At 49.9% G+C, this 280,944-nt stretch overlaps 9 protein-coding genes and 1 non-coding gene across 22 annotated transcripts in view; 4 read left to right on the top strand and 6 right to left on the bottom strand.

The window, feature by feature from the left end:
* Positions 1–13,409, bottom strand: part of ZNF316 (zinc finger protein 316) — a 15,007-nt gene extending 1,598 nt beyond the window's left edge. Inside the window, exons 1-8 of the mRNA XM_021671699.2 lie at positions 13,278–13,409; positions 9,421–9,558; positions 8,753–8,987; positions 8,563–8,716; positions 8,235–8,368; positions 7,342–7,468; positions 6,683–6,796; positions 1–714 (exon numbers count right to left, since the gene is read on the bottom strand). The exon at positions 1–714 is cut by the window's left edge and continues 1,598 nt beyond it. Coding sequence (XP_021527374.1) covers positions 1–714; positions 6,683–6,796; positions 7,342–7,468; positions 8,235–8,368; positions 8,563–8,716; positions 8,753–8,959 — 1,450 coding nt within the window. The 5' untranslated portion in view covers positions 8,960–8,987; positions 9,421–9,558; positions 13,278–13,409. The remainder of the gene's footprint in view (positions 715–6,682; positions 6,797–7,341; positions 7,469–8,234; positions 8,369–8,562; positions 8,717–8,752; positions 8,988–9,420; positions 9,559–13,277) is intronic.
* A 12,379-nt stretch (positions 13,410–25,788) lies between these two features.
* ZNF853 (zinc finger protein 853) lies at positions 25,789–33,713 on the bottom strand. 2 transcript variants are annotated; one of them, XM_064376462.1, is made up of 3 exons: positions 33,525–33,713; positions 32,454–32,576; positions 25,789–27,455 (listed from the first exon to the last, which is right to left on the bottom strand). In XM_064376462.1, the coding sequence occupies exons 2-3, from the start codon at positions 32,536–32,538 to the stop codon at positions 25,789–25,791; spliced, it is 1,752 nt and encodes a 583-aa protein (XP_064232532.1). In that variant the 5' UTR covers positions 32,539–32,576; positions 33,525–33,713. The 2 variants fall into 2 exon arrangements, with proteins under 2 accessions (XP_064232532.1, XP_021527373.2); XM_021671698.2 differs by having other exon boundaries at positions 32,454–32,571.
* Positions 33,714–43,170: 9,457 nt separating this feature from the next.
* Positions 43,171–63,309, bottom strand: INTS15 (integrator complex subunit 15). 2 transcript variants are annotated; one of them, XM_012455467.2, is made up of 6 exons: positions 62,827–63,309; positions 61,345–61,566; positions 58,610–58,775; positions 53,211–53,738; positions 49,960–49,999; positions 43,171–43,958 (listed from the first exon to the last, which is right to left on the bottom strand). In XM_012455467.2, the coding sequence occupies exons 1-6, from the start codon at positions 63,016–63,018 to the stop codon at positions 43,757–43,759; spliced, it is 1,350 nt and encodes a 449-aa protein (XP_012310890.1). In that variant the 5' UTR covers positions 63,019–63,309; the 3' UTR covers positions 43,171–43,756. The 2 variants fall into 2 exon arrangements, with proteins under 2 accessions (XP_012310890.1, XP_012310891.1); XM_012455468.2 differs by lacking the exon at positions 62,827–63,309 and adding an exon at positions 61,802–62,581.
* Positions 63,310–64,803: 1,494 nt separating this feature from the next.
* ZDHHC4 (zinc finger DHHC-type palmitoyltransferase 4) lies at positions 64,804–79,784 on the bottom strand. 5 transcript variants are annotated; one of them, XM_012455470.2, is made up of 8 exons: positions 79,705–79,776; positions 78,470–78,646; positions 76,541–76,664; positions 73,571–73,644; positions 72,699–72,877; positions 71,679–71,804; positions 69,806–70,050; positions 64,804–65,113 (listed from the first exon to the last, which is right to left on the bottom strand). In XM_012455470.2, exons 3-8 carry the CDS (start codon positions 76,655–76,657, stop codon positions 64,820–64,822), a joined length of 1,035 nt encoding a protein of 344 aa, XP_012310893.2. In that variant the 5' UTR covers positions 76,658–76,664; positions 78,470–78,646; positions 79,705–79,776; the 3' UTR covers positions 64,804–64,819. The 5 variants fall into 5 exon arrangements, with proteins under 5 accessions (XP_012310893.2, XP_012310894.2, XP_012310892.2 ...); XM_012455471.2 differs by lacking the exon at positions 78,470–78,646 and having other exon boundaries at positions 79,705–79,784; XM_012455469.2 differs by lacking the exon at positions 79,705–79,776 and having other exon boundaries at positions 78,470–79,442.
* Positions 79,785–107,520: 27,736 nt separating this feature from the next.
* GRID2IP (Grid2 interacting protein) lies at positions 107,521–165,611 on the top strand. Of its 3 annotated transcripts, XM_064376459.1 has the most exons (22): positions 107,521–107,949; positions 120,477–120,631; positions 132,836–133,084; positions 133,296–133,381; positions 137,926–137,995; positions 138,358–138,452; positions 139,567–139,750; positions 144,427–144,581; positions 145,473–145,601; positions 145,805–145,902; positions 146,124–146,241; positions 147,223–147,578; positions 148,440–148,856; positions 151,617–151,704; positions 152,559–152,636; positions 153,749–153,945; positions 154,259–154,414; positions 154,550–154,636; positions 155,599–155,728; positions 155,818–155,936; positions 159,442–159,606; positions 159,850–160,833. In XM_064376459.1, the coding sequence occupies exons 1-22, from the start codon at positions 107,521–107,523 to the stop codon at positions 159,919–159,921; spliced, it is 3,633 nt and encodes a 1,210-aa protein (XP_064232529.1). In that variant the 3' UTR covers positions 159,922–160,833. The 3 variants fall into 3 exon arrangements, with proteins under 3 accessions (XP_064232529.1, XP_064232531.1, XP_064232530.1); XM_064376461.1 differs by lacking the exons at positions 107,521–107,949; positions 120,477–120,631 and adding an exon at positions 123,465–123,517 and having other exon boundaries at positions 159,850–165,611; XM_064376460.1 differs by lacking the exons at positions 107,521–107,949; positions 120,477–120,631 and adding an exon at positions 128,811–128,845.
* A 7,089-nt stretch (positions 165,612–172,700) lies between these two features.
* On the top strand, positions 172,701–195,690 carry KDELR2 (KDEL endoplasmic reticulum protein retention receptor 2). 2 transcript variants are annotated; one of them, XM_021671696.2, is made up of 5 exons: positions 172,701–172,871; positions 182,074–182,174; positions 187,491–187,649; positions 190,749–191,001; positions 193,599–195,690. In XM_021671696.2, the coding sequence occupies exons 1-5, from the start codon at positions 172,781–172,783 to the stop codon at positions 193,631–193,633; spliced, it is 639 nt and encodes a 212-aa protein (XP_021527371.1). In that variant the 5' UTR covers positions 172,701–172,780; the 3' UTR covers positions 193,634–195,690. The 2 variants fall into 2 exon arrangements, with proteins under 2 accessions (XP_021527371.1, XP_021527372.1); XM_021671697.2 differs by lacking the exon at positions 190,749–191,001.
* A 7,938-nt stretch (positions 195,691–203,628) lies between these two features.
* DAGLB (diacylglycerol lipase beta) lies at positions 203,629–243,142 on the top strand. Of its 3 annotated transcripts, XM_064376455.1 has the most exons (15): positions 203,629–203,789; positions 205,822–205,973; positions 217,250–217,421; positions 218,750–219,008; positions 221,135–221,257; positions 222,584–222,711; positions 224,540–224,666; positions 225,971–226,054; positions 229,572–229,649; positions 234,235–234,315; positions 234,398–234,525; positions 239,607–239,675; positions 239,765–239,837; positions 241,931–242,181; positions 242,266–243,142. In XM_064376455.1, exons 1-15 carry the CDS (start codon positions 203,695–203,697, stop codon positions 242,462–242,464), a joined length of 2,019 nt encoding a protein of 672 aa, XP_064232525.1. In that variant the 5' UTR covers positions 203,629–203,694; the 3' UTR covers positions 242,465–243,142. The 3 variants fall into 3 exon arrangements, with proteins under 3 accessions (XP_064232525.1, XP_012310900.2, XP_064232526.1); XM_064376456.1 differs by lacking the exons at positions 203,629–203,789; positions 205,822–205,973 and adding an exon at positions 210,880–211,272; XM_012455477.2 differs by lacking the exons at positions 218,750–219,008; positions 222,584–222,711.
* LOC135275119 (U4 spliceosomal RNA) lies at positions 235,046–235,186 on the top strand. The gene has a single exon (XR_010342836.1). It is a non-coding gene; the product is annotated as a U4 spliceosomal RNA (small nuclear RNA).
* Positions 243,143–248,554: 5,412 nt separating the features above from the next.
* Positions 248,555–277,596, bottom strand: RAC1 (Rac family small GTPase 1). 2 transcript variants are annotated; one of them, XM_064376458.1, is made up of 7 exons: positions 277,511–277,596; positions 264,731–264,802; positions 260,757–260,874; positions 253,829–253,885; positions 251,962–252,024; positions 250,450–250,609; positions 248,555–250,170 (listed from the first exon to the last, which is right to left on the bottom strand). In XM_064376458.1, the coding sequence occupies exons 1-7, from the start codon at positions 277,543–277,545 to the stop codon at positions 250,040–250,042; spliced, it is 636 nt and encodes a 211-aa protein (XP_064232528.1). In that variant the 5' UTR covers positions 277,546–277,596; the 3' UTR covers positions 248,555–250,039. The 2 variants fall into 2 exon arrangements, with proteins under 2 accessions (XP_064232528.1, XP_064232527.1); XM_064376457.1 differs by lacking the exon at positions 253,829–253,885.
* Positions 277,597–279,955: 2,359 nt separating this feature from the next.
* LOC105719391 (large ribosomal subunit protein eL19-like) lies at positions 279,956–280,647 on the bottom strand. The gene has a single exon (XM_064376356.1). The coding sequence runs from the start codon at positions 280,618–280,620 to the stop codon at positions 280,030–280,032; it is 591 nt and encodes a 196-aa protein (XP_064232426.1). The 5' UTR covers positions 280,621–280,647; the 3' UTR covers positions 279,956–280,029.
* Between the last annotated feature and the right edge of the window lie 297 nt (positions 280,648–280,944).

Raw genomic sequence — 280,944 nt, 5'->3', positions numbered from 1 at the left:
GCGCCAGCGCCGAGCTCTGGCTGAAGCTGCGGCCGCAGTGTGGACACGGGTAGGGCCGCTCGCCCGTGTGCGTGCGCTGGTGCGTGACCAGGTAGGAGCGGCGCCCGAAGCCCGCGCCACAGAAGGCGCAGCGGTAGGGCCGCTCACCAGTGTGGATGCGTCGGTGCGTCACCAGGTGCGACTTGTAGACGAAGCGCTTGCCGCAGTCCGGGCACGGGAAGGGCTTCTCGCCAGTGTGCGTGCGCTGGTGGATGGCCAGGTGCGAGCGGTACACGAAGCCCTTGCCGCACTCCTCGCAGCCGAAGGGCTTGACGGCCGCGTGGTAGCGCTGGTGCTTGGCCAGCCGCGAGCGGTGCGGGAAGACCTTGCCACACACGTCGCATGTGGTCTCAGGCCGCCCGGCCGGCGCAGCCACCGTGGCCGGGAACGCCCACGGAGACAGCAGGTTCGCCCCCGGCTCCCGGCCGGGCAGAAAAGGCTTCGCTTCGGAGCTGTCGGCCAGGACTCCGAGGCCACCTGGGTCAGGTCCCCACCCCTCCGGAGTCTGCGCCGAATCCGAGTCGTCTGGGCCCCACGTCCCAGGCACGTCCCCCACGCCGTAGGCAGCTGACCAAAGCCCCGGGGGCTCGTTCTCCTCCTCGGCCACCTCTGCCAGGAAGTCCTCGTCGTCTTCCTCCTCGTGGTCCTCTATGTCATCCGTCCAGAACCAGGCTCCTGAAGGCGACAAAGGAAGGCCAGAAGAGACACAGTGAACTTGACAGGAGCCTCTGGCAGGTTCCTGCCCCAAGAAATCAGGGCTCCTGAGAGGCTTCCGGCAGGACCTCCCTCCAGGTGGACAGGGTACCTCCTTTTACGAAGTGAGCGGTGCCCATGCGCCACTGCCAGCGCTGAACAGCTGCAAAGGCAGGAAGGCCGCCGCCCCCAGCTAGGAGCCTGGGGACAAGCAGCACACGAAGGCCAGGGCTCCCATCCAACGTCTCTTCCAGACCTACAGCTAGCTCCTTCCAGGGTTTGCCACCTGCTGAAGAACGGGGCAAGCTCTAGGAAGGGGTGAGACCCAAGGTTAAACCCACAGTAGGGATCCTGTGCTGAGAAAATGAGGTGGAGACGCTGGGGGTCTTTTCCCCAAAGCTCCTGGAGAGCTCTGTCTCCACGGCCTTTCTGGAAGACAGCACAAAAGGCGGCCCCTCTGCAGAGGACCAGCCTTTTTTTTTTTTTTTTTTTTAATAAAGACAGATTCTTGCTCTGTACAGTCACGATCTCAGCTCACTGCAACCTCTGCCTCCTAGGTTCAAGCAATTCTCCCGCCCCAGCCTCCTGAGTAGCTGGGATTACAGGCTCACACAACAAGCCCGGCTAATTTTTTGTATTTTTAATAGAGATGGGGTTTCGCCATGTTGATCGGGCTGGTCTCAAACGCCTGGCCTCAGGTGATCCGTGGGCCTCAGCCTTCCAAAGTGCTGGGATTACAAACCTGAGCCACCACATCCGGCCTCTCAGCTCTAAGCTTTGTTCAGCATCCCCCATTCTGCCCCTCTCCCGCCAAGCTGTACCCCTGCCCTCTCCCTTCTGCCGTCTCCCTTTGGCCATCCAAGGTGTGTGGAGATGAAGCTGGCTCGGTGGGGCTCCTGTTGATGGCTGATACACCTGAGACTCTGTGAACACCAGGAGGGAACTGTTGTCTCCAGAGCAGGCACTAAGTCACAGGGAACGCTGGGATGATGGCTGGCCTGCAGCCCCAGATGCTCCAAGGCACCTGCGTGGCTGCTCTCTGGGACCCTCCCCAGTGTCCACCTCACAGTCTCAGCATCTGGAAGGTTCCAGCTCCCACAGCTGGTGTGGGAATCTCCTCCTCACCCAACCTGGGTCCCCTGCCAAGGCACTGGCCTATTTCAGCTGTCACCTAGCTAGGTGAGCCTGGACCACTGAGTCCTGCCCTAGGGGGAAAGTCAGAGCCCAGGAGGTCCCGGTGAGCCTGGGCTGGCCCCTCATGTCACACACTGACCCCTGCCAGTCTACATGGCCTTGGCACCACCGCATCCCACATGCATTCCATATGGGAATCTAGAGCTGTGGGAAAACACAGACCCGCACAGGCCTGGCTTCACTGTGCAAAAACACACATCATGGAACAGTAAGAAAATGGGTTACTTCATTTTTCACACTTCATGATACTTTTGCAGTTTACTATTATAGTAAACGTAAGCTTGAAATAAAAGAAAAAGGTTTCTTGTCACTAAGCTGAATCTACCTCAAACTGCCACCCACAGCCACTCTGTGCACAGAGCAGCAAAGAAAAGCCCAGTCCCCCTCACTGGTCGCCCTTCCCCCTTTGGCAGCAATGCTTCCCAGGTCTGGGAAGGCTGCTGCACCCCAGCCCTGTGCCCCAACCCTACAGGTCAGGGAGGCTGGCGGAGGGCCAGGCAGTTGGGGCCAGTGGACAGATGGAAAGGATCTGACCCTCAGGCTCTGATGCGGGTCTTGGGTTTAGAGACCCCGCCAAACGGGGAAACTTCAATCCTAGGAACAACTATGACTTTGTAGCAGGGTGTGTCGGCACCTCAGGAGCCAGCCAAGACTCAGTGAGCATTTGCTGGATAATAGGCCTCAAAGAACTGGACCCCCTAGGTTGAGTGCGGCCTTGCCCGCCACAGTCTCAGCTGTGCGGAGCTGGGAGGCAGGGCCAGGTCCCAATGGCTCCTCCCAACACCTCTCCCTGGATCCTTAGCACTGCAGGGAAGCCTCTCACTTGGGGAGGTAGGCGGGGAACCCCTCTCCCAGTGGACTCTGTAGGGAGGGCACCTCTCACCAGCTCTATAGCTGGCATAGCCACTTGTCCAACAATTGGGACAAGGGTGGGCCACACCCAAGCATACGGCACAATGACAGAGGCCACCACTGACATCAACTCTGGGTGGGGAAGGGCATCCAAGTCCCTGGGAAGTCGGAGCTGGGAAGGGGAGCTCCCAGGAAGGAGCAGGGTCCCTGGGAAGGGCCCCAAAGGGAGACCAGCCTGCCACAGGCCAGGCTCTGTTGAAGTGGATGGGAACAGCCTGAAGTGAAGGTGTCCAGCTAACAGGACTCCAGGGACAAGGGCCTAAGGGTGTTTGCTGGCTCTTAGATCCAAAGCCCTTTTTCAGATCTAAGTGAGGCCTCATCACAGCTCGACTCACCAGACCCAAGCCAGAGCGACCGTTGGCTGACTAGGAGGGGCTGGCACGTGTTTCTCAACAGCTGGACTGCAATGGGCCAGGAACCATGCGCCAGCAGCCCAGGGCGCCCAACATACCTGCTTCCTCCAGAACCCAGGGGACAGCGGAGAAGAGGAGACCCTGGGGCTGGTGGTCTCTCTCCCCTGCGCCTCATATTTAGGCCTAAGGACTCTGACCTTGGGCAACATTTGGCTAGGATTCTGGGAAGTTCCCGAGGGACCACATGGCTCAGGGATAAAAAGCAGAGGCCGATCAGAGGCTCAAAGTCAGCTGTCTGGGGAGGGAGAAGCTTCCAGAGTGTGGCCACGAGGACCTTCACAGCCCGTCCTGAACTGGGAACACTAAAACCCCCCTATGCAGCGGCAGGTGACAGAAGCTGATGGAGGGGGAGACCACCCCAGGAGGCTGGGTACCAAGGGAATGAATTAAAGGCCTTAGGGCTGGGGATGTCACAGGAATGATCTCTTCCCCCTTCCCTCTATAGGCATTGGCACCGGGCACAGCTGCTCCCTAGTTGAGTGGCTTCTTTAGAGGATTCTCCTCTGAATCTTAATGCTGAGATGTTCCTCAAGGGCTCACCACTCCACTGCGCCCACCACAGCAACTCCTACAGCCTGAAGTCCTGCATCTGCTCCGTTCACCAGGACTGCAGGGGCCAGGCCAGGCCCTTAACATCTCTCCCTTGGCTTCACCTCAAGAGGCAGCTAGGGGGCTCGGGCTCTGCCTGGGTGTGAATTCCACTCCTACGACACACTGGCCATGAGACCTTGGGCAAGACATTTAATCTGAGTTTTCCCATCTGTAAAATGGGTTGGTAACAGCACCTGCAATCCGCTTGGTGGGACTGTGGCAAGGTTGACATGCACAGCCGTAAACACCTACAGTGGCACCTCCACTGCTCCCGGGGTCAGGTGGTACTGCTGCCACCATGGGTCCCTGGAGATGCTGAGGCCCCCTGCCATCCATCCCATGCTTTCCATTGGTCATCGCTTCAGTTGTCCCCCAAATGTCAGGCGATGCTCCCCTCCTGCCATCAGGCACTGGTGGTCACAGATCCCCACCAAGGCCTTTCCTTGTGGAGGCTGGGCCACAGTCCCTAACCCTAGAGAGGCCCCCAGCCAGCCCTGTGCCCTGGCAGCAGGCTGCCTCCTGGACTGGACAGGAGGGGCGGGGCACCCTCCAGCCCACACTAGGGCCCTCCTGCTCACCAGTGGCTGGCTCTACACCAAGGCCCTCAGGGAGGCCATGGATGCACAAAGGTCCCTGCACCCAGGAGGGGGTCACCTGCGCCACCAAAGCTGGGCATTACCCAGAATCAGGAGGGGTGTCACCTGCACCACCAAAGCTGTGCATTACCCAGAATCCTACCAACACAACAGCAGGTGCTCCAGCTTCGGTCCCTGGGCCCTAGTTTAACTGTGCAGGAGGCAGCGATAATCCCAGGGGCCAACCAATGTCCCTAGCAGCAGAGCCCCTGGAACACATCTGGTAAGTGCCCTGCCCTGGGCACAGGGAGGGGGTCCTATGTAGGATACTAATCAAAGGGGCTGTGGGGAAGACAGTGGCCTTACACCCACATGCCTGGCCCACGCAGAAGACACGGTCCCAACCTGCCATGGGACCCTACACACATCTAACATCACCCAGGGATGCTGCTCACTGCACCAGGCCGCCACCATCTACAACTTCCACCCCTGGGCAACCTGTACCCATCTGGGAGCCTGGAACCTACCCTCCCGCCCCAACCTGACTTGGGCCCCCACGTCAAGTCCACAAAGTGGGCTGACTGAACAGCGCTGTGTCTCTCCCTCTGACAACCCATGCTGGGGCCCAGCCTGGAGTGCAGGCTGTGGAAGTCGGTTCTGAGTAAAGCCAACACCTGCTCCCTCTCCTCACCCAGTCAGTGTAACCTGCTCCATCCAGACACAAACTCCAGATGGCCTTATGGAGAGACCCTCCCTCATGGGGGACAGCCACAAATGGAGGAGGTGGACAAGGGTGGCATGCCCAAGTCCATAGGCATCAGCAGCCCTCCCTTCTGCAAACTGTCAGGGAGATGAGGATGCCACTGGCCCAACACACCACAGCGTGGGGAAGGCGGGGCTCTCAGGCTCAGCTTCTGCACTGGGATCTGAACCAGCTGCGTGACCCTGGCCAGGCTGCCAGGTCTGTAAAGAGGGGTCCTCCTATGAGGACAGGCACTGGGCCTGCCCCTTACTAGGGCAGGTGACCTCAGAAGAGCCAGTCTGCAGTGGCTGAGGGGGTCCATCTCAGGAAGTGGAAAGGCAGCTCCACAGGGGTACAGGGCTAGCCCACCAGGCCAAGGCCACTGGCAGCCACATAAGGCCTGTTGGCACCCACAGGCACAATTTTCTCCAGCTTGTTCTTGCTCCAGTGCAGACCACAGCCAGTGGAAAATGGGGTTCAACCAGGGTGGGGATCTAAGCCGGGTAAAGAGAAAGGCAGGGTGGGGGAGGGGCAGGAGGGGAGAACCGTGGAGCCACGGCTGAAAGGCAGGCCGAGGCTTCAGCAGCCCTCAAGAGGGGAGTGCCAGAGCCCAGACGTCATGTGTGGCCCAATTCATCAAGAAGCCCAAGAGAGGAACACACTTGGGCCTTGCAGACTCCAGTCTAGAAACAAACTGTCAGCCTGGAGTTGAAGGAGCAAAGCCAGAGCTGGGCCTGAGGCTTCCCAGGAAATCTACCACCCTGAACACCTTCTGCACCCATCACTCCAAAACCTCCTCTCCAGAATGCCCCAAACTGCTCACCCCAGTCAGAGTCCTGCCCGCAGTGCTCTAGGGAGAGCAGGGGAGGCTGAGGGGAGCCTTTTCCCAGACATGGCCAAGTGGGCGGAGAAGCAGGAGGACCGGCTAGCATCAGAAAAGCCTCCACAATGGTGTGCTGGGCTCCCGCTCCTGCCCTGGCTGAGCCAACCACCTGACAGCTGGCCCCTCACATGCAAAGAAATTCACAGGCTCCAACACAGGGCAGGGAATCTTTTTTTTCTTTTGGTTTGTTTTTTTTGTTTGGTTTTGAGACAGAGTTTTGTTCTTGTTGTCCAGGTTGGAGTGCAATGGCGCGATCTCGGCTCACTACAACCTCCACCTCCTGGGTTTAAGCAATTCTCTTGCCTCAGCCTCCCGAGTAGCTGGGACTACAGGCGTGTATCACCATGCCCAGTCAGGGAATCATTTTTAAAGGTTCCTAGGAGGAGCCTCTAGGTTGTCTAAGGACCTTACAGCCCTCAGACCTCTCTGGAACTTGAACCACCAGGAGCCAGGCAGCAAAGGCAGAGGTTGGCACAGGGCAGCCACCCCATGTCCACAGAGCACCCCTCAGCACAGATGGTCAGAGACACAGTCAGAGGCACCAGATACCAGGTCTGCAGAGAGCTCAGTGAAGGCCAAAGTTTGACAACAGCTCTGAGTAGCTGTCGGCACAAACCACAAAATTCCATCACACGCTCACCTGTGTAGACACCGGTGACGATGTCTCCTTCCTCAGGTCGGGGGCTATCTGGGACCCAAGGTTCTTCCCCTTGTTCCAGCCGGAAGATCAAATCAGGCTTGGGGATTGGGTATCCTGCCAGGAGATCAGACGCTGGCTGCAGGTGGCTCCCCGGGCCCTCTGCTGCCCTATGGCCTGGGCTGCGCCACCGCTCGGCGCCCCCCCACCTCCACCTGCCCCGGCACCAGCCCTCCCCACCCTTCCCTGCTCCAGAGGATCCAGGTGGTCCCTTTCCTCTGAACCTTTCCCTGTCCTCCCCTGCTCTCGTTCCACCAAGTCCCCCCAACACGTTCCACTGCAAGATGCCCACACCCCTTCTCCTCCCTCACCCACCTCCTCATCCCGGAGGCTTCAGAGGCCATGCAGCAGAGACCAGAGCCAGACGGCCTCCACAGAGGTGTCACCTGGCTCAGGGCGCTGCCTGGCCAGTGCAGCCCTAGGACATCCCCCACCCCACCCAGAGCCCATGGGGTCCTAGGGCTTCCTTAGGAGGTAGGCTGGCCCCAGCATCCACCTTTGCAAAGACCCTGGGATTTGAAAAGCTCCCCCTGTCAGACAGCTAAGGCCCTGGCAGTCATCATACCAGGCTGCCTCTTCGGGACAAAAGGTCCCATCCTTACCCAAGGACACTAGAATCCCATAGTTCTCCTGCATGACTTCCTGGTAGAGGCCCCGCTGGTCTGCCTCCAGTCTCTCCCACTCTTCCAGGGAGAAGTACACAGCCACATCTTCAAAGGTCACCAGCCCCTGGGAAACAGAACCGCAGGTGAGAGGCTGAGGGAGCCCTTTACAGACAGCCATGGAAGATTCAGGCCACTGAGGACCTCCAGCGTGGGTGTCAGGGGGACACAGATGCCCAGATGGCACTGGGGGTATTCGGGCCTTGCCACAGCCCTGGGAAACAGGAACCTAATCCCAGCCAGAGACTGGGGACTCAAGCTCAAAGAGGGTGAACGACCCAGCTCATAGAGCAGAGCTGTGGCTCACACAGAGGTAAGGAGACAATGAGCCCCACCCCCAGCCCTCTTCTTCACGCAGTCCACCTTGAGTCACTGCAGTGGCCATGTCAGCCATGGAGGGCCCACTCCTAGGTGGACAAGCGACAGCAACTAAACTGGGTGTGGGCACTGGCACCCAACCTGACTGGGCAGCAGGAAACCAGACCCTGGACATGTGACAGGCACTCCAGGTGAGGGAGCGGCCAGCCTTGGGAGAGAGCCAGGCCTCTGAAGTCACTGTGCACAGCGCTGTTGAGTGGGTGGCAGCCAAAGCAATCAGGACAACCCAACAGCTGGGAGGGGCCAGGCTCCACAAGAGCAGGACCACAGCCCCGGGCTTGGGACTGGACACCCAGCCACTTCCTGCAGCCCCCTCCCAGCTCAGGGCCTGGGCCCAGCCTGGGGATTCCAGTGCTGTGGTCTCTGCCAACACAAGTCTCCAGAGAACAGGTGCCAAGGTCCCAGGGGAAACCCTGCCTGGGTTACCCAAGCCCCAAACAGAGAGGGCAGCTCACCTGAGACCCAGCTGTCAGCAAATCATCCTCGTCCTCGTCCTCGTCCTCGTCCTCCTCCTCCTCGTCCTCCTCCTCCTCCTCCTCCTCCAGGTCCTCATCCCTAGGAGTGACTGGAATCCGGGAGGCCTGCAGGCCTATGGGGAGAGATCTCTGAGGACCAGCTGTCCTGAGCCCCCAGCCTGCAGGGCCAGAAGCCCCAACGAAACCCTCATTGCAAAGCCAGGCTCCACCCTGTCGGCCCAAGAGCCCTCCCTGGCTTGACCAGGTCCCTGGCCTGGCCCACCCCAGATCCCTTCACCTTCTCCCTAAGGCTGGCTGCTTTTCTTACCTTTTTCCTGCAGAACTGGGGACTTGGCATCACCACCATGGCTAAGTTGCTCCTGGGTCCCCAACGATGGATGCTGCTCCTCTGTCAGCACCTCCTCCACATCCTCCTCCTCCTCCACGTCCGCCTCCACCTCCACCTCAGCCACCTCCTCCACCTGCGCGTCCTCCTCCACCTTCACGTCCTCCTCCACCTGCACGTCCTCCACCACCTCTGCCACACCCTCCTCCTCCTCTTCCACCACTATCTCCTCCTCCTCCTCCTCTTCTACCTCCTGTGCCTCTTCCCCCTTTTCCTCCTCTTCCTCCTCTTCCTCCTGGTCAAGGTCACACTCTGACCCATCCTCTGCCCGCTCCAGCTGGGCAGCTGGGGAGTCAGGAGTCGTGTGGAGCGCCGCCATCCTCCCTGGGAGCGAGCCTCCGCGCGGCCTGAAACGCAGATAGGCGCCATGATGGGCTGTTCTCAGCATACCATACGAGTCCGCTCACAGGGTCTCCAACAGCCTCGGGGGCACGGGGAGCAGAATTTACTCCTCCCGTTATGTAGTTGAAGGCAACAGAGATGAGGGAGGACCAGGCTTTCCCACAGTCTTACCCTGTACCACCAAGACATTCCGTGCCCAGAAAAGCAGCCCCAAAAGTCCAAAGCCCCTCCGCATGACCCCGGGATGCCAGTCTCAGCTCCTTTTCACAAGAACTGTGTGCCTGGTGTGAACTGCTGCTCTTTCCTTGAGTAAATCAGGCATTTATCCCAGAGTCTTTATCCCCAGGGAAGCATCACACAGCCCAAGGGTGGCCCGTGTTTAGCTGGAGGGGCCAAGCCTAAAAGCCCACCTGATACACAGGACAAAGAGACGCTTACCTCGTCCTCAACGCACATGAACCAGGCCAGCAGGGAACGCAAAGAGCTCTCAGCACAGACAGGCAACTGGCACTTGTAAGGCACGACAGGGCTGGGAGGAGAGACAGGCGCCAGGAAGCCGGCAGGTCAGGCTCCTTCCTACAGGACACGGGAGAGCAGGGGCCATGAGCCAGCATCACCCTGATGTGTCCTCAGCCCTTGCTCTGTGAAAAGCACAGTGCATGGTGGAGGCCCGTCACTGGACCATCAGGAGGACAAGAAATGCCCTGTGACATTTTAAGTTTGGGGATCAGACACGCCTAAGAGCTGAGGTGCCAAAGCCCCAGAGGCTACAGGGTCCTACTCTCCTACTAACATCAGGGGCTCAGGGGAGAGGCAGCCACATTGACACAGGGTCCAGGGCCATGGACACAGCAGATGGGAGCTGCTGGCACTGGGACCTCTCGCCCCTCCCAACTGCATGTCCTTCACCAGCCCCTGTGGGGTCTCAAAGGGCAGGGCAGAGTCACAGCACTGATCAGTCTATTTCTGGGGCTCCTTTCTGGGTATAAACCTGAGACCGGGCCTATCACCAAGGACACACACCATCAGTGTCTCTGGCCTGAACAGGGCCATTTCTAAAGCGAGCCAAGCCCAGAATCCAGGGGGTGAGGGCATGAGCCCCAGAAGTATCCTGGAATGTCAGGCTACTTGGCCACACAGAGCACTGGGCCCAGCCCAGCTCATCCAGCTCTAACAGTGGACAGTGTCTGCCACAGAACTCCTAAAACAAGACCGAGTGCCCTTGACGAGAACAGTCCAGACGACCACACCTGGTGTTCTTATGGACACGGAAAAAAGCTGCTCCGCAATTAACTTTCCCTCCGTACCCATCACTTCTCCACCAATTAGGCAGCTGCATTAGGCCGTTTCCGCCTTGCCATGAAGGAATACCTGAGGCTGGGTAAGTCATAAAGAAAAGAGGTTTAATTCACTTACAGTTCTACAGGCTGCACCAACATGGCGCCGGCACCTGCTTCTGGGGAGGACCTCAGGAAGCTTCCACTCATGGAGGGAGGCAAAGGGGGAGTGAGAGAGAGGGAGGAAGCCCCAGACTCTTTTAAAACAACCAGATCACTCGTGAACTGAGAACTCCCTTGCCACCAAGGGGATGGCACTAAACCATTCATGAAGGATCCGCCCCCATGAGCCAGTCACCTCCCACCAGGCCCACCTCCAACACTGGAAATCACGCTTCAACATGGGATTGGAAGGGGACAGAGAGAGCCTGGATGTTTGCCCCCACCCAAATCTCAGGTTGAACCCTCATCCCCAATGCTGGAAGTGGGGCCTGGTGGGAGGTGACTGGCTCATGGGGGCGGATTCCTCAGGAATGGCTTGGGCCATCCCCTTGGAGACAGTGAGTAACGAGTGAGTGCTCGCTCTGAGTTCACAGGACATCTGGTGTATGGTGCCTCCCCACTCACTCTCTCTTGCTTGTTCCTGTTTTTGGCATGTGACATGCCTACTTCCCGTCACCTTCCACCATGATTAAAGGCTTCCTGAGGCCCCCTAGAAGCCAGGCAGATGCCAGCACCATGCTTCCTGTACAGCCTGCAGAATCATGCGCCAATTTCACCTCTTGTTTACAAAGTACCCAGTCTCAGGTATTTCTTTAAAGCAATGTGAGGACAGCCTAACACACAGACACCCACCCAAACCATATCAGCTGCACATACTCATTTCCTGAACTGCTTTGAGCAGCTGCTTTAAATCCATACTTTAATAGCCAGGAAGCTCTGAGCATTCACACAGGCTCACCCAAGTCAAGGGCTGGGACACACAGCCATCCAGAAACCACCTCTGTCCCAAAAGTCACATGTGACCCCCTCACTGGCTCCAGCACCGTTTCTAGTTTCAGAATCACTGACCCCAAAGACTCGGGTCACAGAACTACGCCTGGGAGCGCCACCCCAACCACCAGCCTCTCCCAGAAGCCGGCCTCCTCAGTGTCCACAGCTCTTTGGTGTGTGAAGATGCCCACAGTGTTGAAATCCATGTGCTATGTGTTATGCTAGCCACCTCCAGGAGGATTCAGCCCTGCCCAGCACTCAGGGCACTGGGAACACTCAGCAATGGTTTCCCAACTGCCACCCACTGGAGGCCCAGAGGAGGGCTTTTCTCATTCAGGCCTCAGGCCGCAGATTCAGCCTGGGCCTAGGTGCCATGCCAAGCCCAGCAGAGCTGTCTCCTGCCTAGCCACCACCTGAAGCAACAACTTTAAACTCCCAGAGTCAGGGCGCCATACATGAGGACACAACAAAAGAAAACTTCACCGCTTTGGAATAAAGTGGCCCCATGTTCATCCCATCTCAGGACCTGTGTGTGTGCTGTTCCCCATCCCCGGAACTTTCTTCCCCTCTTCCTGGGTGATCTTCCAAGGCAGCCCCTTGGGCCCCAGGGGGTGACATGGTTCCCTGTAATTCTTCCCTCGCAGCATGCACCACATTTTAAAAATACACTTATGAGACCGTCTTATGATCTCTCTCCCTGCATATGGTCAACTCCAGGGTGGCAAGAGCTCCCTTTACTCGCGTCTGAAAGAAGCATTCAAATACTTACTGAAAGAATGACTCTAAAGTCAACAGCCAATGTGAGGGACATAGGATTTTTTACACTCAGCATTTTGGCCCCACTGTCCTGTTCCAGAACAGGCTGACCACTGCCGGGGTCAGACAGTTGGGGGGATCCTTCCAATTGGAACTCACCCAGAAACAGTGGAGTCTCTGCCTCCAAAGAGGATACCGAGTTAAGTCCTTTCTCCCAAGAGGTCCACCCACTGATGACCAGAAAAGATGGAGGACCAGCTCCTAAAGAGGTCAGCAGCACAGCCAGACATCACCCCAACCCAAGATTCAGAACAGAATGCTTTGAAAAATGGACCTCAGAGGGCCGGACAGAGTTTAGATTCCAGCAACTCGCCCTGGGTTATCTCTGCCTCCCCCAGGCCCACACTCTTTCCCTCGTCTTGCCAGCCTACCAGCCCACTGTAAACACTGCTCACCTCTCCCTCTGCATCCAACTCTGGGTCAGAGGCCACAGGGGGCCTCATCAACGTCATCTCAAACCTTCATTTCTCAAACTCCCCAACTGAGATGATCCACCCGGCCTCCGCCTCCCAAAGTGCTGGGCTTACAGGTGTGAGCCACTGAGCCGGCCCCAAATCCTCATTTCTACCAGGGCGCTGCACTTTAGGGTATGGTGCTGCAGACAACATTTAGAGTCGAAGGTGACAAGGCACCTTCCAAGAGGAGCAGGGAAGGAGGCAAGGACAGGAAGAAGAGGCAAAGCTTAAAAGTGGATAGAAATTCTCTACAAAAGCCCCAAAGCCAGGGAAACCCAACTCGGAGTGTGGGAGGAGACATGTGGGTACGCTTGTGATTAGTCCCCTTCATTCCCTCTGGGTACCCACCACCTCCACCCGCCACCCGCCCTCCGAGCCCTTCGGGTCTTCATGCCCTCCTGGAGGTCCTCCTTCCCCAACCACAACAGTCCTCACTATCTGTCCTTGGATCCTGCATCACCCTACTCTCCTGGGTTTGCTCCTGGGGCAGGTATTTCCACGGGGGCCATCCCAAGTCCCCCAGGGTAGCTCCTCACCACCCCACTCGGCTCCGGAGATCTGCCCACATTTGTTGAACCAAACCAAGCACCAAGGTCTCCCCACACAAGCAGAGCTGGGGGACTGACCCTCCTGGTACTTGCACTTCCCCTTGCCCATTAGGTCCTCGACCAGACATCAGCCCCTTTCCTACCTCTGCTGCCACGCGGGACAGCCCAGACCCCATCCAATCCCAGGGATGGGTGTCCCTACCCACCTGCCAGCAGCAGAAGACGGCCGAGCAGCCCACAGGGGCTCCTTCTGCAGATGAGGGTAAAGCCCAGACAAGGCCCCCAAGGTCACAAAGCGGGCTCCTGGGGCGAAGGCCGAGCGCCTCCTGCCCCACAGGGGGCGTCCAGAGTCTCCGCCTCCTGCAGAGACCCAGACGGTGACAGCCCCTCCTGGATGGGTGTGTCCTGGGGGCGGCCAGGGCCCAGCCACTGTCGCTGCGGCCGAGAAGGGGTGGGCGGGCACCCCGAGGTGTCGCGCGTGGCCTCCCCGGCCTGCCCCCTCCGCCTCCTGCCTGGACCGGCCCCGGGGGTCGGCGCCCGCCCGCAACGCGCAGGCCCAGGCGGGGGTCCGGGAGGCGGGGGCGCTGCCGCTGAAGGCCTGACCCGCGCTCCGCTCCGGCCCCTCAGGCTCCGGCCCCGCCGCCTCCCCGCGGCCTCCCCGCGCGGGGCGTCGAGGGCCAACCGGGCCCCGCCGCCGCCGCCCCCGAGCGTGAGCCCGGCCCGCCCGCACCTGCCACTCGCGCCGCCGCCCACCGGTCCCACGAGACCCACTCACCGCGCGGGCCAGGCTGGCCAAGCCGCGGGCCGGACACCTGGGCTGGGGCCTGCTGGCCGGCGGCGGGCCCCGCGCTACACAAAGTGACGGCCCGGGAGCTGCGCGGCGGCGGCGCGTGGGCACCGGAAGTGCCGCTGGCCAGCCCCGCCCCGCCCGTGCCCGCGGGGGGAGGAACTTCCGGTCACGCGGGGGCCACGGCGCGGAGCCGGGAAGCGCGGGTTGGAGCGGGCGGCCCAGCTGAGCCTCCGGCCGGGCGAGGACGGGGCGTGTGGGGAGCGGACCGGAGCGCCCTCGACACTCGTGGGGCGCCCACGACCTCGCCCCGCTCCTGAACACCTCGGTGACCTCGAAGTCCCGCCGCGGCAACCATCGCCTTCCCGGAACCCCGGCCCAGCCTCGTTCATCAAGGGGCGCCCGCTGAGGACCCGTTCCCGCTCTGGGGCCGCTCCGAGCGTCCACGGGGCCTGCCCTGGACCCCAGGACGGTGGAGGGAGGCGACGACCCCTGTGGTCGGGAGAGGGTCAGGTGTCCACGCCTCCCCCAGACCCCAGGCCCGAGTGGGGTGAACGTCTTGTGGGTGAGGAGGGCGGAGGGACGGGCAGAGGACTCGCAGGTAGGGTGGGCTGTAGCGGCTGAGTGCAGGAGGGGCCTGGGGTTGTGGAGCCCGCACTTGAGGGGACGTGGAGTCACCGGCAGGGAAGCGATTATCCAGGCAGAGGGAATGGTCAGTGTGGTGGCAGAAATGACAGGCGACCCTAGGAGCCCGGGGAGGAGTCGGTGCGCTCAGCAGCCACCCCCAACCCTGTCTGCATCTACTCCCAAGGGGTGCAGCTGGGGGCTGAGGATGAGCTCTGGCATCAGTGGAGTCCGAGGTCTGTCTTCGGCCTGGAATCGTGTGGCCCAGGCCCCTTCCCCAGCTCCCCGCCCGCCTGCACCATTGTTCTTGGTGCTTTTCTGTGGGGGCCCCAGGCCTGACTGGGCAAGAAATAGAGGAGGACTCTGCCGGGCACAGCGGCTTACGCCTGTAATCCCAGCACTTTGGAAGGCCTTGGTGGGCAGATCACGAGGTCAGGAGTTCAACATGGTGAACCCCCGTCTCTACTAAAAATACAAAAATTAGCTGGTCCTGGTGGCATGCACCTGTAGTCCCAGTTACTCCGGAGGCTGAGGAAGGAGAATCGTTTGAACTCGGGAGGTGGAGGTTGCAGTAAGGTTAGACCGTGCTACTGCACTACAGCCTGGGCAACAGAGTGAAACCCTGTCTCTAATAATGAGTAAAATTTTAAAAATCAGAAGTTCTGGCAACACAAGGCCCCTGGTTTGCAGCACACCAGCCAGTACAGCCTGAGAAGTAACCAGCCTCTGTGGGTGGGACTGGGCGTGGCCATAGCCCTCAGTGCCCACCACGCCCTGTCCCCTTCATCCAGGCCCATGTCTGAATGACACTGCCTGACTGTCCTGTGGGTAAGTTTTTGAACCCTCAATCCCTAGATTAGACCCTTCCTCACCCTACCTGGTCCGTCTGGTTCCGCAGGAAGATGCATTTGCCCCCAGGCGCTTCCCAGGAAAGGCTCTGACTATAGGACAGTTAACCAAAAGCAGTGTCATGGTTTGGCTGTGTCCTTAACCAAATCTCATCTTGGATTTTAGTTCTGATTCTCATGTTTCATGGAAGGGACCTGGTGGGAGGTAATTAAATCATGGGGGCGGTTCCCCTCATGCTGTTCTCATGTTAGTGAGTGAGTTATGATCTGATGGTTTCGTAAGGGGTTTTTCCCCTTTGCTCCACACTTCTCCTTCCTGCTATCATGTAAAGAAGGAAGTGTTTGCTTCCCCTTCTGCCATGATTGTAAGTTTCCTGAGGCCTCCACAGACATGTGGAACTATGTCAGGTTTTTTTTGGCGGGGGGGGGGGTTTGATTTTTTGTTTTTAGACAGCATCTGGCTCTGTCGCCCAGGCTGGAGTGCAGTGGCACCATCTCAGCTCACTGCAACCTCCTCCTCCCAAGTTCAAGCGATTCTCTTGCTTCAGTCTCCCCAGTAGCTGGGATTATAGGTGCCCGCCACCACACCCAGCTAATTTTTGTATTTTTAGTAGAGACAGGGTTTCACCGTGTTGGTCAGGCTAGTCTCGAACTCCTGATCTCATGATCCACCTGCCTTGACCTCCCAAAGTGCTGGGATTAGTCATGAGCCACTGCACCCAGCCCTGTGAGTTAGTTAAACCTCTCCTTTGTAAATTTCGCAGTCTTGGGCAGTTCTTTATATTAGCGTGAAAACGGACTAATACACCAGGTAAAGTGAAGCAGCTGGAATGTGAAGGCACCAGGCCTTTGCCACCCTTAGCCCTGCAGGAACAGGAAAGGGCGGAATGTTGTCAAGCCTGGAGGGAGGTGGAGGTATAAAGAGGGGTTCACCTGGTGGGCACTGTGATTATGGAGGGACAGCGTGGGAGCAAGAGAGTTCCCCAACCCTGCCCTTCTGCACCCTGTCACCTGCCAATGCTGCCCATGGCCCAAATCCACCTATAATGTGGAGGGCAAGGGACCCCAGGGTGTGTAACAGAGAGTCAACAGCTCCATCCCAGCCTTAGAACCCTCCACCCTGTCAGGCAGGGATACCAAATCATCCCAGCATCTCCTTGGATCTCCTCTTATATTGTCCTGACCTAATACTTAATCCAAGACTCAATTTCTTCCTCTACCTCGTCCACAGATAATTTCTTTTCCTTTCTTTTTTCCTTCCTTCCCTCTCTCCCTCCTTCCTCCCTCCTTCCCTGCCTTTCTTCCTTCCTTCCTTTTTCTTCTCCCTCCTTTCCCTTTCCTTTCTTTCCTTCCCTTTCCTTCCCTTTTTCCTTTCCTTTCCTCTCCCCTTCCCTTGCCTCCCCTTCCCTCCCCTTCCCCTCCCTTCCTTTTACCCCCCTTCCTTTCCTGTCCTTTCTCTTCTCTCTATCACCCAGGCTGGAGTGCAGTGGTGTGATCATAGCTCTACTGCAGCCTTGACCTCCTAGGCTCAGGTGATCCTCCTGCCTCAGCCCCCTGAGTAGCTGGGACCACAGGCACGTGCCACCATGCCTGGCTGATTTGTTAATTATTAATATTTGTAGAGATGGTGTGTCCCTATGTTGCCCAGGCTGGTCTCAAATTCTGGGCTCAAGTGATCCTCCCAATGTGCTGGGATTACAGGTACGAGACATCTCACCTGGCCCCACCAGTGATTTTTGCTTCTTGCTCCAACAGCACTGCTGAGGGACTGAGGAGACAGAGGGGAGGAAGGAAGCTGGTGGGGCTTAGGTGTCCTTGGCCTTGGGGAGATGCTGGACCAGTCCTGGGCCACCTGCCTCAGGATGCCTCTGACCTGAGGACAGTTGGTTTTCAAAAACTGTGGTTTAGTTGGACCTTCCTGTCACTCACTACTGAACTCAGTCTTGATAGATTTCCCCAAATTAATTTGAAGAAGGAAGTAATTAAAAAGCAGGCCGGGGTTAGCACATGCCTGTAGTCCCAGCACTTTGGGAGGCTGAGGCAGGAGGATAGCTTAAGGCCAGGAGTTTGAGAGTAGCCTAGCAACATAACAAGACCCTGTTTCTACACAAATTTTTTTAAAATTAGCTAGATGCAGTGGCTCAGGTCTGTAATCCCAGCACTTTGGGAGGCTGAAGAAGGAGGATGGCTTGAGCCTAGGAGTTCAAGACCAGCCTGGGTAATATAGCGAAACCCTGACTCTACTAAAAATTTAAAAATTAGTTGGGTGTGGCAGAGCATGCCTGTAGTCCCAGCTACTTGGGAGGTTGAGAAGGGAGGATTGCTTGAGCCCAAGAGGTTGAGGCTGCAGTGAGCTATGATCGCACCACTCCAGCCTGGGTGACAGAGGAAGATTCTGTCTCCAAAAATAAAATAGCTGGGCACAGTGGCTCACGCCTGTAATCCCAGCACTTTGGGAAGCTGAGGTGGGTGGATCAGCTGACGTCAGGAGTTTGAGACCGGTCTAGTTAACATGGTGAAACCCCATCTTTACTAAAAATACAAAAACTAGCTGGGCATAGTGGCACGGGCCTGTAATCCCAGCTATTCAAGAGGCCGAGGCAGGAGAATTGCTTGAACCCAGGAGGCAGAGGTTGCAGTGAGCCCAGATTGTGCTATTACACTCCAGCCTGGATGACAGAGGGAGACTCCATCGCGAAAATAAATAAGGCCGGGTGTGGTGACTCACGCCTGTAATTCCAGCACTTTGGGAGACTGAGGCAGGCGGATCACCAGAGGTCAGGAATTCGAGACCAGCCTGGCCAACATGGCGAAACCCCATCTCTACTAAAAAAATATCTATATACAAAAGTTAGCCGGGCATGATGGTGGGTACCTGTAATCCCAGCTACTCGGGAGGCTGAGAGGTGGGAGAATCGCTTGAACCCAGGAGGTGGAGGTTGCAATGAGCCGAGAATGCGCCCCTGCACTCCAGTCTAGGCAACAAAGCAAGACTCCATCTCCATAAATAAATCAATAAAATATTTTAACTTAATCACCTCCGTTTAAAACAAAAAAGAAATCTAATGGATTGCAAAAAGTAAACGCTTTTTACACTAATACAATTTCCGTGTCACTCATATATCTATGAGCAGTTGGTGGGGTTGGGGCTGAGGGAATATCCAAGGATACTCATGAAACAGTTCCTGGGGTGTCATCTGCCTGGCTCCTGCCCCATCCTCCATGGTGGATGATGGCAGTCAGGAGGGTGCCCACCCACCCAGTGATTGACGTGAAGCTTGTCTATGCTTCAGCCTTCTTGTGACTCATCAGCAGGGACACAGGGGATGTGGAAAGGTTCCAGGCATCTCGGGTTTTGGAATTCTGTGAGGCCAAGGGCATATCTCTGTTCAAGCACATGGGCTTTGGGCCTGCCCCACATCTGCACAGACTCACCTGCAGGGACTGGAACCTTGGCTCTGCAGAGCTCCCCTTCACTCAGTTCTCAGGACTTGCTCAGCCATCTCTTCCTACAGGAAGCCCTCCTGGGCTCCTCTTGAGCTCTCACATCAGGGGCTGGCAGGGAGCCTGGTGCAGAGGGATGCTGAGGTATGCCCCCACTGAGCCTCCGTGTGCCTGGAGTAGGCTGAAGGCAGTAGTGCTGCTATTAAAACCATACCCCAGGCTGGGCATGGTGGTGCACACCTGTAATCCCAGCTACTGAGGAGGCTGAAGCACGAGAATGGCTTGAACCTGGGCAGTTGCAATAAGCCGAGATTGAGCCACTGCACTCCAGCCTGGTGGCAGAACGAGACTCCTGACAAAAAAAGAAACCATACCCGAGGCTGGGTGGCTCATGCCTTTAGTTAGTCAATTCTCCGATTGCTATCAAAAACAGCCAGAGACTAGGTAATTTACAAAGAAAAGAGGTTTAACTGGCTCCTGTTTCTGCAGGCTGTACAGGGAGCATGGCTGGAGTGCAGTGGCGCGAGGAAACGTATAATCATGGTGGAAGATGAAGGAGGAGCCAGCACTTCACATGGCCGCAGCAGGAGGAATGAGAGAGAGGGGAGGGGTGCCACACACTTGTAAACAACTAGCTCTCACAAGAAATAGCTCTCATGATGACAGCTCCAAAGGGGATGATGTTAAACCATAAGAAATCGCCCCCATGATCCAATCACCTCCCACCAGGCCCCACCTCCAACACTGGGGATTACAATTGACCATGAGAAGTCGGGTGCGGTGGCTCACACCTGTAATCCCGGCACTTTAGGAGGCCGAGGCAGGTGGATCACCTGAGGTCAGGAGTTTGAGTCCAGCCTAGCTAACCTGGTGAAACCCCGTCTCTACCAAAAACACAAAAATTAGCCAGGCACAGTGGCAGGTGCCTGTAATCTCAACTACTTGGGAGGCTGAGGCAGGAGAATCTCTTGAACCCAGGAAGTGGAGGTTGCAGTGAGCTGAGATTGCACCATTGCACTCCAGCCTGGGCGACAGAGTGAGACTCCATCTCAAAAAAAATAAAATAACAATTGAACATGCGATTTGGGTGGGGACACACATCCAAACCATATTATGCCTATACTCCCAGCACTTTCAGAAGCCAAGGTGGGAGCATTGCTTGAGCCCAGGAGTTTGAGAACAGCCTGAGCAACATAGTGAGACCCTGTCTCTACAAAAAGTAGAAAAAATTAGCCAGGTGTGGTGCGTTCCTGTAGTCCCCTACAAAAAAACAAAAACAAAAACAAACAAACAAAAAAAAAACGGGAAAAAAAAAACCAGAAACCAGAGCTGAACAGTAGTTAAAATCGTAAAAACAGATTTTATTCAGGAACTATTGCAATGGGGAAAGAGACCTCAGTATAGAACTGGGCTCAATTCTGAATCCAGCAGGACAAGTGGAGACTTCCAACCCAGGAGCAGGTTGAAGTGGGGTGGGGAAGTGGGTGGCTGGATGGAAAAATACCAAGGGGTGGGGGGTTCTGGTTGAACTGACTGCCAGGATCCTGGCTGAAGGCAGGCGAGAGTGATCAGAGGGCACCTGGCGGGTGGTGGGAGAGAAGGGATTTGATCAGATAGCAAGGGTGGGGATTCTGGCTAAACTGACTTGACAGGATTTTTGCTATAGCTGGGCAATGCAGAGACGGGCACAGATGCTCAAAGGTCAAGGCTGAGTGGAGAAGAGGCTGAAGTCCCAACAAGGAAAGAGAAAGACCGTGTTTCCAGCCCTGCATGCTTCTCCGTCAGCACCTGAGACCCAACTGCCACCTGCTCCTTCCCATTCCATTTCGAAAACATGGACTTGATCTAGCCCTGCCTGGTGGACACATGTTTGTGGGTACCAGGAGGGAGGAATCTGCTCCTCCTGTCTGCCCCGACAGTCCCTAGTGGACAGTCACTCCCAGCAGGCCTTGCAGCTGCCTGGATGGGAGATTGTGGTAGACTCGGAGCTGGGGCAGGGAGGACAGGCTTCTTCTGGAAGGGCAATGGGCAGGTGGTATCCTGGTCTTTCATAGTGGTGTCAAGGACCACAGAACCAGGCCACATTCTCCCCATGCTGATGTTCCCAAAGGAATCAGTTTCCTGCTGAACAGTAATTCCCATTTATAGGGAATTATTGGGCAGTGCCTCATGCCTGTAATCCCAGCACTTTGGTGGGTGGAGTAGGGGTGTGCTGAGGTGGGAGGATTGATTGAGCCCAGGAGTTTGAGACCAGCCTGGGCAACATAGCAAGACCTCACCTCTACAAAAAAAATTAAAAATTAGCTGGGCATGGTGATGTGAGCCTGTAGTCCCAGCTACTCAGGAGGCGGAGACAGGAATGAGCCCAAGTTCAAGGCTGCAGTGGCTATCACTGCACCACTGCATTCCAGCCTGGGCAATGCAGAGCAAGACCCTATCTCACCAAAAAACAACACAATTCCAGTTTCCACAGCTTAACTCTGTCACCTTGAAGTCTTGTCACCTCCCACCTGGTTCCCTTAAACAGACTTTGGATGGCTTCCTGCTGTCCATCGGGACCCCATGCCACACCCCCATCCACCTTGGCAAGTCATGACCTCCCCCCCTGCCTGATGCCTTTCATGGCCACCACGGACCCCCTACAGGAGCAAGAAGTTGCAACCACAGGACCACTGAAGACCCCTGGATTTGCCCCCAGCTTCCACCTCAGGCTCTTGCTCAGGACAGATGCCCCCACGACCACTGCGTCCCCTTCTCTGGCCACCTTTTGCTGAAATACGACCTGTCCCCATGCAAGCCAGGGACCTCCTCGTTCTACCATCCCTCGATTCCTGGCTTGTGACTCTCAGGCTGCACCTCACGGTTGGGACTTGAGGAAGCCTTGCCCTACCCCAGGCCTGATGCCATGAGCTGGAGGCCCTGGCTGCCATGACAGCCAGCAGCCTGGTGCAGGAGCTCAAGCTGAGGCTGGAGTGGGGGGCTGCCTTCCTAGTGCCCCCACCCACCTCTGTCACCCACCCTCCAGTGCCCTCCAGGGGAGAGAAAGCTTCCCGATAACAGGCCAGTTGCTGGCTGGGCCGAGCAGCTACGTCCACGCGGGTATCTGCTTTTCTTGTTCTTGCTGTTTCCTACTCTCTCGGTGCACAAGCCCAGGCAGGCGGTGTCTCTGGGGCAGACTGCCAATCACGGCTCTCCTCCTTCCTCCTGCTCATGTAAGCAGGAGGGTGACGGGTGCTCCAGCCGCAGACATAGGCTGCTGGTCCTCCTCTTTCCCTAAGCCGCCTCCAGTTGGCAGAAGGCCTGGTGACCTACATGTGGGAGATGTGGGGGGGCATACTCTGTTTTCAGGGATTTGTTTGTTTTTGAGATGGAGTCTCGCTCTGTCATGCAGGCTGAAGTGCAGTGGCACTATCTCGCCTCACTGCAACCTCTGCCTGCTGGGTTCAAGAGATTCTCTTGCCTCAGCCTCCCAAGTAGCTGGGACTACAGATGCCTGTCACCACGCCCAGCTAATTTTTATATTTTCAGTAGAGATGGGGTTTCACCACGTTGGCCAGGCTGGTCTCGGACTCCTGACCTCAGGTGATCCTCCCGCTTTGGCCTCCCAAAGTGTTGGGATTTTGAGCCACTGCACCCAGCCTGTTTTCAGTATTTGATGGAATGGGATTGGGTTCCTTTGTCTGATGTTCCTCATGTTTCCAGCCCACCAGGTGCCCTGTGGGGAAGCAGGTAATTGGCAGAACTTCTTGTATCTAAAACTCCACCCACCAAGTCAAAAAGGGGCATCAGGCCAGGGGTGGTGGCTTGCACCTGTAATCCTAGCACTTTAGGAGGCTGAGGCGGGAGAATCACTTGAGCCCAGGAGTTCAAGATCAGCCTGGGCAACAAAAAAAATAATAAAAAATAAGCCAGGTATGGTGGTGTGTGTCTGTAGTCTGAGCCATTCAGGAGGCTGAGGTGGGAGGATCCCTTGAGCCCAAGAGTTGGAGGCTGCAGTGAGCTATGATTGCACCTGCATTCCAGCCTGGGCAACCGAGTGAGACCCGGCCAAAAAAAAAAAAAAAAAAAAAAAGGCAGCCAAAGGTAACCATCACCCACCCCCCACAAACAGGCAGGTCCCTGTTGTTACCTTATGGGGAAGTGTTGCTACCAGACTCCACTTGCCAGAACTACACCATGGTCTCAGGGCAGGCTGCTGAGTGGCAGAACTCGAAACACAGATCGATTAGTGAGTGATGCATTAAGGCCATGCTCCCGGGGGTGCTGGAGTAAGAGAAGTGGGCCAAGGAAGGCGAGGAAGTCAAGTAGAGATGCAGCCCCCAGCAAAATCCTGTAAGGGAGGCTGGGCTTGGTGGTTCACACCTCTAATCCCAGTGCTTTGGGAGGCTGAGGCAGGAGGGCTGCTTGATTCCAGGAGTTCAAGACCAGCCAGGGCAACATGTGAGACCCCCCATCTCTACAAAAAAATTTTTTTGTAATTAGCCAGGTGTGGTCCTGTAGACCCAGCTACTCAGGAGGCTGAGGCAGGAGGATTGCTAGGGCCAAGGAGATCGAGGCTGCAGTGAGCTGAGATCACACCACTGCACTCCAGCCTGGTCAACGCAGAGAGACTAGAGTCTCAAATAAGTAAATAAATAGGGCCAGGTACGGTGGCTCACGCCTGTAATCCCAGCACATTGGGAGGCCGAGTCGGGCAGATCATGAGGTCAGGAGATCGAGACCATCCTGGCCATGATGAAACCTTGTCGCTACTAAAAATACAAAAATTATCCAGGCATTGTGGTGCGCACCTGTAATCCCAGCTACTCCAGAGGCTGAGGCAGAATTGCTTGAACTCGGGTGGCAGAGGCTGCAGTGAGCTGAGATCGTGCCACTGCACTCCAGCCTGGGCAACAGTGTGAGACACTTTCAAATTTTTAAAAAAAGCCAGACATTGTGACATGCACCTGTAGTCCCAGCTACTCAGGAGGCTGAGGCAGGAGGACTGCTTGAGTCCAGGAGTCTGAGGTTGCAGTGGTAGAACCACTGCACTCCAGCCTGGGCAGCAGAGTGAGACCCTCTCTCAAAAAAGAAAGAAAGAAAGCAAACCCCTGACAAGGTACAGTGGCTCACACCTGTACTCCCTGCAGTTTGGGAGGCTGAGGTGAGAGGACTGCTTGAGCCTGGGAGTTTGGGACCAGCCTGGGGAAGACCGAGACCTTGTCTGTATAGGAAAAAAAAAAGAAAAAGAAAAAGAAAAAGAAAAAATTACAGGCATGAGCCAGGTGTGGTGGCTCATGCCTGTAATCCCAGTGCTTTGGGAGGCTGAGTTGGGAGGATCACTTGAGCTCAGGAGTTTGAGACCAGCCTGGGAGAAAGAAAAGAAAAAAGAAAAGAGGGAAAGAGAGGAAAGAGAGGAAGGAAGGGTGGAGGGAGAGAGAGAGGGAGGGAGGGAAAAAAGGAGGGAGGGAGGAAGAGAGAAAATAAAGAAAAGGAAGGGAGGGAGGAAGGGAAAGGAAAAGAAAGGAAAGGAAGAAAGAAAGAGAAAGAGGGAAGGGAAGGAAAGGAAGGGGGAAGGGGAAAGAAAAGGAAAAGGGGTGAAAGGGGAAAGGAAGGGAAGGAAAGGAAGAAAGGAAGGAAAGAAAAAAGAGAAAGAAAAGGAAGCCCCATGGAAGGACACAAAATCCAGAGGTGAAAACACCAAGACAAGGATATTGTATTTCTGTATTTTATTTTGTTTCTGTTTCTCACTTACCAACACATGTGTAAAATGTAGCAGGTGTGTTAGTAAAGGAGAAGCAGCTGGGGAGAGAGGGGCAGGAATTAAGCAGCCACACGTGAAGAGTCAGGTGGGGCAGGAAGTGACTGGGGGCAGAGGCGGCAGGTGGCCTCCTCCCCACCCCACCTTCCCACAAGGCACCAGCAACTGCTGTTGCTCACAGCCCCTGCCCCAGACGATTTGGTAAACGTGATAAAGAGCATTGCTCCCAATCCTTGTCCCATTCTTCCCCCAGCCCCAGCCATGGGGCAGAGTCTGCTCAGGCAGCCCTCCAAACCCCCATAGCCTGACACAGGAGAAATATGCCCCAGTCTCCCCATGCCTGACCCTGGGTGGCATCTGAGAAGCACGAAGCTGATGGAGTCCAGGGGCCATAGTGAGGCTACCCCAGAGCTCCTTCTGGGGGACCCTCCTTCCAGACTTTGGAGAGCTCTCCCAGAACGCCCTCTGCTTCAGCCACAGGCTCTTATTCAAGAGGACATTAATGGGGACTGGGGAGACTGGGGGACATGGCAGCAAAGGCCAAGAACCTGCCTCCAACGCCCGCCAGAGCCCCTGGTTTCCTGGAGGGAAGGTTCCACCTTCCACCCAGAGCAGGACTTCCTGGCTTCGATTTGCACATTGACCCCGTGAACAGTCTGACCCTGTGTTGATGAACACAGGCGTTTTCATCAGAATTATACCCACCCTGACGAATTTTCATCTTAGAAAGTATTTTCAAGGCAAATGCCACTGAGGACGATTCAATGCCTTGATCAGTTTCTACATAGTGCAAACAAGTTTGCTTCCTCCCCGAATATCTCCTTGGGATCATTTTCACCAGGATCGAAGCTTTTCCGTGTATGTTCACCACGTCTTTGATTTCCTGGTAGGTGTCCTGTCCTCGTCCAATGTCATTCACTGTCTCGCCACTGGGAGTTTTTCCTCTTTTGTAGTAAGACCAGTTTTCCCAAGGGGGAAATTTTTGGCAGGCCCCTCTAAGGGCAGAGAAACGCGTCCCGTGTGCTGTTTTAGCCCCAGTCTGCTTCTCTTTTGGCGGATGGTTTTTCGGTTTTTTTGTGTTGTTTTTTTTTCTGGCGGTGAATCTGTGATCCTTGGTATTTCTCAGGGAATCCGGGAATGATGATGAGGATGTAAGCCTTTCACTCCAGGGATATTCCAGGATGCCTCCAGCGCCCACGAACCCGGGTCGAGGAGCTTTTCAGCTGGAGGCGGGTGGGGGATCCCCTCCCGACCAGGCAGCCCTGATCATGGCCTCACAGCGCCTTGTCTGGGGGCGCAGTGGCCGCCGCGGCCTGGTCCACGCGGGCTGGGCCGCCGAGGGCCGCGGGCCGCGAGGTTCGCAGCAGGCCGAGGCCCCGGGAGCGGCCCGCGCCGTGCAGCTGGCGCTCGTGGCGGCGGATCTGCACCTTGTGGCGGAAGCGCTCGCCGCAGTCCTCACACACGTAGGGCCGCTCGCCCGAGTGCGTCCGCCGGTGGCGCAGCAGGTTGGAGGAGACGCTAAAGCGCTTGCCGCAGTCCCCGCAGGCGTAGGGTCGCTCCCCCGTGTGCGTGCGCTGGTGCTGCACGAGCGCTGAACTCTCGCTGAAGCGCTTGGCACAGTAGGAGCAGGCGTAGGGTTTCTCACCGGTGTGGATGCGCTGGTGCGTCACCAAGTTCGAGTGCTGCGAGAAGCCCTTGCCGCACTCACCGCAGCGGTGTGGCCGCTCGCCCGTGTGCGTGGCCTGGTGGCGCACCAGGTCCGTGCTGCGGCTGAAGCCTTTGCCGCACTCCCCGCAGATGGTCGGCCGGTCTCGGGCACGCCGTCGCCGCCGCTGCCGCGCGGGGGTCAGCGCCGCGCTGCCCGCCGGGCCCGGGATGGCCACTACTGCCGGCGCGGCCACGGCGGGCAGCACCATGAGCTCCTGCAGCACCACGTACCCCGGAGGGGCCACCACGACCGCGGCTGGAGCCCCGGGGACCGCCGCTCCGCCGCCTCCTGCAGCTGGCACCAGTTCCAGCTGCAGCTCCGGTTGCACCGGGGTCAGCTCCAGCTGCACCTCTTGCTGCTGGGCGCCCAGCTCCACCGGGGTCAGCTCCAGCTGCACCTCCTGCTGCTCAAGCTGCTGCTGCTGCTCCAGCTGTTGCTCCAGCTGCTGCAGCTGCTCCTGCAGTTTGAGCTGCAGCTGCCGCTGCTCCTGCTGCCGCTCCAGCTCCTGCTGCCGCTCCAGCTCCTGCCGCTGCTGCTCCAGCTCCTGCTCCGACCCCAGGTCCACCGGCATGAGCTCCAGCTCCACCTCTTCCTCCTCCTCGGGCTCCAAGGGAGGAGGCTGCAGCTGTTGCTGCTGTAGCTGTTCCTGCTGCAGCTGTTCCTGCTGCTGTTGCTGCTGCTGCTGTAGCTGTTCCTGCTGCTGTTGGAACTGTTGCTGCCGTAATTGTTCCTGCTGCCGTAGCAGCTGCAGCTGCTGTAACTGTTCCTGCTGTTGCTGCAGCAGCTGTTGCGTTTGCACTTGCTGCCGTAGCTGTTCCTGCTGCTGCAACACCTGTGGCTCTTGTGCTTGCTGCGGCTGCAACTGCTCCTGCTGCTGCTCTTGCACTGGCTGCGGCTGTGGCTGTGGCTGCTGGTACATTAGCTGCAGTTCTGATTTCAGTTCCTGATGGTGCATGGATGGGTGTTTTTCCTGTAGTTGAGACTGCTGCTGGTGCCCGTCTTGCTGCTGCTGCTGCAGTTCTGAGTGTGGCTGTGGCTGTTGAACCTGCTCATGCTGCTGCTGCAGCTCGGCCTGCTGTTCTGACTGGTGCAGTGGCAACTTCCGTTTTCCTGGCCGGGCTTCCTCAGCGATTTCACTGGCCCCCACCAGGGCTGAGACTGCTGGCCACTGTGGACTGCTGCTCCCCTCTTGAGGCTCTTCCTCCTCCTGACTCTCGCTCCCACCACTGCCACCTGTAGAAGAAATGGCAGGAAGCCAGGAAAGATCTACAGGAAGCTCTCTGGTCCAGACCTTAGGGCCTGACCCTTAACCTGCCCTCAAAGACACACTAACACACTCTTAGCTGGAGCCCAAAAGTGCTGGATCAAGTAACAATAGCAGCCCAGAAGAAACTAAAATGCTGCAGGGGAGGAGGGGTGGCTTGGAAATGTGCCCAGGTAGCTGAGTGTGGTGGCTCACACCTGTAATCCCAGCAGTTTGGGAGGCCAAGGTGGGCAGATCATGAGGCCAGGAGATCAAGACCATCCTGGCCAACATGGTAAAACCCTATCTCTACTTAAAAAAAAATACAAAAATTAGCCAGATGTGGCAGTGCACTCCTGAAATCCCAGCTACTTGGAAGGCTGAGACAGGAGAAATGCTTGAACCTGGGAGGCAGAGGTTGCAGTGAGCCGTGAACATGCCACTGCACTCCAGCCTGGGTGATGAGTGAGACTCTACCTCAAAAAAAAAAAAAAAATGTGCCCAGGTAGCCAGGCACAGTGGCTCATGCTTGTAATCCCAGCACTTTGGGAGGCTGAGGCAGGTGGATTGCCTGAGCTCAGGACTAACTTGCTCAGGAGTTTGAAACCAGCCTGGGCAACATGCCAAAACCCCATCTCTACTAAAAGTACAAAAAATTAACCAGGCATGGTGACGGGTGCCTGTAGTCCCAGCTACTCAGGAGGCTGAGGCAGGAGAATCTCTTGAACCCAGGAGGTGGAGGTTGCAGTGAACTGAGACAGCACCACTGCACTCCAGCCTAGGCAAAAAAAGAAGGGGAGGAAGGGGAGGGAGGAAGGAAGGAAGGGGAGGAAGGGGAGGAAGGGGAGGAAGGGGAGGAAGGGGAGGAAGGGGAGGAAGGGAGGAAGGGAGGAAGGAAGGAAGGTGCCTAGGGGACTGCTGGTAATCTCCCTCTGGACCCCAGCTCCCTGATCCCTCCTTGGAGCCTCCCTTTACACAGGCTCCATGCTCTGATCTTGACACTGACACCAGCAGGGGTGCCAGGGGCTCCCAGACCATCCCCTGAGAAGGCTCCTGTGCTTAATCACCCTCCAGTGGAAACCACTGAACCGCCGCTCCAACGGCCAAGCCATCAACCCCGTGCTGAACTCCGACCTCAGTTTACAGCCATACCTTAAACAAATGAAACTCCCCTTCTCTGTAAATAATAAAGAATTTCTATAAAGCTGCCTGAAGTGTTACCACAAGTAGTTTCCCCAAATCACCAAAGTGTCAGAGAGGCCACTAGGTTCCAGGCAGGAAGTCCTCAGTTCAGAACCTGTCTCTACCAGTCGTGAGGTATACAACCTCCTGCAGGCTCACAACCCTGTCTCTAAAATAGCTCAGTGATACCCACACCATCCGCTTGAAGAGTGCCACAGGGAGAGCCCTGGCACAGTCCCTGGATCCTGATAGATGCCTGAAAATTCCCTCTCTCTGCAGGTTAGGACTGGTTTGCAAAGTAATGAAAAATACCAAGGAGACTGGGAGTGTTTTAGATTGTCATTCAGGAATAAAAACGACTAACTCGGCTGGGTGCGGTGGCTCATGCCTAAAATCTCAGCACTTTGGGAGGCCGAGGCAGGTAGATCACCTGAGATCAAGAGTTCGAGATCAGCCTGACCAACATGGCAAAACCCTGTCTCTACTAAAAATACAAAATTAGGCTGGGTGTGGTGGCTCACGCCTGTAATCCCAGCACTTTGGGAGGCTGAGGTGGGCGGATTACCTGAGGTCAAGAGTTAAGACTACTCTGGCCAACCTGATGAAACCCTGTCTCTATTAAAAAATACAAAAAAAAAAAAATTAGCGGGGTGTGGTGGTGGGCACCTATAGTCCCAGCTACTCGGGAGGTTGAGGCGGAGAATTGCTTGAACCCAGGAGGCGGAGGTTGCAGTGAGCCAAGATCATGCCACTGCACTCCAGCCTGGGCAACAGAGCGAGACTCTATCTCAAAATTAAAAAAAAGCACTTCTCACAGACTCATTGACCAATTGGACAACCTCTAAGAACCTCAGCTTCCTCCTCTTTAAAAGGAGCTAAATACTTTCCAGGAACATCGGTGGAATTCGGGTAAATGTAGAGACGCAGCAGTGTGTGGGACACAGAGTGAGTCCCGCATAAACAGCACCACTCCGTTACCACGCTTCTCTTTCTGTACCGTGTCCACCCTGAGTTTCTCGTTTTGAGTGTTACTAGTGGGCTATTGGAAAATCCTAATTCTTCTTTTCAATGTGACCGAAGGAGGGGTTCTCCATTTTCAAATCTGATTTTAACATCTCTTTTCCCTAGAGTGTCATATGTTTTCCATTTTGTAATGGAAGGCAATGGTTTAATTTATAAAAGTTTGTTTTCTGGCCACTTTTCCAGGAATATATTGACTTAATAAAACCAAGGGAAGGCCAGGTGTGGTGGCTCACGCCTATAATCTTTACAGGTGTGAGCACTTTGGGAGGCCGAGGTGAGCGGATCACGAGGTCAGGAGATTGAGATCATCCTGGCCAACATGCTGAAACACCATCTCCACTAAAATACAAAAAATTAGCTGGATGTGGTGGCACATGCCTGTAGTCTCAGCTATTCGGGAGACTGAGGCGAGGGAATTGCTTGAACCCGGGTGGCAGAGGTTGCGGTTAGCCGAGATGGAGCCACTGCACTCCAGCCTGGTGACAGAGCGAGACTCTGTCTCAAAACAAAACAAAACAAAACAAAAAAACCAAGGGATATGGTGAAACCCCATCTCTACTAAAAATACAAAAATTACTGGGTGTGGTGGCATGCACCTGTAGTCCCAGCTACTCAGGATACTGAAACAGGATAATTGCTTGAACCCAGGAGGTGGAGGTTGCAGTGAGCCAAGACTGAGCCACTGCACTCCAGCCTGGGTGACAGAGTAAGACTCCATCTTAAAAAAAAAAAACAAAAACCCCTCAGCAAGGAGATCTGTATGCATATAATTTCCTCTAGTAAAATATTCCTAATAACCTTTGCTTAGGCTAATGGATCCATGAGTGTGTTTTTCATAGACACTCACAGTAGCTGGGGGAAAGCACATGGTAGAAGAAGACAAGGTGAAAACTGTCCCCCCAGCATGTCCAGTGTCGATGGACACTCCCTTCTCCCATCCCTGCTCGGAGCAATGGGGCAGATCATGCCTCGGTGTGAATCTCCTCCTTCCTGGTGCAGTCTTGACCACAAGCCACTCTGACTCCTTGGGGCAGCAATTTCAGTGTTTTTGTTTGTTTGTTTGTTTGTTTTACTGTTGTTTTTGAGACAGGGTCTTGCTCTTGTCACCCAGGCTGGAATGCAGTGGTGTGATCTCAGCTCACTGTAGCCTCAACCTCCCAGGTTGACGCGATCCTCCCATCTCAGCCTCCCAAGTGGCTGGGACTACAGGTACACACCACCATGCCTGGCTAATTTTTTTTTTTTTTTTTTTTTTGAGACGGAGTTTCACTCTTGTTACCCAGGCTGGAGTGCAATGGCGCGATCTTGGCTCACCGCAACCTCCGCCTCCTGGGTTCAGGCAATTCTCCTGCCTCAGCCTCCTGAGTAGCTGGGATTACAGGCATGCGCCACCATGCCCAGCTAATTTTTTTTTGTATTTTTAGTAGAGACGGGGTTTCACCATGTTGACCAGGATGGTCTCGATCTCTTGACCTCGTGATCCACCCGCCTCGGCCTCCCAAAGTGCTGGGATTACATGCGTGAGCCACCGCGCCCCCGGCCCGCCTGGCTAATTTTTTAAAAATTTTTGTAGAGACGGGGTTTAGCCACATTGCACAGGCTGCTCTCAAACTCCTGAGCTTGAGCGATCCACCTGCCTTGGCGTCCCAAAGTGCTCACACCTGTAAAGGTGTGATCCATTGAGCTAGACCCCAGCATTTTCAATGAAGGCATTTTAGTAAACATCTAGTTCAATGTTCATGTGTATACCTTCCCAAGGTTTTGTCAGTTAAATTTCCAAGTCAGCAGGGTCTTACTTTTTTTTTTTTTTGAGACGGACTCTCACTTTGTCACCAAGGCTGGAGTACAGTGGCATGATCCCAGCTCACTGCAACCTCCGCCTCCCAGGTTCAAGTGATTCTTCTGCCTCAGCCTCCCGTGTAGCTGGGATTACAGGTACCCACCACAGCCGGCTAGTTTTTGTATTTTTAGTAGATACGACGTTTCACCATGCTGGCCAGGCTGGTCTTGAACTCCTGGCCTCAAGTGATCTGCCCGCCTCAGCCTCCCAAAGTGCTGGAATTACAGGATAAACCACCATGCCCGGCCAGAAGGATCCTTCTTGACTTCACACGTCCCCATCCCACCCCTCCAATTCCCTTGGTCCTTTTCATGCTCTGTCCTGCCCTTCCCCAGCCCCCCACTCAGCACCCTTAAAGCACAGAATGGAAACTAGCTCTCATGAGTGTGGTCACCAAAGAAGATTTGCCCGGAGTGGGTCCCAGAGGAAGAGACCTTGGGAGGTTCTACAGTACCACATCTGCCCCTGGGCATCGGCTAGAGAAAAACAGATGTGAGCAGAGGTCAAGGGAAAGTGGACAAGCTTAAGAAACCACCAGAGAGAAGAATCCACAGAACCAACATCTGAGGCAGAAGGGACAGGAAGAGAGCCTATCAGTGCCTGAATCCGATCTAGGAAATTGAGTGGAAATTGAGTCAGGAGCTGCGGTGAGGTAGGAGGATGGTGGAGGCTCCCTGGCTGCCAGGGAAACACAGCAATAAGTTCCAGCCAGTATGAGTCCAGTCAGCACACATATGGGGGCCGGGGAGCCCCTCATCAGCCTGGCCTCAGTCTGCCTGATAAAGCCACTTCGGAAAATCGCAAGGCAGAGTTGCTGGTGTTACTTAACACAGCTGAGGTTGGCTGGTGTGAGTCCATGCGGCCTGCCCGCCACCCTTGGGCCTCTTTCTGCCACAGCAGGCAGCCATGGGGCTCTGTCAAGGGATCCCCCCCAGGCCCTCACCTGAGAGGGTGTCAGGCCCTGGGCCCCCATCTTCAAGACATCGAAGTTCCAGCACGAAGGTCTCAGTGGCTGGCCCCACCTCCATCCTGGCGGTCAGACCCAGATTCCCGGGAGTCGGCTGTGCTGAGAGAAAGGAAGGAGGCGGTTCAGATGGGCTGGCGTGCTTGGAGCCCCCGCCAGGTGGCACAGGCCCTTCACCTCTGCCTCTGGCCACCCAGAGCAGTCAGCTCCATCCCTGCTGCAACTACAGGACCATCCAGGCCACAATGAAGATCAGGGAGTCTGGGAGGCCTGGAGGCTCAGGGTCAGGAAGGTGGCAGCTGCACGGGACCCTGTTCCTGCACAGAGGCAGGGCTGCCTCTCCTGACGTTTCACAGGGGGACAAAGAGTAGGGTAGCCCCACTGAGACACAACTGTGGGTATCAGCCCTTCACAAGGGAGGGAAGCTGGAGTCACCAAAAGATATTCAGGGTAGGGGGCTCTGGGGCCAAAGAGAGACTGTCCATCAATAACTTGCCTCCTTCAATTCTTTTTTGACATAGGGTTTTCTCTATCACCCAGGCTGGAGTGCAGTGGTGCGATCTCCGCTCACTGCAACCTCCGCCTCCTGAGTTCAAGTGATTCTCCTGCCTCAGCCTCCTAAGTAGCTGAGGCTACAGGTGCGCGCCATCAAGCCCAGCAAATTGTTATGTTTTTTATAGACGATGTTGCCCAAGGCTGGTCTCGAACTCCTGGCCTCAGGCGATCCTCCTGCCTCGGCCTCCCAAAATGTTGGGACTACAGGAGTGAGTCACCGCTCGCCGGCCCCTTTCAATTCTATTGCCTCCCTGGCCTGCTCTGACAAGGCCACCAGCAGGCCACGTGTATCAGGTGCCACCCCAGCTCCCTAGCAAAGCAGGTGTCCAGAGCACTGTCACCCACGGCCTGGCCCTGTGCCCAGGTGCTCCTGAGAGTCCGCCCTGGCCCGTGCAGAGCTGGCCCCTCTCCCCTAAACAGGCCAACTCCAGACCCCTCTAGCCTCGCGCCATCCAGTCCAAACCCTCTCGAGGGACACGTCCCCGGTGGCCTCACCTGGTGGAGCATTTCCTGCTCCCGGGGCAGCCTCTGCGCTAGGGGAGGTGTGGTCAGCAGAGGCTGCGAGGTGAAGGCCACGGCGTGCAGCCGGCTCCTTCCAGAGGCGCCTCCATCCAGAAAGAGCCGGGAGGCGCCGGGGCACCCCAGGGGCTTTCTGGGCACTCGGGAGGGTCCGTGCCGTCTGGGCTGCCGAGGTCGCCCTGGGCCAAGGGAAGGGGCAGAGAGGAGCGGCCGAGCAGAAGTTGGCGGAGACTCTCGGGTGGAGGCCGGGGCGGGAGGCAGCGCCCCGAATCCAGCGCGGAGCTCAGGCCGGCCCCGAGGGACCGTGGCGGGCAGCCGGGTCCAGGCCGGCGTCCGGGGTCGGCACCGCAGGGTGGCCCCGCCTGGGGTCGGCGGCGGCCAGGCGACGCGGGTCCTCGGGGGCTACAGGTGCCCGGAGCCCGCAGGCGGCCTGGGCCGGGCTGCGCGGGGGCCAGGGCAGGGAGGGGAGGCGGGGGGCGGGCGCAGCGGCCAGGTCCCGCTGGGCTCGCCCGCCCGCCCGGGAGTGCGTCCGTGCGGGCCGCGGGCCGGGCCGGGGGCGGGGGCGCGGGGGCCGGCACAGGAAGTCCCCCCGGCATCCGCATCCTGTCCCCCGCCCCTGCCGCCCGCCGCGCCCCCGCGCCCCCGCGCCCCGGCCCCCGCCGCCGCCGCCGCCGCCGCCGCCGCTCTAGGCAGCCGCAGCTCGGTGAGCTTAACCCTTCCCGGCCCGGCCACTCACCCGGCCCGGGGGACACGATGCGGCGGCCCCTGGGGCGTCCCGGGCCGGCCGGTGCCGAGCGCAGCGTGCGCTGTGCCGCATCCCCGCTGCGCGTGTCCGCGCGCCACGGTTGGCGACTGTCGCTGCCTGGGTGGGGGGTGCCCAGCCGGATTCCTGCAACCCCCTGGAGGACAGGCGTGGCCTCGGGGCTTCCCTGCCGGGGTACAAATTGTGGCTAATTAGCACTCAATTCTTTGGCACTCGGAGAGGGAGGGAGTGGGCGCCATCCGGTCCCGGCCCCAGCAGGCCCTGGAGAGGCCACCCAGGTCCGCACCTTGGAGCCCTCCTCTTGGACCCCTGGACTGGGGAGGGGAGGGCAGGCCAGTAGGGAGTGTGTGCCTCCCTCCCCCTGTTCGGCTACTGTGACCCGCATTGATCAAATGGGGCCACCTTGGAGAACTGGCAGAGCTGGAATCCTCCCTCCCAGCGCCCCTGCTGCCTTCCCCTAGCTACAAGGCTGGTGGTCAGGCCCTCCCACCTCCCCCATCCTCTCCTCTTTCCCGACTTTGCCAGCGGCTTCCTGCCTGGGTCAGGGGTCTTCCCCAAGGAAAGCCTTCCCTAACCCCGTCTTTAAGTTCCACCACCTAACTTTATTGTCCTCAGAGCACAAACGTCTCTAACCTGGAGAATTCAAATTCAAATTAGGATGTTCAAATTCTTTAGAAAAACCCAAAGATCTGAGGTCAGGGCATAGTAGTTCATGCCTGTAAATCCAGCACTTCGGGAGGATCACTTGAGGCTGGTAGTTTGAGACCAGCCTGGTCAACGTAGCAAGACCCCATCTCTACAAAAAATGTTTTAAAATATTAGCTGGGCTACTAAAAAGTAGCCTGTAGTCCCAACTACTTGGGAGGCCAAGGTGGGTGGATCACTTGAGCCCAGGAGGAGGTCAAGGCTTCAGTGAGCTATGATCGCGCCTGGGTAACAAAGCGAAACCCTGTCTCCATCTAAAAACAAGCAAACAGACCGGGCGCAGTGGCTCACACCTATAATCCCAGCACTTTGGGAGGTGGAGTGGGCAGATCACCTGAGGTCAGGAGTTCAAGACCAGCCTGACCAACATGGAGAAACCTCATCTCTACTAAAAATACAAAATTAGCCGGCCGTGGTTGTGGGTGCCTGTAATCCCAGCTACTCGGGAGGCTGAGGCAGAAGAATCGCTTGAACCCAGGAGGCGGAGGTTTTGGTGAGCTGAGATTGCACCATTGCACTCCAGCCTGGGCAACAAGAGCGAAACTCCATCTCAAAAAAAACAAAACAAACAAACAAACAAAAATCCAAAGATCTGGTGATCTGGGGTGCAGTAGGAATGCCCCCCCGACAAGAGCCCTCAGGGTGCACAGTCCCCTCCCTTCATCCTGTCCCTGGGCTCACACTGCTGTGGTACAGGTGGCCACCTTGTCCTATTTTTGGAATCTCTCTGGCCCCCACAGGCACTGGAGTTCAAGGCTTCCCCTCTCTGGTCCTTACCTGAAAAGCCAGCACTCTGGTGGCTTCCACCCCAGGCTAGAACAAATACAGCAAGAACCTGGCTTTGGAGACAGAGTCATCTGCGGTCATGGGACCTTTCTGCAGCCAGGTAACTGCAGGTAAATGACTGCCTTGGATCTGTGAAGTGGAGATGGCAGCCTGCTAGGCAGGATAAGGATGAACAGATAGGGGAGCAGATAAGGAGGATAAGGCCAGGGGTTTAAGATAAGGGCAGGTGTGCACCTGCCTCCTCTTGCCTCCTGCAAGACCTTGTACCTTGAGGTGCCCCTCCCTCTTCAGGTGTTTAGCCTCTCCTTCTGCTGGCTTCTATCTGGCAGCATTTACACATCCTCAGGGCTCTCCCTTCTTAAAAACATGCTACCCTGGCCAGATGCAGTGGTTTATGCCTGTAATCCCAGCACTTTGGGAGGCCAAGGCAGGAGGATCGTGTGAGCTCTGGCTTTGGAGGCTGCGGTGAGCCATGATCATGCCACTGCACTCCAGCCTGGGCAACAGAGCAAGACTGTCCATAAAATAGAAAAGAGCTACCCACGCTGGGCACGGTGGCTCATGCCTATAATCCTAGTACTTTGGGAGGCTGAGGTGGGTGAATTATCTGAGGTCAGGAGTTCAAGACCAGCCTGATCAACATGGCGAAACCCTGTCTCTACTAAAAATACAAAAATTAGCCAGGCATGGTAGCGCATGCCTGTAATCCCAACTACTTGGGAGGCTAATGAAGGAGAATCACTTGAACCCAGGAAATGCAGGTTGCAATGAGCTGAGATCTTGCCACTGCACTCCAGCCTGCATGACGGGAGTGAGATTCCATCTCAAAAAAATAAAATAAAATAAAGAGCCACCCACTTCTCCCTCCTGCCTTTGACAGCCAAACATTTTTTACCGTATTCTCATCTGCCCATCCCTCCTTCTACTCTCTGACCTGGCCTCACCCCAGCCAGGCAACTCCCCCTGATGTCACCTGCAATGTCCATGTCACTAAACCCTCATCACGTTTGGCCTCTGGGCAGTGTGAGACACTTCTGCCATCATGTCCAGGGAGAAACACCTTGGCTCCCCTTCCTCTTGGTCCCTTCTCTGACACCTTGTAGGCTGTGCTTCCCTGCCCCAGGCTCATGCTCACTTCTGCACCAGAGACAAGTCCCACCCAGTCCACACACAGTTCCTCCCACTGAGCTTTTTGTTGTTTTGAGACAGGGTCTCATTCCCATTGCCCAGGTTAGAGTGCAGTGGCACAATCACAGCTCATTGCAGCCTCAACTTCCCAGGCTCAGGTGATCCTCCCACCTCAGCCTCCCAAGTAGCTAGGACTACAGGCATGTACCACCACATCCAGCTAATGTATTTTTTCGTAGAGATGGGGTCTCCCTATGTTGCCCAGCCTAGTCTTGAATTCCTGGCCTCAAGCAATCCTCCCACCTCAGCCTCTCAAAGTGCTGGGATTATAGACGTGAGCCACCACACCTGGCTATAATATTTATTTATTTATTTATTTTATTTATTTTTGAGATGGAGTGTTGCTCTGTCACCCAGGCCAGAATGCAGTGGTGCAGTCTTGGCTCACCGCAACCTCCACCTCCCAGGTTCAAGTGATTCTCCTGTCTCAGCCTTCTGAGTAGCTGGGATTACAGGTGTACACTACCATGCCCGGCTAATTTTTGTATTTTTAGCAGAGAGGGGGTTTCACCATGTTTGCCAGGCTGGTCTCAAACTCCTGACCTCAAGTGATGTACCCGCCTCAGACTCCCAAAGTGCTGGGATTACAGGCGCGAGCCACCATGCCCAGCCCCAGCTAGAATCTTTTCATCTTTTTTTGAGACAGTCTCACTCTGTTGCCCAGGCTGGAGTGCAATGGCGCGATCTCGGCTCACTGCAACCTCTGCCTCTAGGGTTCAAATGATTCTCCTGCCTCAGCCTCCCAAGTATCTGGGATTACAGGCACGTGCCACCACGCCCAGCTAATTTTTTGTATTTTTAGTAGAGACGGGGTTTCACCATGTTGGCCAGGCTGGTCTCGAACTCCTGACCTTGTGATCTGCCTACCTCGGCCTCCCAAAGTGCTGGGATTACAGGCCTGAGCCACCACACCCCACCTAGAGTCTTTTAATAAGCCTTCCCACCTCCTCCTTTGGCTCTATAAATAGCTCCCAACTCAACTTTCCACCTGGTCAATCTGGTCAGAAAGACATTTGCTTCACTGTTTCCTGGGGGCGTCCCTCCAAGGGCTTCCTCCCTGCGGATCCACACTGGGCAGGCTGCTGTTGGGGCTGCTGCCCGCTGTCAACATGGGACCCGCGCCCCCCGCCCCATCGCTATCCTTCTGGGACTTGCCTTTGTTTTCCTTACACTCTCTCATACTAATCCCTGTTTTCTCACACCATGTCTGTCTCTTTCTTATTTTTTTTGAGTCAGGGTCTTGCTCTGTTGCCCAGGCTGGAGTGCAGTGGTGCCATCATGGCTCACTGTAGCCTGGAATTCCTGGGCTCAAGTGATCTTCCTGTCTCAGCTTTCCAACATGCTGGAATTACAGGTGTGAGCCATGGTGCTTGGCCAAAGTCTTCATTCTCACATTAGATTGACTATGGATTATAGATTGGCAATTGTTTCCCCTAGGAATGTTAAAGGCACTTTTGTGTGTGTGTGGTTTTTTGTTTTTTATCTGAGACAGAGTCTCACTCTGTCTTCTAGGCTGGAGTACAGTGGTGCGATTATAGCTCACTGCAGCCTCGACATCCTGGGCTCAAGCAATCCTCCTGCCTCAGCCTCCTGAGTAGCTGGGACTACAGGTGTACACCCATCTTGCCTGGCTGATTTTTTGTATTTTTTATAGAGATGGGATCTCGCTATGTTGCCCAGGCTGAGACCTCAAACTCCTGGCTCAAGCTATCCGCCAACATTGACTCCCAAAGTGCTGGCATTACAGCATGAACCAAGCCATCACGTCCAGCCTAAAACAGTTTCATTGCCTTTTAGCTTCCAGAGTTGCTAATGGAGAACTCCAGTGCCATTTTGATTCTTGATCCTTTGTGCCTAAGAGGAAAAGCTGATGGGCCAGGAGCAGGTGCAGGTGCCTTAAAGGGGAGTGGAAGGAGGCAGACTTAGAGCTATTCCCAGATGGCAGCTGTGGGGCTGCAGGAAGTCTATCTCCTCCTGGAGATGGTGGAAAAGATTTGGATTCTGCTCTGGGGAGGAGTAGCAAGCTAGGGAGAAGCGCTGCAGTGAGCATCGATTACGCTGCCCTTCATTTTGGTGGAGCACATTCTCGAGTGTCCTTCCCTAGAAATGCTTGTATTCTCTGAATAGAACAAAAAGGAAAATAAAAATTATATATATGTATTTTGAGACTGAGTCTTGCTCTGTCGCCCAGACTGGAGTGCAGTGTACAGTGGCGTAATCTCAGCTGACTGCAACCTCCACCTCCCAGGTTCAAGCAATTCTCTGCCTCAGCCTCCGGAGTAGCTGGGATTACAGGTGTGTGCTACCACACCCGGCTAATTTTTTGTATTTTTAGTAGAAGACGGGGTTTCACCATCTTGGCCCCCTTGGAGTTCAAGAACTCATGATCCACCTGCCTCGACCTCGCAAAGTGCTGGGATTACAAGTATGAGCCACTGTGCCCAGCCAAATATTAAAATTTTTAAAAATGGAAAGCATGCTTTGGCGATGGCCTAGTGTGCAAATGTCAGGTGTTACTGTTCAGGTCAAATCCCCAGTAAATGCCATCAAATGTTCCAGGACAGGGAAGTGTGTTCCTAGACATCACGGCTCACACCAGTAATCCCAGCATTTTGGGAGGCCAAGGTGGGTGGATTACTTGAGACCATCCAGGCCAACATGGCGAAACCCATCTCTACTAAAAATACAAAAATTAACCAGGCATGGTGGCAGGCACCTGTAATTCCAGCTTTCAGGAGGGTAAGACAGGAGAATCGCTGGAACCCAGGAGGTGGAGTTTGCGGTGAGCCAAGATCGCACCACTGCACTCCAGCCTGGGTGACAGAGTGAGACTATGTCAAAACAAAAACAACTAATCAAGGTATCCACTGCAGTGACCCAGAACCACATGTCCTCTGATGTTAAAGCTCTGAATGAGGACAAAAAGAATGAGGGTTGCCAGGACCCCAGTGTGGGGCAGTTCCATCTGATGGCATTGGCGTCCTCCAAGCAAAATCTCAGTGTTCATTTGCTGAGGCTTAGATTGAACTGGGGCTTCCTGAGGCTCCTCTGACACCATCTTGAAGTGCTGGTAACCATGCAGGCTGGGACTTTTGACAACCTCAAGTCGGATGCCTTGGCCCATGCCTGTAATCCCAGCCACTTTGGGAGGCTGAGGTGAAAGGATCACTTGAGCCTAGGAGTTTGAGAACTACCCTCGGCAACATGGTGAAATCCCAAAGTGTTGGGATTACAGGTGTGAGGCACCACACCTGGCCAAATTGTACATGTTTTTCTACATGGTTTTCTTTTCCTCTCTTCTCCTTTCCCCCAGCCCCCCGCCATCGTTTCCCAAGCTGGATGGCAGTAGCTTGATCTTGGCTCACTGCAACCTCCACCTCTTGGGTTCAAGCAATTCTCCTGCCTCAGCTTCCTGAGTAGCTGGGGACTACAGGTGCACACCACCATGCCCAGCTAATTTTTGTATTTTAGTAGAGACGGGGTTTCACTATGTTGGCCAGAACGGTCTCGATCTCTTGACCTCATGATCCACCCGCCTCGGCCTCCCAAAGTGCTGGGATTACAGGCGTGAGACACCTCACCCAGCTGCTAATTTTAAATTTTTAATAGAGACAATGTTTCACTATGTTGGCCAGGGTAGTCTCGAACTCCTGACCTCAGGTGATCCGCCTGCCTTGGCCTCCCAAAGTGCTGAGATTACAGGTGTGAGCCACCTCACCCGGCCTGAATTGTACATGTTAAATGGATGAACTGGGTATGTGAACCATATCTTAATAAAACCACGACTTTAAAAACAATAGTGCAGCAAAAATCCTTGATCATCCCTTTTTGTTTCTAGATTTGCTGGGTCACAGGGCCATTCTGCATTTTTTTTTTTTTTTTTTTTTTTATACGGAATTTCGCTCTTGTTGCCCAGGCTGGAGTGCAATGGCACAATCTTGGCTTACCACAACCTCTGCCACCTGGGTTCAAGCTATTCTCCTGCCTCAGCCTCCCAAGTAGCTGGGATTACAGGCATGTGCCACCACACCCGGCTAATTTTGTATTTTTAGTAAAGATGGTGTTTCTCCATGTTGGTCAAGCTGGTCTCAAACTCCTGACCTCAGGTGATCCACCCGCCTCGGTCTCTCAAAGTGCTGGAATTACAGGCGCCCACTACTGCACCTGGCCAATTTTTGTATTTTTAGTAGAGACGGGGCTTCACCAAATTGGCCAGGCTGGTCTTGAACTCCTGACCTTGTGATCCACCCGCCTTGGCCTCCCAAAGTGCTGGGATTACAGGTGTTGAGCCACCACTCCCAGCCTACATTTTTAATAGGTTGTTTTAATTACTCACACACTACTAAACATACCGGCCAGGGGAGTCTGCAGTTGCTTTATTTCCCACATTTTTTTTCTTCGTTTTTTTATTGTGGAAGAACCGTCTTGGGTCTGAGAGGAGCTGAGACATATCTCACCCCTGGAAAGTTTTGGTGCAGGCCACTTTCTGAGATGGAGCTGCAAGGGCCCAACTGGTAAGAGAGTGTCTCGAACATGGAAGCAACATGAGAGGTTCTTTTCAATCCTTTTCTTTTCAAAACAAGGTCTTGCTAGGCTGCGCAGGTTGGAATGCCATGGTGTGCTCACAGCAGCCTCCAAGTCCTGGCTCAAGCGATTCTCCTGCTTCAGCCTCCCGAGTAGCTGGGACTACAAGTGCACATCACCACGCCTGGCTAATTTCTGTATTTTTAGACAAGGTTTCACCATGTTGGCTGGGCTGGTCTTGAACTCTTGAACTCAGGTGATCTGCCTGCCCCGGCCTCCCACAGTGCTGGGTTTATAGGCATGAGCCACCACGGCTGGCCAATTTTTTCTTTTTTTTTTTTTTTGAGACAGAATCTCACTGTCACCCAGGCTGGAGTGCAGTGGCACAATCTCAGTTCACTGCAGCCTCTGCCGTCCGAGATCCAGTGATTCTCCTGCCCCAACCTCCCAAGTAGCAGGAATTTCAGGCGCACACCACCACATCCAGCTAATTTTTTTATTTTTAGTAGTTAGTTTCACCATGTTGCCCAGGCTGGCCTTGAACTCCTGGCCACAAGTGATCTGCCCACCTTGGCCTCCCAAAGTGCTGGGATTACAGGCATGAGCCACTGTGCCTGACCACAGGAGGTTAAATTTCATCCCCAAAAGGTAAGCTCAATCTTTTAATGCTCCTTGTTTGCTGTTTCCATCTCTTCAGGCTGGGAGAGCCACAGTAACATGGTTCCTAATCTTTTCTTCCTCCTGAAGTCAGTTATGAGAGGACTCCAGGCAGACACCTTCCCCTTTGCAGTAGGAAAAAGATCCGAGGGCTGTGTTTTGTACCTGAGGGAAGAAATGCGACACAAAGCAAATAGACCTGAAGCAGGGTGGACATGGTGGCTCATGACTGTAATCCCAGCACTTTGGGAGGCAGACGATGGCAGATCACCTGAGGTCAGGAGTTCAAGACCAGCCTGGCCAACATGGTGAAACCCCGTCTCTACTAAAAGTACAAAAATTAGCCAGGCGTGTGGCGGGCACCTGTAGTCCCAGCTCAGGAGGCTAAGGCAGGAGAATCGCTTGAACCTGGGAGGTGGAGACTGCAGTGAGCTGAGATCACACCACTGCACTCCAGCCTGGGTGACAGACTGAAATCCTGCCTTTAAAAGAAAAAAAAAAAAAGACCTGGAGCGCTGTACGCTCACTGACCTCAGCTGCCTGGCTCAGCTGGGGGCATGGGTGTCCAAGCTGTTTCCATCAAAAGAAATTACTAAAAACTACCACAATCCTGAGATTGGAAAGGCGGCCAGGGCACTGGCAAACGCCTGTAATTTTGACACTTTGGGAGGCCAAGGTGGGCAGATCGGTTGAGTTCAAGTGTTTGAAACCAGCCTAGGCAACCTAGCAAGACCCCATCTCTGTAAAAAATACGAAAAATTAGCCGGGCATTGTGGAGTGCACCTGTAGTCCCAGCTACTAGGGAAGCTGAGGTGCCAGAATCGCTTGAACCCGGGAGGTGGAGGTGGCAGTGGGCCGAGATCACACCACTGTACTCCAGCCTGGGCGATACAGCAAGACTCCATATCAAAAAAAAAAAAAGAGCTTGAGAAGGAAATCCCTACAGCTGGAAGCAACATTTATGAAGCCATTAAAAATATATTCCATAAAGTATATATGACTGTTTAGAAAAAATTTATTTGAACATATGAAAGGAAAATTTAGACACCCCCAACAAAGCAAAGAAATTCCTTTCCGAAGTGAGGGGGATTCCTGACAGCTTCCCTGAGCGGTGCTGCACACAAGCTTGTGGTCACTATAGGCAGCCTGGGCTCAGCTCCCGGGGCTGCAGAAAGAGCCTGCTTTTTCTGGCGGGGGCACATCATCTTCACGAGGAAAGAGGCCAGACACACACGGGCTTGCACCTGCGGCTCCTGCCGTCACACTCCTCGCCACACAGGCTGTGTGTCTGAAATGCGTATAGAACAGAGGCTCCCAGCGTCGGCATGTTTTAAAAATGCCTGCATCAGCCTCTCAGCAGAGGGCTGAACTCTTCCCTTCACCATCCAATCTGGATGTCTAAGAATGCGACCGGGTGGGAAGCACGTGGACTCCGTGACGTCAAAGCTTCCGTACCCAGACGATTCTGCCAGCGGGGAGGGGCTGCCCTGCCGCTTCCCCGAGGTCCTCTTCTGGGGGGCCAACCACCCCTTCGTTCTCAGAAGGCTTCGTCCAGCCAGGGCGCAGAAGGCACGCGCAGGCCAGCCTAGCGGATGGGCCTGAAGGGGAACGTCACGCCCGAGATGAAGGTGTGCCCGGGGTGAGTGGGCAGCGCGGGGTGGGCGGCAGGGTGGGCCGGCACGGCCCCGTAGCCCAGCGGGGGCGTGTGGATGTGGGGGTAGAAGCCCGGGGGGAGCGCGGTGTGAGGCGGCTGCTGCACGGGGCCCGAGATCACCAGCTGGAGGAGGCTGCGAACACAAGGAGAAGCGTCAGCACAGGCTCCGGGACTTTGCAGGTGCACACGGCAGGCGGGCCCCGTCCCCCCGCACCCCGCCCGGGAGAGGCACCGACGCAGGCACGGACCACTAGGGGACGTCCAGGCGGTGGACGCCGAGCAGCCGTGGCAGTGCCGGGACCCTGCAGGCGAGGATGCGCAGGAGCGGGCTCTGCGCGGGGTCCGTGGCCCACGGGAGCTCCCGCTGCGGTCCCCACGGCACCCGCGCCCTCTATGTCCCAGGCACGCAGCCTCCATGTCAGCCTCTGCAGCTCTCTGCTGCGCTGCGACACACAGGACAGCCGGCCACAGTCTCCTCAGAGCCGTGAAGGCCGCGTCCTACCTGAATTCCAAGCAGAAGCCCCAGGAAGCTGGCCTTGCAAACGACCCCGAAATTCAGAGTCCTGAAATTCAGAATGAGTCCGGTGCGGCCCCCTCGGGGACGGCCCAGGCCTGGACCCAGCCCTTATGGACCTCTAGGACCTGCCCACCTCCCACCCAGCCCCGTGCAGCTTCAGCTTCAGACTCCCCTACTCTTGGGCACCCACCCCGCCCAGCACCCAGCACCAGGGCTCTGAGAACAGCTGCGCGCTCTCCCCATCCGCCACCCCCCTCCCACCAAGGCCCCCGGACCCCAGAGGCCTGGACCTCCCCACCTGGTGGTACAGCACACCCATGGCCCCCACTTCCTGGAATCCTCCTCCCTACAAATTCAACATGGCTTTCCCACCACCAGGTCCCTTCCTAGACTTCTGAAAGAATTTCTCATGGCCCTTACCTTCTAACCACACCCTCCCCAGGATGATCCCCCAAACCCCCAGACTCCCTGGCTTGGCTCATCACCCCAGCTCCCCCAGCTGGGGCATCCTGCCCACCCCATGCTATGTCAGCCGGAAGGGACCAAATCCCCATGGGTTCTCCCCAGTCAGAACCCCTCTTGGTGGGGTCTGGTGGCTCAGGCCTGTAATCCCAGTTTTGTTTTGTTTTTTTTTAAGAGACAGGGTTTCACCATATTAGTCAGGCTGATCTCAAACTCCTGACCTCAGGTGATCCACCAGCCAGCCTCCCAAAGTGCTGGGATTACAGGCGTGAGCTACCACACCCAGCCAATCCCAGCACTTTTGGAGGCCGACTGCTTGAGGCCAGGAGTTCAAGACCAGACAGAGCAATACAGTGAGACCCCATCTCTATAGAAAATAAATTAAAAATTAGCTGGGCGTGGTGGCACACACTTTTAATCCCAGCTACTCAGGAGGCTGAGACAGGAGGACAACTTGAGTTCAGGAGTTCAGGGCTGCAGTGAGCCCTGAGCCATGACTGTGCCACTGTACTCCAACCTGGGAGACAGAGTCGGGGAGTGAGAGCCTGTCTCAAAGAAAAAACAAAGGCCCTCTGGGGCCCTCCCGGCTTCAGGTCCCAGGTCTCCTCCCTATCCTGCTTTCCCCTTACTTTCCCCATCGGAAGCTTCTGCTGCAGACAGACAGGCTCTGCTCACCCCTCTCCTGACCTGCCCCAGGATCCCACCCCGGCTGGGTCCTGTGTCGGCAGCCCCTGTGTTGGTCTCTCCCAACACCAAGGTCAGCCTGCCAGGTCCTGCTCACACCGTCACTCGGCCAAGGCTGTCTGTCTCTGCACACTGCCCTAATTGGGCCCCACAACAGCCCGTTTTCCAGGCCACTTCACCCTTCTGTGGGCCCTGCCTGCTCTCTGCTGACTCCCCTTGCTCCATCAAGGGGTTAGTCTGTCACAGACTGAACCTGTAATCCCAGCACTATGGGAGGCTAAGGTGGGCATATCACCTGAGGTCAAGAGTTTGAGACCAGCATGACCAACGTGGCAAAAACCCTTCTCTACTAAAAACACAAAAATTAGCCGGGCGTGGTGGTGGGTGTCTGTAATCCTAGCTACTCAGGAGGCTGAGAGAGGAGAACCACTTCAACCCAGGAGGTGGAGGTTGCAATAAGCCAAGATCACGCCACTGCACTGCAGCCTGGGCAACAGAGTGAGACTCTGTCTAAAACAAAAACAAAACAAAAATCAAAGAGGTATTATTCCAGGTGACCCCGACCTTCCCCCATAGCAGTGCGAGGACTGCCCCTGGGAGGTCAGGGCTCCCCAGATCTGCATCAGGAGAGGTGGCCGCCAGCTTCTTGGAAGGGACAGAGTCAGAGGCTCCAGAGCAGGACCAGCAGGGGACTGGTGAGAAGTTCCGGGGGGCTCCAACGCATACCCCTAGTTATGAGATTCATGATACAAGGATTTGTATCCCACTGTCTTTATAATTCCCCGAAAATACTAAAATGTTAAATAAGTAGTGGGAAAAGGAGGGAACTATCACAAAGGGATTCCTGCGGGAGGGGAAAGGTGCCAGCTGAACAATGTCCTCCAATGCTGTGGAAGCTTCTAGAACCCAGACCAAAAAAAAGGAAAAAGAGGCCAGGCACAGTGGTCATGCCTGTAATCCCAGCACTATTGGTAGGCAGAGGCAGGCGGATCACTTGAGGTCAGGAGTTTGAGACCAGCCTGGCCAACATGGCGAAACCCCATCTCTACTAAAAATACAAAAATTAGCCAGGCGTGGTGTTGCACACCTGTAATCTCAGCTGTTTGGGAAGCTAAGGCAGGAGAATTGTTTGAATCCAGGATGCAGAGGTTGCAGTGAGCTGAGATTATGCCACTGTACTCCAGCCTGGGCAACACAGCAACACTCTGTCTTAAAAAAAAAAAAAAAAAAAGAAAGAAAGAAAAAAAAACAGAGGCTGGACCGAGGGCAGTGGTGTTTACAACTAATTGATCACAACCAGTTGCAGATTTCTTTGTTCCTTCTCCACTCCCACTGCTTCACTTGACTAGCCTAAAATAAATAAATAAATAAATAAATAATAAATTTAAAAATACAATTTAAAAAAAGAAAGAAAGAAAAAAGAAAGGAGGGGAAGAGTGTGGGCCCCTGGGGGAGGTGGTCCTCTGGTCTGCCTGTGCTGCTGTGACACCTCAGGCAGGACAGTCTCATAGCAGAGACTGTTTGTTCCCTTCTGCCCCCTTGGGCTTTGTACCCATTTAGACACCTGCCCCAGCTCCTACCTTGCAGAAACTGGCATAATGAGTGTGGGGCGGATGGGAGTCCCTAACTCCCGAACAAGGACGTGGTTCCTCTGCGGGCTGTGGACAAGCATCCAGCTGAACCCTGGACTGGAGTTATGCACGTTTCTGTCTCAGCCTGCAAGCACTGCCCGATGCTCTGCCACTGGATCTGACAGAGCCAGGGGGCCAGGCCGAGAGGCTGTGTGCACCCCCAGGGCTGCTGAGCCACTCGCTGCCCCTCTGTCCACACTGCCCGCCAACACCTGCCCTGGAAGCCTGCTTCTCCTTGCTAAAACCAGTGTGAGGGCTCTGAAGAAAGAATATTACCAGCCCATTTTGTCATTTCGATAAACCCTGTCCATGTGCACAGGAGTTCTGCTTTCCACTATTCACATTTCCTCGCCAGCAGTAACTATTTTTAGCAGATACCTAATGTTCCATCCTCCTGATGTATCACAACTAATTTTCTAAGTATCACTACGTTGTAGGACAGGTTGTTTCCAGTTCTTTGCTAGCTAGTAACACTGTAATCTGTATGAAACATTTTTTGTGCCTACAAAAATTAGCCTATGGTGGTGCACACCTGTAGTCCTAGCTACTTGGGAAGCTGCGGTGGGAGGATGGCTTAGGCTGGCAGTGAGCCAAGATCCTGCCACTGCACTCCAGCCTCTATAATAAAGTGAGACTCTGCCTCAAAAAGAAAAAAAAGTAGCTGACACTTACCAGATATTCACTATAGGCCAAATACTAGTCTAAGTGCTGAGTTTTTACTTTTTTTAAAAAAAAAAAGAGACAGGGTCTTGCTCTGTTGCCCAAGTAGTACAGTGTTGACCATAGCTCACTGTAGCCTCAAACTTCTGGGCTCAAACAATCCTTGTCTCAGCCTCCCCAATACCTGGGATTACAAGTGCATGCCACCATATTCAGCTGTTTTTTTTTTTGAAGACAGAGTTTTGCTCTTGTTGCCCAGTCTGGAGTGCAATGTCCTGGTCTTGGCTCACTGCAACCTCTGCTCCCAGGACTCAAGCAATTCTCCTGCCTCAGCTTCCCAAGTAGCTGGGATTACAAGGCACCCACCACCACGCCTGGTTTTTGTATTTTGCATAGAGACTGGGTTTCACCATGTTGTCCAGGCTGGTCTCAAACTCCTAACGTCAGGTGATCTGCCCACCTTGGCCTCCCAAAGATCTGGGATTACAGTGGTGAGTCACCGTGCCCAGTCTTTTTTTTTTTTGAGACAGAGTCTGACTCTGTCACCCAGGCTGGAGTGCAGTGGCGCAATCTTGGCTCACTATAAACCTCTGCCACCAGGGTCCAAATGATTCTCCTGCCTCAGCCTCCCAAGTAGCTGGGATTACAGGTGCATGCCACCATGCCCGGCAAATTTTTTATTTTTAGTAGAGATGGGTTTCACCATGTTGGCCAAGCTGGTCTCGATCTCCTGACCTCAAGTGATCCTCTTGCCTCAGTCTCCCAAAGTACTAGAATTACAGGCATGAGCCACATCTTGGCTTTTTTTTTTCCTTTGAGACAGAGTGTCGCTCTGTCACCAGGCTGGAGTGCAGTGTTGCGATCTTAGCTCACTGCAACCTCCGCCTGCTGGGTTCAAGCAATTCTCCTGCCTCAGCCTCCTGAGTAGCTGGGACTATAGGCGCATGCCACCATACCCAGCTAATTTTTGTATGTTAGTAGAGATGGGGTTTCACTATGTTGGCCAGGATGGTCTTGATCTCTTGACCTCGTGATCTGCCCGCCTCGGCCTCCCAAAGTGCTGGGATTACAGGCATGAGCCACCGAGCCCAGCCTTTTTTTTTGAGATGGAGTTTCACTCTTGTTGCCCAGGCTGGAGTGCCATGGCCTAATCTCAGCTCACTGCAGTCTCTGCCTCCCGAGTTCAAGCAATTCTCCTGCCTCAGCCTCCCAAGTAGCTGGGACTACAGGCATGCACCACCACACCCAGCTAATTTTTGTATTTTTAGTAGAAATGGGGTTTCACCATGTTGGCCAGGCTGGTCTTGAACTCTTAACCTCAGGTGATCCACCCATCTTGGCCTCCCAAAGTGCTGGGATTACAGGCGTAGTCACTGTACCCAGCCCTGGCCTGTTTTTACTCATTTAATCCTCACAAAAACCTTACAGTGAGAAGTTAGGGGAAGCAAGAGGGACATTAGGCGGGTCCCATGGTTTTCTGATTTTACAGATGAGGACTTCAGGCAGATGGCTGGGAAGCTGCCCAAGGGCATATGGACTTGTGCAAGTGACAAGGTCAAGATTCTCACCAGAATCTGACCACAGTTCCTACTTTTCACCCAACAACTGCATTTGTGGAGGTCTCCACATGGCAAGGAGTCAGATAAGAAATTCACAAACATCATTGCCTCTTATCCTCAGTACCACCTTGTGAGTCAGGGAACATTTTACAAGGAGGAAGCTGAGGCATGAAGACAGGTCAAGAGACTTCCCAAGCGTCACAGCCAATCCCAGACAGGGCTGCGCTCAGAACCCAGGTCCATGCCACCCAATGGCCAAACGCTGGCAGGCGACCTAAGTACTGTGCTCTAGAGCCATGGCTCTGCTGTATTCCCAAAGGGCTGTGCAGTTCACAATGTCACCGACAGAAGGCCACCTGCACGCTCACTAGGGAGATTTCCATGATGGGGAGCGGGCTCTGGCTTCTTTCACCGACTCCCAGCAAAATGACCGTTTTTCAGGTTTACTTTCTACTTGAGTTCTGTTCACGTTCGTTAACTGGTCGTATCCATGCCCCACTTATCATCAGGATCTTACTGGGCTCTCCCCAAAGAACCCAGGACAAAGGGGTCCGCCCTGCCTCGCCTCCCCCGACCCTGCCCCAGCAAACAGGCCCAGCTAGAAGTCTAGAAGATACTTACTTATTATGGGGCAGCCTGGAGCACAAGGTTCTCAGGTCATCTGCAATTAAGGAGATATAAGATTAACAAACATACTGGAGACAACATGGTGAAATACACACTGATGGTCAAGGATGCCAGCAAGACAGCAAGAGTGCTTCACACTACATTTCCCTAGTGTTTGGAAACTGAGTTCTAGCTGGGCGTGGTGGCTCATGCCTATAATCCCAGTACTTCGGGAGGCTGAGCCGGGTGGATCACCTGAGGTCAGAAGTTTGAGACCAGCCTGTCCAAAATGGCAAAACCCCGTCTATACTAAAAATACAAAAATTAGCTGGGCATGGTGGTGGGTGCCTGTAATCACAGCTACTCGGGAGGCTGAGTCAGGAGAATTGCTTAAACCCGGGAGTGGGAGGTTTCAATGAGCCAAGATAGAGCCACTGCACTCCAGCCTGGGCAACAGAGCAAGACCTAGTCTCAAAAAAAAAAAAAAAGAATCTGAGTTTTCCTTGTCTTCAATTTTTGCTTTAAAAAACCCATCCCCCAAGGCTGGGTGCAGTGGGTCACGCCTATAATCCCAGTACTTTGGGAGGACAAGGCAGGTGGATCATGGTCAGGAGTTTGAGACCAGCCCGACCAACATGGTAAAACCCCATCTCTACTAAAATACAAAAATTAGCCTGTAATCCCAGCTACATAGGAGGCTGAGGCAGGAGAATCATCTGAACCCGGGAGGCAGACATTGGAGTGAGCTGAGATCATGCCATTGCACTCCAGCCTGGGGGACAGAGCAAGACTCTGTCTCAAAAAAGAAAAGAAAACAAAACAAACAAACAAAAAATCCTCAAACAAAAAATGACACTTAGGAAAGGAGGCAGCCCTGCTGGCAGTTTGTCAGACGGCTGGAAAAAGCCGAGGCGGGGCTCTCTCTGGACAATCAGGCACCCAAGGCATTCTAAGAGAAGCAATAACATGAGAAACCCAGGACTATCCCTTGGCACCAGAGGCAACCCTTTTTAGTGAATCAGTTGTTAAAAAGCAAACCCAAGCGCATCATTAGCACCACATCATTCTCCAGGGAGAGTCCAAGCACTGAAATGCAGAATTAAGAAACCCTCAAAACAGGCTGAGGCTTGGTGCAGTGGCTCCTGCCTGTAGTGCCAATACTTTGGGAAGCCAAGGCAGGAGGATTGCTTGAGCCCAGGAGGTTGAGACCAGCCTGAGCAACATAGCGAGACTTCATTTTTACAAAAAATTTAAAAATTAGCAAGGTGTGGCAATACGTGCCTGTAGTCTTAGCTACTCAGGAGGCTGAGGTGAGAGGATGGCTTTAGCCCAGGAGGTCGAGGCTGCAGTGAGCTATGATCGTGCCACTGCCCTCCAGCCTGGGTGACAGAGCAAGATCTTGTCTTTAAAATAAAGACCAAAAAACCTACAGGCAGTGGGAATGTTGTGTGTTATCAACTGGGAAGTGGCTGCATGAGTGTAACCATTAGTCAAAACTCATCAAATCCTGCCCTTAAACCACATTATTTTATTGAGCATAAATTATGCCTTAATTAAAAAAGGACAAGCACAGGTGTGGTGGCTCACGCCTGTAATCCTCACACTTTGGGAGGCTGAGGTGAGAGGATCGCTTGAGCTCAAGAGTTTGAAACCAGCCTGGACAAGATGGTGAGACCCTGACTCTAGAAAATTAAAAAAAAAAAATTAGCTGGAGGCTGGCATGGTAGCTCACTCCTGTAATTCCAGCATTCCGGGAGGCTGAGGCAGGTGGATCACAAGGTCAGGAGTTCAAGACCAGCCTGGCCAAGATGGTGAAAGCTCATGACTATTAAAAATACAAAAATTAGCAGGGTGTGATGGCAGCTGCCTGTAATCTCAGCTACTTGGGAGGTTGAGGCAGAGAACTACTTGAACCTGGGAGGCAGAGGTTGCAGTGAACCGAGACTGTGCCACTGCACTCCAGCCTGGGTGACAGGGCAAGACTGTCAAAAAAAAAAGCTGGGGGCTGGGTGCAGTGGCTCACACCTGTAATCCCAGCCCTTTGGGAGGCTGGGGCAGGCGGATCACGAGGTTAGGAGTTCGAGACCAGCCTAGCCAACATAGTGAACCCCATCTCTATCAAAAATACAAAAACTAGCTGGGTATGATGGTGTGTGCCTGTAATTCTAGCTACTCATGGGAGCTGAGGCAGAAAAATCGCTTGAACCTGGGAGGAAGAGGTCACAGTGAGCTGAGATGGTGTAACTACACTCTAGCCTGTGCAACAAGAGTAAAACTTTGTCTCAAAAGAAAAAAAAAATTAGCTAGGTGTGGTGGCACACACTTGTAGTCCCAGCTACTCTGTGACTGAGGCAGGAGGACTATTTGAGCCCAGGAGTTGGAAGCTATGGTGAGCTACGATCGTGCCACGGCACTCCAGCCTGGGTGACATAGTGAGATACCCTGTCTCATAAAAATAAAGAGAAATGAAAATAAAAAAGGACATAGAAAAAGAAAAACGGGACTCGGCAAGGTGGCTCACACTTGTAATCCCAGCACTTTGGGAGGCCGAGGTGGGTGGATCACGAGGTCAAGAGATCGAGACCATCCCGGTCAACATGGTGAAACCCCGTCTCTACTAAAAATACAAAAAAATAGCTGGGCATGGTGGCGCGTGCCTGTAATCCCAGCTACTCAGGAGGCTGAGGCAGGAGAATTGCCTGAACCCAGGAGGCGGAGGTTGCGGTGAGCCGAGATCGCGCCATTGCACTCCAGCCTGGGTAACAAGAGCGAAACTCCGTCTCAAAACAAACAAACAAACAATCAAACAAACAAAAATTAGCTAGGTATGATGGCGGGCACCTGTAGTCCCAGATACTCAGGAGGCTGACACAGAGCATTGCTTAACCCAGGAGATGGAGGTTGCACTGAGCTGAGATCATGCCACTGCACTCCAGCCTGGATAACAGAGTAAGACTCCATCTCAAAGAATAATAAACAAATAAATAAATAAAAATAAAAAAGAAAAAGGGTTCCCCGGAAGGAAAGCTATCCAGGCTCTTGAGGAGTCCCCAGTCCTGGGCAACGGTGAACCCTCCCATCTGTGGGATACTAGGACCCTGCTGGGGTTAGCAAGGAGAGTGGAGTGCTGGGGGCATGGCTGGGGCCCCTTCCTCCCGTGTTCACTAGGATGAAAAGAAGTCCTAAACGAAGCAAAACAGTGTCTGTCCAGCAGCCCTTCTTTCCTTCTGCAGGGCAGTGGAGGCCTGGGCCAGGGAGGCACCCACCTCTCGTGCACAGCAGAGCTCCTGAGGCCATAGCCACCTGCAGAGCCTGCGCCAGCCGGTCCAGCGAGAGCTCGATCTCCTGGGAGGCGTTAAGGGGGTTCAGTTCATCTGCCAACCTGTTGATCTCCTCGACCAGCGGGACCATGTGGTCGAAGAGGATCAGGCCCAGGCGCCCGTAAAGATTCTTTTCAGTCAGGTGCAGCTGCAGAGTCATGAGGACCTGCAGGACGCTGAGGTGGAGTTTCGAGTACAAGAGGTGGGAGTCTCTGTCCATCCCCACACCCGGGTCCTTTGCGACCTTGTTGCTGACGTGGCCATTGGCTAAAGGGGGCTTCTTTTTCCTTTTATAAGCCAGGGGGGCCTTCACACACCAGCGGATCAATCCAACGAGCGGGGTGAGCTCTAAGAATCCTATTGGCAGATTGGCTGCAATCGGAGTATTTAAAAAGGTGATGAGAATCAACCTTGGGTCCTCAAAAATCCAGTTGACAATCATTTCAAGCAAGTCCATAGGTGGGATGAGGTCATCTGCAAACAAAGACCATTAGGTCAGGAGTGCTCTTGGCCTCGAGGACAGGGGCGGGAAGTGGAGAGAAGGAAGCCGGGCTCCAGGGCTCATGGCACTGCCCGCCTGATGGTCCGATCATGCCTCCTGGCTTAGCTATTTTCTGTCTCCTTTCCTAGAATGTCCACTCCACAGAGACTGGGACTCCCGTCTTAGTGAACGTTATATCCCAGTGCCCAGTACCCTGGGGCAAGGGAGAGCCTCCAGAAATACCTAACTCTCCAATTCCCTGGAACTCCATGCTTTGGAGAAATTTCCTCCTGTATGTTAATTTAAATAAAATTCCACACTTTTTACATCCCACACTGCCACATGTCACCCCTTCCCTCCTGAGTACGTGTTCTCCCTATGCTCAGTGTCTCCTGTATGGGACAGTGACAGCACAGCAATGGTGGCCTTCAGGGAGCAGCTCAGAGTCCTGTCAGTCATCTGTCAGCTGCCAAGGGCTGTCCCAACCCCAAATCTGGAACCCTCATCTAAGCAACCCTCAGAGATGTGATCCCTGAGACCTGGCAGGCTCTGTGGCCACGACAGAGAAGAACAGATGGTGACACTTACTCTGGGCTTCCTATGAGCCCGGCACAGGTCTCAATCCTTAACACAGACAAACTCGTTTAACCCTCCAAACCCCAGCTATTGTCTCATACAAAGGACAAGGAAACTGAGGCACAGTCATGTCAAGTGATTTCCCAGGATTCATCAAAGTATGTAGCCCAGGCTCATACCTATAATCCCAGCACTTTGGGAGGCCAAGGCAGGAGGCTCACTTGAGTTCAGGAGTTCAAAATCAGCCCTGGAAACATAGTGAGACCCAGTATCTACAAAAATTCTTAAAAATCAGCCAGGAGTGGTGGTGCACACCTATATTGCCAGCTATTCAGGAGGCTGAGGTAGGAAGATCACTTGAGCCTGGGAGGTCTAGGTTGCAGTCAGCTATGGATGTCCCACTGTACGACAGCCTGAGCAACAGAGTGAGACCCTGTCTCAGAAAACAAAACAAAACCACAGCATATGGCCCAGATCTGACTTCAGCAGCCTGGCGAGGCTACACTGCAAATCCGGGACTTGGTGTACAACACCCTTAGGCTGGCTGTGTGCACAGGAGTGGGACTTCAGCCTCCTTTCTCTTGAGCCGTGCCCCCCATCTGACATGATTCCTGCCAATGGCTGGAGTATGAACTGCCCCAGCCACCTCTGTGGTGAGACGATGGCTACAGCAGGGAGCAGCTGCTGTCCTGTGTGTGTGGTTTTTTTTTTTTTTTTTGAGACAGAGTCTTGCTCTGTCACCCAGGCTGGAGTGCAGTGGCGTGATCTTGGCTCACTGCAACCTACACCTCCCAGGTTCAAGTGATTCTCCTGCCTCAGCCTCCTGAGTTGGGACTACAGGTGCGCGCCACCACGCCCAGCTAATTTTCATATTTTTAGTAGAGATGGGGTTTTGCCATGTTGACCAGGCTGGTCTTGAACTCCTGACCTCAGGTGACCCACCTGCCTCGGCCTCCCAAGTGCTGGGATTTCAGGCATGAGCAACGGCGCCCGGCCATGTGTGCAGCCTATCGATTCCATGGAGATGTTTCTGTATGGGCAATGACAGGGTCCTACCACCTCTCCAGTGTATCCCTGCCCCACTCAGGTATGAGCTGAGGCATCTCCACCAGCCTATAAGCAGTGTGTATATATGTGTGTGTGTGTGTGCACGTACATGCATGCACCTGTGCAGGCGTGCCCTCAGCACACGTATCAGAATGTGCACTTTGTGAGTCCTCAGTCTCCACCTGCCACTTTAGAGTCCCATATTCTCGGCACCATTCGGGAAAGAGGAGATATTATTATGTGGGTATCTTCCTTTTTGTGGTTTGAAGACACAGGCTCCCCAAGAATGCTCTCCTGTTACCAGAAGTGCCCAAGAGTGGCTTCAATCACCATTCTGATGGCAACTTCCAGGGCCACTGCTGTGTGGCAGTGACTTGAGAAATCACCAACACCTCAACTGTCACACTGGCTTATAAGAAAAACACTGTGTCTCAGATCTTCTCTGGTGTGTCAGTGCTATTCCTGAACATTCTTTCCTGTTCCATATGGTAACTCATCCCTTCCCAATGGTAAGGCCAATTTCTGTGCTCACTGGCCTGGAATAACCAATGACTTAAAAGGTAGGTTTGATTCGGTGGCTCACGCTTATAATCCCAGCACTCTGGGAGGCCGAGGCAGGGAAATCACTTGAGGTCAGGAGTTCGAGACCAGCCTGGCCAACAGGGTGAAACCCCGACTCCACTAAAAATATAAGCATTAGCCAGACGTGGTGGTGCACACCTGTAGCCCCAGCTACTTGGGAGGCTGAGGCAGGAGAACCTCTTGAGCCCGGGAGGCAGAAGCTGCAATGAGCTGAGATCAAACCACTGCACACCAGCCTAGGTGACAGAGTGAGGCTCAGTCTCAAAAAAAAAAAAAAAAAAAAGGAGGAGGCAACTATGATACCATAGCTGGGTTCAGTGAAATCTTTCCTATTGGAAGATGAAAGGCCTGAATGCTGCTCCCAGCTGTTAACAGCTCCTAGGAAGCCTTTGGAGGAGAGAACCAGGGGAATCCCCACTGTGGCAGCGTGGCACTGCTCCGCAAGGCCTGCCTCCCATTCCGTGGGCAAACTGCTATGAAAAGGAGTAGGAAATTAGCATATGAATATGGCACACACTTGCATGTTCACAATATTTCCACACAGTTTCTCAAGAAAGCTAAAACGCCGAACAACAAAAAAGGTGGCCGGGCACAGTGGCTCACACCTGCACTCCCAGCACTTTGGGAGGCCGAGGTGGGTGGATCACCTGAGGTCAGGAGTTCAAGACTAGCCTGGCCAACATGGTGAAACCCCATCACTACTAAAAATACAAAAATTAGCCGGGTGTGGTGGCACACACCTATAATCCCAGCTACTTGGGAGGCTGAGGCAGGAGAATCACTTGAACCCAGGAGGTGGAGGCTGCGGTGAGTCAAGATTGTGCCACTGCATTCCAGCCTGGGCAACCGAGTGAGATTCCTCAAGATAAAAAAAAAAAAAAAAAGGGGTAACAGATAAAAGGCTAAAAAATGATCAGGAGGCTGGCGGGAGACCAACACTGGACTAAATAAAAACAACAGATGCTAAAGGCTTTCAAACTGCTGGTTTGGCTATCAGACCATGAAGAGAAAGAGACTATTTGTCAGCCTGTGAGCAGCAAGAGCCAAGGGCAGAGAAGGAGAAACCTGAAACAGCAGCAGCAAAGCAGGTTTTTGTAGCTGGGCGTGGTGGCGTGTGCCTAGAGTCCCAGCCACCTGGGAGGCTGAGGTGGGAGGATCACTTAAGCCCAAGAGTTTGAGGCTACAGTGAGCTATGACTACACCACCGTATTCCAGCAGCCTGTGCAACAGAGCAAGACTCTGTATCCAAAAAAATAAAAAAATTAAAGAAACTAGGGGAATGATAAAAAAAATCAGTCACATGTCCAGGGAGTGGGTCACACCTCACCAGACACCAGACCCTCGCTTTCTGGGCAGTCTGCCACTTGGACCACTGCACCTGAGGCAAATGGGTATCATTAAGAATAGTTCCCTCTTAGCCAATGCACACGTCCAAGTGGCCCACAACTTTAGCTTTTGGCCTAAATTAAAAACACACATGGCCAGGCATGGTGGCTCACGCCTGTAATTCCACCACTTTGGGAGGCCAAGGCAGGTGGATCATGAGGTCAGGAGATCGAGACCATCCTGGCCAACATGGTGAAACCCTGTCTCTACTAAAAATGCAAAAAAAATTAGCTGGGCGTGGTGGCGCACGCCTGTAGTCCCAGCTACTCAGGAGGCTGAGGCAGGAGAACTGCTTAAACCCAGGAGGCAGAGATTGTAGTGAGCTAAGATTGAGCCACTGCACTACAGTCTGGGCGACAGTGCAAGACTCCATCTCAAAAAAAAACCACACAGACATAAACAAAAACACACATTTCGGGCTGGGTGCAAAGGCTCACACCTGTAATGCCAACACTTTAGGAGGCCAAGGCAGGTGGATTGCTTGAGTCCAGGAGTTCGAAACCACTCTGGACAACATGGTGAAACTGCGTCTCCACAAAAATATAAAAAATTAGCCAGGCATGATGGTGCAAACCTGTGGTCTCAACTACTCAGGAGGCTGAGGGAGAATTGCCTGAGTTCAGGCTTGAAGACCAGCTTGGACAATATGGCAAAACCCCATCTCTACAGAAAATACAAAAATTAGCCAGGTATGGTGGCACGCAACTGTAGTCCCAACTACTTGGGAGCCTGAGGTGGGAGAATCACTTGAGCCTTGCGGGCAGAGATTGCAGTGAGCTGGGATTGCGCCTCTGCACTCCAGCCTAGGTGACAGAGTGAAACCCTGTCTCAAAAAAATAAAAACTTGGCTGGGCATGGTGACTCATGCCTGTAATCCCAGCACTTTGGCAGGCTGAGGTAGGTGGATCACTTGAGGTCAGGGGTTCCAGATCAGCCTGGACAACATAGTGAAACCTTGTCTCTACTAAAAATATTTTTAAAAATTAGCAAGGTGTAGTGCTGCATGTCTGTAGTCCTAGCTACTCAGAGGGTGAGGCAGAAGAACTGCTTGAACCCTGGAGGCAGAGGTTGCAGTGAGCCAAGATTATGCCACTGCACTCCAGCCTGGGAGACAGGCACCATCTCAAAAAATAATAAAAACAAAACTACGCATTTCAGAAACAAAATGGCCAAAGCATTCACTGGATGCGTTACCTGGGTATATTCAGTAGAAAATAAAACTGAGGCCATCGGCTGAAGCTGCTTTCACAGAAATAACCTGTTTAAAGTTTACCTGACGACAGGTCATAGAGTGCGGTAACAGAGGTGATGAACTGGCAGCAGAATCTCGGGCTGGCACTGAATATCTGCTTCAGCGTCTGAATGGATCCGGGCACCAAACAGCAGTAGTCATCCACGAGGGCCTTGGCTAACCTCACACAGTAGAGCACGGGCGTCCGCTGGAAAGAAGCCACAGTTCACATCACTACAGGTGTTGTGAGTAGAGCAGCAACTATGCACATGAGGTGTCCACCACCAGAACTGGCAGAACCACTTCCAAGACGGGAAAAGATGTTAATGTGGCTAGGCACAGTGGTTCACGTCAGTAATCCTAGCCCTTTGAGAAGCCAAGGCGGGAGGATCACCTGAGGTCAGGAGTTCGAGACCCGCCTGGCCAACATGGAGAAACCCTGTCTCTCCTAAAAATGCAAAATTAGCTAGGCATGGTGGTGCATGCCTGTAATCCCAGCTACCTGGGAAGCTGAGGCATGGGAATCGCTTGAAGCCAAGTGGCGAAGGTTGCAGTGAGCCGAGATCACGCCACTGCACTCCAGCCTGGGCAAGAAGAGCAAAACTCCGTATCAAAAAAAAAGGATATTAAAGGCTTACTCTGAAGCAGCAGTAGGCAATCTAAAGCTACTGACCAGGTTGGGTACGATAGTTCATGCCTATCATCCCAACACTTTGGGAGGGCAAGGCAGGAGGATCACTCAAGCCCAGGAGTTCCAGACTAGCCTGAGTAAAATAGCAAAAACCTATCTCTATAACAAATTAAAAATTTAGCCGGGTGTGGTGGCACACACGTGTAGTCCCAGCTACTCAGGAGACTGAGGTAGGAAGATCACTTGAGCCTGGGGAGGGTGAGGTTGCAGCGAGCCCCATGGTCACACCACTGCATTCCAGCATGAGCAACAACAGAGCAAGACCATCTCACACACACACAGAAAGTCCACAGACCAAATCTGTTCCACCTGTTTTTGTAAACAAAATTACACTGAGACATGATCGTGCTTATTCGTTTGCCTACTGCCTAAGCTGTTCTTGTTCTAGAAGGGCAGAGATGAGCAGCTGTGAAAGAGACTACATGACCTGCAAAGCCTAAGATATTTCACTAACTCGCCCTTTAGATAAAATATCTACCAACTTTTTTTTTTTTTGAGATGGCGTTTCGGAGTTTCACTCTTGTTGCCCAAGCTGGAGCACAGTGATGGGATCTCCGCTCACTGCAACCTCTGCTTCCCAGGTTCAAGTGATTCTCCCATCTCAGCCTCCGGAGTAGCTGGGATTACAGGTGCCCACCCCCACCACCACGCCTAGCTAATTTTGTATTTTTAGTAGAGACGGGGATTCTCCACGTTGGTCAGGCTGGTCTTGAACTCCTGATCTCAGATGACTTGCCCACCTTGGCCTCCCAAAGTGCTGGGACTGTAGGCGTGAGCCACAGCACAGAGCCTGTCAACTCTTGCTTTACAGTTTACTTAGGAAACATTATTTCTGCTTTCAGGTGAGGAAACGACAACTTTTGTAACCCTACAGGATGCCAGGTGAAATGCCACAGGTAAAAATTAACAGTTGTTATCACATTGAAGAGATTCAGGAGAGTCTGTGAACTATCAAATGATGAAAATGTTGGTTCACAGCAGTACTCGCTAAATTACTCTTAAAATCCTATTCTTAGGCTGGACATGACGGTTCATGCCTATAATCCCAGCACTCTGGGAGGCTGAGGTGGAGGCAGGAGGATTATTTGACCTCAGGAGTTCATAACCAGTCTGGACAACATGGTGAAACTCTATCTACAAAAAAATACAAAAAATTAGCCAGGCATGGTGGTGTGTGCCTGTGGTCCCGGCTACTCAGGGGGCTGAGGTAGGATGACGGCTTGAGCCCAGGAGGCGGAGGTTGTAGTGAGCTAAGATAGAGCCATTGCACTCTACCCTGGGTGACAGACTGAAACCCTGTTGCCGAAAAAAAAAAAAGGAAAGAAAGAAAGAAACACACTCTCATTTAAAAAAAAAAATTTTTTTTTTTTTGAGACCTAGTCTCATTCTGTCACCCAGGCTGGAGTGCAGTGGTACGATTTTAGCTCATGGCAACCTCCACCTCCCAGGTTTACGCAATTCTCCTGCCTCAACCTCCCATGTGGTTGGGACCACAGGCGCATGCCACCACACACAGCTAATTTCTGTTATTTTTAGTAGAGATGGGGTTTTACCACGTTGGCCAGTCTGGTCTCGAACTCCTGACCTCAAGTGATCTGCCCCCCTAGACCTCCCAAAGTGCTAAGATTACAGGTGTGAACCACCAAGCATGGCCTAAAAAAATGGCAATTAAGAAAAAAGACCACTACAGAAATCCAATTAAGTGAGAATTCAGAACAGCAAACTCCTCTTCAGAGACACAGGGGGAGGCGCGCTCTCTCTCTCTTTTTTTTTTTTTTTTTTTGAGATGGAGTCTTACTTTGTCACCCTGGCTGGAGTGCAATGGCATCATCTCGGCTCACTGCAACCTCTACCTCCCAGGTTCAAGTGATTCTCCTGCCTTAGCCTCCTAAATAGCTGGGATTACAGGCATGCACCACCAAGCTCGGCTAATTTTGTATTTTTAGTAGAGACAGGGTTTCAACGTGTTGGTAAGGCTGGTCTCGAACCCCTGACCGCAAGTGATCCATCTGCCTCAGCCTCCCAAAGTGCTGGGATTACAGGCATGAGCCACCCGGCCAGGCAGAGGCTCTCTCTCGAGCAGTACCTGCAGCCAGGAGGCAGCACACTCCAACACCGGGATTCGACACACAGCCACCGCCATGGAGACCAACTTTCCCAACAAGCTCATCCGGCTGTCATCGGCTTTGTTCCCTTGAGGGCTGAAAAGGGATGAAAAAATAATCTGCCGAACTGAGTCCTTGGTTTGCTCCTGGAAATAATTGCACATGATTTCAAGAAGTTGAAGCTCCTGCAGTGAATTCAGTCTCTGCAAAACAAATCCAGGAAAAACATTAAGAAATGTGGCTGTAACGTACTTATTAACTCATATATTAAGAAAACAGGAAATAGGCCACATGCGGTGGCTCACGCCTGAATACCAGCACTTTGGGAGGCAGAGGTGGGCGAATCATAAGGTCAGGAGTTTGACCAGCATGGCCAACATGGTGAAACTCCATCTCTACTAAAAATACAAAAAGTTAGCTGGGCATAGTGGCAGGCACCTGTAATCCCAGCTACTTGGGAGGCTGAGACAGGAGAATTGCTTGAACCTGACAGAGGTTGCAGTCAGCCGAGATCACACCTGCTGCACTCCCACCCGGTGACAGAGGTTGCAGTCAGCCGAGATCACACCTGCTGCACTCCCACCCGGTGACAGAGGGAGACTCCGTCTCAAAAAAAAAAAAAAAAGAAAACAGGTAATAACAGTATCCCCCCCACCCCGCAGAACTTTTCACCCTTTGTGAAGCTCAGGTCTCAGGGAGTAGATCATTGCTGTTAATCTTAGACAACAGTCATGCAGGCCTGGCGTTGTAGCTCACGCCTGTAATTCCAAATTTAATCCCAGGAGGCCAAATTTAATCCCAGGGTTGAGACCCCAGAGCCTGAGACCCCAGGAGTCTGAGACCAGCCTGGGTAACACAGGGAGGCCCCATCTCTACAAAACATTCAAAAATTAGCTGGGCATGGGGGTGCATGCCTGTAGTCCCAGCTACTCAGGAAGCTAGCTGAGGCGGGAGAATTTCTGGAGCCCAGGAGTTGAAGGTTGTAGTGAGCTGTGATTGCACCACTGCACTCCTGCCCAGGCAACAGAGTGAGACCTTGTCTCAAAAAAACAAAAAACAAAAAACAACAACAACCCAAGAGAGAGAGGGAAAAAAAGAAACGAAAAGATGTAAGGAGAAAGCCATACAGATCATTATCCATCCTCCTGGAGGGCTCAGATGACCCACAATGGCTTGAGCCTCTCAGTAACAGCCCAGCAGACCTCTAGGGAGCGGGCAGTTGCCAGAGTTTGTCCCTTTAACACCGAGACTCGGCTGTCACATGCCCCGCAGAGTGGACAGGCAGCTGAGCCACACTGCAGGACCCGGAGAGGGGTTGGGGGCTGCTGCAGGAGCGAGGCCGAGCGTGAGCGCGGGTCTCCTGGATGCGGGACGCCCAGGGCTTGAGACAGCCCTGGATCGCCAGTGAAAGGGCCCTCCCGTCTGCCTGCGGGGCCCGGGCACCCGACCGTCCCGGGCCGCACCTTAGGCTGCGCGCTGCGCTCCTTGGGCACCTGGAACACGAACTCCTCCAGCAGTTCCACGGGGCCCTTGTCCACGATGGGCAGCGGCGCGCTCTGCAGCTGGCTGCTGAAGTAGATGTCCAGGTGGTACAGCACCTCCTTGGCGGCGCTCAGCGCGTCGCGGCGCAGCAGAGAGTGGCGGATGTCGCTCATGGTGCGGTCGCCACGGCCCCCGCGCCGAGCGCGTCTCACTTCCGCCTGGGGCCCGGGGTTGCGCCGCTGCCCGTGGAGACAAAGAGACGCGACCCAAGCCTCCGCCCCGACCCCGGGCCTGGGCCGCAGCACCCGCCCGGTGGCCCGCCTGCCGCTGCCTGCTCCCCGCTCCCTCCCTGCTCAGGGTGCCATCGTTGCCGCCGCCGCCGCCATCGCCGGCAAGCGGACACCCAAAGGTCCAACTGCGGCGCCGCTGGGAGCCGCCGCCTCGCAGCCGAAAGGTAGCCGAATGCCGGGCGCGTAGACGGCGGCCCGCAGGGGCCAAGCGCAGGCCCTGCCCAGGAGCGCTCTCCGGAGGGCGCCCCCTGGCGGCGCTAGCGATGAGGGGCGCGCCGGCGCCCCGGGTGGACCCCGCCCCCAGGCCCCAAGCCCGCCCTCGCCTTCGGAATCCACCCAACCGCGGAGGCAATCCCGCTCCGTCCTCGCCCAGGCTCCTTCGCGGGCTCTGCGTCGCGTTCGGAGCCGCCGCTGGTTGATTTCACCGTGCTTTCCACCACCAGCAAGGACGCGGGGTGGTGCCCAGCTTTGGCTTAACCCAGCGGACTTAGGTTCCCTGGCCGCCCCTGCTACCGGTCTTCAAGTTTCCATCTGTTCTCAGCTGGAGGAGCTACGGGGGAGGATGCCTGGAAGGCCCCTTGCCCCTGACTCCCACTTCCTGACCTCTCTGGCTGCCGGCTCCTTGGCCTAGCAGGTGCAGAACACCTGCTCCCTGCTCCTCAGAGCCCTCCTGTTGAGGAACATTAAGTTTACCCTGCCCCCATGGTTCCCATGTGTAAGAGACTTTTAGTTTGTAATTAGTGGTAGGCAGATAACAGCTGCCTACTTGGTATATTCTTGAGTTAATGTGTATGTGTAGAACACTTGTGTATTAATGAGAGTCACCTGTCAAAGAGCAAATATGTGGATGAAAATCTGCTGGGAGCCCTCAGTCTGGAGAGCTGTCAGCCCTGTAGGCTCTCAGGCTGTTGGTCCCCAGGACAGATCCACTCTGTAGTGCTATCTGGGTGTCTGCCTCTCAAATACCTTCAGCCCGACTGAATGGGGGTCTTCCGACCAAGCTGGTTCTCAGTACCCTCCCACTGCAAAGACCTTCTACACTAAGACCGCTTTTCTGGCTATTATCTCTCCTCTCTGAACTAGGTGGCAGTTCACTTTCGCAATTTTTAAACTGGGCAAAAAGGACTTGAATATGGCCAGAGGAGGGGAGGCAGGAGGCCACGCATGCAGGAATGTGCCTGGTGTACAAGGCCATACTGGCCGGAAGGCAGGCCTGGGTGAGGACACTCTGTTGTTGAGATGAAAATGCCCTGGGGGAAGAGAGGCGAATAGAGAAGGCATAAAAGAGAGTATAGCTAGGCACGATGTGCAGACACTGAGTCAATGAGACCCTCCTGCACTTCAGAGACAGGTCAGAGACACGGCCACAAGCCCCTCCTGTCCATATGCCCAGAGTTTAGAGACACCAAGGTCTTAGCGTCACCTGGAACCTCTGAGAAGTCATATCTTGATCTCCTTGACACTAAGACTTCAGAGATGCCCAGTTTCAAAAGAAGGTAAGCAAGGGGGATTCCTCCCACCACACTGGCAAAGATGAGGCACTCAATCAACACTCATTTTCCCCTCTCCCTTGCCCACCGAAAGTGACTGGTAAGCACAGCAGAAATCAAAACAAGCCATGTTGGAAAACGAGCAAATCCACATGTGTAAATGGAACTACAGCTCAAAGGCAGTCACACACTTGTCATTCTTGTTTCTTCCTCTCATGATATGGAAAGGCAGGTAGAAAGATCTCTTGAAGGTTGCTCCAAAGCCCATGGGAGTGAATGTTCTGGTGGACCTGGGGTTCTGCTGATGGACACCGGGCCACAAGGGGACAACGCCAGCACCAGGCCCCATCACCTCTGTGCCACTCATTAGTAGTCTGGTTGGTGGCCGCCAGGTACACAGCAAAGCACAGGTAGCCACCCAGGAGGAAGCTCAGGACCACAACAAAGCCCAGCATGAAGACAATCCGTGGAAAGGTCAGGAACAGGTACTAGGGGCAGAGAAACAGCAGTGCTGGACTGTGACATCCGTGAGGGTGAACACCCGCCAACCCTGGTCCTGCCAAGCCACCAGCGCTGCTTCCTCAGCCCACCTACCTGTGTCCAAATGTGACAAACTGAAAATAAACAGCTGACAAGCAGCCCAGGAATAATCCCAGTACATACGAGAGTTTCCTATGGGATGAATGAAGTGGTCACACAGAGGGAGAAGGGAAAGTTTACTCAGGAAATGTGTTATTCCAGTTAGCTAGCTATAAAAGAACGCAGACTTCATTCATCAAAACAAAATCCAGATGGACAAAAGAGATCAATGTCTTAAAATACAACCCCAAAAATAGATGTACAAGGATATTCATTGTATCACTGATTTTATCAGCCCCTCTTCCCAAAAGAAACAAGATTTTTCTTTTTTTTAAATAAATAGAAATGGGGGCCAGGCGGGGTGGCTGACGCCTGTAATCTCAGCATTTGGGGAAGCCAAGGTGAGCAGAACACTTGAGGTCAGAAGTTTGACACCAGCCTGGCCAGCATGGCCTTCTCTACTAAAAATATAAAAATTAGCCAGGGGTGGTGGCACATGCCTGTAATCCCAGTTACTTAGGAGGCTGAGGCAGGAGAGTCGCTTGAACCTGGGCAGTGAAGGTTACAATGAGCCAAGACTGTGCTACTGCACTACAGCCTAGACAATACAGTGAGACCCCATCTCAAAAAATAAAAATAAAAAATAGGCCAGGCATGGTGGCTCACGCCTGTAATCCCAGCACTTTGGGAGGCTGAGGTGGGTGAATCACAAGGTTGGGAGTTCAAGACCAGCCTGGCCAACATGGTGAAACCTCGTCTCTAAAAGTAAAATAAAATAAAATTAAAAATTAAAAAATCAGTAGAAACCGGGTCTTGCAGCCGGGCATGGTAGCTCACGCTTGTAATCCCAACACTTTGGGAGCCCGAGGCAGGCGGATCGCCTGAGGTCAGGAGTTTGACACCAGCCTGACCAACATGGAGAAACCCTGTCTCTACTAAGAATACAAAATTAGCTGGGCGTGGTGGCCTGTAATCCCAACTACTGGGGAGGCTGAGGCAGGAGAATCACTTGAACCCCAGAGGCAGAGGTTTCGGTAAGCTGAGATCACGCCATTGCACTCCAGCCTGGGCAACGAGAGCAAAACTCCATCTTAAAGAAAGAAAGAAAGAAAGAAACAGGGTCTTGCTCTGTTGCCCAGGCTGCTTTCAAACTCCTGGCCTCAAGTGATCTTCCCGCCTTGGCCTCCAAAATTGTGGGATTACAGGTGTAAGCCACCGTACCTGGCGAAGAAACAAGTTAACTGTCCATCCATCAGGAAGGGTAAAACTCTGGGATGGTCACACAATGGGAAAAAAAGGAGTCATTAAAAATGATGTCAATTTCTATGTACTGACTCTGAAAAGATTTAATATATTGACTAATGAGAAAGGTGAGATGCAAGGATTAGACTGTGATCTTGTTTGGGTAAAAACAAAACTGGCTGTGTCAGTGGTGTGTGATGACAGGAACAGGGCCGCTTAAAGTTTTTTGTTATTTTTGCAATAAGCAAAATGAAGAATTTAGAAAGTTTAGTATTTTTGAAAGTGACAAGAAAAGAGAACATTTAACAAAACTCCTGATGGAGGAGACTTTCTAGTTGAAGTTACAAAGAAGAGAGATTTGATGAGAAAGAATGTCTAAACTTTTCTATACCAACAAAAACGCTAAAAACCTAAAACCCCATTCCCAAGATCCAAAAGAACCACAAACAGAAAGCCAATATAACAAAAGACTAACTGTCATTATTATACAAAGACTTAAAATCAAAAGTTATTCCGGGCCAGTCATGCTGGCTCACACCTATAATCCCAGCACTTAGGGAGGCCAAGGTGGGAGCACTTGAGCCCAGGAGTTCCAGGTTATAGTGAGCTGTGATGCTACCACTGCACTCCAGCCTAGGTGACAGAGTGAGACACTGTCTTTTAAAAAAAAAAAAAAAGGGGGCCGGGCACGGTGGCTCACGCCTGTAATCCCAGCACTTTGGGAGGCCGAGGCGAGTGGATCACGAGGTCAAGAGATCAAGACCATCCTGGCCAACATGGTGAAACCCTGTCTCTACTAAAAATACAAAAAAATTAGCTGGGCATGGTGGTGCGTGCCTGTAGTCCCAGCTACTCGGGAGGCTGAGGCAGGAGAATTGCCTGAACCCAGGAGGCGGAGGTTGCGGTGAGCCGAGATCGCGCCATTGCACTCCAGCCTGGGTAACAAGAGCGAAACTCCATCTCAAAAAAAAAAAAAAAAAAAAGTTACCATACGACCCAGCAATTCCACTCCTAGGTGAATTTACCCAAGACACGTAAAAACATATGTCCATACAAAAAACTTATACATGAATGTTCATAGCAGTATTATTCAAAAATAGCCAAAATGTGAAAACACCAAAATATCCATCAACTGATGAACAAATAAATAACATTTGGTCTATCCATACAATGGAACGCTATTCAGTCATAAAAAAAAAAAAGAATGAAGTGAGGCCAGGCACGGTGGTTCACACCTGTAATCCTAGCACTTTGGGAGGCCAAGGTGGGTGGATCACTTGAGGTCAGGAGTTAGAGATCAGCCTGGCCTACATGGTAAAACCCCGTCTCTGCTAAACATACTAAAATTAGCCAGGCATGGTGGCACACGCCTATAATTCCAGCTACTCAGGAGACTGAGGCAGGAGAACCACTTGAACCTGGGAGACAGAGGTTGCGGCGAGCCAAGATCACACCATTGCCCCCTCCAGCCTGGGCAACAAGAGCAAAACTCCATCTGAAAAAAAAAAAAAAAAAAAAAAAAAACGGAGCCGGGCGTGATGGCTCATGCCTGTAATCCCAGCACTTTGGGAGGCAGAGGCGGAGGCGGGTGAATCACAAGGTCAGGAGTTCAAGACCAGCCTGGCCAACACAGTAAAACCCCGTCTCTCCTAAAAGTACAAAAATTAGCTGGGTGTGGTGGTGGGCGCCTGTAGTCCCAGCTATTCGGGAGGCTGAGGCAGGAGAATCGCTTGAACCCGGGAGGCAGAGGGTGCAGTGAGCCGAGATTGTGCCACTGAACTCTAGCCTGGGTGACAGAGGGAGACTCTGTCTCAAAAACAAACAAACAAAAGAATAAAGTAGATTCATGCTACAACATGAGTTAACCCTGAAAACCTTGTGCCACAAGAAAGAACCCAGTGGAAAAGACCATATGTTGCGTGATTCCATTTATACGAAGGGTCCAGAAAACACCAATCCGTAAAGACAGAAAGTAGATTAGTGATTCCCTGGGTCTGGGGGAGGAGGGAATGGGGAATGTCTCCTTTTGGGGATGATGAAATGTTCTGATATTAGATAGGGATAAGGGTTGCATAACTCTGTGAATATACTCATACCACTGAATGGTATACTTTAAAGGGTGAATTTTATGATATGTGAATTTTTTTTTTTTTTGAGACAGAGTTTTGCTCTTGTTGCCCAGGCTGGAGTGCAGTGGCATAAACTTGGCTCACTGCAACCTCTGCCTCCTGGGTTCAAGCAATTCTCCTGCCTCAGCCTCCTGAATATTTAGGTTTACAGGTACCCACCACCATGCCTGGCTAATTTTGTTGTATTTTTAGTAGAGACAGGGTTTCACCATGTTGGCCAGGCTGGTCTCCAACTCCTGACCGCAGGTGATCCAACTGCCTTGGCCTCCCAAAGTGCTGGGATTACAGGCGAGTCACCACACCCGGCCCAATATGTGAATTTTATACCAATTTAGAAAAAGAAAAAACTTAAGGGCCGAGCACAGTGGCTCACACCTGTAATCCCAGCACTTTGGGAGGCCAAGGCGGGCAGATCACGAGGTCAGGAGCTCAAGACCAGCCTGGCCAATATGGTGAAACCCCATCTCTACTAAAAATACAAAAATTAGCTGGGCATAGTGGTGTGCGCCTATAGTCCCAGCTATTCAGGAGGCTGAGGCAGAAGAATCGCTTGAACCCAGGAGGCAGAGGTTGCAGTGAGCCGAGACTGTACCAGTGCACTCCAGCCTGGGTGACAGAGCAAGACTCCATCTCAGAAAAAAAAAAAAGAAAAAGAAAAAGGAAACAACTTCATGTTTGTTAGTTTTTGAGACAGAGTCTTGCTCTGTCACCCAGGCTGCAGTGCAGTGGCGAGATCTCAGCTCACTGCAACCTCTGCCTCCTGGCTTCAAGCGATTCTTGTGCCTTAGCCTCCCGAGTAGCTCGGACTGCAGGCACATGCCACCACACTCGGCTAATCTGTTGTATTTTAGCAGAGACAGGGTTTCACCATGTTGGCCAGGCTGGTCTCAAACTCCTGAGCCCAGGCAATCTGCCTGTCTTGGCCTCTCAAAGTACTAGGATTACAGGCATGAACCACTGTGCCCAACCCCAGCTCATTTTTGTATTTTTTGTAGACACAGGCTCTCTACAAGAGACCAGTTATTCACTCATCAGTTGATGGACATTTGGGTGTTGCCCAAGCTGGTCCTGAACTCCTGGCCTCATGTGATCCTCCCACCTCAGCCTTCAAAAGTGCTGGCATCACAGGCATAAGCCACAGTGCCCCACCTAACTTCATGCTTTTACTGGGAAATAAATGTCCTTTTTGCAATTCTGAAACTTGAAGTCAGAAACCTACAGCATAATTACCTGAATAAGAAAGACCGTGTCCATAATGTGGAGGTGTCCAAAGTCATCAATGTAAGTCTCCTGGTACAGGTTTGACATCACCACCAAGTGGACCAGAAAAGCGGTGCTCACAATGGCGACAGTGGCAGCCGAGGCCGTCAAGGTCAAGAGGTAGATGAGGAAGTACCTGATGTTCCAGGCCCCGATGCAGTTGTTCACCCAAACACAGTGATGGTCAAAACGGTGCACACACCAGTTACACACACCTGCACAGAATTGAGGGGACAAGTGCTGGGATGGTGCCTGATGAGACAAGGAAACCGCACACCCGCTGAGATTTTCACAATCTGACCACTGGATGTATGATCGGGGGAAATGGCAGCTGCTTAGTTCCAAACTAAGCTTTTGGAACTGCAGTGTCCAGTACAAAAGCCACCAGCCAAATGTGGGTATTGAGCACGTGCAAACTGACTACAAGAAACATCTGAGGTAGTGGTGGCACGCACCTGTGGTCTCAGCTATGCAGAGGCTAGGCCAGAGGATCGCTTGGGCACGGGAGGTCAAGGCTGCAGTGAACTATAAATTGCGCCACTGCACTCCAGCCTAGGTAACAGAGTGACACCCTATCTCAAAAAAAAAAAAAAAAAGGAAAGGACATTTTGTCAATGTTGGCAAATTTACAGTTGTTTTTTTACTACAATACTCCTTTGAATTCAGTGTGAATATGGAGGCAACAAAAAAGTTAGTGAATTTACTTCACTTGGACAGACATAATTTTAAAACTGATGTTTCTGCTTTAAAGTCAATTCTTCTGATTAAGATGAGGCATTATGTCAATGTAGACATGGATGGTAAAGGACAATGATTCTTGTGTTACCAAATTCAGATATTGGAAAACTTTTAAGAATTTCTGGATATAGGTTGCATATGTGAGTCTACCTTTTCAACTGTACATTTTATTAAATTTAAATACACATTTTATTAAATCTAAATTCTAAAACGAAAATTTGGTTTCCAAATCAAGATATGCTGTAAATATAAAATACATACCAGATTTTAAAGGCTTAGTATGAAAAGCAGAATATAAACAATCTGATGAAGAATTTTTTACATTGATTACATGTTAAAATGGTATTTTGCATATGTTAGGTTAAATAAAACCCTGATTAAAACTGTCTCCAAGCACAGCTACATTTTGAAAAATACTTTTCTGTTTTTGTGCCCACAGAAAAAAGAAAAATATTTTTAAAAATTGTTTCTTTTCATGGCTTTTTTTTTGAGACAGGGTCTCACTCTGTTGCTGAGGCTGGAGTGCGGCAGTTTAATTATAGTTTACTGCAGCCTCAATCTCCTGGGCTCAAGTGATCCTCCCGCCTCAGCCTCTTAAGTAGCTAGGACTACAGACACATGCCACCATGCCCGCTAACTTTTGTATTTTTTGTAAAGGTGGGGTTTCCCCATGGTGCCAGGCTGGTTTTGAACTCCTAGGCTCAAGAGATCAGCCTGCTTCCCAAAGTACTGGGATTCCAGGCATGAGCTGCTGTGCCCGGTCATATTCTATTTTTGTTAGACAGCACTGGTCTAGAATTTTGGGCCCTCCCAGAAGACTAGGTTTTGCAGGACTGAAATCTGCAAACACAACATCCCACAGAAACATCTTGTCCTGCCCTATGGTAAGGGAACGGCTGTTATGCCCAGGGATGAGAACTGTCTACTACACAAGAACACAAACCCTGACCCTCAGTCATGTGAAAGAAACCATTATCTCAACTCTGTAAGTAGTGGCTACACTATGTCTGGGGGTGAACTATAGATTCAGGAAACATTCCTTCACAGACAAAGCCCACACGTGTGCTGTTGGGGGTGCCACTGGAGCCACGAGAGCCACACTCACTGCAGTGCTTGGATCGAGCTGGTTTCCTTAAATCACAAGTAGAGCACCTCACGTTCTTCGGAAACATCACTTCATCAAATTCATAAACATGAAGAAATAATAGTTCATTTGCTTTTGTTATAATGCCTGGAAAAAGTAAGGACATATGTCAGTTTCGCATAATATGGTGGAGGGGATGGTCACAAAACCCATCCTGATAAAACACAACCGAAATCTTGAATATCTTTTTTTGAGATGGAGTTTCACTCTTGTTGCCCAAACTAGAGTGCAATGGCGCAATCTCAGCTCACTGTAACCTCCGCCTCCTGGGTTCAAGCAATTCTCCTGCCTTAGCCTCCCAAGTAGCTGGGATTACAGGCACGCACCACCATGTTCAGCCCATTTTTTGTATTTTTAGTAGAAACAGGGTTTCACCATGTTGGCCAGGCTGGTCTCAAACTCCTAACCTCAGGTGATCCACCCGCCTCGGCCTCCCAAAGTGCTGGGATTACATGTGTGAGCCACTGTGCCCAGCCGCTATCTTTAATATCTTAAGCAATTACTTATTTTTTGTTTTGGACACAGAGTCTCACTTTGTTGCCCAGGCTGAAGTGCAGTGGAACAATCTCAGCTCACTGCAACCTCCCTCCTGGGTTCAAGCAATTCTCCCAGAGCAGTAGCTAGGATTACCGGTGTGTGTTATCACGCCTGGCTAATTTTTGTATTTTTAATTTTTTTTTTAGTAGAGATGTGGTTTTACCATGTTGGCCTGGCTGGTCTCAAACTCCCAACCTCAGGTGAACCTCCCACCTCAGCCTCCCAAAGTGCTGGGATTACAGGTGTGAGCCACCACGGCCGGCCAAGCAATTCATTTTGAATAATGGCTTTACTGAGACATAACTCATTAACCTAATTCACCCATTTAAAGTGTAGAATTCAGCACAATTGTACACAAAGTGTGCAAGGCCACTCCTTGTTTGCAGCACTATTGGTAAGACAGAGGAGCTGTCCCCATGCTGTATGCTAAGAGCCTCAACTTACCAGGATTGGTTACACAAGTGAGGGTGAACGAAAACAGGTTTACAATTAGCAGCAGATAGGGCAGAAAGAGGTAATACAAGGAGAACTCTAGCTCTTGACAGTGGCCAAATACTTCCCAGGTGTACTCAGTATAAACCATCCCTTGCAGGACCAGGTGCAGGACAATGAAGATGTGGTTTCTGAAAGGAAACAGGCATATGGCTTGTTCATGGGGGCTTCTACTTGAAGAAATCACAAAATACTAAAGAAAGTAACCGAGGGCCAACCACTTCCTTTGGGCTTGAGATAATAGTAAGAACTACACAGAAAACCATGTGAGGCTGGACGCGGTGGCTCACACCTTGGGAGCACTTTGGGAGGCTGAGGCGAGCAGATCACGAGGTCAAGAGATTGAGACCATCTTGGCCAACATGGTGAAACCCCATCTCTACTAAAAATACAAAAATTTAGCTGGGCCTTGTGGCACGCACCTGTAGTCCCAGCTACTCAGGAAGCTGAGGCAGGAGAATCACTTGAACCCAGGAGGCAGAGGTTGCAGTGAGCCGAGATCACACCACTGCATTCCAGCCTGGGCAACAGAGCGAGACTCTGTCTTAAAAAAACCATGTGAAACATTCTGCATGTATTTAACAGAAATACATGTCAGTATTTTCCCAATCTTTAAATATCACTATTTAAAAGCAGACAAGTTAAAACCTCAGTCTCAAAAGGCAGACTGACTATGAGTAGAGGTTCCCAACTTAGGATTCATGATTCTTTCCGGCATTCTTTCCCTCAGCATGCTGGAAACCACAAGGAGCTTCCTGAAGCTAGAGGATCACAACAATTAATAAAGCAGAAAAGAGGATATTTAAACTCTGAAATATAAATACCGTGTATGGAAAAGGTAATGAAGCAATCTGTGCATGGCTCTCTGAAGACATTCTGGAATTATATAGGAAAATATCTGAAAAGCAAAGAGAAAGACTCAATTTCATTTCTCATTTCTTCTCCCAAACGAATCAGACACTCCACATACAGCTGGCAATATGGGTGATGGCAAGTTGTTTCTGTATATGGGTAAAGAAGTGGTTCAGGTGCTCTTTCCCCAGCCTGGGATCAATCCCAGGTTCCAGTGTCCCCACCCAGATCACTGGGCATTATTAGCCCAGGTCCCTCCCAAGTCCACACCTTTCCATGGGTTGCTTGCCCCAGTTTTGCTCACTTTGATCCCTGAAGGAGGGGGCCAGCCGATGCTGAGCCTTCTGCTCATACCTCCCCCAGAGTCACCCATCAAGCCCCCCAGGCATTGCTCACATCCATGCCCAATCACAAGCATTTAATCCAGAGGAAATCAATCCAAGCAACCTCTTCTCTCAAAGCACCACCTCTTCTCTGAGCTAAAAGAACATGTTCTAACCCAATGCAAAGAAACTAAGAACCTTGAAAAAAGGTTTGACGAAATGCTAACGAGAATGGACAATTTAGAGAGGAATATAAGTGAATTAATGGAGCTGAAAAACACAATACGAGAACTTTGCGAAGTATGCACAAGTTTTAACAGTCGAATTGATCAAGCAGAAGAAAGGATATCAGAGGTCGAAGACCAACTCAATGAAATAAAACGAGAAGACAAGACTAGAGAAAAAAGCGTAAAAAGGAATGAGCAAAGTGTCTAAGAAATATGGGACTATGTGAAAAGACCTAATCTACGTTTGATAGGTGTACCTGAATGTGACGAAGAGAATGAATCCAAGCTGGAAAATATTCTTCAGGATATTATCCAGGAAAACTTTCCCAACCTAGCAAGGCAGGACAATACTCAACTCCAGGTAATACAGAGAACACCACAAAGATATTCCTCAAGAAGAGCAACCCCAAGGCACATAATCGTTAGATTCACCAGGGTTGAAATGAAGGAGAAAATACTAAGGGCAGCCAGAGAGAAAGGTCAGGTTACCCACAAAGGGAAGCCTATCAGACTCTCAGCGGATCTCTCAGCAGAAACCCTACAAGTCAGAAGAGAGTGGGGGCCAATATTCAACACCCTTAAAGAAAAGAACTTTCAACCCAGAATTTCATATCCAGCCAAGCTAAGCTTCATAAGTGAAGGAAAAATAAAATTTTTTGTGAACAAGCAAGTACTCAGAGATTTCATCACCACGAGGCCGGCTTTACAGGAGCTTCTGAAAGAAGCACTACACATAGAAAGGAACAACCAGTATCAGCCATTCCAAAAACATACCAAAAGGTAAAGAGCATCACCATAATGAAGAATCTACATCAACTAATGGGCAAAACAGCCAGCTAGCATTAAATGGTAGTATTAAACTCACATATATCAATATTGATCCTAAATTTAAATGGACTAGATGCCCCAATCAAAAGACACGGACAGGCAAATTGGATAAAAAGCCAAAACCCATCGGTGTGCTGCATCCAGACCCATCTCACATGCAAGGATACACAGGGACTCAAAATAAAGGGATGGAGGAAGATTTACCAACCAAATGGAGAGCAAAAAAAAAAATAAAATAAAGCAGGAGTTGCAATTGTCGTCTCTGATAAAATAGACTTTAAAGCAACAAAGACCAAAAGAGACAAAGAAGGACATTACATAATGGTAAAAGGATCAATGCAACAAGAAGAGCTAACGATCCTGAATATATATGCACCCAATACAGGAGCACCCAGATACATAAGGCAAGCTCTTAATGACTTACAAAGAGACTCAGACTCCCACACAATAATAATGGGAGACTTTAACACCACATTGTCAATATTAGACAGATCAACGAGACAGAAAATTAACAAGGATATCCAGAACTTGAACTCAGACCTGGAACAAGTAAACTTAATAAACATTTACAGAACTCTCCACCCCAAATCCACAAAACATACATTCTTCTCAGTATTACATCGCACCTATTCTAAAAGTGACCACATAATTGGAAGTAAATCACTCCTCAGCAATTGCATAGCATTTCACAGGTTTAAATGAAATATTGGTTGGCTGCTTGTTATTTTCCTCCCTTATTCCTTCCTGTTTCCACTGTTAAGCACAATTATTGGCATAAAAGAGGTTTTTAATACCCATTTCTAGACTGCATTCTAGCCTGGGCAATAGAGCAAGATTCCCATTCTCTCTCCCTTTTTCTTCCTCTTTCTTTCTCTCTTTCATTCTTTTTTTCTTTCTTTTTTTCTTTTTCTAAAAAAAAAAGGGGCCGGGCGCGGTGGCTCACCCCTGTAATCCCAGCACTTTGGGAGGCCGAGGCGGGAGATCGAGACCATCCTGGTCAACATGGTGAAACGCTGTCTCTACTAAAAATACAAAAAATTAGCTGGGCACAGTGGCGTGTGCCTGTAATCCCAGCTACTCAGGAGGCTGAGGCAGGAGAATTGCCTGAACCCAGGAGGCAGAGGTTGTGGTGAGCCGAGATCACGCCATTGCACTCCAGCCTGGGTAATAAGAGTGAAACTCCGTCTCAAAAAAAAAAAGGCACCACCACAAGAGGACTTTCAGCAGGAACAAAAAACACACACAGAGGCTGTGGAATGTCCCATAACAACTGCCATCAATGAAATCAATCAATCAATAAACTTAAATGGCATCTTCGTTGTTGTTGAGACAGGGTCTCACTCTATAGTCCAGACTGGAGGGCAGCAGCATGATCATAGTTCACTGCAACTTCAAACTCCTGGCTAAAGGGATCCTCCTGCCTCAGCTTCCTGGGTAGCTGAAATTACAGGTGTGAGTCACTGCACCCAGCCTGGCATCTCTTTTTTGTCCTGTAGTGAACCCGGTGAGTCTCTTAGACTAGCACAGTATTCAAACTCCAATGGTATCCAAGGATCATCCTCACCTGTGCTCCTCCCCTGACCAGGCCTTTCAAGCAGTGGGTTTTCGAGCAGATGCAGATCAGAACCAGACCCATCAGCACCGAAGCTAGGTAGAACAAGAAGAGGACCAGAAAGTCCATCCTGGGGCTACAAAGGAACAGAAAGAGTGTGACTATCTGCTACTGAAAGGTTTCTTCCATGGCACATATTCTCAGACGTCAACTCCCAAAAGGCTACCAAAACAGAATTCATCTAGACTTTAATGACATCTCAAACCAAAAAGCAGAAAAACAAACAGAATTCACCAATCCTTAGGCACACACAACAGAGGCCTGCTGCCTCTCAGTGGGGCCTTCCAAATGATCCTGAGCTCCCTCCATCAAGATAAAATTCTGGGCCAGGTGCAATGGCTCATGCCTGTAATCTCAGCACTTTGGGAGGCCGAGGTGCGCAGATCACTTGAGCTCAGGAGTTCAAGACCACCCTGGGAAACACAGTGAGACTGTCTCGATTAAAAAATATATATATATATATTCATATATATCTTTTTTTAACAGTTTCACTCTTGTTGCCCAGGCTGGAGTGCAGTGGCATGATCTCGGCTCACGGCAACCTCTGCCTCCCAGGTTCAAGCAATTCTCCTGCCTCAGCCTCCCTAAAAGCTGGGATTACAGGTGTACACCCCACACCTGGCTAATTTTTGTATATTTAGTAAAGACGAGGTTTCACCACATTGGCCAGGCTGGTCTCAAACTCCTGACCTCAGGTGATCGGCCTACCTCAGCCTCCCAAAGTGCTGGGATTACAGGCGTGAGCCACCAGCCCCAGCCCAAGATAAAAATATTGAATCTAATTCTGTGGCCTGCCTTTGGGGCATCTCCAACCTGCTAACCCAAAATAAAGTGAGAAAGAAAATGTATCCACCTTCCTTGCCTCCAGACACAAATCATTCTTTTACTTCCTTAAATATTCACAAAGATACAGGAGGTGCTCCAAAGAATCTTCTGACAATGCCTTGAGAACAAGCATCCCCTAGAGGCAGTGAGGAGCCCTGCACCCAGAATCAGGCATCCTGTCCTAAAAAGCATCCCTCCAGGACACTGTCCACAACCATCAGGGATCACCCTCTGGAACCAGAGTCAACACACAGGCCTGTGTTAAGAAATTGGATACTGGATGTTATGTTAAGATATTGGATACCGGGGCTGGGCGCGGTGGCAAGTTGGGAGGCCAAGGTGGGCAGATCACAAGGTCAGGAGTTTGAAACAAGCCTGACCAACATGGTGAAACCCTGTCTCTACTAAAAAATACAAAATTAGCTGGGCGTGGTGGCACGTGCTTGTAATCCCAGCTACTCAGGAGGCTGAGACAGGAGAACTGCTTAAACTCACGAGGCGGAGGTTGCAGTGAGCTGAGATCACACCACCACGTTCCAGCCTATGTGACAGAGCGAGACTTTGTCTCAAAAAAAAAAAAAAAAAAAAACAACTAGATACTGGAATTCTTTTCCATAGTGTAGTGGTTTAAAAAAAAAATAGAAAAGAAAAAAAAGTACTGGAACTTGCTGGCCATAGTGGCTCGTGCGTATAATCCCAGCACTTTGGAAGGCTGAGGTGGGAGGATCACTTGAACCCAGGAGTTCAAGACCGGCCTGGGCAACATAGCGAGACCCCATCTCTACAAAAAAATACAAAAATTAGCCGGATGTGGTTGTGCATGCCTTTGGTCCCCAATACTTAGGAGGCTGAGGTGGGAGGATTACTTGAGCACAGGAATTCAAGCCTGGGCAACAGCGTGAGACCCTGTCTCAAAAACAAACAAAAAAAGATACCAGAACTGGTTACTTTTGACCTTAGCATTTATGATTCCGGGCGTGAAATACAAGTGTGATAACCAAACAAGAAACTACTCATCACATGATAGGGTTAAGAGCAAACAGCAGCAATGCTCACAGCGCGATTCAGGGTGCCCAGCCTACATTTCTCTTGGATAATTTTCAGCCAGCAGCTCTGGCATTCCTCCTCCCCACATTCATAGATAATTCAAACAGCAGCTCCTCTGGGGCAGCACTCTGCACGTGGCACAACCCGTAGCTGCCGGACATGGTTCTTCCAGGAGCTTGGATCTGGCTACAGAGACACATCAATTCAACACCCACATAAGACAAGAGTAGCAGTCAAAGGCAGATACATTGTGGAAAAGAATTTGGAAGTAGGGGATGTTCAGCACCCCCAGCATGAAGGGGTAAGACTTTGGGAGAAATGGCACAGGCTCAGTTGCTCAGGCCTGCTCCCAAATCTTTGGGAGGCCAAGGCAGGAGGATCACTTGAGGCCAAGAGTTCGAGGCTAGCCTAGGCAACATAGTGAGACCACCGTCCCTACATAAAAATTTAAAAACCACCAGGGCGTGGTGGCGCACCTGTGGTCCCAGCTACTTGGGAGGCCGAGGTGAGGATCACTTGAGCCCAGGAGGTCCAGGCTGCAGTGAGCTGTGATCCTGCCACTGCCCTCCAGCCTGGGCCACAGAGCAGCACCCCATAAATAAAAATAATAAAATAGGCCCGGCGTGGTGGCCCACTCCTCTAATCCTAGCACTCTGGGAGGCCCAGGCGGGTGGATTAGCTGAGGTCAGGAGTTCGTGACCAGCCTGACCAATATGGTTAAACCCCATCCCTACTAAATACAAAAAAATTAGTCGGGTGCGATGGCGCATGCCTGTAATCCTAGCTACTCGGGTGGAATCGCTTCAACCCGGAAGGCGGAGGTTGCAGTGAGCCGAGATCACGCCACTGCACTCCAGCCTGGGCAACAAGAGCGAAACTCCGTCTCAAAATAATAATAATAATAATAATAATAATAATAAAGACTTTGACAGAAACAGCTGGTTGGGAAAAAATAAGCCAAGCCTTGGGTCTCTCCTTGCCCCTCCCCAGTAGGGCCTCCCGAAGCTGCCCCCATCAAGGCACCTCCTGGACGGGCCTGGCCAGAGCTTTCCCTGCGTACTAGAGCCTGGTAGAGGAACGCGGAGTGCAGCAGGCTCGGAAGGGACAACAGGCCGCCCGGGACTCGGGGGAGGTGGGGGTGGGACGGCGGCCCCACACATAAGGGGGTAAGGGAGGGTCAGGGGAGGAGACCGACGGTCATGGGACAGCATAAGCTTCAGACAGCTCCGCGAAGGCTGCCTTACCACCAGCCTCTGCCAACCGCCAGGCGCTCGACTCCGGCGCCTCCTGGGCGCGCCACCAGACTTCCTGCGACCTCGTGACGTCAGCGAGGCGCCCCTGCGAGACCGACTTCCGGCGGAAGCGCGCGAGGGCAGACGCGAGTTGCCGGGCTGATCTCGCGGTGACCTCCCCGTTGTCCTCGCAGCCAGCCTGGGGACCTCTGTGGCCAGGTGTAACCGCTGGGAAGTGCGATTTTATTTTATTTATTTTATTACATTTTTTAAGTTTACTTATGTATTCATTCATTCAAAAACAGCGTCGCTCTGTTGCCCAAGCTCGAGTGCAATGGCGCTATCACAGCTCACTGCCTCAGCCTCCCACGTAGCTGGGACCACAGGTACATGCCACCACACCCGTCTAATTTTTATTTTTTGTAGAGACGGGGGTCTCCCTATGTTGCCCAAGCTGATCTCGAAACTCCTGGGCTCAAGCGATCCTCCCACTTCCACCTCCCAAAGTGTTGAGATTACAGGCGTTTGAGTCCCTGAACTGGGCTGTAAGTGGGATTTTAGAGCAGTATTGCCAGGAGACTTACAGGAGGACCGACCTGGGCCTGGTGGGGGAGGCAACGCTGGGGCTGTGACGGACTAAGCTGCCCTGCGGCCTGGGCAGAGCCCAGTCATGTCCCAGCTCAGCCTAACAGGGGGATCCGGGTGGCCCAGGGCAGTCACACTTAGGGGGCCCTGAAACTGTCTGCGTGGTGGACAGAGTTTGCTTCCAGCCACCCACACTGTTGAGACCTAGCTGAACAGTTCCAGCATCTTCCGTTGCAGAAGTGGCAGAAAGCACAATGTGTATCCATCAGTCAGATTCCACTCAACGTGTGTCCTTGCTCCCGATGACAAGGACATCTTGCTCTGCACAGCCCTGAATATCCTCTCCCTGAGGCAGTGAACATGCTTGACCACAAACCTTGAGGATAAAAGGGAAGGCTGTTTGATGCTAGGCAGACTTGGGGTAACAAGAGCTGCTTCCAAACATAGCCCTGAGAAGGCCCCGTGGGGTGTCCTTTGCTCTGACCGTCTCTGAATCAGCTGAAGCCAGGGTCTATTCTTGATGCCTCTGAAGACCTGAGCCAGGCCTGTCCTCCTTTGAGGGGAAGTGTCTGATCTCCAAACACTGGCCTTAAAACTCTTCTCTTTTCCTGTCTTTGCTACCTATGTCAGCTTCTTGATGCCTTTTCTTTTCCTTTTTTAAAAAACTGCTTACCAACAGGAAGCCTTCTCCTATGTACATTGTATCCAAGGTCTTCATACATTTATGGACACAGAATTGAAAAAGCAAGGCTCATGCCTATAATCCCAGCACTTTAGGAGGCCAAGGTGAGAGGATGGCTTGAGCCTAGGAGTTTGAGAACAGCCTGGGCAACATATGGAGACCTTGTGTCTACAAAAAATTTAAAAATTAGCCAGGTGTGGCATGCATATGTGGTTCCAGCTTCTTGGTGGGCTGAGGTGGGAGGATTCTTTGAGCCCAGGGGGTCAAGGCTGCAGTGAGTTAGGATCACACCGCTGCACTCCAGCCTAGGCAACAGAACAAGACCCTGTTTCAAAAAAAGATGAATCTCTTGGCACTTAGTTCCTGAAACCTAGGTATGTTTGATTTTTCGCCTCTTCTTTAAAACCTCCAAGCGCAAACCTTGGTATCTGCATTTTACAAATAGCATAGGAGAAAAGAGTAAGCTTAAAACCAAAAACTTAATTCAGCGTGATCAAAAGGATTGCATTGATTATGACACATGGAGCAAGTAATTCCTCTTTGGAGTGTTGCTAACCCCTCCTGTCAGCTCCTGAAACTGGACCTGCAGTATCAGTTTTTTACCTGCTGCGAGATCAGTTGACAGGATCAACCAGCTTTACGCCACAATCTCTTGTCCCCAAGGGAATGATGGATGTATACTTTGGAAATAGGATACAGGACTTCATAGCTACTCTTGCAAAAGGCACATTACACATGATGCTTGTTTACAATCAGTGATTTATTGGCCATGAGGAATTTTGCCATGGAGAAATTAAGAAGAAAATGAACATAAAAGTATTTCTGAGCTGGGCATGGTGGCTCACAGTTGTTCCCGGGGGGAGTCTCCGTTGAAGCCAGGAGTTTAAGACAAGGCCAAGTAACCTAACGAGACCTCGCTGCTACAAAAATTTTAAAATTAGTTAGGTGTGGTAGTGTACAACTGCATTCTCAGCTACTTGGGGAGGCTGAGGCAGGAGGATTGCTTGAGCCCAGGAATTTGAGGCTTTAGTGAACTGTGACTCTGCCATTGCATTCCAGCCTTGGCAATAGAGCAAGACCCTATCTCAGAAAAAGAAAAAAGGACTGGGTCTGTGTTGGCTTACCATTATATCAGTAGTAACTATTTTAGCACCTAGCTCATAGTAGATGCCCAAAAAAATGTACCAACTGAATGAAAGAAAAGGATAAATTATATCAGAAGGAAATCTACATCCTTGTTATCACCCAAGAAAAATTCCTGTGGCCAGTAGGTGGGGCCACAGTTGTCACTATTAGCTGTCTTGGAGCATAATGTATGGGTGCCCAGTTTACACCCAAATTTCCATTTTGCCTTTGCTACTGTGATTGCTGCTCCCGCCTTTTGAGACACAGTCTTGCTCTCTTACTCAGGCTGGAGTGTAGTGGCGTGATCTCGGGTAACTGCAGCCTCTGCCTCCTGGGTTCAAGTGATCTCCTGCCTCAGCCTCCTGGGTACCTGGGACTGCAGATGTGTGCCACCACACCCAGCTAGTTTTTGTAGTTTTAGTAGAGACAGGGTTTGGCTGTGTTGGCCAGGCTAGTCTTGAACCTCTGACCTCACCTGCCTCGGCCTCCCAAAGTGCAGGGATTACAGGCGTGAGCTACGACACCCAGCCTTCAAACTAGATTAAACAAAAGAGACATCTTGGTCCCTGCCACTGGTATGTCCAGAGATGATGCTGACCCCAGGAATGACTTGAACCAGCAGCTCAATGACATAATCGAGAACCAATGTTCTTTTTGTCCCTCACTCTGTGACTGGAAGATCGGCTTCATCTGAAAACCAGCTTTCCTCCTGATGATGTGATGGCCACCAGGCATAGCTGGGGCTTCATGCTTCCACATACACATCCAATGAAGGGAGAGTAGGGAGGTCTCCCTTGAGATCCAAGTAGGAATACTGACATTCAGTGTGTTGAGCTGGCTTGGGTCATAGACTCAACCCTGAACCATGATGCCACCAGGAAAATGGAATGTTTCCTTTGTCTTGGGTAAAACAAATCCTCCTGCTGAAGCTACAGAGGATCAGTTTTCCCCAAAGCACATGAGTTGCTCAGGAGAGGGGTTGGATTCTGGAAGGGAAGTGTAAGCACTACTGGGAAGGTGCGTGGATGCTGGCCAGGTAGCCAGTCAACCAGTGGGCATCTAATAAGTGATATCTGGAATGATGCAAGGAATATGTCAAAGATGTCTCTTCAAATTAAGATTCAACCCACAGCCGGGTATGGTGGCTCATGCCTGTAATCCCAGCACTTTGGGAGGCCAAGGTGGGTGGATCACCTGAGGTCAGGAGTTTGAGACCAGCCTGGCCAACATGGTGAAACCCCGTATCTACTAAAAATACAAAAAAATAATCGAGCATGTTGGCAGGTGCCTGTAATCCCAGCCACTCGGGAGGCTGAGGCAGAAGAATTGCTTGAACTGGGGAGGAAGAAGTTGCAGTGAGCTGAGATTGCGCCACTGCACTCAAGCCTGAGTGACAGAGCGAGACTCCATCTCAAAAAAATTCAACCCAGGATGAATGAAGGTGGAAGAGTGAGAACATGGGATGCTTGGGGCATGGCAGGAATTTTGGTGGGTGTCCTTCATTTCCCAGACTCAAAGACAAATCTATTAATACAATTCCTTCCTGGCAGCTGTCTCCTGGTGCACATTCAAGGGAATGTGTATGCAAAGGAAGGAGAAGGAAATTTTAGCCACAAAGCAAAGCTGCAGTTACAGTTGTGCAAGGTCACTCAGAACGGATGCAGTTCCTTAGGAAAAGCAAGAGTATATAAGGAGAGAAGAGGCTGAGGCTCTCCAGATTCCGGGACCAGCAGAAGAAGAGGAGCTGGCAAAGAAAGCCAAATGAGGATGTTCATAGGAGTAGGAGGAGGCTGGGCACTGTGCCTCACACCTATAATCCCAGCACTTTCAGAGGCTGAGGCTGGAGGACTGCTTGGGGCCATGAGTTTGAAACCAGCCTGGACAACATAGTGAGACCCCATTTCCACAAAAAAAAATGTAAAAATTAGCTAGGCATGTAGTTCCAGCTACACAGGAAACCAAGGTGGGAGGATCACCGGAGCCCAGGAGGTCAAACCTGCGTTGAGCTATGGTTGCACCACTGCACTATAGCCTGGGCTACAGGACAAGACCTTGCATCTTGGCCAGGTGTGGTGGCTCACGCCTGTAATCCCAGCACTTTGGGAGGCTAAGGTGGGTGGATCATGAGGTCAAGAGATTGAGACCATCCTGACCAACATGGTGAAAACCTGTATTTTTATTTTGTACTTAAAGTACAAAAATAAGCTGGGCGTGATGGCACGCACCTGTAGTCCGAGCTACTTGGGAGGCTGAGGCAGGAGAATCACTTGAACCTGGGACTCAGAGCTTGCAGTGAGCTGAGGTCATGCCACTGCACTTCAACCTGGCAACAGAGTGAGACTCTCAAAAAAAAAAAAAAAAAAACTTACATCTTTAAAAAAATATTTTTTGGCCAGGCACATAGCTCACGCCTGTAATCCTGCACTTTGGGAGGCTGAGGCAAGCGGATTGCCTTAGGTCAGGAGATCAAGATGAACTTGGCCAACATCGTGAAACCCTGTCTCTACTAAAAATACAAAAATTAGCCGGGCATGGTTGTGGGCGCCTGTAATCCCACCTACTCAGGAGGCTGAGGCAGAAGAATCTCTGGAACCCGGGAGGCAGCGGTTCCAGTGAGCTGAGATCGAACCCACTGCACTCCAGCCTGGGTGACAGAATGAGATTCCATCTCAAAAAACAAAAAAATTAAATAAAGCAAAAGAAGTGGGAGGAGAGCCAGGGAAGGGGGACATCATGGAAGTCAAGGAGGGCATGCACTGCCAGCTCCCTAGGGAGGCTCCAATGATGAAGCCAATGGAAGAAACCTGGAATGAGCTTCCCACAGACTCTGTGAAATGTCCCCAGGGAATGGCTCACTGTAGCCCTCCAGGTTCTCATAACTCCTCTGGCCCAACAAACCTCTGCAGAGCTGGCTAGAGATGCTACGTCATTGGCTGGGGGCCTCCAGAATGAAATAGGAAGGCTTTGGAAGCCCGGCTGCCTGGAGGAGAGGGATCCCTCTGAGACTGCGGTGTCAGAAGGAGTTCTGAACACCAGCTGGAAGCAAGAGGACCAGAGGGAGAGCCATCTGGAATACTTAGTGTTGGGTGGTTGTTGCGTACACAGACACAGTGAGCTCGCTCGTTGCAGCAGCTGGCATGCCTTACCCTAACCGTCTCTCTCTGATGATACTCCCAAGAGTTGGGTGGAGACTGAAACTGCCTTTGCAAATATGACAGTGAGAGAAATCTGGCCTAATTGACTCCATCCTACCTCTAACCTCCAAGCTGCCCTTGTTCCTTCCTGGATATTGGCCAAGTTAACTATGGGAGGAATTTCGTTTAACTTTATTTTTAAAAAAAATTTTTTTGAGACTGGGTCTCACTTTGTTACCCACATTGGATTGCAGTGGCCAGATCATGGCTCACTGCAGCCTCCAACTCTTGGCCTCAAGCAGTCCTCTAGCCTCAGCTTCCTAAGTAGCTGGGACTACAGGCAAGTACCGTCATGCATGGTTATTTTTTACTTTTTGTAGAGATGGGTTATCTCTATGTTGCTCAGGCTGGTCTTGAACTCCTGGGATCTAGCGATCCTCCTGCCTCGGCCTCCCAAAGTGCTGGGATTATAGGTGTGAGCCACTGCATCCAGCATTAGTTTAAAATGATGATAAAAGCCCCTTCCCAATAACTAACCCTTCCTTGTTCATGGACTAAACCACCTTTGTAAAACTAATAAACAGCCAAAGATTAGGCTTATGGGAGGAATCCGAACTCCACTAAAATGTAGGCCTACTTAAATGATAACCAGCCATTGTTCCAGAGGTCACAAAATTCATAACCTCCCCAATTGCTCCTATAGATACCATTACTATTGGAAAATCTAAGATTGGTGTTCCAGGTAACTTTCAGATCCTGTATTGTAATGGACCAGCTGGTGCCACTGTGACTGGTAAATGGGCTCGGCTGGTTACATGATCCCACCCAGGGACTGACTCAGCACAAGAAGACAGCTCCAGCCCCCTAGGATTTCATCCCTGTGCAAACAATGAGGATTCCCCATTCCTAGCCCCCTGCTCACCAAATTATCTTTACAAACACTAGTCTCTGAATTTTCAAGGGAGACTGATTTGAGTAATAAATTCCAGTCCTTTCAGGTGGCTAGCCTTGTGTTCATTAAGCTTTCTTTACCATAATACCTTTGTCTCAGTAAATTGGCTCTGTCTCTGTAGCCGAAAGAAGAGCCTATCAGGCGATTACAGCATCAAGGGAGAGCATATACAGCTGACCCCAAAATCATGTTGTCAAATGCAGCCTCCTTTGTGTCTCTGAAACTACCACTGCAAAGTTTTAACGGAGGAAATTATGACAGTGAAAGAAATCAGACCTAACTGACTTTAAGCTGTCCTTATTCATTCCTGGGCATAGGCTGAACTAACTTTGGGAAGGAATTCAGCTCATGGTTTGACTCTGAAACAAAATTGATAACAGCAATTTCCCAAAAAAAAAAAACCCTTCTTTCCTGGGGACCCGTCTGACTAACAAATTAGCTACAAGATTAGAAATTACAGTTTAGTGGTTATGCAGCCTCTGGCTCCAAGAGTCTGAACCTCCCCAGATTGCTTCTGGACATAACATCACTATTATAAAACCTAAGATCAGTGCTTCAGATATTTTGCAGGCCATGCACTGGATGGATCAGCTGACACCATCCAGATGAGTAATCTGGCTCCATCAGTTCTGCCATCCCAGCCAGGAACAGAAGACAGCGAGAAAACCCCACTTCGACCCCCTATGATTCCATCTCCAACCTGACCAATCAGCACTCCCCACTTCCCAGGCCCCTACCCGCCAGATCATCTGTAAAATCTCTGATCCCTGAATCCCCAAATGCTAAGGGAGACTGATTTGAGTAATAGTAAAACTCTGGTCTTCTGCACAGCCGGCTCTGCATGAATTACTCTTTCTCCATTGCAATTCCCCTGTCTTGATAAATTGGCTCTGTCTAGGCAGCAGGCAAGGTGAACCCCTTGGGTGATTACATCTCCATAAATGGACTTAGTATGACTGCTGTGACTCAGGTTCCAATGGGACAGCAAACCTGCCTCTTCTAACCTCCTTTTTCTTTTTTTCTCTTTCTTTCTTTTTCTTTCTTTCTCTCTCTCTTTCTTTCTTTCTCTCTCTCTTTCTTTCTTTTCTTTCTTTCTTTTTTTTTTTGAGACAGTCTCTCTCTGTCGCCCAGGCTGGAGTGCAGTGATGCAATATCAGCTCACTGCAACCTCCGCCTGCTGGGTTCAAGCGATTCTCATACCTCAGCCTCTTGGGATTATAGGTGCACACCACCATGCCTGGCTAATGTTTTTGTTTTTAGTAGAGACAGGGTCTTGCCATGTTGGCCAGGCTGGTCTCAAACTCCTGACATCAGGTGATCCACCTGCCTCGGACTCCCAAAGTGTTGGGATTACAGGTGGGAGCCACTGTGCCTGGCCTACCCTCCTTCTTACCCTCTTTGCCCATGGCTCAGACTTTTACTGCTCTTGGGGATGAAAAAATTAGTTCTGGTGCAAGCACTTACACTCTATGGTATAACACAGAAGCTTTTGAAATATTTTTTTCCCTTCCAAAATCCCCAACTTTGACATTGAAAAAAATTTTTTTTTGAAATGGAGTCTCACTCTGTCACCCAGACTGGAGTACAGTGGTGTGATCACGGCTCACTGCAACTTCCACCTCCCAGGTTCAAGCAATTCTCCTGCTTCAGCCTCCCGAGTAGCTGAGATTACAGGTGCACACCACCACGCCTGGATAATGTTTTGTATTTTTAGTAAAGACGGGGTTTCACTATGTTGGCCAGGCTGGTCTCGAATTCCTGACCTCATGATCTGCCTGCCTTGGCCTCCCAAATGCTGGGATTACAGGCATGAGCCACTGCACCTGCCCAAAGGTAGCTCTTTTTAAGCTAAATCTCCCCCCACCTTACCCCCACACCCTCCAACTCTTGGCCTCAAGCAGTCCTCTAGCCTCAGCTTCCTAAGTAGCTGGGACTACAGGCAAGTACCGTCATGCATGGTTATTTTTTACTTTTTGTAGAGATGGGTTATCTCTATGTTGCTCAGGCTGGTGTTGAACTCCTGGGATACCCAGCTAATGCTAGCATGACTATTGAGGGGAAGAGTAGCAGGTAGAAGGAACAGGAAGGGCAAACGTCAAAGCATAGTCTACTACATTTATTTATTTCTTTATTTAAATTTTATTTATTTATTTATTTATTTATTTATTGAGGCAGGTGGATCACCTGAGGTCAGGAGTTCGAGATCTCAGCTCACTGCAACCTCCATCTCCTGGGTTCAATCGATTCTCCTGCCTCAGCCTCCCAAGTAGCTGGGACTACAGGCTCTCGCCACCACACTGGACTAATTTTTGTATTTTTAGTAGAGACAGGGTTTCACCATGTTCACTGGCTGGTCTTCAATTCCTGACCTCAAGTGATCTGCCCGCCTCAGCCTCCCAAAGTACTAAGATTACAGGTGTGAGCCACCACGCCTGGCCAGTTTATTCATTTAAATTTTAGAGACAGGATCTTGCTATGTTGCCCAGACGGGTCTCCAACTCACTGCCTCAGGCAATCCTCCTGCCTCAGCATCCACAAATGCTGGGATCACAGGGGCCACCATGCCTGGCCCACTACATTGATTTCTATCAACCTGCCTTATTCTAGGCAGGACTGGAGATAGCTTACAGAGGCGCACAGAAACAAGGTAAAATAACTCTAAATAGAGGCTGAGCACAGTGGCCAATGCCTGTAATCTCAGCACTTTGGGAGGGCAAGATGAGAGAATCACTAAAGGCCAGAAGTTCGAGACCAGCCTCAGTAAGAAGAAGATGCAAAAATTAGCTGGCCTTGATGGTGCACTCCTGAGTCCTAGCTACTCGGGAGGCTGAGGTGGGAGGACCACTTAAGCCCAGGAATTTGAGGCTGCAGTGAACCATAATCATGTCACTGCACTCTGTTGCCTGGGCAGCAGAGCAAGACCCTGTCTCAAATACATACATACATATATACATACGTAACTTTAAAGAGATTAGAAGCAGGGCCAGGCGCGGTGGCTCACGCCTGTAATTCCAGCATTTTGGGAGGCCAAGGCGGCCAGATCATTTGAGGTCAGGAGTTCCAGATCAGCCTGACCAACATGGTGAAACCCCATCTCTACTAAAAATACAGAAATTAGCTGGGCATGGTAGCTAATGCCGGTAATGCCAGCTACTTGGGAGGCTGAGGCAGGAGAATTGCTTGAACCTGGGAGGCAGAGGTTGCAGTGAGCCAGGATCACACCACTGCACTCCAGGCTGGGCGACAGAGCAAGACTTCAAAAAAAAAAAAAGATTAGAAGGGGAAACAAGAAGAAGAGAATGTGAACATAAGACAAGCTAAAGGCAGGCATACCCATGGGCTGTTCTTACTTCGAGGTGGAAGTGACAGGGATCAGAGAGGCTCCCACAGACACCAGGGCTCACAGGCCAGCACACTGGACTTTGATGTGGTCATCAATGAAACTTCACTATGTAAAGTCACTGAGATTATAGGTTGGTTGTTACAGTAGCTGGTATTAATGGCGCTAATATGCTACGCTGGTTGTTGGTGAAAGCCATAGCAGAGCCCAGGGCTAACCATCAAGCCTGCCTTCAAAATGCTGTTACATTGGCCAGGCACAGTGACTCATACCTGTAATCCCAGCAAGCTGGGAAGCCGAGGAGGGTGGATCACCTGAGGTCAGGAGTTTGAGACCAGCCTGGCCAATGTGGCAAAACCTCATCTCTACTAAAAATACAAAAATTCGCTGGGCGTGGTGGTACACACCTGTAATCTCAGAACTGTGGGAGGATTACTTGATCCCAGGAGTTTGAGACCAGCCTGAGCAACATAGCAATACCTTTTCTACAAGTAATAAAAAATCAGTCACGGTCGGGTACAGTGGCTCACGTCTGTAATCCCAGCACTTTGGGAGGCTGAGGTGGATGGATCTCCTGAGGTCAGGAATTCAAGATCAGCCTGGTGAACATGGTGAAACCCCATCTCTACTAAAAATAAAAAATTAGCTGGGCATGGTGACAGGCGCCTGTAACCCCAGCTACTCAGGAGGCTGAAGCAGGAGAATCACTTGAACCTGGGAGGCGGAGGTTGCAGTGAGTCAAGACCACACCACTGCACTCCAGCCTGGGTGTCAGAGCAAGACTCCATCTAAAATACAAAATAAAATGCTGTTACATCATTGGTCAACTTCAGCTCTCAGTCACCGTGGTGGACAATCATCTGGACCAACCCCCAACCTTGCAAGCTGTCACTCATCCCTTTTCCTTTGTCATCTGAGGTCTTGAGGACACAGTAACATACACATAGAGGCTTTGGATAGGAGTGTCTGACTGCAAGATACAAATCCCCTGTTTCGGCCGGGTGAGGTGGCTCACTCTTATAATCCCAGCACTTTGGGATGCTGAGGTGGGAGGATTGCTTGAGCCCAGGAATTTGAGCAACATAGCAAGACCCCTTCTCTAGAAGTAATAAAAAATCAGTCAGGCATGGTGGTGCATGCCTATGATCCCAGCTGCTCGGGAGGTTGAGACAGGAGGATGGCTTGAGTCCGCCACTGTTACCAGTCCTTAGGATGACACACCAATTCAGGCTCACTAATTCACTTCCGGCTCACTGATTCATTCCACCATCACTCCACCCCTACCCTATAGATCAAAGTGATTGTAACCAATAGTGTGGATGATCAGAACTCAGGGCCTTCATTGTGTCCTCCAGAGTAGTAAGTGATGGCCCCCTGGTCCCACTGTCTCTCTTAATCTGTCTTTTTCTCATTCCTTTGTTACCACTGAACTCGGGGTACCCTCAGGTGATATAGGGCTGGCTCCCTACATTCTGGTGCCCAACATGGGGCTTATGAATCCCTACATTCTGGTGAGCCACGATCACACCCACTGCACTCCAGCCTGGGTGACAGAGCAAGATTCTTACTCAAAAAAAAAAAAAAAAAAAAAATTCCTCTGTTTGGACCCTGTCTCCTCAGTCCAGGGCTGGATGTGTCAGGGTAGACTTGGCAAGAAGAGAGTGAGATGCCAGCCAATTTCAAACGGATGTCTGGGTTTTACCACTCATTCCCTGTCTGTCCTCCTTTTCTGTCCTTGGCCAAAGCCTACCCAGACTCTCAACACAAACCAGAATGAAGTGCCATTAAGCCATATTCTGATAAAATTTCACTGTGGCCATGCATTCATTTGCTGGGGCTACCTTAACAAAATACTACAGACTGGGTGGCTTAAGCAACAGACATTTATTTTCTCGTAGCTCTGGAGGCTGGAAGTCTGGGATTAAGGTGTTGGCAGGGCGGGTTCCTCCTGAGGCCTCACTCCTTGGCTTGTAGATGGCTGCCTTCTTGCTGTGTCCTCACATGGTCTACCTTCTGTGCCTGTTCGTGTCCAAATTTCCTCTTCTTATTTTTATGTATTTATTTTTTTGGAGACAGAGTCTCTGTCACCCAGGCTGGAGTGCAGTGGCATGATCATGGCTCACTGCAGCCTCCACTTCCTGGGTTCAAGCGATTCTCCCACCTCAGCCTTCTGAGTAGCTGGGACTAAAAGCATGCACCAACATGTCCGGGTTATTTTTAAATTTTTTGTAGAGACGGGGTCTCGCCATGTTGTCCAGGCTGGGCTTAAGCAATCCTCCTGCCTTGACCTCCCAAAACCTTTCCTCTTCTTATGAGGACACCAGTCAGATTGGATTAGGATTCACCCTAATGACCCTATTTTAACTTAATTATCTGTTTAAAAGTCTTATTTCTAGACCAGGTGCATTCCAGCCTGGGCAATAGAGCAAGACTCTGTATCTAAAAACAGACAAACAGAAAAGAATTTGAAATTGTTTTCAAAATACACCACATAGACTCTTAAAACTCAACAATTAAGACAATTAAAAAAAATTTTTTTTCAATAGGGTCTTACTCTGCCACTCAAGCTAGAATATAGTTGCAAGATCATGGCTTACTGAAGCCTCGACCTCCTGTGTTGGGAAAAGCAGCAAAGAAGAAAGGACTTACAGAGTGCCTAAATAAATTGGTTGTGAGTAACATATAAACAAGGAACAACAAACTGCAGAAGGCTTCTGAGGAGGAAGGCCTCTCCATGCCTCATGTTCCGGTGCAGGGTGACCTAGGCTCTGTTACCATATTGTGCTCAAGGACATAAAACCCCTTCGTAGCACTATGATGTAGCCAGACTTGTAGGCTCCTTATAAGGCCTGAGTTCCACCAGCAGCACATGGATAATAAGTTAAAGATAACCATGTGTTCTTGTTTTGTGAAACTCCCAAACCACCACTGTTACCAATCCTTAGGATGACACACCAGTTCCGGCTCACTAATTCACTTCCAGCTCACTGATTCACTCCACCATCACTCACCCCTACCCTATAGATCAAAGCGATTGTAACCAACAGTGTGGATGATCAGAACTCAGGGCCTTCATTGCCTCCTCCGGAGTAATAAGTGATGGCCCCCTGGTCCCACTGTCTCTCTTAATCTGTTTTTTTCCTCATTCCTTTGTCATCACTGAACTTGGGGTACCCATGGGTGATGTAGGGCTGGCTCCCTACATTCTGGTGCCCAACGTGGGGCTTATGAATCCCTACATTCTGGTACCACTGTGTGGGGCTCATGGATTCCCTACACTCCTGGGCTCAAGCGATCCTCCCATCTCAGCCTCCAGAGTAGCAGGAATTACAGGTGTGTACTACCATGCCCAGCTAATTTCCTTCTTTTTTTCATTTTCTTTTTGTTTATTTATCTATTTTTGAGACAGAGTCTTGCTTTGTTGCCCAGGTTGGAGTGGAGTGGCACAATCTCAGCTCACTGCAACCTCTGCCTCCTGGGTTCAAGAGATTTTCTTGCCTTAGCCCTCTGAGTAGCTGGGATTACAGGCATGCACCACCACACCCACCCAATTAAAACATCGGTGAGGCCAGGCACTATGGCACACACTTGTAATCCCAGCACTTTAGTGGGCCAAGGCAGGAGGATTGCTTGAGCTCAGGAGTTCAAAACCAGCCTGGGCAACATAGAGAGACCCTGCCTGTATAAAGAGAAAACAAGGCCAGGCATGGTGGCTTACACCTGTAATCCCAGTGCTTTGGGAGGCTGAGGTGGGTGGATCACTTGAGGTCAGGAGTTTGAGACCAGCCTGGCCAACAGGGCAAAACCTCGTCTCCACTAAAAATATAAATATTAGCCAGGTGTGGTGGCATGCGCCTGTAGTCCCAGCTACTCAAAAGGCTGAGGCAGGAGAATTACTTGAACCCGGAGGCAGAGTTTGCGGATGATCACAAGAAAAATCAGTGATCATCAAGGAGATACCACAACATACTGTAAGGTCTGTTCTCACCGAGGATAAAAGGAAGAAACTGAGGCCAGCACAAGAAGATCTGATGCGAAGGAAGTTATTCAGGCTCCCGGACGAGGTTCTGCAGTCCAACAGGAGGGGCCGGAGAAGTCGCATGGACTCCTCTCAGACAGGGGGAGCTGGATTGGTTGTGGGAGAGCAAGACTGCTATTGGGTAAGTTACAAGCCTTTACCTAGGACTTGGCTTGTTGTTGGTTGGAATTACTCGGCTACTATTGGTTGTTAAGACTCAGCTGCTATTGGTTGTTAAGACTCGGCTGCTATTGGTTGTTTAGACTCAACTGCTATTGGTTGTTAAGACTCAGCTGCTATTGGTTGTTAAGAGGCTAGGGTTGGCCGGGCGCGGTGGCTCAAGCCTGTAATCCCAGCACTTTGGGAGGCCGAGGCGGGTGGATCACGAGGTCAAGAGATCGAGACCATCCTGGTCAACATGGTGAAACCCCGTCTCTACTAACACAAAAAATTAGCTGGGCATGGTGGTGCGTGCCTGTAATCCCAGCTACTCAGGAGGCTGAGGCAGGAGAATTGCCTGAACCCAGGAGGCGGAGGTTGCGGTGAGCCGAGATCGCGCCATTGCACTCCAGCCTGGGTAACAAGAGCGAAACTCCGTCTCAAAAAAAAAAAAAAAAAAAAAAAAAAAAAAAAAAGAGGCTAGGGTTACCACACCTTGTTTGCATACTGGGCTCTTTTAAGGGAAGGTCAGGCTGTGTGAGCATGGGAGAAGGGAAAAAGCCTGAGCATGCCTGAGCTTGCCTGAGCTCATCCGGGCTTGTCCGAGCTTTTGAAAAAGAAGGGGGGTTGTGTGTCCAAGCTCCTGGCGAGGCAACCGGCCTTACATATACCTATTATTAGAAAGGCTAAAATGGGCCAGACACAGTGGCTCATGCCTGTAATCCCAGCACTTTGGGAGGCCAAGGCGGGCAGATCACCTGGGGTCAGGAGTTCCAGACCAGCCTGACCAATATGGTGAAACCCCATCTCTACTAAAAATACAAAAATTAGCTGAGCATGGTGGTGGGCACTTGTAATCCTAGCTACCCAGGAGGCTGAGGCAGGAGAATCGCTTGAACCTAGGAAGTGGTGGTTGCAGTTAGCCAAGATCCTGCCACTGCACTCCAGCCTGGGCAATGGAGCCAGACCCCCATCTCAAAAACAAAAACAAAAAGAATGGCTAAAATCCCTCCCACCCAATGGCGGAAACAATACCCATTGCCTGTAGACATGTGGAGTGGCTTGTTGGAATGTAAAGTGATCCAACCCCTTTGGAGATGGTTTGTTAGTTTCTTATGGAGCTAAACATAGACTTACCATATGATCTGGCAGTCATGATCCTAGGTATTTACCCAACTGATCTGAAAACTTATGTCTAAGAAAAAGTCTTTATGTAAATATTTATAGCAGATTCACTCCTAATTGCTAAAAGCCGGAAGCAACCAAGATGTTCCTCAGTAAGTGAACGTACACCTAAAACAACGATACTCTAACACAAAAAGTTTATTCTGAAAAGCTGCAACATTGGGAAACATAATTGAGTTGTCAGAAGAGCATAATACTAGTGATTATAATAACAATCACAAAATAACGCGCCCCATGCGCCACATGGGGCCTGTCTCAGAGATTTAAAATTCCTGGGTTGGCCGGGCACAGTGGCTCACACCTGTAATCCCAGCACTGTGGGAGGCTGAGGTGGGTGGATCACCTGAGGTCAGGAGTTGAAGACCAGCTTAGCCAACATGGTGAAATGCTGTCTCTACTAAAAATACAAAACTTAGCCAGGTGTGATGGTGTATGCCCTTAAGCATAGCTACTAGGGAGGCTGAGGCAGGAGAATCGCTTGATCCCGGGAGGCGGAAGTTGCAGTGAGCCGAGATAGCACCTTTGCACTTCAGCTTGGATGACAAAGGAGACTTCATCTCAAAAAAAAAAAAGGATTCCTGGGTTGGTTGTAGTGGCTCACACCTGTAATCCCAGCATTTGGGGAGCCTGAGGTGGGAGGATCACTTGAGCCCAGGAGTTCGAGACCAACCTGAGCAACACAGCGATTCCTAATTTCTATAAAAATAATGACAATAATAATAATAATAAATTAAAGATGCTCACCTGTAGTCCTAGCTACTCAGGAGGCTAGGGTAGGAGGATCATTTCAGCCTAGGAGTTGTAGGCTGCAGTGAGCTATGACTATGCCACTGTAACCCCAGGCTGGGAGACACGGCTAGACCCTGTCTCTCTCTGTTTTTTTTTGTTTTTTGTTTTTTGTTTTTTTTTAGTGGAGTCTCACTCTGTCTCCCAGGCTAGAATGCAGTGGTGGGATCTCAGCTCACTGCAACCTCCACCTCCTGGGTTCAAGAGATTCACCTGCCTCAGCCTCCCAAGCAGCTGGAATTACAGGCACTTGCCACCATGCCTAGCTGATTTTTTTGTATTTTTAGTAGAGATGGGGTTTCACCATGTTGGCCAGGCTGGTCTCAAACTCCTGACCTCAGATGATCCACCCACCTTAGCCTCTGAAAGTCCTGAGATCACAGGCATGAGCCACCATGCCCAGCCAGAGACCCTGTCTCTTAAGAAAAAAAAAAAAAATGAGACTTAGGAATTCTCTAATTAAAAAAAAAAAAAAAAAAAAAAAAAAATTGAGCCTTCTGATGGCTAAAAAAAAAAAAAGAGAAATAAAGTCAGGCTTCATGGCTCTCACCTATAATCCCAGCACTTTGGAAGGCTGAGGCAGGTGGATCGCTTGAGCCCAGGAGTTCAAGACCAGCCTAGGCAACATAGGAACACCTAGTCTTTACAAAAGAAAAAAAAAAAAAGATTACTTAGGACAGCCTGGGCAGGGGGATGTACTTCTTCTGTTAGAGAGATGGGGCCACAGTGTAGAGTTTATTAATGTCTCAATTCATTTCACAAATATTTATTAAGCATCTGTGGCTCGACAAACATTATTCTGGGTACCACAGATACAGCAATAAACAAAACAGACAGAAATATCTGCCCTCCTAGAGTTTGCATTCTCATGGTTGGAGAGGACAATAATCAGGATGAATCCATAGGACACCTGGGGGCATGTCAGATGCCTCCTCCACTCCCCTCCGTGAAATTAGGGGAGGGGAGCAGAGGGGGTCTGGGTAGGCTTGTGGAACAGGAGACATCTGCACAGAGACTGGGAGTGGGGAGGTGGAGGCATGCAAACATGTGGGAGGAATGGTCCAGGCAGAGGAAAGAACTCATGCAAAGGTCCTGAGGTGGGAGTTCAATGCTTGGCCTCAGCAAGGAGTGAGCGGGAAAAGGGTCCCGTAGCAGGGGGAAAAGTCCGAGAGGTGCAAAGACCTGATTGGGTGGGGTCCTGCAGGCCGTGTGAGGAGTAAGTGATGGGGAGCAATTTGAGCATATAAACTGGGTGCAGTAGCTCACGTCTGTAATCCCAACACACTTACGGAGGCAGAGGCGGGAGGACCGCTTGAGTCCAGGAGTTCGAAACTAGCCTGGGCAACAGAGCAAGATCTTTTCCTCTAGAAAAACAAGCAAGCAAATAAACAACAAACAAACAAACAAAAACAAGTTTCAGGCTAGGTGCGGTGGCTCAAGCCTGTAATCCCAGCACTTTGGGAGGCCAAAGCAGGCAGATTACTTGAGGTCTGGAGTTCGAGACCAGCCTGGCCAACATGGTGAAACCCCGTCTCTACCAAAAATACAAAAATTAACAGGGCATGGTGACAGGCACCTGTAATCCCAGCTACTCGGGAGGCTGAGGCCAGAGAATTGCTTGAACCCAGGAGGTGGAGGTTGCTGTGAACCAAGACTGCACCCCAGCCTGGGCAACTGCCTCAAAACAAAACAAAACAAAAAAACAAGTTTGAGCACAGGAACTACAGGATCTGACTTTCCTTTTTTTGGTATGGTGGGGAGAGGGGGAGGCAGATATGGAGTTTCCCATCTTGTTCAGGCTGGTCTCAAACCCTGGGTACAAAGGATCCTCCACCTCTGCCTCCCAAAGTGCTGGGAAAACAGGCATGAGCCACCGTGCCCAGCCTGACTTCCCTAACAGCTCCTTCTGGGTGCTATGTTGACAATAGACTGCAGGGGGCAAGGAAAGATCAAGGAGGAAGTGTTGGAACCATTCCAAGAGATGGATGATGGCCGCTTGTACCAGGGTGGTAGTCTGAAAAGTGGAGAGAAGAGGGTGAGTTCTGGTTCTAATTTTATTTTATTTATTTATTTAGAGACACAGTCTTGCTCTCTCGCCAGGTTGGAGTGCAGTGGTGCAATCTCGGCTTACTGCAACCTCTGCCTCCCGGGTTCAAGCAATTCTTCTGTCCTACCTCAGCCTCCCGTGTAGCTGGAACTACAGGAACGCGCCACCACACCAAGCTAATTTTTGTATTTTTAGTAGAGACAGGTTTCACCATGTTGACCAGGATGGTCTTGATCTCTTGACTGCATGATCTGCTTCCCAAAGTGCTGGGATTACAGGTGTGAGCCACTGCACCCAGACTATTTTGTTTTTCTACTTTTTATTTTATTTTAGAGACAAGGCAATGCTCTAGTAGGCCACAAGGAGCTACTCTCTTCTCTCTCTCTCTCTTTTTTTTTTTTTTTTTTGAGTCTTGCTATGTTGCACAGGCTAGAGTGCAGTGGTGTGATCTCAGCTCATTGCAACCTCTGCCTCCTGGGTTCAAGCAATTCTCCTGCCTCAGCCTCCTGAGTAGCTAGGATTACGTGCATGCCACCACACCCAGCTAATTGTTTGTATTTTTAGTAGAGACGGGGTTTCACTGTGTTAGCCAGGATAGTCTCAATCTCCTGACCTCGTGATCCACCCACCTCCGCCTCCCAAAGTGCTGGGATTACAGTCGTGAGCCAATGTGCCTGGCCTTTTTTTTTTTGACACAAAGTCTCACTCCACCACCTAGGCTGGAGTGCAGTGGCATGATCTCAGCTCACTGCAACCTTAATCTCCTGGGCTCAAGTGATCCTCTTGCCTCAACCTCCTTAGTAGCTGAGGCTACAGGCACCACCACACCCAGCTAATTTTTTTTTTTTTTAGTAGAGATGGAGTCTCATAATGTTGTCTAGGTCACCATAATTGAGCTCGAGCTGGGATGTTTTCCAGAAATGCTTTACCCAAAGAGGTTCTCCAGGTTAGTGTGTGTGTGTGTGTGTGTGTAATAGATTTGTCTATATGTGTTTTCATATATCATTTACATTATAAACTGTCTGCTGGTGAGTTCACAGTATATCCTCACTGAAAAAAAAAAAAAGTCTGATGTTGTAATAGAATACATGTGAGATCACAGTTCCACATGCTTAACAGGCTGCTTAATTTGCACTGCATGATAATTGACATAAACAGTGGCGGTCACGTGGGTGACTTGGCATGCTCTTTGTCTTCTTGTATTCACACACTAATGTCTCTCCAAGGCACTAAAAATATGGAGTTACCTGATACTGCTGATGGGAATGTAAGATGGTACAACCATTATGGAAAATGATTTGGCAGCTTCTTCAAGTTAAGTATACAACCCACTTGTCTTAGCCCTTTCGGGCTGCTGTAACAAAAATGCCATAAACTGGGTAATTTATAAATAATCAAAATTTGGCTGGGCACAGTGGCTCATGCCCGTAATCCCAGCACTTTGGGAGGCTGAGGTGGGCGTATCACCTGAGGTCAGGAGTTTGAGACCAGCCTAGCCAATACGGTGAAACCCCATCTCTACTAAAAATAGAAAAATTAGCTGGGCATAGTGGCACATGCCTGTAATCCCAGCTACTCAGGAGGCTGAGGCAGGAGAATTGCTTGAACCCAGGAGGCAGAGGTTGCAGTGAGCCAAGATTGTGCCACTGCACTCCAGTCTGGGTGACAGAGCAAGACTCCATTTCAGAAAAAAATAAAGTAAAATAAAATAAAAAGAATCAAACTTTACGGCTTACAATCCTGGAGGCTGGGAGGCTTAGGATCAAGGTGCAGGTATATTCGGTGTCTGATGAGAACCAGTTCCTCATAGATGGTATCTTTTATGGTGTCCTCACATAGTGAAAGGACAAACAGCCTCCCTGAAGCCTCTTTTATAAGGGCACTAATCCTTCTAATTTATATGTCCCTTGGCTCGGCACCGTGACTCATGCCTATAATCCCAGAACTTTGGGAGGCTGAGTCAGGTGGATCACCTGAGGTCGGGAGTTCGAGACCAGCCTGACCAACATGGAGAAACCTCGTCTCTACTAAAAATACAAAAAATTAGCCAGGTGTGGTGGCACATGCCTGTAATCCCAGCTATTTGGGAGGCTGAGGCAGGAGACCAGCTTTAACCTGGGAGGCAGAGGTTGCGGTGGGCAACAAAAGCGAAACTCAGTCTCAAAAAAAAAAAAAAAAGGTCCTCTTAATGTTATCAGACTGGAAATTAAGTTTCAACCCATGAATTCTGGGGGATGTAAACATTCAGACCATAGCACTACCCATTCCATTTGTTTTAGTTTGGGCTGCCATAACAAAATACCAGAGATCGAGTGGCTTAAACAGCAGAAATTTATTTGCTGACAGTTCTGGAAACAGGAGAGCCATGAGCAAGGTTCTGGCCAATTGCATTCATTCCTGGTGAGGACTCTTTTTCTGGTTTGTAGACTGCCGCCTTCTTACTAGGTCCTCAATGATCTCTTCTTGCCACACCCTAAGAGACAGTAAGTGAGCTCTTTGGTGTCTCTCTTTTTTTTCTTCTTCTTCTTTTTTTAGAGACAAGGTCTGGCTCTGTTGCCCAGGCTGGAGTGCAGTGGCCAATCACAGTTCACTGCAGCCTCAACCTCCTGGGGTCAAGTGATCCTCCCACCTGAGCCTCCCAAGAAGCTGGGACTACAGGCACATGCCACCATGCCCAGCTAATTTTTGTGTTTTCTGTAGAGATGGGGTTTTGCAAGGTTGCCCAGACTGGTCTTAAACTCCTGAGCTCAAGCAATCTTCCCACCCCGACCTCCCAAAGTGCTGGGATTACAGGCATGAGCCACCTAGCCAGGCCTGGTGTCTTTTCTTACAAGGACACTAATTATATCAGATCAGGGTCTCAGCCTTATGACCACAGTTGACCTTAATTAGTTCCTTAGGTCCCATCTCCAAATACAGAATTACAGGACATTCACCTGGTGTCCATTGGAGAATTGCTTGTTGTTTAGGGGAGCCCCCACCTCCCCATCTGGTATCAGGAACGTTTGTGTTGTTGGTCAGGCATGGTGGTTCACACCCGTAATTCCAGCACTTTGGGAGGTTGAGGCAGGTGGATCACTTGAGGCCAGGAGTTCAAGACCAGCCTGGCCAACATGGTGAAACCCCGTCTCTATTAAAAATACAAAAATGAGGCCGGGCATAGTGGCTCACGCCTGTAATCCCAGCACTTTGGGAGGCCAAGGTGGGCGGATCACAAGGTCAGGAGTTCGAGATCATCCTGACAAACATAGTGAAACCCAGTCTCTACTAAAAATACAAAAATTAGCTGGGCTTGGTGGCACACACCTGTAATCCCAGCTACTCAGGAGGCTGAGTCAGGAGAATTGCTTGAACCAGGGAGGTGGAGGTTGCAGTGAGCCGAGATCGCACCACTGCACTCCAGCCTAGATGACAAAGCGACACTCCATCAAAAGAAAAAAAAATCAGCTGGGCCTGCTCCACAATTGCTTGAACTTAGAAGGTGGAAGTTGCAGTGAGCCGAGATGGCGCTACTGCACTCCAGCCTGGGTGACAGAGTGAGACTCTGTCTCAAAAAAAAGAAAAAAGAAAAGAAGAAAAAAAGGTCAGGTGCCATGGCTTATCCTGTAATCCCAGCACTTTGGAAGGCTGAGTCCAGCCCGGCCAAGATGGTGAAATCCCGTCTCTACTAAAAATACAAAAATTAGCTGAGCGCGGTGGTGGGCGCCTGTAATCCCAGCTACTGGGGAGGCTGAGGCAGGAGAATCGCTTGTACTCAGGAAGTGGAGGTTGTAGTGAGCTGAGATCGCGCCATTGCACCAAGTTGGGATCATCAGTATGAACTCAGGTTTAACCAGTGCTCCCAAAGTGCTGGGATTACGGGCATGAGTCACCGCATCAGGCCTGATGCCTCCAACTCTAACCCAGAACCACATGAGTCATTCTAGCTTCCCCTACTTTACTTATCTGTGACCTCTCACTCTAGCAGAAAAAAACCTGGCTCCCACCATCCACTTATTTTATTTTATTTTATTTTTTGAGACAGAGTTTTGCTTTCCTTGCCCAGGCTGGAATGCAGTGGCACAATCTCAGCTCAATGCAACTTCTGTCTCCTGGGTTCAAGTGATTCTCCTGCCTCAGCCTCCTGAGTAGCTGGGATGACAGGTGCATACCACCATGCACAGCTAAATTTTTTTTGTATTTTTAGTAGAGACGGGATTTCATCATGTTGGCCAGTCTGGTCTCGAACTCCTGATCTCAGGTGATCCACCCACCTCAGCCTCCCCAAGTGCTGGTATTACAGGCATAACCCGCCACACCCAGCCAAGTCCCCTTACTTAACTGTTCAATTTCAGCATGCACATATAGTGCAATTTCAGAATTGTTTCCCTGTACCCCGTGGGAAAAAACTTTACTGATCGGAGTACAGTGCTATGTGCAATTCCTTTTGCTTTTACTTGTATAAACTTGATTCATTTCCAAAATTACTTAAGTAATTACCTTTTCCCCCCATTTAGATCATTTATTTTTGTTTGTTTGGTTGGTTTTTTTTGGAGACGGGATCTTGCTTTGGTGCCCAGGCTGGAGTGCAGTGGCCAATGATAGCTCAATGCAGCCTCCAACTCCTGGGCTCAAGTGATCCTCCTGCCTCAGCCTTCTGAGTAGCTGGGATCACAGGCATGCACCATCACACTCAGTTAATTTTTAATTTTTTGGGAGTGGGGGAAAAGAGTCTCACTCTGTCACCCCAGGCTGGAGTACAGTGGCGCCATCTTGGCTCACTGCAACCTCTGCTTCCCGGGCTTAACTGATTCTCGTGCCTCAGCCTCCCAAATAGCTGGGATTACAGGTGTACCCCACTGTACCTGGCTAATTTTTGTATTTTTAGTAGAGATGGGGCTTTACCACCTTGGCCAGGCTGGTCTCAAACTCCTGGCCTCAAGTGATCCACTCACCTCAGCCTCCCAAAGTGTTGGGATTACAGGCGTGAGCCATTGTGCCCGGCTGTAATTTTTTAATTTTCTGTGTAGATATGGGGTCTCCCTACGTTGCCCAGGCTGTTCTCAAACTCCTTGTCTCAAGCCCCACCTGCCTTGGCTTCCCAAAGTGCTGGGACTACAGTGTGCACCACGGTTGGTTAATTTTTCTTTTTCTTTTTTTTTTTTTTCTTTTTTGAGACGGAGTTTCACTCTTGTTACCCAGGCTGGAGTGCAATGGCGCGATCTCGGCTCACCGCAACCTCCGCCTCCTGGGTTCAGGCAATTCTCTTGCCTCAGCCTCCTGAGTAGCTGGGATTACAGGCACGCGCCACCACGCTCAGCTAATTTTTTGTATTTTTAGTAGAGACGGGGTTTCACCATGTTGACCAGGATGGTCTCGATCTCTTGACCTCGTGATCCACCCGCCTCGGCCTCCCAAAGTGCTGGGATTACAGGCATGAGCCACCGCGCCCGGCCCATTTTTATTTTTTTCTAGAGATGAGGCTTGCTATGTTGCCCAGGCTGGTCTTGATCTCCTGGCTTCAAGTGATTCTCCTGCCTCAGCCTCCTAAAGTACTGGGATTATAGGTGTAGGCCACTGCACCTGGCCCCAAGACAATTTTTGCTAGCCTGGGTCTCCCCTTCTCCTGCCAATATTCTCAGCCTGTAGGTCTCCCACTTCAGTGTTCTCTGCGGGAACTGGATTTCCATGCCCTTCTGGGTCTCACAGTCCCCTCCAGCATCACTGTTCCCACTAAACCAAGTGACACACCCACCCCAAAGCAACACCCCTGAATCCTCTTCACCCACCTGCCATGCTCTGGGACCTCGTGGATGGGACGGGCCCCAGCCATGGCTCACCTCTACCAGGAGTAAGCAGCTGGGGCCAGCCTGCCTGGGCCCTGGCCAAGCCCATCCAGCCATCCTGCTGGCCCACCTGGTAACTGGGGCCTTCTCGTGTTACCCAGAGGATCACTTTGCCTTAGAAACTCCAGCTGTCACTGCAGGCGCATCAGTAACAGATGCCAAGGCCCTGGGCAGCAGAGGGCTGGCTGCAAGCGAGTGTCCTTGGGTGTCCCGTGAGCACTGTGCTCTGAACTCCGGGGTCATTGCAGTCATCAGCGAGAAAGGTAAGCGGACCCGGGCTGGGGGCACAGCATCCTCTCATCTGAGATCGGGGACCCAGAGATGCCTCTTTCTCATGATCTGAGCTAGCCCAGTTATTCCCGGTTAAGAACCTGCATTCCTGCTTCCAGGGGAGGTGAAGGAAGAGACAGTGGCACAGACTGGGGGCTCTGATAGACAGAAGAGAGGGCTTGGGTCAGTCTGCAGGGCTGGGGATACACTGGAGGGCTTGCCAGGATTTGGGAGCCCTGGAGGTCAGTACTGTAGGCCGACCAACCAGGTTGGATATGGAGGTGTTAGGAGTTCCCTACTTTGGGCTCTGATAGGTGGCCTTGCCACCTGGCACAGGTGTGGCAGCCAGAATAGATGTGCATGGGGATGCGGGGATTGTGCTTCAGCCCCCAATTCGGTTTCCAGTCAGCCCTTCCTTTTTTAAATTTTTTTTGAGGCAGAGTCTCACTCTGCTACCCAGGCTGGAGTGCAGTGTCACAATCTCTGCTCACCGCAACCTCTGCCTTCCAGGTTCAAGCGATTCTCCCACCTCAGCCTCCCAGGTAGCTAGGATTACAGGCATGTGCCACCAGGTCCAGCTAATTTTTATATTTTTAGTAGGGACGGGGTTTCACCATGTTGGCTAGGCTGGTCTCAAATGCCTGACCTCAAGTGATCCACCCACGTTGGCCTCCAAAAGTGCTGGGATTACAGGCATGAGCTACCATGCCCGGCCAGCTTTTCCTTGATGATGGGGAGCTGAGTCTTCTCTTATGGTTAACTTCAGTTCCCTCCAGGATGGGGTGATGGCCAAACCCCAGCTGGGCACAGGGGACCACAGGAGCCCGGTGCTTTGCCACCAAGCTACAGAGGCAGTGTCCCTGAGGCTCCATGCCTGGGGGCTGGCATCACAGCTTGGTAGCTGAGGATGAGGACTCCTGGGATGTGTTTGGGTCTGATCCCGCCAGCCTCAGGGTGTGACAGCCTCTGTCCCACCCAGTGGAAGGAGTTCTCTCACTGGGCCCTCTGGTGGCCAGGTGACATCAATTCTCACTGGGTGTCACTCAAGGACAGTTCCTTCTAAACATCATGGATCTCTTCCCTGTCTCCAGTCCCCCACTCTGCACCTTCCTGGAAAAATTCCCCAGGCCTTCTGGGAGAGGCTGGTTCCAGGAAGAGGACTGCCATGGGCAGGTGACACATCTGCAGGGGGCTGAGCGGCACCCAAGCCCAGTGCCTTGCAAAACCAGCCCTTGGAGTTTCTTCCAAGCCAGCTCAGGAAGCCTTTACACACTGACCAGAATGATACTGACAACACCACATACTGCCTATGGTTTCAGAGGCCACCATGGGCTCCTGCAAGAAGCCCCTGCTATAAATAGACAGAAATACACACACCAGCCTCCCAAAGTGCTGGGATTACAGGTGTGAGCCACCACGCTCAGCCAATAGCCATGATTTTTAAAGAAAATATTTTTTTCCTCATCTCACCAGGCACAGTGGCTTACACCTGTAATGCTTGGTAATACACCTGTAATATAGCATGCTCAGCTAATTTTTTTTTTTTTTAAAGACAGGGTCTGGCTTACACCTGTAATCCTAGCACTTTGGGAGGCTGAGGCAGGTGGATCACCTGAGGCCAGGAGTTCAAGACCAGCCTGGCCAACATGGTGAAACCCTGTCTCTACAAAAAAAAAAAAAAAAAATTAGCCATGTGTGGTGGTGCATACCTTCAGTCCCAGCTAGTCGGGAGGCTGAGGCAGGAGAATCGCTTGAACCCTGGGAAGTGGAGGTTGCAGTGAGCTGAGATCAAGCTACTGCACTCCAGCTTGGGCAACACAGTGAGACTCTGTCTCAAAAAAAAAAAAAAGACAGGGTCTTGCTCTGTTGCCCAGGCTGGTCTTGAACTCCTGGGCTCAAGTGATCCTCCAATCTCTGTCTCCCAAAGCACTGAGATTACAGGCATGAGCCACCTCATCCAGCCAAACAGCCTTTAAAAAACAACAAGAAAGAGGAATTCATGAGCCTGTGTTACTGAGAAGCCCTTTTGTCAAATGTAAGTTGGGTGCATTTCAGGCATAGTTGGATCCCGGAGTTCTGATGATGTCATAAGAACTGATCCTCCACATGGTGGCAACAGGGCTGCCAGCAGCTGCAAACCTGCAATGTCCATACAGCTAACAGACCCACGGAAAGACCTCTCTCTCAGGACCGACATATCAACTCTGCAGGGGCTCCGAAGAGCCCTCCATGGGACACACAGGTTGAGATACAGTGATGGGCCAGCCTGGTCAATGCCCACCCCTGCCACCAGGGCCAGTACATAAATATTTGTTCCCCAAATCCCAGGGCATGGGAGAGAGGACGTCAACGCACTCCACCTCCTACAACACAAGTGAGGGGAAGCCTGTGAGGGCATTCTCAAGCCAGGCAGGAGACGTCTGGACAGAGGTTCGAGGCTTTGCCTGAGGGGTGTGGGGAGGCTCTGTGGAGAGAGGCTTGGATAGGGGCCTGAGGGTGACCTGGCTCTGCCATTCCCTGGCTGGGTGACCTCCTGTCTCAAGGTGCACACACTCCACGTGCTGGGTCTGGGGAGGTTTCTAAAGTCTCTCCCAGGCTGGGAACAGTGGCTCACACCTGTAATCCCAGCACTTTGGGAGGCTGAGGAAGGAGGATGACTTGAGCCCAGAATTTGAGGCCAGTCTGGGCAACATATCGAGACCCCATTTTTTTTTTCTTTTTTCTTTGATATGGAGTCTTGCTCTAGCCCTCAGGCTGGAGTGCAGTTGCACCATCTTGGCTCACTGCAACCTCTGCCTCCCGGGTTCAAGTGATTCTCCTGCCTCAGCCTCTTGAGTAGCTGGGATTACAGGCGCTGACCACCACACCCAGCTAATTTTTGTATTTTCAGTAGAGATGGGGTTTTACCATGTTGGTCAGGCTGCTCTCAAACTCCTGATCTCGTGATCCACCTGCCTTGGCCTCCCAAAGTGCAGGGATTGCAGGCATGAGCCACCGTGCCCAGTCTCGGGTCTCCATTTCTATAAGCCCCATTGATATGAATGGTCTCTGGGAGACCATCCTGCTCCACTGAGCTTCAGAAAGTTTGTGATTCATGCCAGATCCTGAAAGGAGATTTTGGTAGATGGAGAAGGGGTAAGAAGAGGGATTAAGGTGGAGGGAGTGAGGAGGTCCCATGGAAAACAAGTGAACCATGTAAGACAATAAAACAGAATGGTGGAAGCAGCAGGGGCCCCTGGAAAAGTATGTGGCCGCATTAGTTAAAAATTCAAAAGGCACTTAAAAGGGCGGGCATGGTGGCTCACACCTGTAATCCCCGCACTTTGGGAGGCTGAGGTAGGCGGATCACTCGAGGTCAAGACTAGCCTGGCCAATATGGTGAAACCCCATCTCTACTAAAAATACAAAAATTAGCTGGGCATGGTAGTGTGAATGTAATCCCAGCTACTTCAAAGCTGAGGCAGGAGAATCACTTGAACCAGGGAGGCAGCAGTTGCAGTGAGCCAACATTGCGCCACTGAGCTCTAGCCTGGGCAATGGGACCCTGTCTGAAAAAAAAAAAAAAAGACAGATGGAAGGGAATTGAGACAAAGGCAGTCAGAGAGAGGAGGCAGAGATAAATAGAGGCCTTAAGTGGCACATGCCCTGGGCCTTTGAGTGGCTTTGGAGCCACGGACAGAGCCGCAAGGAAATCCCTGTTCTGTCTTCAGTTCCAGGTGCATGACCACCACAGCCATGCCGGCCACCAACCAGGGCTGGCCCGAGGACTTTGGCTTCCGGCTAGGTGGCTCCAGCCCCTGCTTCGTCCTGGAGGTGGCCGAGGGGAGCAGCGCGCATGCCGGGGGACTGCAGCCAGGGGACCAGATCCTGGAGGTGGAGGGACTGGCGGTGGGCGGCCTGAGCCGCGAGCGCCTCGTGCGCCTGGCACGGCGCTGCCCACGTGTGCCGCCCAGCCTGGGCGTGCTGCCGGGACCCGACGGTGGCTCGGGTCCGGGATCCAGCCCCGTAGCCCCGACCACAGCCTTCCGGGCCCCGAGCTCCGGCCGCGGCCTACCTCTGGGCCGCGAGTTGCTGCGCCTGGCCGGCCGCAAGCGCCCCAACGCGGTGCACCGAGAGCGCAGGCGCAAGGCCCAAGAGTTCAGCCGCAAGGTAGGCCGCAAGGTAGGGCGCAGGGCGGGGCGGGGCGGGGCGAGGCTCATAATGTGAGCAGGGGGAGTGAGCAGGGGGAGTGAGCAGGGGGAGTGAGCAGGGGGAGTGGGCGGGGCGCCGCTATACCAGGGCCAGAGGTAAGAAAACTTCTGGGGTCAGACTTAACAGAAATATGAGAATGCTCAACCTCAAAACCTTGCATCTAATTTTGCAATTTTTTTTGAGACAGAGTGTCACTCTGTTGTCCAGGTTAGAGTGCAGTGGCGAGGTCTCGGATCACTACAACCTCCGCCTCCCGAGTTCCAAGTGATTCTCCTACCTCAGCCTCCAAGTAGCTGAGATTACAGGCATGCACCACCACACTCAGCTAATTTTTTTTTTTTTTTTTTTTTTAGTAGAGACGGAGTTTCACCATGTTGGTCAGCTAGTCTCAAACTCCTGACCTCAAGTGATCTGCCTTCCTTGGCCTCCCAAAGTGCTGGGATTACAGGCATGAGCCACTGCGCCCGGCCTAATTTTGCAATTTTTATTCACTTGTTTTTCTTTTTTATTAAGGTACTATAGGTGTAAAATGTGTTAAGTGTACAGCTTAATAAATTTTCCATATGCATATGCCCTTGAATAACCACCCCCGATCAATATATAAAATAATAGGATATAGATAATAATAATACAATATAGAGTAATTGACACCAGAAGGTTCCCATGTGCCCCTTTCCCTGTATTTTCCCCATTAAAACTTAACTACAGGCCAGGTGCTAGGTGTAATCCTAACATTTTAGGAGGTCAAAGCAGGAGAATCACTTGAGCCCCTGAGTTCAGGCCAGCCTGGGCAACATAATGAGACCCCATCTCTACAAAAAAAATCAAAAACTAGTTGGGCATGGTGGTGCATGCTTTATAGCCCCAGCTACTCAGGAAGTAGAGGTGGGAAGATTGCTTGAGCCTGGGCATTCGAGGCTGTAGGGAGCTGTGATTGCACCACCGCATTCCAGCCAGGGTGATCGAGTGAGACCCCATCTCTAAAATAAAAAGAGCCACACATAGCACTTCTTGGCCCCTCATCCAAGATCAAATGTAAAAGAGCCATTGGGGTGAGGTGACTCACGCCTGTAATCCCAGCACTTTGGGAGGCCAAGACCAGCCTAGGCAATGTGGTGAAACCCTGTCTCTACCAAAAATACAAAAACAACAACAACAAAAAGTGCACCTGTGGTCCCAGCTACTCAAGGTGGCTGAGGTGGGAGGATTACTTGAGCTTGGAGGGTGGAGGTTGCAGTGAGCTGAGATCACACTACTGCACTGCAGCCTGGGTGACAGAATGAGACTCCATTTCTCCCGCCAAAAAACGTGTAAAACAGTGACACCTGTTCTAAGCCCCCACAAAGCCAGGATTAGGCCTGCCCTTGCACAGGAGTCTGGCTGGCTTGTTGGCTGCAGGGGGCCCTAGTTTGGGTTCTGCAACCTTTGAAAGGCATTTCCTCTTGGACTTTGGCACAAACCAGGCTGTGATAGGTTGCGGGTGGAATATTAGGGTGGCCCTGAACATTAAGAATCAGGAGCCTGGAATGGGTCAGACCTCCAGCCACAGGGAGAGCCCAAGGCCTGAGTCACCTTCAGGAAGCGCGAAGAGGCCACAAGGGGAGACAGAGGCACCATTCAGAGATCCAGGTCTGGGATGGAAAGAGGGAGGATGGAGTCGGTCTCAGGCCTGAATCCCAAGCAACCCCTGATTTGCAGGAACATGCCATTTACTGGATAGATACAGGCAATCCCAAGAAACCTAGGATGTGACACAGTTATAGAAGAGGTTGCCTAGTATGGTCACATCTACCCCAGGCCACCGACAAGGTCTCAGTACAGCAACCTCCTTACACCACTCACCTTCACTTTTGTCCTCCAAGGCTTTCAGATGTGGTCCCAAGGCCTTTATTTCACTAATACTTGAGTGGAACAAAAAGTGAGCCTGTGGGGCCGGGCGTGGCTCACGCCTGTAATCCAAGCACTTTGGAGGCCAAGTCGGGTGGATCACCTGAGGTTGGGAGTTCAAGACCAGCCTGACCAACAAAGTGAAACCCCGTCTTTAAAAAAAAAAAAAAGAAAACAATTGTCAAAATGGCAAATTTTATGTTGTATCTATTTTACAATAAAAAGTCTAAAAGAGAAACTTAAGATACTTAGGTGACTTACAGCAACCAATTGCAACAAAATAAGATGTTAAGAAATTACCGTTTTATTAGACTATTGGAAATCTGAACACTATAGGATGATTGGAATTATTAATTTTGTAAAGGTGTGATAAGACATTGTACTTGGCTGGGCACGGTGGAACATGCCTATAATCCCAGCTACTTGGGAGGCTTAGGTGGGAGAATCACTTGAGCTGAGGAGTTCGAGACCAGCCTGGGCAACGTAGTGAAACCCCCGTCTCTACAAAAAATACCAAAAAAAAAAGATATTTCGGTTGTGTTGTAAGAGTCCTTGCCGGGCATGGTCGCTCACGCCTGTGTTCCCAGCACTTTGTGGGCTGAAGCGGGTGGATCGCCTGAGCTTGGCAGCTCGGGACCAGCCTGGCCAGCGTGTTGAAGCCCCATCTCTGCTGAAGGTGCAGGGGTTGGCTGGGTGTGGTGGTGGGAGCCTGTGGTCCCAGCAGCTCTGGAGGCTGGGGTGGGAGGGTTGCTTGAGCCCAGGAGGTGGAGGTTGTGGTGAGTGGAGATCGCACCATTGCATTCCAGCCTGGCCGACGAGCCACATTACGTCTCGAAAAAAAGTCCTTATCCTTCAGAGCTACATATTTATGGAATATTTAGGATAAATGATATGGACATTTGAGATTTGTTGCAAAATAACCCAGAGGTAGAGGTCAGGAGTGGAGGTAGCGATGAGACGAGACTAGCCACGAGCCGATCATTACGGAAGAGATATTCGGAGTATGTGAGGGCTCCTTATCCTGCATAGTCTGTCTAGCTTTGTGTATCTTTGAACTTTTCAAGAATAAAAAAGCTTAAAAAGTTAAAAAAAAAAAAAAAAAGTGAGCCTGTGTGACTAGGAAATAGTCTGGAGCCATGACACTCCATCCCTACCCCTGCCTGGGCCTCAGGTCCCCTGTGGATGTGGGAAACTCAGTATCTGCTTGGTGTCTGGGACACTTGAGCTCATAGACTTTTTTTACATTATTTTCATTTGTAATTTTTGTGGGTACCTAGTAGGTGTACACATGGGGTTTCTGAGATGTTTTGACACAGGCATGCAATGTGAAATAAGCACATCATGGAGAATGGGGTACACATCCCCTCAAGCATGTATCCTTTGAGTTACAAACAATCCATCTACACTCTTTAAGTTTGTATTTATTTTTTTTTGGAGACGGAGTCTCTATCTGTTGCCCAGGCTGGAGTGAAGTGGAGCGATCTCAGCTCACTGCAACCTTTGCCTCCCAAATTCAAGCAATCTCCTGCCTCAGCCTCCCAAGTTGCTGGGATTACAGGCATGCACCACCATGCCAGGCTAATTTTTGTATTTTTAGTAGAGATGGGGTTTCACCATGTTAGCCAGGCTGGTCTCGACCTCCTGACCTCAGTGATCTTCTTTCCTCGGCCTCCCAAAGTGCTGGGATTGCAGGTGTGAGCCACCCAGACTTTTTTTTGAGACAGAGTCTGGCTTTGTCACCCAGGCTGGAGTGCAGTAGAATGATCTTGGCTCACTGCAACCTCTGTCTCCCAGGTTCAAGTGATTTTTCTGCCTCAGCCTCCTGAGTGGCTGGGATTACAGGTGCCTGCCACCATGCCTGGCTAATTTTTGTATTTGTAGTAGAGACGAGATTTCACTATGTTAGCCAGGCTGGTCTCAAACTCCTGACCTCAGGAGATCCACCCGCCTCGGCCTCCCAAAAGTGCTGGAATTACAGGTGTGAGCTACCGCACCTGGCTTAAATTATTTTAAAATGTACAATTAAGGCCAGGCGCGGTAGCTCACGCCCTGTAATCCCAGCAATTTGGGAGGTGGGCGGATCACAAAATTGAGACCATCTGGCTAACATGATGAAACCCGGTCTCTACTAAAAATACAAAAAATTAGCTGGGCGTGGTGGCGCATGCCTGTAGTCCCAGCTACTCCAGGAGGCTGAGGCAGGAGAATCGCTTGAACCCGGAAGGCGGAGGTTGCAGTGAGCCAAGATCGCACCACTGCGCTGTAGCCTGGGGAATACAGCGAGACTCCATCTCAAAAAAAAAAAAATGTACAATTAAGTTATTATTGACCATAGTCACCCTGTTGTGTTATCACGCTCACAGACTTTTCCTCCATGGAAGGGAATCTACTCAGTCCTGCCCCTGCAGCATTTGACCACGGGGTTTGGGAGGTCAGGGAGCCTGGAAACTCTGTCGGAGTTAGACTATTGCAGAAATGCCTTCCAGCCCACTGCCAAGGTGTCAGGTCCCCACCCACTCTGGCCTCCTCCAGTGCCCAATCTTGTTCTAGTCCTAAACTCTTTCAAATTAACCCCCTCAGGAGTGTCTCCTCCATCATGTACCCTAGCTTGATCCCCCAAATGGGCTTTTCTGATCCTGAGCAGACCAGCCTCTGTGGCCAGGTACACACTCACATACACACAGGACTCAACTCCAGCTTCCCTCCATCACCAGTGTCCAGATATTTCAAAGCCGTGACTTTCTTCCTGTACCCACAATAGGCTCTGCTGCTATAACGAACAAAGCCAACATTTTTGTTGTTGTTGTTGTTGTTGTTGTTTTTGAGACAGGGTCTAGCACTGCCACCGAGGTTGAAGTGCAGTGGTACAATCATAGCTCACTACAGCCTCCAACTCCTGGGCTCAAGTGATCCTCTTGCCTCAGCCTCTCTTGTAGCTGGGACCACAGGTGTGCTCCACCACACCTGGCTGATTAAAAAGAAAAAAAAAAATTGGAGAGATGGGGTCTTGCTATGTTGCCCAGGCTAGTCTCAAACTCCCGGCCTCAAGTGATTCTCCTGCCTCAGGCTTCCAAAGTGCTGCGATTACAAGTGTGGGCCATTGTACCCGACCCAAAATCAACATCTTAGTGCCTTTGCGCTACAGAAGTTTACTTTTCACCCAGAGAGGCCTTTAGGGGATCAGGCGACTTTCTAGGGTGGCTTGATGTCCACATGAGGTCTCAGCATTTCAGACTCCTCCATCTAAATGTGAAGCTTCAGGGTTCTCTACGGAACAGGAGGAGAGCATGGAAAATTGTGCATCTGCTCTTAGGACAGCACCTCAATGCTCATTGGCCAGAACTGGTCACACTGCTGCTCCCTAAGGATGCTGGGAAATGTAGTCTTCTGTGTGTCCGGGAAAGAGAAGAACTAGAAATATTGGTGAGTGCAAGTAATGCCTTCTACAATCCCCGATCACCTGCCATGGAACCAAAGGTCTATCCCAGACTCCATCTAATCCCTGCAGAGTTGGAAGCCCCAAACAGGGCAGGATGCAAAAGAAGAACTGCCCAAGAGCAGGGCTGGGCAGCAACCCGCTGAGGGAAGACTCCAACAGGCTTCCCAGGCCAGCTGCAGGGCGTTTTCTGGCAAGAAGGAACGAGGGAGCGGAGGATTTTGGTTAGGGCTCGTCGAGCACCCCCAAAAGCTGAGAGTGAATCTCCAAAAATGACTGCCTTGGGAAGATGAAGGGCCTCTGTGGAGCCCAGTTAGTTTTCTTTTCTTTTCTTTTCTTCTTTTTTTTTTTTTTTAAGATGGAGTTTTGCTCTTGTTGCCCAGGCTGAAGTGCAATGGCATGATCTTGGCTCACTGCAACCTCTGCCTCCTGGGTTCAAGCAATTCTCCTGCCTCAGCCTCCCAAGTAGCTGTGATTACAGGCATGTGCCACTATGCCTGGCTAATTTTGCATTTTTTAGTAAAGACTGGCCGGGCGCGGTGGCTTGTCCGGGTGCGGTGGCTCATGCCTATAATCCCAGCACTTTAGGAGGCCAAGGCAGGTGGATCACCTGAGGTCAGGAGTTCAAGTAGAGACACGGTTTTACCACATTGGTCAGGCTGGTTTCGAACTCCTGACCTCAGGTGATCCACCCCGTCAGCCTCCCAAAGTGCTGGTATTATAGGCGTGAGCCACCACACCCGGCCTGGTTGGTTTTCAATCACCAGCCCTCCAATTCTCGCCCACACTGTCTGCCTGCCCCAGTTTTTCCTCCTTGAAGTGGCTGATATTTAATAGAAAATCCATTAGTGTCCCGTGATGATGCCTCATGCTTAGATGTAGGCTGAGAACATCTGGGTAATAACTGACACCGAAACCGCACTGTGGCACGGGCCCCAGGAGGGAGGAACTATTTTTTCCTCTTTCTTACATAAAACATCTCTGCAGCCAGCCATGTTCTCCTTTGAATCGAGGTTGCTGCTGACTTTGATTTCCAAACCGGCAACCTTCCTCAGAACGGCGCAGGCATGGGGAGAGGGTAGCTGGTGCTGCCAGTCTGGCCTGCTCACAGGGAGGGAAACAGAGGTGAGCTCGGGGCCTGCAGGAAGGAAGTACAATGCAAGGCTGCTTTTTGGTTCAGTCCCATCCACATTCACTGAGTGCCTAATATGTCCCAGGCACTGTGCTTGAGGCTGGACATGCACGAGACCTCGGGTCATCACGTCTGGTGGGGGAGACAGACAGTTATACAGACTCATGGTATGTCTGTGCTCAGATTCAGATGTGCACAGAATGTGACCTCTGACTGGAAGCCTCCCGCTCCTTCTCCTCCCCTTGTGGAATCATCTAGAAAGCAGGTGGATATAAGTTCTGGAGCTCAAGAGCGAGCTCTGGGCCGAAGAACGAGGTCTTTGAGTCACCGTCTGGGGTTCTTGGCCGGAGCAGGCGGTGGCAAAGAGCAGTGGTACAGAAACAGCACATGTAGACAGCTCTGGACAAGAAAAAGGAGAAGGAGCAGCTTTCAGGATCAAAGGAGGACTGTCCTTTATTTTTATGGAGACAGGGCCTCACTCTGTTGCCCAGGCTGGAGTGCAGTGGTGTAATCACAGCTCGCTGCAGCCTTGATTTCCTGGGCACAAGAGATCTTCCTGCCTCAGCCTCCCAAGTAGCTGGGACTACAGATGTGCACCACCATATCTAGCTAGCTTTTTCTTTTTTTTTCTTCCCCCCCACCTCCCAAGATGAAGTCTCACTCTATCGCCAGGCTGGAGTGCAGTGGCATGATCTCTGCTCACTTCAACCTCCACCTCCCGGGTTCGAGCAATTCTTCTGCCTCAGCATCCTGAGTAGCTGGGACTACAAGCACGTGCCACCATGCCTGGCTAGTTTTTTTGTATCTTTTAATAGAGATGGGGTTTCACTATGTTGGCCAGGTTGGTCTTGAACTCCTGACCTTGTGATCTGCCCACCTCGGCCTCCCAAAATGCTGGAGTTACAGGTGTGAGCCATTGCACCCAGCCTATTTATTTATTTATGGAGATAGAGTCTCGCTCTGTCGCCCAAGCTGGAGTGCAGTGATGTGATCACATCTCATTACAGCCTTGATTTCCCAGTCACAAGAGATCCTCCAACCTCAGCCTCCTGAGTAGCTGGAGCTACAGGCATGCGCCACCACATCTGGTTGATTTTTTCATTTTTTAGAGACAGGGTCTGTTTGTGTTGCTCAGACTGGTCTCTAACTCCTGGCCTCAAGCAATCCTCCCACCTTGTCCTCCAAAGCTCTGGGATTATAGGCGTGAGCCACCATGCCCAGCTTGTTATTTATTTATTTATAGCTTGAGAGAGACTTGAATATGTATATAAGCTACAGGGAATGGAGAAGTAGAGATACTGAAAACCATGCAGGCTGGGCATAGTGACTCACGTCTGTAAACTCAGCACGTTGGGAGGCCAAGGTGGGTGAATCGCCTGAGGTCAGGAGTTCAAGACCACCCTGGCCAACATAGAGAAGCCTCGTTTCTATAAAAAATACAAAAATTAGCCAGGCATGCTAGCCTTTGCCTCTAATCTCAGCTACTTGGGAGGATGAGGTAGGAGAATCACTGGAACTCAGGAGGAGGAGGTTGCAGCAGGCCGAGATCTCTGTCTCAAAAAAAAAAAGAAAGAAAATCATGCATTTATCAGTCATTGATCATGAGCCTGTGATATGCAGGACAGGGGAAACAGCCATGAGCAACACAGACAAGGAGTCTGACTTCATACACCTAACATTGCTGCAGGGAAAAAGACATTAAGCAAGTGAATTAATCAATACACAAACTATTAAAGATCATGATAGGCGGACGTGATAGCTCATACTTGTAATCACAGAACTTTGGGAAGCCGAGGTGGGAGGATCACCTGAGGTCAGGAGTTCGAGACCAGACTGGCCAACATGGTTAAACTGTCTCTACTAAAAATACAAAAATCAGCTGGGCATGGTGGCCCTTGCCTGTAATCTCAGCTACGTGGGAGGCGGAGGCAGGAGAATCACTTGAACTCAGCAGTGAGCCGAGATTTCAACACTGCACTCCAGCCTGGGTAACAGAGCAAGACCCTGCCTCGAAAATATTGTATTTATTTTTTGTCCCAAAAAATAAATAAAATAAACCGAGCACGGTGGCTCATGCCTGTAATCCCAGCACTTTGGGAGGCTGAGGCGGGCTGATCACCTGAGGTCAGGAGTTCGAGACCAGCCTGACCAACATGGAGAAACCCCATCTTAAAAAATAAATAAATAAATAAAATAAATTTTAAAATAAAATTAGCCAAGCACAGTGGCATGCACGTGTGATCCTGCCTACTTGAGAGGCGAAGGTGGGAGGATCACTTGAACACAGGAGTTCAAGGCCACAGGGAGCTATGATTGTACCACTGCACTCCAGCCTGGGCAACAGAGCAAGACCCTGCCTCAAAAAAAAAAAAAAATTATGATGAATAAAGTGGAGATATAAACAGAGTGAGGTGAGAGTGACAGGACCCACTTTGACAGGGTGGCCAGAAAAGGCTGCCTGATGAGGTAGTCTTTGAGCTGAGAGCTGAATGACAAGTAGGTGGCGGGAAGAGAGGGTGCCATGAGGTGTCTGTGGCCTCATGGCTTGGCCTTGACCAGGAAGGAGCTCTCTCCTTCCTTCCTTCCTTCCTTCCTTCCTTCCTTTCTTTTTTTGAGACAAAGTCTTGCTCTGTCACTCAGGCTGGAGTGCAGTGGCACAATCTTGTCTCACTGTGACCTCTGCCTCCCGGGCCCAAGCAATTCTCTTGCCTCAGCCTCCCGAGTAACTGGAATTACAGGCGTGTGCCACCATGCCCAGCTAATTTTTGTATTTGTAGTAGAGATGAGGTTTCACCATGTTGGCCAGGCTTGTCTCGAACTCCTAACCTCAGGTGATCCACCCATTTCGGCCTCCCAAAGTGCTGGGATTACAGGTGTGAGCCACTGTGCCTGGCCGGAAGGGGGCTCTTCATCCTCTGAGAGCCGAGGATGGAAGGGAAGAATATGGAGTCTGTCGAGAAGCTTGGGGGTGAACGAGAGTGAGAGAGGCGGGGCCTGACAGCCCCAGTTCAGGCTGAAGTGGCACCCACAAGTCCTCCAGAGAGGGAGACGTGAACGACTCATGGACTCACTCAGCTGCACAGCCTTGCTTCAGGGTCAGCTCAGGCTGTCAGTGCCAAGAGACAGCCAGACCCTCAGCCAGCAAGGGAGGGACCTCACGGAGTATGTGCTTTCAGTGGCTAAACTGAGTAGCATGTGGACAATTCAATGGTTTTTGTTGTTGTTGTTGTCGTTGTTTGTTTAGATGGAGTTTCACTCTGTTGCCTAGGCTGGAGTGCAGTGCCGCGATCTTGACTCACTATAACCTCCAACACCCTGGTTCAATGGATTCTCCTGCCTCAGCCTCCCGAGTAGCTGGGCTTACAGGTGCATGCCACGATGCCCAGCTAATTTTTGTATTTTTAGTAGAGACAGGGTTTCACCATGTTGTCCAGGCTGGTCTCGAACTCCTGACCTCAGGTGATCCACCCGCCTTGGCCTCTCAAACTGCTGGGATTACAAGCATGAGCCACCATGCCCAGCAGAGATTTTCATCTTTATTTTTGGCCTGGATACCCAAGAAACTACATACAAATATGGATGTTCTGCAATTATTTAGCCCCTACTGTCAGATATTTACATTGCTGCCAGCGTCTCAGTGTTAAAAATAATACACAGGTGAACCACCTCACTCATACATCATCATGCATGTGTCTTGTCCAGGATGTGTCTAAGACAAATTCCTAGATGTGAGATCATTGGGTAAAAGGGTGGGCTTTGGACACACTTAACCTGCCTTCCAGAAACGTGCTCATTTGCACGCTCATTGCCAACATGTCGATCTGCATGCTCATTTCCAAGGTGACCATTTGCATGCTCATTGCCATGTCAGTTTGCACGCTCATTTCCGACATGTCCATTTGCACATAATTTCCAATGTGTCCATTCGCATGCTCATTTGCAACATATCAATTTGCATGCTTATTTCCAACGTGTCAGTTTCCATGCTCATTTCCAATGTGACCATTTGCACACTCATTTCCAATGGCCACAGACTCCTCTGTGCAGACGTGCCTTGATCAGTATCAGCTGATTTGTGCGCAAAGACAAAGAAACAAAAGTTTGGAGAGAGAACTGAGGGAGACAAAATTCAGGGCTAAGCTAACGTTCCAGGACTTTTTTATGGATCCAGAATGTTCTCTGTGGGATCTCTTAGCAAATAGTATGGAAGGGAGTATAGTATTATAATAGTAACTAGCAATTACTGAGTGCCTGGCATGGTTTTAAGCTTTTGTATCAGTTCCTTTGATCTTTACAGCTGTCTTTGGGTTTGAATCCTCACCCCTTCACCTTGGCCCCATGATGCCATCACCTCTACCAGCCTCAGTTTCCTTACATGGAAAATGAAGACGCTGGGCAAGAGAGGTGGCTCACACCTGTAACCCCAGCACCTTGAAAGACCGTGGTGGGAGGTTCACTTGAGCCCAGAAGTTTGAGACCAGCCTGGGCAATATGGCAAGACTCCATCTCTACAGAAAAAAAAAAAAAATTAATTAGCCAGGTATCTTTAAATAGATGAGGGATTATTAAAAAACAAATGAGCCAAGCATGCAGGCACACACTTGTTGTCCAGCTATTTGGGAGGCTAAGGAGGGAGGATCACTTGAGCCCAGGAGGTTGAAGCTGCAGTAAGTTATAATCACTCCACTGCACTCTAGCCTAGACAACAGAGTGAGACTAAAAAGTTAAAATAAATTGGCTGAGCACACTGGCTAATGCCTGTAATCTCAGCACTTTGGCTGAGATTGTGACAATGTGAGGTCAAGGCAGGTGGGTCACCTGAGGTCAGGAGTTCAAGACCAGCCTGGCCACATGGTAAAACCCCATCTCTACTAAAAATATCAAAAATTAGCCAGGTGTGGTGGCAGGTGCCTGTAATCCCAGCTACTTTGGAGGCTGAGGCAAGAGAATCTCTTGAACCAAGGAGGCAGAGGTTGCAGTCAGCCAAGATTGAGCCATTGTACTCCAGCCTGGGTGACAGATTGAGAATCCATGTAAAACATAAAAAAATAATTAATTTAATTAAATCAAAAATAAATAAATAGGCTGGGAGAGGTGGCTCATGCCTGTAATCCCAGCACTTTGGGAGGCCGAGACAGGAGGGTCAGTCACAAGGTCAGGAGATTGAGACCATCCTGGCCAACATGGTGAAACCCTGTCTCTACTAAAAATACAAAAATTAGCCAGGCGTGGTGGCACTTGCCTGTAGTTTCAGCTACTCAGGAGGCTGAGGCAGGAGAATCACCTGAACCTGGGGGGGCGGAGGCTGCAGTGAGCCGAGGTCGTGCCACTGCACTCCAGCGTGGCGACAGAGCAAGACTCCGTCTCAAACAAAATAAAATAAAATAAAATGAAGATGCTAACCATGAGACCAGGTCCATTTTGTAGGGCAGACGTGAGGTTAGAAATGGCATGATATAGCTGGGTGCAGTGGCTCACGCCTATGATCCGAGCACTTTGGGAGGCCAAGGTGAGTGGATCATCTGAGGTCCGGAGTTGAGACCAGCCGGACTAACATGGAGAAACCCTGTCTCTACTAAAAATACACAATTAGCCAGGGGTTGTGGCACATGCCTGTAATCCCAACTACTCGGGAGGCTGAGGCAGGAGAATCGTTTGAACCCAGGAGGCAGAGGTTGCGGTGAGCCAAGATCATGCCACTGCACTCCAGCTTGGGCAACAAGAGGGAAACTCCATCCCAAAAGATCACTTGAGGTCAGGAGTTCGAGACCAGTCTGACCAACACAGAGAAACCCCATCTCTACTAAAAATACAAAAAATTAGCCAGGTGTGGTGACACATGCCTGTAATCTCAGCTACTCAGAAGGCTGAAGCAGGAAAATCGCTTGAACCCTTAAGGCGAAGGTTGCAGTGAGCCATGATCACACCAGCCTCTGGAGGTTAACTGAGGGAGGAAAGGAAGGAGGAAAACAGTTCTCCTGGGTTCCACTCTGGATCCCTTTTGGTCATTCACAGGACCCCTCCTTGCAGGTGGATGAAATCTTGGGGGACCAGCCGACTGCCAAGGAGCAGGTGTTCACCTCGCTGAAGCAGTTTGCAGCTGAGCAGAGGGTGGATGACCTGGTGTGGGCTCTCATCCTGGCACTGCCCCAGGAGGCCTACGGGCCACTCCTGGACAACCTCAGGTACTGCAAGCGAGGGGCAGGGTGGACAGGCAGGGTGGGTCTCACTTAGGACCATCATTCCCCACAGCCACTCCAGGCACCCCTGCCAGCCCAGGTGGGAGATGGTGGCCTTACTCTTGAACTGCATGGCAACATACCTGCAAGACCCAAACAAAGGTAGGCCAGAGACCCTGAAGGGCCACCCTGAGAAGGCAGCTGTTGGCTCTGCCTGATGCCAGGGTACCGCCTTGAATGATGAGAGAAGGGCCGGAGCACACCTCAGAGAGGATCCACCTTCTGATCTAAATTCACCACCTTGGCTGCACACGGTAGCTCCTGCCTGTAATCTACATGCTTTGGGAGGCTGAGGTGGGGGGACAGCTTGAGGCCAGAAGTTGGAGACCAGCCTGGGCAACATAGAGAGACCTCATGTCTACAAAAAAACAAAAAATAGCTGGGCATGGTGGTACATGCCTGTATTCCCAACTACTTGGGAGGCTGAGGCTGGAGGACTGCTTGAACTGAGGAGGTTGAGGCTGCAGCAAGCTATGATTGTGCCACTGCACTCCAACCTGGGTGACAGAGCAGGACACTGTCTCAAAAAAAAAAATGTCAGAGTCTTCCCTGCTCCACCCCAAAACCTAGATTGTAGAAATCTCCAGCAGGATACCCGACACTCCCAATCTGGCAGGGTACTAGATACTCCCAATCCAGCAGGATACCCAATACTCCCAATCCAGCAGGTTACCGGATACTCCCAATCTAACAGGATATCGGATACTCCCAATCCAGCGGGATATCAGATACTCCTAATCCAACAGGATATCAGATACTCCCAATCCAGCAGGATATCAGATACTCCCAATCCAGCAGGGTACTAGATACTCCCAATCCAGCAGGATACCCAATACTCCCAATCCAGCAGGTTACCAGATACTCCCAATCCAACAGGATATCAGATACTCCCAATCCAGCAGGGTACTAGATACTCCCAATCCAGCAGGATACCCAATACTCCCAATCCAGCAGGTTACCAGATACTCCCAATCCAACAGGATATCAGATACTCCCAATCCAGCAGGATATCAGATACTCCCAATCCAGCAGGGTACTAGATACTCCCAATCCAGCAGGATACCCAATACTCCCAATCCAGCAGTTACCAGATACTCCCAATCCAACAGGATATCAGATACTCCCAATCCAGCAGGATACCAGAGAGGATGATGGCACAATGTGAGGGCAGGGAAGCCCAGGACTGTGTCATGTAGGGCTCCAGTATCCCCCACCCCCCGACCATCATGTGTGCTTTTGGCTCTTTGTGATTACTTCTCTTTCTTTCTTTCTTTCTTTTTTTTTTTTTAAGATAGAGTGTCACTCTGTCAATCAGGCTGGAGTGCAGTAGCATGATCTCGGCTCACTGCAACCTCCACCTAACAGCTTCAAGCAATTCTCCTGCCTCAGCCTCCTGAGTAGCTGAGAATACAGGCACCATCATGCTTGGATAATTTTTGTATCTTTAGTAAAGATGGGGTGTCACTATGTTGGCCAGGCTGGTCTCAAACTCCCGACCTCAAGTGATCTGCCCACCTCAGTCTCCCAAAGTGTGTGGATTACAGGCATGAGCCACTGCACTCAGCCTGATTACTTTTCTTGTTTTGTTTTGAGACAGGGTCTCACTCTGTTGCCCAGGAGGGAGGGCAGTGTCATATGTAATCTCGGCTCACTGCAGCCTCCAACTCCTGGGCTCAAGTGATCCTCCTGCCTCAGCCTCCTGGGTAGCTGGGACTTCAGGTGTGTGCCACCATGCTCAGCTAATTTTTGTATTCTTTTAAAGATGAGGTTTCATCATGTTGTCCAGGCTGGCCTCAAACTTCTGAGTTTAGCCAGTCGTCCACCATAGCCTCCCAAAGTGCTGGAGTCACAGCTGTGAGCCATGGTGCCCAGCCCTTTGATTCCTTTTGATGATAATGATGATTGTGTGCCAAGAATCTCAGCAGACCCTAGAGGAACACTCTTTCACTGAATCACCCAAGAGCTCTTATTAACCCCATTTCTCAGAGACAGACTGAGTCTCAGAGAGGTTAAGAGGCTGGCCTGAAGCCACACAGCAAATTGGTAGCAGTCACAGGACCAAGAGACATGTCAGCAGTGCACTTTCTGCTCTTCCGCTCTGCTTTGCTCTAAGTTTTTTTGAATTGGAGTCTCACTCTGTCACCCAGGCTGGAGTGCACTGGTGTGATGTCGGCTCACTGAAACCTCTGCCTCCCGGGTTTAAGCAATTCTCCTGCTTCAGCCTCCTAAGTTGCTGGGCACCACTGTGCCACCATGCCTGGATAATTTTTGTATTTTTAGTAAAGACAGGATCTCACCATGTTTGCCAGGCTGGTCTCAAACTCCTGACCTCAAATGATCTACCCGTCTCAGCCTCCCGAAGTGCTGGGATTACAGGCATGAGCCACCAAACCAAGCCTGACCTGCTCTAAGGTTATTTGTCAGAAAAAAAAAAAGTCCTGGTGGGTCCTCACTTAGAGGAACCCAGGAATCTCCTGACGCCACCTCCATCCTTGGAGGCCCTCGCTGCCTGCCCAGCTTGGACCAGGCCCCTTCCTGGCCGGACTGCTGCTCTCCCCCACTGGATCCCGCCCGGTTTCCCTCCTCACCCAGCCTCCGGGGCCCGCGACTGCTCCCCCATCCCTCCCCTCCCCCTTCCCCGGCTCAGCCCGCCCCCTCCCCTCGCTGCCATTCACCCCGCAGCCTGCCCCTCCCTCTGGGCCTGGCCAATGTCAGGGACTGGGCTGGCCACCCTCCCCGCCCCCCACCCCACCCCAGCCCGGGCGCAGCTCTCGGCTCTGCAGCGGAGCATAGGCGACCACCACCGAAAGAGGCCACCATGAGCTGCCTGGGGTGAGTAAGGGATGAGCCCCTTTCTGGGAGAATCAGAAGAGGGGAGAAAAAAGAAAAAAGTTCTTTCTAGGGCCGAATTAGCCTCGGAGATGATGCGCTGGCTCTGAGCGCTTCCTGGGGAGCTGATGGACACGCATCCCCCTACCCCGCCCCTCCCCACCAGGGCTGGGCAAGGGGGGCGCAGGCGGCCCAGCTGTCCCCCAGGAAGTTGGCTCGCTCCTCTCCAGGCTGCTGGCAGCTGGGCTCGCCTGGAGGCCCTCTCGGTTGCCCTCCTTTCCCCACGGCGCTGCCGGCATCTGTTCCTGTCCCTCTCCCGGGCCAGCCCGCCTGCCCCCCGGGACAGCCCCACGCCCGCCTTTCCCAGCCGCTGCCGGTCCCCAAGCCGCCGGCAGCTGCGGCAGTGGGTCGGGCAGGGCGCGGGAGGGGGAACCCTCTTGGGTGCGCTCGATTTAGAGCCTGGGCAGCGGGAGCCCTGGACGCCTGGGGATGCCCGGTCCCCGCAGCCTGGTACGGCAGCCTCTGCTGTCAGCGCGTGTCAAGTGCGCCAGGAAAACTGGGGAGGCTGCTGGAGGAAGGGGTGGTGCCCAGCTGGGCTCTGCAGGGAGGTTACCCTGGCAGTAGGGCTTCAGCCACCCCCCTCCCCCGACCTCTTCAAACCCCCGCCTCCCAACAACCACCTTCCCAAGGCTGGCCTGTCACCCATGGCCCCACAGTGAGCTGGCCTCTAGGATGGTGGCAATCTCTGGGCAGCCCCACCTGGAGAAAGGTCACAAGGTCAGAAGGGGCATGGAGGAGCCACAGACACAGCTGTGATTCCCAGGGTTGGGTGCCAGTTAATGGCTAACTCAGCACAGAGCAACCAGGGTAGGCTTCTCGGAGGAGGCAGCAGGAGGTGGCTGTGCTGTGACTTAGTGACTGTTGGAATCTGGTGGTGGGTCCTGTGGAGCTGGGAGGACAGTCCCCAGGGAGAGTTCAGGGTGAGTGCAGTGCCACCCTGGCCTATGGCATCCAAAAGCTCCCAAATATGAACCACCGAACAGGGAGTAAAGGGGACCACAGAGAGCCACCACTTGGGCCCTAGGACCCCCAAATCAAGGAGAGACAAGGTTTAATTTTTTAAAGAATTTCTAAGTAGAGACGGGGGTCTCGCTATGTTGCCCAGGCGGACCTGGCCTCAAGAGATCCTCCTACCTCAGCCTCCCAAAGTGCTGAGATTATAGGCGTGAGCAACCATGCCCTGCCAAGAGGCAAGGTTTAAGTGAGAGGTTGAACAGTCAAAGGGTAGCAGGCGAAAAAATATACATGTGTGTGTCAAAGTCTTGCGAGGAGTTCAGGACCCACCCAAATCAGAGAGGTGTGGCCTCACTAAAGGGGGATCCCAGAGGCCAAAATAGAAGGCTTGGGGAGAAGAGGAGGGAGCAGTGACACCATGAAGCTGGGCCATTTAGCACAGTAGCCACTAGCCACACATGGTTACTTAAAGTTAAATGTGGCCAGGCATGGTGGCTTATGCCTGTAATCGCAACACTTTAGGAGGCTGAGGTGTGTGGATCACCTGAGGTCAGGAGTTCGAGACCAGCCTGGCCAACATGGTGAAACCCTGTCTCTACTAAAAATACAAAAATTAGCTGGGTGTGATGGCAGGTGCCAGTAATCCCAGCTACTCGGGAGGCTGAAGCAGGAGAATCACTTGAACCCGGGAGGCGGAGGTTGCAGTGAGCTGAGATCGAGCCGATGCACTCCAGCCTGGGTGACAGAGCCAGACTTTGTTTCAGAAAAAAAAAAAAAAGCTAAAGGTAATTAATATTTGATAAAATATAAAGTTCAGCTTCTCAGTCTCACAAGTCATATTCCAAGCACACAACAGTGACATATGGCTAATGGCTACTGTACAGGGCCAGGTGGATGTAGACCTGTCCATCATTGCAGATATTCCCTTGGACAGCACTGCTGCTGTAAAGGATGAGACGGGTCCGTGGTCACCACGTAAGCAGGAAGTCTCCTCTTCCTTCACCACAGCAGTTACTCCTGCGACTAGGAGGCTAATTTGGGTCTGTCCCCAAAGGGACCCTAGTCTGATGAAATGAGAAAATGGCTTTCTAATGAGGACAGGCCAGGCAGTTTGGAAAGTGTGATATGGCCAGGAGGGAACAGGAAAACAGAGTCAGCTTTGCGGTCCGCTAGCATTTCAGGAAATATGGGTGGTGGGGTGGAGGGAACGGGGTGTCAGGCCGGGGGCAGGTCATGGTGGAAGCTGGGATGTGGAATCTGGGCAGACCCCTCGCTGGCAGTGCAAACTCAACCAGGTTCACTGACATCTACGATTTGTCTGTAAAATGGAGTTGTTCGTTTCTGAGTGTTCCCAGCAGGCTTCTTGGTAGGAAACCATGTAAATGAAGTCGACCAACTGAAAGCAGGAAAGAGATGAGTTGAGAATACAAGGGTGGAGTGTGAGGGACCATCTGCACCCCGTCACCCTCTTCTGCTTCGGTGCCAAGTGTAACAAACACAATAATACAGAGTTATCAGGGCTGGGCACAGTGGTTCATGTCTGTAAGCCCAGCATTTTGGGAGGCTGAGGTGGGAGGGTTGCTTAAGGAGAGTTCAAGACCAGTCAGACCAGCATAGTGAGATCTCATCTCTATAAAAATACAAATTAAAAAAATAGCTGGGTTTGGTGGCTGACGCCTGTAATCCCAGCATTTTGGGAGGCTGAGATGGGAGAATCACTGGAGCCCAGGAGTTTAAGGCCAGCCTAGACAACATAGCAAGACTCCATCTCTTAAGAAAAAAAAGAAGTTTAAAAATTAGCTGGGTGCCTGCCTGTAATCCCAGTGATTTAGGAGGTTGAAGCGGAAGGATTGCTTAAAGCCAGGAGTAGAAGACCAGCCTGAACAACAGAGTGAGACTTCATCTCTACAAAAAAGACTACATGCCTGTAGTCCTAGCTACTTGGGAGGCTGAGGTGGGAGGATCATTTGAGCCCAGGAATTGGAGGCTGCAGTGATTCGTGATCCTGCCACTGCACTCCAGTCTGGGTGATAGAGAGCAAGACCCTGTCTCTAAAAATAAATAGGTAAAGAGAGTTATTGGAAGAATTCTATGAGATGTGTAGATAGAAATGCCAGGCATAAAATATGTGCTCAATTAATATTGGCTTCTCCTAGGGAAGCTTTTTTTTCCCAAGAGCAGGTGTCTCAAGTAGGGCACTGCTGACATTTGGGACCAGAAATTTCTCTGTTGTCAGGGGATGTCCTATACATTGCAGGATGTTTAGCAACATCCCAGGCCTCTACCCGCTAGATGCCATTAGCACAACCCCCTCTCAGTTGTCATTTTGTGACAAAATGCCAAGTGACTGTCAAATATCCCCTGGGTAAACGAAATCGCCACTGATTGAGAAGTACTTCTCTGGAGGAATCTTAAGCAGTGCCTTTTGCTGGAACAGACCCTTGAGGGAAATCCGGCTGTTGCCTGTCCCCTGGCGATCATCTGGTGACTGGGTGACCACCTCATGCTGCCCTGGGTCACCTGGCCCCACTGTGCCCATCCTGGGTAGCGTGTCTGGATTTGAGCCTGGGCATCTGCTCCCTCGTTGCATCTCCTGTGCCCACAGCACAGTGGACAGTTTTCAGAGCCTTTGGCCATGCCTGGTTCTGGATTCTGGGCCACTGCAGCTGGCACAATACAACCAGGAATGGCTCCAATCATAACGGGATGGCTGGGGCCCCACAGACTTCAGGGAGCTGTGCAGGCTGGTAGGCTTGTCAGCTGCTTCTCTCCCTGGCAGGGCTGAGGACAGGGCTTGGGGAGGGCATGGCATGAGTGAGCACTGGCTCTATTTCCTGGCTGCTTCCAGGGAGAAACGCAGCCCTGGGAGGTCACGGCAAGGTGATGATCTTGCTGGGGCCAGCAATGGCGGGGGGGGGGCGGTTTGCGGTGTGTTGGGGAGCAGTGTATGGACAGTACCAGAGACCAATGATCAGACCCACAGGGTCCTCCCTGTGCTGCCCGCAGGTACCCACTGGCTGCACCATGGTAGTTGTTCCTTTGAGTGGGACGGAGGGAAAGTCTGGGGGCATCCCTCCTCTGCTGTTCCAGCCTGTCTTTGGAGAGGGCCTCATGCTGATGTTCCTGGTTGGGGGTGCCTCTGAAGAGCCACTCCCCAGGATGTGCCTTGAACTGGTTACCCAAACTGTATCATTTGATCCTCAGACCTAACTCTGGGCCTCTCCAGTGGCAATCAGGACTCCTGGAGACAGGACAATGCAAGCAGGCACTCTGGGGTCCCCTCCTGCTGCCTTGCAGGGGATGGCAGGCCCAGAACCCCCAGGGAGGAGTCCAGACCTCTTTTCCTGTCGCCTCCCTATCCTCCCCTTTTAATGCTCCTCCCCTCTTCTCTGCTGGCTGGGCAGGATATGCAGCTCTGGGAGGCCCTCTACTCACCCTCTCCCCACTCACCTGGGGGTTGTCCCAGCCTGGGCGCCTTGACCTCACTGGCACTAACTCCCCAGGCCTCAGGCACTCTACCTCCTCTGTGTTTTGAAATCTGACTTCTTGTCCCAACCCAACACCCCTTTCTGGGTCCCCTCCCAGCATCACCCCTCTCCTGGTGTGCCAAAACCTTTGAAGTCTTTCCATCTCGTCTTGAACCCTGAAACCCTCCCACGGCTCCCTCCTGCTCCCAGAGTCGGGTCTCAGCTGCTGACCACGACATTCAAAGCCTCCCTCTCCAGCCTCTTCTCGGCCACAGCGTCCCTCCCCCAACCCATTCCTACCCCGGGTAGGTAGAGAGGGCTTCTACTAGCTGGCTGACTCCTGCTGAGCCCTGGAGGCCCAACGCAAAGGCCATCCCCTCCGGAAAACCTTGCATGCTCTACCAAAAGCCGTCGGGGCTTCTGAACTGCAGGGACTCGCCACTGTGCGGGGGTCCGGGACGCAGTGGCTGGAGAGGACGCAGGGGAGGATCCTGGGGAGGGAATAATGGAGAGAGCCAAGGGGAGTGAGCGCGGCGGCCTCAAACTTCCCCCGGTTTCCCCTGCACCCTAGAGTGACCAAAGTGGGGAGGGGGTAAGTAGAAGGCCTCCTTCTACGGGGTAGAGGCGGGGCCACTGGGAGGGGGCGGGGCCACCAAGAGAGGGCGGGCGCGGGGCTGCGGGCCCGGACGGGTCGGGAGGGGCCGCGCGCGCTCGCCGGGCAGAGGTGCTTGGAGTCGCGGCGCGCTCGCTCATCTCCCGGGCTCGGATACCCGCTTGCCCTTCGGCACCTGCCGCGTCGCGGTCCCCGGCTCCAGATGGGGAAGGACCAGGGCTTCTCTCGGCACTTTCGGTAGCTTCCCCGTCGCGTCCGTCCCGCGCCTCCGGGAACCGTGCGCCCTGTGCGCATGGATCCGCTTCGGGCTGGTCTGAAAGGGGGTGGGGCGGGAGCGTAGAGGGGCTTCCCTGCTCTGGGTGGGCAACCTCCGAGCCTGGGCGGAGCCCGGGGCTCAAGGAGATTGGAAATAAACTGGGTGGGTACCGGGGCGGCGAGGTCTAAGCGTTGGGCGCTCAGAACCCGTGCGCAGCCTTAAAGAGTCGGTGTCGGGGCAAAAGGCTGGGATTGAAAGACCACTTTCCTTCCTACAACTGGGCTGGTCGAGGGGACATGACAGAGGGCCGAGACTGAGGTTGGGTGCTCTTGTGAAAATCTGGGCATCTCGTCCTGAGTTTGGGGGACACGACCTCTCCACTGCTGTGCTCCCTATGCTGAACCAGGGCACCTTGCCCCTTGCCACCGGTTCACTGGCTGATGATCAAGAGAAAGCTGAGTGGGGAGTCGGGCACAGTGGCTCACGCCTGTAATCCCAGCACTTTGGGAGACCGAGGGGGGTGAATCTCCTGAGGTCAGGAGTTTGAGACCAGCCTGACCAACATGGTGAAACCCCATCTCTACTAAAAATACAAAAAACAGCCGGGCGTAGTGGTGCATGCCTGTAGCTTCAGATACTCAGGAGGCTGCAGCAGGAGAATCACTTGAACCTGGGAGGCAGAAGTTGCAGTGAGCCAAGATCATGCCCCTGCACTCCAACCTGGGCGACAGAGAGTCTGTCTAAAAAAGAGAGAGAGAGAGAGAGAGAGAGAAAGCTGGGTGGGGACAGGGAATGGAGAGGGGGAGTGGTAGTGTGGGGGTGGAGGGCAGTCCCTAGTAGGAACTTGGGGTTGGATTAAGACCTGACCCTGGCAGAGAAAACAGAACTGACCCTGAGTGCAAGGTCATTGTGTGGCCCCCAGAAAGTCCTGTGGCCTCAGAGAGGCCTGTTGGCATAGAGTCCCAGGACAGTGATTGCTGGACTGCCAGTCAGAGGGATAGTGACTGGTGGCAATAGTTGCTGTGGCCTCACTGTTCCTGGCTCTGCTGGGTCAGTCGATTTAGGGCAGACCCAGGGCTGGGGACCCTGGGCCAGAATGAGCTGCATGGAAGGCCCGTAGGAGCCAGGTTGGATGTCTGGCTTACCAGGCAGCCTTGGCGTCCGTCTCACCCCAAAAAACACTAAGGAAAGGGCTGCCCAACCTTCTTTCATCTGTGCAGTTGGTGACAGCCTGGTTCCCACCTGGGAGGGCAGGGCTTTTTCTTTTTTTTTTTTAATCGAAACGGTGTCTCGCTCTGTTGCACAGGCTGGAGTGCAGTGACTCAATCTCGGTTCAGTACAACCTCTGTCTTCCGGGTTCAGGCAATTCTCGTGCTTCAGCCTCCTGAGTAGCTGGGATTACAGGCACATGCCACCATGCCCGGCTAAGATTTGTATTTTTAGTAGAGACAGAGTTTCACCACGTTGGCCAGGCTGGTCTTAAACTCCTGACTTTAGGTAATCTGCCTGCCTCAGCTTCCCAAAGTGCTGGGATTAGAGGTTGAGCCACCTCGCCTGGATGATAGGGTCTTTTCTAGCTGCTGCTGGAAGGTAGAGCTGTGATGTCCTCTTGACCCCTGCCCCGGTTGGACCCAGGGGTTGGGTGCATGGAGTGATGTCTTCATCAGAGTCTGTGGCTGGAGCCGAAAGTGAGGTGGACAGTCTCAAGTGGGTGTGTTCTTTCTCCTTTGCCTGGATGTGAGGCTTGAGGTCTGGGAGGCAGTGGGGAATGCGGACGCCAGGCAGATGGAGGGGTCAGGCTCTGGAGATCTTGAGTGACCATCTTGGGAGATGAGGCTAAGTTTCCAGATTTGCAGAAAGCATTGCAGGTGGGTGGGAATGTGCACCGGACAGAGGTGAGCAGGACATTCATCCTGGCCTTCTGGTCACCCAGATGATCCAAACCTGGAGCAGAGCTCACTGCGGGGACAGAGCCTCCTCCCTGAGAATCCACGCCCACTTCCTCCCACCAGGCAACTTCTTTTGCCTGCCTGGCCTAATTACTCCTATCCGCAGAGGTGGAGGGAAGCATGGGGGCCGCTGGGACACCTCATAGGGGTTTGTATTTCAGCTGACTGCAAGGCCACTGATCCCTTCTCCCTTCTCCCCATCATCTTGCCCTTGGCCCTGGCATTTGGTACAAGGAACAAGGAAGAGAGCTTTGGGATGCAGCCAGGGAGGCCTCACAGGCAACCAGACCTTCAGGGGCTCTTGTTAGAGGTCCTGCCACAGTGCTGAGGCTCTGAAGGCTGGGCTCCAGTGCCAACCGTGCCACAGGCCAGCTGTGTAACCGTAGAGAGCTACGGGTCCTCTCTGTGCCTTAGAATCCTCTGCCACAGACCAGAGAGTCCATCAGGATGTTAACTGCTGCCATTACTCAGAGATGCGGGTAGGCTGCTGGCAGACCTCCTGTTTACCAAGCCTCTCCGGTGTGCTGAGCCCTGGCCAATCACGGTGGCTCATGATTGAACTACAGACCTAACCCTCAGAAAGCCACCAAGGCTGGGTGTTGTCGCTCACACCTGTAATCCCAGCACTTTGAGAAGTGGAGGTGGGAGGATCACTTGAGCCCAGGAGTTTGATACCAGCCTGGGCAACATAGAGCCTCAGTTCTACAAAAGAAAAAGAAAAAAAATGCTGGGTGCAGTGGCCCACCCCTGTAATCCCAGCACTTTGGGAGGCTGAGGTGGGTGGATCACCTGAGGTCAGGAGTTCAAGATCAGCCTGTCCAAGCATCTCTACAAAGATACAAAACTAGCCAGGTGTGGTGGTGGGCACCTCTAATCCCAGCTACTCTAGAGGCTGAGGTGGAAGAATCGCTTGAACCCACGAGGTGGAGGTTGCAGTGAGCCGAGATCATGCCATTGCACTCCAGCCTGGGCAACACAGCAAGACTCTGTCTCAAGAAGAAAAAAAAAATAGCCAGGCCTGGTGGCATGTGCCTGTAGTCCTAGCTATGAGGAAGGTTGAGGCAGGAGGATCCCTTGAGACCAGGAGTTCCAGGTTACACTGAGCTGTGATCAAGCTGTGATCATGCTATGATCGTGCCACTGTACTCTAGCCTGGAAGACAGAGCAAGACCCTGTCTCAAAAGAGGAAAAAAAACAGAGACAGAGAAAGAGTTGCCAGCCCTGCAGCAGAGACCCACAGGCCTTCCCCGTGCCTCTCACTTCCAAGGTAACTCCTTTGAGAACAGGAGCCATAGTCCCTTCATCTTTGAACCCCAGTTCCCAGCTGGCACAGATAGCAGGGGCTCCCTAAATACATGTAGGATTAAATTGAAAGGAGGCCAGTATTGGGTGTGGACCCTCGTTCAGCTAAGGAAGCAGTGAATCGGAGCAGGCTGGGGTGAGGGCCTGGAGAGAGCTTAAAGGGACTGAAGGTGGCAGAAGCAGGGGTCCTGGCAGATATCTGAGTGGGCAGCTGCAGATGGGGCTGGCCAGAGAAGCAAGCAGGAAGACTGAGGTGTGGTGAGGGGCTGCGGGAACTCAGACCTTGGGCTTGTGGGCTCCAGTTTCCTCCAGCAGAGCCACCTAGAGACGAGCTGGGAGACAGTGTGTTGTGAGGATCCCTGGCTCGCGCTTGGTCTGGCGGGTGCAGAGGTAGTCGGGGGAGAGACCAGAGAAGGAAGACAGAGGTAGGAGGAGGAACGGGTCCGCGGATTGGCTTTGTGGGGCTCGGGCCCTGCAGAGGCCAGAGTCATGAAGGACGGTCTGAATGTGTCATTCCCGAGGTGGAGCGGGGACGCAAATCCGAGCACCGAGGGGGAGACTGGGGTGCCACTGGCTGCTGATCGCCCCCCAACCCTCCGCCACTCCTGGGAAGGGGCAGGAGAGCCGAGGGCGGCACCCACGAGGACTCCCCTTTGGACCACGGTTTGCCAAGATCCGGGGTCCGGGGACGCGCCCCCACTCCTCTGTCCTCGCCGGCAGGATCTTCATCCCCAAGAAGCACCGGGCGCGCTTCGACGAGGTGGTGTCGCAGGGCCTCCTGGGCAAGCTGTGCCGCGCCCGCCGGGCCCAGGGCGCTCAGCGACTGCGCCGGAGCCGCAGCGAGGAGCGGCCGGAGCGCCTCCTGGTGTCCACGCGCGCCAGCGCCCCGCCGCGCCGCCCCGACGAGCCGCCCCCGCGCAGGGCCTCCTTGCTGGTGGGCAGCCTTGCTGGCCCCGGGGGCGCGCGCAGGTACACGGGGCTCACAGGCACGGGCCGCGGACCCCTCTCTGCGGGTGGGCTCGGGACCGAGACCCGGGGAGAGTGCGCAGGGGTGGGGCGGGGCTGCTGGGGTGCAGAAGGGACCGAGAGGTTAAGGGGAAAGGGACACGGGACATCTCCCACCCCTGCACCCCAGGGCCCCCTCTCCATCGTGCTGCTCGCCCCTTCTTTTTCTCCCCAGGACTGTCCGAGTCTACAAGGGCAACAAGAGCTTCGGCTTCACACTTCGCGGCCACGGGCCTGTCTGGATCGAGTCTGTCCTGCCTGGTGAGGGGTGGGCTGCTTGCCCTAAGAGTCCCTAAGGCCCAGGATGGGGTAAAGGACCCCGTGATGGCTCTCCAGGGTCATTGTACCGCATATAGGCTCCTGCTCAGCAACCCCTCCCGTCTACATAAGGTACCATCCTTATGTAGACGCTGTTCCCTGAGTGTCCCAGAGCCAGCAGATCTGAATCCCACTCCTACCTAAGGTGCTTGAGGCCAGAGCCTTCTGCCTGAGTTGGGGTGCCCCACCCCTGCCCTTCTAAATTCAGCATCACCCCAACCCGAGGGAACCAGGTTCTGCGTCCAGACCTTTCCTGTGTCCACAGGGAGGGTTAGGGCCACTGTCCAGGACCCTGGGACAGCCAGGACTGAGCTGGTGCCTACCCAGACTGTGCCCATGCTGAACTGGGCACTTGTCTGTCAGGCCAGACTCAGAGAGCCAAAAGGGCCTGAGGGCCTCTGCCTGTGACTCTGCCTCTGCCTCTAACCCCTGCTGAATCTGGACTCCCTTCTCCTACCACCCGCCAGCCTCTTCTTGTTCCTGAAATCATGCATCTTTTTAATTTTATTTTACTTTACTTATTTTATTTTATTTTAATTATTTTTTTTGAGACTGAGTCTCACTCTTTCTCCAGGCTGGAGTGCAGTGGTACAATCTCGGCTCACTGCAACCTCTGTCTCCCGGATTCAAGCAATTCTCTTGTCTCAGCCTCCCGAGCAGCTGAGACTACAGGCGTGTGCCACCATACCGGCTAATTTTTTGTATTTTTAGTAGAGACAGGATTTCACTGTGTTAGCCAGGATGGTCTCAATCTCCTGACCTTGTGCTCCACCTACCTTGGCCTCCCAAAGTGCTGGGATTACAGGCAGGAGCCACTGTGTCCCCCCTATTTTATTTTAATGAGATAGGGTCTCCCTCTGTCACCCAGGTTAGAGTGCAGTGGCACGATCTTGGCTCACTGCAACCTACACCTCCTAGGCTCAAGTGATCCTCCCATCTCAGCCTCCCGAGTAGCTGGGACCACAGGCACACACCACCATGTGTGGCTACTTTTTTTGTATTTCTGGTAGAGATAGGGTTTCGCCATATTGCCCAGGCTGGTCTTGAACTCCTTAGCTCAAGTAATCCTCCTGCCTTGGCCTCCCAAAGTGCTAGGAGTACAGGCATGAGCCACCACACCCAGCCTATATTTTATTTATTTTGAGGTGGAGTTTCACTCTCATTGCTCAGGCTGGAGTGCAGTGGTGCAATCTCGGCTAACATAAGCCTCCACCTCCCAGGTTCAAGCGATTCTACTGCCTCAGCCTCCTGAGTGGCTGGGATTATAGGCACCTACCACCACACCTGGCTAATTTTTTTGTATTTTTAGTAGAGATGGGGTTTATCCATGTTGGCCAGGCTGGTCTCGAACTCTTGGCCTCAGGTGATCCACCTGTCTTGGCCTCCTAAAGTGCTGGGATTACAGGCATGAGCCACCACACTCAGCCTATTTTATTTTATTTTATTTAAAGAGATGGGGTCTCCCTCTGTCGCCCAGGCAGGATTGCAGTGGCGTGATCATAGCCCACTGCAGCCTTGAACTCCTGGGCTCAAGAGATCCTCCTGCCTCAGCCTCCTAAATGTTGGGATTGCAGATGTGAGCCACCAGGCCCAACCATGGCATCTTGAAGAAGCAGCCTCTCCAGTGCAAGAATCCCTTTCTTCCTGCCACTCCAGTGGGGCAGAAGTGTGTGTGTGCTCATATTCATTGTGGAAGGTGTTTGTAGGGCAGAAATGTCTCCTAGAGCAGAATTGAACTCTCCCTCCCTGTAACCACCTGCTCAGAACTGGGTTACCTGTTCTGTCCTGCATCGGCCCCCTCCCAGCACCTAAGTGTAATGCTCCTGGTTACACATACCTTTGGTGGCCATGCCAATGCATTCTTTCCACATTCTGCATGTCACTGTCTCCAGTGTATGGATCTGTGAGCTGGGCATCATCTGATCCTATAGTCCCAGCCCAGGACTGATTCCATGCCTTCCCCATCATAGGAAGCTAAATTGATGTTTAGATGGAAGCTTTACAGCTGGGGAAACTGAGGCCTGTAGTTCCAGCCCCAGAAGAGCACTGATGTGTCAGGCCAACAGTCTTCGGACTGTTCTGAGACTTAATCCTGATAACTGGCACGTTCGGATCCTTCCCCAATTTGAGCATCACTAAATTTTTTGACACCATATGGTAAGCAAAAAGCCCAAAGCTGCTCTCTAGAGAGCTTCCTCTAAAAACGATTAATCTCAGCCAGGCGCGGTAATCCCAGCACTTTGGGAGGCTGAGGCGGGCGGAACACCTGAGGTCAGGAGTTCGAGACCAGCCTGGCCAATACGGTGAACCCCTGTCTCTACTAAAAGTACAAAAACTAGCCAGGCGTGGTGGTGGCATCTGTAATCCCAGCTACTCAGGAGGCTGAGGCAAGAGAATTGCTTGAACCCGGGAGGTGGAGCTTGGAGTGAGCCAAGATTGCACCACTGCTCTCCAGCCTGGGTGACAGAGCAAGACTCCGTCTCAGAAAAAAAAGAACGATTAATCTTTCCTCTGTGGATATGGCTGTTCCAACCATGCCACCACCACCATCCCCATCCCGGTCTCTCCCACATGTGTAGCCAGAGATATTTGGCCTAGGGGCTTGTTAAAATCCAGATGTGGCTGGGTGCACTGGCTTACACTTCTAATCCCAGCCTTTTGGGAAGCTGAATCTGGAAGATCACTTGAACCCAGGAATTTGAGACCAGCCTGGTCAACATAGCAAAGGACATGCCTGTAGTCCCAGCTACTCCAGAGGCTGGGGTGGGAGGATCGCTTGAGCCCAGGAGTTCAGCACTGCAGTGAGCTATGATCGTGCCACTGCACTCCAACCTGGGTAACAGAGCAAGACCCTGTCTCAAAAAAAGAAAAGATTCCAGGTCTGCTGTTCTCAACCCAACCCTCAAGCTAGTGATCCCATGTCTTACCTGTCATAGGAAGCCAAATGAATGCTTAGATGGAAGGTTTTACAGATGGGGAAACTGAGACATGGAGAGGCTCTGGTAAATTAAGGACCAGAAACTAGGATCTCCTGACTCCTGGCCCAGTGATCTTTGATACCCTACGACAGCCTCTCTAGTCATGCAGCTATTCAAGGCAGGCCAGACTGGATTCGCCACTACCATCACTCTCTCCTCCTTTTCAGTCCAGGGAAAGGACTTCCCCCATCTCACCTCTCCCAGGAAGTCCCTGATTGTTCCCCCTCTTCTCTGGACAGTTTCTATCTCCCTCAGAGAGAAATTCTCACAATTTGAGAGTATATTTTATTTAGGCATTGATCATTTTCCCTACTTCTTTCAGAATTAATTTTAGAATGATGACTAATAAAAGAGGCAGAAAGAGCCCAGGTGTGGTGGCTCATACTTGTAATCCCAGCACTTTGGGAGACTGAGGCAGGAGGATCATTTGAGGCCAGGAGTTTGCGACCAGCCTGAACAATATGGTGAAACTTCGTCTCTACAAAAAATACAAAAATTAGGTGGCCAGGCACGATAGCTCACACCTGTAATCCCAGCACTTTGGGAGGCCAAGGCAAGTGGATAACGAGCTCAGGAGTTCGAGGCCAGCCTGGGCAACATGGTAAAACCCCATCTCTACTAAAAACAAACACACACACAAATTAGCCGGGTGTGGTGGCAGGCGCCTGTATTCCCACCTACTCAGGAGGCTGAGGTGGGAGAATAGCTTGAACCCAGAAGGCAGAAGTTGCAGTGAGCTCAGATCACACCTTTGCACTCCAGCCTGGCTGATAGAGCGAGACTCCATCTCAAAAAAAAAAAAAAAAAAAAAAAAAAGCCCAGAGTGGTGGTGCATGCCTAGGTCCCAGCTACTCGATCCTCAGGTGGGAGGATTGCTTGAGCCCAAGAGGTCGAGGCTGTAGTGAACTGTGATTACACCACTGCACTGCAGCAAGACCCTGTCTCAAACAACACAAAACAAAACAAAAAACAGAAAGTAATTCTCCTGAAACAAAAAGGAATCCCTGATGGGACCTCTCTATGCAGAGCTAAGAACAGTATATGGAGCAGGGACTCGAGACGTACTGATGCTGCCTGAGTACTGCTCTCTGGACCTTGCTCTTCTCCAGCACTGGGGGTTCATGCTGTGCCCCCGCTAGGGGATCACTCCGTGGTCCTTAGATCCTTAAAGCAGCTGCGATCGGAAATGTGCAGAGTCTATTACACGGATCTGTCGATCTTATTTGACTCTCCTCTGCTACCCATGCCTATGGATCTCTGTTTTTTTAGGTGTTTTTTTGGAGAGACGGAGGTCTCGCTATGTTGCCCAAGCTGGTCTCGAACTCCTGGGCTCAAGCAATCCTCGTGCCTTGGCCTCTCAAAGTGCTGGGATTATAGGTGTTAGCCACCGTGACTGGCCAGCTATGGGTCTCTGAGTTTCCATTTCTTGCCTGTAAAACAGGAGAGCATCCTGCTCTCGAAGTGGTACCCTGCCCAGCTGACTGGCACACCCTCTCTTCTTGCTTCCAGGGAGCCCAGCTGACAATGCTGCCCTCAAGTCAGGTGACCGGATCCTCTTCCTCAATGGACTGGACATGAGGTCAGAGGCTACTGGGGACACCAGAGGTTGGTGATGAGCTGCCCCACTCCCTACAAGACTCCTGCCTCCTGGGGCACCCAGGCCGTGGTCCCGATCTCCTCTCACCAATTGGTCCCCAGGATCTGTCCCTCTTCCAATGGGAACTCTGGAATCTAACCCTCCCCCTCACCAGCCGCCAACTCTAGCCAGGACCTCAGTTTATCCTTCCAACCAGAAAATACCCCAGCTCCGTGCTGGGGACACAGAGAGGCACAGAGGTGGTCTTGCTGTGTGGCCCCTGTGGGCAGGACAGGGAGCTCTGGCTGGTGGCCGTGGACAGGGCTCACCCCAGTCAGGCCCTCCTGGCCCTCTCTGCTTGGCAGGAACTGCTCCCACGACAAGGTGGTGTCCATGCTGCAGGGCAGTGGTGCCATGCCCACGCTGGTGGTGGAGGAAGGGCTCGTCCCATTTGCCAGTGGTGAGAACCCCATGGACACTTGGCTTTCTTGGTCCACAGCAACCCTGCCCCGGCTGCTTTTTGTGAGATTCACAGTGCAGAGGACTTGGCTCTTCCCCTAAACTTGCAGCTTGCCTTCCCAGGACTGCCCCCTAAGTAGTACTATAAAATCCTAGTGAGGCTGGGCATGATGGCTCATGCCTGGAATCCCAGCACTTTGGAGGCCGAGGTGGGAGGATCGCTTGAGGCCATGAGTTTGAGACCAGCCTGGGCAACATGGCGCAACTCTGACTCTACTAAAAATACAAAAATTAGTTGGGTGTGATCACACACGCCTGTAGTCCCAGCTACTCGGGAGGCTGAGGCAAGACAATCGCTTGAACCCAGGAGGTGGAGGTTGCCGTGAACCAAGATTGCACCACTGCACTCCAGCCTGGGTGACAGAACAAGACTGTCTCAAAAATAAAAAAAAGGGCCAGGCGCAGTGACTCACACCTGTAATCCCAGCACTTTGGGAGGCAGAGGCAGGCAGATCACGAGGTCAGGAGATGTAGACCATCCTGGCCAACATGGTGAAACCTTGTCTCTACTAAAAATACAAAAATCAGCCGGGCATGGTGGCTCACACCTGTAGTTCCAGCTACTCGGGAGGCTGAGGCAGGAGAATCACTTGAACTCAGGAGGCGGAGGTTGTAGTGAGCCGAGATCACGCCACTGCACTCCTGCCTGGGCAACAGAGTGAGACTTCATCTCAGAAAAAGACAAAAACGGCTGGGCGTGCTGGTTCTCGCCTGTAATCCAAGCACTTTGGAGGCCAAGGCGGGCGGATCACCTGAGGTCGGGAGTTCAAGACCAGCCTGACCAGCATGGTGAAATCTCATCTTTTAAAAAAAAAGAAAAAGACAAAAACAAAAATGAAAACAAAAACCCTAGTGCATAGCTTCAGGGACCCTTCCCAGGGCTGACTCCCTCTATCCCTGGCCCCAGTGTTAGGCAGCAGGCATGTCTTCCCATGCATGGCACTGGACAGCCACACCCCAGCTCAGGAGGTCTGCTGACCTCAAAAGCCAGGGAAACGGCACCTGGCCTGGGGGCTCTGGGTCACTCTTGCCTCTCCTGCCTGTGGTCCCAGCAGACTCTGATTCTCTGGACTCGCCCAACCCGTCGTCAGCGCTTACCTCCCTGCAGTGGGTGGCGGAGATCCTGCCATCCAGCATCCGGGTCCAAGGGAGGACCTTCAGCCAGCAGCTGGAGCACCTGCTCACGCCTCCTGAGCGCTACGGGGTCTGCCGGGCCCTCGAGAGCTTCTTCCAGCACAGGTGGCTGGGCCAGAGCTGGGGTGGGGACCTGCCCTGGGTGGGCCCTAAGTCCTGCCTAGACTCATATCCTAGTCTCCCTGCCTGAGCCTCCTCAGTCCCGATCTCCTGGGGGATGCTCAGGGAGGTGGCAGCTGGTATCAGGGACCCCAGGGTGGTGGGCAATTGAGCTGCCCTGGAACAAACTCTGACCCTGACACCTCCGATAGCCACGTGACCTTGTGCAAGTCACAGCCTTCTCTGTGAAGTGAGGCAGATGGGGACCACCTGCCGAATTCTTTTTTTTTTTTTTTTTTTTTTAGATGGAGTCTCTCTCTGTTGCCCAGGTGGGAGTGCAGTGATGTGATTTTGGCTCACTGCAAACTTTGCCTCCTGGGTTCAAGCGATTCTCCTGCCTCAGCCTCCCGAGTACCTGGGATTACAACCATGCACCACCACACCCAGCTAATTTTTGTCTTTTTAGTAGAGACAAAGTTTCACCATGTTGGTCAGGCTGGCCTCGAACTCCTGACCTCATGATCCGCCCACCTTGGCCTCCTAAATACCTGCAGCATTCTTGATGGGACCCACCTCTGGGCACTTGTCATGGTCCAGACCCTTGGGGATAGGGTTGGTGTCTTTCTTTTTGGACCTCAACTACAGCCAGGTGCATTTATCACACTCCTTGGTCCATGGGGTCATTTTCATGGTCTCTGAAAAGCCTGTCCTTTATCTGTACCTTTTTGTTTTCTTTGAAGGGCTTTGGTTTTTGGTTTTTGTTTTGTTTCATTTTGTTTTTGAGACTGTTTCGCTCTTGTTGCCCTGGCTGGAGTGCAATGGCGTGATATCGACTCACTGCAACCTCCGCCTCCCAGGTTCAAGCGATTCTCCTGCCGCAGACTCCCAAGTAGCTTGGATTACAGGCCTATGCACCACCACGCCTGGCTAATTTTATATTTTTAGTAGAGACAGGGTTTCTCCACGTTGGTCAGGCTGGTCTTGAACGCCCGACCTCAGGTAATCCACCCACCTCCGCTTCCCAAAGTGCTGAGATTACAGGCATGAGCCACCGCACGCCCAGCCTGGTTTTGTTTTGTTTTTCAAAAAGGATGGTTGGTGGGGTGGGGTGGGGGTCTCACTATGTTGCCCAGGCTGGTCTCGAACTCCAGGGCTCAAGTGATCCTCCCAAAGTGCTAGGATTACAGGCATGAGCCACTGTACCTGGCTTTAAAGTCTTAAGATGTAATTCACCTACTATACAGTTCAACCCATTTAATTATACAATTCAGTGGTGTTTAGTATATTCACAAATATGTGCAAACATCACATGATCCATTTTAAAACCTCATCACATCAAAAAGAAACCCAGATCAAACACCTATAATCCCATCACTTTGGGAGGCTAAGGCAGGAAAATTGCTTGAGCCCAGGAGTTCAAAACCAGCCTGGGCAACAGAGCAAGAAGCCATATCTACAAAAAGAAAAAATTAGCTGGGCATGGTGGCTCGCACCTGTAGTTCCAGTTACTTTGATGTGGGAGGATCGCTTGAGCCCAGGGTTTCAAGGCTGCAGTGAGCCGTGATTGTGCCACTGCACTCCAGCCTGGGTGACAGAATGAGGCCCTGTCTCAAAAAAAAAAGAAAAATCAGGCTAGTCGTGGTGGGTCACTCCTGTAATCCTAGCACTTTAGGAGGCTGAGGCGGGTGGATTGTCTGAGCTCAGGAGTTCAAGACCAGCCTGGGCAACACAGTGAAATCCTGTCTCTACTGAAATACAAAAAATTAGCCAGGCATGGCGGCATGTGCCTGTAGTCACAGCTCTTTGGGAGGCTGAGTTAGGAGAATTGCTTGAACCCAGAAGGCAGAGGTTTCAGTGAGCCAAGATCATGCCACTGCGCTCCAGCCTGGGCAACAGAACAAGACATCATCTTCTCCCCCCTCAAAAAAAAAAATCATTGTGCTATATAGAGTATTTTGTGTCTGACTTATTCACCAATTAATGTGTTTAGCTCTGTCCACATTGCTTTGTGTATATATCATACATTGATTATAACTGCAGTCAAAGTCCTGTGGATCACAGCAGTGTCCAACTTTTTATTTTTGTTCATTTCTTAGCCATAGAAGTGACATCTGTTATTTTAATTTGGTTTTCTTCTATTACTAATTATTTTAAGTATCTTTTAATATGCTTATGAACTTTTTCTGGGATTTTCTCTATAAATTACCTGTTCATATCCTTTGTCTATTTTTGTTTTCTTGGACTTTTTGTTCTTGTTGACTGGCATGAAGTTCCTTGTATATTTTATTTTATTTTCTGAGACAGGGTCTCACTCTGTCATCCAGGCTGGAGTGCAGTGGCACAAATACAGCTCACTGCAGCCTAAAACTCCCAAGCTCAAGTGATCGTCCTACCTCTACCTCCCAGGTAGCTGGGACTACCATGCCCCCCTAATTTTTTTTTTTTTTTTTTTTTTAGTAGAGACAGGGTTTTGCCATGTTGTCCGGGCTGGTCTTGAACTCCTGGGCTCGAGTGATTCGCCCACTTTAGCTTCCCAAAGTGCTGGGATTACAGGTGTGAGCCACTGCCCCTGACACCTTGAACATTTTATTTATTATTTATTTCATCTATTTATTTATTTTGAGACAGAGTCTTGCTCTGTTGCCTAGGCTGGAGTGCAGTGGCATGATCTTGGCTCACTGCAACCTCTGCCTCCCAGGTTCAAGCGTTTCTCCTGCCTCAGCCTCCTGAGTAGATGGGATTACAGGCACTCACCACCACGCCCAATTAATTTTTGTACTTTTAGTAGAGACAGGGTTTCACCTTGTTGGCCAAGCTGGTTTTGAACTCCTGACCTCCTGTGATCCACCCACCTCAGCCTCCCAAAGTGCTGGGATGACAGGCGTGAGCCACTACGCCTGGCCACCCTTATACATTTTAAACACTGATTTCTCCTTGATTTTGAAGGTTGTAAGTTTCTCTCCCATGTTACTTCTGTCATTAAGTCTGTTGTGTCTAATATTAATGTGTCTAAGTTGGGCTTCCTTGATTTTGCATAGTCAAACTGGCCACATTTTTGGTTTTAGAGTTTTGGCTTTTGAAATTTTAAGAAGTCCTTCCCTGCTTCTAGGTCAAAAGATATTCTCCTACTTTATTTTTATTGATTTATTTATTTTTATTAATTATTATTATTTTGAGACAGAGTCTTGATCTGTTGCCCAGGCTGGAGTGCAGTGGCTCAATCTCAGCTCACTGCAATCTCCACCTCCCAGGTTCAGGTGATTCTTCTGCCTCAGCCTCCCCAGTAGCTGGGATTACAGGCACATACCACCACACCCAGCTAATTTTTGTATTTTTATTAGGGGGTATCACCATTTTGGCCAGACTGGTCTCGAACTCCTGAGCTCATGATCTACCCGCCTCGACCTCCCAAAGTGCTGGGATTACAGGCATGAGCCACCATGCCTGACCTATTTTTATTTTTATTTTATTTATTTTTTGAGACAGAGTCTTGCTCTGTGGCCCAGGCTGGAGTATAGTAATGCAATCTTGGCTCACTGCAACCTTTGCCTCCCAGGCTCAGGCGATTCTTTTGCCTCAGCCTCCCGAGTAGCTGGGATTACAGGTGCGCACCACCATGCCCACCAAATTTTTCTATTTTTTGTAGAAACAGGGTTCACCATGTTGGCCAAGCTGATCTCAAACTCCTGATCTCAGATGATCCGCCTGCCTCAGCCTCCCAAAGGGCTGAGATTACAGGCATGAGCCACCATGCCTGGCCTGCTCTATATGGTTTTTGTTTTTTTGAGACAGAGCCTCACTCTGTCACCCAGGCTGGAGTGCAATCTTGGCTCACTGCAACCTCCACCTCCTGGGTTCAAGCAGTTCTCCTACCTCAGCCTTCTGAGTAGCTGGGACTACAGGTGTGTGCCACCATGCCCAGCTAATTTTTGTATTTTTAGTAGAGTCGGGGTTTCACTACGTTGGCCAGGCTGGTCTCAAACTCCTGACCTGAGGTGATCCACCGCCTCAGCCTCCCAACGTGCTGGGATTACAAGCATGAGCCACCAGCCTGGCCTGCTCTATATGTTTTAATCTTCACAACAGCTCTATGAGGTAGATGCTATTTTTATCCCCATTTTACAGATGAGGAAACTGAGGCACAGAGAAGGTAAGTCATTTGAGAAAGGTCACTTAGCTGGTAAGTGGCAGAGCCGAGATTGGAGTCTGGCTACCCTGTCCCAGAGCCTGCCTTCCTGCTTACTTTTTTTTTTTTTTTTTTTTTTGAGACAGAGTCTCACTCTGTTACCCAGACTGGGGTGCAGTCGCGTGATCTCAGCTCACTGCAACCTCCACCTCCCAGGCTCAAGCAATTCTCCTGCCTCAACCTCCCGAGTGGCTGGGATTACAGGTGCATGCCACCATGCCCAGCTAATTTTTATATTTTTAATAGAGATGGGATTTCACCATGTTGGCCAGGCTGGTCTCTTAACTCCTGACCTCAAATGATTCACCTGCCTCAGCCTCCCAAAGTGCTGGGATTACAGACATGAGCCACCGCGCCCGGCCCCCACTTCTCTGTCTTTCAAGGGCAGGGATAGGGCATGAAGCCAGAGGCTGTGGCCTGGAAGTGCCATCTTGTCCACCCCCACTCTGTCATCATGTATTGAGCCTTGAGTATTGAGCCTTGCACCCTCACCCAGGAACATCGACACGCTCATCGTTGACGTCTACCCCGTGCTGGACACCCCTGCCAAGCAGGTCCTGTGGCAGTTCATCTACCAGCTGCTGACCTATGAGGAGCAGGAGCTCTGTCAGGAGAAAATCGCATGCTTCCTGGGCTACACTGCCATGACGGGTAAGCATCTTCTCCCCTGCCCCTTCCCTACCTGCGGCTGCTGACTGTCCAACCAACCAGGTGAACAGCCTGGGCGAGAAAGCCAGACTGTCTCAAACAAAAAGGAAGGAAGAGAGGGAGAGTGGGAGAGAGGGAGGGAGATAAGAAGGGAGAGCCGCTGCAGAGTTGCTGGCCCACAGTTTACTAGGATTTTAGCAAGAAGCTCGGGCTCCGTGGTGGATGGCACATGTCTTACATATCTGCCTAGACTCAAAAAAGTTGTATTTTGGCTGGGAGCAGTGGCTCACGCGTGTAATCCCAGCAATTTGGGAGGCCGAGGCAGGTGGATCACCTGAAGTCAGGAGTTTGAGACCAGCCTGGCCAACATGCTGAAACCCCTTCTCTACTAAAAATACAAAAAGTTAGCCAGGTGTAGTGGCAGGCACCTGTAATCCCAGCTACTTGGGAGGCTGAGGCAGGAGAATTGCTTGAACCTGGGAGGTGGAGGTTGCCTTGAGCTGAGATGGCACCATTGCACTCCAGCCTGGGCAACAATTGCAAAACTCCGTCTCAAAAGAAATACAAAACTATTTCACCCATAATCCTCTCTGGGCAGCAGTGACTTGGCGTGGGGTGAGCACAAGGCGTTGAGACTCTGGAAACTCTTGTCGTGAGAGCTCTGCTGGGCCCCCGAGCTCAGGCCAGCTGCATTCTGGTGCTGCTCCCGGCACCTGGTTTCTTGCCCCGGGGCTTCCCCTCCAGAGCTCTTCTGGCGGCAAGCAGGGCAGGCCCCGTAGCCTGGGGTCCACGTATTGCTTCGGATGACATCTGCCCTCCCGTCCCTGTTTTGGAGGTCCCTTGTCTGGCTGAGAGGACAAGAGGGCCCCATGTTCCCTTCATGTCCCACAACAGAGCCGGAACCTGAGCTGGACCTGGAGTCGGAGCCCACACCCGAGCCCCAGCCCCGGAGCTCCCTGCGGGCCTCCTCCATGTGCCGCCACAGCCTTCGGTCGCAGGGCATGGAGGCCGGCCTCAGCTGCGGTAAGGCTGGTGTTGGAGTTGGCGGGTACTGAGTGGAGCTCAGTTTTTCTCCCTGCAAAATGGGCTTGGTGGTGGGGGAATCCCAGGGAATGGGGATAAGCAGGTCCCAGGAGTTGCCCTCCTGGGTCTGCCAGGCCTGTTGGTTCTGGGCCAGAGCCTGAGCCTTAGAGCTTAGATATGGTAATGACATTGTTCTCTGGTAGGTCCCAGCGAGTGTCCTGAGATGCCTCTTTCCCTGATCCCAGGCGAGCGCCAGGCGGGCGATGGCACGTCCCTCCCTGAGACCCCCAACCCCAAGATGGTGAGACCTTCTCTCTGCCCTCCAGGTGGGGTCAGTAGGGGACAGGGAATGGATGGTCCATAGAACTGGGCCCAGGAGACCCAGGCCAAGGCGCCTCTGTGGCTGCTTCAGGCTGGGGCAGATCTCTGCCTCCCATCCTACCCAGGCCTGGCCTCTGAGGCCAAAAGTTAGGGCTGCGAGGGGAAGTAGGGTGGGCTGGACTCACCCCCACCTCCCTCCAGATGTCAGCTGTCTATGCAGAGCTTGAGTCGCGACTGAACAGCAGCTTCAAAGGGAAGATGGGGACCGTGTCCAAATCCCGGGCTTCCCCTCCAGGCCCCAGCCCAGCAGTTGCTTCAGGTAGGGCTCCAGGCTCTGTCATCTTGACCGTCCAGGTGTAACCCTCAACCCCAGGCTCAGCCCTGGAGCTGCTTCTCTGCTCCATCAGAGTCAGGGTTGTCCCAGTCCCTCCCATGGCCCTGTGATCCTCACCTCAGCTGCTGATCAACAAAGTAGCCTGGGCACACCTGTAATCCCAGCACTTTGGGAGGCCAAGGCAGGAGGATCGATTGAGCCCAGGAGTTTGAGACCAGCCTGGCAACATAGTGAGACCCCATCTCTACCAAAAAAATACAAAATTGGCTGGGCGTGATTGCATATACCTGTTGTCCCAGCTCCTCAAGAGGCTGAGGTGGGAGGATCACTTGAGCCCAGGAGTTCAAGACCGCAGTGAGCTGTGATCGAGCCACTGCACTCTAGCCTAAGCAACAGAGCAAGACTCTGTCTCAAAAAAGACAAAAACAAAAGAAAGAAAGAAAAAGAAAAAGAAAGAAAGCAGATGTCTGTTTCTGAGGAAGTCCTGAGTTAGCATGTGGTTATCAGATAAACTATCAAGTGCATGCATTGTTCTGTGAATGGCACAGCTGGGAACACAGTTGCTCTGCAGGTCAGAAGGTAGGGCCCCTGGGAGGTCCTGCTGTGAGCTCAGGGCTTGCCGGGTGTGGGAAATGCCCCGTGACTCTGGTCTGGGCCCTAGAGAAGCCCCTCCACGCTTTGACTTAGTGGTGTTCAGTGGCTCCCAGCTGGGGCCCCTGTGACCATTCCAAGGTGAGCTAGCATCCAGCCTGTCCTGGGGCTGAGTGGTGTTCCTGCTCACCGGGCCTGGCCTTTGGTCATGGTTGGAAGGCAGGGCCACCCAGGGTCTTCCTGTACTATGCCCAGAGAGGGAAAAGGGAGTGCCCCAGGACACAGAGCCAGCCTGCCCTGGGCCCTCTCTCCAGCTTGCACCTGCAGCCTCGGTGCTGGCTGAAACTGGATCCTCACGCTGCATCCCCCCACCAGGGCCCAGGACCCTGTCCGGAATCTCATGGCCCAGCGAGCGACTCCTGCCCTCCCCTTGCTACCACCCGCTGTGTTCTGGGGGCCTGGCCTCCCCCAGCAGCTCTGAGTCCCACCCCTACGCCAGCCTGGACAGCAGCAGGGCGCCCTCCCCACAGCCAAGCCCGGGGCCCATCTGCCCCGACAGCCCCCCAAGCCCGGACCCTGCCCACCCGCCCAGCCGCAGGAAGCTCTTCACCTTCTCCCAGCCTGTGAGAAGCCGTGATACCGACCGCTTCCTGGACGTGCTGAGTGAGCAGCTGGGCCCCCGGGTCACCATTGTGGATGATTTCCTGACCCCTGAGAATGACTACGAGGAGGTGGGTATGCGGGCAGGTGTGGAGGGAGGTGGGTGAGGCATGGTGTGGAGGTCTGCAAGGCAACAGTGTCCCTGGGCTCCTGCAAGGGCCTGCTGTCCTTGGGATCTTCCCCAGGCTATCCCACCCTTTTCCCCAGGTTACCCTATCTCTTGTTCGAGGTTATCCTGCTCCTTGTCTGAGGCTAGCCTGTGCTCCCTATCCCAGGTTAGCCCATTCCTTAGGCCAGACTATCCCACACAACCTGAGTCTAACCTGTAAGATGGTCCTATCCTTATGCCAGGCTATCCCCTTCACAGCCTAAGGCTAACCCATGAGACTGCCCTATCCTTATCCCAGGCTATCCCCTTCACAGCCTAAGGCTAACCCATGAAACACTGCCCTATCCTTGTCCCAGGCTATCCCATGCACAGCCTGAGGCTAACCCATGAGACAGTCCTATCCTTAGCCCAGGCTATTCCTCTCACGGCCTGAGGCTAACCTGTAAGACTGCCCTATCTTTGTCACAGACTATCCCCCTCACAGCCTGAGGCTAACCCGTGAGACTGCCCTATCCTTCTCCCAGGCTATCCCCCTCACAGCCTGAGGCTAACCCATGACACTGCACTATCCTTGTCCCAGGCTATCCCCCCACAGCCTGAGGCTAACCCGTGAGACTGCCCTATCCTTGTCCCAGGCTATCCCATGCACAGCCTGAGGCTAACCCATGAGACAGTCCTATGCTTAGCCCAGGCTATCCCCCTCACAACCTGAGGCTAACCCATGAGACTGCCCTATCCTTGTCCCATGATCCTTCACCTTGCACCTGCTCTAGTCTCTCTGGGCCCAGCCTCATCCTCCCCTTGCATCTCTTTCTACCACCAGATGAGCTTCCATGATGACCAGGGTAGCTTTGTAACCAATGAGCGGAGCAGCGCCAGCGACTGCGTCAGCAGCAGTGAAGAAGGCAGCTCCCTGACCTACTCCTCCATCTCTGACCACATCCCGCCACCCCCGCTCAGCCCCCCACCACCGCCACCCCTGCCTTTCCATGACCCCAAGCCCAGCTCCCGCAGCTCTGATGGTTCCCGGGGCCCTGCTCAGGTGCTGGCCAAGCCCCTCACCCAACTCAGCCACCAAGTCCCTCCACCACCCCCACCGCCCCTGCCCCCACCCGTGCCCTGTGCACCCCCCATGCTGTCCCGGGGCCTGGGCCACCGGCGCAGCGAGACCAGCCACATGAGTGTCAAGCGCTTGCGGTGGGAGCAGGTGGAGAACTCAGAAGGCACCATCTGGGGTCAGGTGGGTGACCTGGGACCCACCAGTGCTCTGTACTAGGGGAGGATGGTTTGGGCAGTAGCATTGAAGGAAAATCCATCTTCCAGGCATCTTCCAACATCATCCTCCCTACCCCAAGCAGAGGATGAGTAGAGCCCCAGCCCAAGGACATGCCCATGCTTGGTGGCCGCTGCAGGCATTGAAGCCAATCTATGTCCCTAAGCCAAAGACCCACACGGGGGACACCTGGAAAGGCCACCCTACCCATCCTTGAAACTTATCACTCTTGAGGCCAGACGAGTTCTCTTAAATCCTTAAAAGAGCAGCTGGTTCAAACTCCTGCACACCAGCCTTCACTCTTTCACTTTGATGGTTGAATTTCTTCCTGCACAATTCTGCCAGTGTATACTTGAACACCTTTGGTGATGAAGAACTCATTACCTGTCAAGGTCTTTCCTCGCTGGACGATTTTAACCATCCTTTGTCTTCCTCTGAAATCTTTTCTCCCCAAGATTCTCCTGCCCTGTTTTCTCTCTGGCCCTTGAAATCAGGCAGAGCAATCTTTTTTTTTTTTTTTTTTTTTTGAGACAGAGTCTCGCTCTGTTACCAGGCTGGAGTGAAGTGGCATGTTTTCAACTCACTGCAACCTCTGCCTCCCTCGTTCAAGCGATTCTCCTGCCTCAGCCTCTCAAAGAGCTGGGACTACAGGTGTGTGCCACCACGCCCGGCTAATTTTTTGTATTTTTAGTAGAGACGGGGTTTCACCATGTTAGCCAGAATGGCCTCCATCTCCTGACCTTGTGATCTGCCTACCTCAGCCTCCCAAAGTGCTGGGATTACAGGTGTGAGCCACCGTGCCCGGCCAGGCAGAGAGCAATCTTACCCACAAACCAACCAACCTACGAGATGAACAAGGTTCACCCCACCCCTTTTTCCCTTTTTTTTTTTTTCAGGTCATTCCCCTAGAACACGGTTTCCAACCCCACACTCCAGTGTCCATGTCCCTGTCAGAGGCCTTCCCAGAAGGAACCTCTGCCTCCCTCATTCTCCTCTGCCTCCCATTGAAGGAACCCTCAATGGGGCTTGACCAGCTCTGAGCAGAGAACAGCGTTCTCACCTCCTTTGACCTGGACATCTACTCCTTTTAATATGGCAGGGCCTCCTTCCAGCTCCCAGGGCTGCCCCATCCAGTGCTCATGATCACCATCATCCTTAACCCCATCTTCTTGGGACCAATAGCATGCTCTCACATGTAGTCACACTAGGCAGAGGCATGCTTGTGATTTTTCCCCACTGCCATCTCCTGAGTCCCAATTCTGTCTCCTGCCCTGTCAGCCAAGATATTATCAGCCCACATCTCCAGGGAACCTTTCCAAGTTGCTAATAAAGAAGACCAGTGAGGCCAGGTGTGGTGGTTCATGCCTGTAATCCCAACACTTTGGGAGACTGAGGTGGGAGGACTGCTTGAGCCCAGGAATTCAAGACAAGCCTGGGCAACATAGTGAGATCTCGTCTCTACAAAAAATTAACTGGACATGGTGGTGCATGCCTGTGGTCTCAGCTACTTGGGAGGCTAAAGTGGGAGGATCACTTGATTCCCAGAGGTGGAGGTTGCAGTGAGCCAAGGTGGCACCACTGCACTCCAGCCTGGGGGACAGAGCAAGACCTTGTCTCAAAAAATAAATAAATAGGCCGGGCGCGGTGGCTCACGCCTGTAATCCCAGCGCTTTGGGAGGCCGAGGCGGGTGGATCACGAGGTCAAGAGATCGAGACGATCCCGGTCAACATGGTGAAACCCCGTCTCCACTAAAAATACAAAAAATTAGCTGGGCATGGTGGCACGTGCTTGTAATCCCAGCTACTCAGGAGGCTGAGGCAGGAGAATTGCCTGAACCCAGGAGGTGGAGGTTGTGGTGAGCTGAGATCGCGCCATTGCACTCCAGCCTGGGTAACAAGAGCGAAACTCCGTCTCAAAAAATAAAACAAAATAATAAAAAATAATAAATAAATAAATAAAAATTAAAAATAAAAAAAGAACTCAGTGAGACAAGGATACAAATAGGGACCTCCTGGGTCTCCTGGAGACCTCACTCCTGCCAACCTTGGACCAATCTTCAAGCCTTGCTCCACAGCGTGGTTCTTCCACTGGCTACCAAAGGTAGACACAGGGATACAGGTCACACATCTGGCCAAGCCCAAATCCATCCTCGGTGTCCCTGCCCCACAGCCATGTTCTAAGACTTAATTCCCCTGCTTACCCTCCCTTTGGGTTCTCTCCCTGTGGCAGCTACCCCATCTTCACTCCCTGTCCCAGCCCCAGGCTGTCACCTCTCATCTACACCATTCCTCACAGGCATGTGTCCTGCACCCAGCCCCTAGGCTTCCAGCATCAGCCCACTCTGCCCAGGGCAGCCCTAGTGAACTCACTACCCCCAAAGGAGACCTGATAACAGAGCCAGACCCCTGAGCCACCTCCAGTAGCCCCTTACTTGGCTCTAGCCTCTTCACAGCTCTTCATGCCCCAGCTCCAGCCCTATCTTGCTGGCTTCTGCATGGGTAGAGTTCCAAGTCTGAGTTTCAATTGATCCCAAGAGGCGCTGGCTTAGCACTGCTGACTCGGATGATCTGGCTCTCCTGCGGTCTCCTGCTCTGAGCTTTATCCCACTGCCTGATGGGTGCTTTCCGTTGGGAAGCCCCCAGGGTGGCCCTCAGAGGGTGGGCAGTGGGAGGCCAGTCCAGCTGCTGCTGCTCCTCCTACTCTGAACTTCCCATCCTCCTTCCCAGCTTGGGGAAGACTCCGACTACGATAAGCTGAGTGACATGGTGAAATACCTCGATCTGGAGCTCCACTTCGGCACCCAGAAACCTGCTAGTGAGTGGCCTAATGGCCTTGGGGGAACCCCAGATATCACACCATCTGTGGCAGCCCCAGGCTTAGCATCTCTGAGGGCTGCCCTGACCGCTGTTTAACCTGATGCATCCTCAAGCCTTCAGTCCCTGAGTTATTTAATAGCTGGCATTTAGGCTGGGCTCAGTGGCTCATGCCTGCCATCCCAGCACTTTGGGAGGCTGAGGTGGGTAGATCTACTGAGCTCAGGCATTCGAGACTAGCCTGGGCAACATGGCGAAACCTCCATCTCTATCAAAAAGGCATGGTGGAGGCTGCCTGTGGTCCCAGATACTTGGGAGGCTGAGTTGGGAGGATCGATTGAGCCTGGGAGACTGTCTCAAACAAACAAACAAAAAGCTGGCATTTATTGTGCAGTGATCAAATACCAGGGATTCTCATTTCTAAATCTCGTGGCAACTCTATCATGGAGATACTGTGATCACCCCCATTTCCTGATGAGGAAGCACAGCGAGGGGAGGTAATTTGCTCATGGTCACATCGTAAACAGGAGGCATCCGTAAATGTATCTTTCAGGCTCCCCTGCCCTCAATCTTTCCTGGGTATCTCCCTGTCGTTGCTGGGTGGAACAGCCAGTCCCAGGATAGAACAGAAAGGCCTGGCCTCCTGCAGTATGGGGGGTGCACAGGGCACGAGGAGGTACACACAGGACCTAAGGGTCCCTGACCCCAGGAATGAGAGGACTATGGACATGTGTAGCTGATTAAGTCGAGGTCGTGCTTAGAGGGGATCGTGGCTGTTTTGGCCGCATCACTCCTGGGCCTTCCCACCGCAACCTCAGCCTAGCCCCCTTCGTAAACTGTCAGTTTCCTTTCCAGAGCCGGTGCCGGGGCCCGAACCTTTCCGGAAGAAGGAGGTGGTGGAGATCCTGTCCCACAAGAAGGCTTACAACACCTGTGAGGGTCCTGGGACCACCCCCCCAGGGGGTGTAGAGGGCGGGCGGCGTCCGTTTCTCTGGGCCTCAGATCTGCACGGATGGATGACAGACATTAGGCGGTGGAGACCTGGACTCCTCTTGACTAGCGCGGTGAAGGCCCCCTCCCAGGCCTCGTAGGCAGCCAAATCCCACCTGGGCGCAGCTTCCGGCCCAGCCCTCACTGAGTAATCAACTCCCCAGTTCTGGCCCCGCCTCCAGCCTCCCCGCTCCCCTTCGCAGGCCCCGCCCTAGTCCCTGGCCGGACCCCCAGAGAACCCACCCACCTTCTTGCTCTAGCGCCTCGAGAACCCCGCCCTCACCTTTTAATCGGTCGCTGAAAGACCGTCTCTATTCTGGGCCCGCCCCTGCCCTGGCACCCTAGGGCACTCTTCGCCTGCCCAGTCCCCGTTCCTTTTCCCCTCCCTTCAGTCTCCGCCCTGTAGCCCAAGCCCATCTGGAAGCTCCGCCCTGGCCCACCCCCCAGCTCAACGAGCAGCCCCGCCCCTTTTCCTTGCTCCTCCCCTCCACAGGTTCCTCCCAGTAACCCAGGCCCATCCCGAAGTCCGGCCCTCTCCCTACAGGACCCCGCCCTCTTTCCACCTGGGCCCCGCCCCAGTTTACCCGCAGACCCCGCTCTGTTTGTTGTCCCCAACCCATCTAGAGTTCCTCCAGTAGCCCAGGCCCCACCCCAGCTCTCCCTCGCGGTTGTACCCGCTTTCCTTGTCCCCTACCCCTTCAGACTCCCCGCTGTAGCCTGGGACAAACCTGGAAGCCCCGCCCTCTTCCTGCCGGGCCCCGCCCTCTCCAGGCTCCTGCTCAGCGAGCGGCCCCGCCTCCTTTCCTCCAAGGCTCCTACCCTTAGCCCAGGCCAATCCTGAAGCCCGTCCTCTCCCAACCCGGGACCCGCCTCAGCTCATCCTCTGGTGCCCGCCCCGTTTCTTGTCCCTCCAGCCTCAAGGCCCCGCCTTCTCCCCTGGGCCCCGCCCCTACCCGCCCTCTCCCCCGCCCTGGCCCTGCCCCCTCCTTCCAGGGTCCCATCCGGCCCCGCCCCCTCCTGGCCCCGCCCAGCTCACCGCACCGCCCCTCCCGCAGCCATCCTCCTGGCGCACCTGAAGCTGAGTCCCGCGGAGCTGCGCCAGGTGCTGATGAGCATGGAGCCCCGGCGCCTAGAGCCCGCGCATCTGGCGCAGCTGCTGCTCTTCGCGCCCGACGCCGACGAGGAGCAGCGCTACCAGGCCTTCCGCGAGGCGCCCGGCCGCCTCAGCGAGCCGGACCAGTTCGTCCTGCAGGTGCCGCGGCCATAACCCTGCCCTAATGCCGTCTCCATCGGGGCTGTCGCTGTGACCAGGGATGCTGGGGTCCCGCCCCGCTTCGGGGGCCGCCATTGTGCCCAGGCCTCTGAGTCCCAGCTTAACACCTCTAATAGCCAGGTCCTATCAGGGGTCCAAGGTACATGGGAGGCGGGCTCCCCCAGGGGTCGTGCTCATTCTTCCTACTGGAATATCGGGCCCAAGCAGCCAGCAGACCCCCACCCGAAAGCCTGCGGTGTGGCAGAGGGTCCCAGGCAAGGGTTGGGTGAATCTGGCTCTGCCTTCGAGGCAGATGCTGTCCGTTCCCGAATACAAGACGCGCCTGCGCAGCCTCCACTTCCAGGCCACCCTCCAGGAGAAGACAGAGGAGATCCGAGGCAGCCTCGAATGCTTGCGCCAGGCCTCCCTGGAGCTCAAAAACAGCCGAAAGCTAGCCAAGATCCTGGAGGTCAGTGGGCATACCCTCCCTGAGCACCCTACCTGCTTCTCTGTCTCCTGGGCTTCCTGCCCGAAGGCCCATCCAGACAGCAGAGTGGGTGGGTGCTGGGGTGAGGACAGGACCTGCCCACCTTCTTGTCCACAGTTTGTGTTGGCCATGGGCAACTATCTCAACGACGGACAGCCCAAAACCAATAAAACCACCGGCTTCAAGATCAACTTTCTGACAGAGGTGAGGGGGCCAGCCGGCAGCAATTGCCTGGTTTGCTCTACCAGCAAGGCGCTGATGCCAAGCCTAGCTCAGTTGTGGCAGAGGGCAGGAGAGGACATCGTGACCAAGGAGGGCTTTCCCCCTAGCAGGAAAAGGTGGCTGCATTGAAGCCAGGATGTGACTGTAGCAAAGGTTGGGGTGGAGTAGGGGAACACACTCCCAGGATCTGGAAAATGGAGTGAGGGAAGGGAGTTGGAAAGGGAGTGTCAAAGGCTGGGGACTGGGCTGGGTTCGTTGAAACATGCCTGTAATCCCAGCACTTTGGGAGGCCAAGGTGGGATGATTGCTTGAGGCCAGGAGTTGGAGACCAGCCTGGACAACATAGCAAGACTCCAGTTCTACAAAAAATAATTAGCCAGGCATGACGCATGCCTGTAGTCCAAGCTACTCAGGAGGCTGAAGTGGAAGGATCACTTGAGCCTAGGAGTTCGAGGCTGCAGTGAGCTATGATGGAGCCATTGCACTCTAGCCTGGGCAACAGAGCAAAACTGCGTTTTTTGAGATGGAGTCTCACTCTGTCCGCCCAGGCTAGAGTGCAGTGGCACAATCTTGCCTCACTGCAACCTCCACCTCCTAAGTTCAAGTGATTCTTTTGCCTCAGCCTCCCGAGTAGCTGGGACTACAGGCGTGCCACCATGCCCGGCTAACTTTTTAGTATTTTTAGTAGAGATGGGGTTTCGCCATATTGGCCAGGCTGGTCTCCAACTCCTGACCTTGTGATCTACCTGCTTCAGCCTCCCAAAGTGTTGGGATTATAGGCGTGAGCCACTGCGCCTGGCTGACTCTGCTATTTAAAAAAAAAAAGAGAGAGAGAGATACCAAGAATTGATCATTGATGCCACAGTAGTCCAGTAGAAGCTGAGCCCATGTGACCATATCTGATGGGGTCCTTGACCGGGATGTATGTGGGGGGTCACTTGCAGCTGAACTCCACCAAGACAGTGGATGGGAAGTCCACCTTCCTGCACATCCTTGCCAAATCGCTGAGCCAGCACTTCCCTGAACTCCTGGGCTTTGGTCAGGACCTGCCCACCGTGCCCCTGGCTGCCAAAGGTATGCTGGGTGGGTCAGCAGGAGGGCAAACGCATACTGTCCTGGACTGGGAGAGTGGCCCCATGCGGCCTCTGTCCTCTTCCCTACAGTGAACCAACGGGCCCTGACCAGCGACCTGGCTGACCTCCATGGCACTATCAGCGAGATACAGGACGCCTGCCAGAGCATTTCCCCCTCCAGCGAGGACAAGTTTGCAGTGGTCATGTCGGCATCCTCTGAGCAGCCTGTCCCTGCACCAGGCTGGATCCTGGGGTGGTGGGGTAGAACTGACTATGGCTCTGGGGGCCACTGGAGACCTTGACTCCCAGCAGAGATTCTGGGCACAGGCTGCTGTGCACACAGGGGTCCTGAAAGAGGCTCCATCCTGCGTTGTTTATTGATGGATTGGTTAATTGATTGAGACAGGATCTCACTCTGTAGTCCAGGCTACACCTGGCTAGTTTTTGTATGTTTAGTAGAGACAAAGTTTTGCCATGTTGCCCAAGCTGGTCTCAAACTCCTGGGCTTAAGTGATCTGCCTGCCTCAGCCTCCCAGAGTACTGGGATTACAGCATGAACTGCAATGCTGGGCTCCATCCTGGGTTATTTATTTTATTTTGTTTTGTTTTTTGAGACAGAGCCTTGCTCTGTTGCCCAGGCTGGAGTGCAGTTGTGCGATCTTGGCTCACTGCAGCCTCTGCCTCCCAGGTTCAAGCTATTCTTCCGCCTCAGCCTCCCAAGTAGCTGGGATTACAGGCGCCCACCACCACACCCGGCTTATTTCTGTATTTTTAGTAGAGACGGGTTTTTTTCACCATGTTGGCCAGGCTGGTCTCAAACTCCTGACCTCAGGTGATCCACCTGCCTCGGTCTCTCAGAGTACTGGGATTACAGGCATCAGCCACCATTTATAATCCAAGTGCTATGCCAAGTTTGTGTGTAACTGAAGCCAGAGCTCTTCTGAGTGCCCCAAAGCCACTGTCTCATCTGTCCTCTGGGGTGGTGGAGCCCAGAGCTAAGTCTCAAGATTACAAGGAGTGGCCTGTCAGGCCCTACCAGCCAAAGGCAGCCAGGAGAGTGGGACATTCTCACTGAACCCCCCAGCAGGGCCTGGCCAGTGGGCGACAGAAGCCCAGATGGGAAGACAGGAAAGAAGGGCATGTGGCACTTCTCCCTGCTCCTGCTCTCTGGCTCCAACACCCCTTGGTAGGAACACAGGGTTTTCCCTAAGGCTGAAGCTAGGTAAGGAGGAAAGCTCTCGGGGCTGTGCCTGTGACCAGTGCAGTGGGTGATGAAAGCCCCTGTAATGTATCTCTGATTGCAGCACATGGGGTCTGGTGGCGGCGAGTGTCTGAGTAGAAATTTGATGTCAGATCCACCGCCACCACTTCCTCTCAGGCAGGAGATCTACAGAGAATCACTAAGCAAACTCTGCAGGTTGGGCAAGGTGCTTCTCACCCCTGTCTCCTTTCACCCACATGTTTTGCAGATGTGAAAACTGAGGCTGTTTAGGTGAGGGTTAGTCCACTCTAGCATCCCTCAGTCCAGGGGTACCAGCCTGCTTCCTTGGGCTTGGAGGTCCCCAGAGAGAAGATGGATGGTCACATTCAAGGATAGCCTCTGGACCAGGCGCGGTGGCTCATGCCTGTAATCCCAGCACTTTGGGAGGCCAAGGGTGAGAGATTGCTTGAGACCAGGAGTCTGAGACCAGCCTGGGCAACATAGCAGGGCCGCGTCTCTGCAAAAGAATTTGAAAATGAGGCTGGGTGCGGTAGCTCACACCTGTAATCCCAGCACTTTGGGAGGCCGAGGTGGGTGGATGATCTGAGGTCAGGAGTTTGAGACCAGCCTGGCCAACATGATGAAACCTTGTCTCTATTAAAAATGCAAAAATTAGCTGGATGTGTTAGTGCCCCCCTGTAGTGCCAGCTACTCCAGAGGTTGAGGCATGAGAATTGCTTGAACCTGGGAGATGGGAGTTGCAGTGATCGAGATTGCGCCACTGCACTCCAGTCTGGGTGACAGGGAGACTGTGTCTTAAAAACAAGAAAAGAATTTGAAAATGAGCCCAGCATGATGGTGCATGCCTGGAGTCCCAGCTACTTGAGAGGCTGAGGCTAGAGGATCACTTGAGCCCAGGAGTTCAAGGTTGCAGTGAGGTATGATCACACCACTGCACTCTAACTGGGTGACAGAGTAGCTGTCTCAAATATAAAATGAAGGCAGGCCAGGCGTGGTGGCTCACGCCTGTAATTCCAGCATTTTGGGAGGCCAAGGAGGGCAGATCACCTGAGGTCGGGAGTTCAAGACCAGCCTGGCCAACATGGTGAAACCCCATCTCTACTAAAAATACAAAAATTATCTGGGCATGGTGCCATGTGCCTGTAATCCCAGCTACTCCAGAGGCTGAGGCAGGAGAATCACTTGAACCCGGGAGGTCTCCACCTCCCGGTGGGAGGTGAACCAAGATGCCACTGCACTCCAGCCTGGGCAACAGAGCCAGACTCAGTCTCAAAATAAATAAATACATAACATTAATTAATTAATTAAAGGCAGCCTCTGCAAAGGAAATTGACCTGGCATATCAGGCAGGCATAGGCCCAAGTCCTGACTCATTTGCTTGCCTGCTGTGGGACTTTGGGCAAGTCACTTACCCTCTCTGAGCCCAGTTTCCTCATCAGGAAAAAGAGAGGTCCTGAAAACCCCTACCACAGTGGTCATTAATTGATTATGACGCTAGTGGGTTCAACCATGGCTCAGGCACCACAGTGCTTACTGTGTGATCTTGGGCCAGTGGCTGAAGTCCTCTGTGCTTTAATTTGTTCGCATGTAAAATAGAGATAATCTACCTGGTAGAGATGTTACGATTCAACAAGCTTGGAACAAAGCTTGGCACAGTTTTAAGTGCTGAAAAAACAATGACAATTCAGCCACTGAATCTTTTTGCAGGACTGAGCATGTATCAGATGCTATTCTGAGCGCTGGAGTTGTATGCAGGGAACAAGCTTGCACTTAGGCAGTAGGAAATGAACTTGTGAACAATTTCAGATCACGACAAATGCGCTAGAAAAGAGGGTAAGGCCTAAGGCCAGGTGCCGTGGCTCGTGCCTGTAATCCCAGCACTTTGGGAGGCCAAGGTGAGAGGATCACTTGAGCCCAGGAGTTCGAGACCACCCTGGGCAACATAGACCCAATCTCTATTTTAAAAATAAAAAAATTAGCTGGGTATGGTGGTGTGAGCCTCTGATCCCAGCTACTCGGGAGGCTGAGGTGGGAGGATCACTTGAGCCTGGGAGGTAGAGGCTGCAATGACCTGTAAGCCGTGAACATGCCACTGCACTACAGCCTGAGCCACAGAATAAGACTCAGGCTCAAAAAAAAAAGTAAGACCTAGAGAGTGACAGGTGACAGAGGGACTGTAAGTGGGTAGTTGGGGAAGAAGGTGGCGGTGAAAGCCTCTGATCAGAGACCCAGGGAAGAGAGAGCCTGCAGAAAGAGCAGGGGTGAAAGGCCTGAGGCTGGACTGGCTGCAGCCAGTTGCAGGATGAGCTTAGTGGCCAGTGGGACTGGAGTCCCTGAACAGGGCCCTGTTCCCCATTGGACACAGGGCCTGGCCTTGGAAGGACTTAGGCTAAGTGGGAGTGGGGCAGCTAGGGGCCTGTCTGTCTGGGGCTACCACCCAAGACCCCGAGGGCACCGGCGGGCTAGCTATTTCCTTAACCCAGGCCTGTCAGTCCTTCCTGGAAACGGCCCAGCCGGCGCTTCGGGTGCTGGACGGGCTGCAGCGCGAGGCCATGGAGGAGCTGGGCAAGGCGCTGGCCTTCTTCGGGGAGGATTCCAAGGCCACCACCTCCGAGGCTTTCTTCGGCATCTTCGCAGAGTTCATGAGCAAATTCGAGGTGAGCCCTGGTGGAGACCTGAGGGTCCCTTTTGGAGAGGTGGGAGCCAGAGGCCAAATGAAGGGATCCTCAACAAGGCCAGGGCTGGAAGAGGGTGCCCAGCGAGCAACATGTCTCCCTAATCCCCTGATGGGGTGGGTTGCAGCCTCAGTGCTGGCTGTCTAGGGTAGGAAGAGGCAGGGAAGGTGTCACAGGCTCCTGGGAACACTGACCACCCCCTACTCCTGTGTTTCCCCTCCCCAGCGAGCGCTGAGTGACCTGCAGGCCGGGGAGGGCCCACGCAGCTCCGGGATGGTTTCACCCCTGGCCTGGTGACAGTGGCCACACCGCATCCTCTGTGGCCTGAGCAGGGAGATGGAGGCCAAGAGGGCGGCCCAGATACTGCTGAGGTTCAGGGCCGCTGCGCCCCAGGCTCTGAGCATACCTTCAGCCTCTCCTGCAGCTACCTCAGCCAACGAGCTGTGGCCAGGCCTTCCTCTGCCAGCCCTTGTTCCCACCCCCAGGCCCGGGGCCAGATGCCCTAGGAGTGGGCTCTGAGTGTGCCTGCACTGGGAGGACTGTGCCCATCGGCTTCCTGGGTCCACTTCCCGCCTTGCTCCCAGGCTCTCGGGGGGCCTGGAGTGTGGATTACAAAGTGGCCACATTCCTAGGACATGCAGACCGTCTTTCTGATCCTGCTCCTAGTAGATTCCTGTGAGAGGGCCAACACCCTGGAGTACCACCCTGCAGGCGGGCATAAAAGGGTGGAGAGCCCAACATAGAGGGGCCCTGGGGATGTGCACGCCCAGCCTGGGCCTTGGGAGCTGGTTGCAGAGGCACAGGAAGAGAGAGGCCGGGGAGAGACGCAGGGAAGGAGGGACTGGAGGAGGAAGACCCCCTATGTCAGACTGCAGAATTGAGGTTTCATGCAGTGGATGTGAAACCTCTGTAGAAGGTGGACACCTTCTACAGAGGTGGCCCGATTGAAAGTGGGGAGCCTGGGGGGGAATAGGCATGGTCAAGGTAGAGCAGACAGAATGGGGAGGTGTTGAGGCGAGAGGTGAGCAGGATCTGGTGGCCGACTGCCAGACTTCACACCCAAACGGGTGGTGATGTTCCCTGGAGCAAGTCATGAGACCAGGGCAGGTTTGGGGGCAGATGACACAATCTGGGATGTATTTGGAACCCAAGTGGTCACTTACATGTGCCTAGGCATACGGCAGGAGTTACCTGGATGCCAGGAGCAGGAGCAGGTGGCGTGGTGGGCAGGGAGGGAGGGTGTGGGACCTGTTTCACCTGTTTTTAATTCTCTGATTGGCAGATCCTTGCACCAGACAGCTTCCCCCATTACACCTTTCTTTTTTTTCCCCCGGAAAAGTCTGAAATGGGCTTTAATCCTGTTTCTTGGATTATTTTTCTCCCGCTGCAATCAAATGGCTTACATTGCACCTGGGCAATACTGGGGACCTGTTCAGTTCTTCCTAGTTCCCCAGGCCCCTTTTTGAAACCATCTTTTTTTGTTCCTTGCACACAGCCACTATACAAAAGCATCAAAACCAAAATATATACTGCAAGGGGGATGTGGCTAGTGGGATTCATGTCTCCCCAGCAGCTCAAGCAGAATCGTTTTCAAAAGTTTGCAGTGCCTGTGCCTCTGAGAAACATGTCAGGAGGTCAGTTAAAACCTCTACAAGCCAGGCGAGGTGGCTCATACCTGTAATCCCAGCACTTTGGGAGGCCGAGGTGGGTGGATCACCTCAGGTCAGGAGTTCAAGACCAGCCTGATCAACATAGTGAAACTCCGTGTCTACTAAAAATACAAAAAATTAGTCGGGCATGGTGGCACACGCCTGTAATCCCAGCTACTTGGGAGAATGAGGCAGAAGAATTGCTTGAACCCCCGGGGGTAGGGCGGAGGTTGCAGTGGGCCAAGATCCCACTACTGCACTCCAGCCTGAGTGACAGACTGAGACTCCATCTGAAAAAAAAAAAAAAAAAAAAAAAAAACCTGCATGAGATCTGTAGAGATTATAGATTCCAACAGACTTGATCTTCAGGCCTGGTTAGCCCATATGACGTTTTCCTGCAAGTTAGAAACACGTGTCCCTTCCAGGAGACCTAATCTCTTGATTGCACAGTGTGGCAGGCCAAGCACCTGCTAGGTTTTCTCCCTCACATGCCTTGTATTGGTTATCTGTTTGCTAAAACAACGCTGTATAACAAACTGTCCCAAAACTCACTAGCTTCAAACAGCAATCACTTACTGCTCACAAGTCTATGGGTCCCGACTCTGATCTGAGCTAGCCTCTGCATCCTCAGCCAGCTGTGAGTCAGCTAGGCAGCTTTGGTAATCACACCAAGCAATCTTGTGTCTGGCGCCTTTGGCTGGAAAAGCTGTGAAAGCCCTGAGGGGTCTCTCATTTTGCACCCAAATAGCCAGGATTTTTTTCATGGGGGTGAGTCAAAGAGGATGAACAAGCCAAGGCACAGAAGATGGCTTGAGGCTGAGGCTCAGAGCTGGTATACTGTGCCTTCTGCCACAGTCTGTTGTCCTTCCAAATGACAAGGCCAGCCCCGATTCTAGGGGAAGGGAAACAGGCTCTACTGGATGATGTCGCAAAGCCACTCCACACAGGGTACAATTCAGGGATAGATGGAAAATCAGGGCCATTTTTGCAATTAATCTACTACATGCCTTCTTGGCCAGGGTGCAGGTTCCAGCCTCCTTAAAATTCCCAATGGCCATGGTGTTGCCTGGACCCAGCACAGCTCTGGTTCCCCATCCCCATGTACCCACCAGGTGGCATGCTTCTGTCTGTCTTACCTGGTCACCCAGGAATTACATGACTTCTATCCAGTTACTTAGTGCAGGCTGGGTGAAGTGGCTCACGCCTGTAATCCCAGCACTTTGGGAGGCCGAGGTAGGCAGATCACTTGAGTTCAGGAGTTTGAGACCAGCCTGGCCAACATGGTGAAACCCTATCCCTACTAAAAATACAAAAATTAGCCAGGTGTGGTTGTGTGCACCTGTAATCCCAGCTACTCAGGAGGCTGAGGCACAAGAATTGCTTGAACCTGGGAGTTGGAGGTTGCAGTGTGCCAAGACTGTGCCACTGAACTCCAGCCTGGGTGACAGAGGGAGACTCTGTCTCAAAAAATAATAATAATAATACATAAATAAATAAAATAGATACTTAGTCCAGTGGGCAGTGTGGTCTGTGCCTGCCTGGCAACCAGTCTCGCCCTTCTGCTGGGAAAGCTTCCAGTTTCTCCTCTGAGAAATTATTCCTCCCCTACTCCTAGGCCCTGGAGCTGGGGTGATTGGATAAGGATGATCCTGTGACTCTGGCTGCATGGCTCAGAGTCAGTCCAAGCCTCCAGCTGGCACTGTTCGAAAAAGAGATTCCCCAGGCCGGGTACAGCGGCTCACGCCTGTAATCCCAGCACTTTGGGAGGCCACGGCAGGCGGATCACCTGAGGTCGAGAGTTCAAGACCAGCCTGACCAAGAGAGAAACCCTGTTTCTACTAAAAATACAAAATTAGCCGGGGGTGGGGGTGGGGGCCTGTAATCCCAGCTACATGGGAGGCTGAGGCAGGAGAATCACTTGAACCCAGGAGGCAGAGGTTGTGGTGAGCTGAGATCACACCATTGCACTCCATTGTGGGCAACAGGAGTGAAACTCTGTCTCAAAAAAAAAAAAAAAAAAAAAGAAAGAGATTCCCTTTGCTCTGGAATATCTGGGTGTATAGAACCTAGGAGTCAGGAGGGGCTGCCAAGACCACCACATGAAGGGCACCTGCCTGGATATAAAGCTAGTACAGGAGAGAAAAACAGGAGAGATTGCTATATGCAGCCCACCGTCCCTGGATCCAGCCATACCTGAAGCACACACTGGACTTGTCAGTCTTCAAACCAACAGATTCCCCTTCCATTAAAAAAATTTTTAATGTATTTAAATTTCCTGGCTTAGGCTGGTTTGAATGGTTGCTATTACTTACAACCCTGAAAGGGTTGACTAACAGACCCATTAACAGATGCTGATAAATATTCAGTCTTTTTAACACGCTCAATGAGCACTCTTCCTTCATACACACATTGGCCAATGCTTTTTAATTGCCTGCTTTATGCCAGGGGCACTGCTGGGTACAAACATCTTAGAAAGCAGCCTCTCTGAATTTGGTTACCTGGGGTTATGTTTTATGGTGGTTTTACCCCAGAGTCAGTGCAAAGCCCTGTAGGTGAGTCAATGTCTGTACCATATCCACCCGACCCCCTAGGATGTCATCCTTACCAGATGACAAGGTGTGAATGCAGGCACTTATGCCTCAGGAATTCATTTATCTCCAATAATACTAACAAAATAATGTAGCCTAATTATACACCACCTTTCCAGATAGTAATATCAGTTAATGTTTATTAGTTAGTGTGCTCAGTGTTTTCATGGATTTCATTTCATTTTACTTTCACAAAAACCCTCCAAGGCAGGTTTTGTTATCTCCTTTTTGCAAATAAAACTCTAAAACTCAAGAAGGTTATATAACTTGCTGGATCTAAAACTGAAGTCTGTCTAAATCCAAAAGTCCCATCCTCTGAGTGGAAATAGCCTATATACATACACACACATATGCATTCTAAGGCTCTAAGGGCCACAGATGCTGGGGATTTCAACACAAAATCCTTACTTCTTTTCTGTCTTCCTGTTCCTCCCTCTATTTGTTTGCTAGGGCTGCTGTGATAAAATACCATAGACTGAGCAGCTTAAACAGAAGAAATGAGTTTTCCCACAGTTTTGGGGGTTGAAAGTCTAAGATCAAACTGTCAGCAGGTTGGGTTTCTCTGGAGGCTGTCCTCCTCGGCTTGCAGACAAGCTTTCTACCTGTGTCCTCACTTGGTCTTTTCTCCCTGGCATTCCTTCTCCACCTCCTCCTCCTTGTCTTCTTCTTCTTCCTCCTCCTCCTCCTTCCTTCCCTCCTCCTGCTCCTTCTTCTCTTTCTTCCCCTCTTCTTCCTCCTTCTTCTCCTTCCTTCCTTTCTTCCTCCTCCTCCTTCTTCTTCTGCTTCTTCTTCTTCCCCCTCGTCGTCCTCCTCCTCCTGTCTCCCATCCTCCTCCTCTCTTCTTCCCTCCTCCTCCTTCTTTCCTTCTTCCTTCTTCTACCTTCCTCCTCCTTTTCTTCTTCCTCCTCTTCTTTCTCCTTCCCCTCCTCCTTCTCCTTCTTACCCTTCTCCTCCTCTTCTTCCTCCTCTCTTCTTTTTCTTCTTCTTCCTTCCCTTCTCCTCCTCCCCTTCCTCCTCCTCCTCCTTCTCCTTCTTCTTTCTCCTTCCCCTTCCCCTTCCCCATTCCCTTTCCCTTCCCTGTCTCTTCATCCTTCCTTTTCATAAAGACAGGGTCTTGCTCTGTCACCTAGGCTGAAGTGCAGTGGTATAATCATGGTTCACTGCATGATTGCAGTAAACACCAAGTAATGCAAACACGTGGAGGATTGCTTGTGGGCTCAAGCGATCCTCTCACCTCAGCCTCCTGAGTAGCTGGGACCACAGGCATGTAACGCCATGCTTGGTTATTTTTTTTTTTTTTTACTTTTGTAGATATGGGGTCTCGCTATGTTGTCCAGGCTTCTGCCTCTTCGTATAAGGAAACCAGTCCTATTGGATTAAGTCCCCATTTAACCTTAATTACCTCTCCAAATACATTCACATTCTAAGATATTGGGGGGTAGGACTTCCACATATGGATTTGGTTGTTGGGAGAGAGTGATACAATTCAATCTGTAACACCCTCTTTTCAGGTGCCAAAGATATAATAGTCCTAGTCTCCAGGAGGCCTCCAAGATCTCTGCATGAGCTGATGATGCTTCACAGAGAAAAGATTCTGTCAGGCAGAGGCAGCAGGCAGTGGCTTATGCCTGTAATCCCAGCACTTTGGGAGGCCAAAGCGGGTGGATCACTGAGGTCAGGAGTTCGAGACCAGCCTGGCCAACGTGAAGAAACCCTGTCTCTACTAAAAATACAAAAAATTAGTTGGGCATAGTGGTGGGGGCCTGTAATCCCAGCTACTCAGGAGGCTGAGGCAAGAGAATCACTTGAACCCAGGAGGCAGAGGTTGCAGTGAGCTGAGATTGCGCCGTTGCACTCCAGCCTGGGAGACAGAGCGAGATTCCGTCTCAAAAAAAAAAAAAAAAAAAAGATTCTATCAGATAGGATTCTCCCACCTGTGCCTCTTGTATAAACTTGTATGCATTTGCTCCCATCCTCATCACAGGGCATCCAGGTCTCCTTCCCCACTCCTCCAATTCAGAGCTAATTCACTGTCTATCCTGGGCACCTGCCTTCCTAAGCTCTCAGCCCATCAGTGACCACAAATCACTCTCAACTAGCTCTTTCCCCTTCACCTGTAAATATCCCCTCCCACTGCTGTCCACGCAGCATGCTGGACAGTTCTAGACCTCAGCAGCTACTGCCCTCTCCTTCCCCTTTTCTTTTCTTTCTTTTTTTTTTTTTTCAATTGAGACAGAGTCTCCACCCAGACTGGAGTGCAGTTGTGCGATCTCAGCTCACTGAGTCAGGCTTCCAATGTGCTGGGATTACAGGTGTGAACCACCACACCTGGCCCTATTACCCATGTTCTTTTTTTTTTTGAGACGGAGTCTCGTTCTGTCTCCCAGGCTGGAGTGCAGTGGTGCGATCTCAGCTCACTGCAACCTCTACCTCCCGGGCTCAAGCAATTCTCCTGCCTCCCGAGTAGCTGGGACTACAAGCGCATACCACCACGCCCAGCTAATTTTTTGTATTTTTAGTAGAGACGGGGTTTCACCGTGTTAGCCAGGATGGTCTTGATCTCCTGACCTCATGATCCGCCTGCCTTGGCCTCCCAAAGTGCTGGGATTACAGGCGTGAGCCACTGCGCCCGCCCTATTACCCATGTTCCTAAGAAAGAGTTTTACTGGGTGCTATGGTTTGGATGTTTGTAGCCTCCAAACCTCATGCTGAAATTTGATGCCACCTTTTCCAACTGGGGTTTGGCAGAATGGCTTCTGCAAAGAAGGGTGGCAAAAAGAAGGGTCGTTCCACCATCAATGAGGCGGTGACCCCAGGATACACCAGCACATCCATGGAGTGGGCTTCAAGAAGTACCCCTCAGGCACACAAAGAGATCCAGAAATTTGCTATGAAGGAGATGGGGACTCCAGATGGGTGCATTAATGCCAGACCCAAAAAAGCTGTCTGCGCCAAAGGAATAAGGAATGTCCCATACCATATCCGTGTACAATTGTCCAGAAAAAGTAACGAGGATGAAGAGTCACCAAACAAACTCTATGCTTTGGTTACCTACATACCTGTTACCACTTTCACAAATCTACAGACAGGCAATGTGGATCGGAACTAACCACTGATGGTTCAACTATTAAATAAAACTATTTAAAAAAAAAATCTGGGTGGGTGCGGTGGCTCACACCATAATCCCAGTCCTTTGGGAGGCCAAGGTCGGTGGACCATTTGAGGTCAGGAGTTCAAGACCAGCCTGACCAACATGATGAAATCCCATCTCTACTAAAACCATAAAAAAAATTAGCTCGGCGTGGTGATGTGTGCCTGTAATCCCAGCAAAAAGTAAAAATAAAACAAAACAAAAACAAAACAAACAAAAAAAGATAGGATAAGTTTTCTTTTTTTGGGGGGGTAAAGACTATTGATTGGTATGTAGTGGACTGTATCTACCTTCTTATATAAAAGGGTGTTCTGCCAGGCGCGGCGTCTCATGCCCAGCACTTTGGGAGGCCAAGGTGGGTGAAGCACGAGGTTAGGAGTTCAAGATCAGCCTGGCCAAGATGGTGAAACCCTGTCTCTACTAAAAATTCAAAAATTGGACTGGGCGTGGTGGCTCATACTGGTAATCCCAGCACTTTGGGAGGCTGAGGCAGGCGGATCATGAGGTCAAGAGATGGAGACCATCCTGGCCAACATGGCGAAACCTCATCTCTACTAAAAATACAGAAATTAGCTGGGCGTGGTGGCTCATGCCTGTAGTCTCAGCTACTCAGGAGGCAGAGGCAGGAGAATTGCTTGAACCCAGGAGGCAGAGGTTGCAATCAGCCGAGATCACGGGGACAGAGCAAGACTCCATCCCTCAACAACAACAACAAAAAAAGCCAGGTGTGGTGGCAGGCACCTGTAATCACAGCTACTCGGGAGGCTGAGGCAGATAATCACTTGAACTCAGAAGGGAGAGGTTGCAGTGAGCCTAGATCCTGACACTGCACTCCAGCCTAGGCAACAGAGCCAGATTCTATCTCAGAGAAAAAAAAAAGTGTTCTGTTTTGTTTGTTTGTTTGTTTGTTTGTTTGTTTGTTTTGAGACAGAGTCTCGTTCAGTTGCCCAGACTGGAGTGCACTGGCATGATCTCTATTCACTGCAACCTCTGCTTCCCGGGCTCAAGCAATTCTCCTGCCTCAGCCTCCCAAGTAACTGGGATTATAGGTGTACACTACCATGCCCAGTTATATTTTTTTTTAGTGGAGACAGGGTTTCACCATGTCAGCCAGGCTGGTCTTGAACCCCTGACCTCAAGTGATCCAACTGCCTTGGCCTCCCAAAGTGCTGGGATACCAGGTATGAGCCACTGTGCCCTGCCTGGTGTTTTTTGTCTTTGGTATCACTTTGGTGGACTGCCTGTGATGCTCATTATCACAGTCTAGTCTGATGCTTATTCATTAATAAAACTAATTACTAGTTACTCAGGAGGCTGAGGCAGGAGAATCATTTGGACTCAGGAGGCAGAGGTTGCAGTGAGCTGAGATCATGCAACTGCACTCCAGCCTGGGCAACAGAGTGAGACTCTGTCTCAAAAATAATAAAAAATAAAAAAGAAGTGAGTCACTGGCCATGTGAAGTTGGCCAACTGGACAACATACACCTGTTGTCCTGTCTTCTCAGGAGGCTGAGGTGGGAGGATCACTGGAGCCCAGGACGCTGAGGCTGCAGTGAGCTATAATCAAGCCACTGTACTGTAGTCTGGGTGATGGACCAAGACCCTGTCTCAAAAAAAAAGTCACTGAGTCCATCCCATATTGAAGGGAAGGAGAATTAAGCTGCCTTTCAAGGGAAGTGTCATATCCAAAAGCACTAAACCATTAAATACAAGGAGTGCTAACAATCCGGTTAACTAATATTACAAATCCAAAAAGTACCACACTTGCTATAGAAAATATGAAAAGGCAATCAAAGAGTGTACAGTGACAAAAGTGTAAGAAAAAGTGAGGCACAGTGGTGTGCATCTGTAATCCCAGCACTTTGGGAGGTGAAGGTGGGAGGATCACTTGAGGCCAGAAGTTTGAGGCTTCAGTAAGCCATGATTGCGCCACTGCACTTCAGCCTGGGCAACAGAGGAAGACCGTGTCTCAATTTAACATCATCAACAACAACAAAAAATACACACACATATATATATGTACATGTATTATATATGTGCATACATATACATACATACACACACACACACACACACACATATATATATATATTTTTTTTGAGACAGAGTCTCGCTCTGTCACCCAGGCTGGAGTGCAGTGGTACAATCTCGGCTCACTGCAACCTCTACCTTTAGGGTTCAAGTGATTCTCCTACCTCAGCCTCCTAAGTAGCTGGGATTACAGGTGCACACCACCACGCCCAACTAATATTTTTTTTGTATTTTTAGTAGAGATGGGGTTTCGCCACGTTGTTCAGGCTGGTCTCGAACTCCTGACCTCATGATCTGCCCACCTCGGCCTCCCAAAGTGCTGGGATTACAGGCGTGAGCCACCGCGCCTAGCCTACATACATATTATATATGCATATATGTATGTGTATATATCATATATAAGGATCTGCATATATGCATATATATGTGTATGTGTATATATGCATATATGTATATATATGTGTATACATATGTAGGGAAAGACTGTTACAGAAGTGCGTGAGGTAGTTAATAAAAGTGTTATTTTTTTTTTTTCGAGACCGAGTCTGGCTCTGTCGCCCAGGCTGGAGTTCAATGGCATGATCTTGGCTCATTGCAACCTCTGCCTCCCGGGTTCAAGCAATTCCTGCATCCGCCTCCCGAGTAGCTGGGATTACAGGTGCACGCCACCACATCTGGCTAATTTTTGTATTTTCAGTAGAGGCAGGGTTTTGCCATGTTGTCCAGGCTCATCTCGAACTGCTGACCTTGTGATCCGCCCGCCTTGGCCTCCCAAAGTGCTGGGATTACAGGCGTGAGCCACGCGCCCGGCCAGTGTGGGGGTAAGACTTACCTCTTAAGTCTTACTTAAGAAAAAGTATTATACTTTCAAAAAGTATTATTTTTGAATTTTGTGTTCTTTGTTATCTGTGAGAAGAGCTGGCTTCTAGTAGAAAGAACAGTGCAGTTTCCCAGGGTCCGATGCTCCAAAGGGCCCACACTCAAGGTTTAATGTTTTTGCAGTCACTGTCCTGAAAATTTCAGTTTTCTTTTTTTTTTTTTGAGACAGAGATTCACTCTTGTTACCCAGGCTGCAGTGCAATGACGAAATCTCGGCTCACTGCAACCTCTGCCTCCCAGTTTCAAGTGATTCTCCTGCCTCAGCTTCCTGAGTAGCTGGGATTACAGGCATGCACCACCATGCCTGGCTAATTTTGTATTTTTAGTAGATACAGGGTTCCTCTATGTTGGTCAGGCTGGTCTAGAACTCCCGACCTCAGGTGATCTGCTTGTCTTGGCCTCCCAAAGTGCTGGGATTACAGGTGTGAGCCATCGCGCCCGGCCAATTTCAGCTTTGAATTTGCATTTTCCAAATAAAGCCCAAATGAGACAGTGGAGCATGATGGGGCACACACATGGTTACACCTCTTGCCTCTCTGATAGGTTCTCTGAGCAGAGAACCAGTCTGGCAGCCCGGTCTCCCCATTTCTGCCCTTGCCCAGGGACCACTGCTGCCCCCTGTTCATCTGGGGGCCTGGGTGCAGGTACAGAGTGCATCAGGCCAGGTTATAGTGGGTAAGACCAGACTCATATGCCCTGTGCCTCTCTGGGCACGCCATGGCGGTAGCTGTCCACTGTGGGTGGTGCCATGGTGCATTTGGTGGGCAACTCGGTAGAGGTAAGTCTTACCCCCACTCCTGATCCAGGTACCTAGTGGGTTCCTTGCATGAAGGTTGCAATACCCTCGAGGATTACCTACTGCCAGGGCTTGGGGTGGTATTTCGCAGGAAGGAATGATGTCTGACTCAACCTCCCTGCACTTGCCGTCAATTGACAGGAGAGGGAAGCAGCACTCATCAAGTCCAAATGCATACTCCGTGTTCAGTGTAGACGCTCATGTGTACCAGGGGAGCAAGTGACCGTCTACACTGGCCCATCTAGCATCCCCATGCCCAAGGTGTGCTGTCTTAGCCAGCTCTGTACCTGATGGATCCCCATCCATTCCTTCCAACCTTCATGGGTCTGGCCTATGCCCATCTCCTCTGGCGAGCCCCAGGCACACTCTGTGGACAAGCCATGAAACATGAATCGTGAACTTTCTCGGATTCTTCATCTCAGTTAAATGATCTGATATTTGCATTCAAAACTGACACTGCTGGTCTGGACGTGGTGGCTAAAGCCTATAATACTAGCACTTTTGGAGGCCAAGGCAGAAGGATTGCTTGAGGCCAGAAGTTCAAGGCTGCAGTTAGCCATGATTGCACCACTGCACTCCAGCCTGGGCAACAGAGCAAGACTCCATTTCTAAATAAAATAAAGACAAATGGGAAAGTTTATGATCATTATTAAAATTTCCCATTTCTTCTTTACTCAGAATGACATTAAATAGCAAACAAGAAACACCACAAGTTGAGAAGGAGACTGCAAAAAGAAAAAGCTTTATCTTTTAGGACTTAACACTTTCCTCCACTGCTTTTTTTTTTTTTTTTTTTGACAGGGTCTCACTCTGTTGCCTAGGCTGGAGTGCAGTGGTCCAATCTCGGCTCACTGCAACCTTTGGTCCCTGGGCACAAGTGATCCTCCCACATCAGCCTCTATTTTGTTTTGTTTTGTTTTGTTTGTTTTGTTTTGTTAGATGAAGTCTTGCTCTGTCGCCGGGCTGGAGTGCAGTGGCATGATCTCGGCTCTTCAACCTCCGCCTCCTAGGTTCAAACGATTCTCCTGCCTCAGCCTTCCAAGTAGCTGGGACTACAGCCTCCTGTCACCATGCCTGGCTAATTTTTGTATTTTTAGTAGAGATGGGGTTTCACCATGTGGGCCAGGATAGTCTCGTTCTCCTGACCTCGTCATCCGCTCGCCTCAGCCTCCCAAAGTGCTGGGATTACAGGCGTGAGCCACCGCGCCCACCTAATTAAAAAAACAAAAAATTGTAGAGACTGGGGTCTCATTGGGTTGCCCAGGCTGGTCTCAAACTCCTGGGATTGAAGGATCCTCCTGCTTTGGCCTCTCAAAGTGCTGGGATTCCAGGCATGCGCCACCGCACCTGGCTTTTTCTTACACTTTTTCATATAATAAGCCTGTGGAGGGCCGGGCACGATGGCTCATGACTGAAATTCCAGCACTTTGGAAGGCCGAGGCGGGTAGATCACAAGGTTAGCAGTTCGAGACCAGCCTGGCCAAGACGGTGAAATCCCTGTCTCTACTAAAAATACAAAAATTAGCCAGGCGTGGTGGCGGGCGCCTGCAGTTCCAGCTACTCGGGATGCTGAGGCGAGAGAATTGCTTAAACCCTGGAGGCGGAGGTTGCAGTGAGCCGAGATGGCACCACTGCACTCCAGCCTGGCGACAGAGAGAGACTCTGTCTCAAAAAAAAAAAAAAGGCTGTAGAGCTCTTTTGATATGTGGGAGGAAAAAAAAAAGATCCCCGGGAGTGTTATTTCAAAAAGTAAAGGAAACTGCTGGCATCCGAGGAGAAGCCGGAAACCCGGCAGGGAAAAGCTGGCAGAGAGTCCGGGGTCGTCTGGCGAGGGAGTCCCTGAGAGCTGCCTGGCTGGGCCTGCGTTCGTCCCCTTTAAGGGGCGGGACGGGGGCGGGGCCTGGCGCCGCTTTCCCAGGCTGCCCCGCGCGCGCGCGCGCCGACAGTTCGGCCACGTCCCTGGCCACGTCGCGGCCGCTCTCGCCATCTTCGCCGCTTCCTCTCAGGGGCTGCTGCCTGAGCCGCCGAGCTCCGGGGCCGCCGCGCTGCGCCGACCGCCGCCATGAACATCTTCCGGCTGACCGGGGACCTGTCCCACCTGGCGGCCATCGTCATCCTGCTGCTGAAGATCTGGAAGACGCGCTCCTGCGCGGGTGAGCGGCCAGGGAAGGCCTCGAGAGGCTCGGGCGCGGGGGCCGGGTCTCGCCTAGGACCCGCTGACCTCGGCCGCCTCACGGCCCGCGGGGCCTGCGCCGGCCCGACACACCCCCTCGGCCGGCCTAGCGGGTGCCCCGACCCGAGGGGCAGCAGTCTGCGGGCCCTCGGTGTGGGCGCCGCCGGGCCGGGTGTCGCAGCCCGGGGCCCTGCTCTGCACCCGATCCCGGCGCGAACTTGAGCCGTTGGGGCGCACCCGGCTGCGCGGGGCCCTGCTCTGTCTGAAAAGTTGGCGTGGGTGGGAGGTTCCGGCAGGCGTGGCCCCTCCCTGGACTTGAATGGGGGCGCTTCTCTGGCCGGGGTCCCGCTTGGGGGCTGCCAGGGGTGCAAGGAACCCGCATATCAATGGCACGGGCGGGAGGAGGATGGGCAGGATCGCTGCTGGCTGGGCCTGACGTGGCAGCCCAGCCAGCTCGGGAGGTGGGGCGGGCGCGAGGAGAGGTCATCCGGCTCCCCACCCTGCCCGTGCAAGGCTTGGGCTCTAGGTGTTGTATAGTGGGGTCGGATCAACCAGAGTTGTGTGGGCTTCACTCAAGCCCTTGGATCCAGGATCACACCTGCCAGGGGAGGGGCTTGCGGGGAGGTCTAAAGTGATTTTCTTGGTGTAATTAACTCTGCTTTGGGAAAAACTGTCTGGTTTGTCAAACTCCAAATGCCTCCATCTAATAACGGGTTGTCTTAAAATTGCGGCACCCGGGGACCGCGGAGGTCTCTCCTATGGGTTGCTGCCGTTCCTCGCTCCACGTCACCAGTGAGTTGGCTGCTGCCCTGTTCAGGAGTACAGATTTCATGCAGGCACTGCTGCTAGGCAGTGAAACGAGTCTTTCCTAGATAATGGTTGTGGACTTTTACATTTCATTAATTTTAAAGGCATAATAATCGCAAGCTTTTCACTTTTTTTTTTTTTTGGAAACAGGGTCTCGCTCTGTCACCCAGGTTGGAGTGCAGTGGTGCGATCACTGTTCACTGCAGCCTCTACCTCCCCTGGCTTAAATAATCCTCCTGCCTCGGCCTCCTGAATAGCTGGGACTCCAGGCATGCACCACCATGCCTGGCTAATTTTTTTTTTTTTGCTATTTTTTTGTAGACACAAGGTTTCACCATGTTGCCCAGGTTTTAACTTTTTAAAAAATTCCTTAAACTTATTTTTGATGCTCGGGGAAATAACTTTTGTTGAAATCAAGAACTTAGTATTTTCAGAGGCAGTAAAAGATAATCCTGAAGGATCTGGGTGGCAGAGACTCTATTTACCTGATTTCTTTCTTAAAATGTTGACGTCTAAAGTCACACTTCATCTCTAACTCTGCTGTCTGCAGGCCTCACCTACCTGAGATCCAGGAAGTAAGCAAAACCAAAAAGACCTTTGAGCAATCAAAATGGGTGTTACAAAGTCCGTGTGTCAGTGTGTCTGACTTGGAGGTGATCTGTCAATTGATACATAGTTCTGAGAGGCTCCATTGTATAATTTCCAATGACAACAAATAATTGCAGAAATTCTGAGAATTGACTTTGAGGCACTTGCTTTCTAGCAGGTAGTCAGCTGAGTGCTTTATATAGCTTATCCCAGGTTATCATTAAAATAACCTTAGGAGTTAGGTGCTATTGTTCCCATTCTTTTATAGGGGAACTGAGTCTTAGGGAGTCGAATAAATTAGTGGTAGAGCCAGGATTGAAGCACAATTAGTACCTCAAAGGATCTGATTGATGAATGTCTAATGGAGCTGAAATAAACATTGGATACCAAACCACGTTTAGATTATTTTTTGTTACATTCAGATGATGTTACTTTTTTTTTTTTTTTTTTTTTTAAGAGTTAGTGCAGTGTCTCACTCTGGCTGGAGTGCAATGGCTGTGTCACCTCATTACAGCCTCAAACCCTTGGGCTCAAGTGATCCTCGTACCTCAGCCTCCTGAGTGGCTGGGTACAGGTGTGAGCCACAGTGCCTGGCAGTGTTACTTTTAATCTTTAGTTTTGCTCCAGAATCTTTGTGTGAGTCTCTTCATTTTCTTCTGTTTTTCAGAATCCCCTCCTCTGGCAAGTCATTAAGTCTTGAAGTGTGCTGTCTCCTAAACTTTTATTCACACTAAGATATTTGGGAGAATTTAGTGCAACTCCAGAATAGATTTCTTTCTTTTTTTTTTTTTTTCCTGCTACGGAGTCTCACTCTGTTGCCCAGGCTGGAGTGCAGTGGCGTGATCTCAGCTCACTGCAACCTCCGCCTCCCAGGTTCAAGCAGTTCTCTGCCTCAGCCTCCTGAGTAGCTGGACTTAGAGGCACCCGCCACCACGCCCAGCTGATTTTTGTATTTATTTAGTAGAGATGGGGTTTCACTGTCTTGGCCAGGCTGGTCTTGAACTCCTGACCTCGTGAGCCACCTGCCTCAGCCTCCCAAAGTGTTGGAATTACAGGCGTGAGCCACCGCACCCGGTCATTTATTCAGAATTAAATGCTAAATTTGACAAGCTGCCCTTTTTTTCCATACTAAATAATAAAAGTTGTTTCGAGTCTTTCAAAAGAGTAAGAATTTGATAAGAGTTTCTCAAATAACTGGAATAGGAGACACGTGCATCCAGATTGTGTTTCTCATTTTGAAAATACTGATACTGAGGTTCATTTTTAGGATTTTAGCACCAATTTTGAAAATGCTATTTTCGTCTCGGAACTTTGGTGCTTTTTACCGAGTAAGGATCAGAGAAGCTAGTGAGGAAGCTGGAGATTCTGTTTTCCTCATAGTCAGATTCCGGAACAGCTGCCTTTAAGGACCATTTCAAAGTAGGGACAGTGAGTTAATCATGTTTGAGTCTGCATTCTCTTGTGGCTGTGTCTGCTATTGTCATTACAGAAGGGTGCCAAAATGGACTGTGAGTTTTTCCTATTCTGAATTATCATTGCAGCTCCATCCACAGTATGCTCAAGTTGTCACTTTATTTTTGTCTTAAACACTGACCTACTTAACCTCGGGAGAACAAGCTGTGGTTTTAGTTATGAAGGGCTTCCTATCCAAATTTTCCTGCAGGCTCATGGTTATTAGTGCTGTATCTACTATAGTACAGTATCTATTAGTATGTATCTACCGTAGCTAGAGGAGTCTTTCTGAGATCCATGACCTCTGGCCTTCCTCCCCTAATCTCTTTCCTTCCCTGTTTCCCCTGTTGTTTAGATTGTTGTTAGCTGTTATGTAGGTTATAAACTTTCCATCCTACCAAACGCCATACTGGAGCTTATGGTATCCAGATTTCACATATTGGTCAGTTTATATTTTTGAAGTCATGGAGTGGGTAAGATAATGGAGTACTCCAAGTAGCTTTTGCATCACCTGTGCAGCTCCCTCTGTAGTTGCTGTCACCTCAGCTACTTTCAGTGCCAGTCTCTGAGTAACCATTACTCTCAAACATTTATTGACCACCCACTCTGTGCAAGGCACTGGCACATAGTTCAGAACAGCAGCTTGCAACTATTAAAACTTTCTGTTCTCAGCTGGACTTAGTGGCTCATGCCTGTAATCCTAGCACTTTGGGAGGCCAAGATGGGTGGATCACTTGAGCACAGGAGTTCAAGACCAGCTTGGGCAGCATGGTGAAACCCTGTCTCTACCAAAAATAGAAAAATTAGCCAGCCATGGTGGTGCACTGTGATCCCACCCAGCTAATCAGAAGGCTGAGTGGGGAGGATCGCTGGAGCCCAGGAAGTCGAGGTTGCAGTGAGCCATGATCACACTACTGTACTTCAGCTTGGGTGACAGACTGAGACCATCTCAAAAACAAACAACAAAACAAGTTTCTATTCTCAAGAAAGCTGCAGTGTAGTTGAAATGATATGAAAATGTACGAAAGATAAAAATGTAGGATGTCAAACTGTCAGGCAGTTAAAGCCTATGGGTGTGAAACGGCAACAAGATCCCAGGGAAGGCTCCTCTGAATTTCCAGCAAGATGTGTATAAGACCTCTATGAAAAGTATTAAGGCTGGGTGTGGTGGCCTACACTTGTTATCCCAGCACTTTGGGAGGCTGAGGCAGACGGCTCACCTAAGGTCAGGAGTTCAAGACCAGCCTGGCCAACATTGCGAGACCCCATCTCTACTAAAAATACAAAAATTAGCTGGACATGGTGGCACACACCTATAATCCCTGCTACTCATAAGGCTGAGGCAAGAGAATCGCTTGAACCCAGGAGCTGGAAGTAGCAGTGAGCCGAGATTGTGCCACTACAATCCAGCCTGGGCAACAAGAGCAAAACTCTGTCCTCAAAAAAAAGGAAGTATTAAACTTTGCTGATGGACATAGAAGATGACCTGCATGTATATTCATACCATGGTCCTGGAGAGCACCCAGGCAGACTGGTGAAGAAGAATAAGACACATCTCTCCAAAGTGATTTCTTAATTCAGAATATTATCAAAGCTAAAGACAATAAACTGAGAGAAATAATCTGTAATATACCTAAGTGACAAAAGCTTAATACCTATAATAAAGTACTCCTACAAATAAAAACCCAGCAGAAAAATGAACAAAGTTGGCTATTAACTGATGAATAACAAAAGACCAGTGAAGCATGAAAAGATGCCCATCCTCACTAGAAGCTAGGAACTTGAATATTAAAATAGCAGTGCAGCTGGGCGTGGTGGCTCTTGCCTGTAATCCCAGCACTTTGGGAGGCCAAGGTAGGTGGATCACTTGAGGTCAGGAGTTCAAGACCAGCCTGCCCAACATGACGAAACCCTGTCTCTACTAAAAATACAAAAAATTAGCCAGGCGTGGCGGCGGGCCCTTGTAATCTGAGCTACGTGGGAGGCTGAGGCAGGAGAATCGCTTGAACCTGGGAGACCGAGGTTGCAGTGAGCCAAGATAGCGCCATTGCACTTCAGCCTGGGTGACAGAGTGAGACTCCATCTCTCTCTCTATATATATATATATATAGAGAGAGAGAGCAGTTCAGACCAGATGTGGTGGCTCCTGCATGTGGTCCCAGCGCTTTGGGTGGCCAAGGCTAAAGGATCACTTGAGGCCAGAAGCTTGAGCCTGGGCAACATAGTGAGACCCTATCTTACAAAAAATAAAAGATTAGCTGGGCATGGTGGCGTGTGCCTTTGTCTTAGCTTCTCAGGAGGCTGAGGTGAGAGAACCACTTAAGCCTCAGGCTGCAGTGAGCTGTGATCATGCCATTATACTCCGGGCTGGGCAACAGAGTGAGGTTCTATCTCAAAAAAAAAAAAAGGAACTGGGGGTGCCAAGCAAAGAAAGAAGAACACCAGTGCATACTGTTACCTGCCCACCACTGGATGGGAAAAAGTAAGAGGTTTACGAGCTCTCACGTTGACAAGGATGTGAAGAAAAGAGTCTTCTCCTTTGGTGTTAGTAGATATGTCAATTGGCATAGCCTTTCTAGGAGAAATTTGACAATATCAAATTTTAAAATGTTCATGTCTTATTTTTGGTTTATATGTTTTTATTTGCATTATTTTGAGTTATGGATTAAAGTTTTTAATTGGTACATTATGATTGGATATACTTATGGGATACAACTTGATATTTCAATACAATGATCTAAGCAGGGTAGTTATATCCATCATCTCATGCATTTATCATTTCTGCATTTGAAAACCTCTCTTCTAGCTATTTTTGTAATATATAATACCTTATTGGGAGGATTACTTGAGACTAGGAGTTCAAAGCTGCAGTCAGCCATGATTGCACCAGTGTACTCCAGCCTGGGCCACAAAGATCCCAGAAAATAAAAGACATTTAACATGATACAGTAGAATAAGACAAGAATGATGTTTAATGACTGGCTTCCATTTAACAAGTTGTACTCCTTGGTATGGATGTTTGGTATATATGGTATGGGGATGTCAGTTTCAGAAACATTTACAAAAGTGAGTATTCTGGGAGAGCTTATTACCTGGTAACCTTAGCATGCTTTGATCTCAAAGTAGAGAGATACTAACTGGGAGCTGCTCTGGCTTAGTAGCAGGTGTTCTACCCCTAACCCTTCCAGGAGATTCTTGTCCTACCCCATTCTATCTTCAGCTAGGATCCCCATTTTCCTGTGAAGACAGAACAGTTTTGTTGTTCTGTAAGAAGAAGCTCCTACTTCCTAATCAGGATCCCGGGCCAGGGAGAACGGTGTGGGACCACGTTAGCATCCACAGATTTCCAGTACGGCGGTCCTGTGTGGATGCTACTCCATGGACAGGCCGTAGACAACACACTGCCCCATGCGCACTCGGGGCTCTCCCACCCTCTAGCTGGTGGTAAATTAGGGCAGAGCCCTATTTACAGTCACAGGGACACAGTATGACTTGGACATTCTTCAGAAGTGTTCTCCCAAAATATCACAAAATGAGAATTTGCCCCCATGACATGAAGATAAAATGAATTCCATTTTCTTTTGTCCATTTGTTCATTCAGCAAATATTTTCTGAGTCCTGCTGTGTGTCAGGGCCCAGTGTCCCGTGCAGGAAATAGAAGATGAAATAAGGTGTGACCCCAGCCTTTAGGGATCTCAGTATCCAATGGGGTTTTTGGGGAGAAGAGAGGCAGGAACCAAATCATCACAGTGTATTTTTATAAGTACTGTAATTGGAGCTAAGGCAGCAGCTGGCATGAAGCAGGTCTCATTATGTGCTTGCTGAATGAATCAACAGCCCCAAGGGTGGGTGTCTTCAGACATGACCCCCGGAGGAGGTGGGATGTGAGTTGGGTCTCCATGGGGGCTGGTAAAGACAATATGATGATCCCTCGTTTTCAGTATAGGAATGCTGGGAACAAGGACACAATTTCAAATCTGCCTGGCTTCCAAAGTTCTGTTAGAGTAAAACCCTTTCCCACAGAATTCACCTATCTGTATCCTATGTATTTGTATTTAAAATACTGGAAAGAACCATATAGGAAATAAGCTGGAAATTGATTTCTTAAGGCTTCCACAAACACCAGATATGGTCTGACTGCTCCCTGTTCTTTCTTCTCCCCACTCTGTAACCTCCAGTTTTCTTGGTTAGCAGCAGCCTTGTTATTTCCCCTTTGGAGCATTGATCTCTGTAGGAAAAAAAAAGTTACCCGTTACTGGGGAAAAGACTAAGCAGAGCAGATTTACTGTCTGTGTCTCCTCCTTGAAGCTGGTTTCTGTTGATGGATCTGGAAGGATGGCATCAACATTTTCTTCCATTTCTATTTAGGTGTATATGTGAATAGGCTGGGACTGCAGTTATTCATCTGAGAAAGTAACATTCTTACATTCAGGCTTTCAGCTTCAGCAAGCTGCAAAATGATTGTTCATAAAATACTGAAAAACAATGTGTAATACAAAAATTAGCCAGGCGTGGTAGCACATGCACCTGTAGTCCCAGCTACTCAGGAGGCTGAGGTGGGAGGATCACCTGAGCCCAGGGAGGTCAAAGGTGCACTGGGCTGTACTCTTGCCACTGCACTCCAGCCTGAGCAACAGAGTGAGACCCAGTCTCAAGAAAATAAAAATAAAGGGCTTTTCATGTTCCAGAGTAGTGTTGTGAATGATTTGGGTGAAGAGACATTTCTGTTAAACTCATACTTACTAAAATGTGTAATGGTGTGGAGTTTGCATTAAAGATGAGGGTGAGTGGGTTCTGACATTTAATCAGCCTTCAGTTTCTTTAATGCATCCGCTCAGTCTCCAGCATCTGAAACCCATAGTTCATGTCCTTTGTCACATAAATATTTGGCTAAATAATGTCAGAAAAGCTGTGTGCACACCACATAAACATCCAGCCTTCCCAGCTGAGTGTAGTGCTCTGGAGGTGGGTTGGTGGTTGGAAGTGGAAACACAGTTTCAAGGCCTTAAAAAAGACGGCTGCTTTTGAAGACTGGCTATAGTTGCAGGTTCCTACCTTCATGTTGTCCTAACATTCAGGAACATTTTTATACAAATACAATGAAATTTCTGTTTTTTTTTTTTTTTTTTAATTTTTTGAGACAGGGTCTCACTCTGTCACCCAGGCTAGAGTGCAGGGATGTGACCACAGCTCACTGCAACCTCAACCTCCTGGACTCACGTAGTCCTCCCACCTCAGCCTCCCATAAGCTGGGACCACAGGCGTGCGCCACCTTGGCCTGGCTATAATTTTTTTTTGTTTTTGTTTTGTAGAGACAGGCTCTTGCTATGTTGCCCAGTCTGGTCTCGAACTCCTGGGCTCAAGTGATCCTCCCTCTTTAGCCTCTCAAAGTATTGAGATTGCAACCATGAACCATTATGCCCAATTGAGATGGAAGCTTTAAAATCTTAACATGTCCAAGTACTTGCTGCCTTTAGCAAAGGAGTCATCTTGGGAGGTCATGCTGTTATTCCAGCAGAAGTTCTTGCATAGCTCTTACTTGAGTCAGTACTGTTCACTAGACTCCTCATCCCCCTTAATCACAGTAGACCCCAACTCTTTTCTCAAAAGATTTCTCACCATGGAGATACTATTTTACCATGCAAAGAAAGGGCTAGGGGAGGTGGCTCATAACTGTAATCCCAACTGGGAGGCTGGGAGAGTTGCTTGAACCCAGTAGTTCAAAACTAGTGTGGGCAACATGGTGAAACTCTATCTCTACAAAACTTTTTTTAAAAAATTAGCCGGGTGGGATAGCTCACACCTATAGTCCCATCTATTTGGGAGGCCAAGGTGGGAAGATTGCTTAAGCCCAGGAGATCAAGGCTACAGTGAGCTATGATCCTGCCTCTGCATGCCAGCCTGGGCAACAGAGGGAGACTCTGTCTCAGGGCGGCGGGGAGAGAAAAAAAGAAAAGAAAAATCTATAGGTAAAAGACAAATTATAACACTAAATGACAGAATTATTGAGATAAATTTGTTCCTATCTAAGTTGATATATTTGAGAAATACAAGGTTCCTTTGAATGATACACATCCAGCCAAAATGAAGCCCCTTTCCTGTAGTCACCCTTTATAGTGAGACAGAAAAGCCTGTTAGAGCTTCTTAAAAAGGGGGTGTGTTTAGGAATAATGATAGAAAAACTACAGCTGCTCTTGTTCATTTAGAGGCATCCCCAGACCTGGGCCTTGACCCCACATGCCTCTCCTTCCCTGTCTGCACTCCCTGCCCAGTGTGATCCACAGGAATCCTAAAGCTCTTCAGGCCTTTCTAATACTTCCCTTCTGTTTCTCTAGGTATTTCCGGGAAAAGCCAGCTTCTCTTTGCACTGGTCTTCACAACTCGTTACCTGGATCTTTTTACTTCATTTATTTCATTGTATAATACATCTATGAAGGTATGGTATGCCATGCACTGGAATGTATTTCATCTGTAGTGCACAGACCTATGGATACTTAATTTATGTCAGCTGTGTATTTTTAATTAAAATGCTCCAAAAATAATGTCTTAATATGCTGTTCTTGACTTTAAAACTTTTAGACCACCTTGTACATATAACTGGGAATAAATGAGCTATCAGTAAACATACATTTTTGGTTTCAAAACAGTAGTTAATTAAAATACTTTGAAGTTCAAGCTTTTTTATTTTAGGTTCCTTAAGTATGATAAATATAAAGCTCTGGATAACTCTATAAGAAAGAGGAGTAACTATTATATTTTCAAGCCGTGGGAAATTACAGAGTCCCCAGAGCAATCCAGCAAGTTGATGCATAACAAGGAATGAAAGTAGGACTCCTAGTTGCAGTGTCTCATTTTGCTGCTGTGTGAGGAACTGTGTACAGGCCTCTACCTTTTTTCTTTTCTACTTAGTGAGTTTTTCTTAAACTGCCATGTCTGTCATTTTTATTATATTTGCTATGCTTAAATGCTCTCTATACCATTATTTACTTAGTAACATATTTTTTAAACCTGCAATTTATCCTAATCATTAGTATCTATAACACCTTTGTTGTCTGTCTTATATGTTTTTCTAATTCACATTAAAACAAATGTATAACTATTAAAATACAAAATATTTGCATACAACCTAACACTTTGTGTACCACTGGTGGTACACACCCCGTACTGGGATACTTATATGACTTCGTGGGGGACTTCATGGACTACCTGAGCTTTGTTTCTTTCTCACAGTGTTGAATTCATGCTTATAAACACCTACAGAGCTGGACACTGAGGATGTGGCAGAAAATAAGAAGTCTCTAGTCTGATGTGGGGAGTACACAGAGTGTACTCCTGACCTCAAATGATCAGCCTGCCTCGGCCTCCCAAAGTGCTGGGATTACTGGTATGAGCTACTGTGCCCGGCTGGCAGTTTCTCATAAAGTTAAACTTGGGCCAGTCACGGTGGCTCACACCTGTAATCCCAGCACTTTGGGAGGCCAAGGTGGGTAGATTGCTTGAGCCCAGGAATCCGAGACCAGCCTGAGCAACATAATGAGATGCCGCCTCTAAAATAAATAAATAAATAAATTAGCCAGGCATGGCGGCGTACTCCTGTAGTCTCAACTACTCAGAAGGCTGAGGTGGTAGGATCGCTTGAGCCCTGGAGGTTGAGGCTGCAGTGAGCCATGATCACATCACTGTATTCGAGCCTGGCGGCCTGAGTGATCAAGCAGGACCCTGTCTCCAAAAAAAAAAAAGAAAGAAAAGAAACAAAGATAGAAGTATAGGGGCTCTCAGGATATGTAATAGGAGTCTGATTTCTTTCTTTCATTTATTCTACAAATACTGAACCCCTGTGTGCCAGGCACTATTGTAGGCCATTTGGTTATTGACACACCCAAGGAACTAATATTTAAACTGAAACTTAAAAGTATGATATCTAAACAACTTTCCCTTAACATTTTGTGTTCAAGAGAATTTTCATAAGCACTGGTGAAAGGAGACAGCAATATGTGAGTCTGGTCTTTATAAAATTTGTAAAGCAATTTTGAGTCACTTAGCAAATTTGAATGACTTATAATGGATTCTTCATTACCAAGTGATGGGAACCTAGTATTCAGGAAATAATGAGCTTATTTAAAAATGGTTATGTCCCCACTTGTCTAGGCAAGTTAAAACTATAGGCATAGAGATGTGTGAGCAAGAATCCTCCCTCCCCCTCAGGATGCCCAGGTTTCAGAGGATTCCATGCTTGTTTGGTTGAAGCACAATGTCCTGAAAGTCTGGAGTGAAAGCTGAGGTGCTCGTGTCTTTTTACTTTACTTCTACATGCTGATGAGAGGAGAGAAGCAGCTGTTCTTCTCCAGCTGCTGCTAAGGCCTTAGTGAAAATGACGGCCATCAAGTGTTTTAAAATCTTGAGCTACCGACAGACTGGGTCCTGGTGAGGGGCCTCTCTGCTGTGAGCCTTGGCTGAATGTGCTGATGGGGCTTAGTGCATGTGTAGATGGATGTGTGTGTTGTTTATGCATGTAGATTTTGTATTTTATTTATTGACATACATGTGTACATACATTTGTGTGTGTAGAGAGCTCCTGTAATAGTATATGTAATGTTCCTTGATTTCTTTTGGGGGTAGTTCTTTGGTATATGATTATGACCAACAATTTTAATACCATGTTGACTTTATTTACACATACAACTGCATGATGAGGTGTCAGGGACAATTTAGCGTTTTTGTGGGTTTTTGGGTTTTTGGTTGTTGTTGTTTTTTTTTTGAGACGGCGTCTCACTCTGTCACCCAGGCTGGAGTGCAATGGCACGACCTCGGCTCACTGCAACCTCCACCTCGTGTCACCACGCCTGGCTAATTTTTGTATTTTTAGTAGAGATGGGGTTTCACCATCTTGGCCAGGTTCGTGTCGAACTCCTCATCTCGTGATCCACCCACCTCGGCCTCCCAAAGCGCTGCTGGGATTACAGGCGTGAGCTGCTGCATCCAGCCCTTTGTGGGTTTTTTAAAGCATGTAAGGGCTTCATAACTGCTCTCATTTTCTTTTTAAGTCATCTGCCCCTAGATATTCTCACGTTGTCTTTCCTGGGGAGAAGTAGCACCAGGCAGAACAGCTACCTCTCAGGTATTTCTGTTCCTGGACTAAACCAGGAACAGAAAGAATGCTATTTGATTCTTGGGCCTAAATTTCTACAGTCCGAGAGTTGATGTAATTTTAGAATATCAGACTTTTCTTTGGGGTTGAAGGAATATATGCTGTTTGTTTGGCTTTTTTTTTTTTTGAGACACAGTCTCACTCTGTTGCCCAGGCTGGAGTGCAGTGGTGTCATCTCTGCTCACTGCAGCCTCCACCTCCCAGGTTCAAGCAGTTCTCCTGCCTCAGCCTCCTAAGTAGCTGAGATTACAGGCACCTGCCACTACGCCTAGCTAATTTTTGTATTTTTAAAGTTAAATTTACGGCCAGGTGCAGTGGCTCACACCCATTATCCCAGCACTTTGGGAGGTCAAGGTGGACAGATCACAGTGTCAGGAGATTGAGACCTGGCCAACATGGTAAAATTTCTCTGCTAAAAAGTAGCTGGGTGTGCGTGTCTGTAATCCCAGCTACTTGGGAGGCTGAGGCAGGAGAATTGCTTGAACCCGGGAGGCGGAGTTGCAGTGAGCCGAGATCACACTACTGCACTCCAGTCTGGCGGCAGAGCAAGACTTCATCTCAAAAACTAAAAACAAGTTAAATTTACACTTAACATATGACCGAGCAATCTCACCCCTAACTATATACCCAAGAGAAGCGAAAACTTATATTCACACAGACACTTGTACACAAATGTTCACAGCAGCTTTATCCACTGTCCTCCCAAATTAGAAACCACCTGCCCTTCAACTGGTGAGTGAATAAACAAACTGGTGCATCCATACAATGGACCGCCAATGGACTCAGCTACAAAAAAGGAACAAATTATTAACACTAGGCCCTCACTTAATGTTGTTGGTAGGTTCTTAGAAACTGTGACTTGAAGTGAATAACAACGTATAATGAGGCCAGTTTTACCACAGGCTAATTGGTATAAATAAGAGTTAAGTTCCTACAGCATATTTCTGGTCCCAAAAGCATCACCAGACTTTTTTTTTTTTTTGAGACGGAGTTTACTCTCACTCTTGTTACCCAGGCTGGAGTGCAATAGCGTGATCTCAGCTCACCGCACCCTCCGCCTCCTGGGTTCAAGCAATTCTCCTGCCTCAACCTCCCGAGTAGCTGGGACTATAGGCGCATGCCACCATGCCCAGCTAATTTTTGTATTTTTAGTAGAGACGGGGTTTCACCATGTTGACCGGGATGGTCTCAATCTCTTGACCTTGTGATCCACCCACCTCGGCCTCCCAAAGTGCTGGGATTATAGCTGTGAGCCACCACACCCGGCCCAGACTTTTAAATAAAGACCAAAAACAGGCTGGGCGTGGTGGCTCATGTCTGTAATCTCAACACTTTGGGAGGCCAAGGCGGGTGCATCACTTGAGGTCAGGAGTTCGAGACCAGCCTGGCCAACATGGCAAAACCTTGTCTCTACTAAAAATACAAAACTTAGCTGGGCGTGGTGGTGGGCACCTGTAATCCCAGCTACTCAGGAGGCTGAGGCAGGAGAATCACTTGAACCTGATAGGCGGAGGTTGCAGTGAGTCAAGATCGTGCCACTGCACTCCAGCATAAGTGACAAAGCGAGACTCCATCTCAAAAACAAATAAACGTAAGCTATACATTTAAGAAAGATTAATAAAAGCAACATAATTATTTATCCAATTTTTGCCGAATCAGTGCGTGATGGTGGTCATAGTGGTGGCAGATTAAGAAGTATATGTTTGCAAAGCAAAGATTATAAGGAACACTCCTGTCATAAAGCTCAAAAACAACAACAAATATAGCAGGCTCACTGAGTGCTTTTATACTACATTGTTTATTGTGATACATTTGTATAATTATTGTATACTACTTTATGAATTTTTATTTTACCATAATTCATATTCATTTTCCAACCCACTTACTTCAGTTCAGGGTCCCAGGTGCCCAGAGCCTATCCTAGCAGCTCAGGTGCAAGGCGGGAACCCCCACTGGACAGGATGCCATTCCATCATAGGGCGTACTCACCCACACCTATGCTCACACCAGGACCGTTCACACATGCCAGTTCACCTAACGTGCACATCTTTGAGATGTAAGAGGAAACCAGAGTATCTGGTGAAGACCCACGCAGATCTGAGGAGAGCATGCAAACTCCATGTGGGCAGTGGCCCCAGCTGGGAACTAATCTCGTCATCATGATGAAATATGTTATTGGTGGACCTGCTGTATACACAATAAGTTTGGTGACTCTCAGATACATTAGGCTAACGGAAGTTGGACTCAGAAGGCAACATACTATATGACTTCATTTATGTGGCATTCTAGAAAAGGCAAAACTAGGGACAGAGAACATAAGCGTGATTTAAGGAGGTTGAGGAAGCCTGGGGGAACTTGACTACAAAGGGGCAGCATGGCAGAATTTTGGGGCTGATGGAACTGTTCTATGTCCTAATTGCAGTGGTGGTTATGCCTCAGAGCTGAACACCTCCAAAAAGGAGAATTTTACTGTATTGAAGTTTTAAAATTTTAAAAAAAGCTAAGGAAAAAAATCTTGCCTTTCCAAATACATGGGTGATAAAGCTGGGGGAACTGGAACAGTGGCGAGGTATTGACACCTGGTGTTTTTTCTTTTGGTTGTAGGTTATCTACCTTGCCTGCTCCTATGCCACAGTGTACCTGATCTACCTGAAATTTAAGGCAACCTACGACGGAAATCACGATACCTTTCGAGTGGAATTTCTGGTGGTCCCTGTGGGAGGCCTCTCGTTTCTGGTCAATCATGATTTCTCTCCTCTTGAGGTTAGTTTAAGAGGTTATTTATGGCTGAGTGTGGTGGTTCACGCCTGTAATCCCAGCACTTTGGGAGGTCAAGGTGGGTGGATCATAAGGTTAGGAGTTTGATACCAGCCTGACCAACATGGCAAAACGCTGTCTCTACTAAAAATGCAAAAATTAGGCAGATGTGGTGATGCACACCTGTAATCCCAGCTACTTGGGAGGCTGAGGCAGGAGAATCGCTTGAACCCAGGAGGCAGAGGTTTCAGTGAGCTGAGATCACACCATTGCACTCCAGCCTGGGTAATAGAGTAAGACTCCATCTTGAGAGGGAAAAAAAAGAGGTTGTTTAGGGCCGGGCGTGTTGGCTCATGCCTATAATCCCAGCATTTTGGGAGGCCAAGGTGTGCAGATCACTTGAGGTCAGAGGTTCATGCATTCAGCCTGGCCAACATGGTGAAACTGTTTCTATTAAAAATACAAAAATTAGCCAGGCATGGTAGCACACACCTGTAATCCCAGCTACTCAAAAGGCTGAGGCACGAGAATCACTTAAACCCAGGAGGTAGAGGTTGCAGTGAGCTGAGATTGAGCCACTGCACTCCAGTCTTGGCAGCAGAGCAAGACTCCATCCAAAAAAAAAAAGTTACTTAGTGGTCGTATCTGATTATCTAGGTGAATGGACCTGTTTTCATGTTGGCAGATCATGTAGGTGTTCATGGGTTTTTTTTTTTTACTTTTTATTTTCTGGTTTGGCAAACTCCAGTACAGTGTTCATGACTGGTGTAAAATATCATAGATGAGGCCGGGCATGGTGGCTCATGCCTGTAATCCAAGCACTTTGGAGGCCAAGGCAGGCGGATTACCTGAGGTCGGGAGTTCAAGACCAGCCTGACCAACATGGTGAAACCCCATCTTAAAAAATAAAAATAAAAAAATCGTAGATGAAAATTAAGCACCCACATATTTTGGTGTCTGCTGACAGCTTACTGTCTGATTCCTTTGAAATAGAAACTTGAAACTGTATTTTGTTATCTTGACCTCTGTGGTACCAGACACAGAGCCCTGCCTGTCCCAGTGTTGGAAGAATGTGGTCTCCCTCCTGTAGCCCACATTTTGTTTCCTTTTCATGTACAGATATGGACTGATGTCGTGTCTGTGACCCTGCTTAGCAGCACTCTGCACCCCTTTCCTTTAGGAAAGGTAGTTTGTGGTACCCCTGGCACTATGCAGTACGCTGATCTGCTCCCAAGAACCTCTTCCTTCCCCACTGAACAGGCAAATGGTGCTGCTCCACATCCTGGGGCCAATCAAGTCACTGTGCTGTCCTGGGTGTCTGATGGGTGCTGGGAGCACCTGGACTTTTTTTTTTTTTTTTAAAACGGAGTCTCAATTTGTCACCCAGGCTGGAGTGCAGTAGCGTGATCTTGGCTCACGGCAACCTTTGCCTCCTGGGTTCAAGTGATTCTCCCGCCTCAGACTCCCAAGTAGCTGGGATTACAGGTGCACACCACCACACCTGGATAATTTTTGTATTGTTAGTAGCAATAGGGTTTCATCATGTTTTTCAGGCTGGTCTTGAACTCCTGACCTCAGGTGATCCACCTGTCTCGGCCTCCCAAAGTGCTGGGATTACAGATGTGAACCACCCCGCCCAGCTGCGCCTAGACTTTTAAAACACTCAAGGACTCTGTGAAAGTCCTTTTGTCGTCGTCATGAATAAAGTCATATGTTGGGCAGAGAATTTCCATAATTACAACTCTGATTATACCCCTTTGATTTAACCACACCAGAAAAGCCTAAGGAATAAGAAAAATAGGCTGGGCGCGGTGGCTCATGCCTATAATCCCAGCACTTTGGGAGCCCAAGGCGGGTGGATCACGAGGTCAAGAGATCGAGACCATCCTGGTCAACATGGTGAAACCCCGTCTCTACTAAAAATACAAAAATGAACTGGGCATGGTGGCACACGCCTATAATCCCAGCACTTTGGGAGGCAGGAGAATTGCTTGAACCCAGCAGGCAGAGGTTTCGGTGAGCCTAGATTGCGTGCCATTGCACTCCAGCCTGGGTAACAAGAGTGAAACTCTGTCTCAAAAAAAAAGAAAAGAAAAAAATAGTGAAAATATTTCAGTACTCTGGCAAGATCAGTCAGTGAGGAAAAACAGCAGTGAGGAAGTAGAAGGAGCTTACCACTTACCAATGCTGTCAACCCTGGCAGAAAGCAGGGTTGATTTGTCATCCCCAATCTGGAGCAGGACAAGCTTGTCCAGGAAAAATGTCTGTATGTAGACTCATAGAAAATTGAAGAGGGAAAAATAAACCTGGAGAGACAAGGTGATGAAAATTCAAAGAGGTAGAGGCATCCAGGTTACCCAGCTTGTCACACTGGCAGTGCCCTGCCTCTTAAAGGTTGCTTAAGTTTCTGTGGTTTATGCCAGGAGTCCCCAACCCCTGGGCCACCGATTGGTACTGGTCCGTGGCTTGTTAGAAACCCTGCTTCCCAGGAGGAGATGAGTGGTGTGTGAGCAAGTGAAGCTTCATTGTATTTACAGCCGCTCCCCATCACTTACATTACTGCCTAAGCTCCACCTCCTGTCATAAAAGTGGCGGCATTCAGTTCTCATAGGAGTACGAACCCTATTGTGAACTGTGCATGCAAAGGATCTAGGTTGCCTGCTCCTTATGAGAATCTAATGCCTGATGATCTGTCACTGTCTCCCACCACCCCCAGATGGGACCATCTAGTTGCAGGAAAACAAGCTCAGGGCTCCCACTGATTCTGCGTTATGATGAGTTGTATAATTATTTCATTGTATATTACAATAATAATAGAAATAAAGTACACAATGAATGCAACGCGCTTGAATCATCCTGAAACCATCCATCCACATTGCTGGTCTGTGGAAAAATTGTCTTCTATGAAACCAGTTGCTGGTGTCAAAAAGGTTGGGGACCACTGGGTTATGCGGTTGCCAAGCTGTTGTTCTATTTTGGGCCGACATGCCCCACTCCACAACTCCCTGTCATCTAAGCTGCTTTGTGGGTAAAGCAAGCAAGAGTGTTTCCTCTAGGCTCCTGGTGGGCAGTGAGCCTGATGGAAGCTTGCCATTTCTCTTCCAGATCCTCTGGACCTTCTCCATCTACCTGGAGTCTGTAGCTATCCTTCCGCAACTCTTTATGATCAGCAAGACTGGAGAGGCTGAGACCATCACCACCCACTACCTGTTCTTCCTGGGCCTCTATCGTGCTTTGTATCTTGTCAACTGGATCTGGCGCTTCTACTTTGAGGGCTTCTTTGACCTCATTGCTGTGGTGGCTGGCGTAGTCCAAACCATCCTATACTGTGACTTCTTCTACTTGTACATTACAAAAGGTATGTTGGGTGCAACTTAACGTTGTTTCTAGAGTCACATATTCTTTTAGGAGCACCCTTGCCCAGTACTCTTCTAACCTGCCACTCTCTCATAAAGCAGAACTGGCTCCAGAGAACCATTTTCGTGACTGGCCAGTAACATTCTGGATCGGGGTGTCATCTTTTTTTTTTTTTTTTTTTTTGAGATGGAGTCTTGCTCTGTCACCAGGCTGGAGTGCAGTGGCGCGGTCTTGGCTCACTGCAACCTCCGCCTCCTGGGTTCAAGCGATTCTTCCGCCTCAGCCTCCTGAGTAGCTGGGACCACAGGTGTGTGCCATCATGCGTGGCTAATTTTTTTGTATTTTTAGCAGAGACAGGGTTTCACCGTGTTGGCCAGGATGATCTCGATCTCTTGACCTCGTGATCCGCCCGCCTCGGCCTCCCAAAGTGCTGAGATTACAGGCTTGAGCCACCGCGCTCAGCCAGGGTGTCATCTTTTTAAATACAGTAACGCTTTTTCTTTTGTGATAGATTTCCTAAAATAGCACGTTTTCATTGTAAAAAATTCATCTGGTGTTTTAGTAAACATTAACACCAGATACTTCTCTATGCATACACAGACACATGACTTAAACTCTACATGCTGATCTACGTACTGCTTTTATCCCACTCACATTTTTCATGTCAATAGAAATCTACATAGTTTTTGTTTTTGTTTTTGTTTTTGTTTGAGACAGAGTCTTGCTCTGTTGCCAGGCATCAGGCTGGAGTGCAGTGGGGCAATCTCAGCTCACTGCAACCTCCGCCTCCCAGGTTCAAGCAATTCTCCTGCCTCAGCCTCCCGAGTAGCTGGGACCACAGATGCGCGCCACCACGCCCAGCTAATTTTTGTATTTTTTAGAGGAGACAGGGTTTCACCATGGTCTTGATCTCTTGACCTTGTGATCTGCCTGCCTTGGCCTCCCAAAGTGCTGGGATTATGGATGTGAGCCACCGTGCCCAGCCTAGAAATCTACATAATTTTCAGTAGCTACAGAGTGTTTCATTATGTGCATATACCATAATTTATTTACCCAGCCCCCTATTTATGGGTGGTCAGGCTGTTACTGGTTTGCTTTTAAAATCCAGTCATTAAATCAGCATCCTTGTATATACATGTTTTTGCATTTGTATGAATATAGGACATGTGAACTTACAAAAATCTGATGAACACTATTATCCTTGTTTAGGGAAAAAAAGCATATTTATGCATATGTAACCCAAATGCATGCATATAGTTTTGGGAGGTTCAGGAGCACCTGAAACCCAACCACAGATCCCAGGCTAAGAATCCAGCTATCCAATAAAATTCCTAATGGTGGTGGAATTGCTAGCTAGGTAAAAGAGCATATATAGGCCGGGTGCAGTGGCTCACGCCTGTAATCTTAACACTTTGGGAGGCTGAGGCAGGTAGATCACCTGAGGTCAGGAGTTTGAGACCAGCCTTTTCATGGTGAAACCCCATCTCTACTAAAAATACAAAATTAGCCAGGTGTGGTGGCACATGCCTGTAATCCCAGCTACTTGGGAGGCTGAAGCAGGAGAATCTCTTGAACCTGGGAGGCAGAAGTTGCAGTGAGCTAAGATTGTGCCATTGCATTCTAGCCTGGGCAACAAGAGCAAAACTGAGTCTCAAAAAAAAAAAAAAAAAGCATATCTTATTTCTCACCTTTTTTTTTTTTTTTTTTTTTTCTCTTTCTTTTTTTGAGACAGATTCTTGCTCTGTCACCTAGGCTAGAGTGCAGTGGCGGGATCTCGGCTCACTGCAACCTCTGCCTCCCAAGTTCAAGCGATTCTTCTGCCTCAGCCTCCTGGATAGCTGAGGTTACAGTTGTGTGCCACCACACCTGGCTAATTTTGTATTTTTAGTAGAGATGGGGTTTTGCCATGTTGGCCAGACTGGTCTTTAACTCCTGAACTTAGGAGATCCACCCACTTCAGCCTCCCAAAGTTCTAGGATTATAGGCATGAACTGCCTCACCTTGCCATCCTTTTTGTTTTTTTCTTTCTTTTCAAAGAGACAGGGTCTCACTCTGTCACCCCGGCTGCAAGAATGCAGTGCTGTGATCTTAGCTTACTGCAGCCCCAAACTCCTGGGCTCAAGTGATCCTCCTTGCTCAGCCTTCTGAGTAGCTGGGACTACAGGTGCATGCCACCACACCTGGCTCATTTAAAAAAAAATTTTATAGAGATGGGGTCGCTTTCACTTTGTTGCTTACGCTGGTATTGAACTCCTGGCTTCAAGGGATCCTCCTATCCTTGCCTGCCAAAGTGCTGGGATTACAGGTGTGAGCCACTGCACCTGGCCTTTATGTTTTAGTACTCAAATTTCATAGGCCTCCCTACATAAGCTGTATTTTACTATATATTGATTAGGGTGAAAGTCATAATAACAAAAAGCCACTATGAATTTAGTGGCACTTTGGATCAAATTTGTATTTTTAAAATACAATTGCTTATTTTCTATACCTTACTATGTAGAATCTTGTGTGTGGGAGACTTGTAGGAATGGGAAGGAGGAAGCTAAGTTTGTCAGCATCAGTAACTTTTGTTTTCTTTTCCTCTCTTTGAAATTCTAGTACTCAAGGGAAAGAAGCTCAGTTTGCCAGCATAAGTGCCAAAGACCATCACCAGCATCTGTCCTTCAGGGTGCTTGGACAGAATTCTTACCACAGCAAAGGCATAAGATGCTTGATACGGAAAATCAGAAACTTAACTCTTTTGTTGCAGATAGTCATCAGTGGCTCTGTAAGAAGGCAGCGGAAAAGAGCCAGAAGGTTTCTGTTTAATGCATCTTGCCTTATCTTTTTTTATTACTGTGTACAAAGATTTTTTTACACAAAGAAACTTAATGCTGTATTAATAAATTCAGTGTGTAGCTTCAATTGGGATAGTTTCAAAAGTGAAGATTTTGTGAGGAATAAGTGCAAATGTTCTTTTTTTATTTTAAAAAATTCTTTGAAACTGTTGAGTCTTTGTGTCTGCAATGAAATTGTACTCCTTGACAGTCGGTAGATTATATATTCTTACACCTATCAAAATTGCATTCCACTATATTTATTTTTTGCCAAAAGATGAGCTATATTTGTTTGAAATCTGAGACACTATGTTCAATTGGATGTATCTGTTCAAATTTATTCCCACGTGATGTGGAACTCCTTTGTTGGATGTCACAACACTACATTTAAGGTTGGTAAGGATGACTTGCAGGTCCATGGTTTTCATTACCAAAATTTTAAGATTCTGAATGTCGATGGAGTATCACTGAATAGTTACCAAAGGTGCCTGCCCTCCTCCCCTGCTGGAATGTGTCAGTTGGAGACTGTCCCAAGGGTGCCGAAGAATCCAGTGGCAGGGGTTCTGGCTGCTTTCCATCTGTGTGTGGGATGGGAGGGGTGTTCATGATCATTTGGATATAGGAGTCTACTGCTATGAGGAATGGAACACAAGTAGTTAACCTGTCACTTTCATTTACAATGCCAAAAGATGACTACAACCACGTCCCTGCTCAGATTCAAACAGTTTTCCGTATCACTTTTCGGTGGTAAGATGATTTACAGGTTTTTTTTTTAATTGACAGCACCACTTATCATTCCTTATATTCTTTTTGTTTTGTGTGGTTTTTTTTCTTTTTATTTAACCCACAGTCAACATCATAGTTTCTTGTTTTACCTCTTGCATGACTTATGTTACCATCCTAAAAATCACTATATTAAACATAGAATAAATTAGCCTTTTTATGAATTAGGCTTTTGAAACATCCTGTGTTGGGATGATTTTTTTTGTTTTTCAATTGGCAACAAAAGCTCTGTAGGGCTGCAAACATTTAAAGTCCATATAATCATCTTTAAGACATTCTGTATTTTGTGGAAATATTAGAATTTTTCTTCCTGATTTTACCATTATATGGATTTGCTATTTTTTTGATTAATACAAAAGTATAAGACTTTGTTTTTTATGTGATGCACCATAAATATTAAAGTGTTGAATACTAACAGTGCTTACTACAGAAAGGATGTATTTTTGCTTTCTGTATTACAATGTCTTCTGGAGGAAGGGTGCAGGATGGGTTTTATTTGTATCTAGTGTGTGTCTTAACATCTTTCTAAATTGGCAGTGTAACTGCATAGTTTAACCTTCTGTGTCTCCCTCATTTTTTCCCTCTTTGCCTCATGTTTTTGCTTTTGTGTATCAGAGCATCTTTCTTTACAGCATCCTGGTCTTCTTGCTTTAGTTTCTGTGGTCTTTTTTCATCCTCCTTAAAGATTCTGAGCGGAGGGAGGCTGGGAAGTCTGGCGCAGTAGGTGAGCAGCCGCTTGCTGCCCAGTCCAGGGTGGGTGGGGCGCACACCTGTCTTTGTGCATGCAAATCCGACACAGCTGGCACATCCGCTGGAGAGCACAACGCACGGAAGGGTCTGGAAGCTGCGCGTAGCGATGCCTTCTGCAGTCATCCTACCCAAGTAAAAGTAACTTTGGCTACGTTGTTACCACTGTTTTGTGGTCAGCCAGGAGGACATCTTAGCAATGGTGCCTGCGACGGAGTGCGGGACTGGGCCTCGTCCTCACTGGCGTTGGAAACCAAGGCCTTGTATGCCACGCCTTATGAAGCACTGTTTCACAGTTACTTTCACTTCCCGAATAAAGGTTACCAGGTAATTAATTTTTTTTATTGAGGTGTTTGTGTGTTTTTCAGTGTAAGCATGATGAGAAATAAAGCAAAGGTCAGAGATTTGCCCAGTAACTGATATTACAGGAAAAGCTGCTTTCCAGCCAGGCCTGGTGGCTCATGCCCGTAACCACAGCACTTTGGGAGGCTAAGGCAGGCGGATCTCTTGAGGCCAAGAGTTTCAGACCAGCATGGGCAACAGAGCAAGACCACATCTCCATTTTAAAAAGAAAGGTTTCTGGCCATTGGCTTCTTAACAGAGACCAATCGATTCCCCTGTCCAGTTCAATCACAGAGAAACTTTGTCTGAAGTTTCCGGCTTCCTCACACTCTGGCCAAGAGAAGAGTAGGTGGAGAAGGAGTTTTTATGGAGATCATAGTGATTTATGGGAACCCTAAGTAAGAAAAGCACACGCTTTGGGCCCAGGCCTATGTTGAGACTTGGCTCCCTCACTTACGCTCCCTGACCCTGGACTTCACATGAGCCTCATTGCCCTCACTTACGTAGGTAAAGTCCCAGGGATTTCTGTGCAGTTTAAATGAGCCACTGTTGGCAAAGCTCACAGCTAGAGCTTGGTACATGCCCAGTAATCACCTTTGCCCCACCTGACTTTGTGTTTAGTTTGTGACAGCTGCTTCAAAAGCTGGTTGGGAATTGGTTCTGGCAGGAGTCCCTCTGGCCCATTTGATATGGGTCAGTTTTGCCAGAAGGTTCACAATTCTTGTTTGGCGAGGTATAGAAATTGACTGGCCAGGCACAGTGGTTCATGCCTGTAATCCCAGCACTTTGGGAGGCTGAGGTGGGTGGATCACTTGAGGTCAAGAGTTCGAGACCAGCCTGGCCAACACAGTGAAACCCCGCCTGTACTAAAAATACAAAAATAAGCTGGGTGTGGTGGCGTACACCTGTAATCTCAGCTACTCGGGAGACTGAGGCACAAGAATCGCTTGAACATGGGAGGCAGAGGTTGCAGCAAGTTGAGATTGTGCCACTGCACTCCCGCCTGGGCAACAGAGTAAGACTCTATCTCAAATAAATAAATAAAATAAAAATTATTTTAGGTAACTTCCAAAAGTATCCACCCATCTAAGTCTTGCTTGATTGGGTCTGTGTGGGTTTTTTCTGTGTGCCTCCATCTTCTAGTGGCCAGATGTGGAATTTCCAAGAAACCAGAGCTCTGCCCAATACCACCCAGCCATCCCCACAACTATCTGGGTTAACTGGAATCTAGCCTGGATTCTGCTGGAGGTGCTGTGAGTGTTTCTCTAGTTTTGAAACAACTCCTTTTGTCCCTGCACTTTAAAAGAAATTTGCAGCGGCCGGGCGCGGTGGCTCACGCCTGTAATCCCAGCACTTTGGGAGGCCGAGGCGGGTGGATCACGAGGTCAAGAGATCGAGACCATCCTGGTCAACATGGTGAAACCCCGTCTCTACTAAAAATACAAAAAATTAGCTGGGCATGGTGGCGCGTGCCTGTAATCCCAGCTACTCAGGAAGCTTAGGCAGGAGAATTGCCTGAACCCAGGAGGCGGAGGTTGCGGTGAGCCGAGATCGCGCCATTGCACTCCAGCCTGGGTAACGAGCGAAATTCCGTCTCAAAAAAAAAAAAAAAAAATTTGCAGCATAACATAGTACATATCCTTTTAAGCAATGACAAGAGTACTTTTTTACAATACTAAAATACTCTGTTCTAGTTTCACCTTGGGCACTTAAAAAGTGAGAGTCGCCTGGCATGGTGGCTCTCGCATGTAATCCCAGCAGTTTGGGAGGCTGAGGCAGGTAGATCACCTGAGGTCAGGAGTTCAAGACCAGTTTAGCCAACATGGTGAAACCCCATCTCTACTAAAAATACAAAAATTAGCCAGGTGTGATGGCAGGGGCCTGTAATCCCAGCTACTTGGGAGGCTGAGGCAGGAGAATCATTGGAACCTGGGAGACAGAGGTTGCAGTGAGCGAGATCATGCCACTGCACTCCAGTCTGGGTGACAGAGCCAGACTTCCATCTTAAACAAAAAAGTGAGAGTCTTTAGGCAAACCCCACACTACAACTGACTCCATTACCAAAACTGAATGAAATCACAGAACCTATTTACTGATCTAATAAGATATCTGTGACAATAAGTGGACCTGTATGGATGACTCAAAGGGAAGTTAATATAAATTTTTTTTTAAAAAAGCCGGTGCAGTAGCTCACGCCTTATAATCCAGGACTTTGGGAGGCCAAGGTGGGTGAAATCACCTGAGGTTGGGAGTTCGACACCAGGCTGACCAACATGGAGAAACCCTGTCTATACTAAAAAATACAAAAATTATCGGGGCATGGTGGCACATGCCTGTAATCTCAGCTACTCGGGAGGCTAAAGCAGGAGAATCGCTTGAACCTGGGAGGTGGAGGTTGCGGTGAGCCAAAATCACAATATTGCACTCCAGCCTGGGCAACAAGAGCAAAACAACGTCTAAAAAAAACTGAAAATATTTTAAAGACCTGTAATCCGGAAACTGGTGTGTGCTCTGAAACGAAAAAGGTTATTTGTTTACTTTGAGGTCTGAGAACTGAAGATCTCAACACTTTAAAAAATGCTTCAAAAAAAATCCAGATTTCCGGCTGGGCATGGTGGTTTACACCTGTAATCCCAGCATTTTGGGAGCCCGAGGCAGGTAGATCACTGAGGTCAGGAGTTCAAGACCAGCTTGAGCAACATGGTGAAATCCGGTCTCTACTAAAAATACAAAAGTTAGCTGGGCATGGTGGCCCACGCCCGAAATTCCAGCTGCTACAGAGGCTGAGACAGAAGAATTGCTTGAACCTAGGAGGCAGAGGTTTCACTGAGCCGAGATCTTGCCACTGCACTGCAGTCTCAGTGACTGAGTGAGACTATGTCTCAAAAAAAAAAAAAGAGGCAGGAGAGGCTGGTGGCAGTGGCTCATCCCTGTAATCCCAGCAGCAGGGCAGATCACTTGAGGTCCAGAAACTCCCTCTCATAAATAAATAAATAAAAATAAAGGAGTAGGTAAGAGATAATAAATATGATGTACTGTCAGGGGCTGATTATGTGCAATGAAGAAAACTAAGACAGCATAAGGAATAGAGACTGACAGTTTTGCTGTTTTGAGATAAGGTGGTCAGGGAACACCTCTTTGAAGCTATGATGCTTGAGCTGAGGCCTGAATGATGTGAGAGATAGTAATGAGGCAGGAGAAGGGCGTGGTGGCTCACACCTGTAATCCCAGCATTTTGGGAGCCCAAGATGGGTAGATCACTGAGGTCAGGAGTTCAAGACCAGCTTGAGCAACATGGTGAAATCTGGTCTCTACTAAAAATATAAAAATTAGCTGGGCATGGTGGCTCACCCCTGTAATCCCAGCACTTTGGAAAGCCAAGGTGGGGCAGATCACTTGAGGTCAAGAATTTGAGACCAGCCATGGCCAACATGGCAAAAATACAAAAATTAGCTGCGTGGTGGTGCACACCTATAAATCCAGCTAGTCAGGAGGCTGAGGCAGGAGAATCGCTTGAACTCTGGAGGCTGAGGTTGCAGTAGAGCCGAGATCGTACCACTGCACTCCAGCCTGGGCGACAGAGTAAGACTCCATCTCAAAAAAAAAAAAAAAGAAAGAAAATAAAAAAAAAGGGGGGGGCAGGAGAATAGGAAATGGGTGTAACCAGTGATTAACAAGGGTTAAGGCAGAAGCAAAAGATCAGCAGGTGCAGCCAGTTCTGGGCAGGATTAGGCAGCATAGAGGCCACATCTTCACTTCAGTGATAACAATCAGAAGTTTCCACTTCAGCCACGGATGTTAACCAAATTCTTTTACCTTAATAAAAACCCTAATTGAGGGTCTCTTGAGCTGCTTGGTCAAGCTCACTCCCCCTCTGAGTTGTAGTTTTGTGCCAATCTGTGCTTTTGTCACTCTGTTTGTTTTGTCTTTTGTTGATTGGTTTTATTTTTTTGTTGTTGTTGCTTTGTGCGTTTTTGGTTGCAATTTTTTTTTTAGATGGAGTATCGCTCTGTTGCCCAGGCTGGAGTGCAGTGGTGTGAACTCAGCTCACTGCAACCTTTGCCTCCTGGGTTCGAGCAATTCTCCTGACTCAGCCTCCCCAGTAGCTAAAATTACAGGTGCACAACACCATCCCCAGCTAATTGTTTTGAGACTGAGTCTTGATCTGTTGCTCAGGCTGGAGTGCAGTGGCACAATCTCAGCTCACTGCAACCTCCATCTCCCAGGTTCAAGCGATTCTCCTGCCTCAGCCTCCCAAGCAGCTGGGACTACAGGCACGTGCCACAGCACCCAGCTAACTTTTGTATTTTCAGTATGACGGGGTTTCACCCTGTTGGCCAGGCTATTCTAGAACTCCTGACCTCAAGTGATCCACTGGCCTCAGCCTCCCAAAATGCTGGGATTACTTACTCTTTATATGTAATCAGTTATTCATTCATTAAGCATTTAAGAATGCCTATTGCCGGGCGCGGTGGCTCACGCCTGTAATCCCAGCACTTTGGGAGGCCGAGGCGGGTGGATCACGAGGTCAAGAGATCGAGACCATCCTGGTCAACATGGTGAAACCCCGTCTCTACTAAAAATACAAAAAATTAGCTGGGCATGGTGGCACGTGCCTGTAATCCCAGCTACTCAGGAGGCTGAGGCAGGAGAATTGCCTGAACCCAGGAAGCGAAGGTTGCCGTGAGCCGAGATCGCACCATTGCACTCCAGCCTGGGTAACAAGAGCAAAACTCCGTCTCAAAAAAAAAAAAAGAATGCCTATAATGTGCTCTATTGAACAAGACAGACAAGGTGCCTCTGCTCATGAAACTTACACTTTAAAGGAGGAGATAAGAGATAATTAACATGACGGACTGTCAGGGGCTGATTATGTGCAATGAAGAAAACTAAAGCAGAGGCCGGGCGCGGTGGCTCACGCCTGTAATCCCAGCACTTTGGGAGGCCAAGGCAGGTGGATCACGAGGTCAAGAGATCGAGATCATCCTGGTCAATGTGGTGAAACCCCATCTCTACTAAAAATACAAAAAATTAGCTGGGCATGGTGGCGCGTGACTGTAATCCCAGCTACTCAAGAGGCTGAGGGAGGGGAATTGCCTGAACCCAGGAGGCGGAGGTTGCAGTGAGCCGAGATCGTGCCATTGCACTCCAGCCTGGGTAACAAGAGCAAAACTCCATCTCAAAAAAAAAAAAAAAAAAAAGAAAAAAGAAAACTAAAGCAGAATAAGGAATAGAGACTGACAGTTTTGCTGTTTTAGATAAGATGGTCAGGGAAGGCCTCTTTAAAGCAGTGACCCTTGAGCTGAGGCCTGAATGACGTGAGAAATAGTAATGAGGCAGGAGCAGGGTACGGTGGCTCACACCTGTAATCCCAGCACTTTGGGAGCCTCAGGTGGGCGGGTCACTTGAGGTCAGGAGTTCAAGACCAGCCTGAGCAATGTGGCTAAATCTTGTCTCTACTAAAAATACAAAAATTAGCTGGGCATGATGGCACATAATCTCCCAAAGTGCTGGGATTACAGGCATGAGCCACTACATCTGACCGAAATTTCAATTTTATAGGGAGGAACTCCTCAGGTTCAGAGGAATTAGCCCAGAGACCCAGGCTGTCAAGTGGCAGATGTGGGACTCGTACCCAGGTCTGTGAGACTTGCAAGCATGGGTAACATTGCCTCCATCTCTGCCTTTTGCTGTAAGGAGCTCCATTTTAGCAACCCCTCAAGTTCAGGGTCTGAAGCAACCCTGCAGCTGAGCGCTTCTGAGTACCCCCACCTCCCCACCCTGCTCTGAGCCACCTTCATCTCCTGCCTGGGCTCATCACCCCACGGGGCATTCTCATTCTGCTGTGCCCCCTTCAGCAGCCAGGGTGACTTTGTGAACCTTGAGAACCTTTGTGCCCCCTTCAGCAGCCAGGCTGACTTTGTGAACCTTGAGCAGGTTGGGACTTTGCAAGGCTGCGCTTAGTGCATAAAATTACACTCCAGCCCCTGGCAAAGGCCTTTCCCCAGTAGTCACACATCACAAGTTTATAATGGCTCATTTATCTGTCTCCCTGGTTACTACTCTGCCTCCATCACCCACCCCACTGCCTGTGGCCTTTTCCTGCTCTGAAAAGACATCAGGGTCATTCTTGCCCCAGAAATTCTACATTCTGTGTTTCCTTTTCCAGGGATATTCCTCCTGCAGGCGTTTCTGTTACTGGATGGAAAGTCTTGGATGTGAGTTGGTCAGGTGCTTGGTGCATTGAACCAAGAATTGCAACACAAGGCTGGGCGTGGTGGCTCACACCTGTAATCCCAGAACTTTGGGAGGCTGAAGCAGGAGGATCACCTGAAGTCAGGAGTTTGAGACCAGCTGGCCAACATGGCGAAACCCCGTCTCTACTAAAAATATAGAAATTAGCCAGATGTGGTGGTACACGCCTGTAATTCCAGCGACTCGGGAGGCTGAGGCAGGAGAATCCCTTGAACCCGGGAGGTGGAGGGTGCTGTGAGCAGAGATTGCCCCACTGTACTGCAGCCTGGGCAACAAGAGCTAAACTCCACGTTAAAAAAAAAAAAAAAAAATTGAGGGCCGGGCGCGGTGGCTCACGCCTGTAATCCCAGCACTTTGGGAGGCCGAGGCGGGTGGATCATGAGGTTAAGAGATAGAGACCATCCTGGTCAACATGGTGAAACCCCGTCTCTACTAAAAATACAAAAAATCAGCTGGGCATGGTGGCGTGTGCCTGTAATCCCAGCTACTCAGGAGGCTGAGGCAGGAGAATTGCCTGAACCCAGGAGGCGGATGTCGTGGTGAGCCGAGATCGCGCCATTGCACTCCAGCCTGGGTAACAAGAGCGAAACTTCGTCTAAAAAAAAAAAAATTGAAACAGAAAATGCAGAAAGCAACAACAAAAATGAATCGACAAAAGACCAAACAAACAAACGGAGTAACAAAAGCACAGATTGACTGGAACAAAATCACAATTCAGAGAGGGGGGCAAGCTTGACCAAGCAGCTGAAGAGACACTCAAAAAGGGTTTTTATTAAGCTAAAAGAATTTGGGGCCGGACGGGATGGCTCACGCCTGAAATCCCAGCACTTTGGAAGACTGAGGTGGGCGGATCACCTGAGGTCGGGAGTTGGAGACCAGCCCGACCAACATGGAGAAACCCCGTCTACTAAAAATAATAATAATAAGAAGAAGAAGAAGTAGCCGGGCGTCGTGGCGCATGCCTGTAATCCCAGCTACTCGGAAAGCTGAGGCAGGAGAATCGCTTGAACCTGGGAGGCAGAGGTTGCGGTGAGCCGAGATCGCGCCATTGCACTCCAGCCTGGGCAACAAGAGCCAAACTCCGTCTCAAAAAAAAAGGCTGGCCGTGGTGGCTCACGTCTGTAATCCCAGCACTTTGGGAGGCCGAGGCGGGCGGATCACCAGCCTGGTCAACGTGGTGAAACATCGTCTCTACTAAAAATACAAAAATTAGCCGGGGGTGGTGCTGGCACCTGTAATCACAGCTACGCGGGAGCCTGAGGCCAAAGAATCTCCTGAACCCGGGAGGCGGAGCTTGCAGTGAGAGCAGAGCACACTCACTGCACTCCAGCCTGGGCAACTGAGCGAGACTCCGTCTCAAAAAAAATAAAAATAAAAAACAAACCACTCAAAAAAAAAACCTCGAAAAATGAAAAGGAAATATCACCAGAACGGATATTACTGCACTTTTCACGAAAATGAAAAAGGAAATACCAGAACGGATTTCACCGATCTGCAAACCTGCAAACAACTCGACCAGCGACTTCAGTGTCAGCGTTTTTGCGCAGGCGTAGAGGGCTCCGGTGGAGGCAGCGGCGTGGGGCTCAGTGCGCGTGCGCCGGTCTCAGAGTCCGCGGGAGCACACGCAGGTCCCCGCCCTCGCTGCGCCTGCGCGTCGGCGCAGACTGGTGGCGGCGCCCGGCGGGTGCTGGATTGAGCTCAGTGAGCTACGCCCGGGGTCTGTCCGGAGTGCGGGTGACCGGACCTTCGCCATGCCGGGGATGGTGCTCTTCGGCCGGCGCTGGGCCATCGCCAGCGACGACTTGGTCTTCCCAGGGTTCTTCGAGCTGGTCGTGCGAGTGCTGTGGTAAGGACGGCGGCTATGGGGGCGGTGGGGCACACCGGGGAGGGAGCGGAGGTGGGGGGGCGAGCTTTTCCCTGAGACGGTGTCAGAAGTGGCTTCCCGAGCTCTTTCGTGGTCCCAGCGCTGGCTACGCATCCTCTTACCGACTTCTCACCACCGCCCGAAGAGGTGGGCAGTGGTGCTGTGCCCATTTGACGGATGACAAACCGAATCCCTCAGAGTGTGTGGGCCGGACCCGGGGTCACACAGGGAAGCTTGGAAGTCCGCCCTGCACCACACGAGCACCCCTCGGTGTGCAGCGCCAAGACCTGACTCTGGGAGCGGCGAAGTTGTCACCGCCGGCAAAAGCCATGGCCTCGAGGTCTCCTTTCTCCAGTCGGGAGCAGCCACTTGTGCCCTTCCTTCCCTTTGTACGGAAAAGCAGAGCACTTGAATCTGCAAAATGAAGGATGGGAAAAAATACCGAGCCAGTTGTGGCTGCATTTGGTGAGAAGCAGACAGGCTCAACATACAACGCTGTTGTCTTTCAAAGTGTGGAATCAGTGGGAAGTGGCATTGGTGCCTGAAGTCTGTTCCCAGAGGATCTGTGCATGGCATGAATCATTGTTATGAAAAAGTAGCTTTTTGGCCGGGCTCTGTGGCTTAGACTTGTTACCTCAACACACTGAGAGGCTGAGACGGAAGGATTGCTTGAGGACAGGAGTTTGAGACCAACCTAGGCAACATAGTGAGACCGCTTTTCTTTTTATTTTTTTTGAGACAGGGTGTCACTCTGCTACCCAGGCGGGAGTGGTGCGATCACTCACTGCAGCCTCTACCTCCTGGGCTCAAGTGATCCTCCCACTTGGGACCACAGACTGGCGCCACCACACCCAGCAAACTTTTTCTATTTTCTGTAAAGATGGAGTCTCACTGTGTTGCCCAGGCTGGTCTCAAACTCCTGTGCTCAAGTGATCCTCCTGCCTTGGCCTCCCAAAGTGCTGGGATTGTAGGCATGAGCCATGTCACCTGGCTTGGTTTCTGCCCTGTTGGGTTTATGTATTACACACAGCAGATTACAGTGTATTTGCCAATTCCTTCTTTTTTTCTTAACTCTTTTTTTTTAACTGCTCCTCTCAGACCAGGGCTACCCTATAGGCAGTGTGCCTGAAGTATCCATGTTTGTCAATTTCTTATGAATTCACAGAAGTAAAAATTATCTTGTTAATAATTTAACAGATATCTAGTTTGATGGTTTACCAGTTGTGTATTTCTGAGTCATGATGGTACTGTTTTCCAGCAGCTCACATTATATTTGCTTGCTTGGGGCTTTAAATGCTTCTCATGCCTACAGCAGGCATACAGTAATAACAGTAACGTAAGTATGGAACATATAAAACTCATGGAAAAAAGAAAGCCATACTCTTTAATTGACTTGTTAGATCTTTTCTTTTTCTTTTTTTTTTTTTTGAGATGGAGTTTCCCTCTTGTTGCCCAGACTGGAGTACAATGGTGTGATCTTGGCCCACTGCAACCTCCACCTCCTGGGTTCAAACAGTTCTCCTGCCTCAGCCTCCCAAGTAGCTGGGACTACAGATGCACGCCACCATGCCCACCTAATTTTTGTATTTTTAGTAGAGATGGGGTTTCACCATGTTGCTAAGGCTGATCTTGAACTCCTGACCTCAGGATCCACCTGCCTCAGCCTCCCAAAATGCTGGGAATGCTGGGATTACAGACATGAGCCACCATGTGTGGCCTAGATCTTTTATTGTTGAAAATTATATTCCAGGCCAGGTGCAGTGACTCACACCTGTAATCCCAGCACTTTGGGAGGCCAAGGCAGGAAGATACTTGAAGCCAGGAGTTCAAGACCAGTCTGAGCAACATAGCAAGAACTTGTCTCTACAAAAAAAAGAAAGAAAGAAAAAGAAAATTATATTCCAAATTATATTGCCTTGTTTTGGAAAATATTAACTCCTTTTATTTCTTTGTATCATGTTTTACACAGCAGCTCCTTTAATTTCATTTCTGACCCTTCCCCTTTTTTTGCCAGGTGGATTGGCATTCTGACATTGTATCTCATGCACAGAGGGAAGCTGGACTGTGCTGGAGGATCCCTGCTCAGCAGTTACTTGATCGTCCTCATGATTCTCCTGGCACTTGTCATATGTACTGTGTCAGCCATCATGTGTGTCAGCATGAGAGGTAAAAAGTAGCCTTTTCTATTTGATACCTATTTTTTATTTTAATAGCTTTATTGAGATATAATTAACATACAATCCAATTCACTTATTTAAACTTTCCAATTCAGTGGTTTTTAGCATAATCACAGAGTTGTGCAACCATCACCACAATCAAGTTTCGAACATTTTCTTCACTCCTAAAAGAAATCCTGGCCAGGTATGGTGACTCACGCCTGTAATCCCAGCACTTTGGGCAGCCGAGGTGGGCGGATCACCTGAGGTTGGGAGTTTTAGACCAGCCTGACCAAAGTGGAGAAATCCCATCTCTACTAAATATACAAAAGTAGCTGGGCGTGGTGGTGCAGATACTTTGTAATTTTTAGTAGAGACGGTATTTCTACTAAATCCCAGCTACTCAGGAGGATGAGGCAAGAGAATCGCTTGAACCCAGGAAGTGGAGGTTGTGGTGAGCTGAGATCACGCCGTTACACTCCAGCCTGCGCAACAAGAATGAAACTCCCTCTCAAAAAAAAAAAAAAAAAAAAAACAACCCCATACCAGGCCAGACACAGTGGCTCACACCTGTAATCCCAGCACTTTGGGAGGCTGAGGTGGGTGGATCACTTGAGGCCAGGAGTTCGAGAGGGGCCTGGACAACACAGTGAAACCCTGTCTCTATGCGTCTGCTAAAAATAGAAAAGATTATGTTGGTGCATGCTTGTAATCCCAGCTACTAGGGAGCTGAGATCGCTCCAGTGTACTCCAACCTGGACAATAGAGTGAGACTCTGTCTCAAAAAAAAAAAGGAAAAAAAGAAATCTTATACTCCTTAGCAGTCACTCCTCATTTTCCCCAAACTCCCCTAGCCCTAAGCATTCACTAATTTGCTTTCTGTCTGTGTATATTTGCCTGTTGTGGACATCATATATTCACTGTGTGGCCTTTTGGTTGATTTCTTTTCTTTTCTTTTCTTTTTTTTTTTTTTTGACACTTCACCTGGATTGGTCTGGTTTCTTTTTTTTTTTTTTGAGATGGAGTTTTGCTCTTGTTACCCAGGCTGGAGTGCAATGACGCGATCTCGGCTCACCGCAACCTCCGCCTCCTGGGTTCAAGCAATTCTCCTGCCTTAGCCTCCTGAGTAGCTGGGACTGCAGGCATGCGCCACCATGCCCAGCTCATTTTTGTATTTTTAGTAGAGACGGGGTTTCACCATGTTGACCAAGATGGTCTCGATCTCTTGACCTCGTGATCCACCCGCCTCGGCCTCCCAAAGTGCTGGGATTATAGGCATGAGCCACCGTGCCCAGCCTGGTCTGGTTTCTTAAACTTACCATAATGTCTTCAAGTTCATCCATGTTTTAGCATATATCTGTACCTCATTTATTTGTTTATTTATTTATTTAATTTTGAGATGGGGTCCTGCTCTGTCACTAGGTTGAAGTGCAGTGGGCTGATCTCAGCTCACTACAACCACCGCCTCCCGGGCTCAAGCAATTCTCTTGCCTTGGCCTCCCAACTAGCTGGGATTACAGGCGATTTGCTTTTTCTCTCACGGCTTTGATGAACATTTCTTTGATGACTGATGTCGAGCATCCTTTCATTTGCTTATCGGTCATTTGTATATCGTTTTTGTGGAAATGTCTGTTCAGATCTTTTGTCCAGTTTTAGACTAGGCTATTTACCTTTTTATTTTTTATTTTTATTTTTTGAGATAGAGTCTCCTCTGTTGCCCCGGCTGGAGTAGAGTGGCTCGTTCTCTGCTCACTGCAGCCTCCGCCTCCTGGGTTCAAGTGATTCATCTGCCTCAGCCTCCCATGTAGCTGGGATTACAGGCGCCTACCAGCACACCTGGCTAATTTTGTATTTTTAATAGGGATGGGGTTTTACCATCTTGGCCAGGCTGGTCTTGAACTCCTGACCTCAAGTGATCTGCCTGTCTCAGCTTCCCAAAGTGCTGGGATTACAAGTGTGAGCCACTGAGCCTGGCCCCTTTTATTTTTAAGAGTTATTGTAAGAGTAACACCTATTTTGTTGTTGTTAGAGACAGTGTCTTGCTCTGTTGCCCAGGTTAGAGTGCAGTGGCACAATCATAGCTCACTGTAGCCTCAAATTCCTGGGCTCAAGTGATCCTCCCTTCTCAACCCCCCAAGTGGCTGGAACTACAGGTACGTGCCACCATACCTGGCTAGTTTTTTTATTTTTATTTTTTGTAGAGACAGGATCTTACTGTATAGCATAGACTGGTCTCAAACTCCTGGGCTCAAGTGATCCTCTTGTCTCGGCCTCCCAAAATGCTAGGATTATAGGCATGAGCCACCGGGCCTGACCACCTTTTCTTTATATTTTTTAATATGTGTTACAATTTAACCATTTATCTGAGAATGTCTTCAGAAGTGTTGGAAACCTTCCCTGTTTGATTCCTCTGCTTCACAGGATGAGTTGAGCACTGTGGTGACTAATAGAAATGCATCCATAGAAACGATTCATCAGTCAGAGGCAGGGCTGTGTGGTATGCCACCATCGCCATGTTTTAGTGTTTTGTCACTGCTTGAATTGGGATGGATGAGTTATGCATATCAGATGCATGCTGGTGGTGGCAGTGCACTGGGAGGTGGTGGGGATACAATGAATGACAAGATCTTGACGGTTTGGAATGAAGGACTGAAACGTAAAAGATGTTAGCTTGGCTGGGTGTGGTGGCTCACACCTGTAATCCCAGCACTTTGGGAGGCTGAGGCAGGCAGATCACCTGAGGTCAGAAGTTTGAGACCAGCATGTCCAACATGGAGAAATCCCGTCTCTACTAAAAATAAAATTAGCTGGGCGCAATGGTGTGTTCGTGTAGTCTCAGCTATTCAGGAGGCTGAGGCATGAGAATCGCTTGAATCCAGGAAGCAGAGGCTGCAGTGAGCTGAGATCACACCACTGCACTCCAGCCTGGGCGACAGAGCGAGATTCTGTCTCAAGAAAAAAGAGAAGAAATAGATGTTTGCTCATGGGAAAAATGTAGAGGGTAGAAATGTTAGCAGCAACATCTTTCATGAGAAAAATACCTTAGGGTTTGGGATGACCAACAAGAATGGCATGTGCCTGCTTACCACAGTAACATAGAAAACAGAGCTCTGTGTATTGTATTGTATTGTATTTTTTTCCTGAGACAGAGTTTTGTTCTTGTTGCCCAGGCTGGAGTGCAATTATCTTGGCTCACTGTAACCTCTGCCTCCCAGGTTCAAGCAATTCTCCTGCCTCATCCTCCTGAGTAGCTGAGATTACAGGCACGCACCACCACACCCAGCTAATTTTTTTGTATTTTTAGTAGAGAGGGGGTTTCACCATGTTGACCAGGCTGGTCTTGAGCTCCTTACCTCAGGTGATCCAACTGACTCAGCCTCCAAAGTGCTGGGATTACAGGCATGAGCCACCGTGTCTGGCTAGCTCTGTGTATTTTAATATGCCTTTAAAAACATTGATTCATGGAGGCTGGATATATGGAGGTTCCACTTCTGTGGTCTGTGTGGGCCCCCAAGTGTGGGCTGTCATTGGTGCCGGATGCTTAAGGAAAGAAAGAAACCATGTGTACAGTGTGGCTTACTAAGGGCTGCATCAGGGCTGGTTGCCCAGGCTGGGGTGCAGTGGCAGTGGCATCAAACTGAAAACAGTATTTTACAAAAACACGTTCATTTAATTGTTAGTTTGTTACATGTAACATCATATGCCTTATTAAAACTATTTATTGAAGGCCAGGCCTGGTAGCTCATGCCTATTATCCCAGCACTTACGGAGGCTGAGGCAGACGGATCACAAGGTCAGGAGTTTGAGATCAGCCTGGCCAACACAGTGAAACCCATTTCTACTAAAAATACAAAAAATTAGCTGGGCGTGGTGGTGGGTGCCTGTAATCACAGCTACTCAGGAGACTGAGGCAGGAGAATCACTTGAACCCATGAAGCGGAGGTTTGCGGGCCCAGAGCTGAGACCGCGCCACTGCACTCCAGCCTGGGCAACAGATCAAGACTGTCTCAAAAAAGAAAAAAAAAAATGTATGTATTGAACAGAATATACCTACTAACTGTATATGTATTTTGGTGAAGAATACCAATAGGAAAGGTTAAAAAAAAGACAAATGAGAAAAATCTCTTTGTAATACATAAGACAAAGAGGCAGGCAGTCTCCTTAGCAATAAGGGCTTCTGTAATAAAAAAGAAAGAAACCAGCTTGGCGAGGTGACTCACGCCTGTAATCTCAGCGCTTTGGGAGGCTGAGGCGAGTGGATCACCTGAGGTCAGCAGTTCAAGACCAGCCTGGCCAACATGGCGAAACCTTGTCTCTACTAAAAATACAAAAAATCAGGGCAGGGCGCAGTGGCTCATGCCTATAATCCCAGCTCTTTGGGAGGCCGAGCTGGGCAGATCATGAGGTCCAGAGAGCAAGACCATACTGGCCAACATGGTGAAACCCTGTCTCTACTAAAAATACAAAAAATGCCGGGCACGGTGGCTCAAGCCTGTAATCCCAGCACTTTGGGAGGCTGAGGCGGGTGGATCACGAGGTCAAGAGATCGAGACCATCCTGGTCAACATGGTGAAACCCCGTCTCTACTAAAATACAAAAAATTAGCTGGGCATGGTGGCGCGTGCCTGTAATCCCAGCTACTCGGGAGGCTGAGGCAGGAGAATTCCTGAACCCAGGAGGCGGAGGTTGCGGTGAGCCGAGATCGCGCCATTGCACTCCAGCCTGGGTAACAAGAGCGAAACTCCGTCTCAAAAAAAAAAAAAAAATACAAAAAATTAGCTGGGCGTGGTTGTGTGCGCCTGTAGTCCCAGCTGTTTGGGAGGCTGAGGCAGGAGAATCACTTGAACCAGGAGGCAGAGGTTACAGTGAGCCGAGATCACGCCACTACGTGTCATGTCAGCCTGGCAACAGAGCGAGATTCCGTCTCTATCAGACATGGTGGCAAGTGCCTGTAATCGCAGCTACTCAGGAGACTGAGGCAGGAGAATCCCTTGAACACTGGAAGCAGAGGTTGCAGTAAGCTGAGATTGCACCACGACACTCCAGCCTGGGTAACAAGAATGAAACTTTGTTCCCCTACCAAAAAAAAAGAGAGAAAGAAAAAACCATTGGTCAGTAGAAAAATGGGCAAAGAAAATGAACAGTAAAGGAAATATAAATGATTTTTCTTTTTATTTAGTCTTTGAGATGGAATCTCGCTCTGTTGCCTATACCAGAATGCAGTGGTGGGATCTCAGCTCTCTGCAACCTCTGCCTCCCAGGTTCAAGTGATTCTCCTGCCTCACCCTCTCAAGTAGCTGGGATTACAGGTACCTGCCACCATGCCTGGCTAATTTTTATATTTTTTTGTAGAGACAGGGTTTCACCATGTTAACCAGGCGGGTCTCCACCTTCCCGCCATGGCCTCCCAAAGTGCAGGGATAACAGGCGTGAGCCACTGCGCCCGGCCGACATCGCTAACTCTGGTTGTCCCTTTTGTTTCATAAATCAAGTCCCAATAGTGTGTCATCTGAGCTGAAAGAATGCTTATTTAGCTTTTGGCTGATACTCCTCTCTAAAAGGAACATCACATATTGTGGAGAGAATGTTTGGAGCAGGTGGAATTCAGTCCTCCCCATCTAGAAGACTGATCCTGTTTTCTGTAGCTCAGTTGGGGAAAACTTTGATACTGTGGTTGTTTCATTTCTTTTCTTTCCCTTTCTTTCCTCTTTTCTTTTCTTTCTTTTGAGACACAGTCTTTTTCCATCACCCAGGCTGGAGTGTGGTGGCCTGATCTCGGCTCACTGCAACCTCTGCCTCCTGGGTTCAAGTGATTCTCCTGACTCAGCCTCCTGAGTAGCTGGGATTATAGGCACCCGCCACCACGCCCAGCTAATTTTTGTTTTTTTAATAGAGATAGAATTTTGCCATGTTGGCCAGGCTGGTCTCAAACTCCTGACCTCAGGTGATCCACCTGCCTCAGCGTCCCAAAGTGCTGGGATTACAGGCATGAACCACTGTGCCCGGCCTAGTTTCTATTTTTTATTTGAAAACCTCCCAGATTAAATCCTACAGTTGCACCTTGTGGGAGATTTGATTAGGGATGGTCCACCCTTACGACTACCATGTTTTGATAGAAGAGCACTTTGACATACAAGTTGTGCCATGTGCCGTGTTTGGCTTTGATTGTGGGATGTCTGCTTGTGTCTTCTCTGCATTTGTATCCCAAGAGCTCATGACTAAGCTGGGGCCAGAGAAGATTGCTGCAGTGGCTGTAGGAGGTGAATGTAACAATTCTGGAACCTAGCCCTTCCTTTTGTTGCTCTTACATAAGTGGCTGTGCCTGATGATGGATGACAGGGTTACTTAACCAAGACGGTGGTAAGGGCATTACATTCAGGAATGCAGGTGTGTTCCTTGGTTATGGGGCCAGTGACCTTACGAGGCCTGCTGCACCAGCCAGGTCCATACCAGAATCTCTTTATCTTAAGGAGAAATAAAATATAATTTTTGTCTTTTGTCTTTTTTTTTTTTTTAAATAAAGACAGGGTTTCACCATGTTGGTCAGGCTGGTCTTGAACTCCCAACCTCAGGTGATCTGCCCGCCTTGGCCTCCAAAGTGCTTGGATTACAGGCGTGAGCCACCATGCCCGGCCTTCTTTTTTCTTTTTGAGACAGAGTCTTGCTCTGTCGTCAGACTGGAGTGCAGTGGCACAATCTTGGCTTACTGCAACCTCCGCTTCCCGGGTTCAAGCAATTCTCCTGCCTCAGCCTCCTGAGCAGCTGGGACTACATGTGCACACCACCATGCCTGGCTAATTTTTTGTATTTTAGTAGAAATGAGGTTTCACCATATTGGCTGGGCTCTTCTCAAACTCCTGAGCTCAGGCAGTCCACCTACTTCGGCCTCCCAAAGTGCTGGGATTACAGGTGTGAGCCACCACACCCAGCCTGGTGTGCCCAGAAATTTTTTCTGGGCAGGCAAAACTATGTAAAGGAGATTTTCTCAGTATCATCATCATCATCATCTTTTTAAAAAAATAATCAGAGATGAGGTCTCTCTGTGTTGCCCAGGCTGGTCTTGTACTCCTGGGTTCAAGCAATCCTTCCGCTTCAGCCTCCTAATGTGCTGGGATCAGTATCTTGTTTTCTGGATCCTTATTCAGAGCAACTCCATCTCTTGATTCCTTGTCTGTGGATTTCATCAGCAGTTGTCATCACAATTGGAGTTCCAGGTCCAGGTGCTGCTGACATTATGTGTCTGTTTTTAGAATCCCAGCCCTCCAGGAAGCAGTGTGTATGCAAATACTGTTTCCTGTTTCTCTAGGGTGTTTGGCTATTGTTGTAACAAGCTCCAAATATAGGATTGTGTTTTTTGTTCTGTTTTGTTTTTTTGTTTTTACCGTACCTGCACCCTTTCCCCCTCAGAGACGTTACTGTTACAATTATTTAGCTTATGAAATTTTGTCTTTATGCCAAAAATGAGACTGTTAGTGCCTAATATTTTAAAATATAACTATTTAAATCATTCTAACAGAAGGTATTTTTTGGAATTTAAAAGCTGTTTTCTGGCCAGGTGCAGTGACTCACAACTGCAATCCCTCAACCTTTGGGAGGTTGAGGCAGGCAGATCACCTCCAGTCAGGAGTTTGAGACCAGCCTGGCCAACATGGTGAAACTTCATCTCTACTAAAAATACAAAAATTAGCCAGACATGGTGGTACACACCTGTAGACCCAGCTACTCAGGAGGCTGAGTCAGGAGAATCACTCGAACCTGGGAGGTGGAGGTTGCAGTGAGCCAAGATTGTACCACTGCCCTCCATACTGGCGACAGAGTGAGATGCCACCTCAAAAAAAAAAGGAAAAAAAAAAAAAGCTATTTCCTTACCAAGTCTTTCATTAAATCTTAGATTTTTTCAATCATTGTTTTTGTTTTAATTATGTGGGTTTTGGTTTTTTGTTTTGTTGTTTTTCCCTTTGGTTTTTTTGAGACAGATTTTTGCTCTGTCACCCAGGCTGGAGTACAGTGGTGGAATCCGCTGCAGTTCCAAACTCCTGGCCTTGTTCCCCCCATTTCAACCTCCCAAAGTGCTGTGATTACAGGCATGAGCCACCACGCCTGGCCCAGCTGGCATTTTTATGTTACTTAGATCAGTGTTTATTATAACTTCCCAAAGGGAGAGAGTCTAGGTTTTACATTAAGAATTAAAACACACAGGCCAGACGGGGTGGCTCATGCCTGTAATCCTAGCATTTTGGAAGGCCGAGGTGGGCGGATCACAAGGTCAAGAGATCAAGACCATCCTGGCCAACATGGTGAAACCCTGTCTCTACTAAAAATACAAAAATTAGCTGGGTGTGGTGGCATGCGCCTGTAGTCCCAGCTACTCGTGAGGCTGAGGCAGGAGAATTGCTTGAACCCAGGAGGCAGAGGTTGCAGTGAGCTGAGATGGCGCTGCTGCACTCCAGCCTGTCGCTTGGCAACAGAGCAAGACTCTGTCTCCAAAAAAAATAAAATACAAAATATTAGCTAGGTGTGGTACTACATGCCTGTAATGCCGTCTACTCAGGGGTGGGGAGGTTGCAGTGAGCAGAAATTGTGCCACTGCACTCCAGTGGGACTCTGTCTCAGAATAAAAGCAAAACTACACAGAACTCTATAGGTACTTAAATATTTGTTTTACAAATATAGTAAAAATGTCAGGTCTAAGTGTTAGACATTTTCAAGTGGCCTCACACAACAGAATTTTTTACTTCCCAAAAATGAAGACCATGGGGACAAATAGCACATGTCACACAGACCTGGATTATATCTTAGAAAGTAGTCTGGGCGTGGTGGCTCACACTTGTAATCTCAGCACTTTGGAAGGCCGAAGTGGAGGATTGCTTGAGGCCAGGAATTTGAGACCAGCCTGGGCAACACAGAAAGACCCTGTCTCTACAAAAAAATGAACAGTTACCTGGGTGTTGTTAGGAAAACACCAGGGGTTCAGTCTGGAGCCTGTGGCTCCCCCCACAGAAAGCCAGTCACTGAGTATTTCCAGAGAAGAAGACTTCAGTCTGTGGCCACAGCCACTGAGAAGGGCGCTTGGTCTCAAATCCATCTCCCTGCTATAAACAGAAAACAGATTAGGAACCAGGGCAGGGCAAAGAGGCATTTTTTGGTGATCTGGTGAGTTTCAGTTTTTGATACTTCCTGAAAGTCCTTTCCTGAGAAAGGAACTCAGGTTTAAAAAAAAATTAGAAGTTTCAAGCTTACCAGAAGAGTCCATTTCTATGTTTATTCAAAAACAACTGTCAGGTCATGGTAGCTCACACCTGTAACCCCAGCACTTTGGGAGGCCAAGGCAGGCAGATCACTTGAGATCAGGAGTTCAAGACCAGCCTGGCCAACATGATGAAACCCCGGGTCTACTAAAAATACAAAAATTAGCCGGGTATAATGCCTCTGATCCCAGCTACTCGGGAGGCTGAGGCAGGAGAATCGCTTGAACCCATGAGGTGGAGGTTGTGGTGAGCTGAGATCACGCCACTGCACTCCAGCCTGGATGACAGAGCAAGGCTCCATCTCAAAAAAACACAAAAATTAACAACAACAACAAAACAACTGTGTATGGAACTATTAGGTCTATTTCATGGTGGTGGTGTGCACCGGGTAGTTCCAGCTACCCGGGAGGGTGAAGTGGGAGGATCACTTGAGCCTGAGAAGTTGAGGCTGCAGTGAGCTGTGATTATGCCACCACACTCCAGCCTGGGCAATAGAGTGAGACCTTGTCTCCAAAAGAAGATAGCTATTAAGTTCTCCGAGCTTCAGTTTCCTCATGCGTAAAATGAGATAATGACTAACCCAGTCATTGTGGGGATTAATGAAGAATGGGCATAAAGTGTTTTAGGTTGGTGTCTAGAACAATATAGGTCTCAAAGGGATGTGCAGCTTATTTTCTGGCTGTTAGAACTTGGGTGACCGTATATCCCTATTTGCCTGGGACAGTTCTGTTTTGTGGCTGTTGTCCCAGCATACTACTACTAATAATTAATATAATAATAATAATAATGATTATTACTATGTTTTTTTTTAAGATGGAGTTTCGCTCTTGTTATCCAGGCTGGAGTGCAATGGCGCGATCTCGGCTCACCCCAACCTCGACTTCCTGGGTTCAAGCAATTCTCCTGCCTCAGCCTCCTGAGTAGCTGGGACTACAGGCGTGCGCCACCATGCCCAGCTAATTTTTGTATTTTTTAGTAGAGACGGCGTTTCACCTTGTTGACCAGGATGGTCTCAATCTCTTGACCTCATGATCCACCCGCCTCGGCCTCCCAAAGTGCTGGGATTATAGGCGTGAGCTACTGCGCCCGGCCCATAATTATTATTTTGAGAAGGAGCCTTACTCTGTCGCCCAGGCTAGAGTGCAGTGGCACAATCTTGGCTCACTGCAACCTCTGTGTCCCAGATTCAAGTGATTTTCCTGCTTCAGCCTCCCTTGCAAGTAGCTGGGATTACAGGTGCCCACTACCATGCCTCGCTAATTTTTGTATTTTTAGTAGAGATGAGGTTTCATCCTGTTGGCCAGGCTGGTCTCAAACTCCTGACCTCAGGTGATCCACCTGCCTTGGCCTCCTCCCAGAGTGCTGGGACTATAAGTTTGAGCCACCGCACCCAGCCCCAGCTTAATTATTAATAGTTTCCTTTTTTGCTCTCAGAAGTATAGCAGTTTGGCAACGATTATATTGTCACCCAAGTTAGAACCCAGGAGTGTTGTTTTTTTTTTTTTTTTTTTTGAGACAGAGTTTCGCTCTTGTTACCCAGGCAATGGCGTGGCCTTGGCTCACCACAACCTCTGCCTCCTGGGTTCAAGCAATTCTCCTGCCTCAGCCTCCCGAGTAGCTGGGTCTACAGGCGTGCGCCACCATGCCCAGCTCATTTTTGTATTTTTAGTAAAGACGGGGTTTCATCACGTTGACCAGGATGGTCTCGATCTCTTGACCTCATGATCCACCCGCCTCGGCCTCCCAAAGTGCTGGGATTACAGGCATGAGCCACCGCGCCCGGCCTAACCCAGGAATGTTTTTAATCCCTGGTAAATCTTCAAAAGGAGTGTGAGACTTTCTGTCATGTTTCTCATCCTTACTTGGTCACTTGCTGTCTAACTTAGGTACTGATTACCAATCACAAGTTGGAAAAGTCAGGAGGCAGGTGTGTGAACAGTACAGATGTATGCTCTGCAAAAACTGTATTTTTGCAGAAGGGAAGCTCTTCATCTCTGAGGAAGCAACCAAGCAGTCTGAATGTTTTTTTGTATTTCAGGAACGATTTGTAACCCTGGACCTCGGAAGTCTATGTCTAAGCTGCTTTACATCCGGCTGGCACTCTTTTTTCCAGAGATGGTCTGGGCCTGTCTGGGGGCCGCCTGGGTGGCAGATGGTGTTCAGTGCGACAGGACAGTTGTGAACGGCATCATCGCAACCGTCGTGGTCAGGTGAGGTCTCCCTTCTTCTCTTTTAGTTTCAGTGCATTTGAGACGTAGGGGAACAAACCCTTGTAACATGACAGAGAGCCTGGCATTCCTCGAGCTTCCTGAAATAGTTAGAAATTGGAGTTACTTTCTGAGTAACTCATGAAAATTTAGAGACACTTGTTTATCCATGAAATATAACTCATCTTACATTATGCCTTTGATGTAGATTTCTTTCCTTACTGCTTCTCTCCTTTCTACGTTCCTTTCTTTTTTTCTTAAAGTCTTTTATTCCTAACCCTTCTCTTACAAGTATTCAGAAGAAAACCGAAGACCAAAACAAGATCAAAAACTAAAACTAAAGATATAAGAAGAGATATGGTGTCCAGAAGTGGGACAGGGAATAGAACCATAAGGTTTTCGTGTTTTCTAGGCTAAAAATCTTGGAGATGATCCAGTTCTGCCCCCTCAACACCCTCTGTTATAAATAAGGAATTAGGCCTGGGCTGTTGCCGCGTTTCCTAAGTTACACCGCCAGGGGTCAGCAGAGCCCCTTCGGAAGAGGCATCTCCCCGGGGGCAGGTGCTCCTGAATACAGTGGCTTGCAGCGTGGAAATATTTAAACATAGATGAAAGGTCTATCAGAGTACCCTGTGATAAGGAAATTCTTTTGCTTTCATGAGAAGAGCCCTGAGGCTCTGAAGGGGAACAAGTGCCCACTACTTCCGGGCCCAGGCTGCAACTCTGCCCAGCGGACACCTCCCTATTCCTTTTGCAGCTTTTCCTTTTAGGGTTGTAATCTTTCTAGGGCCTGAGTTAACCATTGATTCATAAGGAACTTTCTTTCTTTCTTTTTTTTTTTTTTTTGAGGCGGATTTTGCTCTGTCGCCCAGGCTGGAGTGTAGTGGCACCATCTTGGCTAACTACAGCCTCTGACTCACAGGTTCAAGTGATTCTCCTTTCCTCACCCTCCCGAGTAGCTGGGATTACAGGCACATGCCACCATGCCCAGTTAATTTTTGTATTTTTAGTAGAGATGGGGTTTCACCCCATCTTTACTGGCTAACTCAGTAAAAAGTTAGCCAGGATGGTCTCAATCTCCTGACCTTGTGATTGCCCGCCTCGGCCTCCCAAAGTTCTGAGATTACAGGCACGAGCCACCACCCCCAGCCTCATATTGAACTTTCTAGAAGAAAGTTGCTCACCTCAGGCAGGTTCTGGGAGAGCTGCGTCTTGCTTGGTAACAGGACCCTCCGTGGTAGAGACTCAGAAACTGAGCCCAGAGGAGGGACCCCTGATGCCTGTGCCTGGGGCCCGCAGTCACCGAGCCTTTTCCTCTCTCTGTTTTGCAGTTGGATCATCATCGCCGCCACGGTGGTTTCCATTGTCATTGTCTTTGACCCTCTAGGGGGGAAAATGGCTCCATATTCCTCTGCTGGCCCCAGCCACCTGGATAGTCATGATTCAAGCCAGTTACTTAATGGCCTCAAGACAGCAGCTACAAGCGTGTGGGAAACCAGAATCAAGCTCTTGTGCTGTTGCATTGGGAAAGACGACCATACTCGGGTTGCTTTTTCGAGTACGGCAGAGCTTTTCTCAACCTACTTTTCAGTAAGCCAAGGGGGTCTGGTTTGGTCTCTTTCTTCTGTTTCAGTGAATGCTTCTGATGGAGCCGGTCCCTCTGTTGCCATAAAACAGCGTTTGAGAACCTGGCATCTTTGGGTGTGTGGGGGGGTGGCAGGAGATACTCTGTCTGTGACGAGCCCTCCAGGGAGCAGTTAACTTCAAGGGCCGTGCCTTCTCAGACCCTGTCTCCCAGTGTGGGTGTCTTTGTATTGACACCCACTCACTACCCTGTCAGGATGCTGCATTAGTCTGTAAGGAACTAAATAATGGAAGCTGTATACTTTGAGAAGAACCTGCAGTGAGTACTGAGTAGATACCAAGCACAGGCAGTGGCATGAATTGAGGGTGGAATCAGATAGTGACTTCTTACCACTTTGTATCATGATGGAAATGATCAATGATCCTACTTTTGGAAGACAGTTTGAATAGATGATTGCAGCTCAGAAGGGATCATCATTCTAGAGCAATTTCTTCAGTGATTAGAAAACGCTTGTTTTTCTTTCACATGCAGTGTGTGATCTTTCTATATGACATTCTCTGATAAATGCTGTTACGTTCTGTAGTGAGACAAGGTAAGGGAGGAAGAGATTTCTGGACATCCTGCACACCTGCCAGTCTCTCCACCCACCTCTGCACTATCCGACTTTGTACCATCCAGGGCTGGTCCCGGAGCCTGACACCAAGCCATAGCAACAGCCTTTGTAGAGGGAAGAGAGAAGCGTGTCCCCTAAATAACTTCAAGGAGTGCTTCAACCTAGTCTTAAGATATTTGGAAAAGGGAAGAACATAAGCTGGCTATTTCTAGAGGATGTTGTAATCTATATCATAGGCAGAACTGATGGCTCTGGGCCGAGTGGCCAGTACATTGTCCTTCCTTTTTTTTTGTTTTTTTGTTTTGTTTTGTTTTGTTTTGAGATGGAGTCTTGCTCTGTCACCAGGCTGAAGTGCAGTGGCATGATCTCGGCTCACTGCAACCTCTGCCTCCTGGGTTCAAGTGAGTATCCTGCCTCAGCCTCCTGGTAGCTAGGACTACAGGCGCATGCTACCACGCCCAGCTAATTTTTTGTATTTTTAGTAGAGATGGGGTTTCACCAAGTTGGCCAAAATGGTCTCCATCTCTCAACCTTGAGATCTGCCCACCTCAGCCTCCCAAAGTGCTGAGATTACAGGTGTGAGCCACCGTGCCCAGCTTTTTTTTTTTAATTATTATTAATATAAATTTTCTTTAAGCATTCCATCGCCTGGAGAGGCTTTTTTTTTTTTTTTTTTGAGATGGAGTCCCACTCTGTCGCCCAGGCTGGTACAAGCGATTCTTCTGCCTCAGGCTCCCAAGCAACTAGGACTACAGGCGCCCACTGCCCTGCCTGGTAATTCTTGTATTTATAATAGAGATGGGGTTTCACCACGTTGGCCAGGCTGGTCTCAAACTCCTGACCTCAGGTGATCTGCCTGCCTTGGCCTCCCAAAGTGCTGGGATTACAGCTGTAAGCCACTGCGCCTGGCCAGTATATTGTCCTTTCTTACAGGCTGCAAGTATATTGTCCTTTGTTACAGGTGATTGGGGATTCCTGACTCCTCCCATTTCCTGGAGAAAAAGAGTACATCAGGCCCAAGAAGACTAACTGTTGCTTTCCTAGCTTGGGGTCCTTTTTGAGGCTTGCCATACCCCATGAATATGAGTTTACTCTCATAAATCTCTACCATCCACTGTGTTTCAGCAAAACCTTCAGTATCTTAAGAAATGAGAGTATAAATTTGGGTTAAAATGGTGCATTGCTACAACAACGGATAATTTATCCATTGATTTCTTCACTTTACAAAATATTTGAAGTAGATTAAAAATAGCTGAGTCAGTTGAAGTGAAATTTTAAGACAGATGAACAGCATTTTTATGTTCTCCAGTGGATTTGTCTGAGGGCAGGATGTGACAATATATTAAGGTCACATAGAGAAGCACTCCTGCAAGGAGAACGCTTTGTAAGATACCTGTGTGCCTGGAAATGCCTCTGTGTGTGCGTGTGTGCCTATGAACTATAGAAGACTGAGTGTTAGGGAATCCGGGGGTGGTGCCTGCTGGGCTTCAGGACAGGCCATTGTGGTTTCCCACCCAGGACACAGATCTGGTGCCCAGTGACATTGCGGCGGGCCTCACCCTGCTTCATCAGCAACAGGACAATATCAGGAACAGCCAGGAGCCTGCTGAGGTGGTCAGCCACACCCCAGGGAGCTCGCAGGTGAGCCTGGCTACCATGGATTGTCCAGTTCTGACACGTAGACCTCTTGGTGGGTCTTCAAAATCATATAGCTAATCTATAGCAATTACCTCCTCCCTTCCTCCCTCCCCTCCCCTTTTTTTTCTTTTACTTATTTATTTTTTTTGAGATAGAGTTTCGCTCTTATTGCCCAGGCTACAGTGCAGTGGCACAATCTCAGCTCACTGCAAACTCTGCCTCCTGGGTTCAAGTGATTCTCCTGCCTCAGCCTCCTGAGTAGCTGGGATTGGTGCCCGCCACCACGCTTGGCTAATTTTTTGTATTTTTAGTAGAGACGGGGTTTTGCCATGTTGGCCAGGCTGGTCTTGAACTCCTGACCTCTGGTGATCCGCCTGCCTTGGCCTCCCAAAGTGCTGGTATTACAGGAGTGAGCCACCACACCTGGCCTGACTCCTCATTTTATAGGAATGCAGCAAGCACGGTGGAAGTTAACAGTAAAGAACACTCTAATGACTTCTCTGGTGTCTTGCTGAAATGAGGTGGAGCTTCCTATCTAGATGCCTCAAACTAGTACATTTCCATGCTGCTGCCACACACGAGCTGCCAAGAACTAGGTGTCTTAACACGGAGCAGCAAAATACCATCGACATGCAATTTTTTTTCTCAACATAAAAATCTGTAGCAGATTTTTATGTTGAAAACTATAATCAAGCAAAGCTGAACTGTTTCTGCCCTCCAGCCCCAGAGAAGAAAACAAACACAGCCAGGGATAATTGCAGGTCCCATCCCAGGTGGAAGTGTTCTCATACGTAGAATCGAACAGCAAATTTTCTAAAACACAAGGCTTTAAAGATATGATGGATTTGGCTAGATGCAGTGACTTATGCCTGTAATCCCAGCACTTTGGGAGGCTGAGGCAGGTGGATCACTTGAGGTCAGGAGATCAAGACCAGCCTGGCCAACATGGTGAACCCCGTCTCTACTAAATATACAAAAATTAGCTGGGCATGGTGGTGTGTACCTGTAATCCCAACTACCCGAGAGACTGAGGCAAGAGAATTGCTTGAACCCAGGAGGCAGAGGTTGCAGTGCGCTGAGATTGTGCCACTGCACTCCAGCCTGGACAACAGAGTGAGACTCCATCTCAAAAAAAAAAAAAAAAAAAAATGAGGGATCCATCTCAATTCGTATTTAAGGAACAGTTTTGACTGTGGAAGTGTGAGAGTTCTATTCAGTGAAGGAGCAGGAAGAGTCAGGAATTTGAGTTCAGGTTTCAGGTCTTAGTGTGTGGATCCTCTGCATCGTGAGTTCCCTTAATATACAGGAGTTTTTGTCCTTCTCTTCTAGGAAGCTGATCTGGATGCAGAATTAGAAAACTGCCATCATTATATGCAGTTTGCAGCAGCGGCCTACGGGTGGCCTCTCTACATCTACAGAAACCCCCTTACGGGGCTGTGCAAGATTGGTGGTGACTGGTAGGTTGGCACAGTCTGAGCCTCCACAGCCATATTTCCCTTAAAAAAAAAAAAGCGGGCCGGGCGCGGTGGCTCACGCCTGTAATCCCAGCACTTTGGGAGGCCGAGGTGGGTGGATCACGAGGTCAAGAGATCGAGACCATCCTGGTCAACATGGTGAAACCCCGTCTCTACTAAAAATACAAAAAATTAGCTGGGCATGGTGGCGAATGCCTGTAATCCCAGCTACTTAGGAGGCTGAGGCAGGAGAATTGCTTGAACCCAGGAGGCGGAGGTTGCGGTGAGCTGAGATCGCGCCATTGCACTCCAGACTGGGTAACAAGAGCGAGACTCCGTCTCAAAAAAAAAAAAAAAAGCTTTCTATTTTGAGATATTTCAAAAACTTGCAAGAACAGTACAAAGAAGTCCTATGTATCCTTTACCTAGAACCTCCAGCTGTGACTCATCTGGTCACATGGGCTGTATCACTCTGTCTATATTTATACATATTTTTTTCTCTGAACCATTTTATTTAATTTTTCTCTTTTTTTTTTTGAGGCGGAGTTTCGCTCTTGTTACCCAGGCTGGAGTGCAATGGCGCGATCACGGCTCACCGCAACCTCCGCCTCCTGGGTTCAGGCAATTCTCCTGCCTCAGCCTCCTGAGTAGCTGGGATTACAGGCATGCGCCACCATGCCCAGCTAATTTTTTGTATTAGTAGAGACGGGGTTTCACCATGTTGACCAGGACGGTCTCGATCTCTTGACCTCGTGATCCACCCGCCTCGGCCTCCCAAAGTGCTGGGATTACAGGCTTGAGCCACCGCGCCCGACCTAATTTTTCTCTTTTTGAGATAGAGTCTTACTCTTGCTGCCCAGGCTGGAGTGCAGTGGCGCAATCTCAGCTCACTGCAACCTCCGCCTCCCTGGTTCAAGCAATTCCCCTGCCTCTGCCTCCCAAGTAGCTGGGACTACAGGCATGCGCCACCACGCCCAGCTAATTTTTGTATTTTTAGTAGAGACAGGGTTTTTCCATCTTGGCCAGGCTGGTCTTGAACTCCTGACCTTCTGATCCACCCACCTCGGTCTCCCAAAGTGCTAGGATTACAGGTGTGAGCCACCGTGCCTCGCCTCTCTTTTTTGTTTTTAAAAGCAGAGCACAGTACTCAAAAGTTAGCTACATGATTTCTTTTCTTATTTGCTTTCTCTAGAGTTGGCTGTGCTGTTCATTTGGATGGGTTTGGTTTACCTACTTCTTGGCATTCAGTTTTAGGGACTTGCCCATTCTTGTTGATTTATTTTTTGAATATGGAAAGCATTAAAGTGATGCCAGAAGTCAGAACTCTACCTAAGAAGTGTATACAGAGAAGTATTATCTTTAATAAGCCATTTCGGGACAAGCACAGTGGCTCATGCCTGTCATCTCAGCACTTTGGGAGGCCAAGGCAGGCAGATCACTGAGGCCAGGAGTTCAAGACCACCCTGGCCAACATGGCAAAACTCTGTCTCTACTAAAAATACAAAAATTAGCCAGGCATGGTGGTGCGAGCCTGTAATCTCAGCTACTCAGGAGGCTGAGGCAGGAGAATTGCTTGAACCCAGGAGGCAGAGGTTGTAGTGAGCCGTGATTGCACCACTGCACTCCAGCCGGGGTGACAGAGTGAGACTCAAACAATAAATGAATTAAATAAATTAAATTTTAAAAAGCCATTCCATGTCAACGAGGCTAAGTCCTGAGAATTGTCCGCTCTGGTCCTCGTGTCTGCTGGGAAAATGTGGCAGTGAGGATGGACATTCTTTGCTAAGTGGCTCTGCTTGGCGCAGTAATGTCTTTGCCCTCCTTTTTTTAGTTGCAGAAGCAGAACAACAGACTATGACTTGGTAGGGGGTGATCAGCTCAACTGCCATTTCGGCTCCATCCTGCAGACAACAGGGCTGCAGTACAGGGACTTCATCCACATCAGCTTTCATGACAAGGTGTGTACACCGTAGGCAGCGGCTCTTCACTGCTTTTGGGTCCTGGAGTCCTTAGAGATTCTGATGGAAATTACGAATTCTTCTTCCTGTGATTCATAGACACGCAAACACACTCCTGAGTCCTGTGTACCATTTCAGAGGGTCCACAGACCCCGGTAAAGCCACATGGATGCACTGGTGCAGGTTCAGAACCCAGGTTTAACGTGAGCTAGAGAAGTCTTCAGCAGAGATAACGTGCTGTGTTTCTTACCTCGCCCTTCTACTGAGGAGCAGGGAAGTTTCTCAGTATTAATCCTGCATGGCCTACTGGGGTTCGTATCCTTGTCCTGGGTCGTGAGCTCCATCAATAGTGTAGCACAATGGGTCTGGCACTCTGCGGGGGGACTCAGCTAGCTGGGGCAAAGCTGCAAAAGCCAGCCATGTCTGCCTGCAGTGCTGTGTGCTCAGCACCGCCCGGTGTCTCTCCAGGTGATTCTCATACACACCAGTTGGAGGCCTGCTGCTCCAGACCAGTGGCTTTCACACTTTGCTGCCCGATGGAATACCTTGGGAGCTTTTAAAACTGCTGAAGTCCAGGTCGCACCCTGGATCAGTTAAATCCAAATTCTGGGGAGGTCGGAGAGAGGCTAAGAAAACAAAGATCCAGGGCTGGGTGTGGTGGCTCACGCCTGTAATCCAAGCAGTTTGGAGGCCAAGGTGGGTGGATCACCTGAAGTCGGGAGTTCAAGACCAGCCTGACCAACATGGTGAAACCCTGTCTTAAAAAAAAAGAAAAAAAAAAACAAAGATCCGGCTGGTCGCAGTGGCCAACGCCTGTAATCCCAGGACTTTTGGAGGCCGCGACGGGCAGATCACGAGGTCAGGAGATTGAGACCAGCCTAGCTAACACGGTGAAACCCCATCTCTACTAAAAATACAAAATTAGCCAGGCATGGTGGCGCACACCTGTAATTCTATCTACTCAGGAGGCTGAGGCAGGAGAACTGCTTTGAACCCAGGAGGCGGAGGTTGCCTTTAGCCGAGATCAGGCCATTGTACTCCAGCCTGGGTGACAAAGCGAGACTCCATCTCAAAAAAAAAAAAAAAAAAAGATCCCTTTTGATGTAGAGTGGCGTGGTTGATGAAGGCCAGTCCTCGAGAGAGTGGGTCCCACTGTGTAGTGAGGGTGTGGAGAGAGGTGGTGTCTCCCTCCTCTCTGTGTCCCAGGAACAGGCTGTCATTGCCATCTCTGCAGGGCTCTGACTTTGTATGCTGGGTGTGTGTGTTCAATGTTTAGGCCTCATGCTTGTTTCTTACCGCTGCAGGTTTACGAGCTCCCATTTCTAGTGGCTCTGGATCACAGGAAGGAATCTGTCGTAGTCGCTGTGAGGGGAACCATGTCTATGCAGGTAACTTTGGAGCCTCACTGGCCCTGGGAGTGGGGGGCAGGGACAGGAGCCCGCAGATGCTCGGCTGGGGAAAACCATCAGTAACCGCATGAGACACAGGGGAAAATGCCCAGGACAGAAAATGAGGATGTGAGCCGGGGTTGGGAAATACTCCCTTTGCAAAAAGGGATGAAGCTGTTTCCTCTTCTCTGAGAACTGTCAGCAGCAGAGCAGCCAACAGGTTGGACCCCCTGCCACAGGAGCTCCAAGAGGGCACCTGCTTGGCCCCCTCCTGCCTAACTTTCCAGGACCTGCCCAGACAGGCCCCACACCCAGGAGGCCCTCCCCTTGAAGAATTCCTGCACCAGAGACAGTGGCAGTGAGTCAATGAATCAGTCTTTTTTTTTTTTTCTTTTTCTTTTGATGCATTCATCTTTTAATTTGTTTTTTGTTTTGTTTTGTTTTGTTTTTTGAGATGGAGTCTTGCTCTGTTGCCCAGGCTGGAGTGCAGTGGTACAATCTCGGCTCACTGAAATCTCCAACTCCTGGGTTCAAGCGATTTTTCTGCCTCAGCCTCCCGAGTAGCTGGGATTATAGGCGTGTGCCAACACGCCCAATTAATTTTTGTATTTTCAGTAGAGACGGGGTTTCACCATGTTAGCCAGGATGGTCTTGATCTCCTGACCTTGTGATCCACCCGCCTCAGCCTCCCACCCAAAGTGCTGGAATTACAGGCGTGAGCTGCCACGCCCGGCCAGTGAGTCAGTCTTGCTGCCAAGAGTCATGCCCCTGCCCACCAGCCTCGCTGCAGGCTCCACGTCTGGGTCCTCACAGGCTGCCATGACCTGCCCTTCTCCAGGTGCAGCAAGGACTGCCTGAATCCATCCCCAGCCCGGTGGCCCCTCTTTTGTCTCCCTCAGCCCTGACTCTTATGCCCCTTGGCAATGCCAGGCAACATTTTCCTTGTTGAAGCTTTCTTCTGTCCATTTGGGTTTCCTCTTGGCCATTCCTCAGTTGCACTACCCATTCTGCTCTGCTGACCCAGAAAATGTGTTGAGACTCCAGAGTCTGTGCCCTCTACCCTGTTCTCCTAACTGGCTCTGGGGCTCTGGGGCTCTGGGGCAACCCCCCCGGCTGGGTCCAGGGCCTGACCCCACATTTGCATCTTCAGGAGCCGTCTGGGTCTCCCCAGAGAAGCCATACTCGCCACAGGGCTGCTCCTCCTAGGGGTGCTCTGTTCATGTCAGCTCTGCCAGTGTCCCCCTGTTGTCCATTTAAGAAGCAGTGGTGCCTGTAATCCCAGCACTTTGGGAGGCCAAGGCAGAGGGATCATGAGGTCAGGAGATCGAGACCATCCTGGCCAACATGGTGAAACCCCGTATCTGTTAAAAGTACAAATATTAGCCAGGCATGGTGGTGTGTGCCTGTAATCCCAGCTACTTGGGAGGCTGTGGCAGGAAAATCACTTGAACCCAGGAGTCAGAGGTTGCAGTGAGCTGAGATCGTGCCACTGCACTCCAGCCTGGGTGACAGAGCAAGACTCCATCTCAAAAACAAAAACAAAAAACAACTAGTAGCATTGTCTGTGGTTTCTCTGCACCCCGTTTGCTGTTCGTGGAGTTCCTGCCCCAGCCTATGTGGCCATCTCTCCACTTCCAGTGCCATGGCCCCACTCCTGGCCTCAGTCCTCTAGCTTCCTATCTCTGTCCCTGTCTAGTCTCTTATCTCCCCAGCCTGATTGTTTGTTTGTATGTTTCTGAGACAAGGGTCTGCTCTGTTGCCCAGGCTGGAGTACAGTGGTACAATCAGCTCACTGCAGCCTCCACCTCCCGGGCTCAAGAGATCCTCCTGCCTCACCCTCTCCCAAGTAGCTGGGACTACAGGCATGTGCCACTACACCTGGCTAATTTTTTATATTTTGGTAGAGACAAGATCTCACTATGTTGCCCAGGCTGGTGTCGAACTCCTGGCCTGAAGCCATCCACTCACCTCATCCTCTGTCCATTATCCTGTCCACAGAATGCTCACTCTAGAACACAGGTCGGATCTTACCGTCCTGCTCAGAAACCTCCAGTGGCTTCCCATTGCCTTTATTTATTTTTAAATTTTCTGTTTTTAATTTCAACTTTCATTTTAGATTTAGAGGCTACATGTGCAGGTTTGTACCTGGGTATACTGCGTGATGCTGAGGTTTGGCATACAATTGATCCCGCCTCCCAGGTACTAAGCATAGCACCCAACGGTTAGGTTTCCAGCCCTTCCCTGTCACTCCTCTAATAGCCGACTGTCCTTTGTTCCCCTCTTTATACCCATGATACCCAGTGTTGAGCTCCCACTTCAACACCAGGCCAGGCAGTGTTTGGTTTTCTATGTCTGCGTTAATTCGCTGAGGACATGGCCCCCGGCTTCCATCCACTGATGCAGAGGACATGATTTTGTGCTTTTCTATGGCTGCGCCCACTGCCTTTAATATAAAGTTTATGTGTTTTTGTTTTGTTTTGTTTTGTTTTTTTGAGGCAGAGTCTTGCTCTGTCGCCCAGGCTGGAGTGCAGTGGTGCAATCCCGGCACACTGCAACCTCCGCCTCCCTGGTTCAAATGATTCTCGTGCCTCAGCTCCTCAGTAGCTGGGACTACAGGTGCTCAGCCCACCACCACACCCAGCTAATTTTTTTTTTTTTTTTTTGGTAGAGACAGGGTTTCACCACATTCACCAGGATGGTCTCAATCTCCTGACCTCATGATCCGCCTACCTCAGTCTCACAAAGTGCTGGGATTGCAGGTGTGAGCCACTGTGCCCGGCCTAAAGTTAATGTTTTTTATCACAGCTCTGGGTGCTTTACCCAGCAGCCTTCCCGGTGCCCACTCCGCAGCCTGGATGCCCGTGCCGGGGCCCTCCAGCCCAGCAGCACAGCACTTGCCTGTGGACATTTTCAGATAGAGCTGGTGTGGAGCTGCGGCCCAGGGTCGCAGCCAGCGGTTCCTGCTGCCCCTGCGGGGAAGACACCGCCTCTCCTCTCTGCTTCCACATCAGCCTCTTCCTTTGGGTCTGTCTCTGGCGTCACCTCCTCCAGGGAGCCACCCTTGCCCCTGGGCTATGCCCTGTCCTCTGAGTTGGCACCGCCTGGCCTTTGCTACGGCACTAGTTTGGGCCTCTCCTCTCCAAGGTTTCAGCTGATATGGGGGCCCCTGAGGACAGGAACCAGGCTTTGTTCAAAACCCTGGTACAGGCTCTGTGCCGTGTGGTCCTTAGAATATGTGTGTGTGATGGGGAAGGTGCAGGGCATGTCTTAGGCACACTCCATGGTCCCCTCCACCCTTCACAACTGGCGCAGAGCTGGCCATGCCATTGGGACTCTCAGGAGCCACCGCTGGGTTTCCCTCCCGAGTTCAGGCCTCGAAGGTTCAGTCCCAGAACTGAACTAGGAGACGGTGCCATCCCCGCCATCCTCCACAGGAGTGTTAGGAGCAGGGACCGCCCGTCATTCTCCCACCCTGCCCATCACAGGCTGACGGCGCTTCCGCGACTCCCTTTTCCAGGACATCCTTACAGACCTGTCAGCGGACAGCGAGGTGCTGGACGTGGAGTGTGAGGTACAGGACCGCCTGGCACACAAGGTATTAGCCTGGGGTCGTGCATCTTTCCCGCTAATGCTGACTGCGCAGCAGATGGGCCAGGGACCATACAGAGCCTGCCCCGCCCGTTCCTCCTGCCCTGATTCTCATAGCAGCCCTGGGAAGCTGTGGGGTTTTGTTCTTTCAAAGCCTGTTCGGAGAGAGTGAGTACCTTCCTAAAGTCACGTGGTTACTGGAGTAAGGAGCAGGTTGGGTATTTGAGCCCAGATCTGCGGCTTTTCCTTCTCCATGTGTTTTCAGAGAGGTGGTCTCCCTGTATTGCCCAGGCTGGTCTTGAACTCCTGGGCTCAAGTAATCCTCCCACCTCAAGCCTCCCAAAGTGTTGGGATTACGGGCATCAGCCACCATACCCAGCCTCCTCTCAGTTAATTCAGGAAGTATATTCTCATGGTGAAGAAAAGCTTCAGCACAGCCCAGAGCAGCAGGGTGAGCAGCAGACCCTCAGGAGGCAGCCCCACACCACTGGCACTCTGTCAGTCACTTCTCACATTCTTTGCAGATGACACAGTGCCAAGGTCACAGTTTCACTCTGTGCTATGGGCGTGAGGCTGCCTCAGCTCCTCCCAAAGGATGAAAAACCCATGCCCAGAGTAGAGGTGTGGGGTTTTCTAGTTTGGGGGTTTTTTGTAATTGTGGTGAGATATTCCTGCCATACGTTGGTCAGTTTCACTGTTGGTTAGTTGTTAGTGTGGAGTTCTGCGGCGTTCAGTGCCTTCATGGTGCCATGTGCCCACGTCCACTCCCAGCACCCCCAACATAAGCTTGGAAGGCATTATACCCACTTCTCCTGACTCCCTTCCATAGCCTCTGGGAACCTCTTTTCTACTTTGTCTCCACAAGTCGTCTCTTTTGGAAACCTCATAGATGTGGAATCGTACAGATTTGTCCTTTTGTCAGTGGCTTTTTTTTTTTGAGACAGAGTCTTGCTCTGTCACCAGGCTGGAGTGCAGTGGCGTGATCTCGGCTCACCGCAGCCTTTGACTCCTGGATTCAAGCAATCAGCCTCCTGAGTAGCTGGGATTACAGGCGTGCACCACCACACCCGGCTAATTTTTATATTTTTAGTAGAGACAGGGTTTCACCATGTAGGCCAGGATGATCTCTATCTGTTGACTTCATGATCTACCAAAGTGCTGAGATGACAGGCGGGAGCCACCGTGCCTGGCCATCACTGGCCTATTTCATTGGGCATAATGTCCTCGAGGTTCATCCATATTGTTGCATATTCAGACTTTCATTCCCCTCCCCAACTTTTTTTTTTTCTGAGACAGGGTCTCACTGTGTCACCCAGGCTGGAACGCAGTGGTGCGATCACAGCTCACTGCAGCCTTGACTTCCTGGGGCTCAAGAGATTCTCCCCTCTCAGCCCCTCAAGTAGCTGGGACTACAGACATGTACCACCATGCCTGGCTAATTTTGTATTTTTTATAGAGATGGGTTTCACCATGTTGCCCAGGCTGGTCTCGAACTCCTGAGCCCAAGCAATCCTGCCTCGGCCTCTCAAAGTGCTGAGATTACAGGCGTGAGCCACCATGCTTGGCTAATTTTTTTTTTTTTAATTTTGTAGAGATGGGGTCTCACTGTGTTACCCAGACTAGTCTTAAACTCCTGTGCCCAAGCAGTCCTCCAGCTTCATTCTCCCAAAGTGCTGGAATTACAGGCATGAGCCACCGTGCCAGGCCCTTTGCTGTCTTTTTTGTACTTCAGTTCACAAAAGACTCCAGTTTGACTGTTATGGGTGTGTGTGAAGAAAGGAGGAACTATAAGCCTTAGTACAGAGATGCCCTAGAAATCCGTCAGGGGCTGGGGGCTTGGCCTGGGTGGATCTACTCAGGCTAAGGCTTTACATGACCACAAGCTGAGGCCCCCACCCCTGGCCTGAGTGGCAGCTGAGGCACCCTGTGCTGTGCTCATATTTTAGCGACAGTTTGTCCCTTGGGTCGGGAAGGCTGCCACTCAGGGCCTGTCCTCTGCTCTTGGCTTCATTTGTGCCAAGCTGAGTTTTGGCTCTGATGCTGTCCACAGTAATTGGACTCCAAACCTGTGCAGCCGAAAAGGGCCTCGGCGTTTGGTTGTTGGATGCATGTGCCAACGAAGCTCGCCAGCAGCAGCTTAGTCCACATCCTGCTGGGCTCTGCCTGCCCAGTGCTGGCCACAGGGTGGGTGCCCAGTGAGTGTTGCCTGCAGTTGACTATATCCTGCCATTGCAGGAGAGAGAAAGGGCATCTAGGGTTTGTCAAGAAGTGCCATCTGGGCCGGGAGCGGTGGCTCATGCCTGTAATCCCAGCATTTTGGAAGGCCAAGGCAGGTGGATCACTTGAGGTCAGGAGTTCAAGACTAGCTTGGCCAACATGGTGAAACCTCGTCTCTGCTAAAAATACAAAAATTAGCCAGGCGTGGTGGTAGCCGCCTGTAATCCTAGCTACTTGGGAGGCTGAGGCAGGAGAATCACTTGAACCCTAGACTCTATCTCAAAAAAAAAAAAGTGCCGTCCGAATGCACACAATGTTGAAGCCTTTTTAAAATTTTTCTTACATGATAACCAGGTTCACCATTCTACTTGCTGAATTATTTGTCTCTTAGAAACTTGCATTTCCAATAGAGATGATCAAAAACAGTCTCCCATCTTCTGTGGGATTTCCTCTACCCCATCCTGTTAGAATAGAAGCTGCAGGGGCCAGGCCCTCTTTTCTCAGGGCCCAGCACAGCAGCCACCGTGAGGAAGCACTCTGAAGACAGTTTTGATTGACAGGGTCGTTTCCCTGGAACTGCTTTTCTTTTTTAAAAAAGTTTTGAGGGCTTAACTGCATATAGGAATGGCTTCATTTTTTTTCTCTTATTTATTTATTATTTTTATTGTGATTATTTTTCAGAAACAGAGTCTCACTGTGCCACCCAGGCTAGAGTCCAGTGGTTCAACCATAGTTCACTTGTAACCTTGAACTCCTGGGCACAAGTGATCCTCCTGCCTCAGCCTCCCAAAGTGTTGGGATTAGAAGCATGACCCACCACATCCAGCCAACTGGTTAATTTTCAAGAAGCCTGTTTCAGAGGATAGATGTATATGTTAGAAAATTTGCAGGGCTCGGTGGCTCACACCTGTAATTCCAGCACTTTGGGAGGCTGAGGTGGGCAGATCACAAGGTCAGGAGTTTGAGACCAGCCTGGCCAACATGGTGAAACCCCATCTCTACTAAAAATACAAAAATTACCTGGCTGTGGTGATGCAAAGCTGAGTCAGGAGAATCGCTTGAGCCCAGGAGGCAGGGGTTGTGGTGAGCCGAGATAGTGCCATTGCACTCCAGTCTGGGTGACAGAGTAAGACTTCATCTTGAGAAAAACAAAAGAAAATTTAAAATTTTGTTTATTTTTTGAAGCTAAACCCAAACCTGACCACCCTAAAACTCACTTCTGATGGTCTAGTTTTACCTTTGCAGGAACAGCGCATGCTTATCAGTGTCTGATTTGGAATTTTATGGATTTTGTTGTTGTTTTAGAGAAATAGGGTTTTGCTATGTTGTTCAGGCTGGTCTCAACCTCCTGGGCTCAAGTGATCTTCCTGCCTCAGCCTCCCAAATAGTTAGAATTGCAGGTGTGAGCCACTTTGCCCAGCTCTAGAACTTTGTTTAAATGTCATTTTAAAAGCCTAAATCTGACCAGCCATAGGGACTTGCCTCAAGTAAACCGTGATATGTTCACACAGCACAAAACTGTGTAGCTAAAGAGATTTGCCACAGAAATGTATACGTGGAAAGATATATATATATATATTTTTTGAGACAGAGTTTTGCTCGTTACCCAGGCTGGAGTGCAATGGCACGATCTTGGATCACTGCAACCTCCGCCTCCTGGGTTCAGGCAATTCCCCTCCCTCAGCCTCTTGAGTAGCTGGGATTACAGGCACGCGCCACCATGCCCAGCTAATTTTTTGTATTTTTAGTAGAGACGGGGTTTCACCTTGTTGACCAGGATGGTCTCGATCTCTTGACCTCGTGATCCACCCGCCTCGGCCTCCCAAAGTGCTGGGATTACAGGCGTGAGCCACCGCACCTGGCGGAAAGGTATTTTTTTGTTTTGGGTTGTTTTTTTTTTTGAGACTAGGTCTTGCTCTGTTGCTCAGTGGTGCAGTCATAACTCACTGCAGCCTCAACTTTCTGGGCTCAAGCAATCCTCCCACCTCAGCCTCCCGAATAGTTGGGACTACAGGCACTCGCCACCAAGCCTGGTTGTGTTGTTTTTTTAGTAGAGACAGGATCCAGGCTAGTCTTACATTTTTATTTTTCGTAGAGATGATATTGCCCAGGCTTGTCTTGAACTTCTGGGCTCAAGTGGTCCTCCTGTCTTGGCCTCCCAAAGTGCTGGGATTACAGGCGTGAGCCACCACACCCGGCATCTGCTTCATGCCAAGCCCTGTACAAGGTGCTGGGAGCACAGCCATGAACGATGGACGTGGCAGCGGATCCGGAAAAGACTCACGTATCAGAGCACAGCGTCATCCCATCGTGAGTTTCCACTGGGCCTGCCTTGTCTGTGGATTCATGGCCACCCTCTTTGTCTGTGTTTTTAGGGTATTTCTCAAGCTGCCAGATACATTTACCGACGACTCATCCACGACGGGATTTTGAGCCAAGCCTTCAGCGTTGCTCCTGTGAGATCTTAATGTTTCTTTCCTTGTCCTCTCTGGAGCTGTTGTTTTTCCCCTTCACCTCATTCTGCTATCTGTCTTCTAGGAATACCGGCTGGTCATCGTGGGCCACAGCCTCGGGGGCGGGGCGGCCGCCCTGCTGGCCACCATGCTCAGAGCTGCCTACCCTCAGGTCAGGTGCTACGCCTTTGCCCCACCCCGGGGGCTGTGGAGGTGAGCCTTTGTTTTCCTGCTGTAACAGCTTGCTACTTACAAGTCACGTGGTCAAGACTCATCTTTTATTTGTCATTTAGTTATAATTTCTCATCCACAAGAAAGGTTTGTGGTTTTGTTTTGTTTTTGAGACGGAGTCTTGCTCTGTCGCCCAGGCTGGAATGTCATGGCACAATCCCGGCTCACTACAACCTCCGTCTCCTGAGTTCAGGCGATTCTCCTGCCTCAAACTCTCGAGTAGCTGGGATTACAAGTGCCTGCCACCACACCTGGCTAATTTTTGTATTTTTAGTAGAGGAGGGGTTTCACCATGTTGCTCAGGCTGGTCTTGAACTCCTGACCTCAAGCAATCTGCCGACCTCGGCCTCCCAAAGTGCTGGGATTTACAAGCTTGAGCCACCACGCCCAGCTGAGGTGTGTGTTTTGAAGCACTAATTGACTGAAGAAAGTCTGTATAGCCTTTCTTAGACCTGTGTGACCTTACCTTTAACTTCCTAAATGATATAATTCTAAGAGTCTTAGCTTTGCCTAGTGGCAGTATTGTAGCCAATGAGGTTTATCTGAGGCGCGATTATTGCTAATTGAAAACTTTTCCCAATACCCCGCCATGACGACTTGAAATATAGCCAGCACTGGCAATTTTTAACAGTCTCTATGGAGACTGAAAAAAATACGAGTCTTTTTTAAAACAGACTTTATTTTTTAGAGCAGTTTTAGGTTGACAGCAAAACTGAGCAGAAGGTTGTAGGTCTTTCTTATACCCTCCCTCCCCACAAGCATGCACAGCCTCTGCCATTCACACACCCCCAGCAGAGGGGGCAGGTTGCCGACAGCCATGCGCCTCGTAGGCGACTGTCGAGAGCCACAGTGTGCTGAGCTTGGACACATGCATAATGGACATGTTGAAACACATTTTTGAGTTTGAAAAGTACATTTTTTTTTGCTGATTCAGCATACTGACTGTTCTGTGTAACCTTTTGCCTTTATTATAAAGGAAAATTATACCAATTTAAAATGAAATAAAGGCCAGGTGTGGTGGCTCACACCTGTAATCCCAGTCCTTTGTGAGGTTGAGGTAGAGGATCACTTGAACCCAGAAGTTTGAGACCAGCCTGGGCAACATAGCAAGACCCCATCTCTGAAAAAAAATTTTTTTTTAATTTTTTAAAGTGAAATAACATAGGCCAGGCATGGTGGCTTGCACCTGTAATTCCAGCCCTTTAGGAGGCCAGGAGGAAGGATCATATGAAGCCAGAAACACAACACCAAGCCTGGCAACATAGCAAGACCCAATCTCTACAAAAAACTTGTTTTTTGAGACAGAGTCTCACTCTGTTTCCCAGGCTAGAGTGCAGTGGCGGTATCTCGGCTTACTACAACCTCCACCTCCTGAGTTCAAGCAATTCTCCTGCCTCAGCCACCCAGGTAGCTGAGATTACAGGCACGTGCCACCACGCCCGGCTAGCTTTTGTATTTTTAGCAGAGATGGGTTTTCACCATGTTGGCCAGGATGGTCTCAAGCTCCTGACCTCAAATGATCTGTCCACCTTGGCCTCCCAAAGTGCTGGGATTACAGGCGTGAGCCACCGCGCCTGGCTCCATCTCTACACAAAATTTTAAAAATTATCACACTGGGACACAGGCCTGTAGTCTCATTGACTCAGGAGGTTGAGGTAGGAGGATCATGTCAGCCCCAAGAGGTAGAGGTTGCAGTGAGCTCTGACTGTACCACCACTCTCCAGCCTGGGTGACGGAGTGAGACACTGTCTTTAAAAAAACATTTTTTTTTTTTTTTTTTGAGACGGAGTTTCGCTCTTGATACCCAGGCTGGAGTGCAATGGCGCGATCTCGGCTCACCGCAATCTCCGCCTCCTGGGTTCAGGCAATTCTCCTGCCTCAGCCTCCTGAGTAGCTGGGATTACAGGCACACGCCACCGTGCCCAGCTAATTTTTTGTATTAGTAGAGACGGGGTTTCACCATGTTGACCAGGATGGTCTCGATCTCTTGACCTCGTGATCCACCCGCCTCGGCCTCCCAAAGTGCTGGGATTACAGGCTTGAGCCACCGCGCCCGGCCAAAAAAACATTTTTTTAAAGGTAGTTATTATTGGCTGGGTGTGCTGGCTCATGCTTATAATTTCAGCACTTTGGGAGGCTGAGGCAGGCATATCACCAGGTAGGAGATTGAGACCATCCTGGCCAACATGGTGAAACCCCATCTCTGCTAGAAATACAAAATTAGCTGGACATGGTGGTGCGTGTCCGTAATCCCTACTTGGGAGGCTGAGGCAGGAGGATCACTTGAACCAAGGAGTTGGAGGTTGCAGTGAGCCGAGATTGCGCCACTGCACTCCAGCCTGGCAACAGAGTGAGACTGTGTCTCAAAAAAAAACAAAATAATAATAATAATAAGCTTCATTCGTCTGTTTTCTTGCCTTTTTTTTTTTTTTTGGACACAGGGTCTTGCTTTGTTGCCCAGGCTAGAGTGCAGTAGCACAGTCATGGCTCACTGTAGCCTCTTACCTCCTGGGCTCAAGTGATCTTCCAGCCTCAGCCTCCGCCTCCCAAGTAGCTGGGACCACAGGTGTACACCACCACACCCAACTAATTTTTGTAAGGAATGGGGTCTTACTATGTTGCCCCAGGCTGGTCTCGAACTCCTGGGCTCAAGTGATCCTCCTGCCTCAGTCTCCCAAAGTGCTGGGATTAAAGGTGTGTGAGACACTGTGCCTGGCCTCATTTTCTTGCTTTGTGGTACAACAAAATGTTCTCAAGTTTTGGGCTTGAAATGAGCAAGTATTTTTTTTTTTCCTGTTCCACATCTGGAATCAACCATTTCTCCAAGGAGTATTGGTTCCTTTTAGTGGGAAATGGTATTTCTAAACTATAATCTGGGCACACTAGTGGTTCCCATTACCACTGGGCTGGTTATAATTTCCAGGCTTTTCATTGGAAAGAGGGAGGAAAGGCTTTCGTTATACCAAAGAGAAAAGGAAACCTTAGTGTACATTGATACTTCCAGTTTAAAGATCAGGAGGCTGGCATGGTGGGTCACACCTGTAATCCCAGCACTTTGGGAGGCCGAGGCAGGAGCATCACTTGAACCCACAAGATTGAGACCAGCCTGGCAACATAGCAAGACCCCGTTCCTTACAAAAATTAGCTGGATGTGGTGGCGTGTGCTTGTGGTCACAGCTATGATCTCAGCTTACAGCTACCAGAGAGGCTGAGGTGGTAGGATTGCTTGAACCCAGGACGAAGAGGTTGCAATGAGCCGAGATCCTGCCACTGCACTCCAGCCTGGGTGACAGAGCTAGACTGTGTCTCAAAAACAAAAAAACAAACAAACAGTAACGATCAGGGTTTTTACCTGTATCATACGGTTGTGTATTGTTTTTACTGAAACTCTTTGTATCTTCTTCTGATCTGAAAAATTTGGTTTTTGCCAATAGTGACCAGTTTATTACATGTCCCCCATAATATATATACGTGTAGAGATGCAGAGAGCACCCTTTCAGAATAGTAATACCAGCATAACGTCTAACATTAGGATGACCGAAAGGAGTTTGCAATGTCCGTGCGGTTGGTTTTCTTTTGAGAATGTATTCCTGGTAGAGCTGTACAGCCAAATTCCTGTTTTTCAATTCACTTAAAATAATTCTTCTGTTTGGTTAATACACTAGTAGGTTCGTTTTGTTTGGCTTCTGATTTTAGGGATTGCTTTGTTGTTATTTTGCATAATTTTGTTTTATAATGATGTAAAATAAAATAAAACATCAGGCCGGGCATGGTGGCTCATGCCTGTAATCCTAGCATTTTGGGAGGCTGATGCAGGTGAACTGCCTGAGCTCAGGAGTTCGAGACCAACCTGGGGAACACACTGAAACCCCATCTCTACTAAAAATACAAAAAATTAGCTGGGTGTGGCAGCGTGCACCTATAGTCCCAGCTACTCAGGAAGCTGAGACAGGAGAATTGCTTGAACCTGGGAGGTGGAGGTTGCAGTGAGCCGAGATCGTGCCATTGCACTCCAGCCTGGGTGACAGAGTGAGACTCCATCTCAAAAAAAAAAAGGCTGGGCACCTACTTTGGGAGCCCAAGGTGGGAGGATGGATGACAAGGTCAGGAGATCGAGACCATCCTGGCCAACATGGTAAAACCCCATTTCTACTAAAATACAAAAAACTAGCCAAGTGGTGGTGGGTGCCTATAATCCCAGCTACTCAGGAGACTGAGGCAGGGGAATCGCTTTAACCTGGGAGGCGGAGGTTGCAGTGAGCCAAGATCACGCCACTGCTCTCCAGCCTGAGTGACAGAGCAAGACTCTATCTCAAAAAAAAAAAAAAAAAAATCAGTTCCAAAGACAATTCAACAAAACAGGGTGCATTCAGAGAAACCTCGTTTCCATCCTTGTTCCCTCAGAAATGCCGTTCTGTCACCCCACAAGTAGAAGTGTGCGTGGTTTTCACCTACGTTTCCATGTGTCCATAGCTGGAAGTAAGCGTGTTTGTGTTCCCTTCTTCCTCTACCTGCTCGTCTGCCTCTGCTGCAGGTGTTGTTAACTTTCACCGTGTCCTGAGATGGCCCCGCAGCAGCACACACAGCCCTCCTCCTTCTCCCAGCTGTGCGGGACACTATTGATTGTGTGACTTGTTGCTGTTAGTGGATTGAAGGCAGCTCTGTGGATGGGTATTTGGAGGTTCCCACCTCTGCTGGTGCAGGTTCCGCCACAGAGGCCTGTTGCCTCTGCCCCTTCATTTTTGCTGGTGCATCTTTGATGGAGTCTTCCAAGCGGGGTTTCTGGGTCAGAGGACAGATGCATGGGCCTGGCCCGCCTTGGTGTCCAAGTCTGTGGTTTTAGCTGCGGGGGTCTCTCTTGAATGGATACTGTAGCTTCAGTGGATCTGGCCAGTGAGTCGCTGTAACTGGTGTTTTCCTTCCCTTTAGAGAAGAGAGAGCAGAGCTGAGGCCTGTGAAACTAACCCCTCAGTGACCTGGCAGTGTTACTGACTTCTCTCTTGGAAGTCCTTGTGGGCAGTGTGATGGTAAAGCTAACATCTTCTCCCTGTTTGGAATTCCAGCAAAGCTCTGCATGAATACTCTCGGAGCTTCATCGTGTCGCTCGTCCTAGGGAAGGATGTCATTCCCAGGTAAGCCCGCCTGGCGCTGTGCCCAGGGCTGGGGGGCTGGGGGTCGGGAGTGCCGGGTCCCAGCCTCAGTGTGCCTCTTTGCTAAACAGGCTCAGTGTGACCAACTTGGAAGATCTGAAGAGAAGAATCTTGCGAGTGATCGCGCACTGCAGTAAACCCAAGGTAAGCGGGGTGCCTTGCTGAGAGGGCCTGCAGGACCCGGGGCCTGTCCATGAGATGCTCTGGAGAGCTGGGAGAAACTGCAGCCTCAGCAAAGGGCACTTTATGCTGTTGCTGAAGTTCTCGTCCCACCCTCTGGTCAGAATCTGGTCTAGGACTCTGATGCCTAAGAAAGCAAATAGCTATGGCAAGTGCAGGAAACGGCACAGGAACGAAATAGGATCTGGGCTGGTCGCAGCGGCGCATGCCTGGAATCCCAGCACCTCAGGAGGCCAAGGCAGGAGGATCCCTTGTGGCCAGCCTGGGCAAAACAGCAAGACCCTGTCTATATTCTTAAAAAAAATACCCTGGAGGAACCATTCGTTTTTTTGCTTTCTGACAAACTTCTTAGTCCTGTCTTGTGACTAACAGTATATTAATGCCTTTTGGCTTTATTGTCTGAAAGCTTAGGAAGTGAGGCTGCCAAATAGAGCTTCAGAGGTATCAGCATATTTATCTATACTGTAGATGTCATGCAGTTACTAAAAATGGTGTTACCATCTGTGCCCATGTCAAGGGATTTTGTGGTATTTTTTTTGTTTTTTTTTTTTTTTTTTTTTTTTTTCTCTGTTGCCCAGATTGGAGTGCAGTGACACAAACTCAGCTTGTTGCAGCCTCCACCTCCCAGGTTCAAGCGATTCTCCTGCCTCAGCCTCTCAAGTAGCTGAGACTACAGCTGCATGCCACCACGTCCAGCTATTTTTTGTATTTTTAGTAGAAATGGGATTTCAACATGTTGGCCGGGCTGGTCTTGAACTCCTGACCTTGTGATCCGCCCGCCTTGGCCTTCCAAAGCACTGGGATTATAGGTGTCAGCCACACGCCGGACCATAAGGATTAATTTTTTGATATGGTCATAGAAATTTGTCTGCCGGCCAGGCGCAGTGGCTCATGCCTGTAATCCCAGCACTTTGGGAGGCTGAAGCAGGCAAATCATCTGAGGTCAGGTGTTTGAGACCAGCCTGGCCAACATGGTGAAACCCCATCTCTACGAAAAATACAAAAAATGAACCAGGGGTGGTGGCAGGTGCCTGTAATCCCAGCTACTTGGGAGGCTGAGGGAGGAGAATCACTTGAACCCAGGAGGTGGAGGTTGCAGTGAGCTGAGATCGCACCACTGCCCTCCAGCCTGGGAGACAGAGCAAGACTCTGTCTCAAAAAAAAAGAAAAATCTGTGTCTGCCAATATAGATAGATAACCATCGAAAAGTTCAAAAAAACAAAAAAATTATTCTTAAGTGATACAACCCAAGGCAGAGGGATACAGATATGTAAGTTTTAACAAAAAATTTGAGAACACATATGCCCAGTGTGGTTTTGTTTAGTGTGGGTAGAGATAATTTTTACTTGCTTAACCCCTTTGTTTTCTGACCTTTCTTACGGTTTTGTTCTTAATCAGAAAGAAGAAAATAAAATTTAAAATTTTCTCCTTATCTGTTACCTTCAATTTTTTTTGTTGTTGAGACAGGGTCTCGTTCTGTTACCCAGGCTGAAGTACAGTGGTGCAGTCTCAGCTCACTGTAGCCTTGGCCTCCCAAGTTCAAGTGATCCTCCCACCTCAGCCTTCTGAGTAGCTGGGACTACAGGCACACACTACCACATGTGGCAAATGTTTGTATTTTTTGTAAAGACAGGGTTTCACCATGTTGCCCAGGCTAGTCTCAAACTTCTGGGCTGAAGCGATCCACTTGCCTCCCAAAGTGCTGGGAGTGACTCACCAATGTGAGCCACTGCTACACCCAGCCTCCAATTTTTTTTTTTAGAAATTAGTATCTAATGTTTTTCAGGGAAGGGTAAAACTGATTTGCAGAATTTTCGGAAAATAATTAAGGGAAATGTTCCCTTACAATCTTTATGACTTGGTTTTTAAATATTGCCTGTCTGTGATGGTTTTACTGCCCAAGAGAGAGCCCACACTCATGATCCGTACTAGGCAAGGGCGTTCGTCCTGAGCTGAGGTGGCCGCCACCCAGCACAGCTCCCGGCCGGGAGGTCTCAGGTGACAGGGTGAGTCGCTGGGAGAGTGACAGCCTTCTGCTGCTTGGGTCTCACCCTCAGTACAAGATCTTGCTGCACGGGTTGTGGTACGAACTGTTTGGAGGAAACCCCAACAACTTTCCCACTGAGCTGGACGGGGGTGACCAGGAGATCCTGACACAGCCTCTTCTCGGAGAGCAGAGCCTGCTGACGCACTGGTCCCCAGCCTACAGCTTCTCCAGTGACTCCCCGCTGGACTCTTCTCCCAAGTACCCCCCTCTCTATCCTCCCGGCAGGATCATCCACCTGCAGGAGGAGGGCGCCTCGGGGCGGTGAGTGTGGTGGCGGGAAGGCAGGTGGAGTGGGGGTCAGACGGGGGCAGCTTGGCAGCTGATGTCTCTCCTTTTCTGCTTCAGGTTTAGCTGCTGCTCTGCTGCTCAGTATAGCGCCAAGTGGTCACATGAAGCAGAATTCAGCAAAATCCTCATAGGTCCAAAGATGCTCACAGACCACATGCCGGACATCCTGATGCGGGCCTTGGACAGCGTGGTCTCTGACCGAGCAGCCTGTGTCTCCTGTCCAGCACAAGGGGTCTCCAGCGTGGAGGTGGCCTGACCAGGGCTACTGCAAACTCTCCCAGAAATGACAGACTCACGCTTTTGTCCTTAATTCCTGACTTACCATTCAAGGAATTCCCATGACGCCAATACAGTGGACGTCCACCAACAGGAAGCGGATGGGAACGGAACCCTATGGTCTCAGTGACTAAACAACTGATAGGAAGTAATTGTGGCCATAATAGTAGCAGAAGCAGTGAGCACGCTCAGGGGATAGGAGGGCTCCCGAGACCCAGTGAACATGGAGGTAGCCTCAGGAAGCCCTGGCCTGCAGCTGGATCTCTCGGCTGAGAACTGTTCCAGAAGTGCAGGAATCCAGCGGGCCTCCCACCCCCAAGCCAGCCCTTTTCACTGAACGTGGTCTATAGAAATGCAGTTTGTTTTTCTAACTGGGCTTCCCTGGCTGTGCAAATGGAACTGTTGGGAGAGTGTGGGTTGGGGTTTTCTCCTGGGTATCACCAAGGGCAGCCCTGGGCTCTGGCTGGGGATGAAGATGAAACCCAGTTGGGGAATCGAGTGGAGCCCACGCCCCGCCCCCCCGAGCCACAGCACCCCGGCTCCTCTTCACGCCCAGTTGTGTTCACATCAAGAGTTACTTAATTCTTGCTTACTCTTCTGGCTCTGGGGTCAGCCAGTGGATTCAGGAGTTAAAACAATAAAGCACGCATCACGACAGCGTGTGTGTCCAGTCACATGCTCTCTTACTGGGGATTTCAGGTAGGTCTAATATACTGGGTGGTTGTACAGCAATGATGTTTCCAGGTTTTTTTGTTTTTTTTTTAAAGCTTGGGGTTCTGGCTACAGATGGAAGATGCACAAGCACTGATTTCACCCCGTCTCCCTACCAGAAGCCCAACAGAATGACAGGAGGGAGATTTCTCCAAAAAGCACAGACCCACAGGATGGGAAAAGACTTGAACAGTCAGATGACACATGAGCAGTACAGAAATTGAAGAGGGAAAGAAAGCCTGTAACTGACCCCGGCTTACAAGACCCCTGGGCAGCTGTCAAGTGGGGGTGACGCAGACCAGGACCAGCCAAAGAGCAGGTTTGCTCAAAAGCAGGAAGAAACCTGGCCGTTGGTTTGCTCTGGGGTGGAAGGTGGGAACTGGGCACCAGCACGGCTGAGGGAAAGAGACTGCCCCTCCCGGCTCCTCAAGTCTTCAAGCAGAAGATTCTCCCAGGAAATCTGACCTCAGAAGACACCACCTTGGGGCCTCTCAGCTGTAGCAGCCATGCCACCTTAGAGCTTTGGAAAGCCTGCAAAGAGCCCTTTAAAAACTTCAGGCGGGGAGGATGTGGGAGGAAAAAAAAACTTCAGGCCAGGTACAGGGGCTCACGCCTGTAATCTCAGCACTCTGGGAGGCTGAGGCAGGTGGAAACTGGAGCCCATGAGTTCACAGTTGCAGTGAGCTGCGGTCATGCCACTGCACTTTACCCTGGATGACAGAGTGAGATCCTGTCTCACAAAAATAAATGTACAATAGCAGGCACAGAGGCTCATGCCTGTAATCCCAGAACTTTGGGAGGCTGACACAGGCGGATCACGAGGTCAGGAGTTCAACACCAGTCTGGCCAATATGGTAAAACCTTGTCCCTACTAAAAATACAAAAAATTAGCCCGGCACAGTGGCACACGCTTGTACTCCCAGCTACTTAGGAGGCTGAGGCAAAAGAATCGCTTAAATCTGGGAGGTGGAGGTTGCAGTGAGCTGAGATCACACCACTGCACTCTAGCCTGGGTGACAGAGGAAGACTTCGTCTCAAAAAGAAAAAAAAGTACAACTTTAATTGAAATGCTGTAGCAAGCTGGGTGAGGTGGCTCATGCCTGTAATCCCAGCACTTTGGGAGGGCAAGGCAGGCAGATCACCTGAGGTCAGCCTGGCCAACATGGTGAAACCCCATCTCTACTAAAAATACAAAAATTAGCCAGGTGTGGTGGCGCACATCTGTAGCCCCAGCTACTCGGGAGAATGAGGCAGGAGAATCGCTTGAACCTGGGAGGCGGAGGTTGCAGTGAGCTGCGAACACATCACTGCACTCCAGCCTGGGCAACAGAACAAGACTCCGCCTCCAAAAAAAAAAAAAAGTCAGGCGTGGTGTCAGGCACCTGAGGTGTCGGGAGGCTGAGGCAAGAGAACTGCTTGAACCTGGGAGGCAGAGGCTGCAGTGAGCGGAGATCATGCCATTGCACTCTAGCCTGGGCGACAGAGCAAGGCTGTCTCCCAAAAAAAAAAGGAAAAAAAAAAATTCTGTAGCACCGTCCAGCTGCTACAAGCTTTCTTTCTAAACACAATTCCTGCACTCACCTAGTATCAGAAAGGTACGAGATGTGCTTACCACATGGTGTGACCCTCCTGAAGAACTGTTTCCATCTTCAACCTTGAAGCATGAGCAAGGACTCCTGACACTTGGGAACAAGAGACCAAAAGAAACAGCTGATGTGGGCAGAAGCTCCTGATGACCCATGCCATGGCTTGGGACTCTGAAAAAGCACTGTGACTCAGAACTGACCCTGGTGGCTCACAGTGGAGGGTGGAAAAGAGCTCCTGAAGATGAAAAGCATCAGACAAAATCGAAAGCTCAAAGACAACAAACAGGGAAAAGGAAAAGGTTATGAGGCCACTCTGGGAGGTCCAACACTGATTAGCTGCTCTAGACAAAATTGAAAGGCACAAGTTTCCAGACAGAAAGAGGCCACCAAGTGCACAGCACAGTGGATAAAATAAACCCTAGGGCATGGAAGAGAAGAGGACAATCTCACAAGATTTAAGAAAAAAATACATCCCAACAGAAATGGCTAAGGAAGGTAATGGAAGAACTGCCTTCGGAAATCTGAAGGGGCCAGGCTCAGTGGCTCAGGCCTGGAATCATCCCATTTTGGGAGGCTGAAGCGGGTGGATTCCTTGAACTTGAGACAAGAACGGGCAACACAGCAAGATACCATCTCAAAAAAAAAAAAAAAAGTCTCACTTTGTGGCACAGGCTGGAGTGCAGTGGTGCAATCTTGGCTCACTGCAACCTCATCTCCCAGGTTCAAGCAATTCTCCTGCCTCAGCCTCCCAAGAAGCTGGGATTACAGGTGTGCACCACCACACCTGGCTAATTTTTTTACTTTTAGTAGAGACGGCATCTCACTATGTTGGCCAGGCTGGTTTCAAACTCCTGACCTCAAATGATCTGCCAGCCTCAGCCTCCCAAAGTGCTGGGATTACAGGCAAGAGCCACTGTGCCTGGCCAAAAACAAGTTTTTAACTGACGGGAGGCTGGGTGCAGTGGACCAAGCCTGTAGTCCCAGTTACATGAACGCCTGAAGTGGGAGGATCACTTGAGCCCAGGAGTTTGAGTCTAAGCCTGCTCAACACAGCAAGAGCCTGTCTAAAAAAAAAAAGAAAAAAGAAAAACACAGAATCTGCAGACTAAGCAACATAGTCAGATCCCCTATCTACAAACAAAATTAGCTGGGTGTGGTGGCACACACCTATAGGCCCTGCTACTTGAGAGGCTGAGCAGGACTGCTTGAGCCGAGGCTGTTGAGGCCACAGTAAGCCGAGATCATGCCAGTGCACTCCAGCCTGGGTAACAGTGAGACCCCTGTCTCAAAAATGTAACTTAAAAGGGATGTTATCACCAACCTAGAATTTTAGACACAGCCAAAAGTACTGTAAGAGTTGTTTTCAAAGATGCAGGGGCTCAAAAATAAGAGCAATGCCTTACTTCAATGGGCAGAAATTCTGAGAAACACATGGTGATTTCACTGTGTTAACGTCAGAGTGGACGTCCACAAATCTAGACCATACAGCCTACCACACACCTAGTCTCTCGGGTAGGGCCTGCTCACTGCTCTTGGGCTACTAGCCTGCACAGCCCGTTACTATACTGAATACAGTGGGCAGTTGTAACAGTGGTATTTGCGTATCTATACACAGCAAAGGTACAGTAAAAAGGTACAATCTCATACACTACCACATATGCACTACATTGTTGACTGAAATGTCATTACGTGGTACGTGACTGTATGTACTTCCAACACACACTCAAGGAGCTCTTGGAGAAGCCATTCAGGATGAAGGAAATGAAGACCAGCGCCTAAGAGAGGTGCAGGTCAGATGACTTCAGGAAAACGGATATTGGTAAAATGACAACACATCTGAACATCTTGAGAGGTTTAGACAATAGATGAAAATTCACAGTTGAGGACGGGCACAGTGGCTCATACCTGTAATTCCAGCACTTTGGGAGGTGGAAGGATGGCTTGAGGCCAGGAGTTCAAGACCAGCCTAGGCAACATAGGGAGACCCCTGACTCTACTAAAAGTTTTAAAAATTAGCCGGACATGGTTGCACACACCTGTGATCCCAGCTACTCAGGAAGCAAAGGCAGGAGGATCACCTGGGCCCAGGAGCTGTGATGGCACCACTGCACTCCAGCCTGGGTGACAGAGCAAGACCCTGCCTCAAAAAAAAAAAAAAAAAAAAAAAAAAAAGTTCACAATTGAATTCAGTACACAGAAAAGTAAGCAAAGCACTAATTATCCCAAAGGAAACCAGAAGTTATTCAGGAAACGCAGTTTTTCTGCTATGCAACATGGCCAGTGAGCAGTTTACATAGCAGAGACCGTGCAGGCACTAAACTTAGTCCATCGAAACCATCATACTGAGGGATGAGCAGGGTTTTGGGCAGAGAGAGTTGCAACTGGGAAAGCAAGCTTCACATCTTCTGTGGTGGGAATGTCAATGAGAATGCTGAACTCTGAAGTTTCACTTACACAAAAAGCCTAATTTAGACATGGGCAGATAAAATACCAAAAATTACGTAAGCAAACAAAGTATTCCTTCTGGAGAGGGTATGAAGGGGAAAGACTATTTTTCTTAAAAAAACCACTAAAACTTTTTTAAACTGAGTATTGCCAGGTATGGTGGCTCACACCTGTAGTCCCAGCACTTTGGGAGGTCGAGGCAGGCAGACTGCTTGAGCTCAAGAGTTTGAGACCAGCCTGGCCAAATCATGGCAAAACCCTACAAAAAATACAAAGAAAATAGCTGGGGAGGAGGGTGGTGTGCACCTGTGGTCCCAGAAGCTGAAGTAGGAGGATGGTAAGAACACAGGGGACAGAGGTTGCAGCAAGCCAAGGCTATGCCACTGTACTCCAGCCTTGGCGACAGAGCCAGGCCGTCTCAAAAAATAAAAATTGCAGCTGGGCATGGTGGCTCACGTCTCTAATCCCAGGACTTTGGGAGACCAAGGCAGGTGGATCACCTGAGGTCAAGAGTTTGAGACCAGCCTGGCCAACATGGTAAAACCCCCTCTACTAAAATTACAAAAATTGGTGTGGTAGTGCGTGCCTGTAATCCCAGCTACTTGGGAGGCTGAGGCAGAACTGCTTGAACCTGGGAGGCAGAGGTTGCACTGAGCTAAGATTGCACCACTGCCCTCCAGCCTGGGCAACAAGAGCAAGACTTTGTCTCAAAAAAACAAAAACTGCATTATTTATCTCAGTTAAAAAACACTCAAAAACAATCTTCAAAGCAATAAAAAGGAATACTAAGAAAACTAATTTTAACATGAACCTTTGTATAGTACAAGTTCAGGCCTTTTTTTTTTTGGTAGCGAGATGTGTCTCTGTTGTCCAGGCTGGTCTAGAACTCCCGGGCTCAAGTGCTCCTCCTGCCTCAGCCTCCCCAAGCGCTGGACTTACAGGCATAAGCCACCCATCCAGCCTCTGGAAAGGACCTTGAGGGCGTGTGGTTCACCAACCTCTACTCTTCCAGGGCCAGTCTGGGGTCCCAACATCTGCATCTTCAAGCTCCAAGCTCTGGGCCAGGATGTGTGGTCGCACCCCGATGTGGGTTTCTCCATCAGAGCTTCGCCACTGTTCAAAAGGTCCAAACATGAACGTCACCTCCATGCCTGCTGTATTAACTGGGCTCACCCAGTTCTCCCCTTGAGATGGCACTCCCTCTGTCCCTCCTGTGGAGACACGCATTGAAAATAACTGTCTCCAACAACCCAGGACTTTGAAGTGAGGCAAACAACATACACCAGGAACTTGTTCAAATCTCAAAAACGCCAGTATTACCAGTCTCGTATGATTCAAGGATTTATTAAGTCATACATGCAAAACATAGTGCTAATTGCATTAGCAAAAGATCAATGTAAAAACACTCCACAATTCTGCAACTGTCAATTTAAAAAATGTTGTAGTGGTTGAAAGGTCCAACGTTGTATTCTTGCCAGTGAGTTAAGTTGTACAGAACATCGGCAGCACTAGCACAGTTTACAGAACCTCACAGACCCAAAGGAACATCATTAGGCAAAGCAACTACAGGAGGCGTGTGTCCGCGTGGGCGAGGTCAAGAGGGTCAGTATTGGTCAAGTGACAGTGTCGGTAATCCGGCAAGACAGTGATGTTAAGAAGGTTCATAGTTTAAGAATTATCTAAAATATTTTAAAAACTATAAAGCTGCAACACATGATTTTTACACCTAGTTACTAGAAAACTAAGGAAAGCACTTATTAGCTCTGAATAAAGTAACATGGAAAGCACTTTTACTAATCTACAAAAAAAAACTAATGCATTATCAGAAAGATTTTATAATACAAGGAGGCATATTGCTCAGTAAGAAGGGGTTCTATAATAAAAGCACTTACTAAGTTAGCGACTAAGGGAACGACCAGTTTAAAGATGAATTAAATGCCCAATTTGGGGAGGGATGGCAGGTGCAAGAGAAAGGAAAAGCTTAAGAAAACACTTTCTGATAACACCAACCTTTCTTTCATCATCTACTGTATTTGACAGAAATTAACCTTCTAGAGTTTTTACCCGTGACACTTTTATTCCTTGTACAATGTAGTGTTAACTCTCCACTTCGTATTTTGTCAAAATACCGTCTTTGTCCTTTGATCACACACACCCCACCCGGCACACCCACAACTAAACAGAATACTTCTTTAGAGGAAACACATGAGTTCTGTTCAAAATCTCAGCAAAAGCTGATCAACTAATTTTTAGAAAACTCACTACGAAATCAAAAAGACTGATCCGAAGAGCTGAGCTGTTTACACCCATTCCATTACAGTACAATGTTAGGTCGTGAACACGGGCTGATACATCACTGGTGAGTAAATGGCAACGCTTCATTTGGGAGGTTGTTCTGCTTTACGCATCTGGAAGCTACTTAGAAAGTGTCTGCATCTCCTAACTGCAGAAGCTACGGTCTTCTGAAAGATGAAGGTCTTACACAGTTTAGTGCTCGGTGTTCTTAGCACAACAATGCAGTGTAGTTCAGAAGGTATTTTGGCAACTCTTAATCTGAGCAAGAATAGGGGCTTCTGAAAAATAAGGCTTTAAGAAGGCTTGTCATTTTAGGGCTAAATTTTAATAGAACGTGAGTCTGAACTCTTACATTTAGAACAAACAAAACCTTAAAATTACTGATTGGTTCAAAATGGTTTTATGGAAAAATTAATCTGTAACAAAAAGTTGGCATTGAGTGCAAAGGCTCCACCGTTTTTTGAGCAAAGCGTACAAAGGTTCCAAGGGACAGGGCCAGGAACAAGGGGCTCAGACATTTACAGCAGCAGGCATTTCCTCTTCCTCTTCTTCACGGGAGGTGGGCAGAGGACTGCTCGGATCGCTTCGTCAAACACTGTCTTGAGGCCTCGCTGTGTGAGCGCCGAGCACTCCAGGTATTTTACAGCACCTACAAGAAACACGGCCACATACAATGTACACTCGACACCACTCTCTTCTGATCACAACACCACCGGGAGGCAGCTCCTGGGGCCCGGGCACCTTCTGCCGGCTCCCAGCCCTGCCTCCATCTTCCAACGCTGACATGAAGACCCAGAGAGCCTTGCCAACTTGTTCCCAAGAGTAAGCCAGGCCCCGAGTAGGAGACACTCCCTCCTTTCCCAGACTGGACTCCAGTCTCAGTCACTAAAAGAGGTACAAGGCAGAGGAAAAACGCAGGATTCCATACCAATCTCCTTAGCCATGGCTAGACCCTGCGGATAGGTGATGGGAGTCAGCTTCTTCTCCTTCAGTTTCTCGATCGTGTCTTTATCATCCCTAAGATCAAGTTTAGTTCCCACTAGGATGATGGGAGTGTTGGGACAGTGGTGCCGCACCTCAGGATACCACTAGATGTGAAGAAGGAACAGAGGTTGTGAGGCGCTCCTTTACAGACGTCCTTCACCTAAATCACATCCAGCAGACGGCACGCACACTAGACACCTAACCCCAGGCACTGCCGCCCCACCAGCCTTCACGCGGTTCACACCTTCAGCCCAACCCTCGAGCCATAAGGAGCATCTCAGGTGTTCCATTAGCAAGCCAGGACTTCCAGATCATGATGATCATGATGGGACAGAATGGGCTCTACAACCGTGGAAGGGGGTGTGGAGAAGAGGGACAAAGGGAAGGAAGTTCCTCCCAAAGCAAATCATTTTCTTTGGTAAAACAAGTTCTTAGGGTCATCTGAGAAAATTCATCATCTGTTCAGAAATGAGAATAAACTACCTAGCCCAAGGTCTCAGCTCTGCTGCCATTATCCCCACTGAAAACGTCCCTACTAAAGAGCCTCTCTTGCTTGTCATTTTCACTAAGAAGTTTGTGAAAGAGATTAGAGTAGAAAGAAATGGTCATTATTTTTATTAGAACAATTCTGAGTGCTTCATTATTTTAATGAGGCCCAGGAAACTTCTGAATGAGAACCTGAAGCTTTAAAAATCCACATATTAGGCCAGGCACAGTGGCTCACACCTGAAATCTCAGCACTTTGGGAGTCTGAGGCGGGTGGATCACTTGAGGCCAGGAGTTCGAGATCAGCCTGGCCAACATGGTGAAATCCCATATCTACTAAAAGTACAAAAATTAGCCGGGTGTGGTGGTGAGCACCTGTAATCCCAGCTTCTCAGGAGGCTGAGGCAGAAGAATCGCTTGAACCGGGAGACAAGAGGTTGCAGTGAGCCAAGGCTGCACCACTGCACTCCAAGCCTGGATGACAGTGCAAAGACTCTGTCTCAAAAATAAATAAACAAATAAAATAAACTGCTGATGAGCCAGGCACGGTGGCTCACACCTATAATCCCAGCACTTTGGAAGGCTGAAGCGGAAGGATCACTTCAGCCCAGGAATTTGAGACCAGCCAGGGTCTACAAAACCAGCTCTACAAAATTTTTTCAAGGTTACCCAGGCATGGTGGTGCACATTTGTGGTCCCAGCTACTCGGGAGGCTGAGGCAGGAGAACTGTCTGAGCCCAGGTGTTCAAGGTTACAGTGAGCTCTGATGTCACCACCACACTCCAGCCTGGACAACAGAGTAAGATGCCCATCTCAAAAAACAAACCAACCCAATTATGTACCTAAGTAGCAAACTGCTAAAATCCAATTTAAATAACTGAAAATTCCTAGGAGTAAACGGTATTTTGAAGTATTTCTTTCTGAGAGGGGTGTTCTATAACTTACATACATACTTTACATCCCCACCTACCTTTGCACGGACATTTTCAAATGATGCAGGACTCACAAGGGAAAAGCAAATTAAGAACACATCCTACAAAAAGGAAACACAGGGAAACATTTAGACAACAACCTTAGAACGAAGCATGCACTTTGTGTTCCAGATGTTGCTGGAAAGCACTTGTCAGGCGCAGAGCGTGTCTACTATACTAGATATAGGTGGCTTGGTCAGACGCTCCCTGATCCACCCAATCCACCCTTTCAGTTTGTCAGAGGCTCCCAAACCAAACCCAGCATGTCAAGCCACCAGTTACTTATGAAAATGGGGAGTGTGAAGGGAGAATGACGCAGGAAGTTCTTCAAGAATAGGGAGGATCAGACCAGACCCCTGGGAGGCTTCCTTTCCGCCTATCTAAACAGAAAAAAATCAAGTATGAAGGTATGACTCCAACATTTCTGTAAAATCTGCTCTCCTGTTTCCCAAAAGCAGAGTTAATTTTAAAAACAGGATCTGCTGGGCATGGTGGCTCATGCCTGTGATCCCAGCACTTTGGGATGCCGAGGTGAGTGGATCACAAAGTCAGGAGTTCAAGACCAGCCTGGCCAAGATGGCAAAACCCCATCTCTACTAAAAATACAAAAATTAGCCAGGCAAGGTGGCAGGCACCTGTAATCCCAGCTACTCGGAAGGCTGAGGCAGGAGAATCACTTGAACCCAGGAGGCAGAGGTTGCAGTGAACCGAGATCACTCCACTGCGCTCCAGCCTGTGCGACAGAGCAAAACTCCATCTCAAAAAAATAAAATAATAATAATAATAATAATAATAATAATACAGAATCTACAAAAAAAATCAGGTTCCCCGCTGGCATGTCAAGTACAAATGTTTTTAGGTGGTCACTGGTTCAATTCAACTCCTTCGGGAGGTGCCTGTCACAGTTCCCAGCACCAAATGGAGGCTCCAATATTTGCTACTCGGGTCCTTCCCTCCACAAGGAAGGAGAGCTTAGTGTGTAACTGTCACCTTCACAGCTGAAAACCACGCTCACGCTGCCCTAGTGTCAGCACAGCCAGGGCATCTGGAGAACTCGCCCCTGGGGCAGCTGTGGCTAAAGCAGAGACATAAGAGCGGATGCAGCGGACACAGTGCAGAGTACTTCAGGCCTCCGTTCTGTATTTTGTGTCAAATCAAATTCAAATATTTACCTACAGGTAAATTTAAAAACACCTAAGAATTTCTAAAATGCTAGACTGATCAAATATCCTCCTGGAAAAAGGCAATTATGCTACTTTATGAAATGCATACAATTCCCAAGCCACACTTTCAACCATCCAGCTGTTACCTCGTACCTGAAAGGGAAAGAAAACATCCCACACAACAGCTTTTTATAACTGGCATTTGAAGAATGCTGGCGCATGCACAAGCTCATCCAAGAATCACCACGGCACCCAGCACACCATCTCAAGCACGGTGGGGTTAGCTCAGCAGCACCGCACAGCTGCGCCCAGACAGCCCCACCACACGGGACACCGAAGCAGAGAAAGAAGGCCCTGGCAATAAGGTTAGTCCTGCTCCGCCTCGGCACACAGCCAGGTGGGCTTCCAGGAGGAGTCTCCACATCTGCATCTCCAACCAGCCAGGAGAGGGGCCTTCTCACCCACACCTCCTTTCACTTGGGAGGAGGGGAAGATCGCAGTTCACAAACTGCTTTAATTCAAGCTGGTAGGTAAACCGTCACACTCTAATGAAGCTTAGTTCATCGAGCAAAACCCCAACCTTGAGTGAATTAAATATAAAACACTCAAGGAACTTGAGGCTTAATAAGAAATCCTAGGAAAATGAAGTGAAATGAGAGAACAAAGAAAGCTTGAAACTGAAGTGGACTAAAGTTTTACATACGGCAATCGGCTTGTCTTTGCCCCGGGAGGTTATATCCTTACCGTACGTTTCTCCAACCTAGTAATGCATGAGAACTTGGTTTGAGTTTAGTACAGACTGAGGAAAATAAAAATCAACATACCTCTTACCGATTCATTATCGGAATTTTGTCTTAACCCTCTGGAGGGATCCAAAAGCATATAATAATCTAACACATCTTCGATGACAAATGCCACCGAAACACTCCATGCTACCTGGTCAAAAGCAGGCGTAAGTTCAACAGTGGTCAAGACAGAAGTCAGGCAGATCCTGAGGGGGTGCGACAACGTGCTCCTCCTCCCACGACAGCACCCACCAGACTCTACAACAGCCTGCACAGCCAGAGAGGTTTAGCACTGTCCCTTAATGCAAAGGCAGGCAGGAGCCACAGGCACATCTTTCGAGTGCTCCATCGAGTTCTCAGACACAGCCTAGCTGAAGCCACAGCAAACAGAAAAGGTACCTGTCTGTAAATGATCTCTACCCTACAAAGGGTTCCCCCAAAACATAGCCAGGCCTCAGGGCTAACAGTTTTAATGCTGCAAGATCATTCCAAGTCTCCTATGCAGAAATGTTCCTATCTTCCAACTAGTTCTAGGAGTGTGGTTTGAATTCACAGACTTGCATTATCAAAATCAACACTGTTGCTGACACTAAGACCTCTAATTCAGGGCCCCTTTGCAGATCTGGGGGAAGCCACCCCTTAAAGACAAGTTTTTTTGTTTGTTTTTTGAGATGGAGTCTGGCTCTGTTGCCCAAGCTGGAGTGCGATGGCACAATCTCGGCTCACTGCAACCTCCACCACCCAGGTTCGAGCGATTCTCCTGCCTCAGCCTCCCAAGTAGCTGGGACTACAGGCAAGCACCACAGCATACACTCCGCTAATGTTTTGCGTTTTTAGTACAGATGGAGTTTCACCATGTTGACCAGGCTGGTCTCAAACTCCTGACCTCAGATGATCTACCTGCCTCGGCTTCCCAAATTGTTGGGATTACAGGCGTGAGCCACTGCACCCAGGCATGGACACCTTTTAGAAGTGACATTTCCAGTGTTTATCACAATGCTGTTAATTTATTTCTTTGTTCCAATAAAAACAGATTCGCTCTTCCAACACAGAACCCTGGAACTCTTTTAAGAAAAGGGTGATGAGAAAATTATTTTAATTTCATCTCACTCAAGCTTTTCTGACTTATCATTCCAAGAGGATATTAGTTTCCACAGCTATCTGGGTTTAATCTACGGGCTATTTTTGAAGATCTGTCCTCCCAAGGACTTGATATGATGCCAAATCTTTATCGTGAGAGAGGCTCATCAAGAATCAGTTATGAAAATGCAGCTTCAAAAGAGCCTCTGATCACATTTGCGGCACCCTTTCAATTTTTTGAGAGCCTCCTTCTTTATGGAGAAGAGACATGCAGGACAGGAGCAAGCAGTTCCACTTTCCACCCTGTGTTCGCACTACACCATCTGCCTGTTCCTTCCTTGTTCCTTCTTCGTCCCCCGCTAAACATAGCTTCCTGAAACCCCGTCTAGTGCTTCTGGTACTCACTTCCTAGCATCCGCTCCTCCCACCCACCGCTGTCCTGATGCATCACACACAGAGGCTATGCTGGTTGACCCTGGCTGGGAGGCTCGCTGTCTCCGGTCACCAGCCCATGTTTCTAGTCAACCTCAGCACACTTTCCCCTTTCTGACCAACCCAGACTCGCGAGTGCCTGTTACGCACATGGTGTCTTCAACGCCTTTATTACTCCTGCATCATACACCACTCCCTTCTCAGTGGTGAGAAGTGCAGCCAGGGCTGCTCTTCCTGCAGCCTCCTGTCCACAGTTGGAACCATCCACAACAGATGGGTCCACTTTCCATAGAGTAAGACAGGGCAGAAACCTGTACAGCTGAGATCTCACTACTAAAAAATAGCAGTGCTGTTTCTACTTCATTTTATTCTCTTCCAAATGCTATCCACCTAGATTTTACTTTCAGGTTTAGAATTTTAAAAAACACAAGACATTCTGGCTGGGCATGGTGCTCACATCTGTAATTCGAGCACTTTGGAAGGCCGAGGCGGGCGAATCACCTGAGGTAAGGAGTTCGAGACCAGCCTGGCCCAACATGGCAAAACCTCATCTCTACTAAAAATACAAAAATTAGCTGGGCATGGTAGCGCACACCTGTAGCCCCAGCTACTTGGGAGGCTTGAGGCAGGAGAATCACTTGAGCCCGTGAGGCAGAGGTTGCAGTGAGCCAAGATTGTGTCACTGCACTCCAGCCTGGGCAACAGTGAGACTCCATCTCAAAAAAAAAAAAACCCAAGAAAAATACAGACATTCTACACACAGGGCAAAGGACCAGGATGTACAAGCAGAGAAAAGACTGAAGAACTAAAAGAGGCTGGACATGCAACCTCAGTGTGGAGGGGCCAAGAAAAGAAGCTTAGAAAAAAGAAAGGCAGCCCCTGGCATCTGAGAACCAGTCTGGCACTCACTGCTTCACCATGGAGGTGTTAGTATCAAACAGAATAATCTCACAGAACACCAACATCAGACAAGGTCACCTGTGTAACCATGCTGAAATGAGACCAAAAGTAAAGAAATGTTAAAAACAAAACTAAACAAAATAAAAAAAAACTCATAATCTTTTTTTTTTTTTAAAGACAGGGTTTCACCATGTTGGCCAGGCTGGTTTTGAACTCCTGACCTCAGATGATTCGCCCACCTCGGCCTCCCAAAGTGCTCGAATTACAGATGTGAGCCACCACACCCAGCCAACTCATCATCTTTTCTAAGGTACTGACAAAAATCCAAGATCATCATGTAAACCACAAAAAAATCAACAAATACCCCCTACTCCCAGCCAGTAGGAGCAAGGTCCGACTTCCTGAGGCCCCAGGTATGTGTCTCCCTCACAACGAAGGGTAACAAATCCAGTTCTGTTTAACCACAGGTGTGTGCCTGGTGCTCTGTGGCTGCAGGACACTGACACTTGTAACAGCCAACCTCACAAAGGCTGAAGCCTTTTGAAACTCAAAACTGCAAGCCGAACACTGCAGTTTTTCTTTTTATCTACCCTCATAGGAGTCTAGCCCACACTTTAAAACCTTTAGCACAGGCCAGGCATGGTGGCTCATGCCAGTAATCTCAGCACTTTGGGAGGCTGAGGCGGGCAGATCACCTGAGGCCAGGAGTTCAAGACCAGCCTGACCAACAGGGAGAAACCCTGTCTCTACTAAAAATACAAAATTGACTGGGTGTAGTGGCACAAGCCTGTAATCCCAGCTACTCCGGAGGCTGAGGCAGGAGAGTCGCTTGAACCCAGGAGGTGGAAGTTGCAGTGAGCCAAGATCGCACTATTGCACTCCAGCCTGGGCAACAAGAGCAAACTCCATCTCACAAAAAAAAAAAAAAAAAAAAAAAAAAAAAACCACCTTTAGCAGGGAGAAAATGAAACAACTGGCATGACGCACTGGGATCGTAGTTGACCCCAACACAGACACTTAACATCTCAGCGAACCCGCTACACAGCCTGAGTGAGTCTCAGGACACACACAGGGCTCAGGCCTCGCTGTGACACTGGCAGGTCACTCAGGCTCCCAACTCTCACCACCAATCCTGGTGCAAGCAGGCAAATAAATACAGGTGACCTATACAAGAGAAGACGCTAGACTTGAGCATTACATTGACATGACTTGATTCTGTGCATGCCAACTCAAGATGAGTATGCAGAACTTAGGAAATATTCTCAAGAGAAAATAATTTAAGGATTATTAATTGTGAAAAATAAAAACCTGAAGGGCAATGTCAATGAGAACAGCGACTACCTGCTCACCACCTTTTGGAGAACTAAGAAGAAATGAATGGTCTGAACAGATTTAACTCAGCCACACAGGGCTACCCACCAGAGAAGGATACCAGTGTTAAATGACCACAGGAAATGCAACATCTCTTTTTAGGACGCCCTAGAGAAGAAATCTTCCAAATGGTCCTTTGGCAATGTGTCTAGGCAGTCTTGGATGAGCCACATAAATAGGTCTACACACCACAGAGCCAGCAATCAGGGACCGCATTCCATTTAGTACCAAATTTACAGGTTTCCCCTTTGTCAACAAGAGACCCAGGTTCCTCTTAGGACAGTGTGGCTTGAAGGGATGAGACCTTCCAGACATTGGTATCTGAGCATCTATGGCCTGCCCTGAGTTGTTAAGATAATTTCCTTATCTCTGAAAGAGTCCAGACAGGAGGGCTTCCACTGCTGGGTGGGTGCTCTCCCCTCTTGCTCCTTAAGCGCCCTGCTCACCCCCTTGCTGGTACAGGGTGTATTTCACAGTTTATGGGACTTTTCTGTGAACTGCCTGTCACACTCCCTTCTTGCTATTCAAATATTTTATAGAAAACCAGTCCACGATCTCACACAGATGAGCCATGAAGTTGAAGTGCTAGCGCTATAAGGAAAACACCCACTTTTATTTCAGCCTGACTCTCTACAGCTTTGTTCAATCTGGGGAGAGTTCTCCTTCCTTATCTGTGTGTTCCTGAGAACACAAAGTGGGACTCTTGCCAAGTCACCCTTGACTTACTGTGAGGCCTCCCTTAGAGAAGGGCCTCGCCCTGCCCAGTACCCCCTGAGTCACAGCAGGGTGACTGTCATTTCTCAGAATGACACCACACCTTTCCAGATGTGTCCAGTGGGCTGGAGACTCCTACTCTACCAGCCAGTATGCTTTATAATCCACTTACAATCTGGAAATTAAACATTCACTGGGTATAGAAGAGTTTCCTAAGGTATTGAAGAATTTGAATTGTTTGAAGATTACTGACTGATTTTTAATACAATAGACTTGAACTCCTAAAGTGATTTTCATCCATATTACCCCCTAAGACAAAGTTCTGGTTAAATCAATCACAGACTGCCTCATCATCAATCGAGGTTCAAAGCCAGCCTTTCTTTAGGATGTCTTCCTGACCCCAACCCCAATCCCTCCTGCTAACCCAGGTTTGCTGAGCACCCACACAACTTCAACTCATTTGGGCACAATGTGGAATGCAGCACTCTCTAGGCTGGTCCATACACACACTGAGGAACAGGAGAATTCTGACAACGGCTGGCCCTGCAGTGTGTGCTAAGTGCCCAGGACTGCTGTGCGTGTGTGACATGTATCAACTCATCTCACTCTACGATAAGAAAGGCAAAGACTGGAGAGAGCAAGAAGCCTGCCTGAGGTCAGAGCTAAAACATACACACAAGATAGCAACCCAAAGAATCTCAAGCATAATTAAGTTTTGCTTCAACCAGTTAGTCACTGATGCCAAAACTTTTAAAAGACACTTTTAGGCTGGGTTTGGAGGCTCATGTCTATAATCCCAGCACTTTGGGAAGTCGAGGAGGGTGGATCACCTGAGGCGAGGAGTTCGAGACCAGCCTGGACTACATGGTGAAACCTCATCTCTATTAAAAATACAAAAATTAGTCGGGAGTGGTGACAGGCAATTGTAATCCCAGCTACTCGAGAGGCTGAGGCAGGAGAATCGCTTGAACCAGGAAGGCAGAGATTGCAGTGAGCTAAGATCATGCCACTGCAATCCAGAAGTGAAACTCCATCTCAAAAAAAATTAAAAAGGCACTTTTAAAAATGAAGAACAGTGGCTGGGTGCAGTGGCTCACACCTATGATTCCAGCACTATAAGAGGCCGAGGTGGGTGGATCACCTCAGATCAGGAGTTTGAGACCAGTCAGGCCGACATGGTGAAACCCTGTCTCTACTAAAAATACAAAATTAGCTGAGCATAGTGGCAGAGGCTTGTAATCCCAGCTACTGGGGAGGATGAGGCAGGAGAATCACTTAAACCTGGAAGGTGGAGGTTGCAGTGAACTGAGATTGAGCCACTGCACTCCAGCCTGAGTGACAAGAGCAAAACTCTGCCTCAAAAAAAAGAAATAAATAGGCCAGGCGAGGTGGCTCATGCCTGTAATCCTAGCACTTTGGGAGGCCAAGGCAGGTGGATCACGAGGTCAGGAGTTTAAGACCAGCCTGGCCAACATGGTGAAACCCCATCTATACTAAAAATACAAAAATTAGCTGGGCGTGGTGGTAGGCACCTGTAATCCCAGCTACTTGGGAGACTGAGGCAAGAGAATTGTTTGAACCCGGGAGGTGGAGGTTGCAGTGAGCTGAGATTGCGCCATTGTACTCCAGCCTGGGCAACAGAGCCAGACTCCATCTCAAAAAAATAAAAATAAATAAATAAATAAGAAGAACAAACATGTAACAAGCAAATCATACACAAGACAACTGCTTCTTTAACTAAATACCCACTATTTTCACCAGCTATTGCTCTAATTAGCATTGATAAATAAATCACTTAGTTGTCTGATACAGAAGCAAAACTAAACTTTTTTTTCTGATTGGATACAGTGGATACATTTTACAAAACCAAAACCTCTATTTACACTGAATAGAGTTAGGTTCAATACCCACACAAATTATGTATTTTATGGAAAAAAAATGTATTAAACCTGTAAGAGTTACTAACTGGGATTAAAGAAACCTGAATCTTTGCATAATTTGACTCTGTGGTATGAAACTGTCACACAACAAACTGTCTTCAAACTAATTGCTGTTAAAAACTGGTTTGCAAAAGCAAAACAAAACAAAAAGTACCTCTTTCATATGGTTATTCTAAAACTAAATGGAAGACTGTAAAATGAGCAGCAATGGAACATCTGGTAATTCTCAAAACACAAAAACCCTGGTTTGCATCTAGGGGGATTTTATACTGAACCAATTTTACTGTTTGCTATTACTCAATACCCAAATGATGGCAATATAAGCAAGTCCATAGGTAACACGCACTAATTAAATGCTCGAGAATTGTATACTCTAAAAGACACATTAAAAATTAACTGCAATCCTTACTGTTTGTGGATAGGATAGGGGGCGTAATCTGTCATAATCTTCTTGTCCAGCTGTATCCCATAAGCCCAGATTCACCGGTTTTCCATCTACCATAACATTGGCAGAATAATTGTCAAAGCTGTAGAACGGAATGAAAATGGTTAGTCACAGATGTGGAACCCAAGTCGCTGACCTGGCCATCCTAGAGGTGTGCCAAGAAAAAGGCTGGGATGGGCCTAGTGGCTGCCAAACCAGCAAATGACCCTGCAGGCACAAGGAGGAAGGAGGCAGGGGCAAAACTTACAGGAAACAAACCAAACCCAAAACCTGAGAAAGAAAAATGAAAGAAACAAACTAGAAGCTATTTAAGTGAAACGAATCACTGTCAGAAATAAAAACATTTTGCTTTTAACAAAGTTACGCCTTTTCTCCCCAGGAAGAAAAAAGTGTAAAATTAGCCCCACTTTCAAATCCTAATTGCTGGGTTTTTCATGTACGTATGGTATTAATTTTCAACAAGATAGCTGGCTGCTAGAGCTATCCTCTGCAGGGTTTCCAGAAGGCCTGAGTTTAGAACAGTAACACAAAATACACCTGACTTAAGAAGCCTCCCCGGCCTAGCACAGTGACTCATGTCTGTAATCCTAGCACTTTGGGAAACCAAGGCAGGCGAATCACCTGACCAGTCTGGCCAACATGGTGAAACCCCATATACATTAAAAATACAAAATTGGCTAGGCACAGTGGTGGGCGCCTGTAATTCCAGCTACTTGGGAAGCTGAGGCAGAAGAATTGCTTGAACCTGGGAGGCAGAGGTTGCAGTGAGCCGAGATCGCACCACTGCACTTCAGACTGGGCAAAAAGAGAGAAACTCTGTCTCAAAAGAAATAATAATAAAAGGTACGAATATATACTCTTTAACTCGGAAACTTCAGGGGGGTCTTAGTGTGCAATGACAGCAGAGTCAATGCCTAAGTTAGGTTCCAGTGTGATGTAGAACTTCATGAGTGAACTGGCTTTCATAAAGGTGTGGGGCCAGGCGCAGTGGCTCATGCCTGCAATTCCAGCACTCTGGGAGGCCGAGGTGGGCGGATCACCTGACATCAGGAGTGCAAAAACAGCCTGCCCAACATAGCGAAACCCCCTCTCCACTAAAAATACAAAAAATTAGCCAGGAGCTGTGGTGGGCACCTATAACCCCAGCTACTGGGGAGGCTGAGGCAGGAGAATCGCTTGAACCCAGGAGGCAGAGGCTGCAGTGAGCAGAGATGGCACAATTGGATTCCAGCCTGGGAAACGAGCAAAACTCCAGCCAGGCGTGGTGGCTCATGCCTGTAACTTTGCTGGCCTTGACTAAAGTGGCCCCTTAGTACACAACGCTGTTAACATGGGTTGAAGTTATCTAACCATTTGCATTTCTAATCACAGATGTGGTTAAAATCTTTTGAAATTTTTTTTTTTTTTTTGAGACGCAGTCTCGTTCTGTAGCCTAGGCTGAAGTGCAGTGGTGCAATCTCAGCTCACTGCAACCTCTGCCTCTGGGTTCAAACATTCTCCCGAGTAGCTGGGACTACAGGAGTGCACCACCACGCCCAGCTAATTTTTGTATTTTTAGTAGAGATGAAGGTTTTACTATGTTGACCAGGCTGGTGTTGAACTCCTGACCTCAAGTGATCCATCTGCCTCAGCCTCCCAAAGTGCTAGGCATTATCAATCACGCCCAGTTACATCTACCAAAATGTAAAACCTCCACTGCCTTTTGATTTGGCACGATTTCACTTCCAATAATCTATAAAGTGTGTACAAAGACATGAGGGACAACACTGAATACAGCAATGTTTGTAATACCAAAAAAGAAAGTCCAAGTGACCTGTGGGTTAAATTGGTTACACTACTTCAAAATCATTAATCATTAATGATTTCAGCTTTATCTACACATGTAGATGAGGAAAATCTCCTCCATAAATTCAGGACAACGGGAACAGCATGATTCTACTTTACAAGTCACTAAAAATATGGGTGCCAGGTGTGGTGGCTCATGCCTGTAATCCCAGCACTTGGGGAGGCCGAAGAAGGTGGATCACCTGAGGTTAGGAGTTTGAGGCTAGCCTGGCCAACATGGTGAAACCCATCTCCACTAAAGATACAAAAATTAACCAAGGGTGGTGGTTGAGTGCCTGTAGTCCCAGCTACTTGGGAGGCTGAGGCAGGAGAATCACTTGAACCCAGGAGGCGGAGGTTGCAGTGAGCTGAGATCATGTTACTGCACTCCAGCCTGGGAGAGAGAGAGACTACCTCCAAAAAAAATAAAAAAGGCCACGCATGCCTGTAATCCCAGCTACTCAGGAGGCTGAGGCAGGAGAATTGCCTGAACCCAGGAGGCGGAGGTTGTGGTGAGCCGAGATCGCGCCATTGCACTCCAGCCTGGGTAACAAGGGTGGAACTCCGTCTCAAAAAAAAAAAAAAAAAAGGCCAGGCGCCGTGGTTCACGCCTGTAATCTCAGCACTTTGGGAGGCCAAGGCGGGTGGATCGATCACCAGGTCAGGAGATCAAGACCATCCTGGCCAATGTGGTGAAATTCCATCTCTACTAAAAATACAAAAATTAGCTGGGTGTGGTGGTACATGCCTGTAGTCCCAGCTACTTGGGAGGCTAAGGAAGCGGAATCACTTGAACCTGGGGGGCAGAGATTGCAGTGAGCTGATATCGTGCCACTGCACTCTAGCCTGGGCGACAGAGTGAGACTCCAACTCAAAACAAAAAAACCCAAGAAACAAAACAAAACAAGACATGGGCACAACACTGCAGAGAGCACCTCAGTGTGTGTTGTGCCTGAGGAGGTGAGCACAGGTGGGGAGGAGGCAACACCTCCCCCAGCTTGCAGGAGGGAGAACTCATGGTGGTCGCAGTATGGTACATTATGATGCTCAGCTACATGGGTTCCCTGGTAACCCATCACCAGAAGAGCACTTTCCTATCTCCACCCTATTCTGCTGCCCACAGGGAATAAGCAATTCAACAGCCAATTCCATCCTCCCCTACCCTCTTCAACACACACACAGTCCAAAGTTTCAATTTCAAAGCTCTATACCTCAACATTGACACATAACCAACTGATGACTTGTCAGAAAAGGCCAATTAAAATGTAATGGAATGTTTCCCGTTCCAGTTCCCAGAAAGACATGTATCTGAAACTCTTGCACTGACAAGAACTGTCTCTGACCAGACTTTTGGTCAGAGTCCTTGTGTCCAACTCTGGTTTTCTTTATCATCCAGTCTCTATACCTCAGTTAAACTGTGTTTCCTGGACGTCTAAAAATCAACTAGCAAAGCTGTGTTTGTTCCATAACAGAAAACTTTATATTACTCAAAAAAAATTTTTTTTGAGATGGAATTTCACTCTTGTTGCCCAGGTTTGAGTGCAATGGCATGATCTCTGCTCACTAAAATTCCACCTCCCAGGTTCAAACGATTCTCCTTGCCTCAGCCTCCCAAGTAGCTGGGATTACAGGCACCCGCCACCATGCCCAACTAATTTTTTTTTTTTTTTTTGAGACAGAGTCTTGCTCTGTCACCAGGCTGGAGTGCAGTGGCGCAATCTTGGCTCACTGCAACCTCTGCCTCCTGGGTTCAAGCGATTCTTCCGCCTCAGTCTCCCGAGTAGCTGGGACCACAGGCGCATGCTACCACACCCAGCTAATTTTTTTGTATTTTTAGTAGAGATGGGAATTCATCACATTGGACAGGCTGGTCTCAAACTCCTGACCTCGGGTATCCACCCACCTTGGCCTTCCAAAGTGCTGAGATCACTGAGCCTGGCCCTAAGTATTTTTTAAAGGCAACACCTTATAATTAGATTTCAGTGAATGTTTAAGAAAAGAGTAATGATATCTGTTCATGTAAGGATTAAAGATGGCTTTACAGCAAAACAAACTGTCAAAGGAATGTGAAAATTGTAACACAGACAAATTAATTCCCAATTTAAGATACTTACACAGTAGGGATATATTCTCCAGGAAATGCATTGGTTGTGTAACTGATCAGTAGGCAAGTTTTACCTACAGCTCTAAAGAGAGAGAAAAAAGGTTGCTTAGTGAACATGAATGTAATCTTAGCTTTCATTATTCTGTTAAAATAATTTCTAGAGAAAAAAAAATCAAGGCATATACATCACATACTTAGCATTAAAGAAAATCAGTTTTCTGTAACTCTTTATCACTACATACACATTTGTATCCTAAAATTTAAAGTAAACAAACTAGAATTTATCAGAAAGGTAGAAGCCATTACATTCTGTTTAGATACCTGATGTTAGCACTAAGAGTCAAGAAACAGTTGTTACTATCTACAAGATTCAAGAGAAACAAGATTTTAAAACTTCACATCTTGCTAGGTGCAGTGGCTCACACCTGTAACCCCAACACTTTGGGAGGCTAAGGCGGGTGGATCACCTGAGGTCAGGAGTTTGAGACCAGCCTAACCAATACGGTGAAACCCTGTCTCTACTAAAAATACAAAAATTAGTCGGGTGTAGTAGCACGTGCCTGCAGTCCCAGTGAGACAGGAGAATTGCTTGAACCCAGGTGGCAGAGGTTGCAGTGAGCTAAGACTGTGCTACTGCACTCAAGCCTGGGTGACAGAGCAAGACGCCGTCTTAAAAAGAAAATAAAAAACTTCAAGTCTCTTCTGTGAAATCTATAGAGCCTTTCATCCAAAAATCTTAAGTTCAATCTCAAAGATATTTTAATTTTTTTTTTTTTTTTTTGGAGACTATCGTGCTGTTGCCCAGGCTGGAGTGCAGTGATGCAATTTTGGCTCACTGGGACCTCTGCCTCATGGGTTCAAGTGATTCTCCTGCCTCAGCCTCCTGAGTAAATGAGATTATAGGTGCCCACCACCATGCCTGGCTAATTTTTTTGTATTTTTAGTTGAGACGGGGTTTCATCATGTTAGCCAGGCTGGTCTCAAACTCCTGTGAAATCAAGTGACCCGTCCACCTCAGCCTCCCATAGTGCTGGGATTACATGCATGGACCACCACGTGCGGCCTCAAGTTATTTTAATTAATACTAATATACAAACACAGCTTTCCTTGGCCGCCTGTACTTTCTTACTTCTCTTATTTTGCTGCCTTAAGTGGCACAGCTCAAAATCCCACCACATCCCTAGAGCCTCCCCTCTGGCAATCAGCAATGACTACTCACTTGAGAGAAAATGCTTAGTCAAGAAACCGCCACGATAACTGTCCTCACATTAATTCAGCTGTATTCAATTGCCACCTCCCCCAGCCCCAATCCTCACAGCACCATAAGTCTGTAAGCATGGCCTATCACAATACATCCTAGACACATTAATTAGCGGCTCAGGGAGGATAGAGTCAAACTTTTCAAACAGAGAACTGTGTAGAAATACTTCAGAGAAAGGAGCACCACCTGCACAACTGGTATGGGTAGAGACTAATCCTAGTATTACTAGTGTGCCACCAGGCAGAAGTCAGAGTGGTGGCTCAAAGTCTCCCAACCACCAGGAATGTTTTTCAAGAGACTATCACCTAATAACTAAGATCGTCACATCATTAGCAAAACATAAAGGTCTCCAATTTTTACAACACTGACAGGGCAAGCTTAAGGGCTTCTGTGAGAGCTCCTCTATGGCATCTTGAGGGTTCAGTTAGCCAAGTGCTCTCCTTCATGAGCCCTTCTCTCTGCTGTGCTGTCAGTTTACCAAGGTCACAATGATACATCAGTGTCCTAGTTTGTAAGATTTTGTCATTCAATCTCAACTACTGTGAGTCAGAATTCACCATAAAGTTTGGCACTTTCTTTTCTATTTTTCCTCACTCTCAACAAGGCAGATTACAGGCCCAGCCAGTCTTGCCAATACTCGTTCACTCAAGACATTATTGAGGGCTTAACAAAAGTTGCAACTCCCCATTCCAAAGACTTCAGAGAGTCAAACATTACATCACCAGGAAGTAGCTTCCAACTCCTAAAGGTTTTCTAAACAGAAATGACTCATTGGACATACATTTTGTTAAAAGCTTACAATGTGAAAATAAACCTGTATGAGCAGGAGCCTAAGCTTTGGAGTCAGAAGCCCAGATCTGAGACCCAGGGCCAGTTCCAGCATGTACTGGCTGTAATTTTTTGGCAAGTTTCAATTTCCTCACACCTGTTTTTTCACCTGCAAAGTGAAGGCAAGACAACCAACTCCATCACCAAACTACTGTGAGCATTAATTCAATTTCAATTTATACCAATCAATGGTGTGCTACACCAGAAGGGCACTAGATGCTAAAGACCTATCAATGACCAAGACATCAGGGCATATGTGCAGTTATTCAATTTAAATACTAGGAATGTGATCATTACATGAAATTAAGGGTGTGACAACTGTTATTATTAAAGCAGCTCTGGAAATGTACAGCAAAAGAGCTAACGTTTCTAGAGATGAAAAATTATTTTTGGCCGGGTGCAGTGGCTCACACCTGTAATCCCAGCACTTTGGGAGGCCGAGGCAGGTGGATCACGAGGTCAAGAGATCAAGACCATCCTGGCCAACATGATGAAACCCCGTCTCTACTAAAAAATACAAAAATTAGCTGGGTATGGTAGCACACACCTATAGTCCCAGATACTTGGGAGGCTGAAGCAGGAGAATTTCCTGAATCTGAGGCAATTGCCTGAGGCGGAGGTTGCAGTGAGCCAAGATTGCACCACTGCACTCCAGCCTGGCGACAGAGCGAGACTCCGTCTCGAAAAAAAAGAAAAAAAAACTATTGTTAGGCCTGGCACGGTGGCTTATGCCTGTAATCCTAGCACTTTGGGAGGCTGAGGTGGGTGGATCACTTGAACCCAGGAGTTCGAGACCAGCCTGGCCAACATGGAGAAACCCTGATTCTACAAAAAATACAAAAATTAGGTGGGCATGATGCTGTGCACCTGTAGTCTCAGCTACTTGGAGGGCTGAGGCAGGAGGATCACTTGAATTCAGGCGTGAGGTCAACGATGCAGTGAGCCCAGATTGCACCACTGCACCTAGCCTGAGGGTGCACCTAGCCCGATACACTTAAGCCCCAGAAGGTGGGGTTAGGGGTGGGGGAATGATGATGTGAATTGTTTTTGTTTTACCCCTTCTGTTGAATGGTTGCAAACACAAACTTGAGTTCTAATAAAGAATTGCATTTCAAAAAAAAAAAAAAAAATTGATGGAAGCTTCTTTTGATTATAGCATACATTTATGACATCCACCATCAGCAAGATTTCTACAGCAGAAATGCTTTGAATGTCCCATCACTCTTTGTTGACGGTTTGGGGGACACATAACCTCTTCATTTTCACAAGTCTGCAGGAACTGTTCCTTCAGGAGCTGCGGTTCTTAGCTTCACCTGAGGAGCCTCATCTACATCTGACCTTATTTCGATTATGAAATTCTGGGTTTTGTTCAGGGCTCTTTCTCTGGGAAGCAAGCTGCCATATTGTCAGTACCCTTCTGGAGACACTCATGTGGAGAGAATCTTACATCTCTGGCCAACAACCAGCATGAACCTAAGGCTGCCAACAGGCATTAGAATGAACTTGGAAGAGGATCCTCACCAGTTGAGCCTTGAGATGATTGGCAGCCCTGGCCAGTGCCTTGATTGCTTGTTAGAGACCGTGAACCACCCAGCTAAACTGCACCCAGATACTTGACTCACAGAAACTTTGAAATAATAAATGTTGTTTTAGAATGGCAAAAAAAAAAAAAAAAAAAAAACTTTGAGGGACAAAGTGAGACCCTGTCTCAAAAAAAATAAGTTTTTTTTAACTAAAAAAGCCTCGTGTGGTGGCTTAGGCCTGTAATCCCAGCACAGAAGGCTGCAATATCAGCACAAGGGCCTGAGGTGAGGACTGCTGAGCCCAGGAGTTCAAGACCAGCCTGGGCAACACAGGGAGACCTTGTTTCTACAAAAAATTCAAAAATGAGTAGGGCGTGGTAGCATATGCCTGTACTCCCAGCTACTCAGGAGACTGAGGCAAGAAGATCCTTTCAGCCCGGGAATTTGCCGTGGCAGTGAGCTGTGATCGCACCACCCCATCCCAGCCTAGGTGACAAAGCAAGACCCCATCTCAAGAACAAACAAAAGGGGGGCAGGCAGTGGCATTGGGAAATAAGTTACCTCTACTTGTTAAGGACATGGGACTAGATATTACTTGGAAAGTCACAGGTTTTAAGATGCCAAGAAAGCACTGGATTTTAGAAGAAGCCTCCAACTGCAGTGTGTCAGGAGGCCTGAGGATGCCAGGGACTCAAGGCGGGCACACACAGAAGATGCTGCTGCAGTCCAGGAGCCACCCATGGTGCCCTGAACCAAGAATGGGAACTGAACAGTGAAGACAAGCTGTTTCATGAACCGCTTAAACTTGAAGGCAGAACAAGCATTGCTTAGCCATGGTTTGGATGTGGCAGCTGAGGAAGAAAGTGGAGCCTAAGGCTCTTAGGGACCTTTTTTAAAAACCTAAAACTTGCTGCTCAATGTCAAGGAGAAGCTGCTATTAAAGGTTTTGACTGTTATGATAAAATGTCACTATCACTTCCTTTAAGATCCTGTCCTAAGTCTCTTCTATATAAACGAGGAACAAACCCACTACTTTAAATGCAACCAGATGTGTCTAAAATGCTCTAAAACTTCCTTTCCCAAAAGAAATCTTCAGCTGAGGAAGGCTTAACTGTGAAGAAATTGAAGGCACTGGCATAATCTGATATGACTGAAATTTTATTACCAAGCATTGTTACAAATCTACGTGCTATAAAATTATTAAATTATTAAAATTATTAAATTATAGAATTCTTACTTTGAAGTACAACCTTATCTCTAAGCTAAATGCAGTCTTAAAATATAAAATCAGCTCCTGTGGAATAACCTTTTTCTTTTCTCCATTTTAAGAAATTAAGTAAAAGTTTTAATCAAAAGGTGATTCCACACCTATGTACTTCCACAAACCAAGTCAACATCTGCACTGGGCAACGTGACAGCCTTTCTATGGCCTTTCCCCCATGAAAAATGGGAACTGTATTTGGCCACAAATCTTGACTGATGCTGCTGGAGAATTTCTGGAGGTTACTACTTGCTTTGGAATTTCTAACTTTATATAATTAACTGCTCAGTTCAACGTCTTTTGAATCATTGAGGGATGTCATCACTCTAGGAAATGAACATGAGTCTTCAGGAAGAAAGTTCATGCCATTTCTACATTGGATTTCCCCCTAGCTCATGACACTGCAATTTTTTTAACCTATCTGTACTTCCCCTGCCCTATCCTGTAGAAATAACCACAATGAAAACAAATAACTTACATTCGGTTATGTTCTTCATTCTTCCATTAATTTTTTTTTTTTTTTTTTGGAGACAGAGTCTTGCTCTGTCACCCAGGCTGGAGCTCAATGGCGCAACTCTAGCAAACCACAACCTCCACATCCTGGGTTCAAGCAATTCTCCTGCCTCAGCCTCCCAAGTAGCTGAGACTACAGGTGCATGCCACCTTGCCAGCCAATTTTTTTTTTTAGTAGAAATGGGGTTTTGCCATGTTGGCCAGACTGGTCTCGAACTCACAACCTCAGTTGATCCACCCACCTTGGCCTCCCAAAGTGCTGGGGTGACAGGTGTGAGCTACCACACCCAGTCAAGAGAACTTTTTACTTCCATTTTGAGAGGAGTGGGGTAAACTTCAGTGTTACTAAAATCTGTAAACCAAAAATTTAAAGCACACACAATCAATAAATCTGGAAACACTAGGAATTTCCTCACGTTAAAAAAAAAATAAAGGATCCAGGAAGCTCAAAAATAAGAACTTTCTGTACTGCCTTTGTTTTTTAAAGACAAGGTGATCTTAGGATAGAAAAGCCAAACTCTTTCAATAACAATTACAGTTGTAAACCAAAATACAGAGCATCTATTGCTGTCTAAAAGTACACAGATCTTGGCCAGGCACGGTGGCTCATGCCTGTAATCCCAGAACTTTGGGAGGCCAAGCAGGTGATCACTTGAGGCCACGAGTTTGAGACCAGCCTGACCAACACAGCAAAACCACATCTCTATTAAAAATATAAAACATTAGCTGAGTGTGGTTGCGTGAGCCTATAATCCCAGCTACTCAGAAGGCTGAGGCAGAAGAATCACTTGAGCCTGGGAGGTGAAGGTAGCAGTGAGCCAAGATCAAACCACTGCACTCCAGCCTAGGCGACAGAGCGATACTCTGACTCAAAAAACATCAAAAAAAAAAAAAAAAAAAGACACAGATTTTAAGGACAAGACAGTAGAATGAAGTGTCGAATATATATTCATACTTATTGAATAAAGGCCTTGCATAAAGGTCCTCAATTTACACTGAGAAATAATATGGGGATTCTATAATGGTAGGCCTTCAACTGCATAACTATGCAGATAAAATCTGTTCAGAATACTGTATCACTAGAGTAGTTCAGTGCTAAATAAACACAAAACCCAACCTAAAATTATGATGTTCTACTACCAATAGCTGACATCACAATCAATATAAAGAAAGCTAGCCATCATCACCACTAAAGGTTTCAAAAACTTAAGATACTGCATCAAGTTTCTCAAACACTCAGTCTGAAGATGCTATGTGTAACTGAGATGTAGTCTGAAGCAGGCTTTACTTTAGACCACCCTTCTAGAATCAAGTCTAACCCTGGTATAGTTGATGCAAGCCAGCTGAACACAGAGTTCAAAAATAAGAATTTATTTCTGCCGGGCGCGGTGGCTCAAGCCTGTAATCCCAGCACTTTGGGAGGCCGAGGTGGGTGGATCATGAGGTCAAGAGATCGAGACCATCCTGGTCAACATGGCGAAACTCCGTCTCTACTAAAACAAAAAATTAGCTGGGCATGGTGGCGCGTGCCTGTAATCCCAGCTACTCAGGAGGCTGAGGCAGGAGAATTGCCTGAACCCAGGAGGCGGAGGTTGCGGTGAGCCGAGATCGTGCCATTGCACTCCAGCCTGGGTAACAAGAGCGAAACTCCGTCTCAAAAAAAAAAAAAGAATTTATTTCTAACTGCACACACCCTTATTGTTTTTCATAATCAACTCCTCTAAAAATCCTCTTAAAAGGTTCCCTCTGATAACAGAAGACACCATAAAGCAAATACAGTGTAATCAACAAGTAGAACATGATGCTGTGATAGAATCCTGGCCATGGGTATGTGTATGTTGACTGTACAATGCATTCCACTACTGTTTGAAATTTTTCATATTAATGGCACAAAAGTAGTCATGAGTTTTGTAAAAAAAAAAAAAAAGAAAAAAATTTTCATATTAAGACATTGCAGGAGACGGGCGTGATGGCTCACACCTGTAATTCCAGCACTTTGGGAGGCAGAGGCAGGCAGATAACTTGAGGTCAGGAGTTCAAGACCAGTCTGGCCAATATGGCGAAATCCTGTCTCTACTAAAAATACAAAAAAAGGCTAACACCCTTTTCGGCCTTAGCCCACCTGCACCCCCGTGAATTTAAAAAAAAAACAAAAGAGAAAAGAAAAGAAAAGAAATACAAAAAAAATTAGCTGGGTGTGATGGCAGGTGCCTGAAGTCCCAGCTACTCAGGAGGCTGAGGCAGGAGGATCACTTGAACCCAGGAGGTGGAGGCTGCAGTGAGCCAAGACGACGTCATCACACTCCAGCCTGGGCAACAGCGCGAGACTCCTGTCTCCTTACCCACCCCACAAAAAAAAAAGACACTGCAGGAAAATATTCCTTCTGATCACATGCAATACTGCCTTGGTAGCAGGACTCCTGATAAAAACAACTCCTTTTAGGAAGACTACAATTTTAAGAGCTACCTGGTGATACAGATGTGAAAAAGTAGGCAGTATTAAGGTATCGGATGACTAATGCAAAAGATAGAAAGTTATAGAGGGTAAATTTAAGGTTTCTAAAAATGGCTTCCTGGCCAGGCACCACATGGTGGCTCACGCCTATAATCCCAGCACTTAGGGAGGATGAGGCAGGTGGATCAAGAGGTCAAGAGATCAAGATCATCCTGGCCAACATGATAAAACCCCATCTCTACTAAAAATACAAAAATTAGCTGGGCATGGTGGTGCACCCCTGTAGTCCCAGCTACTCAGGAGGCTGAGGTAGAAGAATTGCTTGAAGCCAGAAGGCGGAGGTCTCAGTGAGCCGAGATCTCACCACTGTACTCCAGCCTGGTAACACAGCAAGATTCCATCTCAAAAATAAGTAAATAAATAAAAGTATCCGGCTGGGTGCAGTGGCTCACACCTGTAATCTTAGCACTTTGGGAAGCCAAGGCGGGCAGATCACAAGGTCAGGACTTCAAGACCAGCCTGGCCAACATGGCAAAACCCCATCTCTACTAAAAATACAAAAACAAGCCAGGCATAGTGGTGCATGCCTGTAGTCCCAGTTACTCGGGAGGCTGAGGCAGAAGAATTGCTTGAACCAAGGAGGCAGAGGTTGCAGTGAGCCGAGATAGCAGCACTGCACTCCAGCCTGCCCAACAGAGCAAGGCTTTATCTCAAAAAAATAAATAAATGCAAAATACAAAAATTTAGCTGGACATGGTGGCAGGCATCTATAGTTCTAGCTACTCGGGAGGCTGAGGCAGGAGAATCAACTGAACCCAGGAGGCAAAGGCTGCAGTCAGCCAAGATAAAATAAAAATAAATAAATAATAAAACAGTTGTTTATAAATACCTGAATGTAAGATGATGTCTTTTTTTTTTTTCTTTTGAGACAGAGTCTCATTCTGTTATTCAGACTGGAGTACAGCTGTGTAATCTTGACTCATGGCAACTTCCACCTCCCTGGTTCAAGCAATTCCCCTGCCTCCTGAGTAGCTGGGATTACAGGCACATGCCACCAAGCCCAGCTAGTTTTTTTGTATTTTTAGTAGAGACGGGGTGTCACCACCGTCTCTGTCCGTTGGTCAGACTGGATCTGAACTCTGGACCTCAGGTGATCCGCTTGCCTCCGCCTCCCAAAGTGCTGGGATTACTGGCTTCAGCCACCCAGCCAAGCCGAAGGTATATCTCTAACAGTTTTTTGTTTTTGTTTTTTTTTTTTTAGAGAGGATCTCACCCTGTCACCCAAGCTGGAGTGCAATGGCATGATCTCAGCTCACTACAACCTCCGCCTCCTGAGTTTCAAGTGATCCTCCCACCTCAGCCTCCAGAGTAGCTGTGACTACAGGTTCATGCCTCTACACTTTGCTAATTTTTATATTTTCAGTAGAGATTGGGGAGGGGGGGTCTCATCATGCTGCCCAGGCTGGTCTCAAACTCCTGGGCTCTAGTGATCCACCCGCTTGGGCAAAGTGCTGGGATTACAGGTGTGAGTCACCTGACCTAGCCAGGTATATTTCACTTGTAATATCACTTAGCGCTAATCAACATCAATACTAAACATAGTATTAAAAAATAGACTGTGCTTGCTCAAATACTTGTAATTTAAAAAAAAAACATAGACTGAAAACTCAGGGCCACAGGCTTTTAAGCCTAATACTCCCTTGACAGAGCCTCACAGTAGTGAAACCGCAGTAATAGTACCTGGCACTTACTAAGCACTCAACAAGGAGCACCTGCAAGGTAGTTAATAATCAACATCTAGTTTAGTCTTATTGACCTTCTGCTGAGGTGCCTATCTTGGGGGGTGGGTGATGTGCTCATGGTTACCCCATGTAAGTGGAGGGGTGGGGATTTGAAGGGAGGATCCACATTCTATGATAGGCATTCAACAAGTTATTTGACTAGACAAAACAGCCAATTCAAACAGAGGTCCATAATCTGTTAGTATTAAATAAATGTATGTGCTATGCTTATGTTTTAGTTTTAGAAATGTTCAAATAATTACCAGCAATATGATTTAAAAAAAAAAAAAAAGGCTGAGGCGGGCAGATCACGAGAGGTCAGGAGTTTGAGACCCATCTGGCCAAGATGGTGAAACTCCATCTCTACCAAAAATACAACAAAAATTAGCTGGGTGTGGTAACAGGCACCTGTAATCACAGTCACTCAGGAAGCTGAGGCACAAGACTCGCTTGAACCCGGGAGGCAGAGGTTGCAGTGAGCAGAGATTGCACCACTGCACTCCAGCCCAGGCAACAGAGGGAGACCCTGTCTCAAAAAATAGTAATAATAATAATAATAATATGGTCAGTCACAGTGGCTCATGCCTGTCAGCACTTTGGAAGGCCAAAGTGGACGGATCACCTGAGGTCAGGAGTTCAAGAGCAGCCTGGCCAACATGGTGAAACCTCATCTCTACTAAAAATACAAAAAATTAGCTGGGTGGTAGCTCGTGCCTGTAATACCACCTACACAGGAGGCTAAGGCAGGAGAATCACTTGAACTCAGGAGGTGGAGGTGGCAGTGAGTCAAGATCACACTATCACACTCCAGCCTGGGCAACAGACCGACACTCCATCTCAAAAAAAAAAAAAAAAACTTGATTCAGCGTTTTTAGCTTAAAGGAAATCCAAATAATGTTAAATGTTCTTAAGAAAAGGTGGGCCAGGTGCCATGGCTCACTCCTGTAATCCCAGCACTTTGGGAGGCCGAGGCAGGCAGATCACTTGAGTCAGGAGTTCAAAATCACCCTCGCCAACATGGTGAAACCCCGTCTCTACTAAAAATACAAAAACTAGCCAGTCGTGGTGGCAGGTGCCTGTAATCCCAGCTATTCAGGAGGCTGAGAATCGCTTGGGTGGGGGGCGGGGGGGGATGTGGAGGTTGCAGTGAGCCCAGGGGGCACAACTGCACTCCAGCCTCTGTGACATTGACAGACCCTGTCTCAAAAAATTTTTTTTAAATGAAACAATTGACTGATGTCACTATCAATCAATTAACTTAACATTTTTCCCAAGTAAAAAAGTAAAGCCCAGCCAGGCACGGTGGCTCATGCCTGTAATACCAGCACTTTGGGAGGCTGAGGCAGGAGGATCACAAGGTCAGGAGGTCAAAACCAGCCCGGTCAACATGGTGAAACCCCATCTCTACTAAAAATACAAAAATTAGCCAAGCATGGTGGCACATGCCTGTAATCCCAGCTGCTAAGGGGGTTGAGGCAGGAGGACTGCTTTAACCTGGGAGGCACAGGGTGCAGTGAGCAGAGATCACACTACTGCACTCTAGCCTGGGCAACGGAGCAAGACTCCGTCTCAAAAAAAAAAAAAAAAAAAAAGGGCTTGAACAGCATACATACTTTTTAAGTGAAAGTTACAATTTTTAGCTATCATATAAACATAAAATTATGAGGCGTTAATAATCCTTCACACTTGCAAAACAAATCCGACAGATGGGCATCTCACAAAAATCAGTTGTCTAATTATCCTCTTGCATCTGAATTGCAAGAAGGATAACTGAAACAATTTCAAATGTCTTAACAGTATAATTATCTAAATACACTGAGAATCCATGAATTGACGTAGAGGCATAAAACCAAAACCTAATGACAAGTTTTAAGAATATCAACCAAGTTAACCTTGATGCCAGAACTTTCCTTCGACTTTACTCGAACATGTATGTACCAGTTGCATTCCAAGTTTGATGAAACTGGTAGCAATTCTTCCTTGCTAACACTAACCTATACAAGCGACGCTTGAGACGCGCGATTTTGCTCGGGTTACACTGAGATTCTTGTTTCTATGGGAGAAAAAAACTGCATAAGACAAGTCTTGTCTTTCTCCAGGGCCTGTAATCAACACGGACAGTCATGAAAAGCAACGCCTGGAGTCACAGGAGCCAGTTCTGCTACATCCCATACACAACGCGTTAAGCAAAGAACATTTTTTTTCCCCAATGACCACACCACGTTTTTTTTTTTTAAAAAAAAAAAAAAAAAAAAAGAAACATAAAAAAGAACAGTCCCCATCACAGATGGCTCTTGCCAGGTAGCATCTTAAAAACTTTATCCTCGGAAAGGGCGAAAACAGTAATTTTAGGAATCCTAACAGTGGCAGAAGTGTAAGTCGAAAAAATCTGCTCGAAAATCAGTTTAGGGGCCAGGCGCGGTGTCAACCTAGCGCTTTTGGAGGCTGACAGGCGGGAGGATCGCGTGAGCCCAGCCAGCAATTCGAAACCAGCCTGGGAAATACAGTGAGACCCCATTTCTACAAAAAGTTTTAAAAATTAGCCAGGCGTGGTGGTGCACCCCTGTAATCCCAGCACTTTTGAGAGTCTGGGATGGGAGGATCGCTTGAACCCAGGAGTTCAAGACCACCTTGGGCAACACAGCGAGACTCAGTCTCTGCAAAAAAAAAAAAAAATTAAAGAAAACTTTTGGGGCACTAAAGCGGCCCGTTCAATCAAGCACGCATCAAATATGATCGACTCAACCGCCGGGTTCTCAACACAGCTCTCGAGGTCCCGGGATCGAGAGGTTCAAGCAAAAAACAAGAAAGGGTCCCTTTTTGGAAAAAAGGTAAAAATCTCCAAGAGCGCTTCCTCAACGAGGGCTCCCGGGGAGGGCGGCGGGCGGCGTCCGGGAAGAAAGCCGGAGGGTGGAGTTCACTTTTCCCTCCGGCCGGCGAGTGGCGAAGCCCTCCCCCATAGAGAGCCGGAACCAGGCACGCGCCGCCCGGGCCGCCAGAGCCCGCGGCCCCCGCCCCGCGCCCCACAAGGCCCATAGGCCCAGGCCCACCGCCTACGCGAGCCCGCCAGGGACCCCGGCCCGCCTGGGCCTCAATCCCGGCCCGACCCTCGACCCCCGCCCGCGCCCGCCCCCGCGGCCCCCAGCCCGGACCCGGCAGCGCACTTACCCGTCTCCCACCACCACACACTTGATGGCCTGCATCTGGGCCGCTCGCTGGGCCGCGGCGGCGGCGGCAGGGCGCTAATACGGGAAACGGCGGGCTAGGGGCGCGGCGGACGGGCGCGCGGCTTGCGGACCTCTGGGCGCTGGATGCCGGGGCCGCTGTCCACGCCGCCTCGCCCTCCGCGGACTAGAAGCCGAAGCCCGGCAGCGGCCACCACCCAAAGCTGAGGAAAACTGCAGAGAAACAGGAAATGGCCGCTCCACTCACATCCGGCCTCCCCTCCCCCGCGCCGGCGCCGCCGCTCCCAGGTTCCGGGCGGGGCCGCTCCCACCCGCGCGGTTCCCGGAGTTCCTCTGGGCTTCAGGAACGCTCGGAAGTGCTCGGGCCCGCTCGTCTCCGCCCACGGGGCGCGGCGGCTGCCATCTTTGCGCGCTAACGCGGCCTGGGCGTGGCCGGATCTGCGGGTTCCTTTCCTGGGGTTCAGGGTTTGGTCTTAAGAGAAACCTGTAGTGGTTGGGCGCGGTGGCTCATGCCTATAATCCTAACACTTTGGAAGGCCGAAGTGGATCAGGAGGTCAGAATTTCAAGACGAGTGTCCGAGAAGAAACGGACGCTGGTGAAAACCCGTCTCTACTAAAAAAAATACAAAAATTGGGCCGGGCGCGGTGGCTCACGCCTGTAATCCCAGCACTTCGGGAGGCCGAGGCGGGTGGATCACGAGGTCAAGAGATCGAGACCATCCTGGTCAACATGGTGAAACCCCGTCTCTACTAAAAATACAAAAATTAGCTGGGCATGGTGGCGCGTGCCTGTAGTCCCAGCTACTCAGGAGGCTGAGGCAGGAGAATTGCCTGAACCCAGGAGGCGAAGGTTGCGGTGAGCCGAGATCACGCCATTGCACTCCAGCCTGGGTAACAAGAGCGAAACTCCGTCTCAAAAAAAAAAATACAAAAATTAGGCCAGGCGCGGTGGCTCACGCCTGTAATCCCAGCACTTTGGGAGGCTGAGATGGGCGGGAGGCCCAAGATAGGGAGTTCGAGACCACCTGACCAACATGGAGAAACCCCGTCTCTACTAAAAATACAAAATTAGCCGGGCGTGATGGCGCATGCCTGTAATCCCAGCTACTCGGGAGGCTGAGGCAGGGGTATTGCTTGAACCAGGGAGGCGGAGGTTGTGGCGAGCTGAGATCGCGCCATTGCACTCTAAACAGGAGCGAAACTCCGTCTCAAAAAAAAAAAAAAAAAAAAAAATTAGCCGGGCGTGGTGGTGGCACATGCCTGTAATCCCAGCTACTTGGGAGGCTGAGGCAGAGAATTGCTTGAACCTGGGAGGCGGAGGTTGCAGTGAGCTGAAATCGTGCTACTGAACTCCAGCCTGGGCTACAGATTGAGACAACGTCTTTAAAAAAAAAAAAAAAGAGGAACTTGTGGTTGAAGGAGCCAAGCTCCCTGTCGCTAATACCTGCTTGAGGCCATCGGAAGGCATTGATTCCTCCTGTTTCATTATCTTTGTGTGATAATTATCTGCGATTACATTAGGTCCTTCTAGAAAATTCGGAATCTAAAACTATAAGGAAGTCTAAAATCACACACCATACCTTTATTCGGCAATAACAGTGTCCATTCAGCCAAAAAAAAAAAAAAAAAAAACTGTGTTACTGGCCAGGCCCAGTCGCTCACGCCTGGAATCCCAACAATTTGGGAGGCCCCAGGCAGATCACCTGAAGTCAGGAGTTCGAGATCAGCCTGGCCAACATGGCGAATCCCCATCTCTACTAAAAATACAAAAAATTAGCCGGGCATGGTGGCGGCTAATTTTAGTCCCAGCTACTCAGGAGACTGAGGCATGAGAATCGCTTGAACCAGGGAGGTGGAGGTTGCATTGAGCCAAGATCTTGCCACTGTACTCCAGGCTGGGCGACAGAGCAAGACTTCTCAAAAAATATATATATATGTTGCATGTTCTCGCTTGTCGCATATGCATTTGCTGTTACTTGTTTTTAACGCATTTAGTGCCATGCCTTCTGCTTTGTACTAAGTTCTGGAGATAATGGCTGTTAGACAGTGAAAGTGCAAATATTTTGGTATATTTCCTCTTTTCCTCTTAGTTATCTCTTGATATACATAAAGAACTTTTTTCTTTTTTCTTTTTTTTTTTGGTGCTGTGATTCGGATATGAACTAAAGAACTTTTTAAAGCAAAAATCAATAAATCGTAACTTTTTTTTTTTTAATTTTATAGAATAGAGGCAGGATCTCATTATGTTGCCCAGTCTGGTCCCAAACTCCTGGGCCATAATGATCCTTTCACCTTGGCCTCCCAAGTAGCTGGGATTACAGGTAGGTGCCACCACACCTAGCTAATTTTTCTATTTATTATAGAGATGGAATTTCCCCATGTTGCCCAGTGAGCTGTTGCAACTTTTTTTTTTTTTTTTGCAAGCAGATAAAGGCTCGTTTTATTTTAATAGCTGATCTATGTAATCACAGAGGCCAGTATGTACAGAGAAAGGGGGAGCTTTTATTTCTTGGTTTCTTCCTCCTTGGATAAAGTCTTGATGATCTCCTCCTTTTTGGCCTGGAGGCGCTCTTCACGGCGCTTGCTTGCTTCCTTGGTCTTAGACCTGCGGGCCTCAGCCTGGTAAGCCAGGAGCTTCTTTCGGGCCTTGTCTGCCTTCAGCTTGTGGATGTGTTCCATGAGAATCCGCTTGTTTTTGAACACATTCCCCTTCACCTTCAGGTACAGGCTGTGATACGTGTGGCGATCAATTTTCTTAGATTCCCGGTATCTTCTGAGCAGCCGGCACAGAATCCTCATTCTCCTCATCCACGTGACCTTCTCTGGCATTCGGGCATTGGCTGTACCCTTACGCTTACCTATGCCCATGCGCCTGCCCTTCTGGCGGGCCAAGGTGTTTTTCCGGCAGTGAGCCCGGGAATGGACCGTCACAGGCTTACGGATGATCAGCCCATCTTTGATCAGCTTCCGGATCTGCTGACGCGAGTTAGCATTGGCGATTTCATTGGTCTCATTCGGGTCCAACCAAACCTTCTTCTTGCCACAGCGGAGGACACTAGAGGCGAGCCTCTTCTGAAGCCTGAGCATACTCATGGCTGCGGCCGCAGCAGCTAAAGGAAAGAGCTCCGCAACTTTTTCATAGTTTCCCTCGTCTCCCAGGCTGGAGTGCAATAGTGAGATCTCGTCTCACTGCAACCTCCACCTCCCAGGTTTAAGTGATTCTTCGCCTGCCTCAGCCTCCTGAGTAGCTGGGATTACAGGTGTGCGCCATCACGCCCAGCTACTTTTAAAATTTTTAGTAGACATGGGGTTTCACCATATTGGTCAGGCTGATCTAGAACTCCTGACCTCGTGATCCGCCCACCTCGGCCTCCTAAAGTACTAGGATTACAGGCTTGAGCCACCGCGCCTGGCCTA

Source organism: Aotus nancymaae, unplaced genomic scaffold (genome assembly GCF_030222135.1).
Source record: "Aotus nancymaae isolate 86718 unplaced genomic scaffold, 86718_ANA_hifiasm-v0.15.2.pri h1tg000015l_0, whole genome shotgun sequence".
Taxonomy (NCBI): domain Eukaryota; kingdom Metazoa; phylum Chordata; class Mammalia; order Primates; family Aotidae; genus Aotus; species Aotus nancymaae.
The sequence above is the reverse complement of the archived record's forward strand: the minus strand, read 5'-3'. Positions and strand labels throughout refer to the sequence as shown.

Bases quoted from the DNA above. Each gene is read 5' to 3' on its own strand.
- RAC1 (XM_064376458.1), bottom strand. From the start codon at position 277,545: ATGCAGGCCATCAAGTGTGTGGTGGTGGGAGACGG. The intron at 250,610-251,961 runs GTAGGTGGGGAT...CTTCACATCTAG, and splicing joins TTGAAAATGTCCGTGCAAAG to TGGTATCCTGAGGTGCGGCA. The intron at 250,171-250,449 runs GTATGGAATCCT...TGTTTCTTGTAG, and splicing joins AGCCATGGCTAAGGAGATTG to GTGCTGTAAAATACCTGGAG.
- DAGLB (XM_064376455.1), top strand. From the start codon at position 203,695: ATGCCGGGGATGGTGCTCTTCGGCCGGCGCTGGGCCATCGCCAGCGAC. The intron at 222,712-224,539 runs GTAGGTTGGCAC...TCCTTTTTTTAG, and splicing joins TGCAAGATTGGTGGTGACTG to TTGCAGAAGCAGAACAACAG. The intron at 229,650-234,234 runs GTATTAGCCTGG...CTGTGTTTTTAG, and splicing joins AGGACCGCCTGGCACACAAG to GGTATTTCTCAAGCTGCCAG.
- INTS15 (XM_012455467.2), bottom strand. From the start codon at position 63,018: ATGAGCGACATCCGCCACTCTCTGCTGCGCCGCGACGCGCTGAGCGCC. The intron at 53,739-58,609 runs GTAAACTTTAAA...CTTTGTTTGCAG, and splicing joins ACTCTATGACCTGTCGTCAG to ATGACCTCATCCCACCTATG. The intron at 43,959-49,959 runs GTAAGTATCTTC...TTGTGTTCGCAG, and splicing joins TCCAGGCTGCCCCATAATAA to CCTCCTCCAGCTGGTGATCT.
- ZDHHC4 (XM_012455471.2), bottom strand. From the start codon at position 76,657: ATGGACTTTCTGGTCCTCTTCTTGTTCTACCTAGCTTCGGTGCTGATG. The intron at 73,645-76,540 runs GTGAGGATGATC...TTTGCTTTTCAG, and splicing joins TGGTCAGGGGAGGAGCACAG to ATATTTTCCTATATAATTCC. The intron at 65,114-69,805 runs GTAATTATGCTG...CTCTGCCCCTAG, and splicing joins ACACGGTCTTTCTTATTCAG to TACCTGTTCCTGACCTTTCC.
- LOC105719391 (XM_064376356.1), bottom strand. From the start codon at position 280,620: ATGAGTATGCTCAGGCTTCAGAAGAGGCTCGCCTCTAGTGTCCTCCGC.
- ZNF853 (XM_021671698.2), bottom strand. The intron at 27,456-32,453 runs GTGAGGGCCTGG...TTTCTTCTACAG, and splicing joins AGGGCCTGACACCCTCTCAG to GTGGCAGTGGTGGGAGCGAG.
- GRID2IP (XM_064376459.1), top strand. From the start codon at position 107,521: ATGACCACCACAGCCATGCCGGCCACCAACCAGGGCTGGCCCGAGGAC. The intron at 133,382-137,925 runs GTGAGGGGTGGG...TCTTGCTTCCAG, and splicing joins GATCGAGTCTGTCCTGCCTG to GGAGCCCAGCTGACAATGCT. The intron at 148,857-151,616 runs GTGGGTGACCTG...CCTCCTTCCCAG, and splicing joins AAGGCACCATCTGGGGTCAG to CTTGGGGAAGACTCCGACTA.
- KDELR2 (XM_021671696.2), top strand. From the start codon at position 172,781: ATGAACATCTTCCGGCTGACCGGGGACCTGTCCCACCTGGCGGCCATC. The intron at 172,872-182,073 runs GTGAGCGGCCAG...CTGTTTCTCTAG, and splicing joins GAAGACGCGCTCCTGCGCGG to GTATTTCCGGGAAAAGCCAG. The intron at 187,650-190,748 runs GTTAGTTTAAGA...TTTCTCTTCCAG, and splicing joins ATGATTTCTCTCCTCTTGAG to ATCCTCTGGACCTTCTCCAT.